Source organism: Schistocerca piceifrons, chromosome 2, assembly GCF_021461385.2.
Source record: "Schistocerca piceifrons isolate TAMUIC-IGC-003096 chromosome 2, iqSchPice1.1, whole genome shotgun sequence".
Lineage (NCBI taxonomy): Eukaryota > Metazoa > Arthropoda > Insecta > Orthoptera > Acrididae > Schistocerca > Schistocerca piceifrons.
Genome location: NC_060139.1, coordinates 963,494,969 through 963,783,326, shown reverse-complemented (window position 1 = coordinate 963,783,326; position 288,358 = coordinate 963,494,969). Strand labels below are relative to the sequence as shown.

At 44.2% G+C, this 288,358-nt stretch overlaps 1 protein-coding gene across 2 annotated transcripts; it reads left to right on the top strand.

The window, feature by feature from the left end:
- Positions 1 to 53,267: 53,267 nt before the first annotated feature.
- LOC124776851 lies at positions 53,268 to 283,417 on the top strand. 2 transcript variants are annotated; one of them, XM_047252024.1, is made up of 3 exons: positions 53,268 to 53,408; positions 128,078 to 128,242; positions 280,892 to 283,417. In XM_047252024.1, exons 1-3 carry the CDS (start codon positions 53,327 to 53,329, stop codon positions 281,098 to 281,100), a joined length of 456 nt encoding a protein of 151 aa, XP_047107980.1. In that variant the 5' UTR covers positions 53,268 to 53,326; the 3' UTR covers positions 281,101 to 283,417. The 2 variants fall into 2 exon arrangements, 1 of the variants encoding a protein (XP_047107980.1); XR_007015662.1 differs by lacking the exons at positions 53,268 to 53,408; positions 128,078 to 128,242 and adding an exon at positions 213,941 to 214,110.
- Positions 283,418 to 288,358: the final 4,941 nt, after the last annotated feature.

The following is a 288,358-nucleotide window of genomic DNA, read 5'->3' as shown; positions in this document are numbered from 1 at the left end:
TAATCTCCCAATCATCCACGTACTGATTCCCGCAGCGTGTCAGACAGATGGAAGCCGGGAGGTGCGACATCCGGAACGTAGGGTGCATGACCAATGAAGTTTTGTGCGCTCCTTTCGGGTTCGCAGACTTGTGAGAGACCTTGCGTTGTCATTGACAAGGATTAGTTTGTTTGCAGTTTTTATGGCGACCATCATGCTGAAGACATTCCTTCAATTTGCTGAGTGTAGCACAATACACTTCGGAGTTGATCGTTGCACTATGAGGCAGGGCATCAAACAGAATAACCCCTTCGGGGTCCCTGAAGTCCGTCGCCATCACATTACCGGCTGACGGCGTGGCTTTGAACTGTTTCTTTGGAGGAGAGGTGATGTTGCACCACTCCATGTATTGCCGTCTCATTTTCCGTTCGAAGTGAAGAGCACATGTTTCATAGTCTGTGGCGATGTTCGACAAGAAATTGACACAATCAGCCTCGTAATGCGCAAGCAATTCTGCACAGATAGTCCTTCCTTGCTTTTTGTGATCTTCTGTTAGGCGGCGAGGAATCCAGCTGGCACACACTTCTGAGCACGCCAACTGGTGGACGAGTGTGTCAGCATTAACAACAGAGACATCTAGTTGAGCAGCGAGATGTTTGACTGATGCGTCGATCACCTCGAATGAGTGTGTCCGCACGTCCCTTATATTACAAGAGTCACAACTGTGTATGGCCGACCGGCACACGGGAGATCGGACAGTTCTGAGCGATCTTGTTGCGACGATGACACGCCACGCCCGACAACTCACCGTGCTTTTGTTCACTGCCAAGTCTCGTAGACCAGTGGTTCCCAACAGGTGGTCCGCGGACCCCCAGGGGTCCGCGAGCTATGCCAGAGGGGTCCGCAAGATGCTATTAGAATAAAAAATATATTAAATATATTTCGTATGATGACAGATTTTTTTGTATTGGCCGCTTCCTGCATGAGCAGAGCTTTAGCGAACGCTAACTTCTGCGTATAGCGTATTCCTAGAGCCAACTGGCACTAGCACACTCTAGCGCAAAACTAGAATTAGATAGAGGCAAATAGTTCTGCTGTATGCCGTTAGACTGCGCGCGCTGCCTCTTTGCAGCTGACAACTGACAGTCACTTTACACAGAAACTCACGTTTCAGACGACAATCGGCCATTGTTAATTTACTGCCAGTGTTTTCACAGACCGTGTTGTACACATATTCAATATTCTGTATTAAAACAGTAGTTGTAAAGCGTTGCTTTTCGCAGAAGCTACAGTTCGCGTAGTTAAAAATGGACCGTTGGTTAAAAAGTGGTTCGTTAAAACGAAAAAGGCCTACCGATGAAGAGGAAGCTAATGCATTTGATGTTCAAGCAAGTAAGTCAGTGACTCTCGAACCGAAGTTGTCAGTGTCCATTGAACCTAAATCGTTGGCGTCCCTTGAACCTAACCCTTCCCAGATCAGTGTTAAGCTTACTGGAAAAATTAGAAAATATAACTCTGATTGCTTGGAAATCGGTTTTACGTTCACTGGACCTGAGCAATAGCCTAAACCTCAATGTGTAATTTGCTATGAAAGCCTTTCGAATGAATGTATGAAACCAACGAACTCCGGCGACATCTTGAAACAAAGCACAGTACAAAAGTAAGTCATTAGATGTTTTTTTCAAAAATAAATTAGGAGAGTTGAAAACATCTCGTAAAACAATTACCAAACACTGTAGTGCAAATGAAATTAAAATGCAACCCTTGCGTCTTACGAGATGGCTCAACTTGTTGCTAAATGTGGGAAAAACCACAAAAGTACTGATGAACTTATACTGCCATCAGCAATAATACTTTGCAAGAGAATGTTAGGTGATGCAGCTGCTAAGGCAATAGGAACTGTCCCGCTCTCAAATAATACTGTTCAGAGACGAATACTGATATAGCAGTTAACATCGAAGAAACATTGCTGGCTAGACTTTGCATAAGTGACATGTATGCTCTACAATTGGATGAAATCACAGACATATCAAAAAAAGCTATAATGTTGGTATTCGCACGATTCTTATGGGACGACCAAGTGTTCGAAGATTTTCTTTTATCATGCGAATTAATGCATACAACAGCAGACGATATTTTTACTGCATTAAATAATTATCTCAATGAACACGATGTCACCTGGAAAAAAATGTGTAGGCTTGTCGACAGATGGAGCAAAGTCAATGGCTGACAAAAAAAAACAGGACTTCTAGCTCGTATCAAAGCAGTAGCCCCTGAGGTGAAAAGGACTCACTGTTGTATCCTTCGTGAAGCCTTAGTAGCCAAAAGATTGCCTGAACCTTTGCAAAAGATACTTAACGAAGTAGTTCAAATAATCAACTACATTAAAACTCGAAATCTGCAATCCAGATTATTTTCTTTGTTGTGTAAAGAGATCGGCTGTGAGCATGAGCAACTTCTTATTCATACGGAAGTAAGATGGCTTTCTCAAGGTAGGATCTTGTCAAGATTTTTTGAACTTAGAGACGAGGATCGTGTCTTCCTTCTTGACACAAAATACGCGGATTTTCTCACTAACTTCTCTTGGCTTTGTTCAGTTGCGTACTTAGTTGATGTGTTTGAACACTTGAATGTGTTAAACTTGAGTTTACAAGGAAAAAATGTAGACATGTTCAAAGTTGAGGATAAGATTAGTGCTACGGTCAAAAAGTGTCAGATCTGGGCGTCAAGGATAGAAAATGAGTCACTAACTAACTTTTCCACTTTAAAACAATTCTTAGAGTCATCGGAGGAGAGTTTGCCTGACCAGATCAAGATCAATGTAGCCGAGCATCTACGCAGCCTAGCCACCACTTTTAGAGAGTATTTCCCTGAACCTGACGACAGATGGATTCGAAATCCCTTCAGCTGTGAAGAAATTGACAAAATCCAAGGCCTCACTGAAGAAGAGCAAGGTCACCTTGTGGATCTGTCCAGCTGTGGTACGATGATAAACATTTTCATCGGTGATAAAATTACAGACTTCTGGGCATCAGCACGCAAGGACTACAATAAACTTAGAGATAAGACAATAAACAAGATCCTTCCTTTTGCAACCACATATCGGCAAGAATTTTCTTCCATGTGTTTCATGAAAAACAAATATAGGAATTGGCTCGACATGCGGTCGGATTTCAGAGCGAAAGTTTCAAGTCTGGAACCTAATATTTCAGAAATAATGTACTCAAAGGTCAGATTGAACTCATCTCATTAAGAACTGAAAATTAAAAATAACTGTATACTGATGGAGTACTCTGTTGTAACTGTATTTTTTCATATAAATAATACCATGTATGAAATTAGAGTTTTCTTATTTTTCACATATGTCTACTCAATGCAGTCTCAAGTGTAGTACACTTGAAAGACCAATACACTCAGTTTTAATTTTTTCCTGTCATTTTCAGTTCATACTCCATTTTTATTTTTTTAAGGAGTTTGTTATACTAAAGACACGAAATTGAAGACAAAGATTTTGAGCAATAATCAAAATTTTAACAATAACAATGATGGCTAAATTGAAAAATTTTTAAGCTCAATATTTTTTCAATAATGAATATGTCAATGTTTTTTCTAAGTGCCAAAAATAGAAAACGTATGAAAAGACTCTTAGTTTGGCTTTTTAGGTACTTGGTACTCCAATATGAAAAGGTACCAATCATGATCGATGAGGGGGTCCTCGAGAAAATTTTGTTGGGAACCTCTGTCGTAGACGTTCTGCAGTCACCTAAGAATATCTTCGAAGTTCTGGTTTCCCGCCAAAATAAACTCAGTGATTGCTCTCTGTTTCGAGCGCATTTCCTTTAAAGACGCCATTTTGAAGGCTATTTGAAGTTCCGCCATCTATCGGAAATTCATGAAACTATACGGAGTAAAGCAGGAATATTTTACGATGTTCGACAACAAATTCTACTTTCTTTTTTTTTTTTTCAACCGAAATTGGCCGAGAAACTTATTGATCGCCCGTCGAAACAATGCACGTTGAGATATACACTCCTGGAAATGGAAAAAAGAACACATTGACACCGGTGTGTCAGACCCACCATACTTGCTCCGGACACTGCGAGAGGGCTGTACAAGCAATGATCACACGCACGGCACAGCGGACACACCAGGAACCGCGGTGTTGGCCGTCGAATGGCGCTAGCTGCGCAGCATTTGTGCACCGCCACCGTCAGTGTCAGCCAGTTTGCCGTGGCATACGGAGCTCCATCGCAGTCTTTAACACTGGTAGCATGCCGCGACAGCGTGGACGTGAACCGTATGTGCAGTTGACGGACTTTGAGCGAGGGCGTATAGTGGGCATGCGGGAGGCCGGGTGGACGTACCGCCGAATTGCTCAACACGTGGGGCGTGAGGTCTCCACAGTACATCGATGTTGTCGCCAGTGGTCGGCGGAAGGTGCACGTGCCCGTCGACCTGGGACCGGACCGCAGCGACGCACGGATGCACGCCAAGACCGTAGGATCCTACGCAGTGCCGTAGGGGACCGCACCGCCACTTCCCAGCAAATTAGGGACACTGTTGCTCCTGGGGTATCGGCGAGGACCATTCGCAACCGTCTCCATGAAGCTGGGTTACAGTCCCGCACACCGTTAGGCCGTCTTCCGCTCACGCCCCAACATCGTGCAGCCCGCCTCCAGTGGCGTCGCGACAGGCGTGAATGGAGGGACGAATGGAGACGTGTCGTCTTCAGCGATGAGAGTCGCTTCTGCCTTGGTGCCAATGATGGTCGTATGCGTGTTTGGCGCCGTGCAGGTGAGCGCCACAATCAGGACTGCATACGACCGAGGCACACAGGGCCAACACCCGGCATCATGGTGAGGGGAGCGATCTCCTACACTGGCCGTACACCACTGGTGATCGTCGAGGGGACACTGAATAGTGCACGGTACATCCAAACCGTCATCGAACCCATCGTTCTACCATTCTTAGACCGGCAAGGGAACTTGCTGTTCCAACAGGACAATGCACGTCCGCATGTATCCCGTGCCACCCAACGTGCTCTAGAAGGTGTAAGTCAACTATCCTGGCCAGCAAGATCTCCGGATCTGTCCCCCATTGAGCATGTTTGGGACTGGATGAAGCGTCGTCTCACGCGGTCTGCACGTCCAGCACGAACGCTGGTCCAACTGAGGCGCCAGGTGGAAATGGCATGGCAAGCCGTTCCACAGGACTACATCCAGCATCTCTACGATCGTCTCCATGGGAGAATAGCAGCCTGCATTGCTGCGAAAGGTGGATATACACTGTACTAGTGCCGACATTGTGCATGCTCTGTTGCCTGTGTCTATGTGCCTGTGGTTCTGTCAGTGTGATTATGTGATGTATCTGACCCCAGGAATGTGTCAATGAAGTTTCCCCTTCCTGGGACAATGAATTCACGGTGTTCTTATTTCAATTTCCAGGAGTGTATAATGTTGCGCGCATTGACTTTATCAGTGGGATGCGAAGAAAAGTAAGTAGCTGGAGCGCCTTTTGAATGATTTAAGAGGAACCTGGGACCTTGGGCGCATTAGTTACCGTGCGCTCAAGCTGTGTCAGTTTTCTCGTCCGTCGGTCACGTGCCAGTCTCTCTCATCGTGAGTAAGGGCCTCAGGAATTCTCATTTAGGCGCTTATTAGCCCTCTTGCTCCCGGCATCTCCTTGCGAATGCGTCACAAGCGCGGCGCCTTACTCACTAGATCGCCAGCTCACGCAGCTTCCGCGGTAATTACGAACTATGTTCATTAAGCGTGCGCGAACCTCCGCCCACATCCGGCTCCAACCTAAACTTCGGCGCCTGTTCAGTCTGCTCATCAGCCTTCATCACCAGTCACGGCACGGTGCTGTTAAATTGTGTTTCTCGATTGATAATGCGAGGGTTGCCAGCTCCCGGTTTTCCGGGACAGTCCTCGTTTCAGATTAAAGAAATTGGTGACTCGAAAAATATGCATCTCAACGAAAGTTTCGAATATCATAGAGTTTACTTCAATGACTTTTATGGCACAATCCCTTATTAACTAAATAAACGTAACTGCTTCTGAAAACAAGAACGATATTGGTTAGTTATGAAAAACATTACAAAACGAAGCAGGCTCCTAAATGAAAACAAAAACAGTGGAAATCTTTATCTCATAATGATGACTATTACTCATTTGTAGTGAATACGTCCTTTCCGAACATGAATGAGTTCTTCCACCCTGCGAGGCATTCCCTGGATGAGATAATCAAGTTTAAGTAGTAAAGGAGTTTTGCTATGTAGGGAGTAAAATAACTGATGATGGTCGAAGTAGAGAGGATATAAAATGTAGACTGGCAATGGCAAGGAAATCGTTTCTGAAGAAGAGACATTTGTTAACATCGAGTATAGATTTAAGTGTCAGGAAGTCGTTTCTGAAAGTATTTGTATGGAGTGTAGCCATGTATGGAAGTGAAACATGGATGATAAATAGTTTGGACAAGGAGAGAATAGAAGCTTTTGAAATGTGGTGCTACAGAAGAATGCTGAAGATAAGGTGGGTAGATCACGTAACTAATCAGGAGGTATTGAATAGGATTGGAGAGAAGAGAAGTTTGTGGCACAACTTGACTAGAAGAAGGGATCGGTTGGTAGGACATGTTTTGAGGCATCAAGGGATCACAAATTTAGCATTGGAGGGCTGCGTGGAGGGTAAAAATCGTAGAGGGAGACCAAGAGATAAATACACTAAGCAGATTCAGAAGGATGTAGGTTGCAGTAGGTACTGGGAGATGAAGGAGCTTGCACAGGATAGAGTAGCATGGAGAGCTGCATCAAACCAGTCTCAGGACTGAAGACCACAATAACAATGACGTCTCACTCCTTAAGGGCAGCTTCAGGAGGTCCTGAAGATTGTCATGTGGATTTGGACGCTGCGCAGTGGCCAACTTCAATGGGTTAAATTCATGTCTGGAGACTGCGCTGGCCAAGGCATTCGGTTGACGTTGCGTCTCTGAAGATACCGAGACACTGCTAAAGTACGGTGCGGTCTTGCATTGTCATCGACTAGGAAGAAGTTGTAACCGACTTCACGTCTGTAGGGCCGTACAACCGTTTGCAGAACCTGTCGGAAGTATCGGGTACCAGTCACATTTGCCATAGATGGGATTTAGAGGGGTCCGCCGTCCCGTAATTATTGCCCCCCAGAACATTACACTTTCACCTGCAAACGGATGGACTTCCTGAACGTATCGGTGTTCCTGTTGTCGTCTAGCGCTTCTCCAAACCCTGACAAGTCTAGTGTCCAGTCGCAAACCAATCCCGGTCTCGTCAGCAAACATTACATTACTCCATTCTGCAATGGTCCAATGTTGATTTGGAAGACGCCAGGTTCTTCGATCTGTTCCGTTGGTTCAGAGCAGAACTTCTCATTGGTCTTCTAGAATGAAGAGCACCCTGATGCAATCTTCTACGCACTGTCTGGTCTGAGATACGAATGCCAGTTGCCCGGGAGAAGTCATTTCCAATATTTCTGGCAAGTTGATGTTGGGCACCTGCCAGCCGACCGTTGGAGGAAACGATCCTGCATTGGTGTTGTCATACGAGGACGATCACTGCGAGGCCTATAGTTCACATTTCCCATCTCTCTGTACCTTCTCCACGCCTTAGAGACACCCTTTGAGGGACCTGTAACCGATCGGCAACATCTTGTTGTGTGTGACATCCTGAAAGTAAGGCCACTATCTTGACTCCATCAAGTGGTTGTGTGCCTCTGCATGTCATGTTCCTGCAGTGCTGAACACAAACTGAGTGAAGCTGTTGTTGATATTGGACTGCTCGCGGTGTGCCGCTGCAGCAGCGGTATGTTTACATGACTGGGAAACGACCGCAAAGCATGTCAATACTAAACACCGCCCAGTATATGGGCTCTAAACAAATAATGCATGAAGTGCAAATTTTTGTTGTGCAGCATACTTTCAGGAAGATTTTATCTCGGATTTCGGATTTCTCATACTAGCTTTTCTATCCAAATTCTTGCGTGGATGTGTATTTAAACTCCAGCTGTTAAGTTAAATATTTGAAGTTTTTGTTATCGCAAGTGCCTGAGTCCCTTAAGGAGTATTAGGTGGCGGTAACGTTGCTGCGTTTCCGTTATTGTCCCTTACGTCAGTTCACTCATTATAAAATTCGCAGCACTGTGTTTATCTGAGTCATATCGCGGTTAATTTGTTATTACAGCGTTTGTTTCAAGTGAATTCAAAAGCCAGCCGAAGTGGCCGTGCGGTTAAAGGCGCTGCAGTCTGGAACCGCAAGACCGCTACGGTCGCAGGTTCGAATCCTGCCTCGGGCATGGATGTTTGTGATGTCCTTAGGTTAGTTAGGTTTAACTAGTTCTAAGTTCTAGGGGACTAATGACCTCAGCAGTTGAGTCCCATAGTGCTCAGAGCCATTTTTGATAAAATCATTTGCTATGGACAAGCGATTTATTACAGACGCTAGTTCAGCTGACCGCGTGAAGGTGAGTTTTGCACGTAGCCCATAGAAGTCTACGAAGAGAGCAAGCAGAGAACTGGATATACGACAAGTGACCGTTTGGAAGATCTTAAGGAAACGACTGAAGCTATCGACGTACCGCTTGCATTACTACAAGCTCTGATTCCAGGCGACAAAGTCAGGCCGGCCGGTGTGGCCGTGCGGTTAAAGGCACTACAGTCTGGAACCGCGTGACCACTACGGTCGCAGGTTCGAATCCTGCCTCGGGCATGGATGTGTGTGATGTCCTTAGGTTAGTTAGGGTTAATTAGTTCTAAGTTCTAGGCGACTGATGACCTCAGAAGTTAAGTCGCATAGTGCTCAGAGCCATTTGACCCATTTTTTTTTTTGACAAAGTCAGACGCTTTGAATTTTCGGCACATTTATAACAGCTTACGGAAGAGGATGTGTTTCGTGAGGAACTCATCATTAGTGATGAAGCAAAAATTTTCGTGAATGGCGCAGTCAACAGACACAATGTGCGAATCAGGGGTACAGAGATTCGTGCAGCACACTCGCGGTTCACCAAAAGGTAATGTACTTATATGGATATTGACATGTCCGAAAGAACAGACACCATATCCATATAAGTATATAGTTCTGGCGATATCGGCCATGACCTCCTTCTTCTGTGCGGATGCACACATATTCCCCGAACTCTTACGGGACTTGGAAGAATGTCTTCCTCGAGTAATGCGTGTGTTGGGATGGGACACTAAGAATGTAGTATGAGGACATACAAGGTGAGGATGTGAGTCTCGTGGGAGGCGTGCGCGAGATAGTCCCTGCAGTCGCACTATCCTCTGTGCCGTCGGTGGCTCAGATGGATAGAGCGTCTGCCGTGTAGGAAGGAGATCCCGGGTTCGAGTCCCGGTCGGGGCACATATTTTCACCTGTCCCCGCTGATCTATATCAACGCCCGCGCGCAGCTGGCGGTATTAATATAATACCGTTACTGGACACGCTTGTCTGGACGTGATGGGAAATTGGTTCGTGCCGCAGCTGGTGACTGACAATGTGGACTTAACCTATAAAAAAGATGGTGCTCCACCCCACTTCCATCATGATGTTCGTGACTTACTAAACAGCAAATTGAGAAACCTATGGATCTGTGGTCAGAGAGTTGATGATCAGCAATTCATGTCATGCCCTCCACGCTCTCCCAACCTAATGCCATGCAATTTTTTTTGTGTGGGGTTATGTGACAGATTCAGCGCTTACGCCTCGTCTACCAACAAACCTACCAGAACTGCGAGCTCGCATCAGCAGTGCTTTTGAACAGGTTGACAGGGACATGCTGCCCTCAATGCCGGAAGAACTTGATTATCGATTTGGTACCTGCTTAATCAGCAGGGTGCACATATGGAGCGCTTGTAATATGTGGAAAGTAAAACTTTTTGAATTTTGCTATGTGTGTGCAAAGCCCTGCGACAATATGTCAAATATCGCTTCAGTCATTTATTATAACCTTTTATATTGATCCATCATGAGTGATCAATTTCGCTCATAGAAAAGGAAGGAAGGAAGGTTAGAGTTTAACGTCCTGTCGACGACAACGTCTTTAGAATCTAAGAACAAACTCAGACACGCTGTACATAGTCTTATGTAGAGCATTTAGACATTTTGGTGTCATGGTAGCAGCACATTTCAGTGACTTTACGATAATTAGTTACGAAGACTCTTGGTGAATTTTGGTCACATGAAGATTTTCATTTAGAAAGAAAACGGTTGTGAGGTAATGAAAGTACCTGAAATGTAGCTGTGCTAGTTTTTATTAACATTTACATTGTTCAGCTCTAGAGCAAAAAATAACAAAATTAATTTAAAACTAATAAAACGAACATGTGGCGCTAAGAAGTGAAAGATTAAATTTTCTGGATCCAGACAGAGTGGAATGATGTTCTGTCATATCATAGCAAAACCTCATGAAATGTGTACGAGTCCCTAACATAGAAATACATCATGAAGTACGTACAACACCATATCAAAGGAATATATCATAAAACTTGCAAAAATCCTTTAAATCTGAGGAACATCACCTTATCCCAAAGTGACATCTCGACACATAACACCTTCTCTGTGATCGTGCTGTGTATGATCGGGAATAAGTACGCATCAGCCAGCAAAGGAGCGAAAAACCAAGTGCAACTGATAAACAGATCTTAATACTCTTGAGTGATCACTTTTTTTTATAAATTGTTGATGGTGTACAGCAGTTAGTCGCAAATTGTTTTTAGCTTACTTTATTCAAAAAGAATCATTACCAGTTTTGAATTTATAAACTGGTTGATACTTATGCATCCACAGTTATATTTTAATATGTGTCGTTATTATTACTATGCTGTGTCTACATGACTACCTATAGCGCATTGACGATAGCTGCACTGTTAGCCGAAAAATAGATCTGCAATAAAATGCAGGTGATATTACGATCCACGCTGACCTCTCTTGTGTCCTGGATTACGCCACCCTCGTTAGGCACAGCCATTCCCATGGAATCAAACCTTACTTTGTAACATGACGTAACATTTGATCATGCGATTACACTAAATTCACGGGGGGATGGGGAAGAGGAGGTGGTAGGGGGAAGGGTAGGGGGAGGGGGAAGGGCGGTTGGAGGGGGCGGGAAATAGAACTGCCATACCAGTGAGGACTCGACATTGGCTGAGTGAAGGACACCGGATGGGAAGGAAGAAAGTGTGGCGTTTCCTCCATTGGTGGCACACATCCAAGAGTGCTACCGTACTAGTTGTTGATATTGGCCATGTTAGAACACATAGTTGATTAGCTACAGTTAATATACACTCCTGGAAATGGAAAAAAGAACACATTGGCACCGGTGTGTCAGACCCACCATACTTGCTCCGAACACTGCGAGAGGGCTGTACAAGCAATGATCACACGCACGGCACAGCGGACACACCAGGAACCGCGGTGTTGGCCGTCGAATGGCGCTAGCTGCGCAGCATTTGTGCACCGCCGCCGTCAGTGTCAGCCAGTTTGCCGTGGCATACGGAGCTCCATCGCAGTCTTTAACACTGGTAGCATGCCGCGACAGCGTGGACGTGAACCGTATGTGCAGTTGACGGACTTTGAGCGAGGGCGTATAGTGGGCATGCGGGAGGCCGGGTGGACGTACCGCCGAATTGCTCAACACGTGGGGCGTGAGGTCTCCACAGTACATCGATGTTGTCGCCAGTGGTCGGCGGAAGGTGCACGTGCCCGTCGACCTGGGACCGGACCGCAGCGACGCACGGATGCACGCCAAGACCGTAGGATCCTACGCAGTGCCGTAGGGGACCGCACCGCCACTTCCCAGCAAATTAGGGACACTGTTGCTCCTGGGGTATCGGCGAGGACCATTCGCAACCGTCTCCATGAAGCTGGGCTACGGTCCCGCACACCGTTAGGCCGTCTTCCGCTCACGCCCCAACATCGTGCAGCCCGCCTCCAGTGGTGTCGCGACAGGCGTGAATGGAGGGACGAATGGAGACGTGTCGTCTTCAGCGATGAGAGTCGCTTCTGCCTTGGTGCCAATGATGGTCGTATGCGTGTTTGGCGCCGTGCAGGTGAGCGCCACAATCAGGACTGCATACGACCGAGGCACACAGGGCCAACACCCGGCATCATGGTGTGGGGAGCGATCTCCTACACTGGCCGTACACCACTGGTGATCGTCGAGGGGACACTGAATAGTGCACGGTACATCCAAACCGTCATCGAACCCATCGTTCTACCATTCCTAGACCGGCAAGGGAACTTGCTGTTCCAACAGGACAATGCACGTCCGCATGTATCCCGTGCCACCCAACGTGCTCTAGAAGGTGTAAGTCAACTACCCTGGCCAGCAAGATCTCCGGATCTGTCCCCCATTGAGCATGTTTGGGACTGGATGAAGCGTCGTCTCACGCGGTCTGCACGTCCAGCACGAACGCTGGTCCAACTGAGGTGCCAGGTGGAAATGGCATGGCAAGCCGTTCCACAGGACTACATCCAGCATCTCTACGATCGTCTCCATGGGAGAATAGCAGCCTGCATTGCTGCGAAAGGTGGATATACACTGTACTAGTGCCGACATTGTGCATGCTCTGTTGCCTGTGTCTATGTGCCTGTGGTTCTGTCAGTGTGATCATGTGATGTATCTGACCCCAGGAATGTGTCAATAAAGTTTCCCCTTCCTGGGACAATGAATTCACGGTGTTCTTATTTCAATTTCCAGGAGTGTAGTAATTAGTTGGATGACGCTAAATTACTTACTATTTTTCCAGTTTATTAACGCAGTGAAATCGAAGTGATGTATCTTGCATGCCATTCGTAAATATATCTACCTTCAAGCTATTGACAACCACTCTTTTAGACAGTTAATAACTGTTAGCATAAATAACAAAAAGAAAAAAAACGTGAAACAACACGGCTCGGACAACAAAGGAACTTCTTGTCTTCTTACTTTGTTGTAAGTATAGGTACAATCGATAAAATCATTAGCCGGCCGAAGTGGCCGCGCGGTTCTGTCGCTGCAGTCTGGAACCGGGAGACCGCTACGGTCGCAGGTTCGAATCCTGCCTCGGGCATGGATGTGTGTGATGTCCTTAGGTTAGTTAGGTTTAACTAGTTCTAAGTTCTAGGGGACTAATGACCTCAGCAGTTGAGTCCCATAGTGCTCAGAGCCATTTTTGATAAAATCATTTGCTATGGACAAGCGATTTATTACAGACGCTAGTTGCGCTCCGCCGTAAAATCTAATTTTGTGCACCTACCAAATACGTTAATTTAGTGGTGGTCATCTTCAAAACAGGATCCGTTTGACTCCACACATGTTTGCATTCGTTCTTTCCACTGCTCAAAGCAGATATACATGTCGTCCTCCGTTAAACTGGAGCCCCAGAATACCCCTGTAATAAAATACTTGACAACTGCCACTGAGTTCATGGATTTTGATGAAACTTGCTAAGAAAACGGAACGGCAAAAGATGGAAAAATAGTAACGCTGAAAAAGTCTAGTAATGGAAGAGTTATCAATTCATTTTTATCAGTATATATATGTTCAACAACATTCAAATGAAACAGCGTTGCGGTATAAGAATGTGGCCTCCTAATGCGACGTCTATAACAAATCTGCGGGAAATCACCGGAAAATCCGAACGGGAAATATTGCCAGAAGACTGCAGAATAACCTGTCTAGTGAATTGTTCATCAAACATCTGTGCCCCGAAACGGCGAGAAGTTTGAGGACAACAGGTTAATTGGAGCAAGAAGGGTGAAGCCCGCTAATTAGACACGCGACAGTTAACTGAAGCTAGCCCGTCCTCATTTTCTCCTCACGGCAGTCGGCAAATTATGCCTTGTCGCCAACAGCGACCAAGTGCCTGCGGAAAGCGGAACCTTGTGCAGTTCATTCCAGAACCATCTTGAACGAAGAACTTGTTTGTTTCGTAACGAAAATTCCAGAGACTATTGCTAATGTTACGATCGGTAACGATAGTAGCTTCCCATTGGCGGATTGATTCGTACCAAAACATACCCACAGATTCCCTCCATCTTAATCAGATTCTCGATTAAAATGACACAATCAAAACTATTCCCATCAGATGACAGTCCTCTCTCATTAACACATCAACTATTACATACTGCGAAGAAATATCCAAGCTATCAGTGTTACCTGGTGTATAACGCAAAATGCAGAAATACAAGGGTTGGACAAAAATATGGAACCATAGCGAGAAACGCATACCGGTCAGACCAGTGCTCTTTGTAGTTGTGAGTGCATTACGTCGAAGTGGCCATGTTATTGGTGTCCGTGTGATGCGTGCTTCCATTACTAAGGTAGCTGAAGCTTTTGGTGTTTCAATAGGCACCGTATCGAAGATTTGTACCGCATGCATGGAAAGCGAAAAACATCATCAGCTAAGTCACAACGCGGATAGAAGCGTGTGTTGAATGTTTGTGACAAAAGGTTATTCAAGAGAATTGTGACGAAAAATAAGAGGACGACAACTGCAGAATGCTGTCAACATCAAAACAAAACAGAGGGAGTTCCATAAGCAGGGAACTGCAGGGTTAACAGGAACACCAAAACCTCTCGTCAGTGATGCGAATGCCTGTTACAGGAAAACGTGACGCCGAAGTGGTAAAACCAGGACTATGGAGCGATGGAAGAATGTTATTTGGTCGTATGAATCTTCCTGCACACTGTTTACAACTTCTGGCCGAGTTTACGTCCCAAGGCTGAAACACGGCGCCGATTCGGTAGTAACTTGGGCAGCCATTTCCCGTTATTCCATGGACCCAATGATTATTCTGCAAGTTTGCATTACCACCAAGGATTATGTGATCATTTTGGTTGATCAGGTTCATCCCACAGCACGGTGTTTATTCCCCAGTGGCGATGCTGTGTTTCAATACGGCAGATCCTCTGTCCACACAGCTCGCATCGTCCAGGACTGGTTACGACGTTACGTGAACACGAGGACGAATTGTCGCGTCTCCCCTGACCACCACAATTACCAGATCTCAATACCTTTGAGCGTTCGTGATCTCATTTGGAGAGAAGGATGCTTGATCGCTATCCACACGTCCGTCATAGTTGCCTTAACTGGCCATTAATTTGCAGGAATAATGGTATGACATTCCACTGAAAATTATACTGGCCCTGTATTTATCCATACCGATACGAACGGAAGCTATTTTGAATGCCAATGGGTTTCCCACAACGTATTAGGCATGTTAATCTGTTGTCTTTTGGTGTTTCAGCATTTTTGTCCCCCCTGTAGTTTCCTCTACTGATGACTGGAATAATCATAACGAAATCTGTCACACCCACCAGCAGAACATTTGCTAACCGAAATTGTCAACAGATGTTCTGTAAACAGATTATCCCTTATCTTAAAAGGCACATACTGTTGTACGCAGGACATGATGCGCCATAAATTAAAAAAAGTAAGCCGATAAGGCAAAACGTAAACAAACTATCAGAAGTTCAAAGTGCGGTTTCTTATATGAACGTAAAATGTAAATTACTTATTAATGTTTACCTAAAACGCCTACAATCAGTGACTTCTGCTTTTGTGATGAACGCTGATACAAGTATCAGAAGTTAACTTTCTTTCTTTCACTTACGCCCTAGTCCCGCAGCGATCGCAGGGTCGGCGTGGTTACAACGGATTTGGCAGTGTTAGTCTTAGGGATGGCCGGATGCCCTTCTTGCCACCACTCCATACCCCCCCAGGACGGAATCAGTGTACCCCAGCTGTGTGAGTCTAGTGTAAATCGTGAAAGAGTGTGGACGTGTTTCAAATGTCTGCGACGCGTGTAACTGAGGCGGAACGTGGGGACCAGCCCGGTATTCACCTAGCGGGATGTGGAAAACTGCCTAAAAACCACATCGAGGGGGACGGCACACTGGCCCTCGTCGTTAATCCGGTGGGCAGTTTCGATCAGGGGCCGGCGCGCCTACCCGAGTCCAGGAAACAGCGCGTTAGCGGTCTCGGCTAACCTGGCGGGTCAAGTAACGGAAGTTGACACTGTGGGGCAAATAAGCCAAAAGTAAACGTCAGAAAGTGCTCAACACAGAAAAATAAACAAAATTTAGTTATGTACATCCTCAAAAGTCATAAGAACGACTGCTTAAAAAATACTCATATTAACAATACTTGACATTACGATCAATGAAGTTTCTGGTAGTCTCTGAAAAAATCAGGGAAGGGTCGTGACAGCATTCATAAAATTTCACTTATCAGTGATTACACCGAGAAGTTTTAGGCTATGCACCTTACAATACTCTTCACTTGCACCGATCTTTTTGTAAATTATTGATCACAGTTTGAAAATGAAATGCAAGGATAAAAAATTAAGCTAAGAAGAAAAATTATTTCCATCGTTCAAAATGTAGCAGAGTACAGGAAGTGTCAGCATGAATATATGTGTGATAATTTTAAACTTAAGATTAGGAGCACAAGTCACTTATACATATGGTCAATATGTGACACATAGGTTACTTTTTCAATTACATTGTTGCTTGTAAAGAAATTGCTTGTACAAATAGAGTCTTCCTTGGCGTTTATTATCCTGGTTTCGATAACCAACAGATTTCTATAAAACAACAGGTATGAGTGGAAAAATTTTTCTATTGGTGCACAAAAAATGCGAATATGCTACTGTTTAAGAAACTCTGACTACGCAATTCGCCTCTCACTTCCACAAGCTCCCCTATGTGCAACTCTCTCACACTCACTAGCTCATCGCTGTAAGTCGCTCATATCCATTCACTTCCACTTGTCCACTGTCACTCACTCTTTCAGTCCAACGTGTTGTGATTATCTCATTGTGTCTCTCTAGCTGTCCCCTGTCTCACAACCACCGTCCTACTACTACTGTCTCCTCTCACGGTCGCTCTCTCCCTCTTGCTCTCTCTTACTGCTACTGTCTCATTCATTCCCTCCCACCGCTGTTGTTTCTTCTCACAGTCATTATCTCTCTCTTCCTCACTATCATTATCATAGACTCTGTCTTTCATTATCACTGGCTCTCGCCCACTTCCTCTTTCTCCTTCTCTTTATTTCTCTCCCACTGGCACTGTGTCCTCCATTCTTTTCCTGGCATTTTTCTGCCACTATCAACAGTGTTCCACTGCCACTGTGTGCCTCTCTTTCACACTGCCATTGTCTCCTTTGCTGTTTCTACATTACAACCACTGTCTCTCGTTTTCTAGTATTTATTACTTTTCCATCTCTTTTCCACTGCCACTGTCTCCTTCTCTCCCAGCATAAAAAAACCCGCGAATATGTAGACATGCCACAATTTTTGGGGAAACTTTTAAAGTTGCTGAGGAAGGCAGAATGAGGGCAACTAGAGGGCATTTTTCGGCTGGTTCCCTTCATTTCTGTGCTACAGCGGGTATGTCACTCATATGAAAGGAATTTTATGGATAAGTAAAATTATGGTAGTTTACTTACGTGAAACTGAAATAATATAAAATTAATTTTACAGCTCAGATCGATTTTCATGTGAACAAAAATTTTTCACATGCTTTAATACTAGAACATGGGGTTCCCAGAACACTTCTCATGATAACGGAGGCACTTAACAGCACATTTCTCCGTGATAGGCCACTTTATAAACTACGTTTTCGCCTCTCACTGCATTTTACGCTCGTATTTTACTGTACATACAGAAATAGGGTAAAACTGAATCTCTGTAACTCGGAAACGAATAAACATATCAAGAAAATTTTCAAGATTATTCGAGATTGGGATCTTAGGAACATATCGTACAAATTTCAGGCATTTGATGTGCTTAGCCGTCTTGAAATTCGCAGCTCTGTTTTGGTGGGAAAAAATCGTAAAAAAACCCTTTTCTTGGAGTTTTCTAAGGAAACACCAGTGAACTAATGGTGCCTTAATAAGTCCCTTAAGGCCCGCAATAGATCACATCAAATGCAAAAAGAATCAGCCGTATTGCTCTATTTGCCTAAACAGGAGGAAGCGTGTAATATTCATGCCTTGACCCTGTACTGTACGATAGTGATACTAAGACGGTACTTTTGTTGGATATATAAATGGTGCCTATCTCAAGGGTTATCCAACACACTTGACCCTACCTTTCTATCACCAACAAAGCCCGAGGTATGATACCATGAATAATCCCGTTTTTATGCGCTACATTTTAGAACATACCAGGATAGCGCTTGCTGTCACATGCAAACTATTAAAGCTAATTTCGAGACCATTTACCACGGTGTGGTGAAACTACAATTATTTAGGTCATACCCAGACAAACATGCAGTTAATATCTTTTGTACTCTATTACTATTTATAAGAAATTTTTCTGTAATAAGTGCTTGGCGAAGAAGCCTACATAAATATCTATTCTGACCTTATCCAGTGTCCCAGGACCAGAAAATAACTCCAAGTCCAAAGAGCCTTGAAATTACGAACTTCCATTAAAGTAAATATTGTGTCATATATGACCATTCAAAAGAAATCACTGAAATACATTTTTGTTATAAGTAGATCCATTCGTAGCTGTCACATTTGGATTGGCTTACTGCAACCACATGGCTGTACATGACGGTTCTGGACCTTAATGACAAACTTTGATGGCTCTCTGACGTATGTTTAAGAAAAAGGTATAACATCATTTGGTCTATCCTGAGATATGTTGTCTTGGTTGACTAACTACCTGTTATTCATTACATCTCTAAAAGGAGGTATGTGAGCAATATGTGTATTGACTCGCAGTCAGTATATCCCACTAAAACAAAGCGTAGCTGAAAACTCGACAGTTGGCACTCACAGAGCACGAGCCGAGAAGTGATGGCATCACTTTGCAAAACGTAACTAAAGTACCCCATTCCCCCTCCCCCACCAGCCATGGACCTTGAAGAGGTGAGGTGGCTGACATGCCTAAACGATACAGATAGCTGTACCGTAGACTGTAGGTGTTACCCCAATGGAAGAATATCCGTGTACAGGCCAGAATAACCTACGCATCATTAAGAGGGGCGACAGCATTTCAGCTGTAGTGGCCGAAGACGTCTGGCATATGGAGTCACCCTCATTATCCCAATGACCTTTTCAGAGACGGTAGAAGAGTAGACAGAGGTCTGAGTCACCCTCTTGCCCATAGGTTGGGAAACTGCCACTAAAAGGCGAAGATCAACGACATGGAGATGCAGAAGGCAATGGAAACCACTATTTTAAAGACACACAATGTGTGTACACGGGACATGCGACCTGTAATTTGAAAAGTGTCATGATGATTTTTCCATTAGCGAAATATTCCGGATTAATCCTCCATTTGGATCTTCAGGAGGGGCTGCCAGCGGGAAGGTAACCACAAGAAAATGATTGAATAATCGATCGAAGTGCAACATACTTCGAGTCAGAGTGTGGAATATCAGAAATCTGAACGTGGTAGGGAAGATAGTTAGAAAATCTGAAATTGGTCAGTTTTATGCTGAAATATGTGAATATTGTAACGAAAGCATCTAATTCAATGGTACTTCTGCGTGACACAACCTCTTTATAGGTATCCAGAGATATGTAACATCGGTTGTTAGAAAATTTATGTCTGATCCAATTCGGTAGTTGTGATTTTTGTAAACATTCAGGCAGAATGCTTAGTAATCTCGAAAGTTGGAGAAAGGACAACAGTGAAATATATATTTTTTTTTTGACAAAAACACAGGTAGCGGAACAGGTGTAGTTCTGGCATGTGGCAGTACTATCCATTGAATTATCACATTAAGAGTGTCTCAGTTTCTACCACAGATTCAAAACCACCACAACAAGGAAGCTAGAAGGTCAACAGATTTTTCTGATGAACACTTGTCTCAACTGCTTTAGTGTGCTGGATATACATCTATGAGCACAATATAAACATATCATGTTTCGACAAAACCTGTTAATCATTTCTGATGAATGCAGATGTGATTCCTTCTACAAGGTACTTGTGTGGGAAGTCTTTTACTGACCAAGGATGAGCATGACCATCATAGAGAGTCCTCTATTATATCTTACATTACATTCAATACGATGGCTAAGGCTAGGGATCGACAGCAGATTGAGCGTGGTAACAAACCAATGCTACAATGGATTCTTACAGGTTTTCAGAGCTGCATGGCCTTGCATGTTTTACGCAAAGCCCTAACGAGACAGCACATCAGACAACAAGGGATGCTATGTGGAGTAAGATGAGAAGACGTGTGGAAGAACTAAATACTTAGGGGAGCAGCTGCCAATAGTACAATAATTTCACACATTTAGTGGTACCTCTCTCAAGTACATTATCACTACACAGTGTTCACATATTTCAAATAGCCTTTTGGCTTGAACCAATACCTAAAGTAAGCTAGCATCTTCTCATTCGTCATGGTTTGTTATCAGCTGTACTTAGAAAAAAAAAAAAGACTGCTATGAAGATACATCACATAGTCTAACGTGATCGAAGTGAACTCCACGATAGAAATCAAACTGTACAGGGAAGCAGCACTACATTTTTGAACTTGACAGTATGCTGCTGATATTATACTAACTTCATGAACAGAGCGGACACAATAGCTACCAAAAACATTGTTACGGAAATTTGTGCATAGTGCTGGTGTAATCTTAATAATTCTTGTCACTATCTCAGAATCGATACAGTTTTTAAACCAAACGATTTGGTATATGTTCAAGGAGCTTACAACCATACAACTTATATGACTATTCAGTCTTATACCTCATAGAGCTAAAAGAGTGTTTGTGCAGGAAAACGCACTTCAGTAATTCTCAAAGATATGTTGTCAAATATTTTATCTACATCAGTATCAAATTTCCATCACAACAGAGTTACTTTAATACAGTCATCTATCAAATGGTGTGTGGTCATTGCAGTACTGCTAGTTGAGAATTTGTGGTATGAATTTACTGTTATTTCAGTCTATAGTATAAGTCTACTTGTACTACAATGCTGAATTTGCCGTCAGCCCTACTGTTTGAATGTGTGGAATGAAGGTACTACTACAGAAACCACCTCTAGTACACTACCAACTGAGCCACGTTGAAAACATGTCTTTAACAATTACTATATTGCGTTTTCCTGCACAAACACTATTAGTAACAAAATTTGTTTAATACTTAAATTGTTTAGTTAGCAAGATGTTTCAAGGCTAGCCCTAATCATCAGGCTGCAGTGGCAGCACAAAAAACATTTAACCCAAATGTTCATATATATTTGAGTTCCTTTAAAACCCACTTTAAAGAACACATCGACTGCTTTAGACTTGATGAAGCTAACAAATCAGCTATAGCGAAACAAAACAGGACACAGTGTTGCAACAGACAAATGGAATTCTTGAAAGCGATAGAAATTACATCCATAGATAAGGCAGAAAAACCAGATATCAAATGAAATGAGAGAGTTTAAAAATTCAAATTTCTTCACCAGTTTCAGGTCAGTTCTCTTAAAATAGAAAAAAACATTATACACACATCAAAAAACGTTTTGCACCACCCCGGTTCCCAGAACTCCTGAAGATAGACGTTGTATCACAGACATAGTCCCTTTGACCGTTCAGAGATGTCACTAAACGCGCCCAAAGGTGTAAACAACCATGCACGAGTAGCGCCTGTTAGACAGAGTGGGTATAATAGCCAATCAGTTCCAGTCATTCCATCAGGAAGGACGTGCACGGCTCGTGTTGTCTGTAGTTCAACCATGTCTAGACAGTCAATACCGCGGTTAGATCGCATGCGCATTGTTACTTTGTACCAGGAAGGCCTCTCAACAAGAGAAATGTCCAGGTGTCTCGGAGTGTGCGAAAGCGATGTTGTTCGGACATGGGGGAGACACATGGAGACAGGAACTGTCGATGAAATGCCTCGCTCAGGCCGCCCAAGGGCTACTACTGCATTGGATGACCGCTACCTACGGATTATGGCTCGGAGGAACCCTGACAGCAACGCCACCATGTTGAATAATGCTTTTCGTGCAGCTACAGGGCGTCGTGCTACGACTCAAACCGTGCGCAATAGGCTGCATGATGCGCAACTTCACTCCCGATGTCCATGGCTACGTCCATCTTTGCAACCACGACATCATGCAGCGTGGTACAGATGGGCCCAACAATGTGCCGAATGGACCGCCCAGGATTGGCATCACGTTCCCTTCACTGATGCGTGCCGCATATGCCTTCAACCAGACAATCGTCGGAGACGTGTTTGGAGGGAACCCGGTCAAGCTGAACGCCTTAGACACACTGTCCAGCGATTGCAGCAAGGTGGAGGTTCCCTGCTGTTTTGGGGTGGCATTATGTGGGGCTGACGTACGCCGCTGGTGGTCATGGAAGGCATCGTAACGGCTGTGCGATACGCGAATGCCACCCTCCAACCGATAGTGCAACCATATCGGCAGCATATTCGTGAGGCATTCGTCTTCATGGACGACAGTTCGCGCTCCCATCGTGCACATCGTGTGAATGACTTCCTTCAGGATAACGACATCGCTCAACTAGAGTGGCCAGCATGTTCTTCAAACATGAACCCTACCGAACATGCCTGGGATTGACTGAAAAGGGCTGTTTATGGACGACGTGATCCACCAATCACCCCGAGGGATCTTCGCCGAATCGCCGTTGAGGGGTGCGATAATCTGGACCAACAGTGCCTTGATGAACTCGTGGATATTATGCCACGAAGAATACAGGCATGTATCAGTGCAAGAGGTCGTGCTACTGGGTATTAGAGGTACCGGTGTGTACAGCAATCTGGGCCACCACCTCTGAGGGTCTCGCTGTATGGTGGTACAACATGCAATGTGTGGTTTTCATGAGCAATAAAAAGGCGGAAATGATGTTTATGTTGATATATATTCCAATTTTATGTACAGGTTCCGGAACTGTCGCAACCGAGGTGAAACAAAACATTTTTTATGTGTGCATTAATTTCGCATATGAGTCTAAGTCCCAGCAAAATATTTGTTATTCTTCAAATAATGCTTTTATGCTGTAATTATAATTATTAAATTGTCGCAATTTGCTCGTTTTGTAATATATTTCACCAACCAACACCAATGATGCGATAGCATGACGTCATTTCCTAGTCTGGCTGTTGTTAGTCTCCGACCTATGGGACAGAATGTTGTAGGCAGTCTACTACTTGTTCTCCGCATGATGTGAAGGTATTAAAACGCCTTTTTGCAGATACGGCGATCCCCCATTGTGGTGGTCAGAGGTAGTTGACCAGAACGTTGACGATGAGCGTGTCTGCTCTCATGGTTCCATGCAGTCCAACATCAGGACCACTGTTACATTCGAGTCCGCAGCTCGTGTTCTCGCGGTCGCGTTCTCGCTTTCCGAGCACGGGGTTCGATTCCCACGGGTCAGGGATTTTCAGCTGCCTCGAGATGACTGGATGTTTGCGTTGTCCTCATCATTTCATCATCATTCATGAAAGTGGTGAGATTGGGCTGAGCAACGGTTGGGAATTTGTACGGGCGCTGATAACCGCGCAGTTGAGCGCCCCGCAAACCAAACATCATCATCATCATCATCATCATGTTACATTCGAGTGCCCCGCAAATCTGTAAATTGCACTATTCGACCATCTGGCCGATAGAGACACACAATGAAGCCCCTTTCAAACTGTGTCAGGTACTGATAACGCTGTCTCAAAGGAGTACGCTCACAAGAAGAAGAAACTCCAGGTTGTGACACAAATTTACTGTTGCTACTCCATATGGAGTGATACAATAAATATAATATACTTCTATGTAGAACAGGGGCTGGAATAAAAGTCAGTGACTAAGGTAGAACAATTAATTTTTATAAAATTTCTCTTTCCTTCTACGATAAGTTTCTAATTGACATGAGTTGCTATTGTTGATGTGTTGGTAAATGTGCCAACACCTGGTAGATAGAGGAGGCCGAAATGTAACGCAGACGGGCGTGAAATCTGGAACAGGATAAGTATTGAATGCTAATAAGAAAAGTATGCAGCTCCTCGACTACTTAACTTTTAATCACTCCTTGTGATACATCTCTCTTGACTATACAAATGAGACTCGTAAGATACATGCACTGTTACAATTGGCGCCTTGCTAGGTCGTAGCCATGGACTTAGCTGAAGGCTATTCTAACTGTCTCTCGGCAAATGAGAGAAAGGCTTCGTCAGTGTAGTCGCTAGCAAAGTCGTAGTACAACTGGGGCGAGTGCTAGTCCGTATCTCGAGACCTGCCTTGTGGTGGCGCTCGGTCTGCGATCACACAGTGGCGACACGCGGGTCCGACATGTACTAAATGGACCGCGGCCGATTTAAGCTACCACCTAGCAAGTGTGGTGTCTGGCGGTGACACCACAATTGTCACCCCGGGGGTCATTTTGAAGGTAAAGAACGTTTGTTTCTTCAGGCATTTTTATTCGAGATAATGAAAGAAAACTTATTTTCTAGCATATTTTGCTATTTTAGCTACCTACTACCACGTAGACGACGTTCGGATTTAAACATATATCAAGATGCCCTACAAGTATTCTTCTGCATACTCAATTGCCGCCGAATTGTGGAACCAGAATTACCAATCTCTTCCAGTTCGTTGTCAGTTCCATAGTGTTTCCCGCTCATAAATGTACTTCAGTTTCGGAAAAAGGTGGTACTCGCACGAACAATAACCGGGCTATGAAGTGGATGTTCATACACTTACCATTTAAATGGCCGAAGTATATCCTTAATCAATGAAGCAGAATGCTCATAAGCGTTATCGCGAAGATTAACAATAAGTCTGATTTTCTTTAAGAGTATTACTAGATTTATCTTCTATACTACTTAGATTTCGGCTTTTATGCTATTATCAAGTACATTGCTAAAAGTCGTTAGACCATTTGTTTCTTTGACAGTTACGTCTTAGAGATATGCGTTAGTCTTATTTACCTGTTTTGGACTTCCTTAACAGATATGACATAATAATAGTCTCACAACTTTTAGCACTGTACTTGATGATGGCGTAAAAACCGAAATCTAGATAGTACAGAAGATAAATATAGCAAAACACAGTCAAATGGCGATTTACTCTTCCAAAAAATATTGCATGACTGTGGCTGAGCACCATCGAGTCTGTGGTTCAAAAACTCTTCGCCATCATCGTCGTACCGAGTGAGAAAAGACGATTCTACTCCCACTCGTCGTTTTTTGTGTTCATCTTTAGAAAGTCGAGGAACCCACCTGGCACACAGGTTTCTGTAGCCTGAATCACCGCTGACAGTTCGATAAAGAACTGATCGTGAAATTTCAGGGAAGTAAAAGCTCACACCATGACTTGTGAAACGTCTTTTGTGCTGAGTTTTTCCCACGATCCTCGATTTGAGTTTTAAGTCGCTACTGAAAATCGTGAGCATTCGTTTGTCTGACATCAGACATGACGCACCATTTCCGAACTGAAGCTTCAGTCATTACATTTCCACAAATTTCGGTTATTTGCAGGGAGGATACGTCAAACATTCCAAAGCGCCATATTTTCACAGAACGTGTTTTTAGTTCTGTTCTGTTCACGGTACTCTGTTGCAAGTCCATAGACTTGTTCCAAGTGCCAAGTCATGGTCAAAACGTTTCGCACATTCATTACTAGATGGAGCATGATAGATGGCAGGTAAGCAAGTCCTTTTTTCCCCAAGATTTAAAAATGGCTCAGCTAAAACTATGAACCCATTCCTTGTAATTACAATTTATACGACTGATTTCTTTGGTTTTAAAAATGTTACTGAAACATTACATTTAAGGCACACGTGTAAAATCTCCAATTGCAGTATGACCGAAATACCTCTTACTCATCCATTTGAAATAGGTATAAAAAATTCTCACACTGAAATGGAAAAAAATGTCAATGTGTTCAAAAGAGCCAAGACCGTGGATGATGCATGCTATGGTGTACTTCATTCAAAAGACCAGTCATGTTTCTCAGTTGCTCCTCAACAGCACGGGGGTTCTACAGCAAACTTCGCAAATTCTGATACAGGAACGTAGTTATGTCAGAAACAGAAGTCAATGCGGATGGACTTTTTCCATGAATTTAGTTTTCTTATTCTCTTATAAGAATTTAAAAGATATTTTTGTTGACTACAGTTCTACTAGTAAAACATTACTTATACCTTTCTATACTTGTATTATTAAAAACAAAACTTAACACTTTAAAAAAAAAAATTAACACACCAAAGCTACCCATTCTTCCTCTGCTATATTTTTTTACCCTGTATTTTTCAATCGTTTTCTAATGCTCTCTCTGAAACTCTCACCAGCTTCTGGATTTTTTTTAAGTTTATCCAGGTCCCATCTCCTTAAATTCCCACCTCTTTGCAGTTTCTTCAGTTTTAGTCTACATTTCATAACCAATAAACTGTGGTCAGAGTTCACATCTGCCCCTGGAAATGTCTTTCAATTTATAACCTGGTTCCTAAGTCTCTGTCTTACCATTATATAATCTATCTGAAATCTTCCAGTGTCTCCAGCCCTCTTCCACTTACACAACCTTCTTTCAAGATTCTTAAATCACGTGTTAGCTATGATTAAGTTAGGTTCTGTGCAAAATTCTACCAGGCGGCTTCCTCTTTCATTCCTAACCCCCAGTCCATATTCACCTACTACTTTTCCTACCCTTCCTTTCCTTCTATGAATTCCAGCCCCCATGATTATTAAATTTTCATCTCCCTTAACTATCTGAATGATTTCTTTCACCGCATCATACATTTCTTCAATCTCTTCATCATCTGCGGAGGTAGTTGGTGTATTAACTTGTACTACTGTGGTGGGAGTGGGATTCGTGTCTATCTTGGCTACCATAATGCGTTCACTACGCTGTTCGTAGTAGCTTATCCGCGCTCCTATTTTGTTTATTCATTATTAAGTCTACTCGCGCATTATCCCTATTTGATTCTGTTTTTATAACCCTATATTCACATGACAGAAGACTTGTTCCTCCTGCCACCGAACTTCACAAATTCCCACTATATCTAACTTTAACCTATCCAGCTCCCATTTTAAATTTCCTAACCTACCTGTCTGATTGAGGGATCTGACATTCCACGCTCCGATCCGTTGAAAGCCAGTTTTCTTTCTCCTCATGACGACGTTCTTCTGAGTAATCCCCGCTCGGAGATCCGAATGGGGGACTATTTTACCTCCGAACCATTTTACCCAAGAGGACGCCATCATCATTTAACCATACAGTAAAGCTGCATGCCCTCGGGAAAAATTACAGCTGTAGTTTCCCCTTGCTTTCAGCCGTTCGAGTTCCAGCACAGCAAGGCCGGTTTGGTTAATGTTACAAGGCCAGATCAGTCAATCATCCAGACTGTTGCCCCTGCAACTACTGAAAAGGCTGGGGCCCCTCTTCAGGAACCACACGTTTGCCTGGCCTCTCAACAGATACCCCTCCGTTGTGGTTGCACCTACGGTACGGCTATCTGTATCGCTGAGGCACGCAAGCCTCTCCCCACGAACAGAAGGTCCAAGGTTCATGGGAGGGAGAGGGCGGGGCTTATAGACAATATTAATAGTAAAATCAGGCTTTTTATAGGTGAAGCAGTTATCTATAATGAAGTACTATTTGAGAGAAGCTGCATAAATATTCAGTCAGAGCTTGATACACTACTGCCCATTAAAATTGCTACACCAAGAAGAAATGCAGATGATAAACGGGTATTCATTGGACAAATATATTACACTAGAACTGACATGTGATTACATTTTCACGCAGTTTGGGTGCATAGATCCTGAGAAATCGGTACCCAGAACAAACATCTCTGGCAGTAATAACGGCCTTGATACGCCTAGGCATTGAATCAAACAGAGCTTGGATGGCGTGTACAGGTACAGCTGCCCATGCAGCTTCAACACTAAACCACCGTTTATCAAGAGTATTGACTGGCGTATTGTGACGAGCCGGTTGCTCGGCCACCATATACCAGACGTACACAGTTGGTGAGAGATCTGGAGAATGTGCTGGCCAGGGCAGCAGTCGAACATTTGCTGTATCCAGAAAGGCCCGTACAGGACCTGCAACATGCGGTCGTGCATTATCCTGCTGAAATGTAGGGTTTCGCAGGGATCGAATGAAGGGTAGAGCCACGGGTCGTAACACATCTGAAATGTAACGTCCACTGTTCAAAGTGCCGTCAATGCGAACAAGAGGTGACCAATGGCACCCCATACCATCACGCCGGGTGATATGCCAGTATGGCGATGACGAATACACGCTTCCAATGTGCGTTCACCGCGATGTCGCCAAACACAGATACGACCATCATGATGCTGTAAACAGAACCTGGATTCATCCGAAAAAATGATGTTTCGCCATTGGTGCACCCAGGTTCGTCGTTGAGTACACCATGGCAGGCGCTCCTGTCTGTGATGCAGTGTCAAGGGTAACCACAGTCATGGTCTCCGAGATGATAGTCCATGCTGCTGCAAAAGTCGTCGAACTGTTCGTGCAGATGGTTGTTGTCTTGCAAACGTCCCCATCTGATGACTCAGGGATCGAGACGTGGCTGCAGGATCCGTTACAGTCATGCGGATAAGATGCCTGTCATCTCGACTGCTAGTGATACGAGGCCGTTGGGATCCAGAAGGGCGTTCCGTATTACCCTCCTGAAGCAACCGATTCCACATTCTGCTAACAGTCATTGGATCTCGACCAACGCGAGCAGCAATGTCGCGATACGATAAACCGCAATCGCGATAGGCTACAATCCGACCTTTATCAAAGTCGGAAACGTGATGGTACGCATTTCTCCTCCTTACAGGAGGCATAACAACAACGTTTCACCAGGCAACGCCGGTCAACTGCTGTTTGTGTATGAGAAATCGGTTGGAAACTTTCCTCATGTCAGCACGTTGTAGATGTCGCCACCGGCGCCAACCTTGTGTGGATGCTCTGAAAAGCTAATCATTTGCATATCACAGGATCTTCTTCCTGTCGGTTAAATTTAGCGTCTGTAGCGCGTCATCTTCGTGGTGTAGGAGTTTTAATGGCCAGTAGAGTAATATTTCAACATGGTGCAGAGATTGACAACTAGCTCTACATGTTCAGAAATGTAAAATTGTGCACTTCACAAAACAAAACGAAAAAACGCAGTATCCTATTACTATAATGTCCATATGTCACTGCTGGAATCGGCCAAGAGATACAAATACCTGGGTGTGTCACTTTGTAGGATAAGGAATGGAGTGATCACATAGGTACAGTCGTGGGTAAAGCACAAGCTAGACTTCGGTTTATTGGTAGAATACCGGAGATGTGCAATCACTCTGCTAAGAGATTGCTTACAAATCACTCTTGAGACCCATCCTAGAATATTGGTCAAGTATGTGGGAACCGTACCAGATCGGATTAACAGAGGATATTGAACGTATTCAGAGAAGGGTAGTACGAATGGTCGCAGGTTTGTTTACTCCATAGAACGTCTATTAACAAAGTTTGAAGGTTCGGCTTTAAATGGTTACTCTAGGGATATGCCATAACCCCCTACCTATTCTAGAATTAAATTTTCACTATACAGCGGAGTGTGCGCCGATATGAATCTTCCTGGCAGATTAAAACTGTGTGCCGGACCGAGACTCGAACTCGGGACCTTTGCCTTTCGCGGGCAAGAGCTCTACCAACTGAGCTGCCCCTTCCTCACAGCTTTAATTCCGCCTGGAGAGCTTCTGTGAAGTTTGGAAGGTAGGAGACGAGGTACTGGCGGAATTGAAGCTGTGAGGACGGGGCGTGAGTCGTGCTTGGGTAGCTCAGTTGGTAGAGCACTTGCCCGCGAAAGGCAAAGGTCCCGAGCTCGAGTCTCGGTCCGGCACACAGCTTTAATCTGCCAGGAAGATTCATATCACCCCTACGTTTTACTCGTACAGGAATAATGAGGATAACATTTGAATAACCACGGCACGCACAAAGGCTTTCAAACAATCATTCTTCCCGCGCTCCATACGCGAATCAAACAGAGAGAAAGCCTAATAACTGGTACAATGGGACGTACCCTTTGCCATGCACCTTAAGGTGGTTTGCAGAGTACAGGTGTAAACTGCTTGTGACGTAAAATCGATGACGCCACTCATTCGCCACGTTCCACTCCGCGAGGCAAAACTCTTGACAAGCTATATTCTTCACTTCGCGCTTCGCAATGTAGTGGGACGTGGAACTGAAAGTTGTGACGTCACTAACTCTTCGTCCGTGCACGCTTCCACTCCCGTGAGAGGACGCCTCAAGTACCGAGAACAGTGTCAAATGGCTCTGAGCACTATGGGACTTAACTTCTGTGGTCATCAGTCCCCTAGAACTTAGAACTACTTAAACCTAACTAACCTAAGGACATCACACACATCCATGCCCGAAGCAGGATTCGAACCTGCGACCGTAGCGGTCACGCGGTTCCAGACTGAAGCGCCTTTAACCGCACGGCCACACCGGCCGGCAGAACAGTGTCAAAATACCTTCTGTCAGGGTCAGTAAACTGGTCGCGGGGTCAGCAGCCTGCAGAGGCTCACCTTGACCTTGACCTTGACTCAGAGGTCGCGGCGGCGAAGGAGCGATCAGCGGCGGACCGGACCGTGGGCGCTGCTTTACGCAAGCACCGTGCGCACGTGCCGAGGATACGTCTCTCTGTTATGCGTCTGTCCTCCCTTTCTCTCTTCACTCGCTAATGTCTCTGTAGGCGCAGTAATCTCTCCCGTCTTCCTACAAAATATGTTGAGAAAGTAAATGAGATTTCCATTTTTTTTAGAAAAACTTTATTTGAAAAAAAACTGTCGATTCACTTGTTGACTATTTTCCACTTAATTGCCATCCCGTTCAATGCATGTAGTGAGCTGTAGCACAAGTTCCTTTGCGTCCTGCTCGATGTACTCTCGCTGCAGCTTCTTCCCTTCCTCTGAACCTCTTTCCCCACCTGCCCGTCTGTTGAAAATGTAATTCTAGTCATGTGTGCCTTCAGGGTGGTGACAAAATAATAATCTTTCTGATAACATTCCCCTGTTAGGTATTCGTATAACCTTACTACAATTTAGTTATAAGGAGGTGTTTACCACAATGAGTATGTGGTTAGCTGGTACCTAGGATGGATGAACAGTTTTACAGACACAGCGTTATAGGTGTTACCCCCTCTAGATTTAATGATGTCGGCAAGCATAAATTGGCAGTGACTTATATTTCAACTTTGGTCCAGGTCACCAGTGATGTACCAGTAAAATTACTTATATTCTCATAGAATGGCCCTACACCTGGTATTATCGTCTCGGGTGCAATTTAGTGTGGCAGCAGGAGCACCCTCGTGGTTATCCCACGCATCTTTGAATGCAAATCTGTTCGTCAATTTGATGATTCGACCTGTTGTGCTGCCATTCATGAAAAGCATTCCAGGTGGTGTTTTCCAACGGGATAACGCTCGCCAACCTACCGCTGTTGTGACCCAATATGCTCTACAGAGTGACGATATATTGCCTTGACCTGCTCGATCACCAGATCTGTTTCGAATGGAGCACATATGACACGTCGTTGGACGACAACTCCAGTGTTATCAGGAAACGACACTAACCGTCACTGTATTGACCGATCAAATGCTATAGGCATGGAACTTGTAATATGACCAGTTATAGGGAAGTTAATGAATGCTTCGATACCACTAAAACTTGAGCAGATTGTGTATTAACCGATGCACAATATGTAGCGGACGAAAGTAGCGGACTCAATGTTAACAAATTTCTCTTCTTCAGAAACGCTTTCCTTCCCATTGCCAGTCTACATTTTATATCCTCTCTACTTCGACCATCATCAGTTATTTTGCTCCCCAAATAGCAAAACTCCTTTACTACTTTAAGTGTCTCATTTCCTAATCTAATTGCCTCAGCATCACCCGACTTAATTCGACTACATTCCATTATCTTCGTTTTGCTTTTGTTGATGTTCATCTTATACCCTCTTTTCAAGACACTGTCCATTCCGTTCAACTGCTCTTCCAAGTCCTTTGCTGTCTCTGACAGAATTACAATGTCATCGGCGAACCTCTAAGTTTTTATTTCTTCTTCCTAGATTTTAATACCTACCCCAAATTTTTCTTTTGTTTCCTTTACTGTTTGCTCAATATACAGATTGAATAACATCGGGGACAGGCTACAACCTTGTCTCACTCCCCTCCCAACCACTGCTTCCCTTTCATGTCCCTCGACTCTTATAACTGCCACCTGGTTTCTGTACAAATTGTAAACAGCCTTTCGCTCCCTGTATTTTACCCCTGCCACCTTTAGAATTTGAAAGAGAGTATTCCAATCAACATTGTCAAAAGCTTTCTCTAAGTCTACAAATGCTAGAAACGTAGGTTTGCCTTTCCATAATCTTTCTTCTAAGATAAGTCGTAAGGTCAGTATTGCCTCACGTGTTCCAACATTTCTACGGAATCCAAACTGATCTTCCCCGAGGTCGGCGTCTACCAGTTTTTCCATTCGCCTGTAAAGAATTCGCGTTAGTATTTTGCAGCCGTGACTAATTAAACTGATAGTTCGGTAATTTTCACATCTGTCAATACCTGCTTTCTTTGGGATTGGAATTATTATATTCTTCTTGAAGTCTGAGGGTATTTCGCCTGTCTCGTACATCTTGCTCACCAGATGGTAGAGTTTTGTCAGGACTGGGTCTCCCAAGGTCGTCAGTAGTTCTAATGGAATGTTGTCTACTCCGGGGGCCTTGTTTCGACTCAGGTCTTTCAGTGTTCTGTCAAACTCTTCACGCAGTATCGTATCTCCCATTTCATCTTCATCTACATCCTCTTCCGTTTCCATAATATTGTCCTCAAGTACATCGCCCTTGTATAGACCCTCTATATACTCCTTCCATCTTTCTGCTTTCCCCTCTTTGCTTAGAACTAGGTTTCCATCTGATCTCTTGATATTCATACAAGAGGCTCTCTTTTCTCCAAAGGTCTCTTTAATTTTCCTGTAGGCTGTATCTATCTTACCCCTAGTGAGATAAGCCTCTACATCCTTACATTTGTCCTCTAGCCATGCCTGCTTAGCCATTTTGCACTTCTTGTCTATCTCATTTTTGAGACGTTTGTATTCCTTTATGCCTGCTTCATTTACTGCATTTTTATATTTTCTCCTTTCATCAATTAAATTCAATATATCTTCTGTTACTCAAGGATTTCTAATAGTCCTCGTCTTTTTACCTACTTGATCCTCTGCTGCCTTCACTACTTCATCCCTCAGAGCTACCCATTCGTCTTCTACTGTATTTCTTTCCCCCATTCCTGTCAATTGTTCCCTTATGCTGTCCCTGAAACTCTGTACAACCTCTGGCTTAGTCAGTTTATCCAGGTCCCATCTCCTTCAATTCCCACCTACTTGCAATTTCTTCAGTTTTAATCTACAGTTCATAACCAATAGATTGTGGTCGGCGTCCACATCTGCCCCTGGAAATGTCCTACAATTTAAAACCTGGTTCCTAAATCTCTGTCTTACCATTACATAATCTATCTGTTGCCTTTTAGTATCTCCAGGATTCTTCCATGTATACAACCTTCTGCCCGCATCTCGTGGTATTGCGGTAGGGTTCTCGCTTCCCACGCCCGGGTTCCCGGGTTCGATTCCCGGCGGGGTCAGGGATTTTCTCTGCCTCGTGATGGTTGGGTGTTGTGTGCTATCCTTAGGTTAGTTAGGTTTAAGTAGTTCTAAGTTCTAGGGGACTGATGACCATAGATGTTAAGTCCCATAGTGCTAAGGGCCATTTGAACCATTTGAACAACCTTCTTTTACGATTCTTGAACCAAGTGTTAGTATGGCCGGCCGCGGTGGTCGTGCGGTTCTAGGCGCTGCAGTCCGGGACCGCGGGACTGCTATGGTCGCAGGTTCGAATCCTGCCTCGGGCATGGATGTGTGTGATGTCCTTAGGTTAGTTAGGTTTAAGTAGTTCTAAGTTCTAGGGGACTGATGACCTAAGATGTTAAGTCCCATAGTGCTCAGAGCCATTTGAACCATTTTGTTAGCTATGATTAAGTTATGCTCTGTGCAAAATTCTACCAGACGGCTTCCTCTTTCATTTCTTAGCCCCAATCCATATTCACCTACTATGTTTCCAACTCTCCCTTTTCCTACTACCGAATTCCAGTCACCCATGACTATTAAATTTTCATCTCCCTTCACTACCTGAATAAATTCTTTTATCTCATCATACATTTGTTCAATTTCTTCGTCATCTGCAGAGCTAGTTGGCAAATAAACTTGTACTACTGTAGTAGGCATGGGCTTCGTGTCTATCTTGGCCACTATAATACGTTCACTATGCTGTTTATAGTAGCTTACCCGCACTCCTATTTTTTTCATTATTAAACCTACTCCTGCATTACCCCTATTTGATTTTGTATTTATAACCCTGTAATCACCTGACCAGAAGTCTTGTTCCTCCTGCCACCGCCGGCCGGTGTGGCCGTGCGGTTAAAGGCGCTTCAGTCTGGAACCGCGTGACCGCTACGGTCGCAGGTTCGAATCCTGCCTCGGGCATGGATGTGTGTGATGTCCTTTGGTTAGTTAGGTTTAATTAATTCTAAGTTCTAGGCGACTGATGACCTCAGAAGTTAAGTCGCATAGTGCTCAGAACCATTGGAACCATTGGAACCTCCTGCCACCGAACTTCACTAATTCCCACTATATCTAACTTTAACCTATCCATTTCCCTTTTTAAATTTTCTAACCTACCTGCCCGATTAAGGGATCTGACATTCCACGCTCCGATCCGTAGAACGCCAGTTTTCTTTCTCCTGATAACGACGTCCTCTTGAGTAGTCCCCGCCCGGAGATCCGAACGGGGGACTGTTTTACCTCTTACCTCTTTTACCTCTTTATGTATCACATCGATAACGAAAAATTTATTAGATCAGTTGCAGTTAACTTTTTCACTAACGATTCTCGAACATTCTGATGTAAAAGCTAATGATTTTCAGTCATTTTGATACTACTAAATTATCATACAGAAATTTAACCTGAAATTCCGCTTTGACATTTTGTACTGTACCTCAATGAATGTTAGGAATAAAATCCAACGTGAAGTCAAGATACAATTAATGATTTTCAGATAGGTATTGTTACTGTAACCTCATAATCAAATTTCTACATAAACGTCAAAAGAACAATAGTTAGAAATGTATTCAGAACTAATCATCATTTATTGTCTTTAAAACCATACTAACAGGATGTTGTAAATCATTAACTTTTCATTATAAATCAGTAAATGTAACTGGTTTTGCCAACAGTTCAAAGAACATATATTGTTAAAATAAGGTATATATACTGAGCGGTGCAAAGCACTCGAAGTCAGTCACAGTTTGGCCAATGTAATGACGGCAAGTCGGTAACAGTAGCCGTTTTGTCAATCATGTTGGTAGAAGACAGTTTATGTGTGAATATCTTTGTAAATCCTTACGGAAAATACATCTGCTTTTAAAAGGATTCACCAGTGTTTTTGTAAAATATTTTTTAAACATCCAAGTTTTCATCACATTCGAAATCCCAGCAAATCTACAGTATACATTGCCTAGTGGACTCTATTCATGGAGTAGATTTGACAGGTCAAAGCTAAGTATTACACTGTAGAAAACTACATCAATCACATAATACGATGAATCATCAGTAATGAGAAGTACTTTAGAGAGAACTGCATTTCGAGTACCATTAGGAACTCCATCCCACAATCTGACATCCATCACCTGTACAACACAATGCATGCAAGTTTGCATGCTTGCATTCAACTTTCTGACGGTTACACCGGTTATCGATGTACCAGCATTTCTTATTTGCAATGGCTCATCTAGCGCTTACATTAATTAACCTGTGATCTTGCAATATTAATCATTTAAATACACTACTGGCCATTAAAATTGCTACACCACGAAGATGACGTGCTACAGACGCGAAATTTAACCGATAGGAAGAACATGTTATGATATGCAAATGATTAGCTTTTCAGAGCATTCACATAAGGCTGGCGCCGGTGGCGACACCTACAACGCCATGACGGAAGTTTCCAACCGATTTCTCATACACAGACACGCAGTTGACAGCCGTTGCCTGGTGAAACGTTGTTGTGATACCTCGTGTAAGGAGGAGAAATGCGTACCATCACGTTTCTGACTTTCATAAAGGTCGGATTGTAGCCTATCGCAATTGCGGTTTATCGTATCGCGACACTGCTGCTCGAGTTGGTCGATCTCCAATAGCTGTTAGCAGAATATGGAGTCGGTGGGTTCAGGAGGGTAATACGGAACGCCGTGCTGGATTCCCACGGCCTCGTATCACTAGCAGTCGAGATGACAGGCATCTTATACGCATGGCTGTAACGGATCGTGCAGCCACGTCTCGATCCCTGAGTCAACAGATGGGTACGTTTGCAAGACAACAACCACCTGCACGAACAGTCCGACGACTTTTGCAGCAGCATGGACTATCATCTCGGAGACCATGGCTGCGGTTACCCTTGACACTGCATCACAGACAGGAGCGCCTGCCATGGTGTACTCAACGGCGAACCTGGGTGCACCAATGGCGAAACATCATTTTTTCGGATGAATCCAGGTTCTGTTTACAGCATAATGATAGTCGCATCCGTGTTTGGCGACATCGCGGTGAACGCACGTTGGAAGCGTGTATTCGTCATCGCCATAGTGGCGTATCACCCGGCGTGACGGTGTGGGGTGCCACTGGTTACACGCCTTGGTCACCCCTTGTTCGCATTGACGGCACTTTGAACAGTGGACGTTACATTTCGGATGTGTTACGACCCGTGGCTCTACCCTTCATTCGATCCCTGCGAAACCCTACATTTCAGCAGGATAATGGTCGACCGCATGTTGCAGGTCCTGTACGGGCCTTTCTGGATACAGCAAATGTTCGACTGCTGACCTGGCCAGCACGTTCTCCAGATCTCTCACCAATTGAAAACGTCTGGTCAATGGTGGTCGAGCAACTGGCTCGTCACAATACGCCAATCACTACTCTTGATGAACTGTGGTATCGTGCTGAAGCTTTAACTGTACCTGTACACTCCATCCAAACTCTGTTTGGCTCAATGCCCAGGCGTATCAAGGCCGTTATTACTGCCAGAGGTGGTTGTTCTGGGTACTGATTTCTCAGGATCTATGCGCCCAAATTGCGTGAAAATGTAATCACATGTCAGTTCTAGTATAATATATTTGTCCAATGAATACCCGTTTATCATCTGCATTTCTTCTTGGTGTAGCAATTTTAATGGCAGCCGGTAGTTTTTGTTACCCAGACAAATGTATTCACAAAATTTCATTACTGTACAATAATTGTTTTTTGGGACTGCGATTTTTTTCCGTCAGAGTATCTAAACTCCAGAGAACATCAAACGGACGTCGTCGTTCCTCAAATCTTTATTCGATGTTTTTATTGATTCAGTCTTCATTAAAATTGTCTTGCACTCCAGCCTACAGTTTATGACACTAATTGACGGAGCCTTATTCCCTACACTATAAATAGTAATGGAAGGAAATAGGGAGCGAATTCATAATGCGGATGTACTAAGGCAATCTCCCTTTATGCAGTCTGTGGTTGCTGGCACAGTACCTTTGTACATACAATTGGCTCTGAGCACTATGGGTCTCAACTGCTGAGGTCATTAGTCCCCTAGAACTTAGAACTAGTTAAACCTAACTAACCTAAGGACATCACAAACATCCATGCCCGAGGCAGGATTCGAACCTGCGACCGTAGGGGTCTTGCGGTTCTAGACTGCAGCGCCTTTAACCGTACATACAATTGTATAAATCTATACAGAAGCCGCATCTGTTCTGAAGTTGCCCGCCTTTGCATCGATATGTGTTGTTCAATAAATGCTAAACGGAAGCTGACATTACTCAAAGTGCACTGACAGATTCGTGCTAAGCATTTCTGTACTTTCTTTTGGGTACGATACCCCAACACGAAAACAGCAGCTGGCCACGTCTGATGCAGACCGGACGTAAGGTCCCCAGCGCCGCCACCCATTGCCATGGGAGACCCTTCAATTAGCCAGAGGTCAGACTCGTAACGCGCTAATAGACTCCTTTCCCCATTTGTCTTCAGCGGTACCTTTCAGTCCGCCGAAAAAAGGAAGTTTCTTTTCATTTTTTTACCTCTTTCGAAGAGCCTCTTGTGCCCAACATCTCCTTCACCTTATCACTTCCTTAGAGCCAATATTGCGCATCTCACTTTTGTGGCTATGTCGAGGGGTATGAAGCCATAGTGTCTCCAGGCGCACCTAAGTCATTCTAAAACGCGCCCGTCAGGCGTGGAAGTGCACTTCTATGTACACATCAAGAGTCTGTGCTGACGTTGTAATTTCTGGCTCTATGAACTCGCCCCGTTGCTCTCAGCAGCTATCAAGACTGCATTGCCATACGTTTTATTAAACTTGTAGGCATCTGAAAGCTTCTTTAGCAAATGGTGCTACTTCATTCGGGATTTTAATGTCTTTCTGGCAAACGATTTCCACGTCTGCATAAAACTTAAAATTTTCAGCGTTTTTTATACCAAGCTACAAACTTGTACACACTATTTTCTCTTCGCACGCTAGTCATTTATTCAGACTGTGCAGTTTCTCGATCTTTTTCTCTGCCTCTGCCTGTGACAGAGATAACTGGGGCAGTCTATCTGCTTCAGTCTTTTGAACAGGACAAGTCGCCATAGTAATAGTATACCAAATCCGAGAAGCACTCTCTTAACTGTCTTTTTTTTTCTGGTAGAAGTCACAAGGCATCGTACGAAGAAGTTACGAATGTAAACGGGGTCAAATGGCTGGTCTTAAGTAGGGCTGGACAAACTATACTCGCGCTCGGACTGGCTCAAGATTTCACGACATACTGCGGCGCTCGATACAGTATCGAACAATTACGTGACATTTGACACACGCGACGTGTAAGATAAACTACAAACTAGCCACAAATATAAGCTCTCTAGCCACAACAACAAGCAACAGCTCTACTTAACATTTGACAGTGTAGTGAAACTCGGAAGGAAATAACATTAAATATTAGCACCGCACAAACTGCTGTTGTATTTGAACCAATCTCCAGTACAAATTCTCACACAGTACAGTTACGTATGGATATACACTGAAGAGTCAAAAAAACTGGTACACCTGCCTAGTGCCGTGTAGGGCCCCCGCGAGCACGCTGAAGTGCCGCAACACGACGCAGCATGGACTCGACTGTCCGAAGTAGCCCTCCCGGCTAGCCGCGCGGTCCAACGCGCTGCTTCCCGAGTGGGAAGGCGTGCCAGTCCCTGGTACGAATCCGCCCGGGGGATTAGTGTCGAGGTCCGGTTTGTGCCGCCCAGCCTGTGGATGGTTTTTAAGGTAGTTTTCCATCTACCTCGGCGAATGCGGGGCTCGTTCCCCTTATTCCGCCTCAGTTACACTGTGTCGGCGATTGCTACGCAAACACTGTCTCCACGTACGCGTGCACCATAATTACTCTACCACGCAAACATTTGGATCTACACTCGTCTGGTATGAGACGTTCCGGAGTTCAGTGTGGGGCGGCGGTGGGGTGGGTGGACTGCTGCAGCCTGTTGTGGGGTTGTGAACCACTGAGGGCTACGGTGGGACGAAGCCTCTCAGTCGTTTTTAGGCCCCCAGTTTAATACACAATACACACAATGTCTGAAGTAATGCTGGAGGAAATTGACACCACGAATCCTGCAGGGCTGTCCATAAATCCGTAAGAGTACGAGGGGGTGGAAATTTCTTCTGAACAGCACGTTGCAAGGGGTCCCAGATATACTCAATAATGCTCATGTCTGGGAGTCTGGTGGCCAGCGGAAGTGTTTAAACTCAAAAGAGTGTTCCTGGAGATACTCTGCAGCAATTCTGAACGTGTGGGATGTCGCATTGTCCTGCTGGCATTGCCCAAGCCCGCCGGAATGCACAATGGACATGAATGGATGCGGGTGATCAGACAGGATGCTTACGTACGTGTCTCCTCTCAGAGTCGCATCTAGACGTGTCGTGGGTCCCACATCACTCCAACTGCACACGCCCCACTCCACTGCAGAGCCTCTACAGTTTGAATAGGCCCCTGCTGACATGCAGGGTCCATGGATTCACGAGGCTGTCTCCATATCTGTACACGTCAGTCTGTTCGACACAATTTGAAACGGGACTCGACCGACCAGGCAATATGTTTCCAGCCATCAACAGTCCAATGTCGGTATCGACGGGCCCAGGCGAGGCATAAAGCTTTGTGTCGTGCACTCATCAAGCATGCTGACACTTGTAGATAGGCCAGCATTGAATGTGCAGCAATTTGCGGAAGGGCTGCTCTTCTTTCACGATGAACGATTCTCTTCAGTCTTCGTTGGTCCCGTTGTTGCACTCACAGCGATGTCGGAGATTTGATGTTTTACCGGATTCCTGATATTGATGGTACACTCGTGTAATGGTCGCACGGAAAAATCCCCACTTCATCGCTACCTCGGAAATGCTGTGTCCCATCGCTCGTGCGCCGACTATAACACCACGTTTAAACTCAAATAAATATTGATAACCTACCATTGTAGCAGCAGTAACCGATCTAACAACTGCACCAGACTCTTGTTGTCTTATACAGGGTGTTACAAAAAGGTACGGCCAAACGTTCAGGAAACGTTCCTCACACACAAAGAAAGAAAATATGTTATGTGGACATGTGTCCGGAAACGCTTACTTTCCATGTTAGAGCTCATTTTATTACTTCTCTTCAAATCACATTAATCATGGAATGGAAACACACAGCAACAGAACGTACCAGCGTGACTTCGAACACTTTGTTACAGGAAATTTTCAAAATGTCCTCCGTTAGCGAGGATACATGCATCCACCCTCCGTCGCATGGAATCCCTGATGCGCTGATGCAGCCCTGGAGAATGGCGTATTGTATCACAGCCGTCCACAATACGAGCACGAGGAGTCTCTACATTTGGTACCGGGGTTGCGTAGACAAGAGCTTTCAAATGCCCCCATAAATGAACGTCAAGAGGGTTGAGGTCAGGAGAGCGTGGAGTCCATGGAATTGGTCCGCCTCTACCAATCCATCGGTAGCCGAATCTGTTGTTGAGGAGCGTACGAACATTTCCACTGAAATGTGCAGGAGCTCCATCGTGCATGAACTACATGTTGTGTCGTACTTGTGAAGACACATGTTCTAGCAGCACAGGTAGAGTATCCCGTACGAAATCATGGCGGTAAATCGAGGAAGTACAGTACATACTGACGAAACTAAAATGAGCGTTTCCGGACACATGTCCACATAACATCTTTTCTTTACTTGTGTGTGAGGAATGTTTCCTGAAAGTTTGGCCGTACCTTTTTGTAACACCCTGTATAAGCGTTGCCGACCGCAGCGCCGTATTCTATCTATTTACATATCTCTGTATTTGAATATGCATGCCTAAACCAGTTTCTTTGGCGCTTCAGTTTATAAACATTTATGCTGATTTTTAAGCGAAGATAACCGACACGCGGTCCCCAAAAAAGTTACTTTACTGAATCCAGCACAATGTTTTATTTGGTTATGAGAGAATAATGATTTACCTAGTGGGTTGCAAAGTTGCATTTCAACCCCTGTTTACAAATTATATGATTAGGTAAAAGTGTTCTTAGCTTTTAATCTGTTTTAAAACAAGTTGGAAATATTCAAATGAAACAAAGACTAAAATGAAACGTGAACTAAATGCCAAACAAATTAAATATATCGTGGTTAACTGACTGTAATTGCTACCGCGAGAATACAATGACAAGGCCAGTCTTGGGGATCGTACCATCAGGCGCCACAAGATTGTAGGACAATGAAAGCTAGAGAAACAGACAGGTTCATGATTCACTCGAGGTATGAACTAGTCACAATTTTTCGTGTTTCATTCAGGACACGATGCATTTCGGACCCTGTGGGTCCATCTTCAGGTGCAATTCGTCTTAATACATGCTTTAATTGTTCTCTTGAATGAGCTGAAATGTATATTTCAAATAATCCAGCAAAAGCGTTTTAGCAACAGCATAAGTTTTTTCCTCCATCGTTTTCAAACGTATCACTTCATTCAAGAATATCCGCAAACACATGTCTGTAAACACATTGCATTGTAATTTATATTTTAGTCCGTGTTCCAAAGTTATTAAAATCCATAGAGCAATAAAACTATCTGGCGGGTGGTGGATGTATTGCCACAGACGGTCACTGGATCGCCGGCCAATCGAAAAATGGAACAGAATACGAGATTTCCCGCAGTTCGAATCGTGCTGTAGTGAAGCCATAGTCTTAAGTGCGGAACTGTCCGGAAAGGTCTGTTATTCACATCTGTATTTGAACTGCAAGTCTATCGTCATTGCCGGCCGAAGTGGCCGTGCGGTTAAAGGCGCTGCAGTCTGGAACCGCAAGACTGCTACGGTCGCAGGTTCGAATCCTGCCTCGGGCATGGATGTTTGTGATGTCCTTAGGTTAGTTAGGTTTAACTAGTTCTAAGTTCTAGGGGACTAATGACCTCAGCAGTTGAGTCCCATAGTGCTCAGAGCCATTTGAACCATTTTCTATCGTCATTATTGTGTATCAGTATGTTTCTTTTTTATTACTAAAATCCATAGACCATTAAGGGCGATTTGGTGGTATATTGCATGTCTACCGTCCGCATCTTATTGTTTCATTGTTTATCAGTCTGTCACTTTTTTATTATTAAAAATCCATAGAGATATCACAGCGGATCCTGGACATACTACCAACATCGGTCCCTGATCAGTCGAAAGATGGAACAGAACGCTATATATCTCACAGCTCTTGCAGTACTAACAGTTAGTCATCGTAGTGAGCATAGTCCCACTCACATGAGACTGCCTTCCAAATCACCGCATTTGGCGGGTCTTCTTTAATGGATTGCTATCGCCCAATTTCAATAAACACAGTTAAGGATATCGGTTATTTTATATACCATGATGAATTAAAGTGCCTGCGAGAGAAAATATTGCTGCTAGCCCGTTGTTGTTGTTGTTGTTGTTGTGGTCTTCAGTCCTGAGACTGGTTTGATGCAGCTCTCCATGCTACACTATCCTGTACAAGCTTCTTCATCTCCCAGTACTTACTGCAATCTACATCCTTTTGAATCTGCTTAGTGTATTCATCTCTTGGTCTCCCTCTACGATTTTTACCCTTCACGCTGCCCTCCAATACTAAATTGGTGATCCGTAGATGCCTCAGAATATGTCCTACCAACCGGTCCTTTCTTCTTGTCAAGTTGTTCCACGAGTTCCTCTTCTCCCCAATTCTATTCAATACCTCCTCATTAGTTATGTGATCTACCCATCTAATCTTCAGCATTCTTCTGTAGCACCACATTGCGAAAGCTTCTATTCTCTTCTTCTCCAAACTATTTATCGTGCATGTTTCACTTCCATACATGGCTACACTCCATACAAATACTTTCACAAACGACTTCCTGACACTTAAATCTATACTCGATGTTAACAAATTTCTCTTCTTCAGAAACGCTTTCCTTGCCATTGCCAGTGTACATTTTATACCCTCTCTACTTCGACCATCATCACTTATTTTGCTCCCCAAATAGAAAACTCCTTTACTACTTTAAGTGTCTCATTTCCCAGTCTAATTCCCTCAGCATCACCCGACTTAATTCGACTACATTCCATTATCCTCGTTTTTTTTGTTGATTTTCATCTTACATCCACCTTTCAAGACACTTTCCATTCCGTTCAAGTGCTCTTCCAAGTCCTTTGCTGTCTCTGACAGAATTACAATGTCATCGCCGAACCTCAAAGTTTTTATATCTTCTCCATGGATTTTAATTCCTACTCCGAATTTTTCTTTTGTTTCCTTTGCTGCTTGCTCAATATACAGATTGAATAATATCGGGGAGAGGCTACAACCCTGTCTCACTCCTTTCCCAACCACTGCTTTCCTTTCATACCCCTCGACTCTTATAACTGCCATCTCGTTTCTGTACAAATTGTAAATATCCTTTCGCTCCCTGTATTTTACCCCTGCCACCGTCAGAATTTGAAAGAGAGTATTCCATAAGTCGTAAGGTCAGTATTGCTGAGAAATAATGGTTAGGAAAACATTCTATCGCTGAGCCTTTAATTAGCATTGAAGTTATGCGTGGAAATGCAAATGGTTTGCCAGATCCAGTGTCGCTTAACATGATCTCCGTTTTAATTGCTAAATCCAAACAAGAGAGCAGTACAAAAATTGGACATAGGACGACAACAAGGATCGAACCAGAGCCAAAGGACAAGCAGTCTCGTACGCTACCAACTTCGCTATGAGAGCCACTGACACTAATAGTATCTGGCGGGACGCTTGCATTTGCGCGCGCAACTGCCTAATTGGCTAACACCAGTGCTAATTACCTCGGAAATGACTCTTTCCATCGACACTGGGCGCTGCGTGAAAGACCTTGTGAGCAGCATTTATTTGGGCCGAACGAACTACACAATGCAAGAACAAAAAATGCAAACCTCAGCCGAAATACCAGAGAAAAAGTGGCTGACGACTCTTACGAGGGACACCTGATGTGTAGAAAGGTACAAAACAAGTAATAGCTAAAATAGAATGAGATTTTCACTCTGTAGCGGAGTGTGCGCTGATATTAAACTTCCTGGCAGATTAAAACTGTGTGCCGGACCTAGACTCGAACTCAGGACCTTTGCCTTTCGGGGACAAATGCTCTACCAACTTTTTTTTATCTCATTTTGTTCGTTTTCGTTCGTTGCATCTGCTCGGGGTGGACGTCGCAAGACACCCGTTTCAGTTCGTCGTTGATCCATGGACTCAGTTTTTTCTATTACAGAGGGCGAGCAGCCCTCTGACCGAACACGCTGAGCCACCGTGTCGGCTGAGCTACCCGAGCACGACCAACGAGCCATCCTCACAGCTTTAATCTCCCAGGAAGTTTCAGTAGCTAAAATAGGTTGATAAAGCCATTCGTCGTCGTAGCTGGATATCCAAAGGCTACAGCTAGTTGATTGCTGCAGGTGTGTTGTCTTCTAAGTGTTTCCATGTATTCATGAATGTTCTTTTAGGGCAGTCATGCAAAGTATGGTCCAGTGTTGTTATGATTTTCCGCATTTGCTTTTCTTATGTTTTACACATTACACTTTTTCGCACACCACTGTTTTCTGATTATTTTTATGCTTCTGCGTGTGTATTGTGATTTGTATTTTGTAGTGTTGCCAACATAACATTGCACACTCCATCACACATCACACTACTGTACACTTATGATCACTCATCATGGCTTCTCCCTCCTCCACCTAAAATAAGTCCATCACTGTTCCTTCACTACTCTTACACAGTACACAAATACATAGCGCCAAAATTAAATAGAATTACACATCTACAATTAATTTAAAGAAAAAATAAATAAACAAGTTTAGGTGAAAGGCAAACTAATGACAACGTCATGTTGGCAATGCTACAAAATACAAACCACAATACATACTCAGAAGTATAAAAATAGTCAGGAAACTGTGGTGTGCGAAAAAGTGTGCTGTCTAAAAATAAGAAATGCATAGTTCAGGAGAAAAACTTAAAATTAGGCTACAAGTATCAGTGTTTAACGAAGAAAACCACCAAAGATGTGCGAGCAGACGGCATGTCCCGATGTAGGCGGGACACCAAGCGTCAATCACCATATTTAAAAAGCAAATTGTAAATATCTTTAATTACAGATCTCTGATATTGCTTTACCTCAATCAATCGAAAGATGTCTGGTGGATGAATAAACGCGCATTTTGTTGTAGTTGCTATGAAGAATTTAGTTTCTGGATGTTTTGAGTTTCGTCCATCCACATGTTATTGCTCTTTGTCGTCGGGGATTTGGTGGAGTCATATTGGCGAGTACTGACAGCTGAGGTAATGGGTGCGTGTTTAAGAGTTCCCGTCGCGATCTTTATTGCTTCGCTTGGATGGATACCTATTTTATTGACATGGCTACTTCTACTCCAGACGGGAGAACAGTATTCGGCGACAGGATACAACTGTCTACGGAAACAACGAAAACTTAAATTTGGGTATTTGGAAAAAGACATAACACCCAGCCAGCCTCTCCACCAACATTCCAACTATGAAGCGTGCTAGGCATGAGTCTGATGGGTACGTATGCAGCATTGACAATTCGCAAGCTTCACTTAGGAGAACGCATCGTGTATTCTCGCAAGTCTGTACGTGCACAGACTACATACCCCCTTTTTTGTTCGTTTCAGTATTTGAAAGACCACCTATCTCACCTTATGTGGATCCATGTTTGCCACATCCATAAGTCCGGTCCTACGTACGTTTTGGAATGTCGAGTACGGGATGTCGAGTCATATAACAATTTACATTTTGATTTTATTTGCGGTGCTTCCGCTCCTTAAATTTGAAGACCTATGCTTTTCATGTTGGCCCTGCTCTGCGAGAGAATTTCCGACAGCCTAAGAAATGAGATGTCCAAGGAATATACTTTTTAACCCGATTTAACCAGTGTTATTCGACTTTTAAGGACTCACATTTTATGTGGGCACATGTGGTATTCTCTTAAGAATTTTAGTATAAGTTGCATTTTGATTACTTAATGCTAACAATATGGAAGGCATCATTACCCTGTGATGACAAAAATCATGGAATGCCTCCTAATATCGGCACCGACCTCGTTTTGCCCAGTGGCATAGAGTTAAGTCGTTGGAAGTCCGCTGCAGAATTATTGAGCCATGCTGCCTCTATATTCGTCCATAACTGCTAAAGTGTTGCCGGTGCAAAATTTTCTGCACGAACTGACGTTTCCATTATGTCCCTTATATTTTTGATGCGATTCAAGAAGGGTGATCTGGGTGACCAAATCATTCGCTCGAATTGTCCAGTTGTTGTTGTTGTTGTTGTTGTTGTGGTCTTCAGTCCTGAGACTGGTTTGATGCAGCTCTCCATGCTACACTATCCTGTACAAGCGTCTTCATCTCCCAGTACTTACTGCAACCTACAGCCTTCTGAATCTGCTTAGTGTATTCATCTCTTGGTCTCCCTCTACGATTTTTACCCTCTACGTTGCCCTCCTATACTAAATTGGTGATCCCTAGATGCCTCAGAATATGTCCTACCAACCGGTCCTTTCTTCTTGTCAAGTTGTGCCACGAGCTCCTCTTCTCCCCAATTCTATTCAATACCTCCTCATTAGTTATGTGACCTACCCATCTAATCTTCAGGATTCTTCTGTAGCACCACATTACGAAAGCTTCTATTCTCTTCTTCTCCAAACTATTTATCGTGTATGTTTCACTTCCATACATGGCTACACTCCATACAAATACTTTCACAAACAACTTCCTGACACTTAAATCTATACTCGATGTTAACAAATTTCTCTTCTTCAGAAACGCTTTCCTCGCCATTGCTAGTCTACATTTTATGTCCTCTCTACTTCGACCATCGTAAGTTATTTTGCACCCCAAACAGCAAACCTCAGCTACTACTTTAAGTGTCTCATTTCCATACTTTCTCAGTATACAGATTGAATATCGTCGGGGATAGGCTACACATCTGTTTCACTCCCTTCCCAACCACTGCTTCCCTTTCATACCCCTCGCTCTTATAACTGCCGTCTGGTTTCTGTACAAATTGTGAATAACCTTTCGCTCTCTGTATTTGACCCCTGCCACCTTCAGAATTTGAAAGAGAGTATTCCAGTCAACATTGTCAAAAGTTTTCTCTATGTCTACAAATGCTAAAAACATAGGTTTGCCTTTCCTATCTTCTAAGATAAGTCGTAGGGTCAGTATTGCCTCACGTGTTCCAAATTTCTACGGAATCCAAACTGATCTTTGTCAAGGTTGGCTTCTACCAGTTTTTCCATTCGTCCGTAAACAATTCGTGTTAGTAATTTGTAGCCATGTCTTATTAAACTGATAGCTCGGCAATTTTCACATCTGTCAACAACTGCTTTCTTTGGGATTCGAATTATTATATTCTTCTTGAAGTCTGTGGGTATTTCGCCTGTCTCATACATCTTGCTCACCAGATGGTAGAGTTTTGTCATGACTGGCTCTCCCAAGGCTGTCAGTAGTTCTAATGGAATGTTGTCTAATCCCGGGGCCTTGTTTCGACTCAGGTCTTTCAGTGCTCTGTCAAACTCTTCACGCAGTATCGTGTCTCCCATTTCGTCTTCATCTACATCCACTTCCATTTCCATAATATTGTCCTTAAGTACATCGCCCTTGTATAAACCCTCTATATACTCCTTCCACCTTTCTGCCTTCCCTTCTTTGCTTAGAACTGGGTTTCCATCTGAGCTCTTGATATTCATACAAGTGGTTCTCTTCTCTCCAAAGGTCTCTTTAATTTTCCTTTAGGCAGTATCAATCTTACACCTCGTGAGATAAGCCTCTACATCCTTACATTTGTCTTCTAGCCATCCCTGCTTAGCCATTTTGCACTTCCTGTCAATCTAATTTTTGATACGTTTGTATCCCTTTTTACCTTCTTCATTTACTGCACTTTTATATTTTCTCCTTTCATGAATTAAATTCAATATCTCTTCTGTTGCCCAAGGATTTCTACTAGCCCTCGTCTTTTTACCTACTTGATCCTCTGCTGCCTTCACTATTTCATCTCTCAAAGCTACCCAAGTTTGTCAATCGTTCCCTAATGCTCTCTCTGAAACTCTCTACTACCTCTGGTTCTGTCAGTTTATCCAGGTCCCATCCCTTAAATTCCCATATTTAGTAGTTTCTTCATTTTTAATCTACAGTCCATAACCAACAGATTGTGGTCAATGTCCACATCTGCCCCTGGCATATCTTACAGTTTAAAATCTGGTTCCTAAATCTCTGTCTTACCATTACAGGAATATCTGAAACCTTCCAGTGTCTCCAGGTCTCTTCCCCGTATACAGCCTTCTTTCATAATTCTTAAACGAAGTGTTAGCTATGATTAAGTTATGCTCTGTGCAAAATTCTACCAGGTCGCTTCCTCTTTCATTCCTTAGCCCCGTTCCATATTCACCTACTACTTTTTCCTTCTCTTCATTTTCCTACTACCGAATTCCATTCTCCACGACTATTAAATTTTGGTCTCCCTTCACTACCTGAATAATTTACCTTATCTCATCATACATTTCTTCAATCTTTTCGTCGTCTGGGGAGCTAGTTGGGATATAAACTTGTACTGCTGTGGTAGGCATGGGCTTCGTATCTATCTTGGCTACAATAATGCGTTCACTATGCTGTTCGCAGTAGCTCACCCGCACTCCTATTTTTTATTCATTATTAAACCTACTCCTGCATTACCTCTATTTCATTTTGAATTTATAACCTTGTATTCACCTGAACAGAAGTCTCGTCCAGAATGTTCTTCAAACCAATCGCGAACAACCGCAGCCCGGTGTCATGGCGCATTTTTATCCATAAAAATTCCATCGTTGTTCCGGAATATGAAGTCCCCGAACGGTTGAAAATGGCGTCGAAGTAGCCGAACAAACCCATTTTCAGTCAAAGGTCGGTTCACTTGGACTAGAGTACCCAGTCCTTCCACATAAACACAGCCCATACAATTACGGAGTCGCTACCAGCATGCACAGTGCTTATTTGACAACCTGTGTCTATGGCTCCGTGGAGTATGCGCCTCATTCGGATCCTACCATTAGCTCTTACCATCGGAAATCGGAGCTCATCTGACCAGGCCGTGGTTTTAAGCGGTGTAGGGTCCAATCGATATGGTCACGAGCCCAGGAGAAGCGCAGCAGGTGATGTCGCGCAAAGGCACTCGCCTCGGCTTTTTGCTGGTATAGCACATTTAGCACGCCGTATTTCGCCGCACTGTCCTAACAGATACGATCGTCGTACGTCCCACATCGATTTCTATGATTATTTCACGTGGTGTTGCTTGTCTGGTAGCACTGACAACTGTATGCAAACGCTGCTGCTCTCGGTCGTTAAGTGCCATCGACCACAACGTTGCCTGTGGTGAGAGGTAGTGCCTGAAATGTGGTATTCTTGTTTCACTCTTGGCATTGTGGTTCTCGAAATACTGAATTCCAGTGGAATGTCCCATGCGCCTAGCACCAACTACCGTTCCACATTAATGGGGATTTTCGCCTTGTTATACGCAGTAGGTTACACTTACTAGCCATCGCGAGAGCGTTACAAATCTCATAGAAAGTTTGAAGTGGGACACACTTGCAGACAGACGACGGGCTAAACGGAAGGGGCTGCTCACTAAATTCCGAAATCTGATCTTCGCCGAGGATGAAGAGTATATAAGAGGCGTGTTTTTTTAAGTAAGTACCGTTTTGAAATTTAAAAAAAGACGTGCTAAGATATCTCAATAATTTTATTTTTACATGAAAGCCCGTACCTTATTCTACTTTTCTACATAATTTCCGTCAATACGGAGGCACTTGTCATAACGTTGTACCAGTTTTTGAATACCCTCCTCATAGAAGTCTGCGGCCTAACTTGTTAACCACTGCATCACAACTGTTTTGACTTCGTCATCGTCTTCAAGACGCTGACCACCCAGGTGTTTCTTCAAGCGCAGGAACAGATGGTAGTCACTGGGCACAGGATCGGGGCTGTACGGAGGATGATCTAGAGTTTCCCATCGAAAAGATGTGATGAGATCTTTGGTCAGATTCGCCACATGCGGACGGGAATTCCCTTGCAGCAAAATCGATGCCTTTGCTCAACTTCCACGGACTGTTGCTTTGATTCTGGTGTGACGTAGGCCACCCTTGTTTCATCGCCCGTAACAATTTGGCTTAAGAAATCATCACCGTCGTTGTGGTACCGCTCGAGGAAAGTCAATGCACTGTCTAAACGTTTGGTTTTGTGCACATCCGTCAACATTTTCGGTACCCAACGTGCGCACAATTTTCGGTAATTCAAGTGCTCGGTCACAATGCCATACAAAACACTACGAGAAACATAAGGAAAGTCATCCCGCAAGGAGGAAATCGTAAAGAGTCTGTTTTCTCTCACCTTATTGTCCACTTCCTGCACCAAACTTTCATTAACGACCGAAGGACGCCCACTCCGTTGTTCATCACGCACATTTGTGCGGCCGTCTTTAAATGCTCTCACCCACTTTCTTACTATTCCATCACTCATAATGTTTTCTCCGTAAACTGCACAGATCTCACGATGAATATCGATCTCTTTTAGGCCTTTAACACTAAGAAACCTTATAACAGCCAGCACTTCACAGTCGGCGGGACTCACGATTATCGGAGGCACCTTAAACACTCAGTACACAACGTAAACAAAGAAGAATCAGACTGTAATGGCGTCAGTGCATAGAATAAGGTACAGGCTTTCATGTAAACATAAAATTATTGAGATATCTTAGCACGTCTTTTTTTAATTTCGAAACGGTACTTACTTAAAAAATACGCCTCGTATTATTAGTACCAACTGTCAAATCGCGCAATGATCACCATTCAAAGATAAGGGAAATTAGAGCTCGTACTGAGGTGTCCAGACAGTCGTTTTCCCCTCGGGCGATCCGCGAGTGGAACAGTGGGGAGGGGAGGAAATATGACCTTGCGCGAACTGTGCTCTCCGCCACGCACCGCTTGGTGGCTAGCAGAGTATATATGTCGATATGTAGAAAGCCTGTTAATTCCGTCGTGCGGCCATAATCGTCGCAAACCTTTTCTCATCAATTTCCTAAGTGTAAATGACAGCTCGGCCGATGAACTGATCTTTATCGCCATCTGTGTATGTGCATATCACTGTCGCATGATTTTTTTCATCTCAGAGTTTTATTTATAACTTTAGAGACGTATCTGAAGGTTGGACATAGGTCCTGAAACCGGGTTGTGCTTTCGTTTGAGAAAATTAAAAAAAAAAAAAAAGATTAGAACTGTTGCGGATCTTATCACTGAAAAAGGTCTTCGAGTACGACTCCGGTGCCTCAAACACTGTGGCGCTTCTGTCAATAAGCGCAGCGGGGCCAGATCTCAAATGAGTGACTGTTCTATCAGTGGGTCATTAAACTCTTAAGGGGGGTAGGACGTCAAACGGGCCGACTTGGAGCAGGAGAGGCACCACAGGACATTTTATTTTCTAGTGTCTATACTTTAACAAATAAATTCATAAAACTTTGTCAGAATGACCAGGAAGGATTCAGTATTCACACTCATAGCAGTGGAACTGCAAATACATAACAACATAAATTTTTTTTAGATATGAAATTTCATCATTTTTTCACTTACTGTTGACTGCATTTGTTGCTATAGGTTCAAAATAGTTCAAATGGCTCTGAGCACTATGGGACTTAACTTCTGAAGTCATCAGTCCCCTACAACTTAGAACTACTTAAACCTAATTAACCTAAGGACGTCACACACATCCATGCCCGAGGCAGGATTCGAAACTGCGACCGTAGCGATCGCGCGGTTCGAGACTGAAGCGCCTAGAACCGCTCGGCCACACCGGCCGGCTGTTGCTATAGGTACATTTTTCTTCACAAGTAAGAGAGATTCTTTGATGAATTTTGCACAGCATACAAACCATACTTACAGGTGTATGAAACTCAAGAATTTTACAAATCTATTAAAAACTGTGGTAAATTGAGAAATTAACTACAAAATTTGATTTGTTTCTAAACATAAAGTTTAAAACGTAACAGCTCATTCATTTTCTCATAAGTTAAATAGATTCTAGAGTTTCAGACACCTGTAAGTATGGTTTGTATGCTGTGCAAAATTCATCGAACAGTCTCTCTTACTTATGAAGAAAAGTGTACCTATAGCTACAAATGCAGCCAATAGTAAGTGAAAAAATGATGAAATTTCACTTGTAAAAAAAATTATTTTGTTATGTTTTTGAACTTCCGCTGCTACGAGTGTGAATCTTGAATCCTTCCTGGTCATTCAGACAAAGTTTTATGAATTTGCTTGTAAAAGTATAGACAGTGGAAATTAATATGTCCTGTGGTGCCTCTCCTGCTCCAAGTCGGCCCGTTTGACGTCCTACCCCGCTTAAACGAACTTATATAAGTAAATTATCCTCTAATGCTCTGGCTAGGTAGGCTGGAGTGTGCGTCCAGTGGGTGGGTTTCTTTCAGCAGCTCTGTGGACAATAGGCAGTAACGCAGACTCTCGGACCTCCGGAGCGGCCGGACGTCGCCGGCAGCCGCTGGGTAGAGTGTCGCATTGCGACCTACTGGCGAGGTAGTCGTGGGCGGTATTGCGGCGCGTGCGCGTGCTACCTTAACACGCTAATGTCCGCCCACCACTGGAGGGGCGCCGTCTCGGTTTCTGGGCAGGCGGCGTCGCGGCCGAGGGGGGTCTCCGGCGGCACTAGTCCTCCGGGCTCTGCACGCGACACACGGCGATGGCGCTCCCCAAGAACGGACGACTCCTGCTGGCAGCCTGCCTCATCGCTGCAGCCGCAGCCGCCGCCTACGGGGACCACGGTGAGTCGCCGAACACTTCTCCACACAAACGTTGATGCAGAATTATGAAACATTAGTGTCCTCACGGTTTAAATAATATTTGTCAAATCCATGGAGAAGAAATAAAAACTTGGAGGTTCGCCGATGACATTGTAATTCTGTCAGGGACAGCAAGGGACTTGGAAGAGCAGTTGAACGGAATGGATAGCGTCATCAAAAGGAGGGTATAAGATGAACATCAACAAAAGCAAAACGAGGATAATGGAATGTAGTCGAATTAAGTCGGGTGATGCTGAGGGAATTAGATTAGGAAATGAGACACTTAAAGTAGTAAAGGAGTTTTGCTATTTGGGGAGCAAAATAACTGATGATGGTAGAAGTAGAGAGGATATAAAATGTAGACTGGCAATGGCAAGGAAAGCGTTTCTGAAGAGTAGAAATTTGTTAACATCGAGTGTAGATTTAAGTGTCAGGAAGTCGTTTCTGAAAGTATTTGTATGGAGTGTAGCCATGTATGGAAGTGAAGCATGGACGATAAATAGTTTGGACAAGAAGAGAATAGAAGCTTTCGAAATGTGGTGCTACAGAAGAATGCTGAAGATTACATGGGTAGATCACATAACTAATGAGGAAGTATTGAATAGGATTGGGGAGAAGAGAAATTTGTGGCACAACTTGCCCAGAACAAGGGATCGGTTGGTAGGACATGTCCTGAGGCATCAAGGGATCACCAATTTAGTATTGGAAGGCAGCGTGGAGGGTAAAAATCGTAGAGGGAGACCAAGAGATGAGTACACTAAGCAGATTCAGAAGGATGTAGATTGCAGTAGGTACTGGGAGATGAAATAGCTTGCACAGGATAGAGTAGCATGGAAAGCTGCATCAAACCAGTCTCAGAACTGAAGTCCACAACAACAACAACAAATGCGCTCCTCAGCTTATATTAGGCTGGCGCGTAAGTTTGTATCGTATTTGTTTTTCGTATTGGTATTCCGGTTCCGGTGGTTGCATTTCATCTACATCCATACTCCGCAAGCCACCTGACGGTGTGTTGCAGAGGCCTTGAGTACCTCTATCGGTTCTCCCTTCTATTCCAGTCTCCTATTGTTTGTGGAAAGAAAGATTGTCGGTATGCCTCTGTGTGGGCTCTAGTCTCTCTGATTTTATACTCATGGTCTCTTCGTGAGATACACGTAGGGGGGAGCAATATACTGCTTGACTCCTCGGTGAAGGTACGTTCTCGAAACTTCAACAAAAGCCCGTACCGAACTACTGAGCGTCTCTCTTGCAGAGTCTTCCACTGGAGTTTATCTATCATCTCCGTAACGCCTTCGCGATTACTAAATGAACCTGTAACGAAGCGCGCTGCTCTCCGTTGGATCTTCTCTCTCTCTTCTATCAAACCTATCTAGTACTGATCGCACACTGGTGAGCAATATTCAAGCAGTGGGCGAACAAGTGTACTGTAGAATGAAATTTTCACTCTACAGCGGAGTGTGCGTTGCAAGGTTCGCAGGAGAGCTTCTGTAAAGTTTGGAAGGTAGGAGACGAGGTACTGGCAGAAGAACAGCTGTGAGGACGGGGCGTGATTTATACCGCATACAAGGAAAGTGGCAAAACAATATTCGCAAAGTCATAACTCGGACAAAATTGTGTTCAGGGATCGCGATGGATGGTCATTGAAGAAAACTACGGAGAAAAATAAGAGGGCAACAGCTAGTAAGGTCACTGCAGAACTGAATATCTACATCTACATCCATACTCTGCATGCCACCTGACGGTGTGTGGCGGAGGGTACCTTGAGTACCTCTATCGGTCCTCCCTCTATTCCAGTCTCGGATTGTTCGTGGAACGAAAGATTGTCGGTATGCCTCTGTGTGGGTTCTAATCTCTCTGATTTTATCCTCATGGTCTCTTCGCGAGATATACGTAGGAGGGACCAATATACTGCTTGACTCATCGGTGAAGGTATGTTCTCGAAACTTCAACAAAAGCCCGTACCGAGCTACTGACCGTCTCTCCTGCGTAGTCTTCCACTGGAGTTTATCTATCATCTCCGTAACGCTTTCGCGATTACCGAATGATCCTGTAACGAAGCGCGCTGCTCCCCGTTGGATCTTCTCTATCTCTTCTATCAACCCTATCTGTTACGGATCCCACACTGGCGTGCAGTATTCAAGCAGTGAGCGAACAAGTGTACTGTAATTTACTTCCTTTGCTTTCGGATTGCATTTCCTTAGAATTCTTCCAATGAATCTCAGTCTGGCATCTGCTTTACCGACGATCAACTTATATGATCATTCCATTTTAAATCACTCCTAATGCCTGCTCCCAGATAATTTACGGAATTAACTGCCACCAGTTGCTGACCTGCTATATTGTAGCTAAATGATAAAGGATCTTTCTTTCTATGTATTCGCAGCACATTACACTTGTCTACATTGAGATTCAGTTGCCGTTCCCTGCACCATGCGTCAATTCGTTGCAGATCCTCCTGCATTTCAGTACAATTTTCCATTGTTACAACCTCTCTATATACCACAGCATGATCCGCAAAAAGCCTCAGTGAACTTCCGACGTTATCCACAAGGACATTTATGTATATTGTGAATAGCAACGGTCCTACGATACTCCTCTGCGTCACACCTGAAATCACTCTTACTTCGGAAAACTTCTCTCCATTGAGAATGACATGCTGCGTTCTGTTATCTAGGAGCTCTTCAATCCAATCGCACAATTGGTCTGATAGTCCATATGCTCTTACTTTGTTCATTAAACGACTGTGGGGAACTGTATCGAACGCCTTGCAGATGTCAAGAAACACGGCATCTACCTGGGAACCCGTGTCTATAGCCCTCTGAGTCTCGTGGACGAATAGCGCGAGATGGGTTTCACACGATCGTCTTTTTCGAAACCCATGCTGATTCCTACAGAGTAGATTTCTAGTCTCCAGAAAAGTCACTATACTCCTGCATTTCAGTACAATTTTCCATTGTTACAACCTCTCGATAAACTACAGCATCATCCACAAAAAGCCTCAGTGAACTTCCGATGTTATCCACAAGGTCATTTATGTATATTGTGAATAGCAACGGGTCGCGCGGGATTAGCCGAGCGGTCTCAGGCGCTGCAGTCATGGCTGCGCTGCTGGTCCCGGCGGAGGTTCGAGTCCTCCCTCGAGCATGGGTGTGTGTGTTTATCCTTAGGATAATTTAGGTTAAGTAGCGTGTAAGCTTAGGGACTGATGACCGTAACAGTTAAGTCCCATAAGATCACACACACATTTGAACACAACAGCAACGGTCCTACGATACTCCTCTGCGGCACACCTGAAATCACTCTTACTCCGGAAGACTTCTCTCCATTGAGAATGACATGCTGCGTTCTGTTATCTAGGAGCTCTTCAATCCAATCACACAATTGGTCTGAGAGTCGATATGCTCTTACTTTGTTCATTAAAGGACTGTAGGGAACTTTATCGAACGTATTGATTGTTGTTGTTTATTTGTAGTTCATCGTTGCTGTTTGAGTTTACACATTGCCATTTTGTCATCTGGAGGTAGCGGGTGGAGCTGTGGACATTTTAAAATGGAATTCCAAGTGGAACAATCGCAACAATTCCAACATATTTTGACTTTAAAAGACGGGTGACAGCATCGAAAATGGGCAGAAAAATTTGTGCCGTGTGTGAGGATAATGCCATTGGACAGAGCGGGGCCAGAAAATGGTTTTCTTGTTCTAAGGTGGATCGCCTTCACGTCAGTGACCTTCCAAGTTCAGGAAGATCTCCGGGACTTGATGAATATCGTTTGTACTCGAGAATTGGCAGATGTGATGAACTGTGAACATTTCACCATAGCGCGACTTTGCATCAAATGCGGAAGGATCAAAAATGGGGAGTACGGGTAATGCATGCTGTCTCAGCCAAAATAACACAAATCAACGGGTAGCCGTGTGTGCATCTCTGCTTGCTCGTCATCAAATCACTCGTCAGCAACCCCACCATTCCTATCCTGTATCGTTACTCGTGGCGAGAAATTGGTTCTTTATTCTAACATAAGGAAAAGAAAGGAAGGGTTGACCCCAGACAACGCAGCAATATGCCGTGCAAAGACCTGCGCGCACCCATAAAAGATAATGTTAGCATCTGTTGGAACGGCGGCGGTGTGGTGTACTACGAATTGCTTTCCCGAAGTGTAATCATCACTGCTGACATTTACTGTCAACAACTGAGACATCATGCGGAGACAGTCCAAGAACAACGACCAGGAAGTCTTCGTGAAGTGATGCTACCCCACGATAATGCCGGCCCGCATTTTGCTACACTGACAGAAAACACAAGACAGGAGTTGAATTGGCAAATCATTCCGCACCCACTGTATTCACCTCATCTTGCGTCCTCAGATTTTCGTCTTTTCCGCTCTCTATCGAAGAACCTTCAAGGAACTTCCTTTCCTGATGAAAGAGCTTTCCGAACATGACACGTCTACCTCTTTGCCTCAAAACCGCGTGGTTTCTGCAGTCGCTGAACGGAAAAGTTACCCCAGCGTTGGGACAGTTTTGCAAACTGTGTCGCCTGGCCACCAATAGCTGTTGCAGGACGATTGACTCACGGATCCAGTTATATGCCTCCTTCCGTGTATAGCGGTTTTACGACTATGACGAGTGGGCCCGAAGATGGCATCAATGTAATACCGAAACTGGTAGCACATAGAAGTTCGTAAAATAAAAGAAATTTCTACAAATCATACGGCTGTTGGTAAATTATTGCATCAAGAAGTTCATGCCAGCCGTCGTCCCACGATCCATAATGGATCAACGAAGAGTCTTGCAAATAGTGAAGGAGAATATGTTATTGGTGACTGAAGTCTCTGTTATTTGTATCTGTTGCGGTTAACTTAGGGAAAAAACGCTACGAACTTATGGATGCTTGAAGAAATTCATGCTACCATCATAAACTGCTGATACTGAAGTATGCTTTATTGATCAATAGTTTCAGTACGAAGCATTATTTTTAAATGACGTCAAGTTGCATTACAATAAAGACATTTTGATAATATAGGTAAACATACAAAATATCCTGTCGTAGTTAACAGTTATCTTGATCTTGAAAATTAATATAAAGTTTCCTATCAGACAGGTCTCATTTCGTAGCGAGTGTTGGAAACTCACGTAGTAAAACAGAAGTGACATCTGACGTTCCCAAAGGAAGTGTTACTGGCTCTCTGCTGTTCCTAACTTAAACAAACGTTTTGGGAGGCAGTTTGAGCACCATTCTTAGATTGTTTGCAGATGACGTTGTCGTATACAGTCATCAGAAGACGAAATCCAACTGCAAAATGATTTTGATAAAATATCTGTATGGTGCGAAATGTGACAATTCATTCTAAGCAACAGAAAGTGTGAGGTCATCAGCATGAGTACTGAAAGCACTGTTTTAAATTTCGGTTACACGATGAAAAACACAATTTAGAGGCTGTCAGCTGAACCAGATACCTAGGGATTACAATTACGAACAATGTGAAGTGGAACGATCTCAATGATAATGTCGTGGGGAAGGTGAACCAAAGACTGTGTTTTATTGGCAAAACACTGGAAAGATGGAACAAATGCACTAAAAAAATTATCTCCATTAAGCTTGTCCGTCCTCCTCTGGAGTATTGCTGCGCGGTATGGGATCCTTATCAAATAGGATTGACGCTGGACTTCGAGAAAGTTTAACGAAGGCCATCTCGTTTTGTATTATCACAAAAAAAGGGGGCAACGAGTCACGAATAGAGAAGCGGGTTGTGGTGGCATTCAGTAAAACAAAGGCGTTTCTAGTTGTGGCGAGATATCTTCACTAAATTTCAATCAGCAACTCTCAATACGAAGGCGAAAATATTTTGTTGGCTGCCTCCTACACGGGAAAAAATGATCACTGCAATAAAATGAGATACATCAGAGCTCGCACGGAAAGACTGATGTGTCCATTTTCCTCATGTGCTATTCGAGAGAGGAACTGTGGAGAAACAGTGTGCATGTGGCCCAACGAACACTCTGTCATGCGCTTACGTGTGAATTGCTGAGTTTTCACTTAGACGTAGACGCAGAAACCCATCCGCTGTAGTATGCTTCCCACACCACATATCGACATAAGTCTGTCACACGACGTACATCAATAGATCTGACATTTGCAAATGGGGCTTCCGCTGTCGAGCAGACAAAAACGTCCCATACAAGTGAATAATTATCTTGGTCAGGAAAACAGACAGCAGAAGCCCTATTTGCAAGCATTATTGGCAAGTATTAGAAGCACTGATGTGCGTCGTGCAACGTGACAGACCTGTATTGACGTGTGACGTGGAGAGCATATCTACATCTGCGTATACACCTACGTGGATGCTCCGTAAATCACATTTAAGTCCCTGGCAGAGGGTTCATCGAACCATCTTCACAGTACTTCTCTGTATTCCACTTTCGAACAGCGTGCGGAAAAACGAACATCTATATCTTTCCTTGCGAGGTCTGATTTCCCTTATTTTATTATGATTATCGTTTCTCCCTATGTAGGTCGGCGTCAACAAAATATTTTCGCATTCGGTGGAGAAAGTTGGTAATAGCAATTTCGTGAGAAGATCTCACCGCAATGAGATATACCTTTGTGTTAATGATTTCCACCCCAAATCCTATATCATGTCCGTGACCCTCTCTCCCCTATTACTCGATAATACAAAACTTGCTGCTCTTCTTTGAACTCTCTCGATGTACTCCGTTGATCCTATCTGCCAAGGATCTCACACCGCGAAGCCGTACTCCAAAAGAGGGCGCACAAGCATAGTGTAGGCAGTCTTTTTAAAAGATCTCTCGCATCTTCTAAGTGTTCTGCCAACAAACAACTGTCTTTGGTTCGCCTTCCCATACATTTTCTATATGTTCTTTCCAATTTAAATTGCTCGTAATTGTAATTTCTACGTATTTAGTTGAATTTACGGCCTTTAGATTTGATTGATTTATCGTGTGGCCGAAGTTTAACGGATTCCTCTTACCGGTAGATCTCATGTGGATGACCTCACTTTTTTCATTGTGTAGGTCTATTGCCAATTTTCGAGCAATGCAAATGTCTTTTCTAAATCGTTTTGCAGTTTGATCTTCTGCTGACTTTGCTAGACGATAAACGACAGCGTCATCTGTAAACAACCTAAGACTGCTGATCAGGTTCTCTCCTAAATCGTTTACATAGACAAGGAACAGCAGAGGGTCTACAACAATAACCTGGGGAACGGCAGAAATGACTTCTGGTTTACTCGGTGACTTTCCGTCAATTACTACAAACTGTGACCTCTGTGTCAGGAAACCGCGAAACCAGTCGCATAACTGAGACGATATTCCATAAGCACGCAACTTCATTACAAGCCGCTTCTGAAGTACAGTATCGAAAGCCCTCTGGAAATCTAGAAACACTGGATCCATTTGAAATCCCTTGTCAGTAGCACTCAACACATTGTGTGAGTAAAGAGCCAGTTGTGTTTCACAAGAACGATGTTTTCTAAATCCCTGTTGACTGTGTGTCAATAGACCGTTCTCTTCATGGTAATTCATTAACATGACAGTATTACAGAGATTTGTGACGTAAATTGCCTCGACCAAGACAACTGTTAACTTGAACACCACGTTTTACGTGTTAATCTGTATTACCAAGACGTGTTTAGTACAATCTATTTTTAAGTCGACTGCCTGCCTCGCTGTCGTGTGATCTGCTACCACTAAACTACCGCAGTCTGTTCACTAGACCAAGACAGTGGTACGCTATCTGATGATCACTAGATGCATGTGTAAATTAACGGTCTCCGTTAAACCGTTAAAAAAGGCTCAGCATCTAGATTTACGATTAATGGCAAATACAGTTTGTTGAGAATTGAAAGTAATTTGGAATTTCGCAGAAATTACTTCACTGTAATACGACCTTTTGTTTCGGGAGTAACAGCTGATTTACAGATGAGCCAATAGAAGCGAATGAACACGAACCAAAGAGAATTCTCTCTGTTGTTCACAGAAGGCCAGCGCATGTGAACTGCATTCGCAAGTGTTCGCACTGTCGGTCTATTTCGTGTTCTCTCCGTTTAGGCGCTAACAGTACAGAATGCTCTCCTCTGTTATCTTGTCTAATTTTTCTGTTGACGTGAGTAGCATGGACGACGGAGTGGCCTGAACAGAACGTAATGCTGCTCATAGAAGAATATAAGTGTCACAGGTGTTTCTGAGATCTAAGGGATCCACAGCGAAAAAGGCGAAGGAAAAGACTGCGATTGTTAGAAAAAATCCGAAGCTCTTTAAGAGCCAGTTGGGACGTGAGGAAGACGTTAAATTCACTAGACGCTTGCTTCAGGCTGGGACGGAGTGAATAAGTACAAGTTTCATAGATTTTTGTTAAAAAGGAAAATTCCTTGAAAGTAAACATGTGCGAAAATATATCTGCTGTGCTCATTAAAATTGAAAAGATACGGAAGACTTGATCATTCTCATTACTTACGTTCATGCCAGCTGTAATTACGTGACTGATGCATCAATATTGTGTTAGAGATTTTTGATGATAAATAAAACAATGTTGTACACTAATGTTGCACTAGATATCTCACTAAAAAAATTATAGCAAAATTTGCAAAGTAGCCTATGCGACAGCTTGAAAATGTATTTCATGTTTCATTAATAATATTTATTTACATTATCTTCCTCATAAAAAATCCACAAAGTTCTTCGCGTATGTTACTGCAGACGTCAGAAAATAAGATGTACTGTACCTAGCAATTATTGCTCATTGAAATGCGAAAGAGTCACTAAACGTAAATATCTCCAATTGCTCATAACCAGAGTGTGCATGCTACCTTTCTCAATTGTACTGAGAAGCCAGTGAAATGCACGAAGCAGCAAATGTGCAAAGTTTTGGTATAATGCTACGAAAAGCTATGCTGCAGTTCGATGCTAAGCGCGCTTCATCCAGGCGTTTCACGCTTACGAACAAATTCAGGCACCTAACTCGTTCTTTTCCTGTGTCAGTTTGCTTACTTCGTCAAAAACAGTGGCCTCGCCATGAAAAAATTACTTTTATGACTATCAAAGTTTTGCATCGTGGCCCTAACTGTATACTGTTGTATCCTGTGTGCCAAGGAAGGAAGAACCGATAGAGGTACTCAAAGTACCCTCCGCCACACAGCGTCAGGTGGCTTGCGGAGTATGGATGTAGATGTAGATATTACCGCCAAAAACCCAAAACGCGGTGTTCATTGGCCATACTCGACAACTCGTGTTCACTTACGTTCCTTCTAGTGTAAACGCTGTTCGCAGATACAAGCGAGTGGTACAGTGAGCACTGGAGAATCATCTGCGAATGTTTGTTCGCACGTGTTCGCTTCCATTCGCTCCGGCGTACGAAGGGTTGCAGCTGTCATGATGTCATTCGACGCTGTACGCTGCACGAGTTGCGGAGAGCCTTCAAAAGTAAGACGACGTCACTCCGCGCTGCTCACGAATGGTATCTTCTCATGTGCAACTGGCGTAAAGCCTGAGTTGTATAGTAAGTAATAAAATTCCTTGCGGCTCAACGGGCTGGTGCCAGTCTTTCGATTGGACGCCGCTTCGCTTACCCCACTAATCCTACCTGGGAAAGAGGACCTACAGTTTAACGTTGATTCCGAACCATACGTCGCCCCTGTCGAATCTTCACATCACTGAGACGTGAAGACGAGGTTAAAGGTAGACTCAGAAATTTCAGTGTCTGATCAGCACTTTAACAAGCGACCTTTTTATTTCCGGGCACGGTTCTCGCCACTAGATCCGCAAATAATACAACACAACCAGGAAAAATCTCCGTCGTTCCAACAGGAAACGACCACGCGACATCTCAGTTTCCAGGTACGCTCTTTTCCGGTTCTTTTTCTTCCCAACTCTCCGAATAGCACGCCCTCTCCAAAAATGCTTTCTATGGCTAGCTTCTTACATTACAGTCTGCAATGGTTTTCTCCCTTTTACTTCTTCTCTTCTTTTTCTTTTATAATCTTGATTCTTGAAATTAAATTCAACCAGCTTAAAATGGAAAAAAAGAAAAAAAAACCTTCTTCAGGATAAAACCATTAGCACTTCAAGAGCGTTGAATTAATATTTGCGTTTCCTGTCAGTGCAAACCAAGAGAGATGATTAAATCTTTCGGAACCACTCAACGTGTTTTTACCCACGCTGTTGTCGCGTGATCCAATGTCGGTGTTGCACATAAGATGGAAAGTCCAGTGTATCCAAAGTGGCTATAGTGATCGAGTAGTGAATGAAATGAGCCACGTACCAAGGATACTACCGGTGTTTGGTCCATAAGAACATGTGCCAGTCCGGCTGAAAAATGACTCTCAAGTTTCTAGTGGTAAGTCTCGTTCTGGTTATTAACGCCAGTCCTCTCTTGTCCACGACCACATTCCATTTTGATCCAACCAAATGAATCTATGAGCGAGAGTGTCCTGTAACGGAGACTTCCTGCAGAGAGGGTCTGGGGTTAGAATGACATTGTGTAACTTCAATCTAGTGGGAATCTTCCCATAGATTACATCCAACCAAGTGGATTTAAAGTCTGATGGCAGGAAATGTGATGGCCATTTCGCTATATTCTGAGGGTAACTCCTGTAAGGCAAGTGTACTGATGGCAATGCTTGTTGGTATAAAAACGGTGGAGGCGTTCCTCCCCATTAGACGACCACGCCCGACGTGTAGTGACTGACCGATGTGTATCTCACAAGGGAACCTCCCCATCGCAGCCCCCTCTGATTTAGTTATAATTTGGCACAGTGGATAGGCCTTGAAAAACTGAACACAGATCAGTCGACAAAACAGGAAGAAGTTGTGTGGAACTATGAAAAAATAAGCAAAATATACAAACTGAGTAGTCCATGGGCAACATAGGCAACATCAAGGATGACGTGAGCACAGGCGAGCTGTGGTCCCGTGCTTAGCGTGAGCAGCTGCGGAACAAGAGGTCCTTGGTTCAAGTCTTCATCCAGTAAAACGTTTAAATTTTCATTTTCAGACAATTATCAGAGTTCAGGCACTCACACATAATCAATTTCGCTCTCCAAAATTCCAGGACATGTTCAGATTTGCTTGGATATATGCAGGATTTGACGGTCTACACAAGGAAAAATTTTAAAACGTTAAAAACATATGATTTGACAGAGCACAGAGAAAACTGTGCGACTGTGAAACTGTTGCATTCATTTGTTGCAGTTTATGTGACACACCCTTATGTTTTCATCACTTTTTTGGGGGTGATTATCACATCCACAAGAAAACCTAAATCGGGCAAGATAGAAGAATCTTTTTACCCATTCGCCAAGTGTGCAAGTTAGGTCGGTCGACTACATATTCCTGTCATGTGACGCACATGCCGTCACCAGTGTCGTATAGAATATATCAGAGGTGTTTTCCTGGATCAAATGTTTTCGGTTCCCATTGGAGAGGCACGTCCTTTCGTCTACTAATCGCACGGTTTTGCGATGCGGTCGCAAAACACAGACACTAAACTTATTACAGTGAACAGAGACGTCAATGAACGAACGGACAGATCGTAACTTTGCAAAAATATACGAGTAGTAAGTAAACTTTTCGCTCGAGGGCAGACTTCAACCAAGGACCTCTAGTTCCGCAGCTGCTCACGCTAACCACAGGACCACGGCGCTCCTGTGCCCATATCAACCTTGATGTTGCCTATGTTGCCCATGGACTATTCAGTTTGTATATTTTGCTTATTTTTTCACAGTTCCACACAACGTCTTCCTGTTTTCTCGACTGATCTGTGTTTAGTTTTTCAAGGCCTATCCACTGTGCCAAATCATAACTAAATCTGAGGGGGGTGCGATGGGGAGGTTCCCTTGTCAGTAGTTTAACGACAACACGTGCTCTCGTATTAGTAAGTGACACCTGACGCAACCCTCCGCCCTCTCGCATCTAATCCCCACAGCCACGAGCGCACAGTGCGTTGCATGGCTTCTTCACGGATTAGAGGATGTAATGTGAGAGCACAGACCGAAAATTGGAGGTGCTGGAAGCCGCTCTTAGGAGGAGGAAGAAGGGAAAATCGTAACGGATGACGAGCTGTGGGGCAGACTGCAACTCCCTACTGCGTCTTCCGCACAACCACCGGGGGATTGTACTACTCACGAAGGTCCGGTGTCAGCTGTAATTACCGTATTGCAGCAAAACGTTGTAGACACTGTAATGCGTTATTCGGAACCGATGTACGCTGGAAAAAAATTAGTTCCTATTTTGCCCACCAGATGCAAATCTGGCGCTGTGCAGCATCTCGTCGACGTCTCCGGCGATCAAAATTAACAAAGCGTATAATTGGTATTTAATAATTAGTTAGCCTTATGTCTTTCTCACTTCATCAGGTTACCTACCATTCAGAAAGCTGTTGCACTCAGCGACTGTTATATTGACTTGTAAATTATAGATTGCAGCGATTAGTCGTCCTTTTTAAATTTTATTGGCAGATGTAAATTTCAGCTAGAAGCTAGCGATTCTCAATGATATCACTATTATTTTCGCTCAATGCATGTAATGCCTGTTGGTCGGGCTTCATCACAGTTCATTGAATATGTATTCATTGAGAATGGCTAGCTTTTAGCTAAAATCTAGATCTGCCAATAAAATTAAAAAGGACGACTGATCGCTGCAATCTATAATTTGCAAGTCTTTCTCACTTGTTTGACCTTCTTTGCCTACATCTCGTTTCTAATCCACTATACATGGAAACAGTTCTGTATGTCTTTCTTGCATTCACACCGACAGATTTGCACCTGATGAGTAAATTAGGAACTAATTTTGTTCCTGTGTAAATCGATTCCGGAATAAAGCATTACAATATTTACCACGTCTCGTTGTCACACGATAATTATTGGCCACACTTGACCTCTGTGGGTAGCTGCACTTTACTTATAACCACTCGTTACTATGCTTTGTTCATTCTGAGTTGAACCCCAACGTGAAAAAGAAAAGAAAAAGAAAAAAAAACACTCGGCGATGGTTATCGGTCGTAGTGCATATCTACCGCGTGTTGTGATGTCACTGCCGCGCGGGATTAGCCGAGCGGTCTAAGGCGCTGCAGTCATGGACTGTGCGGCTGGTCCCGGCGGAGGTTCGAGTCCTCCCTCGGGCATGGGTGTGTGTGTTCGTCCTTAGGATAATTTAGGTTAAGTAGTGTGTAAGCTTAGGGACTGATGACCTTGGCAGTTAAGTCCTATAAGATTTCACACACATTTGAACATTTGATGTCACTGCAAGTAGGCTAGACTTACGCATAGAGTTGGCAAAATGAAACTGGCCCACAAAATATTTGTAAGAAAGGCGCGGAAGGCACACAAATGCATAGGAGAACTAACCGTAACGGAAAATGCTGAAGAGCGTGGTACTGATGCATCAATCGGTTGCTGTTACACGTCTGCGGGTGCACATCTCACGCGTGCTCTATCCTGAGTACACCACTCTCACATTACATTTACGGAGTGACGTTATTTGACGTTTCTCATGAACAGCCGAATGCAACACGAAACGGTGCTCATAATAAAACAGCACGTGCTCATTTTCGAGTGTTACGTGTAGAAAAAAAAAAAAAAAGGGAAATCCCAATTCCGAGGAGGAGTTGTGCGAGATAAACGATAGTTTGTTGGAGTGTTTCCACCTCTGAAAGATGACGTTAATTCATATTTCGCGCCAGTCGCACAAGAGTGGCTCTAGTAGCGCTATTATGAGGATGCAAATCAGGTTCGCTTTAAATACACGCTATAACTGTCGTGAGTATTCGTTATTTTTGATACTGGACATAATGAGCTGGTCTTAGTTAAGAATGCCTATAAGGCGGCAAAGACGTCATTATCAGCACCTCACTGATTTGAACGAGATCGTGTAACAGGGCTACGAGAAGCTGGATGTTTCTTCTGTGGAGTTGCAGAGAGACCTGGCACGAACGTAGCCACTGTACTTGATTGCTGGCTGCGGTGGTAACAAGAATGTACAGTCGCAAGAGGACTGGGCTCCGGACAAACACGAAAAGGAAGAGCATCCTGAACGGTGTAAGGCTCTGGTGCATCATATTGCGTCTTCAGCAACAATTCGTGCAGCAGCTGGCACCATAGTGACACAACGAACTGTTACAAGTCGGTTACTTCAAGGGCAGCTTCGAAGACGCCCTGTAGCATGCACTCCATTGACCCCAAACCACCGTCTTTTACGTCTTCAGCTGTGTCAAGCGAGAGCTCATTCAACCAACGTGTCAGCGGCCCAGACACACTGGATACACCTGGAGTTATGGCATGGGGCGCGATTTCGTATGACAGCAGGAGCACATTCATGGTTATCCCACGCACCCTAACTGCAAATCTGTACGTCAGTGTAGCCCGCATCTCGTGGTCGTGCGGTAGCGTTCTCGCTTCCCACGCCCGGGTTCCCGGGTTCGATTCCCGGCGGGGTCAGGGATTTTCTCTGCCTCGTGATGGCTGGGTGTTCTGTGCTGTCCTTAGGTTAGTTAGGTTTAAGTAGTTCTAAGTTCTAGGGGACTGATGACCATAGATGCTAAGTCCCATAGTGCTCAGAGCCATTTTTTTTTTTTTTTGTACGTCAGTATGGTGATTCGATCTGTTGTGCTGCCATTCGTGAACACCAGCCCAGCGCGTGTTTTCCAATAGGATACCGGTCGCCCACATAGCACTGTTGTAACCTAAAATACTCTACAGAGTGTCGACGTGTTGCCTTGGCCTGCTCGGTCGCCAGATCTGTCTCGAATCGAGCACTTATGGGATATCATCGAACGACAAATTCAGCGTGAAACACAAAACCCTGTAGTGACCGACCAAGTGCAACAGTCCACCTATTGACATCTAGTACCTGTACAACGCAATGCATGCACGTTTGTATGCTTGCAATCAACATTTTAGATGTTAAATCGATTATTAATGTACCAGCATTCCACATTGGCAATCGCTTTTCTCGCGCTTACAACGCGCTTGCTATGTTACCTAAACAAATGTATTCCCTAAATTTCATTACTCTTCATTAATTATCTCTTGGTGTTGGGATTTTATCCCCATCACTGTATCTGAAAACACTTCGAACCCAGAAAACATACCTAGAATGGAGGAAAACCCAGAACATAATCCGATAAAATTTCAACGCCTTTTGTCTGTGCGAATGGAAAGTAAGGAACGTTATCAAAAAGGACTTGCACCTGTATAGTTACAAATTTACTGTTGTGCATGAGTTAAAGCGTTTAGACGAGGTTTCGCGTGTTGAGTACTGCTGTTGGTTTCTAAGCGAAGGAATCAGGACTTTTGGATCCCCAGTTTTTCATTTCTTCAGACAAGGACTGGTTCACTCTGTGAGCGTACGTGAACTCACAGAACCAGCACCATAAAATCTCCACGCCTACTTCGGAGAGCCATTGCATGATCCCAGGTTTGGAGTTTGGTGCGCACTGTCCGCATAACACGTTTCCTTCACCAAACTTTTAATGCTAACTGATATGTCCAGAAACAGTTTAATCCACATACAGGTCAGCTCACAGAAGATGAACGACAGTACGGATATTTTCAACAAGACGGGGCAACATCACACACCGTCTTGGCAAGTTTGTTACGAGTGCGTGAGATGCTCGTTGAGAAGAGGACGATCAATACATACAGTGCAATCTCTTGGCCACCTCGATCTGCTGATCTCTCTGTCTGTGATTTTTGCCTGTTGGATAAATTAAAGAGCCAAGTGTACTCAAATAATCGTCACACACTGGAAGAGCTACAGCGGAAAACAAAAACAAAAAAAGCGCCATAGATGTTATCCCTCAGATAGAGCGTGTCTTAAGTTTGATAAACCGAGCACAACGCTGCCTCGAAGTCAACGGTGGCCATTTCTTGGCTCTTCCGTGGCGCCCATTAACAAAGCTCGAATTGTGAATAATTTCCCGTCAGTTTCGTTTTCCCCACCCCATATATATTCGTAGTACAATCATTAAGATCTGAGAGTGGGCGCATAGCGACAGTGTGGTGAACTAGAGCGCGATGCTGATTCCGTGGTATGGTACCTTGTCAGTTAGTGTCCCGTCCAGCTAGAGAAAGTGGAGTGCATACATGTAAGCATAACTACTTTTGCTGTTCTGCCGACGATTTTTCTGCATCGGAAATCGACTATGTCACTGTTGGAACAACGGGCAAACATCAAGTTCTGTCAGAAATTAGGCAAAACCGCCACCGAAACGTTTCGAATGCTGCAGAAAGTTTACAGTGACAGCGTCGTGCGTCGCAGTCTTATGTTTAGGTGGCGCTGGGCGATTTTCGCGAGGAACATTTTGGGGGATGATGTGTGTTCTGGTCGGCTACAAACGGTTCGAACTGAACGCAAGACTGAATAGTTTGCAGTACTGGTAGGTGCAAACCGTTCTCAGCCGGTAGACAAACCCCGCAGCAGCAGAAGGGGTTAAAAATGGTTCAAATGGCTCTGAGCACTATGGGACTCAACTGCTGAGGTCATTAGTCCCCTAGAACTTAGAACTAGTTAAACCTAACTAACCTAAGGACATCACAAACATCCATGCCTGAGGCAGGATTCGAACCTGCGACCGTAGCGGTCTTGCGGTTCCAGACTGCAGCGCCTTTAACCGCACGGCCACTTCGGCCGGCGCAGAAGGGGTATCTGCTACAAAATTCTGACTGATGACCTAGACATGTCGCGTGTTACCCTGCACAGTGTGCATCTTGACGCAAGACCAATGTGATGATCGCATGACGAGCTGTGAAAACCTGATCAGTAGTGCTGACGATGATCAGACGTTTCTAACCGGATCAAAACTGGAGACGAAACAGGGTTTATCCGTACGATCCCCAAAACAGGCTGTATCCGTAAGATCCCCAACTGAAGTAAGAAGCCATCACCGGGAAAACTCCAGAACCGCCACGACAGAAAGAAACCGTGACAAGACAGGTCAAAAGGCAAGGTGGCACGTGGCGCTCGAGCTGTTTTTTGATTCAGATGGAATTGTTCACATGGAATTCATCAAAGACGGCACAAAGGTAAACAAAATCCGTTACAATGAGATGTCGGCCGTTTATGTAACTCATTTCGTCGTTAGCGTCTTTAGCCGTGGTATGGAAACACTTGGCTGGTGCTACACGACAACGCCCCAGCACATCACTCTGCCCTAGACCAAGAGCAGCTTGCAAGGCCGCATGTCACCGTTTTGTCACATCCTCTTTGCTCATCTGATCTCGCACCAAGCAATTCTTGTCTCTTTCCTTCCATGTACGCACTACTACGTAGAAGCAGATTTCATTTGGTTGAAGAGGTCACGACTGTCACAACAAAAGCCGCATGGAGTTCTCCTGCCAAAGTAATTCATTACTGCTTCCTGTAGTTATACAGACGTCGGTAGACCTGCATAGCAGCTAACGGCGATTATTTCGAAGGAGGATATTGATCTGTTTAAGAGTACGTCGTGGCTGCATGGCATTCAGGCCAGAAGCCATATTATGTGGCATCTTGAGAGAGATCCAGATTCTTGTGGATGCCTACTGTCCAGGCGTCAGTCTCAAAATGTAATGACAATAGTAGTATATATACGAGTATTACAAACAAAAGCGATCCATTAACACTTTCTTGCATTCTTTCCGAATCTAGTTTTACATTCGTCTATTTCGTCCCGTTAAGAGCGACGTTTTGCTTTCTATCTGCTAGGACGTCCTGAAACCAGTCAAAAATATTGTCCGATAGTCTGTAAACTCATATTTTCTTCATTAAGACAATGTCTTCCAGAATTCAAGGAAGTGGGTACCTTTCTGTACTGCGCTCTACACCTCACGGACGAACAAAAGCGAACTTAGTTAAGATTGCCAGTAGCAAAATGTGTCGAGCCCGATATGAAACCTGTTACTGAAAGTGCTTCTCAGTTACAGCTTAAGTCGTAGTTTAAAAAAAAAATTAGATATTATAATTAGCGAGAAAGTCTTAGAATCTGTGAACTGGAGGTTTGTAAACTAGGTTCTTTTTATACGGACCGTATCTGGTGGCCTGCAAATATTGTTCTCGATATTGTTTAAAGGATGGTATCAGGAAACCACCAAAATTGCTGTGATGTGTATTTATTTCCGCACAACCAACTTCGGTCAAGCGACTATGTCCGAGTCGCGGGTACCATTACATTAGGATAAAGATACATACATATTATCAGTTGCAGCATCTGTCACCTACACGTGCGTCCATTGTCTTCTCCTTTTCCTGTTAGTTTGTGCACAAACTGACAGCCCACTGCATTGTTCCACATGCAGTGTCACCAAAGCTATAACACAGTCCCTATTATTCTAATAGAAAAATGGACAATACACTTTCTTAACGATTTCACTACCAATATTTTACGGAGTGAAAGATATTATTGTACGGGTATTTTAATTACTGCCATAGTCAGAGGTAATAATATGAATAAAATGTTCCCTCCATGTTGGGCAGGTGTAGGACACACACAGGGTTATTCATAAGCTCCTCTGGGATTTCAATAAATGACTGCACAAAAGCCTCACGACAAATGACACACATCAGTGGAGAGAACATCTTTCTATGTTTTTAGCTAACATTACAATTAGGCACCGTTTGTGACGAGGCTAACGTCAATACGTGCGTGCAATTCATTGGCTCGAATTACCCAGGAAGGCGCAACTGCATCCCGCTTCGCAACTCTGTTCACTGGGTTTTTACCTGCATGCACGTTCTGCACTCTCCATTCACACTTAAACCTGAGTCACGTTAAACCTGAATAACCACCGTTTGCAGCGCGGAGCTCTAGGAGATATGCAGGAACAGAGTCAATGACGTTCTGGAAGACACCAACAGGGATGTGGGACGGTGATGACTTCAGTGTCGTCGCCAGCTGCGCTACATTTCTCGCTTGAGGATCCATGGCGAGAACAACCCTATCGAGGTGGTCCCACAGATTGTCTATTGCGTTTAAATCCAGGGAGTCTGGCGGCCGAGGGAGTACAGTAAACTCATCATGGTACTCTTTGAACCACCAACGTACCTTGCAAGCTCTGTGATACGTTGCATCGTCCTGCTGGTAGATGCCATCGTGCCGAGGAAAAGCAAACGGTAGACATGGTCCCAAAGAATAGATGCATACTTATGTTGATCCGTTGTGCCTTCCACAATGCTGAAGTCACCCAGGGAATACCACGAAACCTTTCACCAGAGCACAATGGTCCATAATCCAACCTGGACTCTTCAGCCTTGTTGCAGGGCGTCTCTTTCAGACATTTCATGCTTGACACGGCAATGGCCATCCGTCCGATGGGGCGTACAACGTGATTCATCTGAAAAGGCCACCTGTCCACACTCAGTGGACGCCTACTTGCGATAATGAAGTGCACACTCCAGCCTTCGTCACCAATGAACAGCAGTCAGTGTGAGTGCAGGAACCAGGCACCTGCTGCTGAGGCCCATATCTAGCAATGTTCGCTGAACGGTCGTTGAGGAGATACTGTTGGTAGCCCCTTGGTTTGTCTGGGCGTTCGGTTGCTCTACAGCTGCACGTTTATTCAGCCGGATACATCCCCGCAGCCATCGTTCACCCCTGTCATCTATGGCCTGTGGTATGCCTCAGTTGCCCAGGTGACAGTTCTGGATAGCGCAGTTTTGACATGAACGGTATACCTTAACCATGGCGGCACGCGAACAGTTTACAGACTTTTACCCTTGGCCGAAAGCGAATGATCACGTCCTTTGGACGTCAGGTAAACCGCTCCGTTTCCGCTGTATGACAACGAGTGCACTGTTTTCCACGTCCCCCCTCTCCCCTCTCAAAAATGGTTCAAATGGCTCTGAGCACTATAGGACTAAACATTTACGGTCATCAGTCCCCTAGAAATTAGAACTACTTAAACCTAACTAACCTAAGGACAGCACACAACACCCAGTCATCACGAGGCAGAGAAAATCCCTGACCCCGCCGGGAATCGAACCCGGGAACCCGGGCGTGGGAAGCGAGAACGCTACCGCACGACCACGAGCTACGGACTCTCCCCTCTCCCAACGTGCTGGATATAACCTAAATGCTAGTGCTGCCACCTGCCATCTATGACTGGTTACTGCACGTTGACGTCGAAAACAGGCGGTAGTCACAGTAATGAAACTTCCTGGCAGATTAAAAATGTGTACCGGACCGAGACTCGAACTGGGGACCTTTGCCTTTCTCGGGAAAGTCCTCTACAAACTGAGCTACCCAAGCACGACTCACGCCCCGTCTTCACAGTTTTACTTCTGCCAGTACCTCGTCTCCTACCTTCCAAACTTTACAGAAGCTCTCCTGTGAACCTTGCAGAACTAACACTCCTGAAAGAAAGGATATTGCGGAGACATGGCTTAGCCACAGCCTGGGGGATATTTCCAGAATGAGATTTTCACTCTGCAGTGGAGTGTGCGCTGATATGAAACTTCCTGGTACACAGTCTCGGTACACAGTTTTAATCTGTCAGGAACTTTCATATTAGCGCACACTCCGCTGCAGAGTGAAAATCTCATTCTGGAGTCACAGTAATGTGACTGGACAACGTTTTTCAGTGCGACAATAGAGATGGATGATTTGCCTACATGTTCTAATGTGCCTGCCCTTTAGTACAAACTACGGCACGCCACGTATTACAAACCAAAACTTGGGGAGATTTTCTGTCCACTGAAACGCGTCATATTTGTGTCTGGTAGTTTTCATGTAACCGTCTTTCAAATCCCCAGAGGTTCTTACTGATAACACCGTATGTGTCCCACGGGGAAAGGGGGCAGACCAACGAAAACGAAAAAAATCAGAGAAAGTAATTCAGCAGTTTATTACTTCAAAAGTGATCCCCATAAATGTTAGTCCACTTATCCCATTGTGAGAGAAGATGGTCAATGGCTTCATGGAAAAACGTTTTGGCCACGAATGTCTTTCTTCACGGCTCCAAAAATATGGAAATAGCATGAGAAGAAATCGGTACTGTATGGATCATGTGTAAAGGCATCTCAGCAAAACTTGTATAGCGTAGTAGAAACAACCTAGCAACCATTTGCCCGCCAGCATGTTACCAACTTATTTTCCAATACGCTGCAGAAGTTTCGCGTGGAAGCCCTTACACACACCTCATACGGTCTCCCAATGCGGATTTCATATTTTTGGAGGCATGAAGAAAAATTATAGTGGCTGACGATTCGCTTCGGTTGAAGAGGTTCACGCTTGGGTACAATGACGGTTTCGTAGCAACCACAAACAATTTTCTTTGAAGGCACTGACCATCTTCTCTCACAGTCGGATAAATATATTATCAGTCACGGTGATTAGTTTTGAAATAGCAAACAGCTGACCTACCTTTTTCTGATCTATATCGCTTTCATTTGACAGCCCCTTATAATTTGTCGTACGACCTACACTATGTGATCAAAAGTATACGCACACCTGGTTGAAAATGACTTACAAGTTCGTGCCACCCTCCATCCGTAATGCTGGAATTCAATATGGTGTTCGCCCACCCTTAGCCCTACTGACAGCTTCCACTCTCGAAAGCACACGTTCAGTCAGGCGCTGGAAGGTTTCTTGGGGAATGGCAGCCCATTCTTCACGGAGTGCTGCGCTGAGAAGAGGCATCGATGTCGGTGTGTGAGGCCTGGCACGAAGTCGGCGTTCCAAAACATGCCAAAGGTATTCTATAAGATTTAGGTCAGGACTCTGTGCAGGCCAGTCCATTATTGTAGTGTAACCACTCCACCACAGGCCGTCCATTATTAATAGGTGCTCGACCGTGTTGAAAGATGCAATCGCCATCCCCGAATTGCTCTTCAACAGTGGGAAGCAAGAAGGTGCTTAAAACATCGATGATGGCCTGTGCTGTGATAGTGCCACGCAAAACAATAAAGGGTGCAAGCCCCCTCTATGATAAACATGACCACACCACAACACCACCGCCTCCGAATTTTATGTTGGCACTACACACGCTGACAGATGACGTTAACCGGACATTCGCCATACCCACACCCTGCCATCGGATCGTCACATTGTGTACCGCGATTCGTCACTCCACACAACGTTTCTCCACTGCTCGATCGTCCAATATTTACGCTCCTTACACCAAGCGAGGCGTCGTTTGGCATTTACCGTCTTGATGTGTGGCTTATGAGCAGCCGCTCAATCATGAAATCCAAGTTTCCTCACCTCCTGCCTAACTGTCCTGCTACTTGGTTCAAATTGGTTCAAATGGCTCTGAGCACTGTGGGACTTAACATCTATGGTCATCAGTCCCCTAGAACTTAGAACTACTTAAACCTAACTAACCTAAGGACATCACACAACACCCAGTCACCACGAGGCAGAGAAAATCCCTGACCCCGCCGGGAATCGAACCCGGGACATGCTACTTGCAATGGATCCTGATGCAGTTTGTAATTCCAGTGTGATGGTCTGGATAGATGTCTGCCTATTACACATTACGACCCTCTTCAACTGTCGACGATCTCTGTCAGTCAACAGACGAGGTTGGCGTGTACGCTTTTGTCTTGCACGTGTCCCTTCACGTTTTCACCTCACTGACACATCGGAAACAGTGGACGTAGGGATGTTTAGGAGTGTGGAAATCTAGCGTAGAGACGTATGGCACATGTGGCACCCAATCACCTGTCCACGTTCGAAGTCCGTGAGTTCCGCTGAGCGCCCCATTCTGCTCTAAATGGTTCAGATGGCTCTGAGCACTATGGGACTTAACATCTGAGGTCATCAGTCCCCTAGATCTTAGAACTACTTAAACCTAACTAACCTAAGGACATCACACACGTCCATGCCCGAGGCAGGATTCGAACCTGCGGCAGTAGCGGTCGCGCGGTTCCAGACTGAAGCGCCTAGAACTGCTCGGCCACAGCGGCCGGCCATACTGCTCCTCACGATGTCTACCGACTACTGGGGTCGCTGAAATGGAGCACCTAGCAGTAGGTGGCAGGACAATGCACCTAATATGAAAATGTATGTTTTTGGGGGTGTCCGGATGCTTTTGATCACATAGTATATATGTCACAGTGGTAATGACATAAATAATCATGTCTTTCCATTTATGATATATATTTTCAGAAAAGCATTTGGACTATACTTATGTTCACAAATACGTGACATTTCGGTAGATCACTACATGCAAATTCGAGAGACTCCTGTGAAAGACACATCGATCCTCGTAGTTACGATAAGCGTGAAACAGTTTTTGCACGAAGTAATTTAACATATGCTATGTAAGGTCCTTGTTCTAATTTCCCTCTTCCCCTTAGAACACCTTACGCACCTTCTTCTTGTTTCACCTTCAGTTGGCAGATGGTTTCGAACAATCACCATAGAATTTCTACGCAGTCCTTGGGCGTCTAGCAGCTTTCTGTCTTTTGACAATAGTGTCTTTTTTCGCAGTGCAAACATTTACTGTGCAAGCGGGATAAGAAAAATTAATGTTTATTGCGAGACATCTAGGAAGCAGAGGGTTAATAATGAAACTTGAAACCTTTAGGTGCAGTCTGTAATCATACGAATTCTCCAAAACTTCAGCTGGCTTCCCATTACCAGTGGGACACTGCATTATAGTATTAACATGCACCAAATTCCCACTAGTTCTCTGATAACCTATCGTGGGACACATTCGCCCAATGGTGGTGAAATGGTTCATCTCAAGTAATTGCATCTGAAGTTGTAGACAAAAAGTGCACATTAATGCTGCTTTTCGTGATTTCTTGATGGTGTCCTTCAAGTACACTAAAGTTGTGCAGTACCCCTTACAAAAAACTGTTTTCTCAATATTGTGTTTTTGTTGACATTTGCAGTATTACGCCTCTGGTAATGTGCCGTAAGTATAGAAAACGTAAACCAATGTGGCCTGGCGAAGATCTAAGTCCCGATTCTTGCGGCTGCGAGAGGCCGCTGCGTACTTTTCTTGATGCCGCACACAAATTCTCGCTATGTGTAACCGTATGTAGAGTCGCTACAGGTGGGGGTCCCTCTAGCAAGTGCGTCAGAGCAGCTGCGTTATCAACCTCAGAAACGCGACTGTTTGCTGCCCTCGCCCGCAAGCCACGCAACACCGCGGTAGCTTACGGCACAGATTTATGGCCCACCTCGCGATAAGAGCTTCGCCCGTACGTAGCCTTTTCTCTCCGCAAGCGCAACAAACGCCTCGGGAACACTTGCGAAATGTAGCGGTTGCGTGGATGCACTTCACAGCCGCGCGGATTACCTTTTGTGTTAGTTTAGTATCTGCAGTCCCAGGAACAATGTTGAAAACGAACGTCTATGCGAAGGAAGAAGCAAGAACGTAATACTTCATTCACGAACTATCGTTTCCAGAGCGCCTACAAAGCTTCGTCTGTGCGGAATAGGCTCCCAGATATGTAAGTGGCTAGAAGACTTTAAGAAATGTAACCTAGTACGTTATCTTGGACGGTGAGTGTTCATCGGAGACAAAGGTGTCGCCAGGGCTGCCCAGGAAAGAGTGATAGAACCGCTCATGTTCCTTGTATACATAAACGACCTCACGGGTACAGTGTACAGCAATCTGCCAATGTTTGCTGATGACGCTGTTGTGTACGGGACAGTTTCGTCCTTGAACGACTCCAGGAGGGTACAGGATGACTAGGATGGAATTTCTGTATGGTATGATAAATCGCAGCTTTCTCTAAATGTGGAAAAATGTAAATTAATGAAGACGTGTACGAACAACAATACTATAATGATTCGCTGCACCCCTGAAAAGGCGGACATACTGGTGCAAAATGACGTCCCGATACACCTGACCTGTTACAGTTCCTCTGTCAAAGACATGCAGGGGTGTACGTGCACCAATCATAAACTCACCCCACACCATCAAACCACGACCTCCATACAGGTCCCTTTCAAGGACTTTAAGGGGTTGGTATCTGGTTCCTGGTTCACGTCGGATGAAAACCCGACGAGAATGACTGTTCAGACTATACCTGGACTCGTCCGTGAACATAACCTGGGACCACTGTTCCAATGACCTTGTACTGTGTTCTTGACACCAGACTTTACGGGCTCTCCTGTGACCAGGGGTCAGTGGAATGCATCTTGCAGGTCTCCAGGAGATTAAATCATGTCTGTTCAGTCGTCTGTAGACTGTGTATCTGGAGACTGCTGTTCCAGTGGCTGCGGTAAGGTCCTGCAGTATTCCGTGGTCATCTGCGGGCACTGATGGTGAGATGTCGGTCTTCTTGTGGTGTTGTACACTGTGGACGTCCCTTACTGTCTGCTGGAATCGTTGCCATAATCTTGAGATCACACTTTGCGGCACACGAAGGGCGCGTGCTACTACCTGCTGTGTTTTACCAGCCTCCAGTCACCCTAGTATTCTATTTATTTATTTTTATTTATTTATTTATTTATTGTTCCGTGGGACCAAATTAAGGAGAAGTCTCCATGGTCATGGAACGAGTCAATACATGGAATAATAACACGATAGTAGAAACAGATAAAATGAAATATAAAAAACATATTCAGGCGATAAGTCTTAAGTTTAAATAAAGAAAATCAACAATATAACACTGGAACCCGCTTAATTATTTAGCTCTTCCAGGAGCCCCTCGACAGAATAGAAGGAGTGAGCCATGAGGAAACTCTTCAGTTTACACTTAAAAGAGTTTGGGCTACTGCTAAGATTTTTGAGTTCTTGTGGTAGCTTATTGAAAATGGATTCAGCAGAATACTGCACTCCTTTCTACACAAGAGTCAAGGAAGTGCATTCCACATGCAGATTTGATTTCTGCCTAGTATTAAATGAGTGAAAGCTGCTCACTCTTGGGAATAGGCTAATATTGCCAACAGCAAACGACATTAAAGAAAATACAAACTGTGAGGGCAATGTCAGAATTCCCAGACTATTGAATAGAGGTCGACAAGAGGTTCTCGAACTTACACCACATATAGCTCGAACAGCCCGTTTTTGAGCCAAAAATACCCTTTTTGAATCAGAAGAATTACCCCAAAAAATAATACCATACGACATAAGTGTATGAAAATATGCGAAGTAGACTACTTTTCGTGTTGAACTGTCACTTATTTCAGATACTGTTCTAATGGTAAATAAAGCAGCATTTAGTTTCTGAACAAGATTCTGGACGTGGGCTTTCCACAACTGCTTATTATCTATCCGAACGCCTAGGAACTTGAACTGTTCCGTCTCGCTTATAATATGCCCATTCTGTCTGATCAAAATATCGGTTCTTGTTGAATTGTGAGTTAGAAACTGTAAAAGCTGAGTCTTACTGTGATTTAGCATCAAATTATTTTCCACAAGCCACCAACTTATTTCATGAACTACATTATTTGATACTGTTTCAATATTACACACAAGATCCTTCACTGCCAAGCTGGTGTCATCAGCAAACAGAAATATTTTTGAATCACCTGTAATACTAGAAGGCATATCATTTATATAAATAAGAAACAGCAGTGGCCCCAGCACTGACCCTTGGGGAACGCCCCACTTAACAGTGCCCCATTGCGACTGAACATCACTACCACTCCCAATATTGCGGAGAATTACCTTCTGCTTTCCGTTCTTAAAGTAAGAGGCGAACCAATCATAAGCTACTCCCCTTACTCCATAATGGTCCAACTTCTGCAGTAATATTTTGTGGTCGACACAGTCAAAAGCCTTCATTAAATCAAAGAAAACACCTAGCGTTCGCAACCTTTTATTTAATCCGTCCAAATCCTCACAGAGAAAAGAGAATATAGCATTTTCAGTTGTTAAACCGTATCTAAAACCAAACTGTACATTTGATAGCCAATTATGTGAATTTAAATGCTCCAGTAACCTTGTATATACAACCTTCTCGATAACTTTAGCAAACACCGATGGCACAGAAATAGGTCTAAAATTGTCAACATTATCCCTGTCTCCCTTTTTATAAAGTGGCTTCGCTATCGAGTACTTTAATCGGTCAGGAAACCGGCCACTCCTAAAGGAAAAGTTACAGATAGTGCTAAGTACTGAGCCAACATACATAGAACAATACTTCAGTATTCTGCTAGATATACCCCGCCATATCCATGAAAGTTCTTGGTCTTTAGCGATTTAATTATTAACTCAATCTCCCTCTTGTCAGTATCATGGAGGAGCATTTCAGGTAACAGTCTCCGAACACTTGTTTCTAAGAGCGCTATGTGATTCCCTGTTGGGACTAGGTTTCTATTTAGTTCACCTGCTATATTCAGAAAGTGATTATTAAATATTGTACATATATGCGACTTATCAGTAACACGGACATTCCCACTACGCCCTGATTCTATATCATCGACCTGTCTCTGCAGACCAGCCACTTCCTTTACGACTGACCATATGGTTTTAATTTTATCCTGAGACTTAGCTATTCTATCCGCATACCACATACTTTTTGCCTTCCTAACAACTTTTTTAAGCACCTTACAATACTGTTTGTAATGGGCTGCTGCATTTAGATTTTACCTGTTTCTAACGTTTTGATATAATTGCCACTTTGTTCTACAAGATATTCTTATCCCTCTAGAGTCTAGTCAGCCACCCAGGCTGCCTGTTTGTGCTAGTACCCTGTTTTGAACGTTCTAACGGAAAGCAACTTTCAAAGAGCACGAGAAAAGTCTTGAGAAAAGCATTATGTTTATCATCTACTGTATCAGCGCTATAAACATCTTGCCACTCTTGTTCCTTGATAAGGTTTACGAAGGTCTCTACAGCAACTGGATCAGCTTTCCTAAACAGTTGGTAACTATATTTGACATGTGTTGCAGCACAAACATCTTTTAGAGTTAAAATTTGTCCATCATGGTCTGAAAGGCCATTCACCTTTTTGCTAACAGAATGCCCTTCTAGTAATGAGGAATGAACAAAAATGTTGTCTATGGTTGATCTACTGTTCCCTTGCACTCTCGTTGGAGAGAATACGGCTTGCATAAGATTATATGAATTAAGGAGGTCTACCAGCATCCTTTTCCTTGCACAATCACTTATACAATTAATGTTGAAGTCACCACATATAACTAACTTTTTGTATTTCCTATAAAGTGAACCACGAACCTTCTCTAGCTTTAGCAAAAATGTTGTGAAGTCGGAGTCTGGGGATCTATAAATAACAACACTTAGAAGTTTAGCTCCATTAAATTTAACCACACCTGCACAAGATTCAAACACCTTTTCAGTAGAGTACTTTGAAACATCAATTGACTCAAATGGGATACCGTTTTTCACATACATGGCTACACCCACACACCGCAAAGAGCTCCTAGAAAAGCTGCCAGCCAACCTGTATCCTGGTAAAGGAAGCCTCTGAATTATCTCCTTATTTAAGAAGTGTTCAGATATACCAATAATTTCAGAGTCAACATCTATAAGCAGTTCACTAACTTTATCTCTAATACCTTGCATATTTTGATGAAATATATTAATTCCCTTATTACTCGGATACCTAAGCTTTGTCAAAAGTGGTTCCTTTGTTAGAGAGACTTCCCTTAAGCAGGAATATCTATCAGCTGACTTCAATCTAAAAAAGGTGCAGCTCTAACACCCACTACTGCAGGAATTTTCCCATGAGTGATCCCACCACCCCCACCTATGCTGTCACCTATAAGCTTTGCCAACCTCCCCTTCCCATACCTGTTGAGGTGCAGCCCATGTCTAGTGAAACCCGTCCTGCTGGTAGACTCCATCGACACCACTGAAATGCGACTCATGCTTTCCGTCATCAGCGCACCCCCAAGTCTCATGTTATTACGCCTGACGGCTGTATTAAGATGAGGCCGATCGTGACGCTAAAGCAGTTCCACGAAATGCACATTCGTGTTGCCAGTCTGAGTGGCTATCTTTTCCAGGTCACCATCTACGTCATACTCCCCATCCCTATCAATACTATTACCAGCCCCACCCAAAATCACTACCTGATCCTCTTTAGTAAAATCCCTACATAACCCCCCTATGTTAACAGTCACCTGAGCCAACCCTGCATTAGGCTTCACAATGCTGGTGACCTGGTACTCACTCCCCGGCACTTCCTGGAACTGCTGGCCTACACCTCTACCATGAGAACTACCTAACAGCAGAACCTTCTTCTTTCTCTTCGACTTTGCAACTGTGCTAGCCACCGTAACTGCCGCTCATAACGTCAATATGTGTTCTTGGAGCCATTTTCAGCACACAGTCACCATTAGCACGTCTGAAAACGTATGCACACTTACTGGCTGCACCGCACTCTGACATGCACCAACACACCTCTGCGTATGTGGACTGCTGCCAGCGTCACCGTGCGACGACCGCAGGTCAAATGCACCGCATGGTCATACCCCGAGGTGATTCAAACCCGCAAACCGCCCACCAGAGCGTTGTTTCACTATGTATCAGCATTATCTTTAATTGATGAGCATTAGTGTAAATGTAGATATTGTAGCAGAGTCGAATATACAGGGTTATTACAAATGATTGAAGCGATTTCACAGCTCTACAATAACTTTATTATCTGAGATATTTTCACAATGCTTTGCACACACATACAAAAACTCAAAAATTTTTTTTTGGCATTCACAAATGTTCGATATGTGCCCCTTTAGTGATTTGGCAGACATCAAGCCGATAGTGAAGTTCCTCCCACACTCGGCGCAGCATGTCCCCGTCAATGAGTTCGAAAGCATCGTTGATGCGAGCTCGCAGTTCTGGCACGTTTCTTGGTAGAGGAGGTTTAAACACTGAATCTTTCACATAACCCCACAGAAAGAAATCGCATGGGGTTAAGTCGGGAGAGCGTGGAGGCCATGACATGAATTGCTGATCATGATCTCCACCACGACCGATCCACCGGTTTTTCAATCTCCTGTTTAAGAAATGCCGAACATCATGATGGAAGTGCGGTGGAGCGCCATCCTGTTGAAAGATGGAGTCGGCGCTGTCGGTCTCCAGGTGTGGCATGAGCCAATTTTCCAGCATGTCCAGATACACGTGTCCTGTAACGTTTTTTTCGCAGAAGAAAAAGGGGTCGTAAACTTTAAACCGTGAGATTGCACAAAACATGTTAACTTTTGGTGAATTGCGAATTTGCTGCACGAATGCGTGAGGATTCTCTACCGCCCAGATTCGAACATTGTGTCTGTTCACTTCACCATTAAGAAAAAATGTTCCTTCATCACTGAAAACAAGTTTCGCACTGAACGCATCCTCTTCCATGAGCTGTTGCAACCGCGCCGAAAATTCAAAGTGTTTGACTTTGTCATCGGGTGTCAGGGCTTGTAGCAATTGTAAACGGTAAGGCTTCTGCTTTAGCCTTTTCCGTAAGATTTTGCAAACCGTCGGCTGTGGTACGTTTAGCTCCCTGCTTGCTTTATTCGTCGACTTCCGCGGGCTACGCGTGAAACTTGCCCGCGCGCGTTCAACCGTTTCTTCGCTCACTGCAAGCCGTCCCGTTGATTTCCCCTTACAGAGCCATCCAGAAGCTTTAAACTGCGCATACCATCGCCGAATGGAATTAGCAGTTGGTGGATCTTTGTTGAATTTCGTCCTGAAGTGTCGTTGCACTGTTATGACTGACTGATGTGAGTGCATTTCAAGCACGACGTACGCTTTCTCGGCTCCTGTCGCCATTTTGTCTCACTGCGCTCTCGAGCGCTCTGGCGGCAGAAAACTGAAGTGCGGCTTCAGCCGAACAAAACTTTGAGTTTTTCTACGTATCTGTAGTGTGTCGTGAGCTACAGTGAAACTATGAAATCGCTTCAATCATTTGTAATAGCCCTGTACACTGATCAGCCAGAACATTATGACCGCCTATCTAACAGCCGGAGTGTCCACCTTAGGCACTTCGTGGCATGGAAGCAATGAGACCTTGGTAGGCCGTTAGAGGGACTTGGAACCACATCTGCACACACAAGTCACCTGATTCCCGTATATTCTGGGGAGGGGGACGATGAGCTCTGACGTCACGTTCAATCACACCCAAGCTATGTCCGATAGCATTCAGATCTGGCGAGATGGGCGGCCACCACATCAACTGGAACCCGCCATTGTGTTCCTCCAACCAGTCCATTACACTCCTGGCCTTGTGATACGGCGCATTACCTTGTTGCAAAATGCCACTCCCGTCGGGAAACATCATCGTCGTGAAAGGGTGTACATAGTCTGCAACAAGTGTGCTGCACTCCTTGTCCGACATGGTTTGTTGCACGAGCTCCACTTGACCCACAGATGCCCACGTGAATGTTCACCAGAGCGTAATGGAGCCTCCGCCAGCTTGTATCTGTCCCTCAATACAGTTGTTACGGAGCTGTTCCCCTGGAAGGCGACAGATTCGCGCCCTCCCATCAGCATGAGGAAGAAAGTTTCGGGATTTATCAGACCGTGCAAGCTCTACCACTGCGCCAACATCCAGTGCCGATGGTGCCCATTTCAGTCGTAATTTCCGATGTCGTGGTAATCGGTTGGGGAGGCCCATCTTTAGAAGTGTTCCGTGCACTTTGTGTTCTGACAAACTTATGCTTTGCCCAGCATTAAAGTCTGATGTTACTTCCGCTACAGTTCGCCGCTTGTCCTGTTTTATCAATCCGCCCAGCGTAGGACGTCCGACATCTGTAATCACTTGCTGTTTCCAAAATGCTCGTGCCGAGCCTTCTTGCCATCACAATCCGCCCTCGGTCAGACACAAACAGATCGCGGGCCTTTCCCGTTCTACACACGAGTAACACACTCACTGACACTACAGGCACCGAGGGTGTGTCTGACCAGCAGACATTCCTCGCCAGCTGACGCTGCTATCGGCTGGACGGGTTTGCATAGTCATAACGCTCTGGCTGATCAGTGTACAGCTGTTATTTACAGTCGTCAGTTCAAGTTGCCACCGTAGTTACTGCACTGACGTCACTTATACACCTCGAATAAAAAGAGTCTCGGAAGTTTTTGGACGGACTGTGTACAGGCGTAGTAGCTGCGGAAACATGCAATAAGGATAAAGTGCTAGAGTCTACAGAGACTATTCCCCAAGTACAGAGAGATTCATCGCTCATACATGATTACACCAGTATGGGCACAAAGAAATTCTCACCAACTAGCTGAGAGGATTGGGTTGGGTTGTTTTGGGGGAGGAGACCAGACAGCGAGGTCATCGGTCTCATCGGATTAGGGAAGGACGGGGAAGGAAGCCGGCCGTGCCCTTTCAAAGGAACCATCCCGGCATTTGCCTGGAGCGATACAGCGAAATCACGGAAAACCTAAATCAGGATGGCCGGACGTGGGATTGAACTGTCGTCCTCCCAAATGCGAGTCCAGTGTGCTAACCCCTGCGGAACTAGCTGAGAACCTGAAGTAACCTAGGTACGGCAGTAGGCAGGTCTGTCGAACTTTTTTAAGAATCATTTATTTATTTTCGTTATTATCTTCTTTAGCAGGAATAAAGAGAAACAGGTGTTGTAGTAGTAAGACACTTGAATAGCATTTGTGAAGGGGACGGTTCAATTGCCCGTCCGGTCATCCGGATTCAGTGTACCGTGATTTCCCTAAATCGCTTAAGTCTAACAGTGGATGGTTCCTTTGAAATAGCAAAGTCTATTTCCTTCAGCATCTTACCTATCCGAGTTTATGTTCCGTCTCTAATGACGCCTTTGTCAACGGGATGTTAAACACTATCTTCCTTCGGCATCTTTCGTTTGGGAGATTTCTACAGCAATCGTCGTCACTATCAGTGACCCAGTACTCAAAAGAGCCATACCGACGTTTTGTACGCGGTCTAGCTCTCTGAGTATATGGTCCCTCCATGTCGCCATCTAGGTGCATTTTGGTCTCACTCCAGCTGAAGATGCTGTTCCTGTAATTTATCTTTTACATTAAAAGTAGGTTACTCGGTAAGAATGGATAATTATAGATACACGTCAGATGAGTTTAACAAGTCATTTGTAAAAATATATCTTAAAATCGCCAAAACTTGTTAAATTAATAGTTGTTATTATTTTCGACTAATTTTTGTCTTAAATTATCATCAGGTACACAAGTTTTCTGTCAGTCTCCTGAAGGTCTGGCGCGATCCACCGCGAATTCGTCTGTTGTGTCAACCTTGCACACAACGTCCTCAATTCTCTGTTAAATGCATTCCAGTCTCTGTCTTTTAGCACAGTTTTTGCCCTCAGCAGCTCCCTCTAGTACCAATGGAAGTTGTTCCCCTATGTCTTAATGCATGTCCTATCATCCCGTCCCTTCTTCTTGGCAATGTTTTCCACATGTTAAACTTCTCGACGCCTCTGGAAAGAACCTCCACATTTCCTGTCTCATGACTTCACATACTTTCTGGCATTCTTCCGTAGTACCACATCTCAACCATTGGATTTTTTTCTTTTTCGGATTTCTCATAGTTCATGATTCACTACCACACAATGCTGTTCTCCAAATATACACTCTCAGAAATTTCTCTCTGTAACTACATTTTCTCTAGAAAAAAATAGGGAACCAACCCTCGTATTCCGTGAACGTTTGAAGATACTTAAACGAGGTTTTCGGAAAATGAAAGTAAGCAGAGTGGTACGTCGTTTTGGTTATTTGATTAATAATCCAACTCTATCATCAACCGAGATACTGAAGGAGGCATTATTTTAATCGGACAGTAAAGGAAGATTACTCCAATGATATTACGCTTGTTAATTTTTTTCGTTCACATTTTTCGCAAAATAATCTGAAAAATATGTTAAAATTGAGAGACCAGGCGCCAAGCGGCTGAAATCGACGACTGCGATGCGAACTTCTACTCTTCTTGCTGCATATATGGCACTCTGAGGCGTTTACGCTACAATAGCAGACACCCGGTTGCATCGGCTCTCAGTTTCAACACATTTTACACATCTTTTTCGAAATGCTTCAACTTTTACAGGTGTTATTTCACTGTAATAACATTGTCCGTAGCTTTCGAATGATTTAACAAGTGTACGAATATATCCGTCCCACAGTCAGGAAGTGAGCGTTAGGGACATATGCGGGAATCCTAAACTGCCGTTCTGAGCGAACATGCAAAGGAGTTGTGCCGTTGGCGTCCTCCGATCAGTTGTGAAATATCGCGTGAGTGTCCGTGCCGTGCGTGCTTGTCGCGTGTAGTGGCTGTATTCTAATGAGTGAATGGAAAGGTTAAAGGGTCGAACTCGCAAATGCTCACGAAGTTAGCAAGGGGCCGCCAACCTTAAGATTCATCACCTTCATCATTGCCACTGCGGTGAGGTTCGGAATTTAATCCATGATGTTGGCGCAAATTCTGGTGATCAGGGACTGTACACCATCAACCGTCCTCCACTTCCCGACCGAATATTGGCGTTGAAAATTTCTTCCAGCACCAGGATTCGAACCCTCACAAGCGTGCGTTAGCGACCTCGGCTACGAAGGTGGCTGTTAAGAATTATACCGCTCTATTAAAAGGCAGTGTTTACGCAGTTGGTGCAAGAGTCACGAGTATTAACCATGTAACGCAATTACGTGCCCCTGTGCATTCTCTCAATTGACGAAAATCTCACTTCGATGTCTTGAACCGTGTTCAATCATGTCGGTGTCTTTAGCCAATACTGGTAGGATTCTATTCAGAATCATACGTCCGAACATTTTATAAAGGTGACTGAAAAGGCTAACTGGTCTGAAATTCTTGGGGTGATTTGCATTCTTTCCAGGTTTCAGAAGAGCTATCACCCTGCTCTTTCGCCAGATCTTTGGTATTTGGCACTAGCTGATGCAGTTGTTGAAAAGCTGCAGGATCCAAAAAATTCCGCAGTCCATAATCAATACCGTGGAACGATAAAGGCCATTTCGCAAAAAAACCACACGAACAATGCTTCGTTAGAGGTGAATCACCATCTTGGAGAGCCTATTATTGCAAATACAGTCAGCGGGAACACAAAGTGGAGATCTGTGATCGAATCACGAAATCCAAAAGGTTTAACTGCCAACACCAGCATTCCAGAACGACGTTAATAAGGGCGGGACGCTGCATCGTCGTCCAACCGAGATTGTGGCCGAGCTGTTCTAGGCGCTACACTCTGGAATCGCGCGACCGCTACGGTCACAGGTTCGAATCTTACCTCGGGCATGGATGTGTGTGATGCCCTTAGGTTAGTTAGGTTTAAGTAGTTCAAAGTTCTAGGGGACTGATGACCTCACAAGTTAAGTCCCATAGTGCTCAGAGCCATTTGAACCATTTAAACGAACCGTGATCGGAAGAGAGTGTGAACCTTACCATCACCAGTGACTCCAACAACACCCCACGTTCATATACGGCTGACGTTCCAAGAACCTGCTGTGTCCTACTGAATACTCCGCACAAATAAAAATTGGTCTAATTGAGAAATCCCCAGTTCCATGATATTCCGTCCGTCCTGTTATTTTATTCCAAGCGTCATTGCGATGACACCAGAGTTACCCGTTTTAGGCACGTAAAGGAAGAGAATGGTATAGATGCTCTCTAACAAGGGCACTATTTACCTAGATTTCAGTGCACCAATCCACATTGCTAGTTTTTAACATAACACGTTTGTCGAAAATGCGAAGGAATATCAAATTTTCTCTCGCCCCCCCCCCCCCCCTCAAAAAAAGAAATCAAGGAAAGAAATCAAATGTCGACGTTTCTATATTTGCTTTCCCAAAAAATGGTTCAAATGGCTCTAAGCACTATGAGACTTAACATCTGAGGTCATCAGTCCCCTAGAACTTAGAACTACTTAAACCTAACTAATCTAAGGACATCAGGATTCGAACCTGCGACCGTAGCAGCATCATGGTTCCGGACTGAAGGGCCTAGAACCGCTCGGCCACAGCGACCGGCATCTGCTTCTCCATCGCTGATGAAAAAAATTAGTGGATCACTGCATTGCGACTATAGCAAAATTTATCTGGACAAAACGCATGACTTCTGTAAAACGGTCCTGTGACGATACACAGGTTGAAACGTCCCCTTTGAAAATTAATGAATGACTGTGCTGGTAAACTTCTACGTTATTTGATTTTCAAACAGATGAGCAAAACTCAATGCACTCAAACAGTTTTCTCCTTACTTATTCTGATTATCACTAAACTGACACACAATATTTTTAGCAACGCAATCTGACTTTCATTAATCCCTACAAAAGAATGACCCTGACTAACAATAACCTATACCTTTCATGAATCACTTACCTCACAAAAATCTTCGTTACTCGAACTACTGCAATACAGCGAGCGCCAATACTGCCAGCTAAATAAAAAATTCTGACTACTGAAGGCACTAACTTCTGAAAGGAATAGTTAGCAAATGATAGATTTTGATAGAGAACAAACAATGTTTTTAGCTTAATAGTGTTCAAACGTCAGAATATATATATCATTTCATGACATCCAGTCTTACAAATTTCATTTTTCTGTCGGACACACGTCCAGATCGTCCGCTCCCAAAATTCTGCCATCGCTCTCCCCACACCCACCACTGCTGGCGTCTCACCTCGAACTGCCCAACGCTACGCGCTGTTCACATCCAACAGCCCAACACTACACAAGCAAATATTCCAACAATGAGTCCAACAAGCCACAGACCGCACACAGCGCAGTCAGCGATTTTCATACAGAGCACTACGTGGCGTTACCAACATAAAAACCTAAACAGCCTACTTACAAGGTCTTGGACTTCGGACTCGCAAGCTATTGCGTTGGCATCCAGCACCTGAAACCACGATTACATTAGACTGCAACAAGCGCCCGAAAGACGCGCTGGCTCGATGAGTGGCTAAATGTAGTCTTTATGGCAAGATCTAGTTCAACCTATCCTAGCGTAATAGCTGTATAAGGATAAAATTGTTGAGAGGCACAGCTCGCAGCAGCATGGTGGCTTGGGATTAGATCATCATTATCAGACATTTAACATCCAATTCTGGATGGAGAAAGCCTCCTCTAGTCCTTTCCATGCATTATACGAGTAGTCTTCAACTCTACATAACAATGTTCCTCGTTCTTGTTTTCCAACGTGATCTACATCGACAAAATTAAGCGCACGCTATGCAGTCTGGAGCCCAGCGGTCTCCACCGCAAACGGCCCCGCTTCCCAAAAATTTAAAATAAAAAAATATCCTCGTATTAATAACATCAAATGAATTCGAAATTACGAATAAGGACTACCACCAGCTGTAGAATGGAATGACGACAGTGAAAATTTGTGCCGCATCGGGACTCGAATGCGTGTTTCCCGCTTATCGCGAGCAGTCGCCTTACCACTCCTTTTATTTTTTTTAAATCTCATTTTGTTCGTTATAGTTCGTTGCAATTGTTCGTGGCGGATGTCCCCTGACGCCTGTTGACGTTCATTACTGATCCATTCACTCAGTTTTTTATTACAGAGGGCACCTAACCCTCTGACTGAACACGCTGAGCTACCGTGCCGGCTACCACTCAGCTATCCGTGCACGACTCCCGGTCAGACCCAAACTTCCCAACCACGCGTCTACTACCTGTACTCGTACGTCCAATATGTACATTCACCCACAGCTCAGACGTTGTGGATGAAAATCGCTTGCCCAGTATCGGCAGACAAATACGATATTTCAGTTTCTGTGTTATTCTGATTACAATGAAAAGCTGATTTGGACATGCGTGCAAGTCCATCGAACTTTGCATCGTAATCAGAATACCACAGGCACTGCAATATCGTACTATTAATAATGTCGTGCAGACCCTTTGTAATCATGAACTTTCTTTCTCGGGGCCTTGTCGCGCTCCAACGCGGGGTCAGCTTTGTGTCAGCAGAGTGTGGCCGGATGGCCTTCCTGACGCCACCCCGAACCCCGTGGGACGGAAGTAGTGCAGCCCAGCTGTCTGCGTCCAGTGTAAGTCTTGAAATAGTGCGAACGTTTTCAAATGTCTGTGAGTCGTGTAACTGAGGCGGAACTTGGGGACCAGCCCGGTATTCACCTAGCGGGATGTGGAAAACCGCCTAAAAACCACATCCAGGTTGGCCGGCATACCGTCCGTCGTCGTTAATCCGCCGGGCGGATTCGATCCGGGGTCGGTGCACCTACCCGAGTCCAGGAAGCAGCGCATTAACGCTCTCGGCTACTCTGGAGGGTCCCTTTGTAATCATGAACGACACAGATTAATTATTTTGGACAGGTTTATAGTTGAATTCTTCAGCGGACACCTGATATGAATCAATTCACGATGCGCCCCACTTCTCACACCTCGTGCACCTTCGTGTCAAGGGGTTGGAACTCTGTGCGGAATGGCAATTCTGCAGATAGATATTTTTACGGAGATCGCGGCTCTTGGTAGGAAAAGTAGATTTTTGCAAGTAGGCTGTAAGATAGCGAAGCCAACGCACATGAAAGCAATAAACCTGGTTGCTGCAACGGAATAATCTGAAGCTTAACCCGAAATCAAGATGAGAATGGAATGTAACAGTTTGGTTGTCAGTTGACGAAGATAACGAATGTAGAAGCAAAACACTGCCTGGCGTGTCTTGGTATCCGCATAAACAACAACACTTTCCACCTCTGCACAAGTGTCACTCAGCAGAACTGTCACCAACTCGCGTCAAATTGCCAACGGAAGTCAAGCAAGTGGCGCTTCAGAATGAAAAATTGCTACTGTTTTCAAAATACTGTTTAATGGAAATTTGGTAGCTTGAAAATACACATATTAAAAAAAAGAAGGTTTTGCATCTCCGCGGTTCCTAGAACTCCTGAAGGTAGACATTGCCTGTTGATATTGTATCACAGACACAGCCCCTCTGACTGTTCACAAATGTCACTAAACCCGCCCAAGCCGGCCAGGGTGGCCGAGCGGTTCTAGGCGCTTCAGTCTGGAACCGCGCGACCGCTACGGTCGCAGGTTCGAATCCTGCCTCGGGCATGGATGTGTGTGATGTCCTTAAGTTAGTTAGGTTTAAGTAGTTCTAAGTTCTAGGGGACTGATGACCTTAGATGTTAAGTCCCATAGTGCTCAGAGCCATTTGAACCATTTGAGCCAAATCCGCCCAAAGACGTAAGCAACCATGCATGAGCAGCGCCTATTAGACGGAGGGGGATCCGGCAGCCGGTTAGTTCCAGTCATTCCACCAGGAAGGAAGTACACGGCTCGTGTTGTCTGTAGTTCAGCCATGCCTAGGAGGTCAATACCGCGGTTCGATCGCGTCCGCATTGTTACTTTGTGCCAGGAAGGGCTCTCAACAAGGGAAGTGTCCAGGCGTCTCGGAATGAATCAAAGCGATGTTATTCGGACATGGAGGAGATACAGAGAGACAGGAACTGTCGGTGACATGCCTGGCTCAGGCCGCCCAAGGGCTACTACTGCAATGGATGACCGCTGCCTACGGATTATGACTAGGAGGAACCCTGACAGCAACGCCACCATGTTCAATAATGCGTTTCGTGCAGCCACAGGACGTCGTGTAATGACTCAAACTGTACACAATAGGCTGCATGAAGCGCACCTTCACTCCCGACGTCCATGGCGAGGTCCATCTTTGCAACCATGACATCATGCAGCGTGGTACAAATGGGCCCAAAGACATGTCGAATGGACCGCTCAGGACTGGCATCACGTTCTCTTCACCGATGAGTGTCGTGTATGCCTTCAACCAGACAATCGTCGGAGACGTGTTTGGAGGCAACCTTCTCAGACTGAACGCCTTATACACACTGTCCAGCGCGTGCAGCAAGGTGGAGGTTCGCTGCTGTTTTAGGGTGGCATTATGTGCGGCCTACGTACGCCGCTGGTGGTCATGGAAGGCGCCGTAACGGCTGTACGATACGTGAATGCCATCCTCAGACTGATAGTGCAACCATATCGACAGCACATTGGCGAGGCATTCGTCATCATGGACGACAATTCGCGCTCCTATCGTGCACATCTTGTGAATGACTTTCTTCAGGATAATGACATCGCTCTGCTAGACCGGCCAGCATGTTCTCCAGGCATGAACCCTATCGAACATGCCTGGGATAGATTGAAAAGGGCTCTTTATGGACGTCGTGACCCACCAACCACTCTGAGGTATCTAATCCGAATCACCGTTGAGGAGTGGGACAATCTGGACCAACAGTGCATTTATGAACTTGTGGATAGTATGCCACGATGAATACAGGCATCTGGCAATGCAAGAGGACGTGCTACTGGGTATTACAGGTACCGGTATGTACAGCAATCTGGACCACCTCCTCTGAAGTTCTCGCTGTATGGTGGTACAACATGCAATGTGTGGTTTTCGTGAGCAATAAAAAGGATGGAAATGATGTTTATGTTGATCTCTATTTCAATTTTCTGTACAGGTTCGGGAAGTCTCGGAACCGAGGTGATATAAAACTTTTTTTGAGGTGTAGTTAGATTTCTCGAAAAGTTGATTTCTGTCATATCTCATGTCATCCAAAGCAAGACCCACTAACACGTCGAAGGCGTTTTCCTACGATATAGATCGCTCTAAAAATAAGCAGCTAACTTATGATTTCAAATAGGAGTGCAAATAGATAATTTTCTAAATTGAAGTTCATCAGAAATAGGCTTACGACCTCCATGTTAGAAGACAGGCTCAACATCATGTCTTCGCTCGTTATCGAAAATAACATTTTAAGATGACTCAGTCATGGAGATATTAGAAGTAGCTTCATTATTATGAAGTGTAGGACCAAACCAATTCGCTAAAGACATTACGTTATACTTTCATTTTATGGGTGATTATTTATGATAACATTTTATTTTAATTAATTATAGGTAAATTTTATTGAGTCGGAATTTTCCTTGTGTTAAACTGCATTTTCCTAATAAAGATATTTGCTTATTGTTATAATGTGTTTCTTTATTTAACTGAAATGCTGATATTTCCATAGATGTGAAACTAAACTTTTTCTTCTTTCTTTTTCAAAAGATGTGGTTGCTCGTAGCAATGTTAATACACTATCTCTAAAACCTTAATGACATCAAGTCTTCTCTTTTTCTAATATTATCAACTCATTAAATCAGTATAGTCAAATTTTATGCAATTACATAGTAAACCTTGAACGCTATGCTATAAACTTCTAGTTCGGAAATTGCTCTAGAATGCTATTTTTGCGAGTTACCACAAAATTTCCCCTGATAGCACACATGCAACGTGTTCAGCCGAGTGGTCTGTATAGCCTAAATACGGTCCTGCTATCCTCTCGATGTTTCCTTATCTGTTGGAGTACAGGAAAGATCTTCCCTCGCCCACCCGCATCCTTCTGCCTGACCAAGTGTCTCTTGCGCTACAATTTCATTTTTTTGGAATCATAATTCTTACATATTTTACGTCAGTCTGCCCCGTTTCCGTATCTGTTCAAATGTGTGTGTGAATTCCTAAGGGACCAACACACACACCCATTCCCGAGGGAGGACTCGAACCTCCGGCGGGAGGGGCCACGCAGTCCGTGAAACGACGCCTCAAACCGCGCGACCAATCCGCGCGGCCATTTCCATATCTTTCTTTATCTCTCTCTCCTAGTACTTCCCAAAACACACATAGCTGAACAAGGCTGAATTATTGAATGGTTTTCGTATTAAAAGAACATGCCTCACGCCACGAGTCACGGAAGTTATAACACTCATTGACTTAACACTTTTCAAACCCATCAGAACCTCAGTTTTGTCAAGCCTAGATAGTTTACTAAATGCACTCCATGGCATTTTTACTATTTAGTTTACTTCTTTTGCTCTTCACTCAGTAGTTGTTTCAACTGACCTAAATGCAAAATTTTTTGTATTTATTTTATGACTTAAAAATATTTTCTGTTCGATATGTGAGTCACATAAGACTTGTAGTAATAGGTTTCCAAGATTAATTTGAGTCCTGCTGCGTTAATACCTCCCATTGCGCGTTAAAGTTTATCCTCACTATTGGCAATGTCATCAACAAATCACTGTGTAATATCTGCTTCATTAAGTCGTATACTCAACTTGTTTTCCCTCTTTAAGGATCAGAAAGCTTGCTCAAGAGTGGCTGAGAGTAACTATTGTTGATAAAGAATCTCCCTGAATGACTCCTTTTTCTGAATTTAGAACTATCCAGATAATATCAAACGCAAGATCACTGAGGTATATATTCTTCAGACACGGGAGGAGAATAGTCCTAGGGATGACAGACGCAAATGAGAAATTCAGTTGTCGTAAGCGATCTCGGCAAAGGGCGGATTGTTGCGGCCCGGCGGCTGGGAGCGACCATCTTGGGAACGATGAAGCTGGTCGGCCATTCGCGAGCGACTGTAGTAAGCAATGGTGGAAAGTGTTTGAAGGACTGTGAAACAACCGGTAGGCAACAGAGCCGGGGGCATCCACGCCGCATCACAGAAAGTATAGGTCTGAAGGCTGAGGATTGCCCTCTCTGTAATGCAGGGTATCCAGCGATCTGTGTCAGATCTGACGATGCAGTACAATGCTGTGCGAACACAAGTGTTTCCGATTACAGAGTTCAGCACACATTGTTGAACAGAAGGCAGCCTCCATATGCTCCCCTGCTGACCCAGAAACTATGTGATTTACGACTACAGTGAGTACGAGAATATCGAGATCAATGGAAACATGTCGCCTGATCAGGCGATCAAGTGCCTTGTTACGCCAGTTGGATGGTGATGCGGGCTACGCCGTCATGCTGACGAATGGTTGCTCGTAACACCTCCCCATAGACGCAGGCCGATGGGGCTAGTAGTACTATGCCATGCGAGATAGTCACCTGGTCTTCCATGGGACTTGCTATAGTACCCGAAGACACCATGGCAGCTGCGAACTACTTTGAACATTATTGCGGACCACGTGTATCCCTTCCCTAGTGGCGATGGCACCTTCCACCAGAATAACTCTCCAGATCACAAGGCCAGAATCGTGCAACAATAGGAGCATGACACTGATCTCACCTTGATGACTTGGCTATAAAATGCACCTGATCTTAACCCGATGTGACACATCTGGGATTCTATCTATTCCAATGAACTATCGTCTCTTAATTTACGGCGTTGCTGAAAAATCTGGTGCCACATACCGCTGGAAAACTACCACGGACTTGTCGAATCCACACAACACAGAATCGCTGCAGTACTGCGTCCCATAGGTGAACCATTACGCTATTTAGTATGTAGGCAGCGCTCGGCAGACGTGAAGTAAATGAAATTTACTCTATTTTCGAGTCACTGTTCAATTCGCGACCATTTCGCAGCTTGTGAAAAGTATTTTCGTCCAGTACAGCACGTACTGATAGCATCTGACCAACAATCGCTACATCAAAGACATTTTTAAGTCTGAAGTAGTGGCCGTACTCTAGGCAGCTCCACGTGCCATAGTTCAGCCGGACAGAAAACGGTATTCTTCCAAGAACAACGAGTATCTCACCTTCGCTGGCCTGACTAGTCGCCTGCCATACCACCCATCGAAAACGTTCGTCAACGTGTTCGTCATGATCTTGAAGTTAGCACTATTGATGCTTTCTACTCTCGCATGCAGTACAAGTAGAGACAGATCCCTGGGGGTGACATCGAGACCGTCTTTAAATCCATGCTTTGCCGTTTAGCCAATGGGAATAAGGTTCTGACTCGGTTCACGAAACGTACCCGGATGACATCAGTGGTAGAGCAGGGAAACCAGTTTGAATCCCGGCCTGTCACACAGTTTCAACATTCACGTTTTATCAGCGCACAGTATGAGATTACGAGAGTATTTTATGTGTAGACTCTTAAGTCTTTTTAAATGAAACAAACTTTATTAACATTCTGCAAATTTACTCTTCATGTTTATATATTTATTCCTCAACATAGTCACCCTGACGATGAACAGATTTCTTGCCGCGCGTGGTAGCCGCGTGGTCTGTTGCACCTTGCCACGGTTCGCGCGGCTGCCCCCGTTGGAGGTTCAAGTCATGGCATGAGTGTGTATGTTGTCCTTAGCGTAAGTTAGTTTAAATCAGATTAAGTAGTGTGTAAGCCTAGGGACCGATGACCTCAGCAGTTTGGTCCCATAGCAACGTACCACAAATTTCCAAATTTTCCAACACATTTCTTCTGACGAGAGACCAGTTTGTTGATACCGTCACTGTAAATTGTTTCACTTTGTTGACGGAGCCACAATATCACTTCTGCTTGTACCACTTCATCACTATCAAACTGAAGTCCTCGAAGGCGTTTATTAAGGCTCGTAAAGATACGAAAATTTGATGAAGCCAAGTCGGAACTGTACGGAGGATGATCGAAGATAGTGGACCCAAGGCGTAGGATTGATTCAGATGTCGCAGCGTTCTGTGAAGTCCGTCATCGTCATGCTGAACAAGAAGGTGCTGTATGCGCGGACGAACTCTTCGAATTCGAACTTTTAGTTTTCTAAGGGTCTCGCAGTACACCGACATAGCCACGTTACACACCGCAGTGTTATCTGATACAGTTCACAGCCCTCTAGTGGACGAAGGGTGCAACTTGAACAATTGTAAATTTGTATCGTACTATTTGTAATCGAACTTCTATAAGCCGATGTCCTTACTGATTGGACTTGGTACTTTCCTTTTTGCCTGATAGTATTGTCACAGCTCATGAAATTTTTATTTATGTGTACTACCACAAAACGAGGTGACTCGCATACTGAAGCGCCAAAGAAACTGGCATAGGCATGCGTGTTCAGAGATATGTACACAGGCAGAATACGGCGCTCCGGTTGGCATACCGCGAACACCATCGTTCGTTCTCAAGTGGACAAATGTTTATACAGTATCAGTTTTCTTAACTTCAAAAAAAACTAAAATTGACCATTCGCGTTTCAGGAAGAAAGTATATGTTTTGTTTAAATTACTGTTTCAAAGATACTAGGGCACTCTTTCTACATCCTGTCGTTAGTAGGTACGTCCTAGAAGTCTAAATCTGTCCCACATTCGTCAGTTATCGGTGGCGACGGTAAATAATCCTCCACTGTTATCCACGATAGGTTTCTAAAGGAAGTAATTTACAGTTTGGTCTTCTCCAATCTGTTACACTGCGTCAAGAGAGTAACTGCACTGCGAGTGTAATCCTGATGAATGCTGCTACAGCGTGATGTACTTATCTGTTATAATACATGAGCGTGAAATGAAAAGAAAGACGAGGCAGAAAACCTGGTGGCGGCACGTAATGATTAATGCCCCATCCGAAGATGGTATCACAATAAACATTGTCACACGCCTTTACTCCACGCAAATCTTTTGATACTCGCTGCCGGCCAAATCCCTGACAGGAAGACATATTCTGCATTAGGAAATTTTTAAAAATGAGCTGCATAGCTCACAGCTCAGTGTGGATATATATCATTGAGTAGGGTTTGACAGATTGCTAGTGGCTCGGTTTGTCTCCGTGGCTGGTGGCAGATCACAGAAAATTCGAAATTGTAGGATTGTCTGAAGACAGATGTATGTAGTACGCGATGTCCAGGGAATAAGGAAGAATTTGAATTTTGTCATATGAGGGTTTGCAGTCTTTTTTTTTTTCATGTTTGCCATGTGCGATCCTTGCCATTAGCGCCTGATACCTTTTATGTTCAAAATGGCTCTGAGCACTATGGGACGTAACTTCTGAGGTCATCAGAGTGCCCCTAGAACTTAGAACTACTTAAACCTAACCACCCTAAGGACATCACACACACCCATGCCCGAGGCAGGATTCGAACCTGCGACCGTAGCGGTCGCGCGGTTCCAGACTGTAGCGCCTAGAACCTCTCGGCCATCCCGGCCGGCAGCTTTTATGTGGTGAGCATTCTTGTTTGATGTTTCTTTTTGTTATTGAGCAGATGACAACTGAGCAACGTGTCCAAGCGATAAAGAGTTACTACAAAAACAGTGTTAAGTCCTACGGCAACCGTTCATGCATTACGTTGAGACTCAGAGGTAATGCTGCTCCAACCGAAACATCAGCTGGTAAGTTTATCCGGAAGTTTGAGGCCACTGGTACTGTTTCAGACGTTAAGAAAACAGGACGACCGCGTTCTGTTCGAACACAAGAAAACATTGCTGTTGTGCGTGACAATGTTACCGTCAACTCCAGAAAACCGGTTCGCCGACGAGCTCAACAATTGAATTTATCACCAAGTTCACTGCATGAAATCCTTTCAAAAAATTTGAAGAGGCATGCGCACAAGAATCAACTTACACAAGAGCTGAAGCTAGCAGATCATGGAAAGAGACATCGATTTGCTAAGTGTGTCTTGGCTCGGCAAGCGTAGGGCGAGGACTTCACAAAAAGAATAATTTTCTCAGATGAGGCGCACTTCCACCAGTGTGTACGTCAATAAGCAGAACTGTAGAATTTGGGGTAACGAAAATCCGCGAGTGACTGTGGAGGGCCGGCCGAGGTGGCCGAGCGGTTCTAGGCGCTACAGTCTGGAACCGCGCCACCGCTACGGTCGCAGGTTCGAATCCTGCCCCGGGCATGTATGTGTGTGATGTCCTTAGGTTAGTTAAGTAGTTCTAAGTTCTAGGGGACTGATGACCTCAGAAGCTAAGTCCTACAGTGCACAGAGCCATTTGAACCATTTTTGAACTGTGGAGGATAAGATGCACCCACAACGCATGACTGTGCGTTGTGGGTTCTGGGCAGAAGGAGTGATCGTCCCGCACTTTTTTTAATGATGAGGGAGCTGCCGTCACTGTGAACTGCGACCGTCACCGAAACTTGCTTTCTGATTGGTTTTTCACTCTTATTGATGAAATTGTCAATTTTTGGTTTCAGCAAGATGGTGGGACATGTCACACATCCCCTGAAACGATTGCTCTGCTGAATGAAAAGTTTCCTAAAAATATATCTCTTCGCGTGGCGACCTGGAATGGCCTGCCAGATCATGCAATCTTACGCCTTGTGGCTTTTTTGTGAGGATTTGTGAAATCAAAAGAGTACGTGAACAAACCACAAGCAATAAACCAATTGAAGGTTGGAATTAAAAGAGTTATTAAAGGCATCCCACCAGATGTTTGTGACCGCGATATCGAGAACTTCAATGAACCCATTGCTCGTTGTCGCGAGGCCTTGGTGGTCATGTGGAAGATATAATTTTCCATAGATAAATGGGAGAATTTACTTAATCTGTTCTTGAGAAAATACACTATATTATCAATAAATTTTGTATGCTCTATAGCAGTTTAATATTCATCCCTAGTTCCCGGACACCCTCTGCAGCAATAGTAACTGTAGTTTTCAATTTGGTTTGAATGTGTTTCTTCTATCACACAGCTTCTTTTTGCTCCATTCATCAGGATTATATTCGCGATACAGCTACACTCTTGACACAGCATAAGAGATTGGAGAAGACCAAACTGTAAATTACCTTCTTTAAAAGCTTGGAAAAAACTGGAAATTTGTGGTAAGGACTATGGGACCAAACTACTGAGGTCATCGGTCCCGAGGCTTACACACTAATTAAACTAACTTAAACTAACTTACGCTAAGGACAACACACACACCAATGCCCGAGGGAAGACTCAAAGCCGGCCGCAGTGGCCGTGCGGTTAAAGGCGCTGCAGTCTGGAACCGCAAGACCGCTACGGTCGCAGGTTCTAATCCTGCCTCGGGCATGGATGTTTGTGATGTCCTTAGGTTAGTTAGGTTTAACTAGTTCTAAGTTCTAGGGGACTAATGGCCTCAGAAGTTGAGTCCCATAGTGCTCAGAGCCATTTTTGAAGACTCGAACCTCCGAAGGTGGGAGCCGCACGGACCGTGACAAGACGCCCTAGACCTCACGGCTACCCCGCGCTGCTTTAGAAACTTATCCAGGAGAACAGTGGAGAATTATTTACCGTCGCCACCTATAACTGACGAATGTGGGACAGATTTAGAATTATACGACGTACCTACTAACGACAGGATGTATAAGAGTTTCCTAACATCTTTGAAGCATTAATTTAAACAAAACATAAACGTTCTTCCTGGAACGCGAAAGGTCGATTTTAGCTTTTTTGAAGTTAAAAAAACTGATACTGTATAAACATTTGTCCACTTGAGAACGAACGATGGTGTTAAACACCTTACTGGGTTTTTCATTTATTTATTTTTCGGGCGCGAGAATAGAATGCGCTGCACTATCATGGTGAAAATGGCGTTAATATTTTTCCTAAAGAACTGTTAAACTGTCAAAGAATGCAGTGCTGCTATACGCGGTTGGAGTTTCTGCAGTAATTCTGTAATTTGTTCACGACAGTTAGACAGCTGTGCCTCGCAGTAGACGCCAAAGCGTTTCGCAATTTGTTGTCACGCTGCAGCCAACAGTTGAGCGGCGTTCCCGTGAGCGTGCCGAGTGTTTTGAGGAGTGTGTGGGGCGGTCGTTACTCCTGATGCAACGGTTATGCGGCGGCAGCGCTGCCCGGGCTGCGAGAGCGACGACCCCGCTACGAGTGGTATTCACTAGAGCTGAAACTGCTGCCGCTGCATATCGCAGCGCCATTGTGGAAGTCGCTGCTTTCCGGAAGCATCTGCAGGCTGCCGCAGCACGCCGGAGAATATGACTTTTTACTTGTTCGTCACTGAATACGAGGTTAATAATATACACTTAGGTGACAAAAGTCACCGGATTCTGACATCGAAATAAGTGTCCAAGGAATAGAAAAGCAACAGGAACCACTCAACAGAGGACAGTTCACTGGACCTGACGGGATACCAATTCGATTCTACACAGAGTACGCGAAAGAACTTGCCCCCCTTCTAACAGCCGTGTACCGCAAGTCTCTAGAGGAACGGAAGGTTCCAAATGATTGGAAAAGAGCACAGGTAGTCCCAGTTTTCAAGACGGGTCGTCGAGCAGATGCGCAAACCTATAGACCTATATCTATGACGTCGATCTGTTGTAGAATTTTAGAACATGTATTTTGCTCGCGTATCATGTCGTTTCTGGAAACCCAGAATCTACTCTGTAGGAATCAACATGGATTCCGGAAACAGCGATCGTGTCAGACCCAACTCGCTTTATTTGTTCATGAGACCCAGAAAATATTAGATATAGGCTCCCAGGTAGATGCTATCTTCCTTGACTTCTGGAAGGCATTCGATACAGTTCCGCACTGTCGCCTGATAAACAAAGTAAGAGCCTACGGAATATCAGACCAGCTGTGTGACTGGATTGAAGAGTTTTTAGCAAACAAAACACAGCATGTTGTTCTCAATGGAGAGACGTCTACATACGTTAAGGTAACCTCTGGCCTGCCACAGGGGAGTGTTATGGGACCATTGCTTTTCACAATATATATAAATGACCTAGTAGATAGTGTCGGAAGTTCCATGCGGCTTTTCGCGGATGATGCTGTAGTATACAGAGAACTTCCAGCATTAGAAAATTGCAGCGAAATGCGGGAAGATCTGCAGCGGATAGGCACTTGGTGCAGGGAGTGGCAACTGACTCTTAACATAGACAAATGTAATGTATTGCGAATACATAGAACGAAGGGTCCTTTATTGTATGATTATATGATAGCGGAACAAACACTGGTAGCAGTTACTTCTGTAAAATATCTGGGAGTATGCGTACGGAACGATTTGAAGTGGAATGACCATATAAAATTAATTTTTGGTAAGGCGGGTACCAGGTTGAGATTCATTGGGAGAGTCTTTAGAAAATGCAGTCCATCAACAAAGGAGGTGGCTTACAAAACACTCGTTCGACCTATACTTGAGTATTGTTCATCAGTGTGGAATCCGTGTCAGGTCGGGTTGACGGAGGAGATAGAGAAGATCCAAAGAAGAGCGGCGCGTTTCGTCACAGGGTTATTTGGTAAGCGTGATAGCGTTACGGAGATGTTTAGCAAACTCAAGTGGCAGACTCTGCAAGAGAGGCGCTCTGCATCGCGGTGTAGCTTGCTGTCCAGGTTTCGAGAGGGTGCGTTTCTGGAAGAGGTATCGAATATATTGCTTCCCCCTACTCATACCTCCCGAGGAGATCACGAATGTAAAATTAGAGAGATTCGAGCGCGCACGGAGGCTTTCCGGCAGTCGTTCTTCCCGCGAACCATACGCGACTGTAACAGGAAAGGGAGGTAATGACAGTGGCACGTAAAGTGCCCTCCGCCACACACCGTTGGGTGGCTTGCGGAGTATAAATGTAGATGTAGATGTAGGATAGCAATTGCACATATACAGATGGCGGTAGTATCGCATACTCCAGGTACACAAGGGCAGTGCCTTGGCTAAGCTGTCATTTGTACTCGCGTCATTCATGTAAAAAGGTTTCCGAAATGACTATGGCCGCAAGACGGAAATTAACTGGCTTTGAACGTGGAATCTGAGTTGGAGATAAACGCACATGACATGATCTACAGCGTCAAGAGCTTGCTGGGAATACCGAATTTCAGGCTTTACCTCTCAGCGTGGACAATGCAGAGGCCGACGGACTTCTCTTAACGACCGAGAACCACGGGGTTAGCGTAAAGTTGTCAGTGTTAACAGACAAGCAACACTGAAATAACCGCAGAAACCAGTATGGGACGTACGACGAACGCATCCGACAGGACAATGCGGCAAAATGTGGCGTCAATGGACTATTGCAGCAGAATACCGACGCGAGTGCCTTTGCTAACAGCAAACGACATCGCCTGCAGCGCCTTTCCTGGGCTCGTGACCACATCAGTTGGACCGTAGACGACTGGAAAACAGTGGCCTCGTCACGTGAGTCCCGATTTCAGTTGGTAAGAGCTAATGATAGGGTTCGAATGTGGCGCAGTCCTCACGAAGCCATGGACCCAACTCGTCAAGAAGGCACTGTCATTCTGGTGGTGAGTCGATAATGGTGTGGGGTGTATTTACATGAGTGGTCTGGGTCCTCTGGTCCAACTGAACCCGTCAATGACTGGAAATTTATGTTGCGCTACTTACAGACCATTTGCGGGCATTCACGAACATAATTTTTCCAAACAACGATGGAGTTTTAACGGATGACAATGCGCCATGTGACAGAGCCACAGTTGTTCGCGACTGATTTGAAGAACATTCTGGGCAATTCGAGCGAATGAATTGGCAACTAATCGACGATTTACGAGACTTAATCGAGAGGCCAGTTCGTGCGCAGACTCCTGCACCAGCAACACTTTCGCAATTAGGGACGGCTGTAGAGGCAGCGCAGCCAAGTGTTTCTGCAGGGGACTTCTAGTAACTTGTTGAGTCCATGCCACGTCGAGTTGCTGAACTACGCCGGCCCAAATGAGGTCCGACACGATATTAGGAAGTATCAAAATGGCTCTGAGCACCATGAGACTTAATTTCTGAGGTCATAAGTCCCGTAGAACTTAGAACTACTTAAACCTAACTAACCTAAGGACATCACACACATCCATGTCCGAGGCAGGATTCGAACCTGCGACCGTAGTGGTCGCGCGGTTCCGGACTGTAGCGCCTAGAACCGCTCGGCCACCCCGGCCGGCTAGGAAGTATCCCACGATTTTTGTCAGCTCAGTGTACAGGGTGTTCCAGAAATGTTGCGACAAGCTTCTAGGAGCAGTGGGGCTCATCACAAGGATTGACAACTGCACAACAACCCCTGACCGCTAACGTCAGGGGTAAGTGATAACTGCAGTTGAAGACTGGAGGCATGAGAATGATTTACTTGACACATTTATTGGACATAATGAGTACACATGATGTACGACATGAATACAGCTCTAATGTTTCAAAAGTTTTGAGCATCAGACGGCAAGCGTGCATGACACCGACGGAGCATTGACTGCGGAACATGCTCGAACTGACGGAGGGTTTCTTTGATAGTAGCAGCTGTGCCGACGATTCTTGCAAAGAGATCCATTTCAGACTCCACAGGATCGCGATACATGAGACATTTCATGACTCCAACTCCACAGAGAAAGAAATCAAAGCTCGATAAATCCGGTGAGCGTGGGGTCAGGGAACCGGTCCACCACGCCCAGTCCATCGATGCGGGGATGACCTGTTCAAACCCCTACTAACAGCCAGTTCAAAGTGAGCGGGCACCCCATCACGTTGAAACTACATGCTTCGCCTCACATTTGCTGGAAAATCTTCGAGCAAGCTGGAAAGAACCTGTTCAATAAGGTCTGATAATTCGCGTTGGTCAACCGGGATGGTAAAAGGTACAGCCCGGCTAAGCAGGCGTCGACCAAACACGCCTACACATTAACTGTGAAGCGATGTTGTGCTGCAGACCCTGGGGGTGCTCTGTTGTTGCTTGTCTGGATTTTTGCGTGTGTTCGTCCCTGTCAAACAACTTACAGAGAAAGTCGGAGTGGAAATGTATGCAAGAATGGATAACGCTAGATTTAAAAGTCGCCCTGTCACCCCTAATTAATCTGTAGTGGTAGTGTTGACGATAAATCACATCTATTTTTAATTCCAAACATGAACCACAACGGCTTAGGGGGTTCAACGATATCAGACAATTACAGAGAAATAAAATGAAGCAAAGGGTGAATTCAGGATCAAATTACTGAAAGTAAAAGCTCTACTGAATCAATAAATTTATTATCAACTTCAGACCAACGCTGAATAAAAACACAAATGAACCATTTACAAATTACCCTCCTAGCTGGGGTTGGTACTGAAATGTGTCAAAATCGGTACAAAACGAGACCTCTTATAAATTGGCTGACCGACTGACATCGACACAAAACGAAAAATAAGAAGAATCACTACACCACAAAGTATCGTGAAACCTCAGTGGAAACAGCAGTTGCACGTGATCCAGCTAACTCCTAACTCCTAACGTAGGCCGAAGCGGGAGCGATCTCACCATAGCACTGCTACCGTGGCTGCGGTCACCGGTGGGCCACGGCACGGCCATGGAATCCGGGTGCAGCACCTCGGAAATTACACTCCTACAATACTTGGACAACAGACTGCTGTCCGTAAACTTCTCAAATTGCGACAAACTTCCCATCAGCAAAGAGCTGACAAGGCTCACGTTCTCTCAGAGCGAAAGCCCAAGATGGAAGACCTCGACAGACAGTCGAGCAAGATGGCTCTTTGCCTCTGTTTTCCCCTCCAAAACTTTACCGAGCTAATCAGATCCCTAGAAACGCTCAAAATACCCAGTTTCCCAGTGCTGACCAATGTACGGCCTGGGAATCGAACTATTTTCCGCAATTCTTCCCTTTCTACCAAATTTCACGAGTAAACTCCGCCCAAGCCACCTGGGAAGATCCACAGCTGCGGCCAACAACAATTTTTCCAGAATTTTTAATTACTTAGGGACTCCTGGATTGCCCCACTTCAATTACTCGAAGGCGTAAAGTTAGTGGAACGCAGGCAATAGCACGCCCAGCAAGTCACTGCTCTGTTTTGTAAACACTAGAGGTTACACACCTGGAGACGGCTGTCAGGCTGTTGGCTGAGCACTGTCCTCAGTGCCTCGCTTATAATGCATTGACGCAAAATCTGATAATCTACTAAACCGCGTAATTCTCTCTGTATAGCCAGCGTGCCGATGCGTTTCCACAGACATTTCATACACCGTAATCGAGAGTATTACTCCAACAAACAACAACTACCTACCTACAAAGCGATTGCGCCGCCGTCAGTCGTTTTTATTGACCTAAAGTGCTCGCAAAGTGATTCTAGTCACGTTAAATAGACTCGTGTAAGGGGCAAGACCGTTGCCGCCTTACACTTGCATCCACAAAACCTCACTGTGACGATGGAATACGCCATCCCTAATGAATGTGGCCTCGTCGGTGAACAACACAAAAGCCGGCAAATGCACATCTGCGCCACTTTGTTGCAGAAACAACTGTGCGAAGTGCACACGTGCGGGATGATCATCGGGGTGCAATAAATTCTCCTTTGGAGACGAAAGACGTGTAAGGATTCGGCGTTCAAAACACGCTGGTCACTGCTACGAGACATTCTTAACCCAGAGGCAACGGCACATATGCTGGTGCCTGGATTAATCTTCACGACATCCAACATACTTCCTTTCGTAACGACCGAACGCACCGATCGTGGCCTGCTCTCACTATCCCCGCACTTCTTAATGATCCGTACTCGCAAAATTTCGATGTGGACCTACAAATAAACAGTGGTGCGGCTGATGTCCATTGCAGTCAGCAATTCCGTACATTAAGTACATGTCTTGAAGCTCACCGTTCATATACCGTTCCGTGCTTCTCGTATGCTGGCTAGCGATGGAATGAGGAAATCCTCACGTTCTCCTTCAGCACTTTCGTGTACAGCACCAGTTAGTGGTGTTCCTCTCCAATTCTCTCGTGTACAGCAAGACCTAACGGCGTACGACGACGTTTGCGGCCATGGGTTGTTACGTAATGCTAAGGGTTTATGATGTGCCCCACCTCCCCAAGATATTTGTCGCAATATTCTTGGGACACCCAGTATTTTCATAAAATCCTTATCTCTTACTTTGGAATAAAGAAAGCGAACACACTAAATACGCGGTTTCATTTACTCGTATTTTAATACACCATGTTATATGACCCTCAAGTCCGATACTTCACAAAGATGGACCGTTACGAAATACACTGCCTGACCAAGAAATCTGGAGCACTGAGAAGACATGGTCAGACGTACACATCATCGGTGGGTGTGTAAATGATCAGAGTTGGAAACCTCCCTGACAGGTTAAACGATCACCAAAGTCCATTACTGTTGTTCATGTTTAGTGTTGTTATTAGATGGTTTCACCTTGGTTTCGTCACATTTCGAAGACAGTCACCACAAAACTCCTCGAATACACGAAAAGTTACGCAGTTTCCGAAATGCTCATGCCGAGCCTCAGAGCCATCTCAATCTACCCAAATAGACCGCAGTCAGACAGACCGCACGCCTTCCCCAATCTTTACACGGACAGAACGCTCAGCGATACTACGTGCATCGTGCGTGTGTGGATAGCGGCCATTCCTCGTCTGGTGACGTTGCTATTGCCTGGACGGCTTTATACACTACTGCCCATTAAAATTGCTACGCCACGAAGATGACGTGCTACAGACGCGAAATTTATCCGACAGGAAGAAGATGCTGTGATATGCAAATGATTAGCGTTTCAGAGCATTCACACAAGGTTGGCGCCGGTGGCGACACCTACAACGTGCTGACATGAGGAAAGTTTCCAACCGATTTCTCATACACAAACAGCAGTTGACCGGCGTTGCCTGGTGAAACGTTGTTGTGATGCCTCGTGTAAGGAGGAGAGATGCGTGCCACCACGTTTCCGACTGTGATAAAGGTCGGATTGTGCCTATCGAGATTGCGGTTTATCGTATCGCGACATTGCTTCTCGCGTTGGTCGAGATCCAATGACTGTTAGCAGAATATGGAATCGATGGGGTCAGGAGGGTAATACGAAACGCCGTGCTGGATCCCAACGGCCTCGTATCACTAGCAGTTGAGATGACAGCCATCTTATCCGCATGGCTGTAACGGATCGTGGAGCAACGTCTCGATCCCTGAGTCAACAGATGGGGACGTTTGCAAGACAACAACCATCTGCACGAACAGTTCGACGACGTTTGCAGCAACATGGACTATCAGCTCGGAGACCATGGCTGCGGTTACCCTTGACGCTGCATCACAGACAGGAGCGCCTGCGATGGTGTACTCAACGACGAACCCGGGTGCACGAATGGCTAAACGTCATTTTTTCGGATGAATCCAGGTTCTGTTTACAGCATCATGATGGTCGCATCCGTGTTTGGCGACATCGCGATGAACGGACATTGGAAGCGTGTATTAGTCATCGCCATGCTGGCATATCACCCGGCGTGATGGTATGGGGTGCCATTGGTTACACGTCTCGGTCACCTCTTGTTCGCATTGACGGCACTTTCAACAGTGGACGTTACATTTCAGATGTGTTACGACCCGTGGCTCTACCCTTCGTTCGATCCCTGCGAAACCCTACATTTCAGCAGGATAATGCACGACCGCATATTGCAGGTCCTGTACGGGCCTTTCTGGATACTGAAAATGTTCGACTGCTACCCTGGCCAGCACATTCTCCAGATACTGATTTCTCAGGATCTATGCACCCAAATTGCTTGAAAATGTAATTAAATGGCAGTTCTAGTATAATATATATTCCTCCAGTGAATACCCGTTTATCATCTGCATTTCTTCTTGGTGTAGCAATTTTAATGGCCTGTAGTGTATCTATAGCAGGTCGATGATCTTAATGTACTGGGTGATCAGTGTGTATAGAGATACTAAGGCTTACAATTCCGTCAGTCTTCAATACAACACTATTCCATCGATCTCGTGTCCTGACTACTGTGAAAGTCTGTAAATGTTATGAAGTGGCAAACACAGAAAATGGGGCTTTGTGCGTCGACGTTTGAAATGAAGTAGACCCGGCGCTGGAGCTCCGGAGAGGGGATGCTTGCGTATCGCTGGCAGTGTCGTAGGTGTTCGAGTCAGCGCCCTCATGCCGCGGTGGCGGATGTAGGAAACGCGGCGGCGTGACTGGCGGCGCGTATTGTACACTGCGGCCGACCGGAAGACGGCCGATAGTGCAAAACCATGAATGACCTGCCCATTTTTCCAGTCGTTTGATACCCTTGTTCTCCTCAACACGAGACTAGTTACAACGCCAATGTAGTAAAATGGAAGCTTTCGCGACCGTAAGTGTCACACTTATTAAAATCTTGCGAGGTATAAAATTTTACCAGTTTATTAATTGACGTAGTCGCCCATATGGAGGACGTATTAGTCAGTTTCCCAAGTGGTAAGGCATTTGTGTGGAGTGTAGACTTGTACGGAAGTGACACGTGGACTTTAAGCAGTTCAGTCAAGAAGAGAATAGAAGATTGCAAAGTGTGGTGCTACAGAAGAATACTGATGATCGGATGGGTACGTCGCGTAACTAGTGGGGGGATATTGTATAGAACTAGCGAGGAAAGAAATCTGTGGCATAACTTGATTAAAACAAGAGATCGCTTGATAGGACATATTCTGAGGCATCAAGGAAATGTCAGTTTAGTATCGGAGCAGTGTGTGGGAGGGTAAAAATTGCAGAAGCAGGCTATGAGAGGAGTACAGTTAACAATTTTAAATAGATGTAGGTCGCAGTAGTTACTTTGAGATGAAGAGGCTTGTACAGGATGGAATAGTGTTTAAAGTTGCATTACACTAGGGCTGTTGACAAAATATCGATTTATCGAGAAATCGATATTTTCTTCCTCTAAATGCCGATATACAGGGTTTTTATAAATGAATATCGGGGTTTTAACGCGTTATAATATTTATGACATTAAACTTGCAGTTATAAATGATATGTCAAATGAAAGAGTAACTCAGTTGTGTTTGGCACCAGTGGGCATGCGCAGCGCGCAATGTTTCCGCCACAATTGGTTGAACGTCACTGTACCCAAGCGCTGGCTAGGCCGCAAGGGGCCCAATGGCAGGGCTTGCTTTGCATGGCCTCCACGTTCACCCGACCTAACGCCATGCGATTTTTGCCTTTGGGGCTTCATCAAGGATCGTGCGTACGTGCCTCCGCTACCAGCAGACCTCCCTGAATTAAGAAACCGGATTGCAGCAGCTGTTGCTAGAATCACTGAAGACACACTTATCAACGATTGGGAAGAAATGGCTATAGACTTGATGTGTGCCGTGTGACAAATGGTGCTCACATTGAACATTTATGAAGTTCTTGGTAAAACTGTCTGAGTTGCTCTTTCACTTGACACGTATTTATAACTGTAAGTTTAACATAATAAATATTGTAAAGCGTTAAACCCCCGATATTTGTTTATAAACACCCTGTATATTGGTGATATCTTTCACACCGATTTATGGATGTAGCAGCGTCGAGTACCGATATTTTTATTTTATATAATATTTTCTTCCAATTTTCGGTAAATACTTGAAATTTTTCTTTCAAACTATAATGGAACATAATTGTACTTTTACTGCATCAAAGAATCTCACTACTTTTTGAGCTTTCATCACGTCCAGTCTTCCTCTCTGCTGTGTGAAGCAAGTATAGGTGGTTCCAAGAAGAAGTCCGATCGCACCTGGAGGGGGGAGTTAATCGAATAGTAAGAATTGCGATGTGAAGAAATAGCTCATTAGTGTGCTATTTCTTCACACGAGCATTCATCAAAAACAGTTGCTGAAAATGATGAACAACAATCTAAATGACAGGATTGGTCTTTGCCGTGGGCGGTGACATGTGAGGGGGAAATGCTGACGTAATCGGCGCTCGGCGCTGCCGACAGAAACTACAACGTTTAACTTCACCACGCAATTTGGACACTACAGCTGCTAGTTACCTAGCGTTTACAGAAATGAAAAAAAACATGGAAACAGATACGAGGTGTTCCGGACAAATCCGATATGTGACGCGAAACCAAACGATGGACCAATCGAATACATGCAGCCATCGTTGTTAGCAAAGTTGTTATCGCGAAACGTTTGCGTTGTGCAGACGCGGCGGAGAGGAACTAGCTCGTTTTCATCAAAACCTTAATAAGGTTGTTTCGAAGATACTGTTCACTATGGAGGAGGAGGTAGACGGAAGATTACATTTCATTGACGTGCTAGTACCTTGGGCTACACGATGCAACAGAAGCCAACATACACGGTCTGTTACCTACATGATTCAAATCACCAACCACGAACAATCGAGGTGTTATAAAAACGTTAGCGAGGAATATCTGTGTACCGGAGCTACTCGAAGCGAAACTGTAATATCGTACCAATGCGTTCCTGAATAATGGGTATTGGCCCGCTGAGATAAAAAGGGAGTTAAGACAGCGATGAAAAAATCGTAGTTATGTATAGATGTCTGCAAGATACAAGGTTTCCCTGCCATTCATTAGAAACATTTCTAGCAGCACAGGAAATATATTGACGGTATGGAATATAGCTGTAAGCTACGAAGTCACCCCTGAGATAGAGGAACACCTAGAGTCGGACAAGGATGCTCGCAAACCCTCAACACGCAGGAATTTACAGGATACCGTGGAATTGGGAGAGGAGCGTGTGGGCATACTAAAAGAACGGTCGAAAAACGGCTAGAATAACACAAGGGCAGCTGCAGAAGGCAGAAACAGACAGATGAACCGTTGCGGAACGCGCCTTGAATCCAGCAGATCACCGGGATGGATTTGAAGCATTAAGGTAGACGAAGTAAAGGAATTCTGCTACCTTGGATTTCTCTGCCTCGTGATGACTGGGTGTTGTGTGAGGTCCTTAGGTTAGTTAGGTTTAAGTAGTTCTAAGTTATAGGGGACTGATGACCATAGATGTTAAGTCCCATAGTGCTCAGAGCCATTTGAACCATTTTTGTTGCTACCTTGGAAGCAAAATAATACATGGAGAGCGAGACAAGGAGCACACAAAGACCAGACTAACACAGACACAGAGACCTTTTACGGGCAAGAGAAGTCTGCTAGTATCAATCGAACGTCGCTCTAATCTGAGAAAGAAATTTGTGAGAATGTACCTTTGGAAACGATTATTTTATGACAGTGAATCGTGGAGTCTAGGAAAAGAAGAGTTTCAGATGTGGTGCTGTTGAGGAATGTTGACAATCTGGTAGACTGATGCGACAAGGGAAGCGGAGATTGTCCGCAGAATAGGTGAAGAAAGGAACATACGGAAAATGTTGACAAGAAGAAGGCTCGGGGTAATGGTAATTGTGTTAAGACCTTAGGGAATAATTTCATATGGAATAATGTTAGGGGGTAACTCATCTTTAAGAAATAAAGTCTTGTTTGCTCAATAACGGCTGTAAGAGTAATACACTACGTGATCAAAAGTATCCGGACATCTGGCTGAAAATGACTTACATATTTGTGGCGCCCTCCATCGGTAATACTGGAATTCAATCTGGTGTTGGCCCACCCTTAGCCTTGATGACAGCTTCCACTCTCGCAGGCATACGTTCAGTGAGGTGCTGGAAGGTTTCTTGGGGAATGGCAGCCCATTCGTGAGGAGTGCTGCACTGAGGAGAGGTATCGATGTCGGTCGGTGAAGCCTGGCACGAAATCGGCGTTCCAAAGCATCTCAAAGGTGTTCTATAGAATTCAGGTCAGGACTCTGTACAGGCCAGTCCATTACAGGGATGTTATTGTCGTGTAACCATTCCGACACAGGCCCTGCATTATGAACAGGTACTCGATCGTGTTGAAAAATGTAGTCGCATCCCCGAATTGCTCTTCAGCACTGGGAAGCAAGAAGTTGCTTAAAACATCAATGTTTGCCTGTGCTCTGATGGTGCCACGCAAAACAACAAGGGGTGCAAGCTCCCTCTATGAAAAACACGACGACAGCATAACATCGCTGCCTCCGGATTTTATTGTTGCCACTACACACGCTGGCAGACGACTTTCACCGGGCATTCGCCATACCCACACCCTGCCGTCGGATTGCCACATGCTGTACCGTGATTCGTCATTCCACACAACGTTTTTCCACTGTTCAGTCGTCCAATGTTTACGCTCCTTACACCAAGCGAGGCGTCGTTTGGCATTTACTGGTGTTGTTCAAATGTTAAAATGTGTGTGAAATCTTATGGAACTTAACTGCTAAGGTCATCAGTCCCTAAGCTTACAAACTACTTAACCAAAAATATCCTAAGGAAAAACACACACACCCATGCCCGAGGGAGGACTCGAACCTCCGCCGGGACTAGCCGCACAGTCCATGACTACAGCGCCCCAGAGCGCTCGGCTAATCCCGCGCGGCTTTACCGGCGTGATGTGTGGGTTATAAGCGGCCGCTCGACCAAGAAATCCAAGTTTTCTCACCTCCCACCTAACCGTCATAGTAACTGCAGTGGGTCCTGATGGTGTTTGGAAATCCTGTGTGATGGTCTGGATAGATGTCTGTCTATAACACATTACTGCCCTCTTCAATTGTCGGCGGTCTCTGTCAGTCAACAGACGAGGTCGGCCTGTACGCTTTTGTGCTGTACGTGTCCCATCACGTGTCCGGATACATTTGATCACAGTGTATATGGTGCTCACCCAAGATCATCTTGTTGACATCTGTTTAATAAGTTGGACCTTGTGAGTACCAGTTCACAGTATATGTATTCCCTTATGAAGTTTATTGTAAAAAGTATACTACAGTTCAAAAGGAACAATGATGTACGTAATTACAATACCAGAAGTAAAAACGACATGTGATGTGAATGAAAAATGGCTGGTTCCACATCATTACGATTTATCGTGCAAAATGATGCATTTGACATGAAAGTAAGTAATTAACCCCACATAAAGGTTGTCTTTAGTACAAAAATTGGTGCTCAATGTTGTAGGAAAAGTGTTTGATCACCTACCCACTGACTGACAGACAGCTAAGTAAAATTTGAAAACAAACTGAAAAAGTTTCTCCTTGATAACTCTCTCTGTTCTGCAGAAGAATTTCTGTTATAGTCATTTGTAAACGGTGGTGGATAGGAATTACCAACTCCCGTCTATATATTTTAAAAAACTTACAAATGTTCAGAATTTAGCCATATTTACAAATCAATTTGCGATGTGAATGAAAAATGATTCGTTCCACATCATTACGACATATCGTGCAAAATGATGCATGGAACATGAAGCTAACTAACTACCCTCCATAGTATTGGAGGGAGCTACACAGGATAAAAACTGTAGAGGAAGACAGAAATTGAAGTACTCCGAACAAATAATTGAGGACGTAGTCAGCAAATACTACTCTGAGGTGAAGAGATTGGCACAAGAAAGGAGCTCGTCGCGTGTCACATCGAACCAATCACAAGATGAAATACTGAAAAAAAAGGCTCAGGTAATGGCAGCCACAAGCGAATACTATGAAAGACCAAGAGATTACTAAAACGCCCCAATAATTCGGTACTGAATATGATGTGTACTAGTCTTTCACCATGGGGTGATAGCTGTAGGGGACGACAGCAAGCGAACAACAGCAGATTGCGTTCGCGTTTTCAAAACGTGTGACGTCACGCCTCTGCAGGGCACCACACGGAAACGGAATTTTACTTCAGTCAGTAGCGAGCTGGGATGTGTATCTGTCATCCTACAAAGGTACAATCCCCGCCCCCTTGACAATTTCTTCCGCAGATGAGGATGAAAGCCTGGGTATTAACAAAAATTCTTCCGGCCGCGGTGCAATATCCCAGAATAGTGTAATAACTGTAATGCCACTGCGCCACACAGCCCGCTAGTCTATTACGGGACACTCTTCTGCCAAGACGAGTACCAGCAAGCAAGAGATTGGTGGCCGGCAGACGGCGTGCTGGAGATGAATCACACGGGTCACACAGTGTCAGGGCAGGCAGGCAGGCAGGCTGCAAGTGCAGTCGGCCTCCGGAGTCAGCCCCGAGAGGACGGACGCAGCCGGCACTTGGGCCCAGCCAGCGCCGGCTGACCTGTGACCGCCCCAACTGCCAGAGAGAGGTAAGGCGCCAGCTGCCGCGCCGACGGCGGAAGCGCTTCGGCCCGCCAACACTTCTCGTCTCCTACTGCTACCACTACACAGCCACTGAACCCACCGACACCGGCCGGCATCTTTGACTCGTGACGTGATAACGTTGTGGCGTAGGACATCGCAAGTGTGGGAACAGGGACAGCACAGAACATTTGCAATATTTCATTTGCACGTGTATTAATATTTGCTGATCTGAGGCGTAACCCGAGGTATAGATTAAGATGCAAAATGATAGTGTGGCTGTGATTTGGTGGGGCCAACGTACATGACGTCATGAGAATTATTCAATCGTCGTGGCGCCTATTTCATGCGCACTGGATATCGATGAGCTTTTATTTCCGCTATTTTACGAGGCGTGTTTTTTAAGTAAGTACCGTTTTGAAATTAAAAATGACTTGCTAACATATCTCAATAATTTTATTTTTAAATGAAAGCCTGTACCTTAATCTACGCACTGACGCCATTACAGTCTGATTCTTCCTTGTTTACGTTGTGTACTGAGTATTTAAGATGCCTCCGATAATCGTGAGTCCCACCGACTGTGAAGAACGGGCTGTTGTAAGATTTCTTAGTGCTAAAGGCCTCAAAGCGATCAATATTCATCATGAGATCTCTGCAGTTTACGGGGAAAACATTATGAGTGATGGAATAGTAAGAAAGTGGGTGAGAGCATTTAAAGACGGCCGCACAAATGTGCGTGATGAACAACGGAGTGGGCGTCCTTCGGTCGTTAATGAAAGTTTGGTGCAGGAAGTGGACAATAAGGAGAGAGCAAACAGACGCTTTACGATTTCCTCCTTGCAGGATGACTTTCCTAATGTTTCTCGTAGTGTTTTGTATGGCATTGTGACCGAGCACTTCAATTACCGAAAATTGTGCGCACGTTGGGTGCCGAAAATGTTGACGTATGTGCACAAAACCAAACGTTTAGACAGTGCATTGACTTTCCTCGAGCGGTACCACAACGACGCTGATGATTTCTTAAGCCAAATTGTTACGGGCGATGAATCATGGGTGGCCTACGTCACACCAGAATCAAAGCAACAGTCCGTGGAAGTTCAGCAAGAGCATCGTTTTGCTGCAAGACAATGACCGTCCGCATGTGGCAAATCAGACCAAAGATCTCATCACACCTTTTCGGCGGGAAACTCTAGATCATCCCCCGTACAGCCCCGATCTTGCGCCCAGTGACTACCATCTGTTCCTGCACTTGAAGAAACACCTGGGTGGTCAGCGTCTTCAAGGCGATGACGAAGTTAAAACAGTGGTGATGCAGTGGTTAACAAGTCAGGCGGCAGACTTGTGTGAGAAGGGTATTCAGAAACTGGTACAACGTTATGACGAGTGCCTCGATATTGACGGAAATTATGTAGAAAAGTAGGTTAAGGTACAGGCTTTCGTATAAAAATAAAATTATTGAGATATCTTAGCACGTCTTTTTTTAATTTCAAAACGGTACTTACTTAAAAACACGCCTCGTATGTTATGGCTCAAAGCAGACCTGTGGTATCGGTAGTTTAATGTTGTTCCGTTACTAGAGTAAGCAGGTAAGTGCAGAAAGTACTGCATGTGTAACTTGGGACAAGTGCTGAGAGCGAATGAACGGCTACCACCTATTTCTGCGCTTGTTCTATCGCCCGCTCGAAATGCCAAACTACAATATGCATATAGTACAGACCGTTCTGAGGAGAAAATATTGCATCAGCATTTCTTCTATTTACCAATAATGCAAACATGCCTGCGTCTACACTGACGTACGTATTCCGCAAGCCACCATATGGTGCATGGCGGAGGATACAATGCATTACTGTTAGCCATTCCTCTTCCTGTTCTACTGCGAATGGAGCGAAGGAAAAACGACTATCTATATGCTTCTCTGCGAGCTCTGATGCCTCTTATTTTGTCTTCAATATCTACATTTACATCTACATTACTACTCAGCAATTCACAAATAAGCGCCTGGAAGTAGGTTCATCGAACTAATTCAAGCTACTTTTCTACCATTCCACTCTCGAACAGCTCGCGCGAGAAAGGAAAACATAAATCTTTCCGTGCGAGCTCTGATTACTCTTATTTTATTACAATGATCATTTCTCCCCATGTACGTGGGCATCAACAAAATATTTTCGATTTCGGATTTGAAAGTTAGTGATTGAAATTTCTGTCTTATTAGCTTTAGTAGGATCTACATTATGCAGTATACCTATGGCACATCTCCAAGAACTACGAGTAAAATTTTTAGACGTTCCCATATCAGCAATAACATTATCTAAACCTGCATAATTATTAGGTATCTTGTCAGTGAACACATGCTTGTCAGTTTTATTCAATGAAAAATATTTACATATTTTACCGTTCCTCAGTTTCATTTTTGTAAGCAATTCATTATCAGCAAGATCTAACCCCTTAATATTATTTGTGGTTGAATGCCAAGGACCCCAATAAATTTGAGGAGTGGGATTGTACCTCTGTGTTTCATCATTAATAACAACCAAAAAACTCACTAACAGCAACAGTCAATCCATGTAATGAATTTTCATGCCTGTCACTCATTAATTCTCTTTTATCTTTAATGTTTGATAAACCTATCACCGTTCTGTTTAGTATCACTTTTAAATGATCCTGTTTGTTAATTATGCTGAGTGAATTTCTTTTTAATATTAGTCTACATTTTCAAACGTATATCCCAAAATTTTGTAACAATTCTGCTCGGTACTACACGATCATAAGTCTTTGGCAAAACCTGTAGTAATTCATCCTACCAACCAGGCCATGGTACGGACTCATTAAACTATGGGAAAGGCGACTCAGCATAGTTATTACCATTACCAGCACACCAAGTGCAGCCTAATATAGAATGTGATAGCAACTATAAGAGCCTTCGTTGTAATGATTGCCATCCCAACTCTCGTATGATATCCGTGACACTCTCTACACTCTTTCCCCTATTTTGCGATAGTACAGAACATGCTACCACTTTTTGAATTCTTTCGACGCCCCCCGGTAACCCTACTGATACGGAGCCCACACCGAGCAGCAGTACTCCAGAAGAGGGACGACAAGCGTGGTGTAGGCACTATCAAAGTAAACCTATTGTTGTTTCTAAGTGTTATGACAATAAATCGCAGTGTTTGGTTAGCTTTTTCCACAATATTATTTATGTGATTGCTCCACTTTAAGTTATTCGTAATTGTAATCCCTAAGTATTTAGTTGAATTTATAGCCTTTAGATTTGTGTGATTTATCCTTTTAATACCCATGTGGACGACTTCACAGTTTTCATTATTTAGAGTCAATTGATATTTTTATTACCACACAGACATCTAGCGTAAATCATTTTGCAATTGATTTTTATCATCTGATTTCTTTACAGGACGATAAATGACGGCATCATCGGCAAACAATCGGAGAGGGCTGCTAGGGTCGTCTCCTAAGTCGTTTATACGGATTAAGAACAACAGAGCGCCTATAACACTTCCCTGGGTACGCCAGATATCTCTTCTGTTTGACTCAATGATTTTCCGCCAATTAGTACAAACTGTGACCTTTATGACACGAAATCATGAATGCAGTCGCACATCTGAGACGAAATTGCTAGGCACACAGTTTGGTTAGAAGTTCCTTGGGAGGAACGCTGTGAAAAACCTTATGAAAATCTAGAAATATATTATCAACTTGAGGTCCTCTGTCGATACTACTCAGTACTTTTGAAAATAAAGACTTAGTTGTGTTTCAAAAGGAACGAGATTTTCTCAATCCGTGCTGTCTGTCAATAAATCGTTTTCTTCGAGGTGATTCATAATGTTCGATCACAGTACACGTTTCAGTATCCTACAGCAAATCGATGTCAGTGATAGGGGTCTGTAATTCAGCAGATTACTCCGATTTTCCTTGTTGGGTGCCGGTGTGACCTTTGCAACTTTCCAGTCCTTGGGTACGGTTCTTCCGTCGAACAAGCAATTGAATGTGATTCTAAGTATGGAGCTATTTATCAGCATACTCAGAAAGGGACCTAACTGGTCTATAATCTAGACCAGAGGACTTGCCTTTTTTAAATGACTTAAGATGCTTCGCTACACCGAGGATATCTACTTCTAAGTTACTCGTGTTGGTAGTTTTTCTTGATTATAGCTCTAGGACATTTGCATTGTCTTCTTTAGTGGCACTGTCACCGATAATATTGTCGTTGCTATCGCACAGTCAAGGTACTGATTGTGTCTTACCGCTGGTGCACTTCATATACAATATGGATTTTCTGCCAGATTTCGAGACAGAGTTTCGTTGTGGAAACTATGAAAATCAGCTCGCATTGAAATCAGCGCTAAACTTCGAGCTTTAGTCATTACGCGAGACGAACATTGGCTGTAGGAGAATCGTTCTACGTCTGCCGCAAATGCCGATTGTCTAAACTGTCTTAGTAATACTTCGAGAAAAGAATCTCTTCTCGCCTCCAGAGATGTCAATTTGTGTTCACGGAGCATTTCCATAATAGTCTTTCTGGATCGAACGTACCGATAAAAAAAATCAACCAGCACGCCATTGGAACACTTAACTGTCTTTCTTTAATCTGACCTGGCGGGGATTCCAAACACTCAGAAAGGGTCGCACAAGTTCGCAGTTTCTGTTCTAGATGAACTGCGCTTCCCTAGGATTATCTCAATAAACTATCCGCCTCGGTAGCGTAGCGGTAGCGTTACCGCCTACCAAGTAGGAGGCCTGGGTTCGATCCCCAGCAGGGGAGTGGGTCGGCAAGTCGCCGATGTGGCGTCAAATTTGCGATACGGGGGCCGAACTCCCCCGAATGGGGTCTCCGGGCCAGCAATGCCATACGCTCATTTCCATTTCTTCAGGCGGTTTGCTTGAACATGCCGACTGATCCTAGTGACCGGTTGCCGATCGTGTAGTCAAGCGATATCGGTTTCCCAGCGAATATGTTCAATATACGGTTCTCGCGTCTGCCACCGAATCTCATTTCGTAGATACAAGAATTCCTTTTTTAAAAAATGATAAGCGGTTATGGAACCTATATATCAATGTGTCTTAGGAGTAATACTAAAATTTTTCGTTTTCAAATAAAACTTTTTCTGAAAACGAGGAACTTCTGTGGCTTCTAAAATACTGGTATCATCTTCAAATGATACTGTTTCTGATGAAATGAGTTAACTTATAGGAAACACATTACAAAACGATTATGAACAGATTGGAGAATAAAAATTGGCCAATGCATTAATTCCTTATTGAAACTTTAACTGTTGTCATGTATTTGTTCCTGGTAAATGTTATATTTTCCTTGTAACCAAACTTATTCATCTGAATTATTTCAAAGATCATTTTTGATTCAGTCAGTAAAAAAATTCCCATTAAAAAGATATATATTTGACTAAAACATGGGTATGTCATTCACAATAATTAAAGAAAAACAACGCTACAAATTCCTTGCAAAAGCTTATTATTTGTCTGCCATTTCTAAGAAATAATAAGAGTGAAAGGAAATTATGGGAACAGTAATAAATCAAAAACTTAACAATCCATTCATAGTTTGTAAGAAAATTAGAAAGTAGCTGGTATGTTGCCTGTATCTGCATAATATGCCTTTATCTGCTTGTAACCTTTGAAAACAGACCATTTAATACGAAAAAATTTAGTCCTCCAACCTCAGTTTTCATCGATAAGCACGCAAGCCGTCGCTTGCTTTAATCATAAATAATTGCCTGAGTGATGCTAAATGTTATTATTTTTACGTAAAGAAAAGTATTATCTTCTCAGTAACCCTCAAATAGCGAGCTACATCCTTAATTATTATGTATGAATTAGTGAATTTACTCATGGCACTTATGTTACCTAAGTCTGTGGTCACTTTCAGAACTCAAACTAATAATCAAGTTAATTAATTTAATAAGACTGGGCTTTAAATTGCTAGTGTACCCATATAACACCACAATAAAATAAAATCAGTGAATAATTGAGGGAGTATGATTGAGAACAATGGCGTATTTAAGTTTACAGAATAATGACAAGTTTTATTAATCCTTTTCTACAACAAGCTGATAAATCTTACATGAAAATGAGAAACACAAATCAGAAAAGAAACGGTGTTTGATTGTGAAAGCGTACATTGGGGTGGAAGCTACACAAATTCTCCCCTGAATTAATACCTTTTACAACTCAATCTGACTTTGAAACCTCCTGGCAGATTAAAACTGTGTGCCAGACCGAGACTCGAAATCGGGACCTTCGCCTTTCGCGGGCAAGAGTTCTACCATCTGAGCTACCCAAGGACGACTCACGACCCATCCTCACAGCATCAATTCTGCCAGTAGCTCGTCTCCTACCTCCCAACTTGACTTTGTTTGCACAAATCCTCTGTAAGGCCCGTCTCTATTCGAATGGAATCAACTACGACCAAGTATACCAGAAACTCTGGCTCACCTGAGGACAGGGATCTGTGAATATCATTTAACAACCCTACCCTGGCGCAACAGTATTTTACCCTTTCACCTTGATTCAGGTGGCCGCAGGAAACGGCGTACTGTGCGTGAAAGGAGGTGCGCCGTAGCAACTGTAACGTTCTGACGTGTTCACGAAAATTTGCAAACTACTGTCGATCTGGTTATTAGCACGTGGGAAAGTTCCCTATCACAGCGTTGAAATCACGGCAGATTTTAATGTGAGGTACATCCCGTTTACTGGTCTGGCTATACCGATTTGACTCACAGGCAAGACAGTGCGTGCTGGAATTGTCAAACGTCAGATGGACGACTCAGGAGGAATACGTCCACCCTCACGACACACGGTATGTCCAAGATGATATGCAGTTCCACTGTCGATATAACTGGAAACTGCCGCTGGTTCTTACTCTACCACAAGATGCACACCACAAGTCTCATTCACTAGAGAAAGACCCAAAGTTCTCCACCAGGGAAGGACCAGAAGACGAAGAAGGCAAGAATCACCGCCTCTTCCCACCAAACCTCGGTATGGGAGCCGAATTAGCAGAAACGAAACCGCCCACAACTCTGCTCATTGAATCTCCCCTCTTGACTGTTCTGTTGGCCTGGTAGTCAATCTACACATAGCACAGGGGTTCCCATGCTGGGGGAGCAAGCCTCCAGTTTGTATATCCTGAGGGGAGCCAAACAGCCACTTCAAATCTCTCTTGTCTGAAAAAGAAGATTTTAGACTAGGGAGGTGTCGTTCTCAGGTAAGCATGGACATGTTCCGGTAAAAAAAAAAAAAAAATAAAAAAAATTATCTACCTAGATAGTACCACAGTCCCTCATTTAAGGGGAAATCTAATCTTTCCAGGCTGACCATTTCCTATTTCTGAAAGGAGGGTGTTAAGCTTCCCAGATAGTCGTGCTTATCAAATATATGTTTTTGCCACTCAGTAAAAAACCTGCCGACTTCCTGCCTCCGGGGGGTTTAGTCTTGGCTCCACTAAAAACTTGTACCAGCGCTCTGTCTGTATTGTCCCAGCTTCTAACATGAAAATGCTCGGAGTTTTACGACTTTCCCACCTTTTGCACAAAGGCTCAGTTTACAGCAGCCTCTCTTCAATGGCTTTTCGCCAACTGGCCTTCCTCACGATGAACTGCTGGGTGGCCCAGGTAATATGTTTTGCGAACCGGCAACCTTCTAACTGACCCTAAGTGGAAGGATAACGCAGCCTCGACCAGAAGTTCTGCGGGTACGATCGACTGAGCGCTGCTTCCCAGAATCACTCACACAGCCCGGTCGCTGCCCTAAGGATTTGTGGCCCCTGTTTAGCTCTCTCCATCGCCTCCACTGCGGCCCGTCGGGTACATCTAAATCTACATCTACTCCGCTAGCCACCAAGAGGCGTGTGGCGGGCACTATTCGCGCCAAAGTCAAATTCCCCCCCCCCCCCCCCCCCCCCTGTTCCACTCGCGGATCGCGCGAGGGAAAAACGACTATCTGAACGCCTCAGTGCGAGCTTTAATTTCCCTTATATCTTTGAATGGTGATCATTGCGCGATCTGAAAGTTGGTGGTAGTAATATATGCTCTACATCCCCGGCGAAGATCGTATTTTGGAATTTAATCAGCAACCCCTTCACTTTAGCGCGTCGTCTATTTGCAAGTGTGTCCCACTTCAAACTTTCTATGAGATTTGTAACGCTCTCGCGATCGCTAAATGTACCAGTCACGAATCTTGCCGCTCTTCTTTGGACCTTCTCAACCTCTTGAATCAGACCCAACTGGTAAGGGTTTCATACAGATGAACAATAGTCTGAGACTGGACGAACTAACGTATTGTAAGCTATTTCCTTTGTTGGACTGCATCGCTTCAGGATTCTACCAATAAACCGCAAACTAGAGTTCACCTTACCCGTTAACAGTCACACCCAGATACTTGACGGATGTTACCACTTCCAAAGACGGGCCATTTATTTTGTACTCGTACATTGATAGGGATTTTCGCTTTGTTATACGCAGTAGGTTACACTTACTAATATTGAGAGATAACTGCCAGTCATTACACCACTCATTTATTTTCTGCAAATCCTCATTGATTTGTTCACAACTTTCATGTGATATTATTTTCCTGTAGACTACAGCGTCATTGGAAAACAGTCTAATGCCGCTGTCTATACCATCAACCAGATCGTTTATGTAAATTGTAAAAGGCAGCGGACCTATTACGCTGTCCTGGGGGACAACTGATGTTACGCTCTTTTCTGTTGAAGTCTCCCCATTCAGGAAGACATACTGTGCCCTGTCTGTTAGAATACTATCTATCCAGCCGCATATGTCATCGGATAGGCCGTAAACGCGCACTTTTTGGAGTAAGCGACAGTGCGGAAATGAGTCGAACGCCTTTCGAAAGTCGAGGAATATGGCATCAACCTGGGAGCCGGTATCTTAGAACCTGTTGTATATCATACACAAAGAGAGCCAGCTGTGTCTCGCATGACCGCTGTTTCCTAAAACCGTGCTGGTTTTCGGCAAATGAGCTTCTCAGAGTCTAGAAAGGTCATTATGTCTGAACACAAAATATGTTCCATGATTCTACAACAAATCGATGAAGTTCTCTATGGATTATACATGCAGGTATAAGAATATTCTGCCCACAATTCCATATTGTAAAAAGGTCATAAACCACACATCCAAATGGGGAACACTAAGATCATGACCTAAAATATTTGACTAATGACGTTGTAAAGTGAGAGAGTGGTGTGCCGGCTCTCAAGCACTGGCTATTTGTAACGCCTAAATAGCAGTATGATCCTCGATTACAACATGATCTTTGAGCAGAAATTGAGGAGAAGATGGGCAGAGAGACAGGAAGGAGGTGATGGACAGAGAGAGATGGATGGAAGAGAGATTTACAAAGATAGGGAGAGAACGAGACGGACAGAGGCAAGGGGTAGAAGGAGATAGGACATCCAACTCCCATACACATTAGGAAACGTGTGCTTTCTCTTTTCTATCTTTCCTATTTAACCAGACTGAGTCACAGGAGTGCGAGGTCGGGAACAGCTGGTCTCTGGAATAAATTTTGTTGTAATCACATATTTCCTTCGCTTTACAATTTGCATAAACAGTAGTGTAGTTGGTTCATTCTTATTAAATTTTAAATCACTGTGCTATCTGGCAACATTTAAATGGTCAGCATGTAGCTCAAAAATGATTCAAATGGCTCTAAGCACTATGGGACTTAACATCTGAGGTCATCAGTCCCCTAGACTTAGAACTACTTAAACCTAACTAACCTAAGGACATCACATACATCCATGGCCGAGGCAGGATTCGAACCTGCAACCGCGGCAGCAGCACGGTTCCGGACTGAAGCGCCTAGAACCGCTCGGTCACAGAGCCCGGCTCAGTATGTAGCCATACTAACAAACATTCCATGCATATGTAGACTGGCTCACCCCAAACCATTTCGATAAAATCGCTCGGTTGATCTACGGAACGTGTAACTAATCTACTGGCGTGATACGGTTTTCATGGTGACGATCTTTGTGTATTCTGAAGTTCTGCACTGATTAGCACTACAGTAGTGGAAATCAGTAAAAAAACAGCGTTCCACGAAACCAACAGTACAATGTATGAATCATATGTGTATGGAAATTTCTACGCAAATAGTAGATACATATAAGCTGTAAACAGTCATAACAGACTTACAAAGTTTCTTTCATAACACGAGTATCAAAATAAGGCGTTAACATTTCTTGGATGGAAACTGGTATAGAGGCATTTACTATCTGTCCAACCTCTGTTGTTCCTAATTAGCTCAGAAATTATTTTCGGGATTGATTTTGTTAGGGTTTGTAGTTCTTTCAGTGAAACTGTCACCCATTCTTCCCGTATCGCTCATTTCAGCCCACATGCGGCCTCAAACTGCTTTCCATTGCGATGAACGCGCCTTGAAAGTATTCCACAAATATTTTCCACGGGGTTCAAATCCTGACTACGTGCAGGCCGGGGCAACACAGGTATCTTTATCTTCAAACCACTTTTTGGTTACAGCGGAATCATACACAGTTGCATTATCTTGTTGAAACATTAGACTTTCGTCCCCTAGGTCTTCACACACACTAATCAATTCTGCCTCTAGCGTCTTAGTGTGCCGGCCAGGGTGGCCGAGCGGTTCTAGGCGGTACAGTCTGGAATCGTGCGACCGCTACGGTCGCAGGTTCGAATCCTGCCTCGGGCGTGGATGTGTGTGATGTCCTTAGGTTAGTTAGGTTTAAGTAGTTCTAAGTTCTAGGGGACTGATGACCTCAGAAGTTAAGTCCTAAGTCCCATAGTGCTCAGAGCCATTTGAACCATCTTAGTGTACATACCGGAGAGCACTCTAGTGTTCGGTTGCATTATCTTGTTGAAACATTAGACTTTCGTCCCCTAGGTCTTCACACACACTAATCAATTTTGCCTCTAGCGTCTTAGTGTGCCGGCCAGGGTGGCCGAGCGGTTCTAGGCGGTACAGTCTGGAACCGTGCGACCGCTACGGTCGCAGGTTCGAATCCTGCCTCGGGCGTGGATGTGTGTGATGTCCTTAGGTTAGTTAGGTTTAAGTAGTTCTAAGTTCTAGGGGACTGATGACCTCAGAAGTTAAGTCCTAAGTCCCATAGTGCTCAGAGCCATTTGAACCATCTTAGTGTACATATCGGAGAGCACTCTAGTGTTCGGTTAAGCAATGCATGATTTACCTTCAGCGCAGAAGTCTGTTCAAATCGTAACACTTCCATTACCAAAATATCTCTTCATTCTTCCCTGCCGCTTTGTTTGCAGATCATGCCAAAATACTGAAATATCTCCTGCCCATCTCAATTTAACTTCCTCTCATCAGTTAGAATTACTTTACCCCATTCTGAAGTCCATTAGACTTATTTTTCAGTAAACTCCCATCTACCCAGTTTATGTTTGAGCGTTAATGCTGGTTTCTGCAATCGTTTCGTGAATGCAAGATGTTTGTCATATGACGAAATTTTTCGTAGACGTATGACAGTTACTGGCAACAGGTTGAGGAGAATAACGGTTTCTGGCCCTTGCTTTGTGCAAAAGCAACCCTTCCTACGCCTTAAATAATTTTCTACTTTGCTTATATTTTCCGTTCTATCCACATCGTGCGCCCAATCTAACGAAAATAGCGATCACTGTACATGAAGGGTTCAAATTATTGGCAGTTTGACGATTAGAGTGTCCCATTTCCATGTATCGACTTTTGCTTTTTCATCACATGAAAACTTTTCCGCATGGCATTGTCACATTCGTGGTTTATGTACACAACATCCACTGTCCTTAATGGTGTCTGCTTCCCATCTACAGTAGAGGAACGTAGACATACAATAACACCACACACAGCCGACTGTCTTTATACAGGGTTCGCCCTCTACCATCTGAATCGTTTCGTTGATGTCTTGTTACATGCTGCACTATTCGCATCAAATCGGATACCATTTGACTATATTTGTCGATATAAAGAATTTCGTACTATTGCATATACGTTGTGCACGACTATTCCAGGCAACAACGTTAATTTTCCTGCAAATATCCATGCCTTTACACTGAAATCCACTACTGTACACTGTTGTACACTACACTGCAGCCGGCTGCGGTGGCCGATCGGTTCTAGGTGCTTCAGTCCGGAACCACGCTGCTCCTAAGATCGCAGGTTCGAATCCTGCCTCGGGCGTGGATGTGTGTGATGTCCTTAGGTTAGTTAGGTTTCAGTAGTTCTAAGTTCTAGGGGACTGGTGACCTCCGATGTTAAGTCCCATAGTGCTCAGAGCCATTTGAACGACTACACTGCTATACACTACTGTATATACTAAAGCCACACCCGTCACCGTGTGTTGCAGAAGAGAAGCGGCTACGCTGCTACCACTGTTCGTCAGACCACTACCACCACAACTGCGATGACCCGTTCAACAGCACCGGCATCGAGACCGTCGACTGCATGGAACAGCTGCGCCGTAGGACCGATCCACGAGAGATTCCCGTCTGCAAGAAGATCAAACAGCGCAGTGAGTACCTCTATACAACTCTACAAGGCGTCTAAACACGCACTGGACTTCACAGCTCAAGCCCGTCAGTCTCGTGTTCGAGGAAGTACAGCTAAGTGCAGCGAAAAGAGAAAGTTCGTACACCTCATAGTGCTGAAAAGTGTCAGCTCTCTATGAAACCTCCACGGCACGTTTCTTCCTTTATTAATTATCACTTTTTCTTATTCTTTAGCAGTACAGTACATAGAGGATACAAGCCTTCTTAAGAGTTTCATTCATAGGATGGATAAATAAGTTTGTAAATATTGTGACAATTTTTTAAACTATTCAAATCTTCTAAAGAAACTTCTGGTACCCGCATTCTTGAAAGGAGGATAAAAGATGAACATCAACAAAAGCAAAACGAGGATAATGGAATGTACCCCCCATGAACCATGGACCTTGCCGTTGGTGGGGAGGCTTGCGTGCCTCAGCGATACAGATAGCCGTACCGTAGGTGCAACCACAACGGAGGGGTATCTGTTGAGAGGCCAGGCAAACGTGTGGTTCCTGAAGAGGGGCAGCAGACTTTTCAGTAGTTGCAGGGGCAACAGTCTGGATGATTGACTGATCTGGCCTTGTAACACTAACCAAAACGGCCTTGCTGTGCTGGTACTGCGAACGGCTGAAAGCAAGGGGAAACTACAGCCGTAATTTTTACCGAGGACATGCAGCTTTACTGTATGGTTAAATGATGATGGCGTCCTCTTGGGTAAAATATTCCGGAGGTAAAATAGTCCCCCATTCGGATCTCCGGGCGGGGACTACTCAAGAGGACGTCGCTATCAGGAGAAAGGAAACTGGCGTTCTGCGGATCGGAGCGTGGAATGTCACATCCCTTAATCGGGCAGGTAGGTTAGAAAACTTAAAAAGGGAAATAGATAGGTTAAAGTTAGATATAGTGAGAATTAGTGAAATTCGGTGGCGGGAGGAACAAGACTTTTGGTCAGGTGAATACAGGGTTATACTCGTAAATACAAAATCAAATAGGGGTAATGCAGGATTAGGTTTAATAATGAATAAAAAGATAGGACTAGGGGTAACCTACTACAAACAGAACAGTGAACGCATTATTGTGGCTAAGATAGACACGAAGCCCACACCTACTACAGTAGTACAAGTTTATATGCCAACTAGCTCTGCAGATGATGAAGAAATTGATTAAATGTATGATGAGATAAAAGAAATTATTCAGGTAGTGAAGGGAGACGAAAATTAAATAGTCATGGGTGACTGGAACTCGAGAGAAGGAAAAGGGAGAGAAGGAAACATAGTAGGTGAATATGGATTGGGGGAAAGAAATGAAAGAGGAAGCCATCTGTTAGAATTTTGCACAGAGCATAACTTAATCATAGCTAACAATTGGTTCAAGAACCATAAAAGAAGGTTGTACACATGGAAGAATCCTGGAAATACTAGAAGGTATCAGATAGATTATATAATGGTAAGACATTTAGGAACCAGGTATTAAATTGTAAGACATTTCCAGGGGCAGATGTGGATTCTGACCACAATCTATTGGTTGTGAACTGTAGATTAAAACTGAAGAAACTGCAAAAAGGTGGGAATTTAAGGAGATGGGATCTGAATAAACTGAAACAACCAGAGGTTGTACAGAGTTTCAGGGAGAGCATAAGGGAACAATTGACAGGAATGGGGGAAAGAAATACAGTAGAAGAAGAATGGGTAGCTTTGAGGAATGAAATAGTGAAGGCAGCAGAGGATCAAGTAGGTAAAAAGACGAGGGCTAGTAGAAATCCTAGGGTAACAGAAGAGATACTGAATTTAATTGATGAAAGGAGAAAATACAAAAATGCAGTAAGTGAAGCAGTCAAAAAGGAATAAAAACGTCTCAAAAATCAGATCGACAGGAAATGCAAAATGGCTAAGCAGGGATGGCTAGAGGACAAATGTAAGGATGTAGAGGCTTATCTAACTAGGGGTAAGATAGATACTGCCTACAGGAAAATTAAAGAGACCTTTGGAGAAAAGAGAACCACTTGCATGAATATCAAGAGCTCAGATGGAAACCCAGTTCTAAGCAAACAAGGGAAAGCAGAAAGGTGGAAGGAGTATATAGAGGGTCTATACAAGGGCGATGCACGTGAGGACAATATTATGGAAATGGAAGAGGATGTAGATGAAGATGAAATGGGAGATACGATACTGCGTGAAGAGTTTGACAGAGCACTGAAAGACCTGAGTCGAAACAAGGCCCCAGGAGTAGACTACATTCCATTAGAACTACTGACAGCCTTGGGAGAGCCAGGCCTAACAAAACTCTACCATCTGGTGAGCAAGATCTATGAGACAGGCGAAATACCACCAGACTTCAAGAAGAATATAATAATTCCAATCCCAAAGAAAGCAGGTGCTGACGGATGTGAAAATTACCGAACAATCAGTTTAATAAGTCACGGATGCAAAATACTAACGCGAATTCTTTACAGACGAATGGAAAAACTGGTAGAAGCCGACCTCGGGGAAGATCAGTTTGGATTCCGTAGAAATATTGGAACACGTGAGGCAATACTGACCCTACGACTTATCTTAGAAGCTAGATTAAGGAAAGGCAAATCTAGGTTTCTAGCATTTGTAGACTTAGAGAAAGCTTTTGACAATGTTGACTGGAATACTCTCTTTCAAATTCTAAAGGTGGCAGGGGTAAAATACAGGGAACGAAAGGCTATTTACAATTTGTACAGAAGCCAGATGGCAGTTATACGAGTCGAGGGACATGAAAGGGAAGCAGCGGTTGGGAAGGGAGTGAGACAGGGTTGTAGCCTTTCCTCGATGTTATTCAATCTATATATTGAGCAAGCAGTAAAGGAAACAAAAGAAAAATTCGGAGTAGGTATTAAAATCCATGGAGAAGAAATAAAAACTTTGAGGTTCGCCGATGACATTGTAATTCTGTCTGAGACAGCAAAGGACTTGGAAGAGCAGTTGAACGGAATGGACAGCGTCTTGAAAGGAGGATATAAGATGAACATCAACAAAAGCAAAACGAGGATAATGGAATGTTGTCGAATTAAGTCAGGTGATGGTGAGGGAATTAGATTAGGAAATGAGACACTTAAAGTAGTAAAGGAGTTTTGCTATTTGGGGAGCAAAATAACTGATGATGGTCGAAGTAGAGAAGATATAAAACGTAGACTGGCAATGGCAAGGAAAGCGTTTCTGAAGAAGAGAACTTTGTTAACATCGAGTATAGATTTAAGTGTCAGGAAGTCATTTCTGAAAGTATTTGTATGGAGTGTAGCCATGTATGGAAGTGAAACATGGACGATAAATAGTTTGGACAATAAGAGAATAGAAGCTTTCGAAATGTGGTGCTACAGAAGAATGCTGAAGATTAGATGGGTAAATCACATAACTAATGAGGAGGTATTGAATAGAATTAGGGAGAAGAGATATTTGTGGCACACCTTGACTAGAAGAAGGGATCGGTGGGTAGGACATTTTCTGAGGCATCAAGGGGTCACCAATTTAGTATTGGAGGGCGGCGTGGAGGGTAAAAATCGTAGAGGGAGACCAAGAGACGAATACACTAAGCAGATTCAGAAGGATGTAGGTTGCAGTAGGTACTGGGAAATGAAGAAGCTTGCGCAGGTTAGAGTAGCATGGAGAGCTGCATCAAACCAGTCTCTGGACTGAAGACCACAACAACAACCCGCATTAGCTGTTAATAGTTTCTTTATTACAAGATCACACACGACTGGTTTCGCGATGATTTAATCGCATCCTTAAATGCATACGTCTATGAAAAATATGATAAGAATTTGAGAGTACGAGGGCAGTTCAATAAGTAATGCAACACATTTTTTTTCTGAAACAGGGGTTGTTTTATTCAGCATTGAAATACACCAAGTTATTCCCCAATCTTTTAGCTACACAACACTGTTTTTCAACGTAATCTCCATTCAATGCTACGGCCTTACGCCACCTTGAAATGAGGGCCTGTATGCCTGCACGGTACCATTCCACTGGTCGATGTCGGAGCCAACGTCGTACTGCATCAATAACTTCTTCATCATCCGCGTAGTGCCTCCTACGAATTGCGTCCTTCATTGGGCCAAACATATGGAAATCCGACGGTGCGAGATCGGGGCTGTAGGGTGCATGAGGAAGAACAGTCCACCGAAGTTTTGTGAGCTCCTCTCGGGTGCGAAGACTTGTGTGAGGTCTTGCGTTGTCATGAAGAAGGAGAAGTTCGTTCAGATTTTTGTGCCTACGAACACGCTGAAGTCGTTTCTTCAATTTCTGAAGAGTAGCACAATACACTTCAGAGTTTATCGTTTGACCATGGGGAAGGACATCGAACAGAATAACCCCTTCAGCGTCCCAGAAGACTGTAACCATGACTTTACCGGCTGTGGGTATGGCTTTAAACTTTTTCTTGGTAGGGGAGTGGGTGTGGCGTCACTCCATTGATTGCCGTTTTGTTTCAGGTTCGAAGTGATGAAACCATGTTTCATAGCCTGTAACAATCTTTGACAAGAAATTGTCACCCTCAGCCACATGACGAGCAAGCAATTCCGCACAGATGGTTCTCTTTGCTCTTTATGGTGTTCGGTTAGACAACGAGGGACCCAGCGGGAACAAACCTTTGAGTATCCCAACTGGTGAACAATTGTGACAGCACTACCAACAGAGATGTCAAGTTGAGCACTGAGTTGTTTGATGGTGATCCGTCGATCATCTCGAACGAGTGTGTTCGCACGCTCCGCCATTGCAGGAGTCACAGCTGTGCACGGCCGGCCCGCACGCGGGAGATCAGACAGTCTTGCTTGACCTTGCGGCGATGATGACACACGCTTTGCCCAACGACTCACCGTGCTTTTGTCCACTGCCAGATCACCGTAGACATTCTGCAAGCGCCTATGAATATCTTAGATGCCCTGGTTTTCCGCCAAAAGAAACTCGATCACTGCCCGTTGTTTGCAACGCACATCCGTAACAGACGCCATTTTAACAGCTCCGTACAGCGCTGCCACCTGTCGGAAGTCAATGAAACTATACGAGACGAAGCGGGAATGTTTGAAAATATTCCACAAGAAATTTCCGGTTTTTTCAACCAAAATTGGCCGAGAAAAAAAATGTGTTGCATTACTTATTGAACTGCCCTCGTATAACAATGGGGAAGAAATATGGCAATTAAACCAGAAAGATAGGGAAGCAAATATCGTATAATTAATTTAACATTAGGTCTCTGAAGATACGGGGTCTACCGACGTTTGGATGGCGTTCGAATTGTCAGAACGTCTTACACTGAGGCGACAAACTCATGGGATAGCGATATGCACATATACAGATGGAGGTAGTATCACGTACACATGGTATAAAACGTCAATTCATTGGTAGAGCTGGCGTTTGTATTCAGCTGATTCATGTGGAAAGTTTCCGACGTCGTTATGGCCGCACGACGGCATTTAATAGACATTGAACGAAGAATGGTAGTTGGAGCTAGACGTATGAGACATTCTGTTCCGAAAATCGTTTGGGGAATTCAGTATTCCGAGATCCACAGCGCCAGGAGTGTGCCGAGAACATCAGATTTCTAGTATTACCCTTTCACCACGGACAACACAGTGGCCGACAGCCTTCACTTAACGACCGAGAGCAGCGGCATTTCCGTAGAGGTGTTAGTGGAAACAGAGAGCAACGCTGCTTGAAATAACTGCAGAAATCAATGTGGGACGTGCGTTGAACGTATCCGTTAGGAGAGTGAGGCGAAACTTGGCGTTTGTGGGCTACGGCAGCAGAAGACCGACGCGAGCACCTTTCCTAACAGCACGACATGTTCTGCAGCGCCTTTCCTGGGCTCTTGACCACATCTGTTGGAGCCTAGTTCAATGGAAACCGTAGCCTGGTTAGTTGAGCCACGATTTCACTTGGTCAGAGCTGATGGTAGGGTTCGAGTGTGGTACAGACCCCACGAATCCACGGACCCAAGTTGTCAACAAGGCGCTGTCCATCTGGTGGTGGCTCCATAACGATGCGGGCTGTGTCTCCATGGAATAGCTTGGGTCCTCTGGATGTTCAGCTACTTGGAGACCATTTTCAGTCCTTCATGGACGTCATGTTCCCAAACAAGGACGGAATTTTTTATGGATGAGAATGCGCCTATGCCATACAACCGCAAGTCTTCGCGATTGTTTTGAAGAACATTCTGGACAATTCGAGTGAATGATTTGGCTACCAATATCGCACAGCCCGCATCCCATGGAAAATTTATGGGACATAATCGAGAGGTCAGTTCGTGCACAAAATCCTGCATCGGCAACATTGTCGCAATGAAGGGCGGCTATAGAGGCAGAATAGCTCAATATTTCTGCAGGAGACTTCCAGCGACTTAATGAGTCCACGCTACATCGAATTGCTGTACTACTCCGGGCAAGATAAGGTCCGAGACGGTATTATGAGGTATGGTAGGACTTCTGTCACCTTAGTGTACACTTGGGAGATCACAGAATAAAACATCAAAAATTTCAGTGGCTAGCATGCGCAGGCAGTGTACATAACCACTGGCAGTCACGGGTATGGACCTAAAAAGGAGTTCAAATGAGACCTCGGAAGAAACCTAAGACGAATGAACCTGCGTTTGAACAGAAAAATGCAAATACCCAGTAGTGATGAAAACTGAACAGATGATCGCAAAACCCACGTGGTGGAGTCATGAATATGTCTGAAGTAGGAAGCCAAGGTCACCAAAGAGTCCAACTGACGCTTCAAGATGCTACCCCAAGTGGGTGTAAAATGCATGTTCGCAGCGGAAAATATTGAGCGCTAAAATGATGATTTGGCCCTGTCTGACTACCCTTTGAAGCAGATCTTAGGATCTCTTAATGCTATTTAAAATATGTATTACAACCTCAACATAAATGAATGATTAAGGTAACTAATACTACGAAATGATAAACGTTGTTTCTTATCATACTTTATTGTAGACTAAAAAACAACCCTTTATATTACAATTGTGTATATTTCCTGACTAAAATTGCTGATCAATTGCCCAACTCTTCCCCTTTTTATGGCCGCGCGATCTAACATAAATAACGCGAAATGACTGACATCATCTGCGTACCAAAAACTAGAAGACACTACTTTCAAAGATGATCTACGGTGGTGTGGAACCTCAGTGGAAATAAACTAGCTTGATCACAGCCCTAATAAGCCGAAGCAATTAGCAATATCACCGTATGTACTGCGTCTTGTTCGTCGAAGTAATGGTTCTCGTACACGCCTGCGACGATGGAAGAACTCCAGCCACAAAATAAAACTCTTTCAAACACTAGCACGGCCGAAGATGGTCCTCTGACTGATACAATCTAATACTGTCTTCTCCTCTCTGTGTTCTGCAGACGAGAAACGCAAACTCCCAGCCACAAGGACGGAGTTCAAATACCGTCTCTACGTAACTTTAGGAAAAAGAAGTGCTCTCAGTCACTGAACGCTGCATACTCAACGACGACTTCCAACCCGGAGTCGAAGTCCAGAATCGTGTAAGTTCGCAACAGTACAGTGCCTACCGTTCTAACTACAAACCCTCATAAGAGCAAAGACAGCAAGTCCGTCTGTACCAGTAAAGCTGATACTGAGCGACCGTCACACACTGGCCCTCAAAAACGGAAGACCTCTTCCTCTTCATCACTGGCTTCCCAGCAAGACTCGGCTCCCCCCCACCCCCCCACCCCCTCCCCCACGTAACCGCAGAAGGCGTATCATCTTCACGAAACCACGGAATATTCTCCCTCTCTACAGATTCTTCCGAACGCCAACCAATCATACTTTAGTCTTTTGTCGTCCAGTGCGGAAAGCTTGCTAGGAGATACCTATACTCATACAATGGTAAGCTTCTGAGTAAAAGTCCTTAGAAATAACCCAACCTACTATACTTCCGAGGTGAAGCTTCCTCGTTCCTCTCAGCTGCATCCAAGATTTGCAGAGATCCCGGTTATCCTTCCAGCCTAGCTATAACACCGAACGGCCGCCGCTGTATTGTGTTTCCGCGCCCAGGTGTCCAGACTGTCGGTCTTGGCACTTCCTGTGTCAGGCAGGACCACCCAGGGCTTGAGTTCTGCCTGCCGTTTCATCTCCACTGGCGTTCCAACCTCTACCAGTATAGACAATCATTCAGTACGCCGTTTTGATAATAAAGACACTCCGTCACCTTTCATGCAAAAGCGTTAACAATCATTTACAGGGTGTATGTGACAATGTTAGTTTTCTTTAAATATTCATATATACGATGTACAAACCATCAAAAAATGGTTCAAATGGCTCTGAGCACTATGGGACTCAACATCTGAGGTCATATCATAAGTCCCCTAGAACTTAGAACTACTTAAACCTAACTAACCTAAGGACATCACACACATCCATGCCCGAGGCAGGATTCGAACCTGCGACCGTAGCGGTCGCGCGGTTTCAGACTGAAGCGCCTAGAACCGCTCGGCCACACCGGCCGACCCCATCAAATAGTACCTAATTGTGGTTGTAGATCACGGCAAAGTATGTAGATCAGTGCTTGTAAGGTGCAAAATTATAGCCACTTTACAGTGTAACATTGCTGAAACTGCCGGCGCTTAGTATGCCCGTATGCCCATAGTACAGTACAAGTAATACAATTCAAACAGTTAACGTTATTGATACTTCGTAAAACTTTACATAACTCATGCAACAGGATTCTTTCCTATTCATACCTTGTACTTTGCGTTGGACGCGGATTCGTGGTACGTTGATATTTACATATTCCGTGAGCAAAGAAGATGTTATACGTGCGCCATTGCCCGCACCGAACAGTGCAGCGGCTGTAGCTGCGTAGACACATTCGCTACAGTCGCCGTAACACTTCGCTCGGCTCGCATTATTAGCGCCGCACGGTGTAGCCGTGTGGTCTAGGGCGCCTTGCCACGGTTCGCGCGGCTACCCCCGTCGGAGGTTCGAGTGATCCCTCGGGCATGCGTGTGTGCGTTGTCGTCAGTGTAAGTTAGTTTCAGTAGTGTGTAAGCCTAGGGACCGATGACCTTAGCAGTTTGGTCCCACATGAACTTACGACAAATTTCCAAATTTTCACATTATTAGCGCGCCGAAGGCGCAGGCGGTGATTCGCGTGCATTACATCATAATGCTAAAGTTTATAAAGAAAACAGGCAATAAAAAGTATCTGAATAAACCGTATGAGAGCTTACTAGTGAGGGACAATGCTGTCAGTGTCACTCAAATCTGAATACAGACATGAATAAACGTTAATAAATGAAAAACACTTCTGTACATCACTCCACCTCTTACGTCATACACGAGCTAACATTATCCTTTCTCAATTACGAAGTAAAGTTTGGGAGTGAACGCAACGGTTTCCAGAGTCAGAAACGGTACAATATGTACCGGTGCATTTTCTCTGGTGTTCCGACAGGTACTCGCAATTTCGTTTGTTCATTGTGTAGCAGGAGTCAGCCCAAACAATTACTGCTCGTCACGTCTTTCAAGCGAAGCCCAGTGTCAACAGAAAGCGTTGGTCTGTATCTCATAACAAACAAAATTATTTTTAAGCCGGAATTTACGTGCACATTCGATGGAACGTTCCGAAATCAGTCTAGCCAGATATTATTTTTATCGTCGTGTATTAGCAGGGACAGTAAAACAACAAGAATAAACTGCAATCCACCAGTGGCTCAGCAGTGCTGCATGCTTGGCGATAGCGGTCAGTGCGAGCCAGGGCAGTGATATAGCTGCTGGAGTATTCGTTACTCTTCGTGTTTACCTGTCCCTGCTAATGCGTATCGATAAAACAAATATCGCACTGGACGAATCTCGGACCCCTTTACCGAATAAAAACAGACAAACACCATCAAAATGGGCCTTGAAGGCCTAACGGTATCGCCGGCCGAAGTGGCCGAGCGGCTCTAGGTGCTTCAATCTGAAACCGCGTGACCGCTACGGTCGCAGGTTCGAATCCTGCCTCGGGCATGGATGTGTGTGATGTCGTTAGGTTTGTTAGGTTTAAGTAGTTCTAAGTTCTATGGGACTGATGACCTCAGATGTTAAGTCCCATAGTGCTCAGACCCATTTTGAACTTAACGGTATCGACCGACCGCCGTGTCATCCTCAGGTCTTAGGCGTCGCCGGATGCGGATACGGGGTAGGGGGGGAGGGGCGGGGCATGTGGTCAGCACACCACTCTCCCGGCCTTTGGAGGTTTCCGTGACAGGGGCTGCTACTTCTCAATCAAGCAGCTCCTCGCTTGACCTCACAAAGGTTGAGTGCACCCCTCTTGCCCACAGCACTCGGTAGACCCATACGGTGACCCATCCAAGTGTTAGCCAAGTCCGACAGCACGTAACTTTGGTGATCTGACGGGAACAGGTGTTTTTTTTTTGTTATGGTTTTAGGACGCAAAACTGCTACGGTCATTAGCGCCCGGTCTGTGGCTTAGGTAAAAAAATAAATAAATTAAAAAAAAGAAAATCATCAGCAATGGGAGCGAAAACAAAATGTGGGGAAATTAAAAAAACAGAAGGAAAGCTTCGAAAACCATTACAGAAGGGAGGGGGGGTTGTTTTCCCCAAAAAGAGCTTCAAATGACCGACGTCATTTCACTGACATCAATAAACTCGAGAGTGCGATCGGCTGAGCGCTTGTCATCTCCTAAAATGGAAGATACATCAGGCGACAGCTGTAGACGAGCGCGTAACGGAGTAAAATAGGGGCACTCTAGTAAAATGTGTCTCACCGTCCACAGTTGAGAGCAATGGGGACAAAGCGGAGGAGGATCGCCACTTTAAAGATGTCGATGGCAAAAAAGACAGTGTCCTATCCGGAGTCTAGTTAACATTACCATTGCGGCAATGTCGTTGGCCCTCTATCGAATAGGCAAGTAAAATTACACTTTAAACATCATTTTGTTTGTAACGGGAAACAAGCCAACGGCTTCCGTCGACACTGGGTGTCGTATGAAAGACTTCATCAGTTATTTTTTTCTTTTTTGAGCTGACTCCAGCTACATTGCAAAAAAACGAAATTCCAAATGTCTACTGAAATACCAGAGAAGAAAACGTGCCTTACGACTCTTACGAGAGACGCCCCTTATAGGCACTCGAATACATTTTTTGTATGTGCGACTTTTCAATCACCCTGTATATGAAATGCCTATGGAACAATTAAAAACAGCATCAGAAACAGAAATATGTGTTTTGGGATCTCTAAAGCAACGGTGGTAAGACTACATCAAAAAATCATGACAAGTTATAGAACACGTGGTAGACATTAAACTACTAACTTACGTGACTGATTGTCTCGAGTGATGAATAGCTGTAAACAGAACCCACAGAAATAGCACAAAAAGTGTGGTGTCACCGCCAGACACCACACTTGCTAGGTGGTAGCCTTTAAATCGGCGGCGGTCCATTAGTATACGTAGGATCCGCGTGTCGCCACTGTCAGTGATAGCAGACCGAGCGCCACCATACGGCAGGTCTAGAGAGACTTACTAGCACTCGCCCCAGTTGTACAGCCGACTTTGCTAGCGAAGCTACACTGACCGATAGCCGGCCGCGGTGGTCTAGCGGTTCTTGCGCTGCAGTCCGGAACCGCGGGACTGCTACGGTCGCAGGTTCGAATCCTGCCTCGGGCATGGGTGTGTGTGATGTCCTTAGGTTAGTTAGGTTTAAGTAGTTCTAAGTTCTAGGGGACTTATGACCTAAGATGTTGAGTCCCATAGTGCTCAGAGCCATTTGAACCATTTGAACACTGACCGATACGCTCTCATTTGCCGAGACGATAGTTAGCATAGCCTTCAGCTACGTCATTTGCTACGACCTAGCAAGGCGCCATAATCCTTTGCTATATATATTGTGGTTATAACATGTACCGTCAAGAGAGATGTTCTACAATTGTGGATTAAAGTTAAGTATTACCTCATCTACGTACTTTATTTGCAATTCTCAAGATATTGTCCTGTTCCAGACCTCACGCCAGTCAGCGTGCAATTAAACGCGTGCATTTCGGCCTCCTCTAGAAACACAGTGTTGGCTCTTCTGCCAAAACTACAGAAAGTACTGTAACATGTCAGGCAAAACAAAACTAATCAATGTCTTGAATATAGAGGTATTTCTCTCCAATTTCCATTTAAATGATACGCGACAACATCCAAAAGACGGATAGTTGAAACTTCCTGGCAGATTAAAACTGTGTGCTGGACCGAGACTCGAACTCGGGACCTTTGCCTTTCTCGGGAAAGTGCTCTACCATCTGAGCTACCCAAGCATGACTCACGCCCCGTCCTCACTGATTTACTTCTGCCAGTATCTCGTCTCGTACTTTCCAAACTTTACAAAAGCTCTCCTGCGAAACTTTGCAGAACTAGCACTCCCGAAAGAAAGGATATTGCGGAGACATGGCTTAGTCACAGCCTAAGGGATGTTTCCAGAATTAGATTTTCACTCTGCAGCGGAGTGTGCGCTGATATGAAACTTCCTCGCTGATTAAAACTGTCCAGCACACAGTTTTAATCTGCCAGGAAGTTTCACATCAGCGCACACTCCGCTGTAGAGTGAAAATCTCATTCTAGAGATGGATAGTTCCTAGTATCGTGTGTGTGAAACTCTTCCCCTTAACAGCAACCCAATTCAATTTGATACATCTTTTATGTTCTGTTTGTACTTTCTACGGTGCAGGAGGTCTGGATATGCGACTATGTTCAACAACAGCTCCTTTCATTGTGCTACGTTACTGTCCAGAAATGACTAGTTCAGTATCAAGTTCTCTGACACGGTCAAGTGTCTCACACAATTAGGACGGAGGAACGTGCCGCTGCTATTACTCGCTCGTGAGTCAATTACTTCATTAGAGCTGGCAATCAGACCGCTCTTGCCCTGAGCTGGTGACCCTGGAGGCCTGCGAGGTCGCGAACGTGGGAGGCCCTTGGAGACGGCTACACCCACCTCTCCAGTTGAGATCCTCAGGTCCCTGCGTTAACTGGAGGTTTTCCAAATGGTACGCACCGAACGCGGCGGCACCGCGGTCAAGTTCTCGCATTCAGGCTGTTCCACTGCTGCTGCCTTCGAGGTGCACACCTTAAAAACCAATCTATGTCAGAATGAACCGTGAGAGAGGAGCAGTGCTAAATTAAATGTTCACAACACACTGATTTAACACTTCAGAAATTTTCAGCCCTAGCAGTGAAACTTAAGTTGGGATTGTGGTGTCACCGGCAGACACCACACTTGCTAGGTGGTAGCCTTTAAATCGGCCGCGGTCCGTTAGTATACGTCGGACCCGCGTGTCGCCACTGTCAGTGATTGCAGACCGAGCGCCGCCACACGGCAGGTCTAGAGACATCCTAGCACTCGCCCCAGTTGTACAGCCGACTTTGCTAGGAAAGGTTCACTGACAAATACGCTCTCATTTGCCGAGACGATAGTTAGCATAGCCTTCAGCTACGTCATTTGCTACGACCTAGCAAGGCGCCATTACCAGTTAATATTGAAATTATAAAAAATGTACCGTCAAGAGCGATGTTCTCCGATTATGGATTAAAGTTAAGTATTATATCAACTAGGTACTTTATTTGCTACTATTAATTCCCTTAACTGTTCCAGACCTCGCGCCAGCCTGCGTGAACTTGAGCGCGTGCCTTTTGGCTTCCTCTCATAGTGACTTGGCTGTCTTGCCAAGTCACAACAGGGATATTCACAATACTTTTATACAAGAACATAGATTGGCGATCAAATTATACTGTGCACAATAGTGCTGCCACTGTAACCGTAACTGATTAACGCTGCATTTCGTTTCAATGATAGGTAGCTCTTAGCAGTGAGTATCATTTGTGTATAATACTTTACACCACTGTTTACTCCCTGATCTGACCACAAATCTTAACCATTCACTCTGGGAAGGTTCTCGGCTGATGGAATCACTGTTTCATCAGAAGTCGAAAAACTGTATATGACGCCGGACTGATATTCCACATCTACATCTATGTGATTACTCTGCTATTCACAATTAAGTGCCTGCCAGAGGGTTCAATGAACCACCTTCAAGCTGTCTCTCTAGCGTTCCACTCTCGAACGGCGCGCGGGAAAAACGAGCACTTAAATTTTTCGGTGCGAGCCCTGATTTCTCTTATTTTATCGTGATGATCATTTCTCCACATGTAGGTGAGTGCCAACAGAATGTTTTCGCAATCGTAGGAGAAAACTGGTGATTGAAATTTCATGAGAAGATCCCGTCGCAACGAAAAACGCCTTTGTTTTTAATGATTGCCTCTCCAATTCACGTATCATATCTGTGGCACTATCGCCCCTATTTCGCGATAATACAAAACGAGCCGCCCTCCTTTGAACTTTTTCAATATCATCCTTCAGTCCCTCCTGATACTGATCCCACACCGCACAGCAAAAGTCCAGAAAATGGCGGACAAGTGTACTGAAAGCAGTCTCTTTAGTCGATCTGTTGCACGTTCTAAGTGTTCTGCCAATAAATCGCAGTCTTTGGTTTGCTCTACCCACAACATTATCTATGTGATCGTTCCAACTTAGATTATTTGTAATTGTAATTCCTAAGTATTTAGTTGAATTTACAGCCTTCATATTTGTGTGACTTATCGTGTAATCGAAATTTAGCGGATTTCTTTTAGTACTCATGTGAATAACTTCACACTTTTCTTTATTCAGGGTCAATTGCCACTTTTCGCATTTGTTTCCAGTTATTTCCAGTCTCAGCTTTCTATAGTGTGTACAAAGACTATCTTAAATCATTTGAGGTTCAGTTACATGTAACATTTACGTGATCTTTTACTGTTCATTTTATATCTGTTTTCGTTTATGAGTAAATAGATGCAATGGACAGAATATTGCCAACTCTAGCAGCAGATACAACCAGAAAGACATTGTCCATCACGGTGTAGCTGTTAAAATATCGAGTGTGTACGCTACTGGAGTCAACCAATACATTGCTTCCTACTACACATATCTCGCAAAAAGACAACGAAAGCTAAATTAGACAGATTCGAGCGGGCACTGGGGCTTGCGAACAATCTTTCCTGCGGTCCATTCATAACTGGACCAGGAGAGGGGGTAAGTGACAGTGGTACAAAATGGTCCAAATGGCTCTGAGCAATATGGGACTTAACTGCTGAGGTCATCAGTCCCCTAGAACTTAGAACTACTTAAACCTAACTAACCTAAGGACATCACACACATCCATGCCCGAGGCAGGATTCGAACCTGCGCCCGTAGCGGTCGCGCGGTTCCAGACTGTAGCGCCTAGAACCGGTCGGCCACCCCGGCCGGCTGACAGTGGTACAGAAATACCCTCTGCCACACATCATATGGCACCGTGCAGAATATAGATGTTCATGCATATGTAGCACTGGTCCACAATGAGCACCATAATATTTTGTATTGTGAAGTCAAAGTCTTTACATCAGTAGCCTGTTTGACTGCTATCCTCACCGGCCGCTAGATCCAGTACAATGGACAAATATTGTCACGAACCCTCTGCGTATGTGTGATATTATCCGATATACATGCTGGCAGATATTTTCCTTCTGTAATTTAGCTTAATTGCTCCCTCTGCTGTTGAAAAGCGTCAAGCCCATTTCGGCGGGGTCTCTTTTCTTTCATATTGCTATGTGGATCTGGTTTCACATAATTAAACTTATACATATCACGCAAACAAATGTTTGATGTTGGGTAAAGCGGTGGCGGCGATTGTAAGGGGCGATTTCATTTCCTTTTCTTTACTTTAATACAATAAACTTAGTGCATGCTGTTATAATGATTTCTTTGGGAACACTTTCAAACTGTGACGTGCTGCTGTTCGAGGGACAGAACATTCAGAGTGTAACACAAGCTGAACGGAACCTGCAGATAAGGGAGAAGGTATTCTGAAGAATGGCAAGTGGCCGACTCAGGTAAAGTGGCTGGGGCCAGAGGCATTGTGTGTGTGAAAGAGAAGGACCGCATAGTTTCTGCAGCACTCACTAGCACAGCCAGTGACTCGATAACAATGTCAAATGGGATGGAACACACCTTGAAAAGGAGAGGTCGAGTTGGGGAACTGTTTTCTTCGTAGCCTGTGCCCTGTTAGAGAAAGGTACACTGAAAGCATTTGCTTTGAAACGAAGGATTCGGCAGACATCTCTTGGCTCTCCTGAAATATACAGAAACAGTACTCCAAAAATTGTAGCTTGGTGTGGCCAGCAAGCTGTTTCAGGAAACGAAGTTACTTTTTTCTGAGAAGGAAGTCTGTCGCGACGGCACTGTTGTATAAAACATTCTCGGACTTCTTGTCTCGTCAGTTCAGGGTAAAAACCTCGAACTTCCGACGGTTTCCACCATCGTCATCGTCAGGAGAAACTATCAAAATCGCTGCTGTGGTGGCTTTATACAGCAAAAAGACGACTTCTTATTGGTCGGTAGTCCTGACTGGTTGGTAGACGACTTCTGATTGCTCGGTCTGATTAGTCAGTAGTTGATGGTGTCAATATTTCAGATGATTGATTTCGGAGTCCAAGTAATCTTCCTCAGAAACGGTCTTTTTTCTGTGTACCAGTGTATTTATAGCCGCTCTTTTCTGTCCTGGGTGGTTAAAACTCTGGACGCTCAGATACTAATCAGTGTGAGTCGGCTTGCGGTACACTGAATGTCCGAGACGTTCATTCAACTTTCGTTGTACCAGAACATCTAAAAACAGCAGCCTTCCCTTTCCCTCGGCCGTTTTTAGATGTTCTTGAACAAGGAATGTCAAATGGACGTCTCGGACACTGATTTGTATCTGAGCGTCCAGGGTTCCCACCACCCAGTACAGAAGAGAGCGCCTATAAATACACTGGTACACAGAGCAAAAACCTTTCCTGACGAAGACTATTTGGATGTTTTGCGGAAGAACGGCTAAGCGCCAAGTGATATCAAGTCAGCATGCACCAAGAAAAGGAAACGTGGAAGTACTGAACATTCACGTGATGACCAAAGATGGCATTCCTTCCCTTCTGGGGCGCTACATCCAGAAAAATAGGCAAACAATCGTGGGAAGACGAGGTATCCGATGTTTTCCAGCCTTCTAACAAGATAAAGCAGATGCTACGCCCACTTAAGGACTGTCTCGGCCTCAGGATTCCTAGAATTTACAACATCAGATGTGAATGCAGAAGCAATTACATCGGTCAGTCTATCAGAACCGTTTCCGACCGCTGTGCAGGACATCAACGGCATATTGAAAATCGTGCGCTGGAGAAATCTACAGCTGCTGAGCACAGCCTCACAAACAAACATAAAATACTATTTGACGAAACAGAAGTTTCGCCCCAGGCTCCCACACACTCGGATTCTATAATTAAAGAGGCTGTAGAAATAATAATGTGTGGGAAAACTTTCAACTGTGACGGCGGACGTAAGCTTAGCGGTGCATGGAAGTGAGTTCTCGGTACAGAGAAGAGCCAGAGATATTCGTCGCAATGTTTTGGCTACGCTGGGAGCGGTGGCGGCATCAGCGACGACGTTGTACCATCTGCGACAGCTTGACGTAACTACCAATCAGTAGCCGTGTTTGGGCTGTACAAGGCCACCCCAACAGTCAGTTGCTCCTGACGGTGACGATGGCGGAAATCGTCGAGAGCTCGAGGTTTTACCCTGAACTGACGCGGGAAGAAGTCAGAGGACACTTTTTTCTCATTTTTGTTTTCCCACAGTTAGAGCAAAAAGCACAAGCAGCTAAAAAGACCATTGTTGACAGCGGGAAGAATCAACACTTTAGCATTTCTAATTACAGTGATTTCTAGCGATTCAGTTCTAGGGAATCGAGAAGGAAGAAGATGTGGGTACACTATAACAGGACTGAGGATACGAATTGCCCTAGCACAAACACGAAAGCTAATCCACCTTACTTAATTACACGCAAGGAAAAACGAGAATTTCAAATTCCACTTCGTGCCGTTTTTGAGGCGTCTGTGGTTTAATAGGCAAATAAGCTTTCTGACACGAGAAAAACAGCTCGTTGTTTGACATTCGTCTATAATTGTTAGGAATTCTTATCAAGTGTATTATTTGTTATATATACTTGGAAAACATATGTTTCAAGGGACCACGGTGACATACTCCACTTCTCAAACAATGCCTGTATGTAAACAACTTTCAGTCTAATATACGACAACCAGAATTAGTTCTTTTTTCGGATGATACCAGTATTGTAATCAATAGAAACGAACATATAGCAACAGAAGAATGGTAAACAATGCTCTTAGAAGTATCATCGATGGTTTCCTGCGAATGTTCTCGCCCTCAGCTTTAAAAAGATACAACATATTCAGTTCTGCACCTCTAGAGGTACTATACCAATGATCAGTGTAACACAGCGAGAAGAAATAATAAATAGAGTGAAAAGTTCAAAATTCTTACGTGTCCCTATTGATGAGAATTAAGACTGGAAAAAACATATTTTGGAAGTCGCAAACAATATATTACTGTCACATTTACATTTTAGAATCATTGCAAATCTCGAAGAGAGAAAAATCACGAAGTTCACATGCTTTGCATATTTGCATTCAACAATCTCATACGGACTAATGTTCTGCGGTAGCTCATATTTAAGAAAGAGACTCTTAATTGCTCAAAAACATGCTGTGAGAGTAATGATTGGTGCTCGCACACAGTCATCTTGTAGACACCCGTTTAAGGAGTTAGACATTTTGACTATTGCTTCACAGTACATTATTCCCTCATGAAGTTTGTTGTGAATAATTCACTACAGTTCAGAAGGAACAACGACATACATATTTACAATAACAAAAGAAAAAATAACATTCATTACGCCACATTAATGTTCTCTTTAGCACAAAAATGGATGAACACTGCTGCAACCAAACTTTTTGATTATTTCTCCAGTGACATAAAATGTCTGACGTACAGTAAAGTAAAATTTGGAAACAAACTGAAAAAGTTTCTCCTTGACAACTCTTTCTACTCCGTAGAAAAATTTCTATTATTGAAATAAGTACAAAGTGGTGGAAAATAAAAAACTTTTAAATCATCACCATGTAGTCATATTTACAAATTAACTTGTGATGTGAATATAAAATGGCTCGTTCCACATCATTACGATTTACCGTACAAACGATCCATAGAACATGAAACTAAGTAACTAACTAGCTAACTAACTAACTATAGAAAGCAGAGATCATTCGTCATGAAAACGTCGTACAAGGCTGTATAATTTGTAACATTCCGATTTTGTTCCAGTTACAAAACATATACAATCGACGCAATTCCAATACAAACTGCCTCAGAACAACTTGATAGACTGTTTGTATGGCAGGTTCGGAAAGTCTGATTACCCTGAATACAACTGCATGTCCGAGATCTCTATGTTCATTAGATATATGTGCCACTGAGAATTTATATTATGCATCGGCAGAAAGATGTAATCGGCGGATTGGCGGAACTCATATTGCTTACCTTGTGGTTACTGTCGTTGCTCCGTGTTCTTCATTTCACTGTTTTCTTAAGAGTTTGCTGACTGTGGGTCGACGGAATCATGTTGCTCGCCAGTCGTCTCGCCTCAGACTATTGCTAAGCAACGGCATGGGCTGCTGCCGGGATGCCTGCATTGTTGAGAACTGCGTCACAACACCGTACCTTTGGTTAGTCTAAGAGCTTATGCGGAAAATAATCGCCGCACAGTTAGGGAAACTATCCAGCGATAATAGCAGGGGCGTAACTATTCTGGAACAACCGCGGCAATGCCAGCGGCGGAAAGGTGCTGCTGGAAAGGAAACAAATTGAAAAAAAAAAAAAATTCCAGATGCGAGTAGGAGCTATGAGGCCTCTGTACAAACTTATTTGTGTGTATTGGCAGTTCATTCATCCCGGAGTTCGAGAATATTGACGATTTTTGCACATGATCGACACTGATATTGTCAAGACATTATTCCCGGGATTGCCGAGACTTTCGAGAAAGTATTAATTTTAAGCTTGAAATCGTGCAACAAATGACAATTTTTGTTCCGTGTCATATAAATAAAAATTAATGATTTCGGTTTTTTTCCTTTGCTTGCGTCTTATCAAATTTCATGACCCTAGGACAGCTGGATGCACCCTATAGATTTTGATCGGTGAGTCTGCGAGTACCAAAATGTGTGACATAAATGGCCGTATCTTGCAATGACTTAGAAGCTAAAGTTTTTTACACCAACAAGTGCTCGTAAACCTTAGTAGATACTATAAATTTTGTCTTAATACATCTATCGCTTCCTGAGCAAAAATGTTCTTAACTCACGGACGGGAAGACAGACAGGCAGAAGGACAATAAAGTGATCTTAATAACGGTTCCTTTTTTATCGACTGAGGTACGGTTCAGATGTTCAAATGTGTGTGAGTTCGTAAGGGACCAAACTGATAAGGTCATCGTTCCCTAGACTTATATATTAGTTAAACTAACTTATGCTAAGAACAACACACACACACCCATGCCCGAGGGAGGACTCGAACCTCCGGCGGGAGGGGCCGCGCGATCCGTGACATGGCGCCTCTAACCACGCGGCTGAGGAACGGATCCCTAAAATTAAGGAAAACTGAAATGAACAGGAAAAGTAGCAAAATTTTACACTCAATCAGTCAAGAGGAGACTTTCGCTTTGCTAAAATAATGAAAGATTGTTCCGGAAATCACTCTGACGTAATGATACTCGAACATTTTCCTTCGTAGGAAAGATCAATCTGCATAAGGATACGGACATCACTTAATTACTTAATTGAATATACATAGTTAGGAAACGAAAGGGGCTAATGTGAGCATGTGTTTGGGCAACACAGGAGTGGTGTATACAATGGTGTACAAAAAAGAAACATTTGTACTCGCCAAACCACTGTGCACTGCATTGAAAAGAGTACTTGTCATTGTACAAGGGATAGTCATAAGGCTTCGATTATCGCCTCTAAAAATATGAAGTTTGGTAACTAACAAACTACATCTACGTCTACATCAGTACTCCACAAGCTACCTGGCGAAGAGTACATCTGGGACCACTAACTGATCCACCCTCTTCTCACTTCCACACGCAAATGGCGCGTGGGAAGAATGACAGCTGATAAGCCTCTGTATTGACTCCAATTTCTCGAATTTTCTAGTCGGAGTCATTTCCCGAGAGGAATGTGGAAGGAAGTAATATGTTGCCCATATCCTCCTGGAAAATACTCTCTCGAAATTTCAGTATAAAAGCACTCCGTGATACTCAACGCTTGTTTTGCAGCACCTGCCACTGGACTTCCTTGAGCATCGCTGTAACGCTCTCGCGCCGACTAAACTATCCAGTGACGAAACGCGCCGCTCTTCGTTGGATCCCCTCTGTCTCTTCCATCATTCCACTTGATAAGTGTCCCGGATTGACGAATAGTACTCAAGAATCGGTCGAAAAAGCGCCTTAAGCCACCTCTTTCGTCTAAGAGTTGCATTTCCTTTAGAACAGATTCATCCTATGAATCTCAGTCGGGCATCTGTTTTCCCTACTGTTTGTTTTATGTGGTCATTCAACTTAAGGTCACCCTGAATAGTTACTCCTAGATATACGAGGTCAAGTCAATTATTATCCGGAAAGTAGTTATAAAATTTTATTTGTAATCAAATAGGAAACTTAACAAGAACATCATTTTTCGACATAGTCTCCTTGCGTTTCAACGCACTTGGTCCATCGTTGTACAATCTTCCTGATGCCTTCATAAAAGAAGGTTCTCGGTTGAGCTGCGAGCCGGGAATGCACCGCTTCCTTCATTGCTTCGTCCGAGGCAAATTGACCGCCCCTTAGTGCCTGTTTGAGTGGACCAAAAAAGTGATAGAAGTGGCAAGATCGGGACTATATGGAGGATGATCCAGTACTTTAAATTTGAGTTTCTGGAGTGTTTCAGCAGTTTCGGCAGCAGTATGCGGACGGGCATTGTCGTGCAACAACACATCTTTTGACAGCAATCCTCGGCGTTTGCTTCGAATTGCAGGCTTTAGCCTGCCAGTAAGCATCTCACTGCAATGTACACTGTTTATTGTTGTGCCCATTTCCCCATAATACTCCAGTACTGGACCCTGTGCCTCCCAAAAAACCGTAAGCATCAGTTTTCCTGCGGACTGTTGGGTCTTGAACTTTTTCTTGCACAGCGAATTTGGATGTTTCCATTCCATACTCTGCCGTTTACTCTCCGGCTCGTAATGATGGATCCATATTTCGTCACCATTAAAGACCCTTCTTTACCATAGCGATCCAAATGTCTTGTGCAGATGTCCAAGCGCGTTTGTTTATGCAACTGTGTGAGTTGTTTTGGGACCCATCTTGCACAAACTGTATGAAACCCAAGTGTGTTGTGGATGATTCCGTAGGCAGAACCGTGACTAATTTGCAGACGATGTGCTACTTCGTCAATAGTTAATCGTTTGTCTAAGATAATCATTTCACGTGAACGCTCAATGGTTTCTTCATTTGTGGCGGTAAATAGTCGTCCGGCTCCTTCACCGTGCGTAACACGTGTGCGACCATTTCGGAATTTTTCAATCCATTCGTAGACACTCCGTTGTGGCAAAACATTGTTCCCGTACTGTACCGAAAGTCTTCGATGAATTTCGGCCCCTGATACGCCTTCCGACCACATAAAACGGATCACTGAAAGTTGCTCCTCTTTGGTGCAAATAGACAGTGGAGCAGCCATGATTAACAGCACGGCAGCGATAACGAAACTAACCTATCAGCTTGAAAATTTCAAAGATATAACAACAAATAAGCAAAGTATGCGTCATCTACGTATAACGACAATACTACCAAAATAAACAAAAATATAACTGAATTGCGGATAATAATTGATTTACCCTCGTATTACGTTACACACTGTTTTCAGCAATTTGTCATCAATAGTGTAGTTATACAGAATGGATTTCTTTTCCTATGTATAGGCAATATGTTACATTTATATACGTTAATCTGCACCATTCATCAATCCTCTTTAGGTCATTCAGCAAATCGATACTGTCTTCTGGCGTTGCTATTTTCTTATCGACAAGCGTACCATCCGTCAACATTCTTACAGAGCTTCCGACGCTTTTTTCTAGATCATTTACATACAATGTAAACAGTAACGGTCCTACATTGGAGGAATCCGGAAATTAACTTCACACCTGTCGATTTTGTTACGTTAAGGGCGACATGTTGAGTTCTGTCTGCAAGCAAGTCTAGTACTCAGTCGCAAATCTGGTGCGATACTTGGAAACGTCGTACTTTTTCACTAAACGGCAGTGCGAGACGGCGTCCAGTACCTTCTTGAAGTCAAGGAACACAGTATCAACCTACGCTCAGTTGTCTACGGCATTATAGATCTCGAGGAGGAACGGAGCGGCAGCTGAGTTTTTTTAATCTTTTTTTCCAGTTGTGTCTGCAGTCCAGCTGCACATTGAAATCTTCGCTTTACAGTCACAGTTGCCAGGCTTTGTATTTAGCTAGACGTTTTCCCCTAAAAGCCGGACTACTTATTTTAAATAAAAAATTGAGTCAGTTGGACATTTTCAGTCGTTTACTGCAAACTGGTAGAGCAGCTGTATGAAGATTATTTTTGCATAAAATAGTCTTAGTTACGAAAATATTACTTCAATGACGCGTTTTGCCTTTGTAGGGCGTTATCAGAGTATCTGCAAAAGAATAGAGGGAAAATATTAGTTAAACAAAATAAAAAAGTCTCTGTAAACAGCCTTACAATTTGGCAATTATGAGAGTAACTAAATGTCAATCTTCTTAATTGCTGTCTTCTTCCTGAGATAATCTTACGTCAAAATAAACTAAATCTCCTTCAGTAAACAAAAGAAATATTATCTATTCTTTTGGAATGGAAAATGAAATGATATTTAATAACTTTGGTTATTTCATATACAGTTATAAAGAAATAATAATAATCTGTAGTTAAATATTAAAATTTCCCGCTTGAAACCCCACTGTCAAGAACGTTTATTTTTCTTAGAAATCATTTCTTAGAACTCTTGGCACTGTAATTTTAAATTAGATAACTACAGCATTAACTTTGTGATTGTGTCGTTTTGCAGTTTGTTGCTTTTGTTGGTGCAATGGGCGTTTATGAAAGAGAACATTCTTTCCATGTTGGCATTATGGGTTGGAATTGCAAAACAATATTGTGCCAATTTTAGCATTTCCGAATAAAATTCTTCATTATGTACGTACGTGTCTCAACACGGGTAGGACTTACGGGCGAAAGAGACGAGGCGGGGCGGTTTGCCATAGGCTGATCGTCACATTCTACTTTACCTTGCTCGCACTATGCGTAGCGTGGTTGCGACACTGTGTGCTCTTTCGGCCTACAAAGAAAAACATAGTACACAGACAGAAGAATGGGACTGCCTGGTAAATCTATGACTGGCGTTCAGTAAGTAAAGCAACACATTATTTTTCTCGGCCAGTTTCGTTCGAAAAAATGCGGAGTATGTTATGGGACATCCTGGAATATTCCCGCTTCAGTCCCTATAGTTTCATGAAGTTCCGATAGGTCGCGGCGCTATACGTAGCCTTCAAAATAGCGTCTGTAACAGAGTAGAGAGCTGCCATGGAGTTTCTTTTGGCGAGAAATCAGAGCATCGCAGATACTCATAGGCGCTTACATAATGTCAACGCAGACCTAGCAGTGAACAAAAGCACGGTGAATCGTTGGGCGAAGCGTCTCTCATCATCGCAACAAGGTGGTGATAACTTGTCCGATCTCCCGCGGGCCGTCCGCACACAGCTATGACTCCTGCAGTGTTGTAACGTGCAGACATTCTCATCCGAGGTGATCGACGGATCCCAATCAAACACGTCGCTGCTCAACTGGACGTCTCTGTTGGTAGTGCTGACACACTTGTCCACCAGTTGGGGTACTCAAAGTTGTGTGCCCGCGGGGTTCTTCGCTGCTTAACAGAAGACCAGAGAGAAATGAGTTTTGTCCAATGAATGAGGCAATCCGCTGCAAGTAGTTGGTGGATGATGAGGAGGTCATTGATGCAGCAAGGCGTTGGCTCCAGCGTCGACCAGTAGAATGTCACCATGCAAGTATACAGGCCCTCCCAGTAATATGGAGTAAGGCCGCCGCATTGAACGGAGGTTATGTTGAAAAACATATTTTTGTAGCCAAAACAGTAGGGAATAATATGGTGTTTTGGAATCCTGAATAAAGTCAGCCTGCTTGCTGGAAGCAAATGTGTTACTTTTTGAACGTCCCTCGTGCTTATCCTTACGCTACATCTCGTTGTTCCTCCTTATACTATTAACGCTCTTACGTTATTAGCTTGCAACTGGCCTTAGTTGAGCGTTCTGTGCTTCATCGTTAAAAATCCTAACGAAAGTTGGAAAGACCCGACTTACATATATTTGGCCAGACTCGACCGTAAAAAACCTAAACACGTCTGGCTAAAGCCGGGTACCTAGTAACCATAGCTACAGTACCGTAGAAAGTAGCTGGAGCAGCCGAAACAAGACGGCACAGCCCAGTTCCGTAGTATCAATGGGTTGCACCATTCCGCTTTTGTCTCCCCTAATGGCGTGCTACAGTTCTGTGGCGCGAAGATTTCAGCGTGTTCCTGGACTACATCCGTATTTCGTAACAAACTATTAATTACGCAACTCTATATTTTTAGAAGAGATAATCGAAGCTTTGTGAATATCCCTCCTACGACATACAACGGTTTCTTTCCGTTCAGTTCGCGTTTGGAGTGCGGAAAGAATTATTGCATTAATGCCTCTTTGCGCGCTGTAATTGTATCTCGATTAGGGCTATCGACATTAAAAATATCGGGAATTCGATATATCAATATTTCTAAAATATCGTTATGGGGTCTCTATATATACTAAAACAGGTATCGCTGTATCGACGGAAAAAGTATCGACGTACCTGCCTATACAATATCGGCTGCACATTGTAAACACACTGCTGGTTTTAGAGCTGTATATTTAAGTATTGCTTTATTATTTTACATTCTGTACATCAACAAGCCTGCAGCCTGCTCATCCCCTCAGAGCAAGAATTGAAAGGAAAACGATGCACTTTCACGGTTGACGATAACCACTTTCGTAGCAATGTTAATTGCATGTAAGTGGCATAAGAAGAGGTGTCCGAAGGGTCCATCATTCGGTTTCGTCACACAGCGGATTTATACGGAACGCTTCATGTCGATTTCCCCATTTTCTTCGTTTCTGCCAACGCCAGCGACCTAGCGGCTGTAGTGTCAAAATTGTGTGATGAAGCTAATCGTTGGTAGCGCCAAGCGAAGATTATGTCAGCTTTTCTTCTCACACGTCTCCTCCCAGCCTAAAGACCAATCTTGTAATATAGATTTTTGCTCATCATTTTCAGCAACTGTTTTCGAAGAACGCCGATTTGAAAAAAATAGCCCAGTGCTATTTCTTCACATAGAAACCCTTGTTATTCCATTCACACCGTCAACCCCCGTTGGAATCGTACTTCCTTTTGTGCCACATACACTTGCTTCGGACAGTCAAACACAAAGACTGGACGTGATGAAAGCTCAAAACACAGTAGGACCCCTTCACGCAGTGAAAGCAAGATTATGTTCTATTACAATTTCAAAAGAATAATTTCTAATATTTACCAAAAATAGTGAAAAAGTAGAAAATAAAATATCGACATTCGATGTTGCCACTCTGATATCGATGTATCGATAGACAGGGGACCAACTATCCCCAATATATATTGTTATTTTGGAGATAATATCGCTATTTTATCAACAGCGCTAATCCAGATCGAATGTCCACCCCAATAAATGCTCCGAGATCATCGCTATGCATTCGGACGACAGTTTCCTCGTATTATAATGAAGTAATCGTGTTAGCCACTCATTCGTTTCAGGTCTTCGTCGCAATACTGATATCAGTAAAACCACAAGTTTTCCTTTCTCGGACAAGTTTTCCTGTTCGGCGGGGAAAAACGGTGACACGTGTGTGTGAAGTCACTGTTAATAGGGGGCAAAATATTCCCAACGTGGATGAAACGAACGTGCAGATAATCCGTAGGCGGTCGAGAGAAGCGCTCATTGGCCACAGGAAAGCTGCGCTCGGTAAAAAGAGAAAGAAGCGAGGAAGTCGACTGGCGGCATACCTGCATACAAATGAACGCGTTGATACCCAAAGATACGCGCTGGCGAGCCGACACGCCCTGCGTTACTCAAGGCATTGGAATGAAGGTTGGCTGCCGTATGCCATGACCAGCATATCGATACTTCAAGACCAATGTCCAACTGTAGACTTCGATTACACTTGTTAAAGGACGAACATCAGAGACAACACACAGAATTTATATTAGCCATTGATGGCAGATCACCAGCTATTGTTGGCTGTTACAAAATAGTTTTATTTGCAGTAACAGTAGCAAAAATACTTAACATCAGGACCAACTGTTGAAGTTTTGGACGATTGTGAATGTAAATAAAGCTGTCTTGAAATGTACAGGAATTACGTGAAGTGAAACAGTTGTACAAGGTACAACCCATAGTAAGTTAGATCTATACCGATTCTGTGTGAGCACGTAATGATGAGCTTGAAGATGTTAAACCTTTGAGTACAACGTACACTCTAAGACAAAAGGACAGTTACGCACCACGCCGGCCGGAGTGGCCGAGCGGTTCTAGGCGCTGCAGTCTGGAACCGCGCGACCACTACGGTCGCAGGTTCGAATCCTGCCTCGGGCATGGATGTGTGTGATGTCCTTAGGTTAGTTAGGTTTAAGTAGTTCTAAGTTCTAGGGGACTGATGACCACAGCAGTTAAGTCCCATAGTGCTCAGAGCCGAGCCAATTACGCACCACGAAGGAGCTACGCAGCAAATTGGTCACAAACTGACTTTCATACAGGCGTCGAAGGAAGATACAAAATTGTAAATTTTGGAGACCGATTGATGAACGTGTTGGCGCCGCAGCACAATATCACAGCGCCACTGCAAAGACAGTAAACAGGTGGCATGCCGATAGCAGAGCATAAAGTCTTTGCGAATTTGTTTGCGTATACTCAGCTGGGCAGTAACTGTGCCTAATAGACAGGCGCGTCAATAATACATGCAGATATCAGCATTTTCAAGTGGACGAGTACTTGGGTTCAAAGAAGCCGCTTCGAGTAACCTGCGTATCTCTCGATATTTGAGTAGGTGCGATGCCACGATTCGACGATGCTCGCAGGAACAAGTGAACCATGGCCGAACACAGTTGTCAAGAACGAAATGGTAGACCTAGAGAGACGACAGAACGAGAGGAATGATCAGTTGGCAGAAGGCACTAAAAGCCCCGGATTCATCATTATCACCGACCAGTCGTGTAGCTGGTGCTTTAATGACCACAAGGAGAATTAATAGGAGGCTCACAGAAAAGGGGTCGAGCTCAAGTCAGCCCTCGCAACGACTACCATGGATCTCTGTGCATAAACAAGTCCGTTTGCAGTGGTGTCCGGCACATTCAGCCTGGAACCTCATGAATGGAGTAAAAGTGTCTTGAGTGACGAGTCCCTCTTCGAACTGAACCTTGATGACCAGGACTTCTTTGGTTGTCATCCGTGGCACCCTTAGGCCGGTATTACACTATCAAATTTCTCTGTCAAAGATTTGATTAAAGATGTGATCAATTATTCCGTCAAATATATTTGACAAAGATCTTTGACATAGTGCTAGAAGGGGTATTACACTGTCGTCATATTTTTCGTCAAAGTTCAAGATGGCTGACAACAACAACTTGTTATTAACCGCAGCAGATGTATATACCACAATTGCACTGTGTGCACATGCAGAAGAGAAGCGGGGGAGGAAAAGGAAACATACCTGGGTGATGCCGTGGATTTTACGACGACACGATAAAAGCATTCAACAAAACTTGTTACGTGAGCTTATAGTGGAGGACGTCAAGTCGTATATCAATTACTTAGGAATGGATGAGCACACATTCCTGTATGTGCTCAGTGAAGTGTATCCTCATATCACAAAGCACAATATTCACTTAAGAGCTGCTACATTTGCAGAAGACAGGCTAACTGTAGCACTCCGATTCCTTGCTACAGGAGAGGGTTAGGTTAGGTTAGGTTAGGTCAGGTTAGATCAGGTCTCCAATCTTCGTAATCTATTTTTGTATTCAGCGTGCCTCACGTTGTCAAGCGCCCCATCAGCTTCATACATCTCTATTAATTTTGTAGTTGTCAGCACACACCAATTGTATTTACTGGCGATGTTTATATAAAAACACTACAGACGACAGAATGCAGCGATGCTAGCGCTCCCTGTGGTTACATGTCACATTGAGTGAACAGAAGACAAGCGATTTCTTTGATCAAATATACGGCGAGGGCCTAGATTTGATCAAATATTGGACGACATTTGACAAAGTTCCGTATTACACCATCAAATATCTTTGACAAAGGTATTGGACAAAGATATTTGACAAAGAAATTTGATAGTGTAATACCGGCCTTACAGCACAGCAGTATGTTGACGATATTCTACGCCCCGTCTTGTAGCCTTTCATGGCAAACCATCCTGGGCTTTCACTTCAGCAAGATAATGCCCACCCGCACACGGCGAGAGTTTCTCTGCTTGTCCTTGTGCTTGCAAACTCTATCTTAGCCAGCAAGGTCGAGGGATGTCTCCCCAACTGACAACGTTTGGAGCATTATGGGCATGGGATTTTGATGATCTAGCGCGTAAATTGGGCGGGATTTGGTACGATATCCCAATAACACTGTCAATCAATGCCAAGGCGAATAAGCACTTACATAAGGGCCAGAGGTGGACCAACGCGTCATTTACTTGCTCTATTTGTGAACCTCTTCCTCTTGAATAAATCACCCAATTTTTCTGAAATTCTAATTATTTATCTGTACATGTACATCACATATTCCAGTTTCCGTTCTATTTGGGTAATTTCTTCGTGGTGCGTCTTGTTTTTCGTCTTAGAGTTTATTTCGTGAATTTTCAATTCCATTTTTTTGGTAGGACGAGCATGCAAGGTAGCTGAGTATTGAGAAAATGGAGAAGAAGAATATGGAGTGGAAATTTTCTGAATTAGTCTCTCACTGGTCGAAGCACAGATGTTGAGGAAGTTTCAGTACCGGGGAACGCCAAATATGGCTGGCGGGGATATTAATCAAGTATAGGGGTTGGAGAGAAATATGGAAACTGTGGTGTCACCGCCAGACACCACACTTGCTAGGTGGTAGCCTTTAAATCGGCCGCGGTCCGTTAGTATACGTCGGACCCGCGTGTCGCCACTTATCAGTGATTGCAGACCGAGCGCCGCCACACGGCAGGTCCAGAGAGAGACTCCCTAGTACTCGCCCCAGTTGTAAAGTCAACTTTGCTAGCGATGGTTCACTGCCTACATACGCTCTCATTTGCAGAGACGACTGTTTAGCATAGCCTTCAGCTACGTCATTTGCTACGACCTAGCAAGGCGCCATATTCAGTTACTATGTATCCTGAACAGAAAATATTGTGAATTGTGTACCGTAAAGAGCGACGTTCATCATTAATGGATTAAAGTTAAGTATCAAACTAATTATGTCCGCTTTCTGAATTCTAATTCCTTGTCATGTTCCACACCTCACGTCAGTATAGTTCTTCCCTCCTCACGCCAGCCTGCGTGAGTTAAAACGCGTGCATTTCGGCCTCCTCTAGTAACACGGTGTTGGCTCTTCTGCTAGCACAACAGAAACACCGTGAGACATGCATGCATGAGCATAAATGCTAATGCTAACTATGCCTGCACATTGATCTGTGCAGTGTCCTCACCATGTTCATTGCGCCGGCCACGGTGACCGAGCGGTTCTAGGCGCTTCAGTCCGTAAACGCGCGACTGCTACGGTCGCAGGTTCGAATCCTGCCTCGGGCATGGATGTGTGTGATGTCCTTAGGTTAGTTAGGTTTAAGTAGTTCTAAGTTCTAGGGGACTGATGACCACAGCAGTTAAGTCCCATAGTGCTCAGAGCCATTTGAACCGTGTTCCTTGCAAGTATCAGTCGTGGTCACAACAGTGTTCTGTGTAGTCGTGAGTACATTATGTCGGAGCTAAGTTAATTCGAACGTGAGGATATTGTTGGTGCTTCTGTGACTGAGGTAGCCGAAGTGTTTGCTATTTTAAGAGGCACCGTAAAATTTGGAAATTTGTGGAAAGGTCTTATGGGACCAAACTGCAGAGGTCATCGGTCCCTAAGCTTACGCACTACTTAATCTAACTTAAACTAACTTACGCTAAGGACAACACACACACCCGTGCCCGAGGGAGGACTCGAACCTCTGATGGAGGGAGGCGCGTGAAACGTTACAAGGCTCCCTAGACCGCACGGCCACCCCAAGCAGCAAGACGCGCCGTGTGAGCGTGTGGGTGCTATTCTGTCATTCTGCACAACGGATTAATCTGAGATGTACCCTTTACCCTGTGGCTCCTGCAAGATGCAATTTCCACCCTCACACTACTACAGAAGTCAGACAGACGCTCCTAACGTTCTAAAGAGAAATGCCTGAAAAACTTTCAGCAATAAATATCTTCTGGAGTTGTCCGCTGTAAGGAAATGACACAAAAATTCACAAAATTTCTTACGTGGGATACTTTGTTACTGGTGTAGTGCTAGTTAGTGTAAGAAAAACATGAAACTAACGAAAATTATTATTTATTTTGCAAAAGTTCTGAGAAATAACAATGGCACTTTTAGTTAAAAACTGAACAAGTTATTTCCGGATTCTTTTCGGAATGTGAAGTTACCTCTCAGGGATAGGATTCGCTAATGAAATTACTATACACAGTTTAAGATTGTTATTGACTTGGCAGAATGGCCAAGAGCCACGCCTACTCAACTTGAATAATTATCCATTAGAATGTTGCTAGGTACGGTCAAGGCTATCGCATGAGTTGTGGAGGAAATATGGGGCTTGCAAGAGCTGTAGCGCACAATACCGTAAGCTGCGATTACTGCTGTCGGCGCCGCTCGCTGCTGACAAATAAGATAACTCTCGTTCTGTCTGGATTGACCTTCGCCAATCATACTCTCCCTATGCCTTGATGAAGTCAAGGACTCCTATTCGCCCCTAGTCTAACTATTGGCGTTGTACACTGGTCAGATAACCAATCCACCGTGATACCACTCAAAAATTCGCTCGCAGGTGTTTAACTATAACTCTGTCCATTCACACTGCACGATAAGTGTGGCAGCCAACACAGCGAACAATGCTTAATCGCAAGGATTCAACATAGAGTCGCACTTCGATTCGCTCTCGACAGAGATGCTCTCCCAGTGAAGTACTGAGGAGAGACTTGTTCCTCACTCCAAGAGCGACAACGGAACGGCGCCTCTCCACGCCAGACGTGAAGGGGTATATCTTTCGGTCTCTTCCATTACTCCTTCAGCTAAAGGCGTCAGAAATATCGTCTGCCAATCAGCATTGTTCTTCTAAAATGGGAGAATGAAGTTTCGTTTAAGGCGACCAATCTGGAAATCTGTAGTATCGGCGTTTGGCGTTTGCTGTCTCCCTGTGAAAATCTCTGAAACTGCGTGCTATGTGTAAAGAATGCGTAGGTTGGACGCTCCCACACAATGTAGCGGAATTAGCTTTTAATCCGAAAATGGGGTCGTTCCTCCTTTCCCTCGGGCAAACGCTGTCCGCTCCACGGTCGGCCGCTGGCCGACGTAGATAGCTCGCTGTGAAAACCTCTGAGAGGGACCAGCGGCCTGGCGTGTGGTGTTTGCCTCTCCCGAACTAAAAGCTTTTGTGACCGTCGTGTCTTGAACGTGTGTGTGTACGCCAACATCGAGTATTTCAACCACGGTGTGCTTACTTGTTATTTGCATATCGTTTGAATGAATTCATACAACATTGACTTTATCTTATCGAGTTTGGGTTCGAATGAAGCGTCTTGATGTGCGAAATATGATTGTGAGGGCGGAATATGTAAGCAATGAAGGTCAGGAGACCGCGACGTCTTACAACCGTATCGAAGGTTTGGCTCTGAGCACTATGGGACTCAACTGCTGAGGTCATTAGTCCCCTAGAACTTAGAACTAGTTAAACCTAACTAACCTAAGGACATCACAAACATCCATGCCCGAGGCAGGATTCGAACCTGCGACCGTAGCGGTTTTGCGGTTCCAAACTGCAGCGCCCTTAACCGCACGGCCACTTCGGCCGGCCTATCGAAGGTTTATATCGCCTACAGGGAAAGTGAAAGAACACTACCTGCTAACACGGACGAAAGTGTGTGTTGAGTGATACGGTCATTGAAGAGGATTTTGACAAAAAATAAGAAGATAACAGCAGCAAAAGTCATTGCAGAACTGCATGTCGCACTCGAAAACCCTGTCAGCACCTTAAACAACATCAAGGGGGCTCCATAAGATGGAAGCTGCAGGACGAGCTGGAATGCCAAACCCACACATCAGTGATGTAAATGCCCGTAAGAGGAAAACATGGAGCCGGAGCCATAAAACGTGTACTGTGGAGCAATTTAAAAAAGTGGTTAGGTCGGTTGAGTCTTGTTGCACAGTTTCCAACTTCTGGCCGTGTTTGCGTCCCAAGAGTGAAACTTGGCATCAGTGATGATCTGGGCAACTTTACTCCCATGGATTATGCGACCATTTTGGCTGATCGTGTCTATGTCATGGTACTATGTTTGCTCTCTAATCGTGATACTGTGTTTCAGGACGTCAGGGCCCCTAGTAACACAGCTTCCATAGTCAAAGACTGGTTTTGTGAGAACCAGGATGAACTGTCGCACTTCCCCTGCTCACAGCCACCAAATCACAATATTAATTAGTCTTTGGGGTTATTTGGGAGGAAAGGGTGCGTAATCGCTATCGACCTTCATCATCATTACAGTAACTTGCCACTTTTTGCGGGAATAATGTAATAAGATTTCCTTGAAAACCATACAGGACCGCCGGCCGGGGTGGCAGAGCGGTTCTAGGCGCTACAGTCTGGAACCGCGCGACCGCTACGGTCGCAGGTTCGAATCCTGCCTCGGGCATGGCTGTGTGTGATGTCCTTAGGTTAGTTAGGTTTAAGTAGTTCTAAGTTTTTAGGGGACTGATGACCTCAGAAGTTAAGTCCCATAGTGCTCAGAGCCATTTGAACCATTTTGAACCCTACAGTACCTGTATTTATCCTTTCCGAGATGACTGGAAAGCGTTTTTAATGCAAACCGTTTTGCTACATCATATTGGCATTACTTGATGCATTTATAGTGTTTCCATATATTTGTTCACCACCTGTAGATCGAACATCCAACTGGGTTTATAAGTGTTGCAGCACTGACCTTGAAAAAAGCTGAAATTTCTTGACGTAATAATGAATTGGTACAAAGATTGGAAAATCAAAATTAACCACGACAAACGTATTACTTTCAATTTGAGTAACAAAGCATAAATTTTCTACCGGTGGTAGGAATTTGAAAAAAATTACGCGTTTTTTTAATCCTTCGATTAGAAGGGAGGCTTACGGTTTCACAAAAAAAGTTTTTGTGTACAGGGGTAGATGCGTAACATAATGATAGTAGAAACGAAGCCCTTGTCCTGTGACAAGGACATGTGGACGTGGCCTATTGGTGCGGCAGTTACATTCTTCACAGGGCAACAACTCTAAAACAGAATCACTAGTGGCAACACAAGAATACAATAACAGTAATTTATTAAAGGACGTACGTCACAAAATAGACAATGTCCTTCTGCTTGTTGAGTATGGGTGGCACTGATGAACCTAATCTAGCCTAACACAGTCGATTTCCAACTATCTAACTGCAGTTGACAAAGCTCACGTTCAGCCTCTCAGTAGGTAATTATTTTAACTAAACAAACAAACACCGTCCGAACGTCCTGAAGGGCAACGGTACCGACAGGCCGCCGTGTCAGCCTCACCCCTTAGGCGTCACCGGATGGGGATACGGAGGGGCATGTGGTCAGCACACAGCTCTCTCGGCCGTATGTCAGTTTTCGTGTCTGGTGCCGCTACTTCCCAGTCAGGTAGCTCCTCAATTGGCCTCACAAGGGCTGAGTGCACCGCGCTTGCCAGCAGCACTCGGCAGACCCAGGTGGTGACCCATCCAAGTGTTAGCCAAGCCCGACAGCACTTAAACTTCGGCGATCTGACGGGAACCGGTGTTACCACTGCGGCAAGGCCGTTAGCAAGGAGTTTGACTACCACTTAAATAATGTTTGATACTGCAGGTACAGTCCAACGACTAGACTGGTCTCCACTGCAGATAACTTGTATGCAGCTGTGGAGAACTGCAGCATTGACTGCTGCAGCTGCTGGGTAATAGCTGAATGATGACTGTCCGAGAACTACTGGAGTTGGCCTGTACTGCAGGAACTGTTGGAACTGGAATTGGGCGAGAACTGCCGATGATTGGAACTGTTAGAGCTGGAACTGTCCGAGGACTGTCAGTGACTGGAACTGTTGGAAGTGGACTGTCGAAAAACTGCCGATGACTGGAACTGCTGGAACTGTCCGAGAACTGTCGATGATTGGAACCGTCGATGATTGGAACTGTTCCAATTCGAAATGGACCTGGACAGCTGTTGGCGTGCAATCGCTGAAAGCGTGTGTTCAGCATACGAATGTCATTATGTGAACCATTTAGTAGTTGGATCAAATAGTTTCAGGTTTCAGCGTTCTCTGTGCTGGTAGACGTAACTATTCCTTGTACGTGCGCCATCTAGGAGGTGACTGACCCCACTAAATATAAGGCGTCATGCTGTTACTGGCTTGAGTGTGGCCCTCTCTGAATATGTAGGTGTGTAGAGCGTCTGGCAGAGACACAGCAAAAATAACAGAGTCGTAGAATAATTTTAATTATTCTGTGCATGATCTATCTGCTTCTTAATGGTGATAGGTAACCAGCAAATATTTATCTTGTGGTTCACATTTCCACTGCAGTGGACACCTGATAATGTCGCTTCTGCGTCGTTTTCGATCAGGCCTGAGGCGAGGCTTCAAATGCACTGAGGGCACAGCACCAGTAGGGAGTGTCCACTCGAGTGAACTGTGTGGGTTTTCAGCCTCAGCACTCAGTGAAAACGTCAAAGAAGGGACATTATCAGCTGTCCACTGCAGTAGACAAGTGCACAAGGTTAAGTTACACCTTTAAAGAAAAGCAGTTTTCCAACAAAGAGATATGAACCTGAAGTACGGCCATGTCAACACGTATGAAAGGGCTATACCCATATAAAGAAAAGGATGTCGCATACCACAACGATCACCAGCCAATACACTACAAATCCGTTTAGTAGGGGCCTTTTAGATGATCCGATCACATGTAACAGCATAAAAAAAAGAGATCAGATGGTCTCTAGACAAAGATTCTATTTCGCCCAATTAATTCATTATGTACATATACCAAGACGTTTCGAATTAAAGAGACAGCCCTTCGCTAGCGGGACATTACGATTTTAACAGTACGAATAAGATTCATAGCTTCAGCACAACACAAACTACCTTACAAGAAACCTTGAAAATTCTAAGTTAAATTAGAAGTCTGGCAGGTATAGGCCAGATTGACTCTGTGTGTTAAAACCAGACATTCAAAAGGAGAAAATTGTGGAATTCAATAACGAAGAGTATGACTGAGGGTCGAGAGGCTATCACATCTCAGACAAAGGTAAAAAAAAAAGTCATATATGACTAAACAAGGTTCACAGATTACCGATGAAAGAGGGAAATTCAGGAATGCAAATGTTGAAATGGGAAGACTATCGTAAATACCGCTGAAAATGAATTCAACAGAACGTAAAAATAAGTAAGACCTAGTTTATAAAAGAAATATGTGACGATCGTAAACTCACTGCACAGAGAACGAAACTCAACTCCTGGAAATTCAACTACGTGTTAAATTAAATTTTGGGCGTGTACTTTTAGAATACTCAGACGGTGGTTTCTCCAGCTGATAAAGGTAATGTCACTGTTGTCTCGTGACGACTTCCGTGATAAAATGTGTCGCTTATTGATTGGTAGCATATATGGGAAGTTCGGTAGGGATCCTACTGACCAAGTTCTAAGGAGGACAGCTGCGCTTCTAAATGATTCATTGAGACTGAACAGTTCTGATTTATTAGTTGGCTTTGATGCTGTTTCCTACTCACCAAGGTAGCCCTTTCAGAATCTTTATCTCTTATTGTTAGTAGTTCTGATAAAGAGGTTTCAGAATCGTTCATACACGTTTATGGATGCCCACATGAATGTTCCCCAGAGCATAATGGAGGCGCCGCCAGCTTGTCTCCCTCCGACAGTACATTTCTCAAGGAGTTGTTCCTCTGGAGGAAGACGGATTCGCGCCCTCCCTTCGGCATGATGAAGAAAGTATCGTAATTCGTCATACCATGCAACGCTCTGCCATTGCGCCAGCGTTCAGTGCCCATTTCAGTCGTAGTTGCTGATGTCGTGGTGATAACATTGGCACATTCATGGGTCGTCAGCTGCTGAGGCCCATCTTTAACAGTGTTCGGTTCACTGTGTATTCAGACATACGTGTACTCTGCCCAGCATCGCCGCCAACCCCATGACCTCTGAATGTGGTTTCACTTTGGTTTCGCCACGTGTTAAAGACACTCACCACAGCACTCTTCGAACACCTGACAAGTTCTGCAGTTTCCGAAATGCTTGTGCCGAGCCTCCTTGCCATGAAAGATGTGCGCTTGGTCAAAGTCAGATCACGTACCTTCCCCATTCTAAACACAGACAGCTCGCTCAATAATACTGCATGCACCGTGTGTACGTCTTACTAGCAGTCATTCCTCGCCAGATAACGCTGCTATCGCCTGTACGGGCTTATGTCGTTAGTAGTTCTGTGATCACAATGTTCTGGCTGATCAGTGAGCATTTACATGCAAATTCTGCCACCATCGTTATCAGACTATGAGCGTTTTCAGAACTTACGTTGACAGAGTACACAGCATTGCTGACGAAAGCAGCGTGCACGACAACATTCTACACCTAAAGGGAGTTCTTGTAAAAAGTAGATACTCTCCACAATTGATACGTAAGGCGCTATGAATGAAACCTAACGTGGACGTAAGGAACAAGGCAGGAGGCATAGGGAGGTTTAGATCCGTGGCTTTCCTACCATATGTGAGGATCCTGTTGACAAAAACAGGACGGCTCTTCACCAAGCACAAAGTTAAAGTGATCTTTCGCCCTCCTCCAAAGACAGTAGCACATTTGGGTTCCGTCAGAGACGACATGATACTGCGCCAAGGGTACATTTTGCAAGATTCCATACAAGTGTGCAGTAACGTACCGTATGGCTCGTACACCAGGACAATTTAAAATAATATAACCCCCCAAAACTGTTACGAATCCAAATTTTAAAAGTAATTATGTTCTACACCTACAATCGTAATCCAATTATTTCTCTAAAGTCATTATTGTTTACCCGAAACTGTAGTAGTCTATCGGTATCAAAGCAAGTATAACAAAATAGGGAAGCAAGTAACTTAATTACTAAGCTTAATAATTCTAAAAATGTCCGTGTAAAATTGTTCTCTTCGAGGGTGAACTTCTTTAAATAAAGAAATGTGGCATCTAATACTATATACTTCAGTAATCATGGCTGAGGCATTCATATCGGAATATTTTTCACATTAATGCAATATTTCGAACAATGAATTCACCTTTTTCTGCATCTAATAGAAATTGAATCTGAAAGGAGGCAAGAAGGTCATGAAGTATATTTATTTGTAACGTACGTTGTTTCTAATTATGATGATAGCTTATCTACTGCCTCAATCTCTTCCTAACGAGATTTCTGAATTTAATTGAAGCCGTAGCCGATACTTTATCACCATATATTTTCTTTCGGCTTCCGATTTTTCTTCCTGTTGAAATGTCAGATAGATACCTTATCTACATGACGCCCTCAGATCGTTTTGTAACTAGAGGACCATGATTCCCTCAGAAAACAGTCAAACAGTCAGTGCTTTCAGCTTTTACACACTGATCAAGTCGAAGCAGTCTTTCTTGTAGGAAAGGAATGTAAAAAAGTAAATTTCACAATTTATATTAACAAAAACTGCCTTCATCTCCTTGGGTTTCTGGAGATTCTTCTCATCATTCCTCAAGAGTTCCGAAGTTTCTCTTATGCTTTTAACGTGATCAGGAAGAAAATGTACAGATTCATGCCTTGAACTCCATCTTGATCATAGGACCACCTAACATTTATTGGAACATGTTGTTTAACAACATCTCCTCTACGTCTAGACCGTGAGAAAAATGTGATCATGTTTCGCATAGTGCCAAAACTTCACCGATTTTGTTCCAACAGTAACTGCAGATGCTCCAACAAGATTGAGTAATTGTTGTAAGGCACAAACAATGCTTTGGTGTCCATATCCAAAATATGCCTCTGAACACCGCTGGTGTGGTCGCGGCATTGTCATATTAGTTGCCCATTATAGCGCTCAATTTTTAGACCGTCTCCTTGCTATTTGTCTCAAATTTGTTTTGTAATTTCGTTACCTGGTTACCTATGTAATAGAATGAAGCCAATAAAGTATTCCTCTGTAGGTACACCCCGCTCTTGCAGTTCAATAAATCGACTGTGGCCTAGCACTGAGCCGGCATTCTCATTATCAAGTTGTAGAAGAAATGTCAACACTTCATAGCAGAGAATGTTCACGGTAATCTCAATGGATGGGCTCAAATCATAGTATGAAAAACACTCCGAAAACGCCACGGGATCAACTCTGTCCTGAACCACATACTGTGGGTTAAACGCCTCGTGGGGACGTCAGGACACTCGATGCCTTGCATCTTTTCAAATTCGGCAAAATCATTATTCTTCAGAGCATACTAAATGGCTGCAGTCACGTACTATTCAGTTTGTGGTCTCTGTCGGCTACGAACTTGATGCGATCTCTGTTGTTACACGGTGTTACATGGAGCGAATGATACAACACTCCCTGTAGAAACGTTAGTAAGTCCGCGTTGATATGTCAATAAATTGGGCAACTTCATTCACGGTGTGGTCATGGCAAACACCGTAACTTCTTCCAGCCATTCCACAGCGGCTCATCTTTCTGCTGATTCCACACAACCGACAGGTGCATGCACATCAATTCAATGCCATGACTTACGTCAGAAGTGGAGGGTCACATGACTTCCTGGTACCAGTTCTAATCCATCTGTAGCTCTCCAAAGCGGCCAATGTGAAAGAGAGTGACTATTATTATGTTCTGTGAGCTTAAGTTCGCCCGTTGAGGTCTTTTTTTTTTCATTTGGTTTTCTGGAAGTGCCCACACAACCATCTTAACAGTGGAAGATACGACGGTGTGTTTCGACAATTCAGAACATTCTTTAAGGCCAAAACGTACCCTGGTACGGACTTGCATAGGCTTAGACTTGTCATGACATGCAGGCGATTTTAGTTTCAGTTACGACAGTATAATAAAGACAACACAACACCCAGTCTCTGAGCGGAGAAAACTCCGACCCGGCCGGTTCAAAATGTTCAAATGTGTGTGAATTCCTAAGGGATCAAACTGCTGAGGTGATCGGTCCATAGACTTACACACTACTTAAACTAACTTATGCTAAGAACAACACACACGCCCATGCCCAAGGGAGGACTCGAATCTCCGGCGGGAGGGGCTGCGCAGTCCGTGACATTGCGCGTCAAACCGCACGGCCAGACCGCGGGGCGACCCGGCCGGGCTGGAACCCGGGCCCCCCATCAGTTAGCAATCTGGCGCGCTGATCCCGCAGCGACGGAGGCGGATATCACGTTGAGCATAGCTGGAAGAAGATGAAGGCCTAATATTAAGCACTGAACATTTGATACAAGAACATTTCGATATTTCGTGGGAGAAAGAGTTTTCATGTGGTATACTGGACGGTTTTATCCTTGCATGTTTCCCTTGCAAAATAAAATCCAACATGAAATAAAACTTTCTGGACCCATGTACGTATAACAAGTATTCTTCTTCTATTTATGAGGAGTGGCTTTATGTTTTTGTTATATACTCTAATGATACTGCTATTCTCATTGGAAATGAGACTGAATTGCAGCACTTGCTCAGTGAAGAGGACTGCTTAATGAGTACAAAGTATAGAGTGAGAGCAAAACAATCAAAGGCGAAAGCATTGAGAAGTAACAGAAATGAGATGAGTGTCAAACTTGACATCAGAGTCGAGGCCACGTAGCAGACGAAGTTGAGGAACTCTGCCACGTTGGAATAATATACTACTGGCCATTAAAACTGCTACACCAAGTAGAAACGCAGATGATAAACGGGTATTCATTGCACAAATATATTATTCTAGAACTGACATGTGATTACATTTTCACGCAATTTTGATGCATAGATCTTGAGAAATCAGTACCCAGAACAACCACCTCTAGCCGTAATAACGGCTTTGATACGCCTGTGCATTGAGTCAAACAAAGATTGGATGGCGTGTACAGGTACAGCTGCCCATGCCGCTTCAACGCGATACCACAGTTCATCAAGAGTAGTGACTGGCGTATTGTGACGAGCCAGTTGCTTGGCCACCATTGACCAGACGTTTTCAATTGGTGAGAGATTTGGAGAATGTGCTGGCCAGGCCAGCAGTCGAATATTTTCTGTATCCAGAAAGGCACGTACAGGACCTGCAACATGCGGTCGTGCACTATCCTGCTGAAATATAGGGTTTCGCAGGGATCGAATGAAGGGTAGAGCCACGGGTCGTAACACATCTGAAATGTAACGTCCACTGTTCAAAGTGCCGTCAATGCAAACAAGGGGTGACCGAGACGTGTAACCAATGGCACCCCATACCATCACGCCGGGTGATAAGCCAGTATGGCGATGACGAATACGCGCTTCCAATGTGCGTTCACCGCCGTACAGACGAGGAAACGAGAATGTACTAGCAAAGACAACGTTACTCGCCAAAAGAAGTTGACGAGTACGAGCTTATGCCCTGTTTTGAGAAAGAAATTCCTACGATTGTGTGCCTGGCACACGGAATTGTATGGCGTGCGGTAGCGTTCTCGCTTCCCACGCCCGGGTTCCCGGGTTCGATTGCCGGCGGGGTCAGGCATTTTCTCTGCCTCGTGATGACTGGGTGTCGTGTGCTGTCCATAGGTTAGTTAGGTTTAAGTAGTTCTAAGTTCTAGGGGACTGATGACCATAGATGTTAAGTCCCATAGTGCTCAGAGCCATTTGAACCATTTGAACGGAATTGTATGGTAGTAAATAATAGGGTGCGGAAAACCGAAAAAGAAGAGAAACGAAACGTTTCGCTGTGATGTTACAGAAAGAAAGGACATGTGATAAGACATCAGGGAATAACCTCTATTCCGCTAGAGGTAGTCGTAGAGAACAACGTTTGCAGGGCAAAACAGAGGCTGGCATATGCAGAGGCTCAGGAGGAAATGATAGCAGTTCAGGAGGACTGGAGAAACGGCTATGTGAAGCAAAAAACTTCATGTGGACATATGCCCTGTTCGGAGTGTTTCCAAGACAGGACACATTTAAATTAAATTGTTATTAATTGTATGTATTATTCCCTATATTATCAGGTTTATATGTGTACGTATGTACAGCAGTTAGTAAACTTTACGACATACGTTTTACAGAGTATCAATTGAAAAAAAAGTATTTTTACCACATTCACCTCTAAGCATTGTCGTGTACATCACGTTACAGCTGCTGACTAATTCGAATATTCCTCTTTCAAACCACAGTACATATTTTTGCGCTCTTATTACTGAGGATGTTGTGCGTCAGAGCTACTCTGAAAAGAAGATTTTGACACAGGAGAGGAAACGTTGGCCCGCCGCTTCAGATCACTGATGAGATAGATAATCCAAAGAAGAAAAAAAACTGAGATGTGCGTGTTTAATATTCCATCCCCGTCAGTATGTGACAAAGTTAAACGTCAAACAAAGTAAGTGCATTTTAGATACAAGTTTTCACCACTGTTGCACTACTTAATTCTTATTGCGGAGGATTAATTACAATCAAAATATGTTTTGTCTTCCTTCCTACTCGTCGTCTAGGGTCGGGTTTGTTACACTACAGGCCAATAAAATTGCTACACCATGAAGATGTGCTACAGACGCGAAATTTAACTGACAGGAAGAAGATGCTGTGACATGCAAATGCTTTTCAGAGCATTCACACAAGGTTGGCGCCGGTGGCGACACCTACAACATGCGGACGTGAGGAAAGTTTCCAACCGATTTCTCATACACAAACAGCAGTTGACAGGCGTTGCCTGGTGAAACGTTACTGTGATGCCTCGTGTAAGGAGGAGAAATGCGTACCATCACGTTTCCGATTTTGAGAGAGGTCGGATTGTGGCCTATCGCGATTGCGGTTTATCGTATCGCGACATTGCTGCTCGCGTTGGTAGAGATCCAATGACTGTTAGCAGAATATGGAATCGGTGGGTTCAGGAGGGTAGCACGAAACGCCGTGCTGGATCCCAACGGCCTCGAGTCAACCGATGGGGACGTTTTACAAGACAACAAACATCTGCACAAACAGTTCGACGACGTTAGAAGCAGCATGGCCTATCAGCTCGGTAACCATGGCTGCGGTTACCCTTGACGCTGTAGCACAGACAGGAGCGCCTGCGATAATGTACTCAAAGACGAACCTGGGTACATGAATTGTAAAACGTCATTTTGTCGGATGACTCCAAATTCTGTTTACAGTATCAAGATGGTCGCATTCGTGTTTGTCGACATCGCGGTGAACGCACATTGGAAGCATGTATTCGTCATCTCCATACTGGCGTATCACCCGGCGTGATGGTATGGGGTGCCATTGGTTACACGTCTCGGTCACCTCTTGTTCGCATTGACGGCACTTTGAACAGTGGACGTTACATTTCAGATGTGTTACGACCGTGGCTCTACCCTTAATTCGATCGCTGCGAAACCCTACATTTCAGCAAATAATGCACGGCTGCATGTTGTAGGTCCTGTACGGGCCTTTCTGGATGCTGAAAATGTGCGACTGCTGCATGGCCAGCACATTATCCAGATGTCTCACCAATTGAAAACGTCTGGTCGATGGTGGCCGTGTAACTGGCTCGTCACAATATGCCAGTCGCTACTCTTGATGAACTATGGTATCGTGTTGAAGCCGCATGGGCAGCTGTACCTATACACGCCTTCCAAGCTCTGTTTGACTTAATGCCCAGGCGTATCGAGGCCGTTATTACGCCCAGAGGTGATTGTTCCGGGAACTGGTTGCTCAATATCTATGTACCCAAATTGTGTGAATATGTAATCACATGCCAGTTCTAGTATAATATAGTTGTCCAATGAATTCCCGTTTATCATCTGGATTTCTTCTTGGTGTAGCAATTTTAATGGCCAGCAGTATATTCAGCGACTCGAGCATGTTTATTCAACTTTTACGTCATGTATTAACATCAGATCAGGTTTTCACGACGTAGCTTTTACAGACCGTTGAGACAAATGTCAAACATATTCCGATGGACATGTCCGAAAGAACAGACACCAACCACTCATATAAATGATTCGCCTAGGTGGGCAATGGACCCACCTCCTTCCGTGCGGATGCACACCGACGTCCGACCTCCTGCGGCAGTCTCAGAGTAGGGAGCACGGAGGAAATACGGACAGGAACTCCGGATAGGTGGCGCTCAGTGGGAGCACGGGTCAGCCGTGAGGCGTGACGAGATAGTCCGCACTGTGTCCCGAGTGGTGCAGTAGTTAATGCATCTGCCCAGTAAGCAGGAGATCCCGGGTTCGAAGCACTATTCGGTACACATTTTCACTCGTTGCCGCTGACTCCGCGTAACGTCCCGATGCAGGTGACATTAGTAATCTCTCCCCTTTCCTTTCCCCCCCCCCCCCTCCACCTACAATTTACACATCTTCAGACGAGTTGCACAGTATGTTTCAGTCAGGAAGTTAATAACAGACTGAATGGCATAGCACCTTTACAGGTTAATCACTTAACAGACTCGCACAAGTGGTGAGCAGTGCCCATACGAAAAAAAAAGGTTCAAATGGCTCTGAGCACTATGGGACTCAACTGCTGTGGTCATAAGTCCTCTAGAACTTAGAACTACTTAAACCTAACTAACCTAACGACATCACACACATCCATGCCCGAGGCAGGATTCGAACCTGCGACCGTAGCGGTCGCTCGGTTCCAGACTGTAGCGCCTAGAACCGCTCGGCCGCTCCGGCCGGCATGTTAATTTCAATAATTTTATGATTATTGTTATTATTTACTAATTTTGACTAAAGCACGAAGTTTTATAAATCTGAGAATTAGAATTACAGAGAAATGCTAGCAAGTAACAGATTTTGTCGTAAATTATTTTTCAAACAAATTATTTTTGGAAAAAGAATACTGTCTTTTCCAAAACGGAGAAAAGGAGGTTCCAGTATAGGTACGCCAAGGGCAAAACATATAAGTTACACTAGTGTAGAAATTTTGGGTAGTACATGCTTTGTAGGTATCATAAATTTATCATAAATATCTTCAACATTTCGCGGCCCTGTCAGCAACTGTACAAATATTAATTTTAATTTCAATAATCAACAGCCTCAGTTGCACTGTTTACCTAGAATTTACCTAGGTTTCAGTCGGGATAACCCAATCTTCTTCAGAATAACAGTAACTACCGTATGTCCATAGTGGACGTCGTCAAGCTAAAACTACAAATCCATAAATTATCGTCAGACTGTAATACTTATCTGGAACTGCCTAGGCCCCACTTCGCGACTGCGAACTGCAGTTCCATTACAGCACTCGTGGCTGCCACATCGCGGTCGCGAAGTGGGGCCGAGGCAGTTCCAGATAAATCTTACAGTCTGACGATAATTTATGAATTTGTAGTTTTAGCTTGACGATGTCTACTATGGACAAACGGCAGTTACAGTTCTTCTGAAGAAGGTTGGGTTATCCCGACTGAAACCTAGGTAAATTCTAGGTAAACGGTGCAACTGAGGCTGTTGATTATTAAAATTTAAAAAAAATAATAATGTTATCATATTTTTAAATAAAATGTTTTTAGTAAAACTAACTACAGTATTACAATCAGGATACTGATAAATCCCAAATAATAAATTTTTATGTCAAACAGCTTTAATAAAATTTTGACAGTTTCTGCAACATACTGATTAAAAATTACGTAGTCCGCAGCTCGTGGTCGTGCGGTAGCGTTCTCGCTTCCTGCGCCCGGGTTCCCGGGTTCGATTCCCGGCGGGGTCAGGGATTTTCTCTGCCTCGTGATGACTGGGTGTTGTGTGATGTCCTTAGGTTAGTTAGGTTTAAGTAGTTCTAAGTTCTAGGGGACTGATGACCATAGATGTTAAGTCCCTTAGTGCTCAGAGCCGTTTGAACCATTTTAAAATATATCATGTAATTTGCAAACCGTATTACCATTTATTGTCGGCCGGAGTGGCCGTGCGGTTCTAGCGCTACATTCTGGAACCGAGCGACCGCTACGGTCGCAGGTTCGAATCCTGCCTCGGGCATGGATGTGTGTGATGTCCTTAGGTTAGTTAGGTTTAATTAGTTCTAAGTTCTAGGCGACTGATGACCGCAGAAGTTAAGTCACATAGTGCTCCGAGCCATTTGAACCATTTTATCATTTATTAATCATACCTGCTGAGCTTGACTATAGCTCATTATTTCGTTGGTTACAACACATCCTGAATAAATTAATCGACTACTACAGTAATGAAACTTTACCTACCCTCTTCCCCCCCCCCCCCCCCCCCCCGGCCCCAGATAAATAATTTCAAATAATTTCACTTCGTAATAATAAGTTACCTAAATGCGGGTGCTCGAAAATTAGTTGGAGTGACCGGTGTCAGCAGAGGCATAGACACAGGAGTTAACAGTGTGGAGCGGGAACGTGTCAGAGTTGCTCTCAGAGGTGGCGGCCGCTGAAACCGTTATGACGACTCGAAATTCTACCTGCTCATCACACCTCACAGCATATTAGGCGAGCGGCAGCGGGGGAAAGGGTTGGGAGCAACGTAATGGCCCACAGAAGGGATGACACGCCTCGCATTCCAAGTCTTGCCTGCCGATGGAGCGTGGCCATTCCAGCGAGGCAGTTACACTAAAGCTCTAGCATTAGTAAATATCTTGTTATTGTTGCTGTGGCCTTCAGTTCGAACAGTGGTTTGATGCAGCCCCGTACCCCATCCTGTGTTGAACCTCTCCATGTCTGCGTTACTCCTGCAACTTCAGCGTACTTGAGCCTGCATACTGTATTCAAGCCTTCGTTCTCCTCAACGACTTTTACCCCACCTAACACTTACCCCCATTACCAGACTGACAGTTTCTTGACGCTTCAGGATGTGTCCTGTCAAATGGTCCCTTCTTTTACTCAAACGTTGTCACAAATTTCTTTTTTTCTCCCACTCTATACAATGTCTCCGTATTAGTTATTCGATCTATCCATCTGACTTTCAATATTTTTCTATAATACCACATTTTAAAACCTTGTCTTCTCTTCTTCCCTGAGGTGTTTACCATAAATATTTCACTTCCATATAAGGCTACATTCCACCTAAATTTATATTCGATGTTAACAAATTTCCTCTTACAGAAACGCTTTTCTTGCTATTGACAGTCTGCACTTTATATCCTCTGTACTTCGACCATTGTCTGTTATTTTGCAGCCCAAATAGCAAAGCTCATCGACTACCTTCGGTGTCTCACTTCCTAATCTAATAATATCAGCATCCCCTGATTTAAGTCAAATAAATCCCTTTCCGCTTGTTTCACTATTATTGACATTTATATCAGAGCCTATTTTTCAAAACGCTAAACATTCCGTTCAACTGCTCTTCCAAGTCCTTTGCCGCCTGTGACAGAATTACAATGCCGTCAGCAAGCCTTAATTTTTTTTATGTCCTCACCCTGAACTTTGATCGCCTTTCCAGATTTCTTCTCGGTTTCCTTTCCTGCTCGCTCAAAATACGAACTGAATGTCGTTGGGCAGAGGCTACAGCTGCGCGAGATTAGCCGAGAGGTCTAAGGCGCTGCAGTCATGGACTGTGCGGCTGGTCACGGCGGAGGTTCGAGTCCTCCCTCGGGCATGGGTGTGTGTGTTTGCCCTTAGGATAACGTAGGTTAAGTAGTGTGTAAGCTTAGGGACTGATGACCTTATCACTTAAGTCCCATATGATTTCACACTTTCTTTCATGTCCTTCGACGCTTATAATTGCAGCCTGCTCGCCTTACAAGGCGTAGACGTTTTTATTTTATTTATTTATTTATTTATTTATTTTTTACAGTCGCTCCCTGTATTTTCTCCCCCTACCTTGAGAGTTTCAGATAGCGCCTTCCAGTCATCACTGTTAAAAGATTTCTTTAAATCTTCAAATAGCGAGTGCAAATGAAAAACTTTCTAAGGGCCGTTTTCCACACAAAACTCGGTTTGTACATCTACAAGTACATACTTATTGCGCAGGCCAACCAACTGTGCGTAGCGGAGGGTACCCTATACCACTACAAGCACTTCGTCTCCTGTTCGACCGAGCGAGGTGGCGCAGTGGCTAGCACACTGGACTCGCATTCGGGAGGACGACGGTTCAAACCCGCGTCCGCCCATCCTGATTTAGGTTTTCCGTGACCTCCGTAAATCGATTTCGACAAATACCGGGATGGTTCCTTTGAAAGGGCACGGCTGATTTCCTTCCCCAACCTTCCGTAATCAGAGGTTGTGCTCCGTCTCTAATGACCTCGTTGTCGACGGGACGTTAGACACTGATCTCCTCCTCCTGTTCGACTCGCAAATAGAGCGAGGGGAAAGCGACTGCCTATATGCTTGCGTATGAGTCCTGAATTCTAGAATATTATCTTCTTGATCCTTACCCGAAATGTATGTTGGCGGCAATAGAATCGTTCGACATTTGGTTTCAAATGCCTATAGTCAACATTTTCTCAAGTGTTCCACGAAAGGAACATCACCTTCCCTCCAGGGATTCCCATTTGGGTTCCCGAAGCATCTCAATAAAAAACTTGCCTGTTGTGCACAAATTTTCGCATGTCGCGTTTGATTAGGAGATTTATACCTGATACAGCTGATATCAAGGAATTCACAGTCGGTGAATTAATTTGGAAGTATTTCACACAGCTGTGGTTCGTCAACAGTGCCTGTTCTTTCAGACGTTCATGTAAATATTTGATATAAAAGGTTTGTTTCTCTAGCAGGTGTGCCACAGCAACACGAAAGAATTCGAACTGTTGAGGCATCGTCCGTCAAGTAAATAAAAGGCTGTTTGTTTAGTGCTTACGCTTTTCTCTTCTTTTTCTTTATAAAGCATCTTCATTGACTTGCAGTTCACCCCCTTAGCTGAGTGGTCAGAGCGTCTGACTGCCATGCAGCGGGCCCAGATTAGAGTCCCGGCCGGGTCGGAGATTTTCTCCTCTAGGGGACTGGGTTTTGCGTTGTCCTCATTACCATTTCATCATCATCGACGCTCAAGTCGCCCGATATGGCGTCACCCCAATTGGGGACTCCCGGCCATCAGTGGCAAACGATCACCGATCAGCATCAACAGTGGCCTGTTGTCTTGTGTGTATAGCAGCTGCTTTAAATGAAGATGACAGATATCTTACTATATTACTGTTTGCTTTATTGTCTTATTGTTAGATAGGAAACAACATTTGGAGCACACGTTTCGTAAGATCTGAGCTGTAGGGTGGATGGGGAAGAAAAAAATGGTTCAAATGGCTCTGAGCACTATGGAACTTAACTTCTGTGGTCATCAGTCCCCTAGAACTTAGAACTACTTAAACCTAACTAACCTAAAGACATCACACACATCCATGCCCGAAGCAGGATTCGAACCCGCGACCGTAGCGGTCACGCGGTTCCAGACTGAAGCTCCTTTAACCGCACGGCCACACCAGCCGGCTGGGGAAGAAAAGTTCAAAGAAGTTTCGTGAGTTGTAGAAAAATATCCGCTACCAGTCACAACAAAAGGTTGTTTATTCGTCACGCCACCACAAATCAGGTATTTACAAACTTTTATGTGACAATTGCCCACAGTTCTACATAGGCCAAACTGGAAGGAGTTTCACTATAAGATACCGTGAGCATATGGATGCCTTCCGGCTAAATAATTTTGATAAATCCACCTCTGCAATGCACCTAAAAGACCATGGTCACTCAGCCACAGCCATTACAGAAAACCTACAAATACTACACACTGTGAACAAAGGAAAGAAAATTAATCTGCTTCGAGAGCTAGAAATTTATATCCACAGCTCTAACTCATCAGACCTTGTTCTGAACGAACAAGTTGAACTTGCACACAAATCCTATCTTCACATATTCCATGACATATTCAAAAACAAAAAATAATTATCCTCTGATATAATAACAAAGTAATATTCTATGGAAATTCGATGTAGCAGTCATACAACAGTCCAAGGGTCATTATCATAATTTGTAATAGTCATATTGTAAACACAAGCTGTAACTGGCATTCTATAATGTCTAATAGCTTTCAAAAATTTCATATGTGTAACATTATTGTACCTCCTAGATCTAAGTTCTCTGACAACAGTGTGGCTCAGAACAGTTCCAGCTGTCATTTTTTTAAAATTGTAATAGCTTTGAGTAATTTCATATATATAACAACTTTGTACTTCCTAGATCTAAGTTTTCCGTCAAAAATGTGAATCAAAAAAATTTCGTAGTGTGTGTCAAGAAACGTCGCAGTCTATAATAGCTTTTTAAATTTCTATATATGCAACACCTTTGCACTTCCTGTGGCTAAGTTCTTTGACCAGAACCTACAAGTTTCTGTGTGAGCAACATCTTTACATCTTCTACATCTAAGTTCTTTGACCACAGCCCACATGTTTGTATGTAAACATAGTGTATTTCACGAGTGCACATCATGATAGTGTAATATGGAGCTACATTTGGTAAAACTGATATATGGACGTGAAAATGACCATACGTGTGTAACTAAGTGGCAAAACTATCAATACAGCATAACTGTAATAATGGTACTTCACCTTTTTCTAAGTACAGATATACTTTCGTCAAATGCTGCCTTACCACTTACAATTGTCCCTCTTGTATTTGTGTAGCCACCAGCAAATAATTTTTTTGTTTTTATACAGAGATCTCCAACAGTACAAGCATGTACATGAATGTTTAAACACCTGAAGATGGGCGGAAGCCCGAAACCGGTCGTGTGACGAATAGACAACCTTTTATTGTGACTGGTAGAAGATATTTTTCTACAACCCCATGAAGGAACAGTCACGGAGTTCGACAGCATCCACTGTGGATGAAATACATTTAGTTTCGTGAGTTCCTCTCGCCTGGTCAGACCCTATGAGGCCTTGCTATGTCATGGAGGAGGAGAAGTTGGTATACACCTTTGTGGCGGCGAACACACTGCAGTTGTCTCTTGACTTTCCTGAGGGAAGCACAATACACTTCAGCGTTGATCGTTGCACCATGAAGGAGGACATCAAAGAGACTAACCCCTTCACAGTCCCAGTAGACCGTCGCCATAACTTTACCGGTTGATTGTGCGGAACTGAATTTTTTTCTCGAAGGAGAGGTGGTGTGGTGCTACTCCACGTATTACCGCTCCATTTCCGGTTCGAAATGATGAACCCATGTTTCTTCGCTTTTGACGGTGTTCGAGAAAAAATTGTCTCGATCAGCCTCGTAACGCGCAATCAGTTCCACACAGATGATCCTTCGCTGCTGCTATGGCCTTTTACACTACTGGCCATTAAAATTGCTACACCAAGAAGAAATGCAGATGATAAACGGGTATTCATTGGACAAATATATTATACTATAACTGACATGTGATTACATTTTCACACAATTTGGGTGCATAGATCCTGAGAAATCAGTACCCAGAACAACCACCTCTGGCCATAATAACGGCCTTGATATGCCTGGGCATTGAGTCAAACAGAGCTTGGATGGCGTGTACAGGTACAGCTGCCAATGCAGCTTCAACACGATACTACAGTTAATCATGAGTAGTGACTGGTATTGTGACGAGCCAGTTGCTCGGCCACCATTGACCAGACGTTTTCATTTTGTGAGAGATCTGGAGAATGAGCTGGCCAGGGCAGCAGTCGAACATTTTCTGCATACAGAAAGGCCCGCACAGGACCTGCAACATGCGGTCGTGCATTATCCTGCTGAAATGTAGGGTTTCGCAGGGATCTAATGAAGGGCAGAGTCACGGGTCGTAACACATCTGAAATGTAACGTCCACTGTTCAAAGTGTCGTCAATGCGAACAAGAGGTGACCGAGACGCGTAACCAATGGCACCCCATATCATCACGCCGGGTGATACGCCAGTTTGGAGATGACGAATACACGCTTCCAATGTGCGTTCACCGCGATGTCGCCAAACACGGATGCGACCATCATGACGCTGTAAACAGAACCTGGATTCATTCGAAAAAATGACGTTTTGCCATTCGTGTGCCCAGGTTCGTCGTTGAGTACACCATCGCAGGCGCTCCCGTCTGTGAAACAGCGTCAAGGGTAACCGCAGCCATGGTCTCCGAGGTGGTAGTCCATGCTGCTGCAAACGTCGTCGAACTGTTCGTGCCGGCCGAAGTGGCCGTGCGGTTAAAGACGCTGCAGTCTGGAACCGCAAGACCGCTACGGTCGCAGGTTCGAATCCTGCCTCGGGCATGGATGTTTGTGATGTCCCTAGGTTAGTTAGGTTTAACTAGTTCTAAGTTCTAGGGGACTAATGACCTCAGCAGTTGAGTCCCATAGTGCTCAGAGCCATTTGAACCATTTTGAACTGTTCGTGCAGATGGTTGTTGTCTTGCAAACATCCCCATCTGTTGACTCAGGGATCGAGACGTGGCTGCACGATCCGTTACAGCCATACGGATAAGATGCCTGTCATCTCGGCTGCTAGTGATACGAGGCCGTTGGGATCCAGCACGGCGTTCCGTAATACCCTCCTGAACCCACTAATTCCATATTCTGCTAACAGTCATTGCATCTCGACCAACGCGAGGAGCAGTGTCGCGATACGATAAACCGAAATCGCGATAGGTTACAATCCGACCTTTATCAAAGTCGGAAACGTGATGATACGCATTTATCCTCCTTACACGAGGCATCACAACAACGTTTCAACAGGCAACGCCAGTCAACTGCTGTTTGTGAATGAGATATCGGGTGGAAACTTTCCTCATGTCAGCACGTTGTAGGTGTCGCCACCGGCGCCAGCCTTGTGTGAATGATCTGAAAAGCTAATCATTTGCATATCACAGCATCTTCTTCCTGTCGGTTAAATATCGCGTCTGTAGCACGTCATCTTCGTGGTGTAGCAATTGTAATGGCCAGTAGTGTATTTCGCGGCGAGGAAACCAGCTGACACACACTTTTATTGGTGCACCAATGTGGCAGCGCAACCAACAGAGACATCCAGTTGAGCAGCGAGGTGTCACCTCGAATGAGAGTGTCCGCACGTTCCAGCACTGCAAGAGTCAAAGCTGTGTGCGGCCGTCTGGTACGCGGGAGATGGGACAGCTTTGCGCGACACTATTGACCGTGCTTTTGTTCGTTGCCAGATCTCCGTCGGGACTGCTATGGTGTTCCGCAAAAAAAACTCAGTCACATTTCTCTGCCTGCAACGCACCTCTGTTAGAGAGACCACTTTGAAGGCTACACATAGCGCCGAGACGTATTGGGACTTCATGAAACTATGGCGGCCGAAGCGGGAATATTCCATTAAGTCCCACAACTAAGTCCATATTTTTTTCAACCGAAATTGGACAAGAAAACAAATGTATTAGACTACTTAGTGGGCACCCTTTTAGAAGGAACTAAGAAACGGCGGAAAACACACAAAAGTGACAGTATTCGTACTGATTGACACCAAAATAAAGATTTTTATAATCTCCAGAAAAGATCCAAAGAAAATTATAAGAACCCATTTCCTTCCGGGAAGCCGTCTAAGACTTCCCCGCAGCCCATCGTAAAATTGCACCTGTAATGTAGTCGCGGGACATTGTGTTTCAAGTATAGCCAGGAAGCCAGCTGGCCAGATCCACCTGCCGCCACTGAGTCCTTTTCTGTGTCGCAGACGCTTCCGGTAGCTTCGCGTGAAGAATGGAGAGGGAGGGAGGGGACACTCGACATTGAGAGTCAGAGGCGACGTGCGTGAAATACCCTACCTCAGCGGCTGTGGGTCCTTTGTCTGGCTCCCCACACCGAACTGAATGCGGTGCTATTCTACATAGTGTTTCGGTTGGTTTACGGTGATCTTCATTCAAAACTGTCTCTTGCCTGCAAGACTCAACGTCCACGATAAAATGCTAAGCACACTGATACACTAGTCGCCTTCTGTTTCCTCCTGTATCGTTCTTATATTCAGAAATAAACAAATCCTGCATATTTCAACGCATTTTCCATTTAATATTTGTATATTTACTTATTACTCATAAATTAATAAAATTTTAAATCACAATTGAAAGAAAGCAGCCCTCGTTCACCAATTTTTAACGAATTAACTGGGTTTCAACACTGCTAGAAGTGTCTTCCTCAGAATTTAAATCAAGGAATGGTCTATAACATGGTCACATGTTATTACCATGTTATATACGCTGCTAGGAGTGCCTTCCTCAGAATTTAAATCAAAGAATGGTCTATAACATGGTCACATGTTATGACCATGTTATAGACCATTCTTTGATTTAAATCCTGAGGAAGACACTCCTAGCAGTGTTGAAACCCGGTTAATTCGTTAAAAATTAGCGACCGAGGGCTGTTTTCTTTCAATTGTAACTGTTCACTGTCTCTGAACGTGCAGCCATGTACAAAAATTTTGCGAAAATTTTAAATATTTCTGCTGTATGGAATGTGTAATACTAAAGAAGACTGTGTAACTTCTTGAATGCCTGAATATCCTTCATCAGGATAGAGTTTACCATTCAAGTTTTGAATTTTCAGTCTGTCCGTAATCCGAAAGAGAATTTTGCCGCAAATTGCAGCTCTGTTCGGCTCCGTGCCACCGATGTTCCTACGTGGTTGGTAGGTTCATTTGGGGGAGGGGACCGAACAGAAAGCTTATCGGTCCCATCGGATTAGGGAAGGATGGGAAAGGAAGTCGGCCCTGCGCTTTCAAAGGAAGGATCCCGGCATTGACCTGAAGCGATTTAGGGAAATCAAAGAAGACGCAAATCAGGATGGCCGGGCGCCACCTCGCTCGGTAATGTTGCTAGACTCCAACGTTCTGTATTTGTACATCTTCGCTATAGACAGGCGTGACTACGAGGTACGTGCAGTAGTACACTCAGATAATCGTCGAATGCTAGCGTCAGATTGGGGGAAAATTACTGATAAAATTAAAACAGTTCCGTTGAAAGAAGACCTATTCCCATGGAAGTGGACTGTGTGCAGTCTCGAAGCGGCACTCGTTTAAGAAGGGAGTCGACTATAAATGCGCATACATGTGAACACTTAAACATTCCAGTAAGGTTCCTATGGAATGAAAAATGGATGACCTCTTCATGAACTTTTATTTATTTAATCGTCTTGCAGCGTTTACTAACATTTAATTACATTTAAGCTGACATTTATACGCCTTAGCGCTTAAACAAACTTCTATTTTTAAACAATATCGCATTGGCGGCTCTTCAACAACAGGAAAATTCCCGCATACGCCTCCATGTCTATTCACGCCATCAGCTGAGGACAAAAGTTACAATCCCAATTATACCTCTTCTCCTTGTTCCAATAACTTCTCAGAATTCTCCACATTGCAGAGAGCTTCTTTTTTGCAGTTGATAATGTTTGTTGTCAGTTACGCTAACATCGTTGTCCATGAGCTCAGCGCTTAATTCGTTTATCTACTGTTCTTACAAAAAATATTTAATAAAACTGACACAATAATATTTCATGACAGTAGCACTTCTCATTGTCAACAAGGAGATGTGTTATTACCTCCAGTAAAGGCTTCTCTCAAACAACTGTCCTCTTCTGTTCCGCAAAGGTAGACTACTGTAACTTAGTCTGTAGAGAATTTGCCCTCGACAAGCAAAAGACCCAGCCTTGAGTCACGATCCGCCAGGAAGTTGCGAATCATGCAGAGTGAAAATTAATCCTGCACACTTACTAGGGGTGGACAAACATACGGAAACACCAAATACACGGCACATCACCATGCCCAATATGGCGCAGTGAAACAGTTGGCATTCAAAACAGCTTCCAGATGTTTCGGAATGGATAAATAATACATCTCCTGCACGGTTTTCAAGGGAATCTTATACAATTATTCCTGAAAAATATTGGAAAGGTCAGGTAATGATGATGAAGGTGCATAACAATCACGTACCATTCTCTTCAAAGTAGATCACCAACACTCTGGCGACGGTGGTGACAAGGGAAAAAGGCGCCAATTCATACTCGTACTCACAATACCAATCCGGGACGATGCGAGCCGTGTAAGCAGGGACCCTGTCGTCTCGGAACTCAGTATCACTATTTGGGAACAAAGACAGTACCATGGGACGGACCGGATCAGCGAAAATGGTCACATAGCCCTTCGCCGTAATGCTACCTTGCATGGTACCCACGAGGAACGCGCAATAGCACGATATAACTGCCCAAATACACTCCTGGAAATGGAAAAAAGAACACATTGACACCGGTGTGTCAGACCCACCATACTTGCTCCGGACACTGCGAGAGGGCTGTACAAGCAATGATCACACGCACGGCACAGCGGACACACCAGGAACCGCGGTGTTGGCCGTCGAATGGCGCTAGCTGCGCAGCATTTGTGCACCGCCGCCGTCAGTGTCAGCCAGTTTGCCGTGGCATACGGAGCTCCATCGCAGTCTTTAACACTGGTAGCATGCCGCGACAGCGTGGACGTGAACCGTATGTGCAGTTGACGGACTTTGAGTGAGGGCGTATAGTGGGCATGCGGGAGGCCGGGTGGACGTACCGCCGAATTGCTCAACACGTGGGGCGTGAGGTCTCCACAGTACATCGATGTTGTCGCCAGTGGTCGGCGGAAGGTGCACGTGCCCGTCGACCTGGGACCGGACCGCAGCGACGCACGGATGCACGCCAAGACCGTAGGATCCTACGCAGTGCCGTAGGGGACCGCACCGCCACTTCCCAGCAAATTAGGGACACTGTTGCTCCTGGGGTATCGGCGAGGACCATTCGCAACCGTCTCCATGAAGCTGGGCTACGGTCCCGCACACCGTTAGGCCGTCTTCCGCTCACGCCCCAACATCGTGCAGCCCGCCTCCAGTGGTGTCGCGACAGGCGTGAATGGAGGGACGAATGGAGACGTGTCGTCTTCAGCGATGAGAGTCGCTTCTGCCTTGGTGCCAATGATGGTCGTATGCGTGTTTGGCGCCGTGCAGGTGAGCGCCACAATCAGGACTGCATACGACCGAGGCACACAGGGCCAACACCCGGCATCATGGTGTGGGGAGCGATCTCCTACACTGGCCGTACACCACTGGTGATCGTCGAGGGGACACTGAATAGTGCACGGTACATCCAAACCGTCATCGAACCCATCGTTCTACCATTCCTAGACCGGCAAGGGAACTTGCTGTTCCAACAGGACAATGCACGTCCGCATGTATCCCGTGCCACCCAACGTGCTCTAGAAGGTGTAAGTCAACTACCCTGGCCAGCAAGATCTCCGGATCTGTCCCCCATTGAGCATGTTTGGGACTGGATGAAGCGTCGTCTCACGCGGTCTGCACGTCCAGCACGAACGCTGGTCCAACTGAGGCGCCAGGTGGAAACGGCATGGCAAGCCGTTCCACAGGACTACATCCAGCATCTCTACGATCGTCTCCATGGGAGAATAGCAGCCTGCATTGCTGCGAAAGGTGGATATACACCGTACTAGTGCCGACATTGTGCATGCTCTGTTGCCTGTGTCTATGTGCCTGTGGTTCTGTCAGTGTGATCATGTGATGTATCTGACCCCAGGAATGTGTCAATAAAGTTTCCCCTTCCTGGGACAATGAATTCACGGTGTTCTTATTTCAATTTCCAGGAGTGTAGTAACAGAACCACCGGCGTGTTTCGCTGTTGGTACGTAAACTCGCTAAAGGTTGGAAAGAGTGCGCAACAAGACTCATCCTACCAACAGACTTACTTCCATTGCTCCGTAGTCCAGGTTTTGTGACTTCCGCATCACATTTCCAGTTGCGAGCATTTGCATCACTGATGAGTGGTTTTGAAATTTCAGTTCGCTCTGCAATTCCCTGCTTATGGAGCTTCTTTTTTGTTGTTTTGGTGCTTAGAGTGTGCGATAGTTCTGGAGTGATTTTTGCAGCTGCAGTCCTCTTATTTGTCGTCACAACCTTCCTCAGCGACAGTCTGACGCGATCGCTCAACACCAAGTTTCGTCCGCGTTATGGCTTATGGATGATGTTTTACCGCTTCCAGTGTATGCGGTATAAATATTCGATTCGGTGCCTTCTGAAACAACAAACATATCGGCAATATTTGGTTACAGGAGCACCAACCACACGAGCACCAATAATTTGCCCACGTTTGAATTCACTTAGGTCCTACATAATGCACTCACAACTACACGAAGCACCAGTCTGATCACGATTTACACTTGCAACGAACGTACTGAGAACCTTTCACAGGTGCTGTTCGCGAACAAATACAATAGCGCAACCTGCAGACTTACCGTCTGCATTTATGTTCAGACATGCATTTTTCGCGATCTTTCCATATTTTTGTGCAACTCCTATATAGTAACCGCCACACATACTTCCACTGGTAGGATACCAGGAAAATGGCGGCAGACTACAAACTAGACTAGTGTGACCCATTCAAGGATAACTCTGAAATGTTTAGCACCCGTACCAACTAGGAGTAACACGTAATATGATACGTATACAGAGATGGATAAAGATGATCATAATTTTGATCGTGTTAGGACAGCAACCAGCCACAAATTTACTTTGAGTTCCTTTATTCAAAGGAAACCGTTACCGGTTTCGAATCGTTGCGATTCATCATCAGACGGTTTACACGCTTTCTTTCTACATTTGGTGTGTTTTTTACAGATTAATTGTCCTAAAATATAAATAAAACACAATTACAAACACGCCACACACAGATGGTTGCGTTGCAGATTTTCGTTGCATGTGACTTACGTGAAACGTCGGTTTCGAGTGATTGTTTCTATAACGTTCATCCAATCGATGTAAATGCATTCCCACTGCATCCTCGTTGTTGCACACGTAATAGTTCTCACTGTACACTTTAGATTTGTCACTTAGTTCATTCAAACCACGCACCACATGTTTTGCTACATACAAAGAGCTTACAAACATATGGGTGTCACAGATGCTATGATATATTGTAACATTTGACGATGATGTCCTATGTTTGGAAAGGATCATATATTCTTTTACAAAACTGTAATGTCTTTTACATTAGTGTAGAGAGATGGAATTTTTTTTAAATATATATATATATATATATAAATCTGTTATTGCTAATTTAATTATAAAGTTTTTTATATATATTTAGAGCTGTATACGTAAAATAGTACATTATTTTATTACATTTGGCAGCATGAGAATTATAGTAACATATAAATTTTCTACTTAATCTGCAGATAGGTGTATTAATATTATTTGCTTTGGAGGCTGGAAAGTAATTTTTGGAAATTTTTCAGGAAAGGGGCGTTAGCCAACTCCGTTTGTTCGTTAAGGATATAGTCTGGGGTGCTGTTTTTGTGTGTGTGTATTTCTAATTCTTCTAATATATTCATAGTGGCCCCTTTTTCTGTTAGATGTAAAATCTTTAAGTTGTCCTCAATGTTACCCACTGAATGGTTTTCTTCAGCAATATGGGCTGCAAATGCTGATTTGTTCAAGTTACCAAGTCTTAGGGCGTCAATATGTTCTTTATATCTAATTTCAAAACTTCTGCCTGTCTGTCCAATGTAGAATTTTGGGCATGTATCACACTTGAGTTTGTATATTCCTGATTTACGGTAGGGACTCTTGGAGGTGTTAACATCATGTATCACTTTTTGTTGTAATTTATTTTTTGTGGAAAAGCTGATTCTGATATTTTTCTTCTTTTTAAATAAGTTTGCTATTTGGTATGAAAGTGGGCCTATGTATGGGAGAGTAGCATATTTAGGTTTGGCTTCAGTGGCACACTGATTTGGCTTGAAGTGACTGCTGTGAAGTGGATCTGTGGGTTTTGTCTGCATTTTGTTGTGGAGTTTTTCTATTATTGTGGGTTTATATTCATTATTATGAGCAACTGTTTTAGTTATATTGATTTCATTTTGTTGGTCTGTGTCACTCATTGGTACTTCTTTAATTCGGTGTAGCATCGTTCTGAAATATGCCATTTTTTGTTGGTGGGGGTGGCAAGATGAGTTGTTAATACTGACATCTGTGGTGGTAGGTTTTCTGTAAACGATCAACATTTGTCTTCAAAAACAGCCACGGTCTCCAACATGTCATCATATGACAAAATTGCATGATCATAATTTTGTTCAACCCATGTAAGACCTTCATGGAGAAACCGAAAGAACTGCACTGGAATACGTTTCAAGACAAACGCCAAGTATTTCGAGAAAGTCTACTTGTAAATTCGAGAAGCAGTATGAGGCGAGGAATTGCTTACGTATCGGTCCCGTAGTGCCCTCGAAGACAAGACAAGATTAGACTATACACTGAGCGCACAGAGCTATTTAAGCAATCATTCTTTCCGCGCACCAAACGTGAGTGGACCGGTAAAAGGCCCTCGTAGATACCACACATCATGGGAACTGAGAAACTACGATACAGTTTACTATCAGGAGTACCCGTTAAGACCCATTTACTCAGCGCGAATGTAAACGGACACAAACTAACGCGCATACGCAAACAATTCGCCAGCGTCCACTACAATTCGCTTGTATCTATGAGGAGGCGTTTACACCACAGGGTGCAGGATAAATATGAGGTAATATTGATGATTGGGTTGTTTTGGGGCAGACAGCGACGTCATCGGTCTCATCGGATTAGGGAAGGAAGTCGGCCGTGCCCTTTCAAAGGAACCACCCCGGCATTTGCCTGGGCGATTTAGGAAAATCACGGAAAACCTAAATTAGCATGGCCGGACGCGGGATTGCACCGTCGTCCTTCCGAATGCGAGGCCAGTGTGCTAACCAGTGCGCCATATGAGGCAGCCTATGAACGCTGCTTTAGAGACTTTTAGCGCCAGTAACCGGCACACACAGTCCTACACTTTGTAGTTAGTACCACGATGCAAAACTTTGATATTCAGAGGGGCTTAGTCTGCATGGCGAGCGCAGTGTTTTTGACAAAGCAAGAAAAATGGCGTAGAAAGGAAGAATTTAGATGCCTCAGTATATACGTATACGTGAAATGCCTGAAGCTAGTGCACTTAACCCTGAAATGGAGCGCCGGCTCTCCTTAGCATTGATGGCAAAAAATGGTTCAAATGGCTCTGAGCACTATGGGACTTAACTGCTGAGGTCATCAGTCCCCTAGAAATTAAAACTACTTAAACCTAACTAACCTAAGGACATGACACACATCCATGCCCGAGGCAGGATTCGAATCTGCGACCGTATCGGTCGCGCGGTTCCGGACTGTAGCGCCTAGAACCGCCCGGCCACTCCGACCGGCCCTTACCATTGATCCATGACTTAGCATTTACGTCGCTTGACCCTTTTCACTGCCTTCCCACTACAGCTGAGGAAAGAAAAATAAAAACAGAATATTAACTACTGACGACCAACGTAACTTGAATACAGCACTCTTGGTATCAGTAGCGTTAGTGATTGTTTCGCGTTCCAGTAGCTACTGTATCTCAATTTCTGAAGTCTGCAGCGTCGTATGCGAAACACGTCAAGTATTTTATTATATTACGCATAAGGAAGAAAGCATCGATAAAATATGATTAAATAAATGGAAATATTACACTGAAGAGCCAAATAAACCGGTAAACCTGCCTCATATCGTGTAGCGCCCCCGCGAGAACGCTGAAGTGCCGCAACACGAAGTGGCGTGGACTCGACTACTGTCTGTAGTAGTGTTGGAGGGAGGTGACACTATGAATCCTGCAGGGTTGTCCATAAATCCGTAAGAGTACGACCGGGTGGAGATCTCTTCTGAACAGCACGTTGCAAGGCATCACAGATATGCTCAGTATTGTTAATGTCTGGGGGTGTTTAAACTCAGAAGAGTGTTCCTGGAGCCACTCTGTAGCAGTTGTGGACGTGTTTGGTGTCGGATTGTCCTGCTGTAATTTCCCAAGTCCGTTGGAATGCACAATGGACATGAATGCATGCAGGTGATCAGATAGGATGCTGACGCACGTGTAATTGTCAGAGTCATATCTAGACATCAGGGGTCCCATATCACTCCAACTGCACCCCACATCATTACAGAGCCTCCACCAGCTTGAACAGTCCCCTGCTGGCATGCAGGGTCCGCAGCTCGTGATCGTGCGGTAGTGTTTTCGCTTCCCCCGCCCGGGTTCCCGGGTTCGATTCCCGGCGGGGTCAGGAATTTTCTCTGCCTCGTGATGACTGGGTGTTGTGTGCTGTCCTTAGGTTAGTTAGGTATAATTAGTTCGAAGTTCTAGGGGACTGATGACCATAGATGTTAAGTCCCATAGTGCTCAGAGCCATTTGAACCATTTTTTTACATGCAGGGTCCATGGAGTCATGAGGTTGTCTCCATACCCGTACACGTTCATCCGCTCGATACAATTTTAAACGAGACACGTCCAACCAGGCAACATGTTTCCAGTCATCTACAGACCAATGTCGATATTGACGGGCCCAAGCGAGGCGTAAAGCCTTGTGTCATGCAGTCATCAATGGTACACGTCAGGATCTTCGGTTCCGAAAGCCCACCTCGACGATGTTTCGATGAATGATTCGCACGCTGACACTTGCTGATGTCCCAGCATTGAAATCTGCAGCAATTCGCGAAAGGATTGCATTTCTGTCGCATTGAACGCTTCTCTTCAGTCGTCGTTGATCCCTTTCTTGCAAGATCTTTTCCGGCCGCAGCGATATCGGATATTTGATGTTTTAGGGGATTCATCATATTCACAGTACACTCGTGAAATGATCGCAAGGAAAAACCCCCACTTCATCGCTACTTTGGAGACGCTGTGTCCTATCGCTCGTGCGCCAACTATAACACACGTTTAGACTCACTTAAATCTTGATAACGTTTCATTGTAGCAAAAGTAACCGATGCAACAACTGCGCCAGACACTTCTCTTTCACAGGCGTTGCCGACCGCAGTGCCGTATTCTGTCTGTTTACATATCTATTTGAACACGCCTGCCCATACAAGTTTCTTTGGCGCTTCAGTGTATATAAGACTTGTCACAAACGCTACTTGATAAAATCCGCCATATAGTGTGTCAGAGGGCACAAAGAGTGATCCCGGGTAAACCATTTTTATTTATAACAAGGGTTTTCTAATATAACAGTGATACATCAGATACGTAGTTACACACACATGAACATAAACACAGAGAATGAACAGGTGTTTTTTGGGTTCCGTACCTCAGCTGGGAAATCGGCCAGCTGGAGCATGGGGACTAATGAACACATCTCCAGGACCACACATACAGGCTAACAGCACTGGAAATCGTAAGTAACACGGAATGATAATTTCAACTCACGAAATTTGTGTTACAGGGCACTGAAGATGCTTCACAAAAAAATGAGCGAAACGCATATGGAAGTAAACCAACTGCCTTTCATTTAGTTGCATAGACGGAATATACCTCCTTGAATCTTATTATCCTTCCGGATTTTAAGCAACAGATTCAACCTGAGAACGTCTGTTATTAAATTATTCGCTAGTGTCTCACTGCTAATATTAGGTTTTGGTGTAAACATTACTATGTTGTGTTGCTGAGCTACAGAGCGGCGGTGTACGGCCACAGCCTATTGATGATAGCTAGCCACGCTCAAAGTTAATGCCCGAACGTTGCCCACATTCTGGCAGAATTTACTACAACGTCTTAATTGTTTGGATCAGAAGGGATGCACGACGTCAGGGGTAGGAACAAAAACCTCGAGATTAACCCCCTCTTCGGACCACGCAGCGCGTAACAGCATCAACAAAAGGAGACAAGACAACAGACGAAAGGCTTTCTGTACTGCTAGTATCGAAGTGGAGAGGAGGCGAACTTCCGTTGGCGACAGCCAATGGAATGCGAAGCGAACGCAATTGAATCCGAACCGAACAGGACTGAATGCCGTTTGTTCCAGGACACCTAGCGCTTACACCAGAGGGAATTCTCGTTCGTTGTTGCAAGTTGCCTTGTGTTCGCTTCGGTGTAAACAGGCCTTAGCTTTTATACCACCCTTGTTTGATACGTGGCAAACGAAGAATACCGCGAGTTTCAAATATCTGTATGGAAAGTGTTGAGAATGGAGCATCCGTAAATTTGCATAATCTTTTAACGTAAGTCCTTATCCTACTTAAGTATCCAGAATGAAACAGTGTACTGTGTGCGTTAAGCAGAATATACGAGTGTGTAGAGGACAGAACAGCCCAGACGGTAGAGTCAGGGAGCGCTTTGTTCAGCTGTTGCTACTAACGAGTGTGAACGGTGCTAACACGCATTAGGCGTCTAACGGGACGCGAGAAACCAAAGCGGATCTTCGAGGCGACTTTCTTGCCGGCGTCGCCAACACGTCACTCCTTGGCTCCTGACTCTCTGCTCAGAAACCTCACAGCTCCGTCGAAACGTAATGTGAATCGTTTCCACACTTTCAAAATAGAGGACGCGTGTTTCAGTTTACGACACACTTTGCTAATGAGATACTTAGTTAAATGCGGGCTGCTGCATTCTCCGTTGACATTATCATCCCGTTCACGTTATAAGCACTTGCGAAATTACGTTACCACATGTAGACACGAGTGTTACAAAGATGAAATAACGTTCACGGCCGTAATAGCGTGTATTTAAAGCAAATCTGATGCTCATCCTTTTGGTGTTGCGATTTTTTCCCGTCACTGTATTTTCTTCTAAGTCATATATTGTCTCCCAACAATGGCAATCCTACAAGGAATTCTGAAGTTAAGGAGTTTGAAATACAACAGATGCTGCCAGATGTGGCTGAGATGGGGTCCAGAATAGTGTGTGGATAGCTTAAACAATAAGAGAATTCCTCACTAAACCTAAGGGTCAGCATTGGAGTCCAGGTCCGCCAGACATTTTCAATGATTCGTACAATTCCGAGAAGGTGTATTTACATTGTGCTGGTCACCAAGACTATTAAAAAGTCGTCTACACATGATTCTTGTTAAACTGAAATGAGGAAAAGAAAGTTATAAAAGTCACGTTCTGGTTGACATTAAATGAATATGTTAATAAAAATCACCACAGCTGTAGAGCTATCGTTGTCATGTTCCCTGCAATTACTGTTGGCTGTGCTTGTGCCAGGAGGGGAGCGAAATGTGTCAGTGTGCTCATCTTCTTCCAGAATGTGTCTTTTAGTGTGACGCACAGCGATTAGCCATTTCTGAGGCATAACAACGGCACATACTGCTACTTTGTGCCAAATTGTTACGAAGACTGTTGGTGCACTGTCGGTCTCCTGTAAATGACCATTTACGACGAAGCCAATTCCGGCGTAATAAACTTATCAGACATACACGTGGCTCGCCAAAGGGTAACTCCGAAAGTTAGTAAGTTTTCTTTTTCACGTGTGTCTGTCTCAACTCGACACTACTGCTTTTAGATGAGTGGTCTCCTTTGATCAAAAAGTACAGTACTGGCCATTAAAATTACTACAACACGAAGATGACGTGCTAAGGAACGCGAAAGTACCGGACAGGAAGAAGATGCTGTGATATGCAAATGATTAGCTTTTCAGAGTATTCACACAAGGTTGGCGCCGGTGGCGACACCTACAACGTGCTGACATGAGGAAAGTTTCCAACCGGTTTCTCACACACAAACAGCAGTTGACCGGCGTTGCCTGGTGAAACGTTGTTGTGATGCCTCGTGTAAGGAGGAGAAATGTGTACCATCACGTTTCCGACTTTGATAAAGATCGGATTGTAGCCTATCGTGATTGCGGTTTATCGCATCGCGACACTGCTGCTCGCATTGGTCGAGATCCAATGACTGTTAGCAGAATATGGAATCGGTGGGTTCAGGAGGGTAATACATAACGCCGTGCTGGATCCCAACGGCCTCGTATCACTAGCAGTCGAGATGACACATCTTATCCGCATGGCTGTAACGGATCGTGCAGCCACGTCTCGATCCCTGAGTCAACAGATGGGGACGTTTGCAAGACAACAACCATCTGCACGAACAGTTCGACGACGTTTGCAGCAGCATGGACTGTCAGCTCGGAGACCGTGGCTGCGGTTACCCTTGACGCTGTATCACAGACAGGAGCGCCTGCGATGGTGTACTCAACGACGAACCTGGGTGCACGAATGGCAAAACGTCATTTTTTCGGATGAATCCAGGCTCTGTCTACAGCATCGTGATGGTCGCATCCGTGTTTGGCGACATCGCGGTGAACGCACATTGGAAGCGTGTATTCGTCATCGCCATACTAGCGTGTCACCCTGCTTGATGGTATGGAGTGCAATTGGTTACACGTCTCGGTCATCTCTTGTTCGCATTGACGGCACTTTGAACAGTGGACGTTACGTTTCAAATGTGTTACGACCCGTGGCTCTACATTCGTTCCCTGCGAAACCCTACATTTCAGCAGGATAATGCACGACCGCATGTTGCAGGTTCTGAACGGTCCTTTCTGGATACAGAAAATGTTCGACTGCTTCCCTGACCAGCACATTCCCCAGATCTCTCACCAATTGAAAACGTCTGGTCAATGGTGGCCGAGCAACTGTCTCCTCACAATACGCCAGTCATTACTCTTGATGAAATGTGGTTTCGTATTGAACCTGCATGGGCAGCTGTAACTGTACACGCCATCCAAGCTCTGTTTGACTCAATGCCCAGGCGTATCAAGGCCTTTATTACGGCCAAAGTTGGTTGTTCTGGGTACTGATTTCTCAGGATATAAGCACCCAAATTGCATGAAAATGTAATCACATGTCAGTTCTAGTTAATATATTTATCCAGTGAATACCCGTTTATCACCTGGATTTCTTCCTGGTGTAGCAATTCTAATGGCCAGTAGTGTATTTACAATCTACAAGATCTTTCCTACAGCGGTAAATACATCTCTGGTGATTTGTTATTAATATCTATATTATTAACCTTTTGAGTACAAAGTGATCAAGATGTTATGGCTTGGTTTTGTTTTAACAGCACGTGCGTCGGAGGTGGTTTAACTTTTAAGTTCCAGAGAGCACATCTATCGCTCTCGTTCCATCTTACCATGATGGTTGAGTCTCCAGTTGAAGTAGAGTGCAGAAAAATACGTCCTACGAGATAACCGCAAATACGTATTCTATTATGTTGGTCTTCAAGTTCGTAGCGTTTCTGTTTTGCATGCTGCTATTTCGGTTGCTATGTGTTTATGAACAATTCATCATTTTTTGTTTGTAGTTCACTGGTGCTATCTGAGTTTATGTATTGTCATTTTGTCATTGGGAAGTAGTGAGCGGAGCTGTGGGCACTAGAAAATATGAGTGACAAGTAGATGAACCGGAGCATTACAGACCGTTTAAAAATAAGAAAAATCAGTAGAGGGGTGATAGCAGCGGAGGTAGCCAGAAACATTTGTGCCGTGTATAGGATGGCGTCATTAGACAGAGCACAGCAAGAAAATGGTTTACAGTTTTAAGGACCGTTTTGACGTGATTGTCCACGTCCAGGAAGACTTTCGGGGCTTGATGAAAGTCGTGTTAACACAGTAATCCTCAAGGATCAACGTCAGAACGTCAGTGTACTCGAGAACAGACAGATTTGTTGAATTGCGATCATTCCACCATGTGCATGCAATGGGGAAGGTTCAAAAATCTAGTGTATGTGTACCACATGCTCTAAGCCGAAATGAAAAAAAATCTGCGAGTGGCCATATGTGTATCTTGCTTGTTGTTGTTGTTGTTGTTGCGGTCTTCAGTCCAGAGACTGGTTTGACGCAACTCTCCATGCTACTCTATCCTGTGCAAGCTTCTTCATCTCACAGTACCTACTGCAACCCAGATCCTCTGAATCTGTTTAGTGTATTCATCTCTTGGTCTCCCTCTACGATTTTTACCCTCCGTGCTGCACTCCAATACTAAACTGGTGATCCCTTTATGCCTCAGAATATGTTCTACCTAACGATCCCTTCTTCTAGTCGAGTTGTGCCACAAATTTCTCTTCTCCCCAATTCTATTCAATACCACCTCATTAGTTATGTGGTCTACCCATCTAATCTTCAGCATCCTTCTGTAACACCACATTTCGAAAGGTTCTATTCTGTTTTTGTCTAAACTATTTATCGTCCACGTTTCACTTCTATACATGGCTACACTCCGTACAAACACTTTCAGAAAATACTTCCTGCCGCTTAAATCTAAACTTGATGTTAACAAATTTCTCTTCTTCAGAAATGCTTTCCTTGCCATTGCCAGTCTACATTTTATATCCTCTCTACTTCGACCATCATCAGTTATTTTGCTCCCCAAATAGCAAAACACATTTACTACTTTAAGCGTCTCATTTCCTAATCTAATTCCCGCGGCATCACCCGATTTAATTCGACTACATTCCATTATCCTCGTTTTGCTTTTGTTGATTTTCATCTTATATCCTCCTTTCAAGGAACTGTCCATTCCGTTCAACTGCTCTTCCAAGTCCTTCGCTGTCTCTGACAGAATTACAATGTCATCGGCGAACCTCAAAGTTTTTATTTCTTCTCCATGGATTTTAATACCTACTCCGAATTTTTCTTTTGTTTCCTTTATTGCTTGCTCAATATACAAATTGAATAACATCGGGGATAGGCTACAATTCTGTCTCCCTCCCTTCCCAACCACTGCTTCCCTTTCATGCCCCTGGACTCTTATAACTGCCATCTGGTTTCTGTACAGATTGTAAATAGCCTTTCGCTCCCTGTATTTTACCCGTGCCACCTTCAGAATTTGAAAGAGATTATTCCAACAACATTGTCAATAGCTTTCTCGATGTCTACAAATGCTAGAAAAGTAGGTTTGCCATTCCTTAATCTATTTTCTAAGATAAGTCGTAGGGTCAGTATTGCCTCACGTGTTCCAATATTTCTACGGAATCCATACTGATCTTCCCCGAGGTCGGCTTCTACCAGTTTTTCTATTCGCCCGTAAGGAATTCGCATTAGTATTTTGCAGCCGTGGCTTATTAAACTTAAAGTTCGGTAATTTTCACATCTGTCAACACCTGCTTTCTTTGGGATTGGAAGTATTATATTCTTCTTGAAGTCTGAGGGTATTTCGACTGTCTCATACATCCTGCATCTTGCTTGCTCGTCATCAATTGTCTCGTGTACAACACCGACCATTCCCATGCTGTATCATTACTGGTGGCGACAAATGGTGCCTTTATACTAAGATAAATAAAAGAAAGGAATGGTTGAGCCCAAGCAAAGCAGAAACTGCCCGTACAGAGACCTGCGCGCATCCACGAAAGATAATGTGATGGATCTGGTGGAGCAGCGACGGTGTGGTGTGCTACAAATTGCTTCCCCGATGTGTAACCATCACTGCCGACTTTTGTCAACAACTGAGACTTCTTGCAGATACAATCCACAAACAACGGTCACGACGATTGCATGGTGTGATGCTACTGCACGATAACGCCCGCCCGCAATATGGTAGGTTGACAAAAAGCATACAGGAGTAGGTTTGGGAAATCATTCCGCACCCACCCTACCCACCTGATCTTATACCCTCAGATTTTCACTTTTTCCGCTCTCTGTCGAAGAACCTTCAAGGAACTTTTTCCGGACGAAAATGCACTCCTATCATGACTTGACGAGTTTTTCGCCTCAAAACAACGTGATTTATACAGTCGCGGAATCGAAATGTTACCCCAGCGTTGGTAGACCGTTGTAAATAGTGAAGGAGAATATGTTATTGATGAGTAAATTTTGTGTCGTGTTTATTAAACTTATGGAAAAACGCTACGAACTTATGCACCAACCTAGTACATTTCAGTGAAATTCGCGCATAGCGTTTAGATTCCTCTGGTTGAGGCGTAGGCTCACAAGGGGACCCTACATATTGCAAATCACGGATTTTTATGCGCTTCAACTATGTTGTAGAGGCACTTTCCCTGAGTACCTGGCCATCCGGTTTTTGAGCGACGGGCCGTGGGTTTTGAGAAAATCGATTTTGAAGCTCATTGCTCACTTTTTATACCCGTAACATTACACATATTCCGAGCAAGTCAATGTAGCGCAGCCGTGTCAGCAGGGGCACTTTTCAAAGTCCGCTACAACACTCCAACACTGCCTCCTGCAAAAGGTGGCCTCGGACTCGTCAACGTGCGGGCACGCTCTTCTGCACTCTTTGTCCACACTCTGTTGCGGCACTGGCAGGGGCCGGTCCCGTCCTTAACACGCAGTCTGTTAGATATCCTCCGACCAGTTTCTCTCGATCCACCGCTCAATGTGGCACCTATTTCTCCATTATTGAACCACGTCGCCAATTGTTTCATAGAACTCAGCTACGTTCGGGCCGATCTTCCAGTCACCCGTCCTCCCCGTACAAAAGATTATTATCGTTTGTTTATGCTGTCTAACCCTTGCGACCCCATGGTGCTACAGCACCCTGACATTAACTGGCGCACGGTTTGGAGATGTGTGCATGCACCCTTTTAACCATCGTCTGTGTCTGCACTCTGGTATGTTTTAGTCTATGGCAAATTCCCGACTAATAGTCGACTTCATCGCATAGGACTGGCCACCTCCCCACTCTGCACTGACTGTCAGCTCGAAGACACCGACGAGCACCGTCTTACGTGCCCCCTCAGACGGAACGTATGGCTCCTCATCCAACGAATCGAGGGCTTTTACCTCCGTGCCCCGCCAACGACAGTAACCCCAGATTTCTTGTTGTTGCCCCAGACATTTCACTACCCTCTTGCTAAGCGCCATACACTCATCTGGTTTCGAGGACAGGCTTTAGAATACCTCTTTCAGAGTGGTCCGCGTACAGTCCTTGACTTCCGGTACAAAGTTGTGACCGCGCATAGCACCCTCACCCGAAAACCATCTTACCGACAAACTTTTGCCGGTTATCTCCGCAGCGCCTTCCTTGACCCCCTCAAAGTTGGGGTGTCTCATGCCTACCCGTCACATGATGCAACACCCTTATCCATGTTCTCACGCATCGACCAAAACAAAGCCGTCCGGTGCGGCCGTCCGGTTCTAGGCGCTTCAGTCTGGAACCGCGTGACCGCTACGGTCGCAGGTTCGAATCCTGCCTCGGGTATGGATGTGTGTGATGTCCTTAGGTTAGTTAGGTATAAGTAGTTCTAAGTTCTAGGGGACTGGTGACCATAGATGTTAAGTCCCATAGTGCTCAGAGCCATTTGAACCAATTTGACTAAAACAAAAACAAAACAGAATATATTTTGTTGTATTTAATGTTTTTCTAATACTTTTTGTTTAACTAACAATCATTGTTTAAATGGTACCTTGAAGAACTGTTGCATTGTGTATATATACGTACTGTTAGATTGTTCAATACAGATTATTGTGGAGAAAAAAACAGAATATGTTATATTTTGTTGTAAAAAAAAAAAAGGTTCATGGCAACCGCTCTGGAGGTACCGTGTTCGAATGCTACTCGTGTACTTTTTTTTGTTTCAAAATCGACCAAATTTTTCAATTTTATTTCAAAGAATATCAACAAACAATGTAAGGTGTATGAAATTATAAAGATATATTCAGTTATTTGTTCTTTCAAACATTCATTCCGTTTGTGGTTCGCAGTTGGAATTCCACATGTTCGTACAACGGTCGCTTCTTGTATTACCTGAAATCGATCTTCGCCCATTATCGTCCCCTCTCCCGTGAATACCGTTAGCCGTAACGGGAACCCCAGTTCCTAGGCCAATGAGTATGCGAGTTGCATTCCTTTACGTTCGCATCTAACTACAGCGTCAATTGCTCGCAAAGCGTCTCTGGTGCCGTGTGTTAGAAAAATTCTGTGAAATGGAAGAACGAAGTGTGTTTGCAGTAGTGCAGCCGGAAGAAGATACAAGTAGAGGAGTAGAACGAAGAATCAAAAGGCGAAATCACAAATGCCATTAAATACGCCGAAAATCTACTCCGCGATTTGAATGTCGTAACGAGTACACCCCCTTGCGTGATCTCTGCCAGTTCTGTTGCAGTTGGCGATGAGATGTATATCGCAATACAGGATCTCTTGGCCGAAAGACAGATCATTATTGATGATGAACTGATAGATTTCAACGAAGAAGATGAATTGGGAGAGTATGATGAGAACCACGAATGGAATGAATATTTGAAAAAATTAATAACTGCATATATCTTCATAATTGCGCACACCTTATACTGTTTGTTGATATTCATTGAAATAAAATCGAAAAATTCCGTGGATTTTGAAAAAAGAAAAAATACACGAGCAGGATTCGAGCACCGTACCTGCAGAGCGGTAGTTGTGATACTTTACCGCTGCGTTACGCTGACTTGCTCGGATTATATGTATTGTTAAAAGCGCACAATGAACTTCAAAATCGATGTTCTCAAAAACCAAGGCCCGTCGCTAAAAAATCGGATGGCCAGGTACCCAGGGTAGGTGCCTCTACAACATATTTGAAACGCATCGAAATCAGTGATTTACAGTATGGAGGGTCCCCTTGTCAGACAAGGTGCTTTCTCATACTTACGACTGCCCATTTTCATAGCGGCTGGATTCCTGCCGCTCGCCCTGCTGTAATCACATGTGTTATCGTTTGAGAACGAGCGAGAGCGTCTAAAGACCGCGCGCAGGCACGCTGACACGCACGAAATACATTTCCAGAACGGCCTAATGCAGGAGAGGTATGCACCTCTGGTTAGGAGCGGCTGTAACTGGAAGGACTGCAGCCCACGTTAGCTTTTTCACTACCGCCTGAGTCAGCGGTCGCTGTCGCAATACGCCGAGTGCAGCAACACCCGTCAGTTGGAGAGCTGCTGATTACTGAGTCTTCACCAGAGCTGCTGAGGTAGACGCCCGATTACCGGTGACTGGACGCGCCGTATCGTCACGGGCTGCCACAGTGTCAGTGACACCACTAGTTGAAGCAGCAAAAGGGCTTAAGGAACGGCAAGGCAACATCTGTTTACCTCGCGCCTTTCGGCGGGTACTTCACCCGAAACACATAGCGAGGTGGCTAATGGCTCAAATGCTGGTCTCGTGTTTCCCAAAAACTGGTCCCAGAGGTCAGATGAACGCCCGAGAACGAATACATCGGGTATGGGTGTACACTCGCAAGCCTTTAAATACGGCACAGTAATTTTCGAGAACTTTTATCAGCAGTCTTGATAAAACATTTTAAAATACGAGGGGCGTTCATTAAGAAATACAACAGGTTTTTTTTTCTGAAAGCAGGTTGGCTTTATTCAAGATTCCAATACACCATATTATTAACCATTCTTCTGGCCACAAAGCCCCGTCATTCAACATAAGGCCGTGCGGTTCTAGGCGCTTGAGTCTGGAACCGCGAGACTGCTACGGTCGCAGGTTCGAATCCTGCCTCGGGCATGGATGTGTGTGATGTCCTTAGGTTAGTTAGGTGTAAGTAGTTCTAAGTTCTAGGGGACTGATGACCTCAGATGCTAAGTCCCATAGTGCTCAGAGCCATTTTTTTTTTCAATATAATCTCCGTTTAGTGCGACGGCCTTACGCCACCTCACTTGGATGGCCTGTATGCCAGGATGGTACTAGTCGACGTCGAAGCCAGCGTCTTCCTTCTTCAACAACCTCGCCATCATCCAGTACTGCTTCCCGCCGAGTGCATCACCCATTGGGCCAAACAGATGGAAGATGCAAGACCCGGGCTGTAGGCGGATGAGAAAGAACAGTCCATTGAAGTTTTGTGAGCTCCTCTCGGGTACGCAGATTTCTACATCTACATCTACATCCATACTCCGCAAGCCACCTCACGGTGTGTGGCGGAGGGTACTTAGAGTAACTTTATCGATTCTCCTTTCTATTCCAGTCTCGTATTGTTAGTGGAAAGAAAGATTGTCGGTATGCCTCTGTGTGGGCTCTAATCTCTCTGATTTTATACTCATGGTCTCTTCGCGAGATATACGTAGGAGGGAGCAATATACTCCTCGGTGAAGGTATATTCTCGAAACTTCAACAAAATCCCGTACCGAGCTACTGAGCGTCTCTCTTGCAGAGTCTTCCAGTGGAGTTTATCTATCATCTCCGTAACGCTTTCGCGATTACTAAATGATCCTGTAACGAAGTGCGCTGCTCTCTGTTGGATATTCTCTATCTCTTCTATGAACCTTATATGGTACGGATCCCACACCGGTGAGCAGTATTCAAGCAGTGGGCGAACAAGTGTACTGTAGCCTACTTCCTTTGTTTTCGGAATACATTTCCTTAGGATTCTTCCAATCTCAGTCTGGCATCTGCTGTACCGACGATTAATTTTATATAGTCATTCCATTTTAAATCACTCCTAATGGCCGGCCGAAGTGGCCGTGCGGTTAAAGGCGCTGCAGTCTGGAACCACAAGACCGCTACGGTCGCAGGTTCGAATCCTGCCTCGGGCATGGATGTTTGTGATGTCCTTAGGTTAGTTAGGTTTAACTAGTTCTAAGTTCTAGGGGACTAATGACCTCAGCAGTTGAGTCCCATAGTGCTCAGAGCCAACTCCTAATGCCTACTCCCAGATGATTTATGGAATTAACTGCTTCCAGTCTGACCTGCTATATTGTAGCTAAATGGTAAAGGATGTTTCTTTCTGTGTATTCGCAGCACATAACACTTGTCTACATTCAGATTCAATTGCCATTCCCTGCACCATGCGTCAATTCGTTGCAGATCCTCCTGCATTTCAGTACAATTTTCCATTGTTACAACCTCTCGATGTACTACAGGATCATCCGAAAAAAAGCCTCAGTGAACTTCCTATGTTATCCACAAGGTTATTTATATATATTGTGAATAACAACAGTCCTACGACACTCCCCTGGGGCACACCTGAAATCACTCTTACTTCGGAGGACTTCTCTCCATTGAGAATAACATGCTGCGTTCTGTTATCTAGGAACTCTTCAATCCAATCACACAATTGGTCTGATAGTCCATATGCTCTTACTTTGTTCATTAAACAACTGTGGGGAACTGTATCGAACGCCTTGCGAAAGTCAAGAAACACGGCATCTACCTGGGAACCGGTGTCTATGGCCCTCTGAGTCTCGTGGACGAATACCGCGAGCTGGGTTTCACACGATCGTCTTTTTCGAAACCCATGCTGATTCCTACAGAGTAGATTTCTAGTCTCCAGAAAAGTCATTATACTCGAACGTAATACGTGTTCCAAAATTCTACAACTGATCGACGTTAGAGATATAGGTCTATAGTTCTGCACATCTGTTCGACGTCCCTTCTTGAAAACGGGGATGACCTGTGCCCTTTTCGAATCCTTTGGAACGCTACGCTCTTCTAGAGACATACGGTACACCGCTGCAAGAGTGGTCTAGCGGTTCTGGGCGCGCAGTCCGCAACCGCGCGACTGCTACGGTCACAGGTTCGAGTCCTGTCTCGGGCGTGGATGTGTTTGGTGTCCTTAGGTTAGTTAGGTTTAGGTGGTTCTAAGTTCTAGGGGACTGATGACCACAGTAGTTAAGTCCCATAGTGCTCAGAGGCATTTGAACCATTTTTGAACCGCTGCAAGAAGGGGGACAAGTTCCTTCGCGAACTCTGTGTAAAATCGAACTGGTATCCCATCAGGTCCAGCGGCCTTTCCTCTTTTGAGTGATTTTGCTGTCCTATCCCTTTGTCATCTATTTCGATATCTACCATTTTGTCATCTGTGCGACAATCTAGAGAAGGAACTACAATGCAGTCTTCCTCTGTGAAACAGAGGCCTTGCGTTACCATGGAGAAGGAGAAGTTTGTTTGCATTTCTCTGGCGGCGAACATGCTGAAGTCGTTCCGGCATCGCAGGAATCACAGCTGTTTGTGCGGCCGGGCGGTTCGCGGGAGATCGGAGAAGTTTGCGCGACCATGTTCCAATGACGACAGACGCCTCGCCCAACGACACACCGTGCTTTTGTTTATGGCCAAGTCTCCGTAGGCATTCTACAAGCGCCCCTAGAATATCTCCGATGTTCTGGTTTTCGCCAAAAGAAAATCAATGACAGCTCTTCGCTTGGAACGGTCCGCCGTTACAGACGCCATGTTGAAGGCTGTATATAGCGTCGCCGCCTATCGGAACTTACTAAAACTATAGGGAATATTCAACCATGTCCCAAACAAATCCCGGATCTTTTTCAGCGGAAGTTGGCCGGGAGGAAAACGTGTTGCATTACTTACTGAGAGTCCCTCGTAGAATTAAAAACCGTCTTGACCGCAGTAGTACATTTGTTGTCAATCGTAATTGCAAATGACGTTCGTTGATCCATGATACCTCTTTCTTCACCGCCATCGCCTGCTACCATGGTGTAATATGACCCGTAGATGGTCACATTTTGACCGAAACCGGTTACCATTGCCAGTAAATATTTCATTGCGGTAAAGACTGTTTTCAGTTCAATTTTAATATTAAATACGAGACATTAACTCTGTAGCTCAAGCCTCAAGCACAACAAAGACGGTAGTTAATAATGTATTTTTGATACACATTTATAAAGCGTTTACATAACACTAGACGCAGACGTATGGAAGTAAGGAAGGAAGATTAGAGTTAAAGATCGAATATGAGTATGAAAATTGTGTTCACCAATTTCTCTTTTTCAGAAATGCTTCTCACGCTATTGCCAAACTGCATTTTATTTTTCTGTCTACTTCAGCCATCGTCACTTATTTTGCTGCACAAATAACAAAAAAGCATCTACAACTTTCAGTTTCTCATTTGCTACTCTAATTCCCTCAGTATCGTCCATTTTAATTCGACTACATTCCACTATCTTTCTTTTACTTTTATGATATTCATCTCACATCCTCCTTTCAAGACACTATCCATGACGTTAAACTGATTTTACAAGTCTTTTGCAGTCCCTGATAGAATTGCAATGTCATCGGCAAACCTCAAAGTTTTTATTTCTTCTCGCTGTCTCTCAATTTATCTTTTAGAAGAAAGCACACTCTGTTTAATAATAACCACAGAACCAGATATTTACAACACTCGGAACCATGACAAAGTTTAAAGCAAACTTTACTCACGAATAACATACCTAGGGGCACTCGGACCCATGGCAAAGTTTAAAGCAAACTTAAATCACGGTTAACATACCAACGGGCTCACACGTGATTCTGAAAGACTGGTAATACTGCAATACGCGCAATGAGAGCACCAATAAGCCCTTCTATATTGCTAAAGCGTTACACTTTTCCAAGCGTGAGTGAAACTACCCTCGCCTGCTCCCTGCCTTTGTCTCTTCAGCAGCAAAGCTTTGGGCATTCCGGGAATCCCCACTGCACAGTGGAGATCCGTAGCGGAACCCAGAGTGCTGTATTGCTCCGCTCTCTGGTAGCAGCTTGTTTTCGTTTGTCGGGTCTCCATTCTGAGAAACGTTGTTTCGCTTTTCGTGTCTGAGCCAATATCACCGAGTAGCTCTCGAGAAGTTGTCTGTCTCCGAACCCGTAGGTGCACACTTCAACATGAGTTTCCTACTGGGAACACACTCCCCATGCAGTCGACATAGTAAATAAGCATGTCCGCTGCAATGAAACAACTGAAAAATTTGAAAGCAAATAAATCACCAGGCCGGATGGAATCCAAATTCGTACAAGGAGACTCTACGGCATCGGCCCCTTACCTAGCTTGCTTTCATCGTGAATCGCTCGCCCAGCAAAAAGTCCCAAGAAACCGTAAAAAAACTCAGGTGACTCCAGTATATACGAGTAAGAAGGGCAAAAGAACGGACCCGCGAAATTTCAGACCAACAGCTCTAACTTGGATTTGCTGCAGCATCCTTGAACATAATCTCGGTTCGAATATAATAAATTTTCTTGAGACCGAGAAGCTTACGTCCACGAATCAGCTTGGTTTTAGAAAGCATCTCACATGATACACTGCGGACTATGGATGAAGGGCAACACTCAGATTTCATACTTCTAGGTTTCCGGAAAACATCTGACAGGGTGCCCCATTGCAGGCTTAACGAAGGTACGAGCATAAGAAATAAGTTCACAGATATGTGAATGATTCGAGGACTTCTTTAGTAATGTAACCTCCCCACAAAATTTTTTGAAGGACAAAAATTTGAATGACAATGAAAATCGTGCTAAGTGTAACCTCTCCAGAGGAATTTGAAAGGACAATACTTAAATGTTAACGAGAATAGAACCTAGTGTAACCTCCCAGCAAATAATGTATGTCAATGACAATAAATGTGAGAACTAGCAATCTGAGCCATGTGTAAGCTCCCCACAAAAATGAAAGTCAATTCAATAAAAATGAAATCTCAGTGACAATAAAAACGCAAATAGACCGAAATGTCGATCTTAGGCCCTGTTCTTACCTCAGTAAAATTGCATCTGCTCTTATTTTTCGCCATAGCTTGAAGGAAATGCATCGCAAAAATTCTTTGAACTTAAGTAAATTTTTTCTTTAAGGAAATGCATGGGAAACTTTCTTTCAATAAAATGTTTGTTTTGTTAAAATGCTTGGTTTGAAAACAAAATTATTATTGGGGCGATTCTTGAACAAATTAATTACACTTAAGATGCATACCATTATCAGATGAGCGCAATGCTGCTTCATTACCTTATTTAAAAAAATATACCTCGACCTGAAACTTGACCAGAGGCCCATGTCGACGCCCGCCGACTCCTCACACACAACTCCGACTGTCTCTCGCGCGCAACTAGCACTGACTGAGTGCTACTAGCAACTGCTACTACTGACTCCCTACATGCAACTGCCCTCTCGCGCGGTCAAGCGCAGACTAGCAACGATAAATAACTCTCTGGTCAGAGATTCTGTCATGCCTCGCCATCGCTGCTACAGAACATACGTGTTTCAGTAGTAGAACGCTGTATGTTTTCCTCGATGGCGAATGTTCATCAGAGACAAGGGTATCGTCAGGAGTGCCACAGGGAAGTGTGATAGGACCTCTGTTGTTCTCTGTATACATAAATGATTTGGCGGTCAGGGTGGGCAGCAGTGTGCGGTCGTTTGTTGATGATGCCGCGGTGTACGGCAAGGTGTCGACGTTGAGTAACTGTAGCAAGGTACAAGACGACTTAGACAAAATTTCTAGTTGGTGTGATGAATGGCAGCTAGCTCTGAATGTGGAAAAACGTCAGTTAATGCGCATGAGCAGGAAGAACAAACCTGTAATGTTCGGTTACAGTATTACTTGTGTCCTGTATGACACAGTCAAGTCGTTTAAATATATGGGCGTAGCTTTGCAAAGCTATGTGAAATGAAAGGAGCATGTGAGAACTGTGGTAGGGAAGGCGGGTGACAGACTTCGGTTTATTTGGAGAATTTAAAAAAATTAATGGCTCTCCTGTAGAGGAGAACACATATAGGACGCTGCTGCGACCTATTCTTGAGTACTGCACGAATGTCTGGGATCCGTACCAGGTCGGATTGAAGAAACACATCGAACCAATTCAGATGCGGGCTGCTAGATTTGTTACCGATAATTTCGAACAACACGAAAGTGTTACGGAGATGCTTCGGGAACTCAAATAGGAGGGAGGTCGACGTTCTTTTCGAGAAACATTGTTGAGAAAACGCGGAGAAGAGGAATTTGGTGATGACTGCCGAATGATTCTACTGCCACCAGCATACATTGCCCGTAAGGACCACGAAGATAAGATTCGATAAATTAGAGCTCATACGGAGGTATATAGACAATCGTTTTTCCCTTATTCCATTTGCGAGTGAAACAGGAAAGGAAACGAATAGTAGTGGTACAGGATATCCTCCGCCACGCACCGTACGGTGTAGATGTCACCCGCGTCCGTGGAGGAATCCCTCCACCGTTCCACAATGTTTTCTCCGGCACACCCACTTTACAGGTGTTATCCATCGACAGAATCGAGTAGGGTTTATAGGAATGTTCGTCACAAATTCCTGCCGCTATACTTCAGATCCAATTGGTTGGATGTTATCTAAGGGGTGGTTACCACTGCACAGAAGTTAACACATCAGTTGAACATCAGACCCCCCTCTGTAGAAAGTGTCAGTTACAGGATAAACCTCGGACATAGATTCATTTGTTCAGATAAAAATGCAATTTGGTCGTGGACGAGGAAGAAATTGTCTTTAATTACCAGAACGAGCCCTGGCACCAGAGGGATTAGAACGCTTCTGCGGAGTGACATTTCTACAGAGTGAAACTTCTATTGAGCCCTGGGCGCTTGCTGGGATATGCGGCTTTTCGCAGGTACAGGCACACTAAGACGCCGAGCAGTGTAGCACAGCGTGATGTAGTCGACGAAACGTGTTCAGGCGGAGAGAGGTAAATGAATGTAATGGCATGTCATTTGGCTGTGTCTCCGCTCAACGATTATTCATACACTACTGGCCATTAAAATTGCTACATCAAGAAGAAATGCAGGTGATAAACGGGTATTCATTGGACAAATATATTATACTAGAACTGACATGTGATTACATTCTCATGCAATTTGGGTGCATAGAACCTGAGAAATCAGTACCCAGAACAACCACCTATGGCCATAATAACGGCCTTGATACGCGTGGGCATTGAGTCAAACAGAGATTGGATGGCGTGTACAGGTACAGCTTCCCATGCAGCTTCAACACGATACCACAGTTAATCAAGAGTAGTCACTGGCGTATTGTGACGAGCCAGTTGCTCGGCCACCATTGACCAGATGTTTTCAATTTGTGACAGATCTAGAGAATGTGCTGACCAGGGCAGCAGTCGAACATTTTCTGTATCCAGAAAGGCCCGTACAGCACCTGCAACATGCAGCCGTGCATTATCCTGCTGAAATGTAGGGTTTCACAGGGATCGAATGAAGGGTAAAGCCACGGGTCGTAACACATTTGAAATGTAACGTCCACTGTTCAAAGTGCCGTCAATGCGAACAAGAGGTGACCCAGACGTGTAACCAATTGCACCCCTTACCATCACGCCGGGTGATACGCCAGTATGGCGATGACGAATACACGCTTCCAAAGTGCGTTCACCGCGATGTCCCCAAACACGGATGCGACCATCATGATGCTGTAAACAGAACCTGGATTCATCCGAAAAAATGACGTTTTGCCATTTGTGCACCCAGGTTCGTCGTTGAGTACACCATCGCAGGCGCTCCTGTCTGTGATGCGGCGTCAAGGGTAACCGCAGCCATGGTCTCTGAGCTGATAGTCCATGCTGCTGCAAACGTCGTCGAACTGTTCGTGCAGATGGTTGTTGTCTCGCAGACGTACCCATTTGTTGCCTCAGGGATCGAGACGTTGCTGCACGATCCGTTACAGCCATCCGAATAAGATTCCTGTCATCTCGACTGCTAGTGATACGAGGCCGTTGGGATCCAGCACGGCGTTCCGTATTACCCTCCTGAACACACCGATTCCATATTCGACCAACGCGAGCAGCAATGTCGCGATACGGTAAACCGCAATCGCAATAGGCTACAATCCGACCTTTATCAGAATCAGAAACGTGATGATACGCATTTCTTCTCCTTACACGAGGCATCACAACGTTTCACCAGGCAACGCTGGTCAACTGCTGTTTGTGTATGAGAAATCGGTTGGAACCTTTCCTCATGTTAGCACGTTGTAGGTGTCGCCACCGGCGCCAACCTTGTGTGAATGCTCTAAAAAGCTAATCATTTGCATATCACAGCATCTTCTTCCTGTCGGTTAAATTTCGCGTCTGTAGCACGTCATCTTCGTGGTGTAGCAATTTTAATGGCCAATAGTGTATATGGATCTGGTGGGAGATTTCACCCGAAGCTATGCAGCCCACATAACATAAGTGTCATGCGTTTCTTTCTTCAAGACAATTTTCAGTCGCATTCTGGAGGGACAATGAAGACGCTCCTGCAGCGTTTCGATGGTAAGTGTTAGATCACCCACAATACAGCCCTCAATTGGATCCCTCCGTTGTTCATCTCTGCTCACATGAACCGCTTGCTACCACGACAACATTTTGGCACAAACAACGAAAGGCAGACCAGCGTAGAGAATTGGCGGGAAGCACAGGCGGCTTCTTTCTGTGACGAGGGTACTGCAAAGTTTGTAGAACGCCACGACAGGTGTCTGAGTCGGAGCAACGACTATTTAGAGAGGTAGCTGGAAAGTGTGACTAACTGTTGCGAACAAAAATTTTTTGATTTTCACTGTGGTTTTCATTTCACGACCGATGGGACCTTACTTTCCGAACAGCCCTCATACTATGCGCCAGTTAATAAAAGCGTGTGTAACAACACCACTTCGTTATCCTGATATGGCATTTTTCATACTTTACATTATGTTAATTATGACACATGTTTCATACGAGGTATTAAACGTAGTATGGAATATAAAAACGAGAAACAGTCACGACAGAGAGAAAATTAAAAGAAGTAAAAATACGTAAAGGTTTTTTTTAAGTTACCGCTACGTCACAAACTTTGTCAACTATTGTATTACTTATTTATTTAGCACATGTTTCGAGATAATACCTCATCTTCAGGCTAAATGGCATTCCAAAAACAGCGTTACAATGAGGCCATACCGATGTTACATAGTCTTTTCGTAATTGCTCTGGTCATCTTTTTTCTTCTGGCGTGGCAGTCTCGTTGTGGGTCACTGGGGTGCCTCCATTTACGTTGATTTTGTAATTAAAAAAAAAAAAAACTTTACGTAATTCTTGAGACAGTCGCGGTCGAAAAATAGTCAAAAAGTAAAAATATGCAGCTTACCTTTATTTGTGAGGAGCAGAAAAGTAATGATAAATTGCAGGCAGATTGATTCAGGAGACTAAGCTGGTAGAACAAAACTAATTTATTTATTCGTATGGCTAGGGCCCCCGACGGGCAGACCGTTCGCCGGGTGCCGGTCATTCAATTTGACGTCACTTCGGCGATCTGCAGTCGATGAGGACGATAGGATGATGATGAGAACAACACAACACCCAGTCCCTGGGCGGAGAAAATTCCCCGACCCAGCCGGGAATCGAACCGGGCCCAGAGGATTGACAATCCGTCACGCAGACCATTCAGCTACCAGGGGCGTACAACAAAACTAATGAAGAGAGGAGAAAAAATGAACGGCGTCATTCTTTGGGAAACGAAAAGAGGGAGAAACTGAGACAAGAAGTATACCTGGAAGAAGAAGCGAGCATTTATTTCACTGTTTGACAGGGAGAAGTGGACACACTTGTTAATTTATGAGAGGACAAGTTCTGAAGTTAACAAGAGATAATACTTCAACTTTTTTGAATGCTACAGGGTATTCAGCTACCGGCATGCTTAGAGCGCTGGGTAACTTGTTCCACAGGCGGACAGTAACAATGGGAAATGAGTTTGAAAATGTTTTTGTTTTATGGATAAGTACAATTACGGTACTTGTCAAGTCAGGTCTTATGTTTCAGTTATGATGATATGAGAGGTACTTTATCTGTGACGCAATGTACTGGGGTAAGTGCAATATGAGGAGCTGATGAAATAAATATTGAATATGTTAGCCCAGTTACATATCTGGCCACAGTGATTCTAACAAGACCCTTGAAGTACTGGCATGGTTTAACAGACAAAATCAGACGTAACGCACAAATACGTACTTGGTTGTAAACACCTAGAATTTTCATTACTCGTAACTTGTTGAATTACACTGCAGCAGTAGAAGTCGGGTCCTACTGTCCAGCGCAGCGTCTTTTGCTAATAATGACAACGTTCTAGGTCAAAGGTTCGAACCTCGCCACTAGTTAGAACTTCAGTGAAAATAATCAGCAATAGAGGTCAAAGATTTCCGGTATAATTATTTCACCCTCAGTCTGCCAATGGTGTTTCCATAGAGGGCGGTAAATAGACAGAGGTTTAGGGCACGAACTTCCCCTTGGGACGGGAAACTACCCCTAAAAGGCAAAAGAATCAACGTTGATCAACGGCAAGAAGATGTCCAAGCAATGGAAACTACTGCATTAAAGACACATAATGTGTCTCTCCATCATCACTTATTTTGCTCCCCAAATAGCTTAACTCATTTACTACTTTAAGCGTCTCATTTCCTAATCTAACTCCCTCAGCATCACCCGACTTAATTCGACTACATTCCATGATCCTCGTTTTGCTTTTGTTGATGTTCATCTTATATCCTCCTTTCAAGACACTGTCCATTCCGTTCAACTGCTCTTCCAAGTTCTTTGCTGTCTCTGACAGAATTACAATGTCATCGGCGAACCTCAAAGTTTTTATTTCTTCTCCATGGATTTTAATACCTACTCCGAATTTTTCTTTTGTTTCCTTTACTGCTTGCTCAATATACAGATTGAATAACATCGGGGAGAGGCAACAACCCTGTCTCACTCCCTTCCCAACCACTGCTTCCCTTTCATGCCCCTCGACTCTTACAACTGCCATCTGGTTTCTGTACAAATTGTAAATAGCCTTTCGCTTCCTGTATTTTACCCCTGCCACCTTTAGAATTTGAAAGAGAGTATTCCAGTCAACATTGTCTAAAGCTTTCTCTAAGTCTACAAATGCTAGAAATGTAGGTTTGCCTTTCCTTAATCTTTCTTCTAAGATAAGGCGTAAGGTCAGTATTGCCTCACGTGTTAAAACATTTCTACGGAATCCAAACTGATCTTCCCCGAGGTCAACTTCTACCAGTTTTTCCATTCGTCTATAAAGAATTGGCGTTAGTATTTTGCAGCTGTGACTTATTAAACTGATAGTTCAGTAATTTTCACATCTGTCAACACCTGCTTTCTTTGGGATTGGAATTATTATATTCTTCTCGAAGTCTGAGGGTTGCGATAGTAACAATATATATTTTAAACAGTCAGCGGCGACTATGATGTCTTTTAAGAAAAAGTAGATGTAGATTGTCAAAAGTTTTCTCTAAGTCCACAAATGCTAAAAACATAGGTTTGCCTTTCCTTAATCTTTCTTCTAATGTAAGTCGTTGGGTCAATATTGCCTCGCATGTTCCAACGCTTCTACGAAATCCAAACTGGTCATGATACATTTGTAATTATAATACGCGTAATTGGATGATGACCTAGCCGCGCCACTTGCTGATGGTACCTCTTCCCAGGTACAACAGGAGGATGTATATCAATTTCAAATGGATAAATAGTGCACTCGACAGAAAGAAATGGAAGAGGCTCTTAGAGAAGCGTTTGGTCGATGAGGCCGTTGTCACATGCAAAGTATAGTAAGACTCCAGCACGATGATTCGTGCCCTCAGCACAGGGGAAAGTGCGTGGCGTCCCGGGATGTGACTATTGTGACGTTGACTATGTCCCGTATGAATGGACCTGCACGGAGAAGGGGCGCTTTGGATACAGAGGTGGTGAGTTTCCCGCCTACCCGCGCGGGCGCGTCAGGTGTGCTTCGGTGGCGGCGCCGGCCGTTATACCTGCGGCTGGCCTCGACTCACGGCTGCCGCCCCGCCGGTGGCGCGCTCTGTGGAAGGCCGGCTGGCCGAGGCGGTGCCTGGTTGCCTGGTTAGTTAGTTGTTACCTTGCCGGCTCGCGAGGCAGCGGCAGCGGCGGCGGCGGTGGCGGCGGCGGCGGCGTGAGGACCGGCACACCTGCTAACATCGTGGCGCGGGCAACCATGCGCAGGTAAATTACCAGACCGGCTCTCCCTGCAGAGCGCCGCTCCACCATTCAGGTGCGGGCTCCGTGACAGAGCGCGCGTCTGCTGGCTTTCTTTGTCCCGCGGCGAGTCAACTTCTTTTTCTAGCGGTAGCTGCGTGTTGCTTGCCGGTTCACCTGTACAGCCGTCCTCTTCCAAACATTGTAAAGTGCATGGCAGAGGGAACTTTGCAGAACTCCTTCGTATTAGTGCGTCACCATGGTACATTCGCGGGAAAAATGCTTGAATGTCAGGTTGCGCTCTCTCTGGGGTTACCACTTCTAACCTGGACCTCGTCGGGACGCTCTGAGAAGGGGTTATAGAAATAAAGTAAAAGAATACTTAATATAATTCCTTTTTATTTATAGCACTGTTTCACGGAACTTGTTGCGGCAGAGGAAGTTGGTACACTAAATTTTTCGGAACATTTCATCTTTCTTAGCAAGTCTTTTTTAGAGTGAAATTTTCACTCTACAGCGGAGTGTGCGCTGATATGAAACTTCATGGCAGATTAAAACTGTGTGCCGGACCGAGACTCGAAGTCGGGACCTTTGCCTTTCTCGGGCAAGTAATCTACCAACTGAGCTACCCAAGCACGACTCACGCCCCGTCCTCACAGCTTTAATTCCGCCAGTACCTCGTCTCCTACCTACAAAACTTCGCAGAAGCTTTCCTACGAACCTTGCAGAACTAGCACTCCTGGTAGAGCACTTGCCCGCGAAAGGCAAAGGTCCCGAGTTCGAGTCTCGGTCTGGCACACAGTTTTAATGTACCAGGAAGTTTCAAGTCTCTTTTTCCCCATTTACGTATTTGTGAAACTATGTAATTCAGATTGTAGTTAAACGGGCACTGTAAGAGTGATTCCACAGTTCCTGACAGCAGTCGATTTCTTTCTTCAGACCACTGGGCCGACATCAGCGAAAATATTCTTTCCACAGTGGCACTGTATGCGGGAATAGAAAATACTCGCATAATTTTAGCAGTTGGAAATCGGGACAAAACTGGGTCTTTTCGGGGTGTCGGGACTAGAAAGTCCATAATAGTGACGGTCCCGATGTATCGGGGCGGATGGCGACCCTAGCTATGTAATTAATCTTCGCGGTCCCTGCAAGGGTAATAGGCAGGCGGCTGAACATTGCAGACAGCCTTTGTCTGCCGTTTCAGCTCATACATTTTCCTGAGGGGCACTCCTCAGTCAGACAAATCTCTGTCTATATTTACATCTGCATGATTACTCTGCAGTTCACAATTAAGTGCCTCACAGAGGGTTCATCGAACTACCTTCAGACTATTACTCTACCGTTTCACTTTCAAACAAAGCGCGGGAAAAACGAACACTTAAATATTTTCATGTGAGCTCTGATTTATTTTGTATATTGTGGTGCCGGCCGCTGTTGCAGAGCGGTTCTCGGCGCTTCAGTCCGGAACCGCGCTGCTACTACGGTCGCAGGTTCGAATCCTGCCTCGGGCATGGATGTGTGTGATGTCTTTAGGTTAGTCAGGTTTAAATAGTTCTAACTCTAGGGGACTGATGACCTCAGATGTTAAGTCCCATAGAACTTAGAGCCATCTGAAGCATTTTCTATGTTGGTGGGCGCCAATAAAATATTTTCACACTCTGAGGACAAAGTTGGTGATTGAAATTTCACGAGAAACTCCCGCCGTAGCAAAAAACGCCTTTGTTGTAGTGACTCTCGCCAGTTAACTTATCATATCCGTGGTAGTCTCTCCCATATTTCGCGATGATATAATAAGAGCTGCCCTTTTTTTAATTTTTTCGATGTCCTCCGTCAGTCCTATCTGATGCGGATCGCAAACAAAGCAGCAATACTCCAGAAGAGAACGGAAAAGCACAGTGGTATTTTCTAACTGTTCTGCCAATAAATCGCAGACTTTGTTCGATTTTCCCACAGCGTTATCTATGCCATCGTTCCAAGTTAAATTATTCGTAATTGTAATCCCTAAATATTTTGTTGAATTCACGGCCTTTGGATTTGTGTGATTTATCGTGTAATCGAAATCTGGGGAATTTCTTTTAGTACTTCTGTGGATGACTCCGTACTTTTAAATATTTAGAATCAGTTTGCGCTGTTCGCACCATACAGGCACCTTGTCTAAACGATTTTGCAATTGGTTTCGATCATCTGATGACTTTATAAGGCGGTAAATCACAGTGTCATCTGCAAACAATCTAAGAGGGCTGCGCAGATTGTCTCCTAAATAGTTTATGTAGACCAGGACCAGGAGAGAGCCTGTAACACTTTATTGCTGAACGCTAGATATTACCTCCGTTTTACTCGATAACCTTCCGTCAGTTACTACGAAATGTGGTCTTTCTGTCAGGAAATCACGAATTAAATCGCACAACTGAGGCGATACTTCGTAGGTACGCCACACACTTGAACGTTATTTCAGGCTAGTTCGTACAAGCGTTTTGCAACCTATCTCCTATGTAGACCGTATTTTCGCTGCACTCAACCAGAGAGCCAAAGGGCGGCACGTGCTTGACTGAGCCTATGTGATCATTCCATTTCAAATCTCTACAAATTGTTAATCCAGATAGTTGCATAAGTTGATTCCTGTTGTGATTCATTAGTATTGTATTAACAGAATACTAGAGTTTTTCGTTTTGTGGAGTATGTAATTTTACATTTCATTAAATTTAAAACAACTTACCAATCTTTGCATTTTTCAAATCTTATCACATTGTGGATATTTGCAAATTTTTTTCAGATAGTATTTCATTACAGACAGGTGAATGATGCGTGAGAAGTTTGAGGTTATTGGTTCAAATGGCTCTGAGCACTATGGGACTTAACTTCTCAGGTCATCAGTCCCCTAGAACTTAGAACTAATTAAACCTACCTAACCTAAGGACATCACACACATCCATGCCCGAGGCAGGATTCGAACCTGCGACCAACGCGGTCGCGCGGTTCCAGACTGTAGCGCCTAGAACGGCTCGCCCACTCTGGCCGGCTTTGAGGTTATTAACATTGTCTGTTAGGTCATTAATTCACATGAACAGCGAGGGTGCGGACACATTTTCCTGGGGCTAATCTTAACTCATTCCTACATCTGTTGTTGACTCTCTAACCAAGATAACATGACGGTTGGGCCGATGTGATCATCCCATTTCATAGGCTCACAAATTGTTACATCCAGGTATTTGTATAAGTTAAGTGGCTTCCGTGGTGAATCATTAATATTGCAGTCATAGGATACGACGTTTTGGCCTTTTCTCAAAGTGCACAATTTTACGTTTCGAACTTTAAAGTAAGTCGTCGTTTTCTGCCATACTTCGAAATGTAACCAAGATCTCATGGGGTACTGGTGCTGTGTTTCTCCCTAATAACCCCTGCAACTCCCTATCGCTTGGTAAGATTTTTATTACTCTTGCTTCGAGGATGATCTGCGGGCAATACTCAATCCCAGTTGCCGCCGCAGTTTGGAACCCGCGATGAATTCAAGGCCTGCTGTCCTGTGACTGACGGATGAGCTTCTTCATATATCGATATCTACATTATTGGACTTTTTGTAAAGTGCTCGGTAGAGTGTACCTTTCACTTCAAGGCACAAGGTGTTATAGGAGTAATTATGAACGCGCCGGAAGGAAGCTCTTTCACGAAAGGAACGAGGAAAGAATGAGTGATTACATACTTCTGTGAAACCCGTTATTAGTCCACGCGCACTCTCCATTGCGATAAACATATTTCCGCTGGTAAAGGACATTCGTAGATTCCACTCTGAAAACTGTTGATGAATCCCATGCATCTTTTTTGAAGCGCCTCCAGGTCTTGCTTTAATCCGGAAAGCTAGGGTTCCCAAATAGAAATCTAGTTACAACGAATTTGTTACAAATCTCAAACCAGTAAATAGTCGGATAAAAGTTTTCTAAACTACCTCTGCGGATTCTTCCTATTAATATCGATCTTGTATCTATCTTCCCCAAAACTAGATATCGCACCGAACTGATACATAAATATTTGACGCTTATGACTGGTTACACTGTCAGATCGTCGACTGTATTGTAAAACAATATCTGAACTTTTTTTCTAATGTTCGAATTACGCATTTTTTATTGATCCTTAGTGTCCGATTGTTCCATGTTCAAGCCCCCCTTACTACTGAAGTAATTTTTAGGAAAGTGGACAATAAATCGCTATACTCAGACGCCGGTGAATTATGAAAAATTCTCGAAAATATGCTCTGACAATGGAGTAAGGTTGCGAAACTTGTTCTAAATATAGGATATGTTACTTCATGAAATGTAAAGTTGTAGTAGACCTTCAGGGAATGACAATTACAGCCAGTCGGATCATACAAGGAAGTATGTAATACAAATAGCCACTTGTACTTTTTGTCCATAACGACCACCTAGGCAGGCCTATTCTGCCTTGTAATACTTAATAAAAATAAAACAACAGTTCCAGTTGTAAGACAGAGTTCTTGCCACTATCGCTTTCGATTAATGTTTACGTTCGTGGTTTCCACGACATGTTCTATGTACGTGCAAAATGAACATCCAGCTCTTATTTGCACTTACTTAGCTGTAATTTGCGTTCTTATATGCTAGCTGTGTACGTAGGTAGAATACTTTGCGGGACAGAGGTCGATAATTATTCACTATTCGCAACCAGTCTTGCCAATAAAGCTTCGTGGAAATGGAGCTGCTGTTTCATTCCTGTAATCACACTCGTAATTGGATCGAGAACTTCCTTTACTGTAGAACGCAGTCGGTGGCCGTCAAGGAAGACTCATCGACAGAAATAAAACAAACCGGTAGCATTCCGCAGGGACTCTTAACAGCGCTGCTGTAATTGACGATGTACGGGATTTAGTCCACAATACCAGGAGAGTGTCTGCGAAAGATTCTGTCACATTTTTAAAACCATCCGACATGAGAAACGTTGATGTTCAGGGGTGTTTACAGCTATTTTTAAACTCAAGCAAAGGCAAAGGAATAAAAATCACCAACAAAAAGCGTCTTTTTTTTTATTAATTCCTTGCTAGTTTTCCTCTTGTATCAAGTCGAACTGACTGAAGAAACCGAAGAAGTTGAATGAACATGTGCTAGATTTTTTACAACTGTATCGATCTGTATAACAGCGTTACACAGATGCACAATAAAGCGAAGTGGCGTAAACTTGTAGAGAGATTCGTGAAGGCCTGCTGTTAAACTTTCCAGAAGTATTCAAGGAATATTCTATGTACTTCTCCTCCAAACGGATATACGAATCGCACAGATACTGCTAAAGTATGCGACCTTAGGGCCACGAGTGTAGCCAGTAACTGAGTTGGGAGGGAGGCTTTATTCATATTTATTTTCGCGGCAAATGACGAAATAACTCTGAGGTTTAACAAAAAAATGGTTGTGGGTGCACTTGTAACCAGTCAGCATCCATTACCTGCTCCAGCAAACTGTTACGTCTGTGAGGTGACGCAGATTGCGCGTCGGTTCGTATTCGTAAAATTCATTTTTATCCTGCGTGTGTGTGGCTGTGTGGGTGGGGGGGGGGGTGGAGAGAGATATGTCCTCCTCCCTGCTGAGTACGCCTACGATTCCAGCATTTGTAGAATCGTTCTCGAATAGAGGGGGGAAAGCAGCACGCTATACTGGAACAAGGTACTCACTATCATTAAAAACACGATAGATTTACACTCATATTTTGATCAGGTTAATTCACTGTGGAGAAAGTAAGTGACTAACTTTGGTTTATTTTGAGGTTTTTTGCGGTGCAACAGTACTTCTCCAAGACGAAGAGTGTATACTTTTATTTCAGCTACTGTCATCTATGCAGAACGTTGCATCGATCAGATTTTTTTAAAATCTGTACCACTTTACCAACTAGAGACAACCCATGAGCTTCTTGAGAAAAGAAGCGTATCTCGCAAATTCGAGAATTCAAGAACCCCGTTTCTCCTGGGGCACCTAGAAGTACACCGCAATCCGCGATATGTTACCATTTAGGGATATTGAACGCCTGATTACATTAATTACAATATGATATCTTATATGTGAGTTCTTTGCAGCCGCGAAAAGAGTAACATGTTGGACACTGCTCTAAGATTTCTTTGAGTTCCTGAAGAGTTTACGGCTAAGTACTGTTTTCCCAATTCGGTCACTTTCTCTTGGGTTTCAAATATAGTTACAGTTGGGATAATGTCAGTCCTTAGCGGTACAGCAGAGGATTCCTTTCCAGAAATACACTTGTCAGAACGATAACTGTTAAAAGTTCGGTTCATAGCCACACCAACGGTAAAGGAATACCTTACGAAGGGGTCCATTGAATGCAGCATGAAACTAAAAAGTATACCAGACTTACCTATACTAACGAATCAGAGTTTAGTAAGACAGCTAAGACTGATCATCTAGTTTTTTTTCTGAATCTAGCCTGCATATACACTGCACTGGTTTGATGCGGCCGGCCACGAGTTCCTCTCTCGTGCCGACATCTTCATCTCAGAGCAGCACTTGCAACCTACGTCCTCAATTATTTGCTGTATCTATTTCAATCTTTGTTTTCCTCTACGGTTTTTACCCGCTCCAGCTCCCTCTAGTACTATTGAAGGAATAGCAAATTTTTTGGCACTGTTCCACAATTAGGCGCACTGCTCATAAATGGCAGTAGTATTAGCACAGTGGTGTTGTTTCCTTGAAAGACCGAGATTTACTTTTCTCCATCCTGCACATCAAAATAATCTCGTGAACCATGTGAAATACTGTATTTTTTACTTGATTGGGGGAGTATTAAATGAAAACGTTTCGAGCGTATGTATAAAATTCACATCAATTTTTGGGTTGAGTCGTTAGGTTTTATATTATTATTATTATTCGACTATTAAGTTACTTGTAGAATGTATAAGAGCTTGTCCTTTATTCGCGACTCCTTTTTGCACGTGTTACCACATCCATTTACCACAGAGAGCATTACGGATAAACTATCTCCCATCAGGAAACGTCGCCACAGTGAATGATTTGCCAGAAATTTAGGCAGCATAATAAAAGGTAGGTGCCATTCACATTAACAATGCTGTGTCGCGCCTCTGTCCAACACAATGCGGAACACTGAACGCATCAGCGAATTTGTATAAAAGGTCAGCAATTTCCTCTTCGCCACAATCGCTCTGCCCGCAGTTAGCGGGAAGTGGAACACGACGCTGCAATCCCCATTCGGTGTCGACGACCGCGCCGCGACTCGACAGAAAGCGAGGGAAACGAACTGCAAGGTCGATTATTGCGTGCGAGAGTCGATTAGCAGCGCAAGCTGTGGACTGCCGTTCCCACATCACATCAGTCACTCACCGCCTTTTTCATACTGTGTTTCCAACCGTTCGAAATTAGTCAGACATGAACTACAGGTAGCCAAATCGGTGTGTACGCACAGCCCAATCAAAAGTCTGCTCGGTTCGTCCCTGGCCAACGAACTATGCAGTCAACAGAGTTAACTCTGTCATCTGCACACTGTTTCGGAAAAACGACAGCAGTTTAAGACATGGGCCATATTCTTCACTTCGATGATACTTTGATACAGCTACCGGCGGATCGATATATGAAACCGCACAACTGTTATTCACTGGGACTATTCTGTCCGTACTACGTATTTTTAACTGTAATTGATAGAGAGTCAGCCGGAAAATCGTGTCCCGTGCCCTTTCTGTGTGGATCCTGTTTCATATACTATTTAATTAGACTACTCCTTAAATTATTAGTACACTTAATTATCAATATATTTGATACTAGCCTAACTTTATAAGATTACAAGTACTTAATCTCAAGTTCACTCAGTGGTACTATTTTCTGTGTTCCAGCTACTTTTCAACGAAGCGGGTGGGGTTATGTTCTAGTGTATTCATACAAATATACGTACTGACAAGAAACATTCGACACGCACTTGAGTGACCAAAACCGTAGTGTACGAGCGCCTTTGAATAAGGTCCCGAGCTACGGTAACTGTTGTTACTGCTCCTTTTTCTGTCTGATCACTGTTATACGTCATACAAATATTTTCCGGTTGGTGTTTCTTCAATAAATAGTTTAAAATCAACAAAACAGGAACAAAAAACTTTAAAAGCAATTTTAATAGGACGTCTATACTTTTTAATTCCTTTACGCGTTATATAACCATGGACTTAGTCTTGCTACACCGTAGGAGTGTTCATCTGTACTTCATTTACGAACAGAAATGCATCAGTCGAAAAGAGAATATATCGTTTCTTGCGTCAGAACAGAGGAAAACTTCTTTGAAAACTCAATGTGTGGAGAAGGTCTCCACTTCGAGGAAGTTGATCTTGTCAAACTCTGTGGGGTGAAACACAGAAGCCGGCCGCTGAGGCCGGGTGGTTCTAGGCGCTTGAGTCCGGAACCGCGCTGCTGCTACGGTCGCGGGTTCGAATCCTGCCTCGGGCATGGATGTGTGAGATGTCCTTAGGTTGGTTACGTTTAAGTAGTTCTAAGTGTAGGGGACTGATGACCTCAGATGTTAAGTCCCATAGTGCTTAGAGCCATCTGAACCATTTTGAAACACAGAATAACATGCTGTCATATTTGTAATCTGTGGAATTTTTGTTCAAAATCAGCAGGAATTGACCAAGGTTTCTGATATCGGAAACGGCAATATCACAGTCTTTTCTCCCTTGTATAAATTTCTGCGGACGCCGGCGGCCGGTGTGGCCGAGCGGTTCTAGGCGCTTCAGTCTGGAACCGCGCGACCGCCACGGTCGCAGGTTCGAATCCTGCTTCTGGCATGGCTGTGTGTGATGTCCTTAGGTTAGTTAGGTTTAAGTAGTTCTAAGTTCTAGGGGACTGATGACCTGAGCTGTTAAGTCCCATAGTACTCAGAGCCATTTTTTTCTGCGGACGCCGATGCTCCGTAGAGTCATTATTTGTTGCAATCAGCAGGTGTCGTATCTACACAAAATGGCGGCAGTATATTGAAGTTGCACCACACGGAGGAACGTGGCTTCAGTGTAGCATATGGTGGTTGTAAATAAATTTACGCTACTTGAGAGGACCTCTATGTAAAACGACTGATCGTAGAATAATGAAATTTGGTCGAAACATCTGTAAGGACATGCGGAAGAGAAATAACGAATAAACTACCGAAAGAAACGCATATTAATTTCCACATGAGGGGGTATCATTCGTCACTTGCTCACCGTGTTTACGTTCCAGGTTACAAATGTTGCTCAGTATGGCGACCGTCTGCATCCACGACAACCTTGAACCGCACTAGAGACTGCAGGACAATTGTTCGCAGCACTTTAGAACAGTGGAATGTTCAGCTGTGTGAAATCGTGCACTGCTTGAAGATCGCACGTTGCATCTAGCATTCACAGCCATAGCAACAGCAACTCTTCAGCAATTCGTTGCGCGATTGGTCGTTGCCCTCTCTCGGGAGCAGTTCGAAAATCGCCAGTTAATTCGAACGTCGGAATCATGTTCTTCAACCCCAGTGCGGAAAGAGGATGTCTGTGTATTCCTTTAATGCGTCGATACTCGCGGAGAGCCTCAGCGCTGTTGCTGTTGTTTTGCTAAAATAGCTTTACGCGTAAGGACCTGCTCACCTTGCCCTGACCCATGTTGACTACCTGCAACTACAGGGTGTTTAAAAAATGACCGGTATATTTGAAACGGCAATAAAAACTAAACGAGCAGCGATAGAAATACACCGTTTGTTGCAATATGCTTGGGACAACAGTACATTTTCAGGCGGACAAACTTTAGAAATTACAGTAGTTACAATTTTCAACAACAGATGGCGCTGCAAGTGATGTGAAAGATATAGAAGACAACGCAGTCTGTGGGTGCTCCATTCTGTACGTCGTCTTTCTCCTGTAAGCGTGTGCTGTTCACAACGTGCAAGTGTGCTGTAGACAACATGGTTTATTCCTTAGAACAGAGGATTTTTCTGGTGTTGGAATTCCACCGCCTAGAACACAGTGTTGTTGCAACAAGACGAAGTTTTCAACGGAGGTTTAATGTAACCAAAGGACCGAAAAGCGATACAATAAAGGATCTGTTTGAAAAATTTCAACGGACTGGGAACGTGACGGATGAACGTGCTGGAAAGGTAGGGCGACCGCGTACAGCAACCACAGAGAGCAACGCGCAGCTAGTGCAGCAGGTGATCCAACAGCGGCCTCGGGTTTCCGTTCGCCATGTTGCAGCTGCGGTCCAAATGACGCCAATGTCCACGTATCGTCTCATGCGCCAGAGTTTACACCTCTATCCATACAAAATTCAAATGCGGCAACCCCTCAGCGCCGCTACCATTGCTGCACGAGAGACATTCGCTAATGATACAGTGCACAGCATTGATGACGGCGATATGCATGTGGGCAGCATTTGGTTTACTGACGAAACTTATTTTTACCTGGACGGCTTCGTCAATAAACAGAACTGGCGCATATGGGGAACCGAAAAGCCTCATGTTGCAGTCCCATCGTCCCTGCATCCTCAAAAAGTACTGGTCTGGGCCGCCATTTCTTCCAAAGGAATCATTGGCCCATTTTTCAGATCCGAAACGATTACTGCATCACGCCATCTGGACATTCTTCGTGAATTTGTGGCGGTACAAACTGTCTTAGACGACACTGCGAACACCTCGTTGTTTATGCAAGATGGTGCCCGGCCACATCGCACGGCCGACGTCTTTAATTTCCTGAATGAATATTTCGATGATCGTGTGATTGCTTTGGGCTATCCGAAACATACTGGAGGCGGCGTGGATTGGCCTCCCTATTCGCCAGACATGAACCCCTGTGACTTCTTTCTGTGGGGACACTTGAAAGACCAGGTGTACCGCCAGAATCCAGAAACAATTGAACAGCTGAAGCAGTACATCTCATCTGCATGTGAAGCCATTCCGCCAGACACGTTGTCAAAGGTTTCGGGTGATTTCATTCAGAGACTACGCCATATTATTGCTACGCATGGTGGATATGTGGAAAATATCGTACTATGGAGTTTCCCAGACCGCAGCGCCATCTGTTGTTGAAAATTGTAACTACTGTAATTTCGAAAGTTTGTCTGCCTGAAAATGTACTGTTGTCCCAAGCATATTGCAACAAACGGTGTATTTCTATCGCTGCTCGTTTAGTTTTTATTGCCGTTTCAAATATACCGGTCATTTTTGAAACACCCTGTATAATGCACGCTGAAGCTTGTCTTTCAACTACACGTCGCCTAACTGCAAGTCATGACACTGACCTACTAACAACGCAAATCCTGCAACGCACAGACTGAACATCGTTCGTATAAAACTGGTACTCACACGATAAAATGTTTTGCGCAGCGAAAGGTTAATTACAACTGGCCTGTACATAAAGGTTCGACGAAGTTTGCGATGCTGGCGAAATGCGGACGCAGTTGATTCCACGTCAGGGAATCCATTCATGCTGCAAAGCAGGCGAGGCAAGGAAAAGTAAAAAGCCCTAGTGTTTTTCGCGCTGCAGTAAGCACGAAGGGCGTTCTCGGAGAAACTGCGGCCAGCTATTCAGCGGAACAGCTTGCAGAGCTAGCACCTCCAGGCCGTGACGTCGACATCAGTCTGTCGTCGCTCTTCTGCCTCGCACGCACCGTTCTCTTCCTCATCGGTTCGGCACGCGGTGTGCGCTTTCACCTGCAAGGTATTCCCAGCGCTTCGGTACTTGCTGGGTGAAAGCTGGACAGGAGCAGCACGCATGCAGTAGCTAGGGGCATGAAAAAATCGGTGTTATTTTAATGGCCAAAATCGGTGTTATTTTTTGCACGTTTCGGTGTTATTTATCGGTGATATTTTCTGGCAAGCTTTTTCTATTATCAATTATCTATTTTTGTCATATTTAACAATTTTTAAATGGTATGTTGAAAATGGAACTATTCCTAAGATAGGGTGGGCCAAACATGAGACAAGTGTAGAGAAAAATTATTTTACCAAAAAAATTTTGACACAACTAATTATTTAAAAACAAATACCAAAGGTAAAAATGAAAATAACGGTAGACAATTTTTCTCACCGACTTAAATATTTATGTTAGATAGTAGAATTTTTCATGCCGCCATTGCTTTGAAACGGCATACAGCGACACATACACTGCAAAAGAAATAAATACTCGAAAATCACCCAGTGGTCGTTCGTACGCGCTCGCGAAAGTCGATAGTTGAAAGGCCACTAGTGACGTCACGACTGCTAAAAGTACTGCGACAGTTGAACATGGAACATTTCAACATTAAATATGTCACTGAGATCATTAGCTTTACGTCAGTTCCTACGAAGACACGAGAAATTTTGTTGAAAAACGATCATTTTGCGTTACCTCCTTAAAAACCGCCGAATTTCTCGTTACTTCCTTAAAAACTGCTGAATGCGCGATATTTCCTTAAAACCCACCAAAATCGCGTTACTCGTCGCGTTATCGTTTAAACGAATTTTTCTGGTCCCTAGCAATAGTGGATGGTGACAACTGGCAGAATCTGTCGCGGCTACTACTCCAACACTGCGCTGTCAGCTCCTTTCTGTGCTACACTGTTAAATTTCTGTCACGACACTGCGACAATCATTAATCCGTGTTTTTCTTTCTGTGTCGTTTTAAGATATGGCACAGTTTCCATGTCACATACAATCAGTATTCAAGTATGTTCTCCATGATGTTATCTGTATTTACAAGGGGATAGCAACCACTGGCCATCGTCGATTTCGTTTATATTTATGGAATATGCGAGGCTCATACTAATCATCAACCTCGATTTGAGGAAGAAATTTCTGAGTGTACATTTGGAGCACACCATTGTATGGAAGAGAATCATGGTCTGTGGAAAAAGTGGAGGAGAAGACGACCGAAGCATAGAAAATTATGTGACGTGATGAGAAATGAGCGGGCAGGCCGCGGTTGCCGAGCGGTTCTAGGCGCCTGAGTCCGGAACCGCGCTGCTGCTACGGTCGCAGGTTCGAATCCTGCCTCGGGCATGGATGCGTGTGATGTCCTTAGGTTAGTTAGGTTTAAGTAGTTCTAAGTTCTAGGGGACTGATGACCTCAGATGTTAAGTTCCATAGTGCTCAGAGCCATTTGAACCATTTTTTTGAGAAATGAGCAAGTTCTGTGCAGAATCGGCGAGGGCAAAAACGTATACAAAAATGGTTCAAATGGCTCTGAGCACTATGGAACTTAACTGCTAAGGTCATCAATCCCCTACAACTTAGAACTACTTAAACCTAACTAACCTAAGGACATCGCACACATCCATGCCCGAGGCAGGATTCGAACCTGCGACCGTAGCGGTCACGCGGTTCCAGACCGTAGCGCCTTGAACCGCACGGCCAACCCGGCCGGCAAAAACATATTCAGAAAACTGACAAGAAGAAGAGACAGGATGATAGACGTATTTTAAGACATTGGGGAATAACGTCGGTGGTACTAAAGAGAGTCGTAGAAGGAGAAAACTATTGGGGAAGACAAAGATTGGAGTGTATCCAACAAAGAATTGAGGACGTTGAAGAGTTACTCTGAGATTTAGTGGTTAGCACGGGAGAGGAAGTCGTGGCGGGTGGCATCAAACCAGTCAGGAGACTGACTCCGCCCCTTTCTCCCCCCAAAAAACAGGCGTCATCATAGAATCATAACTTCAAGAATAGTAGAAAGTTTGAGAGAAAGACTTTATTAGAAATACATCAACACATACGAGTTTTTGCTGCTTGTTTTGCAGTGAGGAAAGAAACGTGAAGGCCAAAAGAGAGAAACTGAAGTGTGGTTAGTGCAGATTCTTTTACGTGATGACGTTTAGTAGTTACCGTGTATCGCAATCCTGAGTATTGGGTTGAGTTGTTTGGGGGAGGAGACCAGAAAGCGAGGTCATCGGTCTCGTCGGATTAGGGAAGGACGGGGTAGGAAGTCGGCCGTGCCCTTTCTAAGGAACCATCCCGGCATTTGCCTGAAGCGATTTAGGGAAATCACGGAAATCCTAAATCAGGATGGCCGGACGCGAATCCTGAGTATTGCAAGCGACTGGAACCCCGGAAGAAAAAGAGACGAAGAAGACCAAGAGAGGGTCTATGTTCTATACTACAATTAGAAGGTAACGTTGCAAACGTTAAAAAAAATGGTTCAAACGGCTCTGAGCACTATGGGACTTAACATCTATGGCCATCAGTCCCCTAGAACTTAGAACTAATTAAACCTAACCAACCTAAGGACACCACACACATCCATGCCCGAGGCAGGATTCGAACCTGCGACCGTAGCAGTCGCGCGGTTCCGGACTGAGCGCCTAGAACCGCGAGACCACCGCGGCCGACGCAAACGTTAAACACTAGCCCCTAATATTTGGGTCGTGGACCATACAGTAAGTACCAACCACAAAGACGTTGTAGTTTTTCGAACTGAGATTTTCCTAAATAAAGAACGTGCGCTGCCTCAGGTACTGTAGCATAAACTTGAGACTTTGAAAATTAAAATTATAAGTCTGTGAGTAATGAAATTATTATTCTTTTTTCATACGCCTTATGCTTCACACTGCCCTGTCTCTCTTTTGTCTGATTCATTCTGTTGTCTTCTTACAGGAAAACTATGTGATGTTCAAATGTTCGGGAAATTTTATGAGACTTACCTGCTAAGGTCATCAGTCCCTAAGCTTACACACTACTTAACCTAAATTATCCTAAGGACTAACACACACACCCATGCTCGAGGGAGGACTCGAACCTCCGCCGGGACCAGCCGCACTGTCCATGACTGCAGCGCCTTAGATCGCTCGGCTAATCCCGGACGGCCAAAACTATGTGATGTAGTCGATACGATCCATAGTTGTCTGTCAGAGTTTTCTTTCTTTCATTGTACTGCCGCCGCTCGCATACCTTCTCAAACCTCAGTTTTCGTAGTGCGTAGTAAGTCATATGAAAAAAAGAGACTGATACGAAGCAGAGACGGTCCGTGCCTAATTAGATACCACATTGTTATAATTAAAGTGCATCTGTTCACGAAGGTCGAGTACCGGCTGTAATTAACGTGGTAGATATGCTAATGCGTTAATGTGGAATCGATTTACATCCGGAAAAAAGTAGTTCCAGTTTTTGCCACCATTTGCAAATCTGGCGCTGTACGGTATCTCGCCGACGTCTCCAGTGCCCATACTAACTAAACTGTGGAAACAGCAGTTAACAATAAAATCAACACTGTGCGTCTCTAACGTGTTTGACCTTTTCCGTCCACGTCCCGTCCCCAGTTTATTACATATGGAAACATTTCTATATGCTTTCTTGTATTCACAGCACCAGATTTGTACCTGGTATCCAAAATTGGAATTAATTTTTTTTTCTTTTTTTAGGGTAAATCAGTCCCACATTAACGCTTTAGAATAGCTACCAAGTTTTGCTGTCATACAAGAATTACGGCCCATACTAGACGTTTATGAGTACCTGCACTTTAAATATAACCACACGGTAGATGATGTTGACATGCTGCTTTTAGGCACCTGTGTAGTCACGAAATACCGGCCCTTTTCGTACCATGACTTGACACGGCATTATTAGTCACATCACTGTCACAGGCATGAGTTGGCGCTGCGTTGGGAAACTAGACCGCAACGGATAACGAACTCGTCATGATTACGCCTCCCAGTAAGGAATGGCGGAACAGAACCATTAACGACGTTGCGACTGGTCACGGGCGCTTAACGACCACGTTTCACGGAAGTAAGGCGGGCTTCAGACGTTCCCCGAGTATAAGTGAGCAGAGACGCGGAAACCTCGACAAAAGAATCGAATACGCTCGCGTTAGTGACGAACTATTTGTCGTGGTGTATTAGTGCGCTACTGTGTTTTCGACCGCAAACTGTGTCCTTAGGATGTCACACGTTTCGTTAGAATCGGCCAATTCATTGGCAGTGTTGGAGCAGTTCACCAAGCAGGCCGATATTCTGGATCTACAGACGGCTAGGTTGCGTGAAAACTAGCCCGTAAAAAATACTGTTTTAGAGCTGCGTTCAAAAGTCTTTAACGCATTATTAAGAGATTATTATCTGACTGCATAAAACATTACTGTGATTTACGGCTTAATGAACTGAGAAAACGTCAATGGCACACGTTTCATACAAGAAAAGAACAGAATCATTTTAAATTTCGTGCTGTAGAAAAATGCGGAATATCAGACAGATAGATCGAATAACAAATGCGGAAACATAGAAACGAAATGGAGAAAAACGAAATTCAAGGAACAAATTGAGAAAACGAAGCGATCGATTAACAGGAGACATACTATGGCATCAAGGAATTTGTCAGTTTGGTAATTTAACGAAGTGCTAGGGGTAAAAACTGTGGGGAGAGACCAAGGTTTGAACATAGAAGACGGGTTCAAACGGATGTAGGTTGCGATAGCTACGCAGAGATGAAGAGGGTTTCACAGAATAGAGTAGCGTGGAAAGCTGCACCTGACCAGTAGTCGGACTGAATACAACAACCAGAGTCCACGAAATTTTAAAAAAAGTTTCTAATCGTTAAGTTATTCAACATAAACTATAACACCGCTACGAGGAAATATTCAGGGTGGTCAGAAACAGTTTGAAAAAGCTTGTAAGGCATGTTGCATAGAATGTTGTGCTGAGAAATAATTTTTACAAAAATTTCGACACGTTGTGTCGTTTCCGAGTTAATTAGCATTGAAGTTAGCCAATCAGGCCGTTGCGCGCGCAAATTCAAGCGGCCCGACATGTAAAATTAGTGTCAGTTCTCATGGCGTAGATGATAGCACACGAGAGTGCTCAGCCTTTGGCTCGGGTTCGATCCTTACTACTGCCCCATGTCAAGTTTTTGTATCGCTCTGTTGTCGTGTTTTAGGAAACCAAACGATGAACCCGTTTGACAACACCGCCTCTGGAGGGACGCTTGACTTTCCACGCGCAACGGCCTGATTGGCTAAATTCAATGCTGATTAATTCGGAAACGGCACAACGTATCGAATTTTTTTCTTAACAGTTATTTCTCAGCACAACGAACCTTGCAACACTCTTACGAACTTTACAGACTATTTGTGGCGATCCAGTATAGCACACAAATATAGAGGCATTGTAATATTGGAAACCAGCCAGCAGGTTCACAACCTGGGTCTTTAGCACGTGCCTCGAGTTTTGGCCGACCGAAGACCGCGGCGGGGAGCAGTAGGTCACGTTTCGCCTCGCCTCGGCACGTGGAAGGAATTAGCAGGACGGGCCCGCATTGGTCAGCACCCGACAGGTAGCTTGAGTCTCACTGGACGTGCCGAAAGCAACGACTGCAGGCAGGTAGGCGAGAAGAGGGAGACAGGGCGAACGGAGCTTCTCCTCTTATTCTTCTGTGGTTAAACGTGATCACTGTCAAACTAAGAAGATTTCTACGATCTGTTGTGCGTTAATAGGACATGATATGGCAAAAGTACTTTAGTTAGTTAGTTTGGTAGTGGGTAACAATTTCGTAGCGTGTCGATCAGTACAGGTGTTAGGTGTTACACTCTGAAAAAAACTTCTCAGATTGCTGCGGTCTTTTATAAAATTTACAGTAGCATTTACCGTACCTCTGGCCCAATTCCAAGAAGTGCGTATGTTTAGGCACACTCTAGTATATGCTTTTGCACGTTTTTTTTAGTTATTGTTAATATTTATTCCTAAGATGCTGAAAGTTTCTCTAGAATGCATTGCAATATCGTAACTAACTGGATAAACACGCTATTGTAGTGCCTGTGTTGTTCAAAAGTACGATGCGACGTCCCTTCGGATAGGCATGCATGCCATGGGCGTACCCAGCTGCCCCCCCCCCCCCCCCCCAGAATGTATTCGCAGTTTTTTAATAGTTCACTGTTTTATTTAATAAGAAATGCTGCATGTTTTCTCGGATTATACAAGTGTATTCTTGTATTTAAAATGTTTATTAAAAGCAGTTTTTCTCTGGTTTACTGTTTTATTTAATAGGAAGTGCTGTATGTTGTCTCGAGTCCTTGTTTCCTGAGACTAGCATGACCTGCACCCTCCTAGTTCAGATCCTGGGTACGCCCTTGATGTAAGCCCAAATGAATAGGTACTGCGGCGACTATAGCCGTTATGAGATACATGAAGTGTATTTGCAGTTGCGAATACCGACAACCATCAGTTAGACAATGGAATGACGACCATGAAAATTTGTACCGGACTGGGACTCGAACTCGGATTTTCTGCTTATCGCGCGCGAGCGGTCGCCTTACCTTTAGGCCATCCGAGCGCGCTTCGCGGCCGAACATAAACTTACACGTGGCGTCAACCATGTTCCTACAACCTGCGCTCGTGATTTGCATGCGTCGGCCAGAAATACGATGCAACGTCCCTTAGGACGTGCATGCATGCAACTCGCTTGCCCGGTGTCGGCAGATAAATACTTTATTGCAGTGCCTTTCCTGTCCAGAAGGATGATGCAATGTCGGAAATGCCAACCAGTCTCTACGGCCTCTCCAAACTGAATGCTTTGCACATGTGCGTGCCTGGAATTTCCCGATTTGTAACAAGCGCCACACAAGTGTTTAGATGTCATTCGAGTGGTTCCCTCCTGCGCCTGTCGAAATCACTAGGTTTCAGTCAGTGAGCCAGTTGTAATTTCTGCGAGGCATATAAACCCGATGTTACTGCGTTCAAAATGAATTTGTATCAAAACGCCGGCCAGTGTGACCGAGCGGTCCTAAGCGCTACAGTCTGGAACCGCGCGACCGCTACGGTCGCAGGTTCGAATCCTGCCTCGGGTATGGATGTGTGTGATGTCCTTAGGTTAGTTAGGTTTAAATAGTTCTAAGTTCTACGGGACTGATGACCTCAGAAGTTAAGTCCCATAGGGCTCAGAGCCATTTGAACCATTTGTATCAAAACTTCTACAATGCGCATATTAAGCAGAATGTCGACAAGTCAAAACAAACCGACAGCAAGAAGTTGGCCGTTTGTGAAAGCTAAGCTGAAGTCCATCAACAAGAATACTCTCAATGATGCCGTAAATCAACACATTGAAAAGCTGTTTAACTATACAATTGAAAGGAAGGTGCAGACAATGTTGTCTTTCAGCAAAGTAAACGTTAAGTGACGTTTAATGCAGATAATAAAAGCGGTCAGTTGTTTAGGGATCCGTCAGAATAGTGAATACTATTTTCGCGGAGCCTTTCTCTCCGTCTGTCTCTGTGTGCCTGTCCGTCCAAATACTACTTACGATTGTCATTTTTAAAATAAAATGTTTTTAGTCTCGTGTTAAAAACATTTTTAATACACTTTCTAAATCTATTCACTTTTTCTTTGAAATTTAGAGGTGAAAATGATAAATAAGATCCACCGTAAAGAGTTTAACTTGGAAGCTGCCAAATAGCGGAGAATATTCTGACAGCATCCATTACTATAACGGATAACATTCTGTTTTGTAAAATGAATTCCGAGAAACCTAACAGATGTTTTTAGTGGTGTGAAGCAAAAACATGAACACATCTAATAATTATAATTATTTAAAAATTGTAGAGTAAGCCTCACGTGATGAGGAGGAGGAGGTGCCAACACATCTCACCAAGGGAATGGGGGATGCAAATTTTTCGAAAAAAGAAAAAAAGGCTTACGTCATTAATGGACGTCCCCTCAGCAACAACGGTAGTCCACTAACAGAGGTATCAGAAGAATTTTCGCTTATACCTTTCTACTCGGTCGTTTCCGGACCAGGGTCTCTTAGCTCAGTTTGATACGTTTAACCCTCCCCCACCATCCCTGAAAAATTGTAACATCAGCACGGAATCACCCTGTATAGCGAAGCAACACGTGTAACTACAAAAAATGGTAAAGAGCATCATAGATTATTGTGAAAAGACGGAGACGGGAAAAACATCTAGGAGCAATCTGAGATCGAATTTCAAGTTCACATCTATCGTCACCCACCAGTTACAAGATGACTCAAAGCACGATCGATCCTGAAGTCTAGAACGACGGCTTTCCGTGGTTGTACATAAAATAGCTAGAGGATGATTGTCGCTGGGTGTGTCGGTGGTATTGTGCAAAATAAATATTTGTCGCACCAGGAGAGTGCCTGCTTCCGCAGACGCCTCCATTGCCGAGCACACGGGCCGCCCACGCCCGCGACTGGTGTACGTAAGAAGGCTGTTGCGACAGCTGTCTCGTTAGGCGCCGCTCGGCCTTCACCTGTTAATAATACGGAGACGCACGCCGACTCTGTCGCCACCTGAATATTACAAAGGGGGCACAGCTAATAGACGAGTGTATGTGGCCATCGCAGTCATGAGCGCACTGCAGTACTAAAAATGTACTCTGTCGTTCTTACTTTCTTCTGTTTCCTCACTAGTGTTTTCCCGCTACTTTACTTCGGTGCTAAAATTGCATTCACATCACGTAAGAATCATGCATGTACACAACACTGCCGGCCGGTGTGGCCGAGAGGTTCTAGGCGCTTCAGTCTGGAACTGCGCGACCGCTACGGTCGCACGTTCGAATCCTGCCTTGGGCATGGGTGTGTGTGATGTCCTTGGGTTAGTTAGGTTTTAGTTGTTCTAAGTTCTAGGGGACTGATGACCTCAGATGTTAAGTCCCATAGTGCTCAGAGCCATTTGAACCATTTATTTTACGCAACACTGGACACTTGTAAACTTGTGCTTCAGCAAAATCAAATAAATGTATCAACTCCCCAGTTAATTTCCCCTCCGAGTTTCCTTCTAATGTATCTATTTTTTATGTAAGACAAGGGAGTATTTAGACCTAATTTCGCTTCATGCTATACCAACTCGGCTGTTTCATCGTTCTTAAAACGACCGCTGTTTTTCAGGGTACTAGTTATATAGATCTCATTCGGTTACCGAAGGTGACACCCCTGCACTAAGCTCACCAGTGTGAACTGCTGTACTGTGAGACAGCTCGCCAACCTACGTTCAAATGTTCAAATGAGTGTTCAAATGGCTCTGAGCACTATGGGACTCAACTGCTGAGGTCATTAGTCCCCTAGAACTTAGAACTACTTAAACCTAACTAACCTAAGGACATCACAAACACTCATGCCCGAGGCAGGATTCGAACCTGCGACCGTAGCGGTCTTGCGGTTCCAGACTGCAGCGCCTTTAACCGCACGGCCACTTCGGCCGGCTAGGATAAGTAGTAAGATGATCACCTCCGATAAGCTTCGCGCTTCGCATCCGGGTTCGATTCCCAGCCTGGCACAAATTTTCATACGTAGCTTTAGGTAGTAAATCTATACCTGTTACAGTTAAGCTGAATTTCAGGAATAAATGCGCCCTGTATTCGTCTGACCACAAATCGGTATCCTCTTTCCATTTCGCTTCACTGAGCTCCACTAGTGTAGACTCGGCCTTTGCGTTTCCCTTTTCAGATTTTCTACCTTGCCTACGACGTTCAGACTTCTGAAATGACTCCTAGAATACTACAATTTCGTTCGTTATACGTTTTTCTCGTGGTCATCCTTGGCAGTCCCCTCCCACACATCAGAAACATTTTACCAATGAAGAAATCATTATGGTACTTCTTCAATTACAGGCCTCATGACTTTCAGATGCTAATTACAACTTTCACTGCTCCCTTTACGTTTTATGGCTTTGTCAGGTAACGAACGCTCGTATATCATTGGAACATAAAGCAGCAGGCTTAACATGGGGTTCTGTAAAGAACGCAACGTAAGCCTGGTTTTGCACGACACTCGTGGCCCCTTATACAGGGTGTTACAAAAAGGTACGGCCAAACTTTCAGGATACATTCCTCACACACAAATAAAGAAAAGATGTTATGTGGACATGTATCCGGAAACGCTTAATTTCCATGTTAGAGCTCATTTTCGTTTCGTCAGTACGTACTGTACTTCCTCGATTCACCGCCAGTTGGCCCAATTGAAGGAAGGTAATGTTGACTTCGGTGCTTGTGTTGACATGCGACTCATTGTTGGTGATGTCTTGATTGGGCCCCATGTTCTTCCACCTACGCTCAATGGAGCACGCTATCATGATTTCATACGGGATTCTCTACCTATGCTGCTAGAACATGTGCCTTTACAAGTACGACACAACATGTGGTTCATGCACGATGGAGCTCCTGCACATTTCAGTCGAAGAGTTCGCACGCTTCTCAACAACAGATTCGGTGACCGATGGATTGGTAGAAGAGGACCAATTCCCTGGCCTCCACGCTCTCCTGACCTCAACCCTCTTGACTTTTATTTATGGGGGCATTTGAAAGCTCTTGTCTACGCAACCCCGGTACCAAATGTAGAGACTCTTCGTGCTCGTATTGTGGACGGCTGTGATACAATACGCCATTCCCCAAGGCTGCATCAGCGCATCAGGGATTCCATGCGACGGAGGGTGGATGCATGTATCCTCGCTAACGGAGGACATTTTGAACATTTCCTGTAACAAAGTGTTTGAGGTCACGCTGGTACGTTCTGTTGCTGTGTGTTTCCATTCCATGATTAATGTGATTTGAAGAGAAGTAATAAAATGAGTTCTAACATGGAAAGTAAGCGTTTCCGGACACATGTCCACATAACATATTTTCTTTCTTTGTGTGTGAGGAATGTTTCCTGAACGTTTGGCCGTACCTTTTTGTAACACCCTGTATAGCTGCGGACGAGGTTGCTATACGGCAGGTATGTTGGGCGCGCTGGCGCGCTGAGCTGCTAATGCTTGCGAGCCGCGTGCCACGCCGGGACGTCGCGCAGCGCAAACCAGCCCAGGCCGGTGTTGACTCGGCGCGTCACGTACTGGACGCAGGCAGACACTGGCAAACCGGCTCCGGCGCGCCTTCCCACAGCCGCTGCCGGCTTTCCACGCTCCGGCAAAACTTCGCTCGCCTTCTGCTGATCGAAGCCTTTTAGCGGACGGCTTGTGGTGATACACCACGCCTGAACCCACCCCTCCCACCACCCCTCAGATTTAATGGTAAAATGCCCAGTGGATAGACCATCAAAAACTGAACACAGAGCAAATTTGAAAACAAGAAGACGGTGTACTGAACTTTGAGAAAAGATGCAAAATAGAAACAGTGAACGGTTCAAGCTTAAAATGCGCAACATCGAGCGAATAATAAGCACCAGGTCTTCGTGGCTCTATAGTCACGGCGTTCGTTTGTCAAGCGAATTTTCGTGTTCAAATCTCCCTCGTATCCCCGTTTTTTTCGCAAATTTATGAACTATCCGTCCGCTCAATGACGTGTGTGCTCTTCTTCTGCAGCCTTGGATATTGTCATACTACTCATTGGTTACGGAATATGAGTCATGTGGTAGGAATCTACAGGGTGGTCCATTGATAGTGACCGGGCCAAATACCTCACGAAATAAGCATCAAACACAAAAACTACAAAGAACCAAACTCGGCTAGTTTGAAAGGGGAAACCAAATGGCGCTGTGGTTGGCCCACTAGATGGCGCTGCCATAGGTCAAACGGTTATCAATTTCGTTTTTTTAAATAGGAACCCCCATTTTTTACTACATATTCGTGTAGTACGTAAAGAAATATGAATGTTTTAGTTGGACCACTTTTTTCGCTTTGTGACAGATGACGCTGTAATAGTCACAAACGTATAAGTACGTGGTATCACGTAACATTCCGCCAGTGCGGACGGTATTTGCTTCGTGATACATTACCCGTGTTAAAATGGACCGTTTACCAATTGCGGAAAAGGTCGATATCGTGTTGATGTATGGCTGTTGTGATCAAAATGCCCAACGGGCGTGTGCTATGTAAGCCGCTCGGTATCCTGGACAACATCATCCAAGTGACCGGACCGTTCGCCGGATAGTTACGTTATTTAAGGAAACACGTAGTGTCCAGCCACATGTGAAACGTCAACCACGACCTGTAACAAATGATGATGCCCAAGTAGGTGTTTCAGCTGCTGTCGCGGCTAATCTGCACATCAGTAGCAGACAAATTGCGCGAGAATCGGGAATCTCAAAAACGTTGGTGCCGAGAATGCTACATCAACATCGATTGCACCCGTACCATATTTCTGTGCAACAGGAATTGCATGGCGACGACTTTGAATGTCGTGTACAGTTCTGCCACTGGACACAAGAGAAATTACGGGACGATGACAGATTTTTTTCACGCGTTCTATTTAGCGACGAAGCGTCATTCACCAACAGCGGTAACGTAAACTGGCATAATATGCACTATTGGCCAACGGAAAATCCACAATGCCTGCGACAAGTGGAACATCAGCGACATTGGCGGGTTAATGTATGGTGCGGCATTATGGGAGGAAGGATAATTGGCTCCCATTTTATCGACGGCAATCTAAATGGTGCAATGTATGCTTGTTTCCTACGTAATGTTCTACCGATATTACTGCAGGATGTTTCACTGCATGACAGAATGGCGATGTACTTCCAACATGATGGATGTCCGGCACATAGCTCGCGTGCGGTTGAAGTGGCACTGAATAGCATATTTCATGACAGGTGGATTGGTCGTCGAAGCACCATACCATGGCCCGCACGTTCACCGGATCTGACGTTCCCTGATTTCTTTCTGTGGGGAAAGTTGAAGGATATTTGCTATCGTGATCCATTGACAACGCCTGACAACATGCGTTAGCGCATTGTCAATGCATGTGCGAACATTACGGAAGGCAAACTACTCGCTGTGGAGAGGAATGTCGTTACACGTATTGCCAAATGCATTGAGGTTGACGGACATCATTGTGAGCATTTATTGCATTAATGTGGTATTTACAGGTAATCACGTTGTAACAGCATGCGTTCTCAGAAATGATAAGTTCAGAAAGGTACATGTATCACATTGGAACAACCGAAATAAAATGTTCAAATGTACATACGTTCCGTATTTTAATTTAAAAAAACCTACTTCTTACCAACTGTTCATCTCAAATTGTGAGCCATATGTTTGTGACAATTACAGCGCCATCTATCACAAAGCGAAAAAACTGCTCCAACTAAAACATTCATATTTCTTTACGTACTACACGAATATGTAATAAAAAATGTGGGTTCCTATAAAAAATCGCAGTTGATATCCGTTTGACCCATGGCAGCGCCATCTAGCGGGCCAACAATAGCGCCATCTGGTTTCCCCCTTTAAGCTAGACAAGTTTCGTTCTTTGTAGTTTTTTCGTTTGACGCTTATTTCGTGAGATATTTGGCCCGGTCACGATCAATGGACCACCCTGTATTATTGTCGCAAGTAAATGCGTGATTAAGAGTGATAGCAGGCGATATGGCGTAATCAGATCTCACAGAAATCAAAACAACAAATAAACGGGCGTGAACTTACAACTAAGGAATTCAAGAGCCAGAACTTGCAGAACGGAAGGCAAGAGTCATAACGTGTAATACTTGTGTAGAACAAAAAGGAGGTACATCTGGAGGTCCCTTCGTTAACATCGCTGTTGCAAACAAACGTTACATCACGACACAGACTAAAATTTGAATACGGCGAACAGACACGTCAATGACCGGACGGACAATTCATGAGAGAGAGAGAGAGAGAGAGAGAGAGAGAGAGAGAGAGAGACGGCCAGAACAATATATACAATCTTTGGCAGGCTCTATCGAGATATCGATGTTGTCGTACGATTTGAGTTACGAGTCTGTTGTAGTATGGTCTTTGGCTCAACAGATGTTAGTACTTTCATCTCGGCATTGAGAAAATTAGATGGCTGGAGCACGCTTGACATTCGAGCAACGAAAATGCATTGTGAAGCGGTTTTTCAAGTTTGATAACGCCGTTGAAGTGCAACGTCAGTGGAGGCTGGAGTTTAAAACAGAACCGCCAACACGCCTTACAATTAAACGCATCATTGACAAGTCTGAAGTGCGTGGAACGATTTGTGATATTCACAAAGGAAGATCAGGAAGACGGCGTACAGCTCCAAGACCCGCTTCATCGGCTCTCGTGTTGGAAACGTTTGTTAATTCTCCATAGAAGTCGGCTGCGCAATGTACACGTGAAATGGTCGTAAGCAGTATACGTGTACGAAGAATTCTGAAAGCTGCAAAGTGGAAAGTTTAGATTCCACGATTACTGCACGCGATTAATGATGACGATCCTTACTGGCGAATTCAATTTTGCGAATGGTATCAGCAAATGGTAACTGATGACGAACAATTGGTGACGAAGGTAGTTCGGAATGACGAGGCACAATTTAAACTTAATGGAATCGTCAATCAGCATAACAGTGTGTACTGGGCACCGGAAAATCTGCATGTTTGTGTGGATAAATCTGTCAACCTACCAGGGGTTCATGTGTGATGCGGACTATATCTAGGGGTTAGTAGGACCCTTTTTCTTTGACGCTACTGTCAGTGGAGAAGTGTACCTGGAAATGTTATGCACATCAGTTTTGCCAGGTATACGTGCGCTTTAGGGATCTGATGCAGAGGTCTTCTACCAACAGGATGAGGCGCCTCCACACTACCACCTAGCCGTACGAGCTTTTCTGAATGACAATTTGCTGGGGCATTGGATTGGACGAAGAGGGCCCATTGAGTTCCCTCCACGGTCGCCAGATGTAACACCTATGGACTTTTACTTGTGGGGAACTGTGAACGATAAGGCTATCGACGTAAGCCACGCACGCTGGAGGAACTTCGCGAGGAGATTACAGCGACATGTGCCGGCCGTTGTGGCCGAGCGGTTCTAGGCGCTTCAGTCTGGAACCGCGCGACCGCTACGGTCGCAGGTTCGAATCCTGCCTCGGGCATGGATGTGTGTGATGTCCTTAGGTTAGTTAGGTTTAAGTAGTTCTAAGTTCTAGGGGACTAATGACCTCAGATGATAAGTCCTATAGTGCTCAGAGCCATTTTTTTTACAGCGACATGTGCAGCGATCTCCACTGTAACATTGACTGACGTTGCGGCGACTGCTCGTCGTTCTACTATGTGTATAGCAGCCAACGGTGAACATTCTGAACATTTAAAGTAACCATGTACTACATTGAAGGTTGTACAACATATATGATCAATTATTATATGTAAAATAAACACATAAGGAATACTTTTCGTGCCTTAAAGTGTGTATACATTTTTCTGGCGGACCCTGTATATATATACCGATCTCCCGCTTCGTTGCACATCTTGAGCTTGGATCTTTCACTGTTTCTATTTTGCTTCTTTTCTCGTAGTTCAGTACGCTTTCTTCCTATTTTCATGCTTGATGAGTGTTATGTTGTTATCGGGCTTTCCATTGGGCCATCTTACCAGTAAATCTAAGGTGGCTGCTATGGGGAGTTTCCCTTGTTAGAACCCAAATACTTTCAGACGTCAGTCAAGCAGTCTACTTGAACATCGGTTAATCAGAACTTGTCACGAGGATGTAGGTGAAGAGGAAAGGTCGTACCACAATCGTAACAATGGAAGGAGCCCAAAATTTACTCGTTGTAATATATTCTGCATTTAAGATTCACAAATGAACAGGAAACCGAATATTAAGCACTGAAACAGGAGGGAGGGGGGGGGGGGGGCAGAGTGCACTAGAATTCGACATCAGGTTTCACATGTGACCAAGCATCAATGCAGACTGCGGCCCACTGTTTTCTCTCGATCGTGTGAATCACGGAAGTCATTTACGTCTCGCCGGCCGGAGTGGCCGTGTGGTTCTAGGCGCTACAGTCTGGAGCCGAGCGACTGCTACGGTCGTAGGTTCGAATCCTGCCTCGGGTATGGATGTGTGTGATGTCCTTAGGTTAGTTAGGTTTAAGTAGTTCTAAGTTCTATGGGACTGATGACCTCAGAAGTTGGGTCGCATAGTGCTCAGAGCCATTTGAACCATTTACGTCTCGCGAAATGTAAACATCATACTCGATTTCCATTGTGCCTCACTTGTCCTGAAAGTGCTGAGGCATTGCAACAAGACTTCCGCCAGCATGGCCACTACCGGGAAGTTCTCTGTTATGGACACTGACTATGCGGACGCAGAGCGTCAACTGCTACAGAACACCGATGAAAGCGAGGCTGACTGACCCTGCTGGTTCCTATTTAAAACCCGGTTCCAGCAATAAAACAGCAGACTGTCAGCGTAGGCACTATTTTCTGTTGCCATTCTAAACGGTCGTTTAGCAAGTTCTGAGGCAACTTTCCAGATCTGTTAGACTGACACTGCTTGGCTGGTCCTAACCGCCGACTTATTGTCTCTGCGCTCCTGGCGTCCTGCTTCAAACAAACTAACCTCTCTAATGGTCATCGCCATCTGGTTACCACCAATGAGTACAGTTTGAAAGACATTGCGTTAAAATTAACCTGGTCGAAAATTACTCCTGTACAAGGGGACTGATGATATGGCATTTCAGTTTCTTTCTCTCTCTCGTCTCGGGAAGACATAGTAAATCGGGGAGAAAGCTTTTTTTATTTTAATTTATAACTACATTTCCTAATGAAATGTAGTACCACAGGCTAAGACCCACTCATCCGTATTATGACTAATCACGTACTCAGTTACTGAAGCTTTCGCGGCCACTTCTTACCATGATGTCCGTTGGCGCTCGTCTCGGAATTATCGCTAGATTTTCGTTTGGTCGTCTTTGTAACAGTTCGTCATCACGATTGGTTAACACTGTCGTTCCTCCATTTCTCGTGCCACCAGCTGCCAACGCCACAAAATTCACTGTGGAAGATCTCGAGACTAGCACCACTAGGCAGAACTTCCATCAGGTATTCCTGTGTGCTGGAACAGCTATTTTGCCACCTTAACTAAAGCGAGGTAAAAGGAAGGAAGAGTAAGACTTAACGTATCGTCGACAACGATGTCATTACAGAAGGGGCGCAAGATCAGCTTTAAAAACAGTAAAGCAAAGAAATGGGGAACAGTATCTACAGATGTTGAGGATGCTTCTCAAAAAATAAAGGGGGAAGGCCTATGGCATGATCGTCAGACAATAGTGGTAAAGCACTGTTCATGCTGCCATCTTTCTCGGTCTCTCGTCAACTGTGCCATTTGGCTGCAGTTCATTCCGCCGATAACACTTGGTAATATGGATGTTCTGGGCCTGCCTCTTCGTTTTACTCCCAGGATTTTTCCTTCCAGGATATTTTTTTATGAAAGTGTTATCTCGAATTAGATCGACAATTAATTTATTCTTCTCTGTATCGTGTTACTCAGTGTCCTTTTCTCTTTATTTTCTTTTAGTGTTTCTAGAGCCATTGTCTAGCCTACATTAGCACCATATTTAAAAACACTTAGCGCACTTTTCCTCATAAAGACTAAAAGTGCAAGGTAACTTCAGAAAACGTATATTAGGTAATGGACAATGTTTCGCGAATATTTTAATGAGTATTATACACATATATTGTAAATAAACTACGAAAAACGCAGGGGTGGGGGGGGGGGGGGGGGAATCCATTATAATACTAGGTCTACAACTTTGATTCCGCCGTATTTTCTCGAAGTTCGGGGCTTTAGTGTGAAAAACTTACAGAAAAATTATGATTCATAGTATTGCCCACCGCTGGCCACTATATTCTCTCATCTTTCGGATAGCATACGAATCTCGTGGCGGAAGAACTGGGCGTCTTTTGTGGGGATCCATGAATCGATTCAATTTTGCACTTGTTCATATGATTGGAAGTGCCGGTCAGCCAGACTGTATGCCACTGATCGAAAAAGGTGGTAGTCAGAGAGAGCAACGTATGGAGAATACGGCTGGAGGGATAGGACTTCTCATTTCAACGTTTCCATGTATATTTTGACGGGCTTTGCGGCATGAGGTCGAGCACTGACTCGCTGCAAAATAACCTTTACGCGTCTATCGCTGTATTGTGGCCGTTTGTGTTTCATTACTGGGCTCGAACACATCAGTTGCTTTCGATAATGGTGTCCTGTGACTGTCTTCGTCTGTTTCGGTAGCTAGGAAAACGTTCTGTCTTCCACCGCCAACCCGGTTTTCGACTTCAAAACCAATGTTCTTAAGGCGTTGAATAGGTTTCTGCACGTTCTTCCACTAATAGTTCCCTGACCATTGGTCTTACCCAGCATTTTAAGAGCCACAGCCGCAGATTTCTTCATGTTAGAGCAGAAAATTAAAACTTCCCGCAAATGGCGAGAAGTGGGTATGTAAGTTGACGTACTTAATCGAGAATAACCTTACAGTGCAATCACAAATCGACTAATATTTTTATGGCATTATGTTTACAGATGCCTAAGCTTATTGTATTACACCCATGACCAACCACCTGACCCCACTTGCCGCTACTGCCGTCTATTGCAAAACGGCGGAAGCAAAGTTGTAGACCTAATACTTCTACCAAAAGTTTAACAATAGCTTTTACAGAAGATAGATATTTTTTCCCGTAATACAAGAGACAGCTAAACTTCGTGTGTATCTTCAAGTATTGCAGTTAAACTGGTCTCAATGTTAACTTTTATCTGGAAGATCTGTACTTTCTACTCGTTTCACTTGTATATCACCAATCTTAAAACATATAACCAAGTCCTTACCTGTAGGCCGGCCGGAGAGGCCGAGCGGTTCTAGGCGCTACAATCTGGAACCGCGCGACCGCTACGGTCGCAGGTTCGAATCCTGCCTCGGGCATGGATGTTTGCGATGTCCTTAGGTTGGTTAGGTTTAAGTAGTTCTAAGTTCTAGGGGACTGATGACCTCAGCAGTTAAGTCCCATAGTGCTCAGAGCCATTTGAACCATTTTGAACCTTACCAGTAACTACTTGGCGTGTGAAAGCGCTTTCACCCCTTTCAAATCATGTAATGGCTTCAAGACACACTCCTGAAAAACTCAGTTTTCATACTTTACAGGCAAGAACATATCACATCCGGTTCACTGAAAAAGTTCACCTGGCCAGAGATACCAGCTAGCAGATAAAATTATACTTGCCAGTGGTGACTAAACATAGTGTAACTCCGCGGTGCTAAACCGCAGAATTCGCATTTTGACGTTGGCAGAATGCGGAGGGATACAAGTTGTGAATTCGTGAACTGCCACTTTAACTGTGACAAATCGCAACTAAAAATAGCAGTTACTGAAAAGTAGCATTCACAGAAATCGCTGATATTGCAAAGCGACAGTTTAGCTGTACCGTGTGGTAGCCTCGGACGCTTGGAAACGGGCAGGCAGGCTGGCCGCGCCTCGGTCGCGGGGTACCGTTACCCCGTGGAGCGAGGCACGACGGAACCCGAGAACGGGAACCGGTCCGCGTCGGTAACCATCCTCGGCTGGCGCACGGGCGAGCGCCGCCGCGAGACAAAGGAAAAGGCGCCACCTCACTCCACTCTGCCCTGTCTGCTCACGCTTCTCACTAGCATTTGTTCTAGGACTCCGAAAACGGAGCTCGTATGCTGCTTTCACACTAGCAGTCGATGAAACGTTCACATCTGAAATGGTCCCTTGCCGGGGCAGGTTTACAGGCGGCTGCGCCTCAGGCCAGCGACTTCGCGCGATTGTATTCGTCGAAAGCATGGACATCACCGCTGGGAGAACAGGGGGACGTGTGCCCCCCCCCCCCCCGCCCCCCCATCTACTTCTACATCTACATGGTTTCTCTGCAGTTCACACTTAAGTGCCTGGCAGAGGGTTCATCGAACCATTTTCGTGACCGAGCGGTTCTAGGCGCTTCAGTCCGGAACCGCGCTGCTCCTACGGTCGCAGGTTCGAATCCTGCCTCGGTCGTGGTTGTGTGTGATGTCCTTAGGTTAGCTAGGTTTAAGTAGTTCTAAGTTCTAGGGGACTGATGACCTCAGATGTTAAGTCCCATAGTGCGTAGAGCCATTTGAACCACTTTCAAACCACTTCTCTACCATTCCACTCTCGAATGCCACGTGGGAAAAAGAAACACCTAAATCTTACCGTTCGAGCTCTGATTTCTCTTATTTTATTATGATGATCATTTCTCCCTACGTAGGTGGGTGTCAACAAAATATTTTCGCATTCGGAAGAGAAAGTTGCTGATTGAAACTTCGTAAATAGATCTCGCCGCAAAGAAAACCGCCGTTGTTTCAGTGGCTGCCACCCCAACTCGAGTATCATGTCAGTGACACACTCACCCCTATTGCGCGATAACACGAAACAAGCTGCCCTTCTTTGCACTTTTTCGATGTGCTCCGTCAATCCCACGTGGTAAGGATCCCACACCGCGCAGCAGTATTCCAGCAGATGAGGGACAAGTGTAATGTAGGCTGTCTCTTTAGTGGATTTGTCGCAACTTCTAAGTGTTCCGCCAACAAAGTGCAGTCTTTGTTTCGCCTTCCCCACAACATTATCTATGGGGTCTTTCCAATTTAAGTTGCTCGTAATTTTCACTCCTAGGTATTTAGTCGAATTGACAGCCCTTAGATTAGTGCGATTTATCGTATACCCAAAATTTATCGGATTTCTTTTGGTACCCATGTGGATGACCTCGCACTTTTCTTTGTTTAGTGCCAATTGCCACTTTTCGCACCATACAGAAATTCTCTGTAGATAATTTTGTAATTGGAATTGATCATCTGATGATTTTACTAGACGGTAAATTACAGCGTCATCTGCAAACAATCTAAAGGGGCTGCTCAGATTGTCACCCAGATCATTTGTGTAAACCAAGAATAGCAGAGGGCCTTTCACACTACCTTGCGGTACGCCAGATATCATTTCTGTTCTACTCGATGATTTACCGTCTATCACTATCACTATGAGAATTGTGACATCTCTGAGAGGAAATCACGAATCCGGTCACACAACTGAGACGATACTCCAATTGCACGCAGTTTGATTATTAGTCGCATGTGAGGAACGGTATCAAAAGTCTTCTGGAAATCTGAGAATATGGAATCGATCTGAGATCCCTTGTCGACAATGTTCTTTGAAAATTTCAATTTTTCGAGTCTTAGTTGACAAAAAATGACACAATTGAACGAATATATTACACATACTAAAAGCTGTCGTGCGGTAAGAATTAATAGTTTGCAGGATTTACTAAAGCGCTAGTAAATCAAATGCACTTATATTATTCACAAATACAGTATTTCAACTTTTAATGAATTGAGTTGGTTCAACTAATAACCTCATCGCACTCCCCTCAGATTTAGTGTTAACGTGGCCCATTGCATAGCACGTCAAGTACCGAAGACAGATCAGGCATGAAAACAGGAAGTAGGTGTAACAAGTTTTGTAAATTTGTGGGAAGATCTTATGGGACCAAACTGCTTAGGTCATCGGTCCCTAAGCTTACACACTATTTAATCTAACTTAAAGTAACTTACTCTATGGACAACACACACCCCCATTCCCGAGGGAGGACTCGAACCTTCGACAGGAGGAGCCGCGTAGACCGCGCAGCTACCCCGCGTGGCGAAGAAGGAGTACTGAACTGTGGAAGAAGAAGCAAAATAGAAACAGTGGACGCTCCAACATTAAAGTGTGCAGCATTGAGCGACGCTGAATAACCGTGGCGTCGTGGTGTTGTGGTCACGGTGTTGGACAGCGAGGGGGAGGTCGGGTTCCAAATCGCCCTCATGCCTCACTTTTTTTTCACAAAATTATAAACTCCAATGATAAAATACCAACTGCTGTTATTTTGTTTTGTATCCCGCCTGTATAGGCGGTGCGTGCGTCTGCTCCTGTGAACTGCTTCTGTAATATTGGCCGAGAGTGAAGGAAGCGAGTAGGAGCAGGAGAGGTGAAGCACTTCGGTACGGCATGTAGCTTCTACACTTTTAATAGAGTCAAATTTTTTTTTCTTTATTGTATTTCAGCTCCCCATCAGGGCGGCTGGCAGCAGCATATGCGCTGGTCTTCAGCCGAAAGACATAGAACAAACAATAGAAGACATTTAAAAAATAACAAAGGAGAGAATATGGTGAACATAGATATAAAAAAAGGGGGAACATCATGGAAGGCAATAGACAAAAAAAAGGGGGTTACTGTAAAATGGAGATAAAAACTGGTTAAAAGTAGCACACACAAAAAGCCACACACTGCGACAATTAAAAGAACACAAGGCACAGTATGACTGGAGCATAAAAGGTATCAACAGATGGCGTAGCACATAACAAACACTGACGGCGAACCTCAAGGCAGTACACAATTAAAATCACACCTCTTAACGCACAGGAGAAACAGCACTAAACACAACACTGATGTGGCACACTGACGATGATCAAAACAGAGGATCTGCCAGGCGCAAGGATATGAGGGAGACCGGAAGAAGGGAGGGAGGGGAAGAGATGGGGGAGAAAAGCGGGGGGCGCGCTGAGGAGGGCCAGGTAGGAAGGGATGTGGGAAGGAAAGAGGCAAGTAAGGGGTGCCGGGTCTCAGGGGGGGGGGGGGGGGAGGGGGGAAGGAGGAAACTCCGCTCTGGGAGAAGGAGGAAGAGGAAAAAGGGGGCCTTGGGGGGGGGGGGGGGACAAAGCCAGGTTATAGTTGGAAGGAAGGGTAGATGTCACGGCGAAGTTCAAAATAGAGTCAAAAACACAAGTAAATATTAAATGCATACGTAACTCTGGCTAGGCTGAGCACGTAGGTGTGAAGCCGTAGTCAATGTCTAATCCTGTGAAGTTAGGATGACTGTTCTGTGTAATCTCAAAACTGACAAATACTCGTTGCTGTCCAAACTTTAATTGAAGGTAACTAATACAAAATCTCAATAGCAAGCTAGCCCACGCAGTAGTATAAGCGATATTTCCAGGCCGTCTGCTCTTGATGAAATGGGGTAAAATCAAGACGGCACTCCCTCAGCTCCACAGCGTCGGCCAGAGGGCGCTGTGGTCGGCGTAGTTAGTCTTCTCTCGTAGTGCAAACTTACGAGAGCGTTCAGCTACGTTGTGGCACCGTAACCATCGACGCCACATTTTGGTTTTATTTTTTAGGCAACCAGTTTCGACGTTACATAAAACCAAAATAACGGTTGTTGGTACTTTATCATTGGAAATCGACCAGCCGAAGTCCCGCACTCCAGACTTAGGGTGGAGCTACGTTTATTATTTAAATTATGGACTAGTCGTCCGGACATTGACGTCTTGTTCGCTGTATTCAAATTTGTGTCTGTATCGTGCTCTAACGCCCGTTTGCAACAGCGACGTGTAGCGAAGGTACCTACAGACTTACGTATCTCCTATTTGTTCTACACAAGTACCGCATGTTATGCCTCCTGAGTTCCGTTTTGGAAGTTTTGACTCTAGAATTGCTTCGTTGTAATACAGTTCACACCTGTTTATTTGTTGTTCTCATGTCTGTGGGAGGTATATGCGATATCTCGCCCACTCTCACCGTTCATCATTTACGAGGACAGTTCAATAAGTAATGCAACACATTTTTTTTCTCGGCCAATTTTGGTTGAAAAAACCGGAAATTTCTTGTGGAATATTTTCAAACATTCCCGCTTCGTCTCGCTATAGTTTCATTGACTTCCGACAGGTGGCAGCGCTGTACGGAGCTGTTAAAATGGCGTCTGTAACGGATGTGCGTTGCAAACAACGGGCAGTGATCGAGTTTCTTTTGGCGGAAAACCAGGGCATCTCAGATATTCATAGGCGCTTGCAGAATGTCTACGGCGATCTGGCAGTGGACAAAAGCACGGTGAGTCGTTGGGCAAAGCGTGTGTCATCATCGCCGCAAGGTCAAGCAAGACTGTCTGATCTCCCGCGTGCGGGCCGGCCGTGCACAGCTGTGACTCCTGCAATGGCGGAGCGTGCGAACACACTCGTTCGAGATGATCGACGGATCACCATCAAACAACTCAGTGCTCAACTTGACATCTCTGTTGGTAGTGCTGTCACAATTGTTCACCAGTTGGGATATTCAAAGGTTTGTTCCCGCTGGGTCCAGCGTTGTCTAACCGAACACCATAAAGAGCAAAAGAGAACCATCTGTGCGGAATTGCTTGCTCGTCATGTGGCTGAGGGTGACAATTTCTTGTCAAAGATTGTTACAGGCGATGAAACATGGGTTCATCACTTCGAACCTGAAACAAAACGGCAATCAATGGAGTGGCGCCACACCCACTCCCCTACCAAGAAAAAGTTTAAAGCTATACCCTCAGCTGGTAAAGTCATGGTTACAGTCTTCTGGGATGCTGAAGGGGTTATTCTGTTCAGTGTCCTTCCCCATGGTCAAACGATAAACTCTGAAGTGTATTGTGCTACTCTTCAGAAATTGAAGAAACGACTTCAGCGTGTTCGTAGGCACAAAAATCTGAACGAACTTCTCTTTCTTCATGACAACGCAAGACCTCACACAAGTCTTCGCACCCGAGAGGAGCTCACAAAACTTCAGTGGTTATTGTTCTTCCTCATGCACCCTACAGCCCCGATCTCGAACCGTCGGATTTCCATATGTTTGGCCCAATGAAGGACGCAATCCGTGGGAGGCACTACGCGGATGATGAAGAAGTTATTGATGCAGTACGACGTTGGCTCCGACATCGACCAGTGGAATGGTACCGTGCAGGCATACAGGCCCTCATTTCAAGGTGGCGTAAGGCCGTAGCATTGAATGGAGATTACGTTGAAAAATAGTGTTGTGTACCTAAAAGATTGGGGAATAACCTGGTGTATTTCAATGCTGAATAAAACAACCCCTGTTTCAGAAAAAAAATGTGTTGCATTACTTATTGAACTGCCCTCGTACTTGCGACAGTAATATATTCTTACCATATGACGCATAATATATAATCAATGTATAGTATGACAGTTTCCAAGACTACAGAAGGAGAACACACACATGAATGACCGGACGGACAGTTCATAAATTTGTGAAAAAAAGGGGCACGAGGGAGGCTTGAACACAGACCGCCCGCTTTGCTGACAACCACCGTGACCACATAACCACAACGCCAATGTTCTTGCAATTCGCACTATGTCGCACGTGTCGGACCATTCACTGATTCTATTTTTCCTTCTTTTTTCACAGTTCAGTACACCGTCTTCTTGTTTTCACGCTTGATCTGTGTTCACTTTTTGACGGGCTATCCACTGAGCCATTTGACCACTAAATCTGAGAGGGATGCGATGGGGATTCCCCTTCCAAGAGTGATGACTCAAGCACAACTTAGTTTGAAAAGCTACTCAGTTTTATATAATTTTCACTGTCGTTTAGGATATAACACACAATTCTCATATACACTGTTGTGTCTAGGCAAGACAGCCTAGACACAATGCGAGGAAGCTGAAAGGCACGCGCTAAGCTCACTCACGCAGATGGGCGTGAGGTCTGAAACAGGATACGTAATGAATGCTATAAAGAAAAGTACGTAGCTGCTGGAATACTTAACTTTAATCCATCCTTGTGGTACATCTGGAGATTGTGGCGATACAAGTGAGACTCTTTAGATACATGCAATGTTACTAATGGCGCCTTGCTAGGTCGTAGCCATTGACTTAGCTCAAGGCTATTCTAACTATCTGCTCTGCAAATGAGCGAGGCTTCGTCAGTGTGCATCGCTAGCTACGTCGTCCGTACAACTGGGGCGAGTGCTAGTACGTCTCTCTAGACCTACCGTGTGGTGGCGCTCGGTCTGCTATCACTGAAAGTGGCGACACGCGGGTCCGACATGTACTAATGGACCGCGGCCGATTTAAAGCTACCACCTAGCAAGTGTGGTGTCTGGCGGTGACACCACATACACACTATTGATAAACTTAAATATTATTATTGTGTAACTTTATTAAACCCGGTAATCGCATAATATGTTTTAATCCAGGCCTAAATTGACATGCTTTAGGAGTTTTAAGTGCCGTTGAATTATGTGGTCTGGGGCATCCTGGAATGATCCAAAAAGTGGTTTTAGGCCCAATTTTTTTTTCAATTGCATCACCCGTTCAGATCCCTTTCTGATCTATACCCTGTCTATTGAGTCGTCCCCCTCAGTACTTTGGTGTTGGTGAGGCCCATGGTGGAAAGATGAAGTTTTTGCAAAGCGACTGCTTGAAGCATGGTTCGGTAATTTATTCTACTATCGGTTTCCGCCTAGTCGGCCATGTTCTAGGTGATTATGCTGCTGCTTAGCGTCTGTCTCAGCTAAAATGGAACAATCAAGTTCTCAAATGTTTCGCAACGTCAATAATCATTGCTTGATACCCTTCTCGGTCCTGAGCTTATATTCTATGAATGAAAAGATTATATTGGCGGTAAATGCACTGTTGTGGGACAAAATAAGACTAAAATACTAAACTTAAAAAATCTCTGTGATTTCCCAAAATCCAAACTGAATAGTGTTTATGTTAGAAAAAGCTGAAATATTTGCTATACTCAGAAAACTAAGTATTAAACATCTAAAAATTATGAAAACAGTGGTATTGGAATGCGAAGGGATAGGTCGTTGCTGAAGGAAGACTCTGTTACATGGGACAAAATACATCGTTGTATAGTTGTCAGGAAACAATAACTTATTCGGTAGTTTGGATTATGTTAGCTTATTATAACATATTCTTAACACACTCTAATTCGAAATTCTGAAAACAAACAGAAACTTCGTATATTTCTAAAAGACATGATGGCACTGCGATAAACAGCTGTCTTCAAGCAGGTACTGCCACAAAGTGGGAAAATACAGAAACTAAAACAAATGATGCACAGAAAGCACGTGGTGTAAAGTGTATGCTACAATGTGGCACAGACAATTTAGTTTATGGCCTTAGCTAGAAAAAAAAAAGTATGAGGCATATATGCTATATGGGGATTGACGAGGATATATAAAGGAACATCAGTTTAAGCGGGCAGTATACGCTGTCTTCTCCCGTAAACTGTTTCCACCCGTCCAAAAACAGAAAATAACGCCAGTATGATAACGTCACCCGAGAAGATGCACTACTCGCACTAAGCGAAGTTTATCTATACAATCATGTGCAAAGACGTCAAAAGCTTGAGAGATCGATTGTTCCGTTTTAGCTGTGTTTATGCTCCAAGACTCTTCCCAACCACATGAAAATGAACGCCTAGTAGAAACTGGTAGTCGAATAGATTTTCTTACCGTAGACAGTCGTTTGGCAGAAATGTTGTCTTTCCATGTGTGTCTCATAATTTAATTGTGTCAAAGGAAAAAAAATGAATTGAGAAAACTAACAAATGAGAAGACAGAATTGTTGATAAATCTGTATCTTCAGGAGACGAAATGTGTATTACTGCAGATAGGCACATATAAAACTAAAAGATACACACTGCCTATTTTTCGGAAATAAGTAATTCCTTCGTCGGAAGGACAGACGGATAGGGTGGAGAAAGTTAACAAGGAAAGGGCTGGTCACTTGGGGCTTTTGAAAGAAAAATCCTGCAAAACTTCATGGGCATGTGAGAGAGGCAGAGGGATGGAGAATAAGGTGCAATCATGAAGCACAACAGCTTATCAAATCTGTATACGGTAGTTACGACATGTGGAGAAAACGATTGATGACAAGATATCCAAACAAGGAAGAAAAGAAGAGCGTACCAAGAGATAGATGACTGGACAATGTGTTGGCTAACCTTTCCAAGATAGGACTCCGAGAATGGAAGAGAAAAGAAGAAGTGTGTGGAGTCAGGGTGCTGAATAGGCCGAGGGTCATCAAGGGCGGTAGTGAAGAAAAAGAACAAGAAGAAGAAGAAGAAGAAGAAGGGGGCCACTCAGGCCTGATAATGAGAGACCGATCTGTAGTGAGGACGAGGGTAGATAGATGTAATTCTGCTGCATTTCTTCGTTAGTGCTTTGATAGCTTACTATCGTTGGCTCACCGAAAGAAGTAGTGAAGCAAGGTGCGGAGAAACCTGGCAGCACAACAGCTGGGTTCTCCAGTTCACGCAGTTCGCTTCTGCAGTTCCAGAGGAGCTGCCGTTGTGACTTGCCTGGAATGTCGCCGCGGTAGCTGCAGCAACGTACCCCGTCTGTCGCAACCGCAGTGAGCTTACGTCACAACAGTAGTTACGAAGCCACGGCGGGGCTCTGCCAATAAACACGCTACAAGGAGGATCGTATGTTATGCAAATATATCAACATCACTGCACTCGATACCACCCGCCCTGTATGTTGGCGACTCGGATCCCAAAGTAAACTGTTGTCTCATCCATCCGTTCGCCTCAAAATTCACAAGGAATGTAACGTGTTTGGCGCAAATCGGCGTTGGAGGACTGAGGAACTTTGTCAGTGATCTTATTGCTCACTTTTATTAATTTTTGAAAGGGTTATTTTATCAGTGAAACCTCTTCATGCCTTGCCATATACTGACGAAATATATATAATACACTCCTGGAAATTGAAATAAGAACACCGTGAATTCATTGTCCCAGGAAGGGGAAACTTTATTGACATATTCCTGGGGTCAGATACATCACATGATCACACTGACAGAACCACAGGCACATAGACACAGGCAACAGAGCATGCACAATGTCGGCACTAGTACGGTGTATATCCACCTTTCGCAGCAATGCAGGCTGTTATTCTCCCATGGAGACGATCGTAGAGATGCTGAATGTAGTCCTGTGGAACGGCTTGCCATGCCGTTTCCACCTGGCGCCTCAGTTGGACCAGCGTTCGTGCTGGACGTGCAGACCGCGTGAGACGACGCTTCATCCAGTCCCAAACATGCTCAATGGGGGACAGATCCGGAGATCTTGCTGGCCAGGGTAGTTGACTTACACCTTCTAGAGCACGTTGGGTGGCACGGGATACATGCGGACGTGCATTGTCCTGTTGGAACAGCAAGTTCCCTTGCCGGTCTAGGAATGGTAGAACGATGGGTTCGATGACGGTTTGGATGTACCGTGCACTATTCAGTGTCCCCTCGACGATCACCAGTGGTGTACGGCCAGTGTAGGAGATCGCTCCCCACACCATGATGCCGGGTGTTGGCCCTGTGTGCCTCGGTTGTATGCAGTCCTGACTGTGGCGCTCAGCTGCACGGCGCCAAACACGCATACGACCATCATTGGCACCAAGGCAGAAGCGACTCTCATCGCTGAAGACGACACCTCTCCATTCGTCCCTCCATTCACGCCTGTCGCGACACCACTGGGCGCGGGCTGCACGATGTTGGGGCGTGAGCGGAAGACGGCCTAACGGTGTGCGGGACCGTAGCCCAGCTTCATGGAGACGGTTGCGAATGGTCCTCGCCGCTACCCCAGGAGCAACAGTGTCCCTAATTTGCTGGGAAGTGGCGGTGCGGTCCCCTACGGCACTGCGTAGGATCCTACGGTCTTGGCGTGCATCCGTGCGTCGCTGCGGTCCGGTCCCAGGTCGACGGGCACGTGCACCTTCCGCCGACCACTGGCGACAACATCGATGTACTGTGGAGACCTCACGCCCCACGTGTTGAGCAATTCGGCGGTACGTCCACCCGGCCTCCCGCATGCCCACTATACGCCCTCGCTCAAAGTCCGTCAACTGCACATGCGGTTCACGTCCACGCTGTCACGGCATGCTACCAGTGTTAAAGACTGCGATGGAGCTCCGTATGCCACGGCAAACTGGCTGACACTGACGGCGGCGGTGCACAAATGCTGCGCAGCTAGCGCCATTCGACGGCCAACACCGTGGTTCCTGGTGTATCCGCTGTGCCGTGCGTGTGATCATTGCTTGTACAGCCCTCTCGCAGTGTCCGGAGCAAGTATGGTGGGTCTGACACACCGGTGTCAATGTGTTCTTTTTTCCATTTCCAGGAGTGTAGAATGGATAAACTGATAGAGGCTGATCTTGAGAAAGATCAGTATAGCTTCTGGAGAGATGTTGGAAGATGAGAGGCAATATTGACCCTACGACTTATGTTAGAAGATAGGGTAGTTAAAGACTAACCTAGGTTTGCTGCATTTGTAGATCTAGAAAAAGCTTTTGACTGAGATAACTGAACTATACTCTTCGAAATTTTCAAGATAGTAAGAATAACCTAAGGTGAGTGAAACAAATCGGACTGCAATTATAAGAGTCGAAAGACATTCAGTGTGAGTAATAAGTAAGAAAGGAGTGGGACATGGTTGTAGCCGATCCCCTTTGTTATTCGACATCTACCTCGAGCAAGCAGTAAAGGACACCAAGTAGAAATTTGAAGGTGGAAAAGAGATATAGACTTTGATGTTTGCCAATGAGACAGTAATTTCATCAGAGATGAACAAAGGACTTTGAAGAGTAGTTGAACGGAATAGATCGTTTCTTGAAAATAGATTATAAAATACCATCAATAAGGGTAAAACAAGGGTGGTGGAATATAGTCGTATTAAAGAACGTAATTCTGAGGGAATCAAATTGGCAACTGGAAAGGAACCCATTGAGTGCGAGATCACAAGTTCACTCTTTAGTGAAGCTCATTTGGAAACACTGTGTTAACAATTACAACAGGAAAAATATTAGCTGCTAATAACTCATCCACTACGTGCATTAGGACGACGACAGAAACTGAGTGTCCGGGAGGAACAGAGGTCAGCCTTCTATGCGATGTGTGTACTACACTTCACAAAAAGGATATCGTCGACTTTCAAGAAATGTTCAAAACAAACGATTATCTTGCATCATGAACACTGAATGAAAACTGGCGTGCCGCAGTGATCACAAAGGTTCGCACCATCACGCTCAAAGACGAATTCCTTGGGAGTTACAGAGCGTTTAGGATTTTCAGCTACGTATCCACTCTTAAAGAATACATATAGAATCATATTGGTGTAACAGGGTGATGAGAACTGATGGAATGTCGTGGCATGCAACCGAATGCGAAACAGTCTGACGTGGAGCTTATCGTAAAACTGGCAATCCTTTAAGGAGTAGCTGCAGCTAACGCGATAATATGTCTTATACGCACGGAAAAAAATCCAGAAGCCGAATTTGTCCAGTGGTTCCAGGTGGTATGAACTACAATGTCACACACTTTTCAGGAGGGATAGTTTGTTCTGAAGGAGTATGATTTTTATACGCTGACCAGGTGTCAAGAAAAAGCAAGTTGTTTTGACCAGCTACCGGCCAAAACAGTGCTCATAATATGCTTGTCTTACGCCCATTTTCCCATTCTTCGTTGCTGTGATTCAAATATTCCCTATTGTGCTTGCAAGATCACGATCGCGAGACAGAATCTTAGGAGTCAAGCACCCCCAATTTCTCGCAGCACAATGGAAAACTTCCCAGTCAGTTTACCATCCGGATTAGCAGTCGACATAATTGTATACAAATGCTTTAAGGCCTTTTTGTTAGTTGATCTTGATAGAACTCTCTTGCTACCTATAATTTCCTCTTCAAATCCCAACTGGTCGGAGTTGAAAACGAATTCTTTACTGAACGATAGGATACGTTTCTTTGTCCGCAGCTCGTGGTCGTGCGGTAGCGTTCTCGCTTCCCGCGCCCGGGTTCCCGGGTTCGGTTCCCGGCGGGGTCAGTGATTTTCTCTACCTCGTGATGACTGGGTGTTGTGTGCTGTCCTTAGGTTAGTTAGGTGTAAGTAGTTCTCAGTTCTAGGGGACTGATGACCATAGATGTTAAGTCCCATAGTGCTCAGAGCCATTTGAACCATACGTTTCTTTATCTCATCTACACATTTTCAGACCGATTCCGCAGTTTGCTGTGCATCGTCAGGTCGAAGCTTTCGTTATCTCACGTCTTTCAGTTCTGTAACACTGTTTGAAGTTATGCAACCATCCACTGCTTCCCTTGAAATCACTGTAATCTATGTCGCACGCAAACTTGACGTGCGTAACATAGTAGGTCACTATCATGCACATCCTGTAAATTGTATCGAGATCCTTGAAACTCGCAGACACCACTTTTTGTAACAAGTGCAGCTTGTCCTCCCTTGACTATCCGTAGTTTTTCTTAAGCAGTACACGGTCGTATTGCTGTGGACTTACTCGAAATCTGTTCATAATTGTTTTTTTAATTGCTGCAGATGATCTCCCGCGTTTCACTGGAGACGGGATTTGTGGTTCCCTGTCCGACAAGGATAATGAACTACATGGCTCGACGCATGTCTCAATGCCACTTTCACTTGATAACAAGCGTCATCTTCACTGTGCTTCACATCTAAACTGTCCTGACAGTCGAGCGTATGCAACACCTCATATTCCTCTGACTCATCTTGCAGGAACGCTAATATTTTATCTGCTACTTCTTTCTCACTCTGCTAAATTCCTTGGGTTCGTTTGTGACGAAATGTGAACTTCAGTATCTGTTGTTTTAGATATGCAATGTTTGCTTTCTTTACCGTTTTCATTGCTCTGCTTTGTATCAATACCACTAGCACTGTAGCACTGTTGTGAGTTACTAGTCGATTAAGCAGTTCAGCTACAAAAAAATGGTCCAAATGGCTCTGAGCACTATAGGACTTAACTACTGAGGTCATCAGTCCCCTAGAACTTAAAACTACTTAAACCTAACTAACCTAAGGACATCACACACATCCATGCCCGAGGCAACATTCGAACCTGCGACCGTAGCGGTCGTGCAGTTCCAGACTGAAGCGCCTGGAACCGCTACACCGGCCGGCAGAGGTGGGGGTGAGGGGGGAGGAGATGAACAGAGGGAAGCGGTAGGAGGTGACATTTCCGCCTAAGCACTGCCCTTTTATACCTTATGTACACGATACTACCACCATCTGTATATGTGCATATCGCTATCCCATGACTTTTGTCACCACAGTGTAAATTTCAACTTAAGACGCATTTTCTGAATGAATTTATCTCGAATATGTATGGAATTTGGTTGAAGATTAAATGGGTATTTTTTAAAAGGCATCATATTCTCCGTTGGGTGTAGAAGTTAACGGGGAAGATGATGTCCTTTAAAAAATTCTACTTGACTGTGAATCCTGACCATCAGAAGTTAATAAGTTAAATGGGGAAATAGAATAGTTGATGAGGAGGTTGTAAGTCGAAATGAGGGAGAAAGAAATTTATGGCAAAACTCGAGTGAAGCGAAGGATGGGTTCCAATGGCTCTGAGCACTATGTGACTTAACTTCTGAGGTCATCAGTCGCCTAGAACTTAGAACTAATTAAACCTACCTAACCTAAGGACATCACACACATCCATGCCCGAAGCAGGATTCGAACCTGCGACCGTAGCGGCCGCTCGGTTACAGACTGTAGCGCCAAGAACCGCACGGCGACTCCGGCCGGCCCGAAGGATGGGCATCAGGGAGTTGTCAGTCCGGAAATGAAGGAAATCATCGTGGGTAAAAATTATAGCGGAAGACTAAGGCTCGAACACAGTAAGCAACTCCAAATGGATGTATGTTGCACTAGTTGCAAATTCCAAATTTATACTACGTGTCTAAAATAACATCGAATTGCCTCTAATTAAGAGTACTAAACGTTCGTCTCTCATGAACACTTTAGCCTCATGACTAATTGTGGAACAAGGATAAATAAAACGCAAGGCGACTAGCTGCTGTTTCGTATTGAGTTGCCATGACCGCAAAACAAACAGGTCCCGTAACTCCTCCTAGTAGCTATGCCCGACCCTGAAACGTGGCTATGTGGAGCAAGAAAGCAGACCGTGACACTGGCCCAGGCAGTGATTCAGTTACGGGCCCGCCCAGTCAGAAAGGCCTTTCTCTCTGCCGCTGCTGTAAGTCAACCGCATTCGTGGCGCAGTGTATAGTTCTGATCCTCTACTTCCTGGTTCTCGTCCTCTGCTCCCGTACGCCCGAAGTCGTCCGCTCGCGGTGGAATTGGCAGTGTCATCCGCGCTTACCAGTCATGATACTGGAGGCTTTGACGCTGAACGATGCCACTTGGGTTGTTGCTACTGGAAGAGAACAGCGCCACCGCTGCAATCTTGTGGTTTGTACGAGGGGCGTTCAGTAACTAACGGAACACATATTTTCCCTGAAAGCATGTTAGTTTTATTCAGGATTCCAATACACCGTATTATTCCGCACCATTTTCCCTACGGAATCGTATTTTTCAACATAATCTCCGTTCAATGCGATGGCATTACGCTACCTTACTGGGAGGGCCTACATACCTGATCGACGTCGGAGCCAACGTCTCGCTGCATCAATGACCTTCTCGTCATCTACGTATTCCTTTCCGCAAAGTGCAACCTTCATTGGGCCAAACAGATGAAGGTCGGAAGATGCGAGATCCGGGCTTTAGGGTGGATGGGGAAGAAGAGCACTCCAATGAAGTTTCGTGAGCTCCTCTGGGGCGCGCAGAGGTGTGTGATTCCTTGCGTTGTCATACAGGGTGACAGTTATTGAAATATATGAAATAAAATCGTCATAAGTTGTGAATGGTTTGCGTTAGGACATTCAAACTGCGCGGTTGGCCGCGGGGCATGATGGGAATTAGTATGCGAGTGCACATGCGCCTTGTTGCTGTCGGCCATTTGCACCTGAAATTGTCACGGTGCAGCCGGCCTGAGCGTATAGCCCAACTGCGGCCGAGTTCAAGCTAAGACAACCGGTCCAAATGTGCTAATAATGAAGAATTTGATTCGCCAGGTTCAGAGAACCGGTAGTGTTCATGATGACAGTGTTGGCAAAGTTGGTCGTCCAAAAAGGGTGAAAACGCCAGAAAAAATCGAGGAGACACGCACTGTGTTTCAAACCAACCCCAGGGAACCGATCGGACGTCCTCACAACAGGTAGGAATCAATTGGGAGACACTGCGACAAATTTGTTGTGAAGAGCTGCATCTCTTCGCATAAAAAAATTCGAACCCATCAGCCATTAAGCCCCATGGCCACGGAACAGTCGTTGTGTTTTGCCAATACTATTGTCCACAAAATTGACGAAGAGGACTTTGATGTGAATATGGTTTGGTTTAGCGATAAAGACCACTTACCCTCCGCCACACACAGTCAGGTGGCTTGCGAAGTATGGATGTAGATGTAGATTTGGATGGGTTCGTCAATAAGCAAAATTGGTGCGTTTGGGGGACTGTGAATCCGCATTTCGCGATCAAGAAGTCTCTTCACCCTCAACAAGTGATTGTATGGTGTGGAATGTCCAGTCACAGAGTAATGGGTGTCTACCGAACAGTACATGAAGGTTCTGGATGATTAGTTCACCTCATTATCCAAAGTGACCATGATTTCGACAAGATGTGGTTCATGCCAAACGGAGCTCGATCCCATCGAAGAAGGAGACAGTTTGATGTCCTGGAGGAGCACTTTGGGAACCGCATTTTGGCTCTGGGATATCCAGAGACCACTGGCACGGGCCTCGATTGGCCGCCATATTTTCCGGATCTGAACGTGCGCAAGTCCTTTTTATGGTGCTATACTAAACACAAGGAGTACAGCAATAACCACAAAACCATCGAGTTCCGACACTTCGGCGGGTCATGCGGATTTCGCTATTCGTCTGCGCCACATCATCGCCAATGATGGCAGGCATATCGAACGTGTAATAACCTAAATCCGAATATATGCAGTGACGCTTACATGTTGAATAAGGTGTGTGCACTCCGTAATTTGTAACCAATTAACGTTTTTTCTCATGCAGGGCAATTATTGTCACCCTACATTTACACGATCTCAAGCGGCGCTTAATACTGAGCGCAGGAATGTGTGGCTTCGAAGAGCTGCTCTATCATTGTAGCCCATTCTTGTCAGGTTCATACGAGCAGTCATTGTACCACCTGCACTGCTGATAGTACTTTAGAAGTCACGGGTGAGTCCTTTGGTTGGTTTCATATGAGTTTTTAGAACCATCCTCTGCAGTGCCCAAAACTCACAGTACGTTAGTAGAAGAAGTCTGCCTGGCCTCGGTTTGGGTGTGGTTGTTCTTCGCGTTTCCACTTCATAGTCACATCACCTAAGTCGACATGATCAGCTTGAGAGGAGTTGAAATGTTTCCACTTCACAATCATATCCCCAACAATCGACCTAATCAGCTTAAGAGGGGTTGAAATGTTTCTAATCACTAGTTCACGTTCGGAATCACGCTAAGCTCTCTTGACCGACCCACTCTTTTATTTACTACGTCTAGTGGCTACATAATACACACAGCCGCCATTTATAGTGGCTGGTCTACCTTTCACAACATCAAATATGCAGGTCCGCATTACATGTTTGATTAGGTAGTACGCACAACAAGACAAAAAAACGACGCATCACGAATGCATTACACGAACGAGACGGAAATCGGTAGATGTGACGTCCACGTACCGACAAACAAATGACTACAATCTCAGAAAAATTGGATAATTTTTTACAGAGAAAGAGTTTCCCAAATTGAGCAAACCAGTAACGCATTGGTCCACCTCTGTATCTTATACAAACAATTATTCGGTTTAGAATTGATTGACAGAGCTGTTGGATGTCCTCCCGAGGGATATCGTGCCAAATTCTGTGAGGTAGTTTGTCAAAATCACAAGATGGTTGGACAGCCCTGCCTGTAAAGCTCCAAACGTTTTCAACTGGAGAGAGCTCCGGCGACCTCGTTGATCAAGGTAGGGTTTGACAAATACGAAGACAAGCAGTAGACACTCTCACCGTGTGCGAGCGGGCATTATCTTGCTGAAAAGTAAGCCCAGGATGGATTGCTACGAAGGGCTACAAAACGGGGCGTAGAATCTCATCGACGTACCGCTGTGCTCTGTGCCGCGGATACCAACCCAAAAAGTCCTGGTGTAAAGTGAAATGACAGCCCACACCACCAGTCATGGTTGTCGGGCGATGTGACGAGGGCAGTCAGGTTGGTATCCCTCTGCTGTCTGGGACGGCTTCAGACGTGTCTTCGGCCTGGACTCCCACTGGGTGGAGTAGAGATAACTCCAGTGATGAGTTCCGCTTCGAACTGAGCCCCGATGACCAGCGAGACGTGTCTAAAGACGCACCGGACGGAAGTGGGATACCAACCTGATTGTCACCCGCCCGACAGCCAGGACTGATGGTCTGGGGCGCCATATCCTTTCATAGTAAGACCCCTTAGGCTGTCATCCGCGGCACCCTTGCAGGAGAGCGGCACGTCGACGATATTCTATGACAGTTTTGTTGCCGTTCATGGCAAGCCACCCGTGCTTATATTTCAGCAAGATAATGACCGCTCGCACACGGTGATATTTTCTACTGCTTATCTTCGTACTTGCCAAACCTAACTTGGTCAGCAAGGTTACCGGATCTCTCCCCAATTGAGAAGGTTTGGAGTATTAAGGACAGCTCGGAATTTTGACAGTCGAACGTGCCATTTTGTCAGAATTTGACACGATGTCCCTAAGGAGGACATCCTACAGCTCTGTCAATCAGTGCCAAGCCGAATAACTGCTTGCGTAAGGCCCAGGGGTAGACCAATGCGTTATTGACTTGCTCAGTTTGTGAAGTTCTTTCTATTGAATAAATCAACCAATTTTTCTAAAATTGTAATGATTTGTTTGGCTACATAAGTACACCACATCTGCTGCTTTCCGTCCCATTCGGATAATACACTACCGGCCAGTAAAATTGCTACACCACGAAGATGACGTGCTACAGACGCGAAATTTAACCGACTGGAAGAAGATGCTGTGATGTGCAAATGAATAACTTTTCAGAGCATTCACACAAGGTTGGCGCCGGTGGCGACACCTACAACGTGCTGGCATGAGGAAAGTTTCCAACCGATTTCTCATACACAAACAGCAGTTGACCGGCGTTGCCTGGTGAAACGTTGTGATGCCTCGTGTAAGGAGGAGAAATGCGTACCATCACGTTTCCGACTTTGATAAAGGTCGGATTGTAGCCTATCGCGTTTGCGGTTTATCGTATCGCGACATTGGTGCTCGCGTTGGTCGAGATCCAATGACTTAGCAGAATATGGAATCGGTTGTGTTCAGGAGTGTAATACGGAACGCCGTGCTGGATCCCAACGGCGTCGTATCACTAGCAGTCGAGATGATAGGCATCTTATCCGCATGGCGTCTCGATCCCTGAGTCAATAGACAACAACCATCTGCACGAACAGTTGGACGACGTTTGCAGCAGCATGGACTATCAGCTCGGAGACCATGGCTGCGGTTACCCTTAACGCTGCATCACAGACAGGAGCGCCTGCGATGGGGTACTCAACGACGAACCTGGGTCCACGAATGGCAAAACGTCATTTTTTCGGATGAATCCAGGTTCTGTTTACAGCATCATGATGGTCGCTTCCGTGTTTGGCGACATCGCGCTGAATGCACATCGGAAGTGTGTATTCGTCATCGCCATACTGGCGTATCACCCGGCGTGACGGCATGGGGTACCATTGGTTACACGTCTCGGTCACCTCTTGTTCGCATTGACGGCACTTTGAACAGTCGTCGTTACATTTCAGATGTGTTACGACCCGTGGCTCTACACTTAATTCGATCCTTGCGAAACCATTTCAGCAGGATAATGTTCGACCGCATGTTGCAGGTCCTGTACGGTCCTTTCTGGATACAGAAAATGTTCGACTGCTGCCCTGGCCAGCACATTATCCAGATCTCTCACCAATTGAAAACGTCTGGTCAATGGTGGCCGATCAACTGGCTCGTCACAATATGCCAGTCGCTACTCTTGATGAACTGTGGCATCGTGTTGAAGCTGCATGGGCAGCTGTACCTGTACACGCCAACCAAGCTCTGTTTGACTCAATGCCTAGGCGTATCAAGGCCGTTATTACGGCCAGAGGTGGTTGTTCTGGGTACTGATTTCTCAGGATCTATGCACCCAAACTGCGTGAAAATGTAATCACATGTCACTTCTAGTATAATATATTTGTACAATGAATACCCGTTGATCATCTGCATTTCTTCTTGGTGTAGCAATTTTAATGGCCAGTAGTGTACCTTCGAGGTGCGTCGTTTCTTTCCCATCCCCCCGTTTTTGTCTTGGAGTGTAATTCTTTATTAAAGAAATGTTGATGTTCTTAAATTTTTGGACGCCACTTTTCCAGTTCTTTCATTTCACAGCCGTGTCGAAATGTTATCGTATGACCTTCGTCAAGAAGATCCGTTATGAAATCTGCTATGGCCGTTAGTAAAAACAGTACTACTATTGCTATTCCTCATTTCTGCTACTGTATTCGAAGTCTTTGTACCACAGATTGATGTCATAGACATCTCTTTCACTATTCAGTAATCGAAGTGAAGTTTTGTTGCCGTTCCGTCTAGTGCGGACACATCTCCATCTCTCGAGGAGTTTTTCTTCCGCTCTCTTCTGTACAAATCCATGGTGAATCGACTACAATAAATCCGGACGTCAGCCTTACTTTCCGCGAAAACGTGCTGGACTTGCGTTCTAGTTCAGTAGTCCTACGGACGGTTCGCAGAAGAGCCCAGAGCAGGCGGCAGGGAGGCAAACGCTTTATCGCCGGCGCAACAGGTTTGTGGCTCCCGCAGCTTGCACTGACTCGGCGGGCTTAATCCGCGCAGCTCCCGTGGTTTATCGCTAACCTCCTTTACTGCGCTGTTGAACTATCGCTGGCTGCAGTGTAGGCAACACACATGGGAACGATCAGTGATGCGTGCGCTCCTGGAAGCGTTAACGTAACACGCTTCACCGTGTAAGTCCCTGCGAGCCGGCTAAAGGTCGATTCTTTCAAGATGGCTGCTGCACTTGGTCTCCGTTTGAAGCAACGTGCCGTCCTCCGAACACAGTCAAACAATCTGTAAAAGTTTGCTATGTTTGTCAAACATTTGACCGTGTTCGGCGCTGTTTGACGTCTTTATCAAACACAAATAGTTTTTGCGAGAAATTTTGATTGACGGAAAGTTGTTTGTGCCGATGTGTCACCGCGTATGTTTCGTGAAAAATAGTTTTATTACAATTTTTCTGACAGTATCGCGAGTTTCCACAGTCGTGGAAAGATAAAAATATAATATCACTGAGAATTACCAAAATACTAGCGGTGTCGCATCTTTCCCAGCCGTATACTGTGCAGGAAGAGGTTAAGAAAAAAATCAATACTCTAACATATAAGCGGGAGTACAAGGAAAAGGAAATTACTTCTCTGTTCTTTCATGAACAGCGTGGGCTATATCTTTCCACGTTGTGGTATCTGAGCTGTCACAAGAGCACTAAGTAGAAGAGAACAAATTTTTACATACTTTGTCTTCTTTTTCAGTGTGAGGGCGAAGCAATTCCAGACAACTTATTAAAAGTTTCACTGCCCATCCGCAGAAAGTAGATGTAATCATCATGTTCTGGGTATAACATTTCCTTTAACACATTTCATGGGCATATTTCTCTCTCATTGTAAACCAATCCCTTCTTTTTGCTATTATCATTCTTCTTCTTTGAGCACAGTGTTTTATAAATGTTTATCTGCATTTGTAGCCTATTCCCAGTAGTGTGAAAACACAGTATACACGAAAAGCGTCTGCTTCAAAGTGAGGTTAAACTGACAAACTTTGTTTGTGCGTGTACGGGTTTGTTTGACGAATCCGTGGCTGAACAAGGGCGAATTTCACATGCAAGTTTGCTCCTTCACTGGGACCTATAGAGTTGCTGTGTTGTGAGAATGAGACAGTGGAAAACTTTCACAAGAGATTAATGGAGGTGCTTGGCAGGCGGTCTCAACATTTTTTACCTGGTGCCCCTCTTTGCAATCCCAGAATATCTCATTTCCTAATGTTTATTCATTTTATTTATTAATTTTTAATATTTTTGCTTCTGTCGAAAAACTTTGTCAATAATTTGCCTTATTTAAATTAGTTGGCATCTGACATTTAAGATCCATAGTTGCGACGTTGCCAATAGGGACTGGAAAAATCATCCGGTTGAAACCGATATTGTGTACTGAACTGGGGACCTAGAAACGACGGTGAGGCTTCGTCCCGCCATAGCCTTCAGTGGTTCACAATCTCACAACAGGCCACAGCAGTCCACCCACCTCACCGCCGGCCCACACCGAACCCAGGGTTATTGTGCGGTTCGCCGCGCGGGATTAGCCGAGCGGTCTCAGGCGCTGCAGTCATGGACTGTGCGGCTGGTCCCGGCGGAGGTTCGAGTCCTCCCTCGGGCATGGGTGTGTGTGTTTGTCCTTAGGATAATTTAGGTTAAGTAGATGGCTTGGTTCAAATGGCTCTGAGCACTATGCGACTTAACTTCTGAGGTCATCAGTCGCCTAGAACTTAGAACTAATTAAACCTAAGGACATCACACACATCCATGCACGAGGCAGGATTCGAACCTGCGACCGTAGCGGTCACGCGGTTCCAGACTGAAGCGCCTAGAACCGCACGGCCACACCGGCCGGCCGGTTAAGTAGGGTATAAGCTTAGGGACTGATGACCTAAGCAGTTAAGTCCCATAAGATTTCACACACATTTGAACATATTGTGCGGTTCGGCCCCCAGGGGAACGTCTCATACCAGACGAGTGTAATCCAAAATGTTTGCGTGGCAGAGTAAAGATGATGTACGCGTACGTGGAGACAGTGTTTGCGCACCAATCGCCGACATAGTGTAACTGAGGCGGAATAAGGGGAACCAGCCCGCATTCGCCGAGGTAGATGGAAAACCGCCTTAAAAACCATCCACAGGCTGGCCGGCACACCGGACCTCGACACTAATCCGTCGGGCGGATTCGTGCCGGGGACCGGCACTCCTTCCCGCTCGGGAAGCAGCTTCTGAATACCCGGTATTTTTCGGTATTTGTTTGCTCTCGATCATAACAGGTGTTTTTATTTTTTGCAAATAACATTAAAAAAACGAAATATCAATTAGACACAACAGTGGGGCTAAAATTTGTCGCCTTTAAATAAACCTTTTCTAAAGAGAAAATAATTTTTAGTCGTAAAATTTGCATTGCTTTCAGATATTGCGATGTAGAAAATGGGAAAAGCGATCAGTGCCATTTTAATAACAATGCTGAGAGAAACGAGCATAAGAATTGCTACAGCACTGTTGAGACAATACTGTACCTGTTACCATACGGTGTGGCCTGTTGGTAGGCGTGTACATGCAGTAAGTAAGACGCCCCAGCTAGTCGATATGGTAGTTTCTCATGGCCATCGTCGGACACCAGTTGTATTACAGAATGGCACCATCCCTAGTCTGGAAGTATTTTACGAAGTGCGGTAACAGTTAAGTACAATGCTCCATTTGCTTTAAAGGACTGAAAACTTATTTAACAGTTACAATAAAAATAGGAAGTGGCTGATTTTCTGCCTGTGTCTCCACAGTATGCCTTTATCTGTTTGTAGCCCTTGAAAACGGACAAATTAACGCGAAAAGTAGAGTTCTTCAACCTGTTTGTCAGCCTGTTTTCACCCTTTAGCAATTCCTAATGATAATGCCCAAATAGTGCTATGATCACCGATGAAAAATGATTTTTGAGCAGAGTCTCAAGAAATTACAATCAATAGGGGAATACTGCTGGTAGTCGATCACTTAAAACTTTTCGAGTAAAGCAGCGGACTAAGTTTTCTTTTATCAGTCAACTTAATTTAATATTATGATTCTATGCTGCTTGGAACTGAGGAAGTCAATTTTTTTTCAATGTTTGTTCGATTTCTAGGTTTATTACAGGAAATAATAGGAATATAAAACCGAAAACAGTTTATTTCTGAAATCGGTTACATTGAGCGGTTTTAACAGTCCGGTTCGAGGTCTACGAGAAAGACAGGCCGCGGCGCGTACGTCACGAAGATAGTCCTGCGCTCGCTCGCTCTCTCAAATCAGCAGACAGACTACGTTTCTACACCTGTTAACTCGTAACTAGGTGCGTATATACAAACGACAACTGCATGTTCTACTGGAATCCACTATTATGGAGTCTTTACTGTTGTTAGTCCTACAATGATCGGAAGTCGATAGGCCTACCTATAATTTGTTACAACTGTGCCGCTCGGGATTAGCCGAGCGGTCTGAGCCGCTGCAGTCATGGACTGTGCGACTGGTCCCGGCGGAGGTTCGAGTCCTCCCTCGGGCATGGATGTTTGTCCTTAGGATAATTTAGGTTAAGTATTGTGTAAGCTTAGGGACTGATGACCTTAGGAGTTCCATAAGATTTCACACACATTTTTTCAAGCCGTTATACCTTATATGTGGAGTATTAACCTTAAATTAAATTTTGTTGTAGTATTGTGAATCAGTAAGACTTCATTACAGCGGATTCCAGTAGAAGATGCAGTTCTAGTTAGTACGTAAGTGCCCAGCTGCGAGTTAACAGGTTTAGAAACGCATTTCATGTGCTGAGCTGAGCGAGCGAGCTCAGGCCTACCTTCGTGACTTGCGCGCAGCGGCCTGTCTTTCTTGTGTGCCTCTCTCGGTCCCACTAAACTGGCGTTGAAAAAAGGACAACCGAAAACAGTTGTTACAGCGATAACCGCCATTCCTAACCCTAACCGGCAGCCCCTACCACGACGGTAGAAAATCGTTTTAAAGTCACTATCTCCACAAAAACCACTTAAAAAACGAAAGTCACGTATGCTATGGGTTTATACAGTGTTTCTAAGCGTGTCAAACATCTCTTCTTAGTTTTAGTTTGCGCCGGAGTCACAATTTTTTCTTCGCAGTAGGTAAAATTTTAGGGTTCGGAAAGTTTCCTAGCATGAGAACTGGCAGAACAAAACGCTTTTCGCAGCGAAACTGGCAACGCAGTAGGAGCCAGCGAGGCCAGTAGAACTCCCATTGCTGTATTGCTAGCAGAGGCCTCTCTGATCGCTTGAATTCGAGCTCTATGCCTTACGTACTGCACTAACGGTTCCGCTGATCATTTTAGTGTTAGCCACACCTCAAAAAATCTGTCCGAAAGGTTGTTAAGTTGCATATCTGTAATATGTTCGAACCAAATTTCCTAACTGCTGGAAACCTAACCAGCTTCGTTTCACAGTTGCTCACCAGTCGACCAAAAGCGCATCTGGCACTGCATTTCAAAACAATATCTGGTCATGTTCAATCCCGATCCAAAGGGTTTTTGCGCCGATTTCTGATTGCTCATAAAACGTAGGTCAGTCATTACACACCAGAGTCGAAACTGCACTCAAAACAATGGACAAAGGCTGGTGAAAGTGCTCCGAAGAAAGCAAAGACCATTTTGTCAGTTGGCAAGGTGATGTCCACAGCTTTTTTTTGGGTTCTCAATGCATAATCCTCGTAATTTACTCGGAAAAGGCAAAACAGTAAGTGGGCCCTGTCAAACGTCATTGTTGGATCGTCTGAAACGTGCGTTGGCTGAAAAAAGACTAAGGTGCTCTTTTACCAGGATAATGAACCATCCTACATATCATCGATAACAACGGCGAAGGTGCATGAACTGGGCTTTGAATTGGTTCCTCAACCACTCTGTAGAATAGATGTACACTACTGGCCATTAAAATTGCTACACCACGAAGATGACGTGCTACAGACGCGAAATTTAACCGACAGGAAGAAGATGCTGTGATGTGCAAATGATTAGCTTTTCAGAGCATTCATACAAGGCTGGCGCCGGTGGCGACACCTACAACGTGCTCACATGAGGAAAGTTTCCAGCTGATTTCTCAAACACAAACAGCACTTGACCGGCGTTGCCTGGTGAAACTTTGTTGTGATGCCTCGTGCAAGGAGGAGAAATGCGTACCATGACGTTTCCGACTTTAATAAAGGTAGGATTGTAGCCAGTCGCGATTGCGGTTTATCCTATCGCGACATTGCTGCTCGAGTTGGTCGAGATCCAATGACTGTTAGCAGAATATGGAATCGGTGAGTTCAGGAGGATAATACAGAACGCCGTGCTGGATACCAACGGCCTCGTATCACTAGCAGTCGACATGACAGGCATCTTATCCGCATGGCTGTAATGGATCGTGCAGCCACGTCTCGATCCCTGACTCAACAGATGGGTACGTTTGCAAGACAACAACCATCTGCACGAACAGTTCGACGACGTTTGCAGCAGTATGGACTATCAGCTCGGAGACCATGGCTGCGGTTACCCTTGACGCAGCATCACAGCAGGAGCGCCTGCGATGGTGTACTCAACGACGAACCTGGGTGCACGAATGGAAAAACGTAATTTTTTCGGATGAATCCAGGTTCTGTTTACAGCATCATGATAGTGCATCCGTGTTTGGAGACATCGCGGTGAACGCACATTGGAAGCGTGTATTCGTCATCGCCATACTGGCGTATCACCCGGCGTAATGGTATGGCGTGCCATTGGTTACACGTCTCGGTCACCTCTTGTTCGCATTGACGGCACTTTGAACAGTCTACGTTACCTTTCAGATGTGTTACGACCCGTGGCTCTACCCTTCATTCGATCCCTGCGAAACCCTAGATTTCAGCAGAATAATGCACGACCGCATGTTGCAGGTCCTGTACGGTCCTTTTTGGATACAGAAAATGTTCGACTGCTGCCCTGGCCAGCACATTCTCCAGATCTCTCACTAATTGAAAACGTCTGGGCAATGGTGGCGGAGCAACTGGCTCGTCACAATACGCCAGTTACTACTCTTGATGAAATGTGGTATCGTGTTGAAGCTGCATGTGCAGCTGTACCTGTACACGCCACCCAACCTCTGTTTGACTCAATGGCCAGGGGTACCAAGGCCGCTGTTACGGCCAGAGGTGGTTGTTCTGGGTACTGATTTCTTAGGATCTATGCACCCAAATTGCGAGAAAATGTAATCAGATGTCAGTTATAGTATAATATATTTGTCCAATGAATACCTGTTTATCTCATTTCTTCTTGGTGTAGCAATTTTAATGGCCAGTAGTGTAGCACCAAGTGGTTTCTTCCCGTTCCCTAACTTGAAACTTTGGCTATCTGGAAAAAAATTTTCTTCAGTTAAGGAAGTGATAGTTGCAGTCAACGAGTATTTTGCTGAGTTTGACAGAGCTCTGACAAAGCTGGAGCATCGCTGGACTAAAATATCTCTTAAACGAGGCTATGTATTTTTACGACTTATCGAACCACTCGCATTACCTTGCGTCGCTGGTGATCTCGGAATCTCCGAAATGTCACGGTCTGCACTTATGTAACATTTAACATAATGCAAGAAATGTTGAAAATCGTAGTTATCGCAGTGCGGAGATATTGCGAGACCTTGCGCCAACCTAGTCGTGGGATTTTCCCGCAACAAGGGAACAAATGGCTTTCCGCCACATGCTCACCAGCATGAAACTGCGCGCTCGCGGTGTCCTTGGGAGGTTGCAGTACGTTCTGCCATCTGCGACGGCAATTGCGTCGCAACTCGTCGCGCCGGCGTTTCGTTTTACCTGCTTGCGCCCCTTTTCCTGTTTCCCTCAGCCCACATCACAAACTACCTGTATGACGTAAGACGAAACCAGACGTAGAGCGAGGCAGCTAAAGCCATATATTCTCGAATGTTCACCAGTAGAGAGATGCGGTACCGTCGCAAAACGCTATCTCCCAAAGCGATGTCCGCAGTCTGCCTAAATACACCACACTGAACAGAACTGCTGAAATCTACCATACTCGACAGGAGTGCATGTCATTTCTCCTGATATGGTCGAGTTTTAGAAAGGCTGCAGAGACAAAAAGGGTTAATAGTCCTAGCATAACACCTGAAATGTCCCCTTTGAAAAATTTAAGAATGACAGTGCTGGAAAACCCCTTACGTTATTTGATTTTAAAACAGCTGAGCAGAACTCAACGTACTCAGACGTTACTCTCTTTACTTATTCTGATCAACGCTAAACTGACACACAATATTTTTAGCGCAACGCAATCTGACTTTCTAAAATCCCTACAAAAGAATGGCCCTAACTAACAATAACCAATACCTTTCATGAATCACTTACCTCACAAAAATCTTCGTTACTCGGACTACTGCAATACAGCGAGCGCCAATACTGCCAGCTAAATAAAAGATTCTAACTACTGAAGGTACTAATTACGGATAGGCATAGTTAGCAAATGAAAGATTTTGATAGAGAACAAACGATGTATTTACCTTAATAGTCTTCAAATATCAATATATATATAATCAGTTCATGACATCCAGTCTTACAAATTTACTCTTTCTGATGGACACACGTCCAGATCATCCGCTCTCAAAACTCCGCCATTTTCTCTCCCCACATCCACCACTGCTGGCGGCTCGCCTCCAACTGCGCAACGCTACACGCTGTTCACATCCAACTGCCCAAGACTACAATAGCGAATTTTTCAACAATGCCAACCAGCTACAGACTGCACACAGCACAGTCAGTGATTTTCATACAGAGCGCTACGTGGCGTTACCAACATAAAAAATTAAACAGCCTACTTACACACCTATCTATAAATACTCGTTCAAACGTTTGTGAATTCCTAAGAGACCAAACTGCTGAGGTCATCGGTCCCTAGATATACACACTACTTAAACTGACTTATGCTAAGAACAACACACACGCCAATGCCCGAGGGAGGACTCGAACCTCCGGTGGATGGGGCAGCGCAGTCCCTGGCATGGCGCCTCAAACCGCGCGGCCGTTCCGCGCGGCCATAAATACTCGGTCATCCCAATGGCAGGCATGACAAAAAGGAGGCAATATAAAGACGTCACGCCACCGAGCGGTGCCGACTAAGAAGTATAGCAAAACAACCGCCTCTGTAAATATAGACAAGCATTCGACTGAGAAACGTACCACAGTGATTCTGCGCCTTTGGCAGATCTGACAAAAATGCACCTTCACCCCGTCCACACACACACACAAACACGTGGCCCTAGCCACACAAAGCTTCACCAAGAAAAAATATGAAATATGGATATTCCGAAAATGCGGTTCATCCGTGGGAGAAACTGCCGACGTGACTAAATTATCGCGGAATAATTGCAAGATGAAACCTAGTCCGAGAACTGAAGATTCTCCTAAATAACGACCAAATCGTGGGACTGAGCAAACGATGCAAGTTGCGGAATACCGACGAAACTAACGAAACGGAAGAACAAATAGTATAGGAAGCACAAACACACGCACATTCACACTGGGAAGCACGAATTCCAATTGACACTAAGCATATTTCACATACCAAGTTCCCACATTTCTAAGTTCTGATTAAACAACGTAGCTACCAGTGAAACCGAATAATAATAAAAAAAACATACTATTACACATTCAAATGAAATATTCTGCATGATTATAAAGCTCTGAAGCTAGAAAGGAAATGGATTAAATCTTCGTCTAGGCTGAAACTTACACAGACTTAGTTACCAGATTTACTATAGGAAACGAGCTGCCATGAAATACCTCTCTGTTCAAAATCCCAGGAGTGAGTGTCCGGCTCCGTGACCTAATCAAGGTCCCTACACACAGGCAGGGGAAGTTGCCCGACAACACCCTTACCGCACCTTGCCAACTTAAGCACACTAGCGCTTCGACTAGAAGCAAATGAAACCTCTTTCCCACTCTCCATTGTTACACCAAAGTACGCTAAACTGCCACAGTAGCAGACAAGTTTATCAGCCACCAAACATTATGAAAACTCAATATACGTACGCATTCACTCACTCTGTCATTCTATGATGGTCGGAATGGGAAAGAAGGATAGCGGTACAATATAAATACGTTGTAATTAATTGCTGAAAGGGTAGGAAGCACAGATGCGTAATACATCAATACATTGATATAAATCAGCATGAATTCAGCGAATATATGCGGTTGTGACTGATTGGAGCACGGTCAGTTGCCTATTATTTCTCCTGGTATGTTTATTGAAGTATAATATGCTAAGGTACACTTGAAATGGCGTTATTTTTTATATAACCATTGTTGTTGTTGTGGTCTTCAGTTCTGAGACTGGTTTGATGCAGCTCTCCATGCTACTCTATCCTGTGCAAGCTTCTTCATCTCCCAGTACCTACTGCAACATACATCCTTCTGAATCTGCTTAGTGTATTCATCTCTTGGTCTCCCTCTACGATTTTTACCCTCCACGCTGCCCTCCAATGCTAAATTTGTGATCCCTTGATGCCTTAAAACATGTCCTACCAACCGATCCCTTCTTCTAGTCAAGTTGTGCCACAAACTTCTCTTCTCCCCAATCCTATTCAATACCTCCTCATTAGTTACGTGATCTACCCAGCTGATCTTCAGCATTCTTCTGTAGCACCACATTTCGAAAGCTTCTATTCTCTTCTTGTCCAAACTGGTTATCGTCCATGTTTCACTTCCATACATGGCTACACTCCATACAAATACTTTCAGAAACGACTTCCTGACACTTAAATCTATACTCGATGTTAACAAATTCCTCTTCTTCAGAAACGCTTTCCTTGAAATTGCCAGTCTACATTTTATATCCTCTCTACTTCGACCATCATCAGTTATTTTGCTCCCTAAATAGCAAAACTCCTTTACTACTTTAAGTGTCTCATTTCCTAATCTAATCCCCTCAGCATCACCCGATTTAATTTGACTACATTCCATTATCCTCGTTTTGCTTTTGTTGATGTTCCTCTTATATCCTCCTTTCAAGACACTGTCCATTCCGTTCAACTGCTCTTCCAAGTCCTTTGCTGTCTCTGACAGAATTACAATGTCATCGGCGAACCTCAAAGTTTTTACTTCTTCTCCATGAATTTTAATACCTACTCCGAATTTTTCTTTTGTTTCCTTTACTGCTTGCTCAATATACAGATTGAATAACATCGGGAAGAGGCTACAACCCTGTCTCACTCCTTTCCCAACCAAGGCTTCCCTTTCATGCCCCTCGACTCTTATAACTGCCATCTGGTTTCTGTACAAATTGTAAATAGCCTTTCGCTCCCTGTATTTTACCCCTGCCACCTTCATAATTTGAAAGAGAGTATTCCAGTTAATGTTATCAAAAGCTTTCTCTAAGTCTACGGAATCCAAACTGATCTTCCCCGAGGTCCGCTTCTACCAGTTTTTCCATTCGTCTATAAAGAATTCGCGTTAGTATTTTGCAGCTGTTACTTATTAAACTGATAGTTTGGTAATTTTCACATCTGTCAACACCTGCTATCTTTGGGATTGGAATTATTATATTCTTCTTGAAGTCTGTGGGTATTTCGCCTGTCTCATACATTTTGCTCACCAGATGGTAGAGTTTTGTCATGACTGGCTCTCCCAAGGCCATCAGTAGTTCTAATGGAATGTTGTCTACTCCCGGAGCCTTGTTTCGACTCAGGTCCTTCAGTGCTCTGTCATACTCTTCACGCAGTATCTTATCTCCCATTTCATCTTTATCTACATCCTCTTCCATTTCCATAATACTGTCCTCAAGTACATCGCCCTTGTATAAACCCTCTATATACTCCTTCCACCTTTCTGCCTTCCCTTCTTTGCTTAGAACTGGGTTGCCATCTGAGCTCTTGATATTCATACAAGTGGTTCTCTTATCTCCAAAGGTCTCTTTAATTTTCCTGTAGGCAGTATCTATCTTACCCCTAGTGAGACAAGCCTCTACATCCTTACATTTGTCCTCTAGCCATCCCTGCTTAGCCATTTTGCACTTCCTGTCGATCTCATTTTTGAGACGTTTGTATTCCTTTTTGCCTGCTTCATTTACTGTATTTTTATATTTTCTCCTTTCATCAATTAAATTCAATATTTCTTCTGTTACCCAAGGATTTCTATTAGCCCTCGTCTTTTTACCTACTTGATCGTCTGCTGCCTTCACTACTTCATCCCTCAGAGCTACCCATTCTTCTTCTACTGTTTTTCTTTCCCCCATTCCTGTCAATTGTTCCCTTATGCTCTCCCTGAAACTCTCTACAACCTCTGGTTCTTTCAGTTTATCCAGGTCCCATCTCCTTAAATTCCCACCTTTTTGCAGTTTCTTCAGTTTCAATCTGCAGTTCATAACCAATAGATTGTGGTCAGAATCCACATCTGCCCCTGGAAATATCTTACAATTTAAAACCTGGTTCCTAAATCTCCGTCTTACCATTATATAATCTATCTGATACCTTTTAGTATCTCCGGGATTCTTCCAGGTATACAACCTTCTTTTATGATTCTTGAACCAAGTGTTAGCTATGATTAAGTTATGCTCTATGCAAAATTCTACAAGGCGGCTTCCTCTTTCATTTCTTCCCCCCAATCCATATTCACCTACTATGTTTCCTTCTCTCCCTTTTCCTACTGACGAATTCGAGTCACCCATGACTATTAAATTTTCGTCTCCCTTCACTACCTGAATAATTTCTTTTATCTCGTCATACATTTCATCAATTTCTTCATCATCTGCAGAGCTAGTTGGCATATAAACTTGTACTACTGTAGTAGGCATGGGCTTTGTGTCTATCTTGGCCACAATAATGCGTTCACTATGCTGTTTGTAGTAGCTAACCCGCACTCCCTATTTTTTATTCATTATTAAACCTACTCCTGCATTACCCCTATTTGATTTTGTATTTATAATCCTGTAATCACCTGACCAAAAGTCTTGTTCCTCCTGCCACCGAACCTCACTAATTCCCACTATATCTAACTTTAACCTATCCATTTCCCTTTTTAAATTTTCTAACCTACCTGCCCGATTAAGGGATCTGACATTCCACGCTCCGATCCGTAGAATGCCAGTTTTCTTTCTCCTGATAACGACGTCCTCTTGAGTAGTCCCCGCCCGGAGATCCGAATGGGGGACTATTTTACCTCCGGAATATTTTACCCAAGAGGACGCCATCATCATTTAATCATACAGTGAAGCTGCATGTCCTCGGGAAAAATTACGACTGTAGTTTCCCCTTGCTTTCAGCCGTTCGCAGTACCAGCACAGCAAGGCCGTTTTGGTTAATGTTACAAGGCCAGATCAGTCAATCATCCAGACTGTTGCCCCTGCAACCACTGAAAAGGCTGCTGCCCCTCTTCAGGGAGTAATATGGAGACCATTTATCACCCTCATGCTCCGGGGGAAGACTGTGTAAGGAGTGCTCTTGCCATGCTAGAACAGTCCCAAGCAGTCTTTGTAAAGTCAAACCACTGGTATAATATCAATGAAGTGAAGCACGTAAATATTTAAAGTAAACATTCTGTAAAGTAGAATACTGGTAAGTCACGCATGTCGTGGTGTCTGTGAAATAATGCACAAAATATTTAAAGCAAAACTATGTAAGATGAGCTCAAGCATCCAGGATTATGAGTTAAATTTCTGTTTAAGATAAACTGTTTCTATCAGAAACGTGTCAATTTTGCGGCACATGTTTTAACTAATTACCTAGGTTAAGAAACGTAATTGGACACTATGCTGAATATTAAAATGAACTATAGGCTGTTATCCACATATAACCCCGTGCAAGAGTAAGCAAAGACACAGGCCATCAAAACTAAAAATATGTAGTATATTATCAACAGAGGCAAATGTGCCACAACAAGGAATTTAAATAAACCATCAACTAAAGTAACACATTACACAACATAATACAAACACCAATAAGTAAAACAAGACAATAATAGTCCACTGAACCAACAAATGATATGAGTCTTACTTGTCGCTTTAGAAAGTCGTTTCCCTCGTACCATGACAATTCACGAATATAGATTTCAAAATAAACATCATCAAAAAATAAACAAAAATTAGAAAACAATATTACATGAAATACACGAACAGTTAAGGAAACATGATCGTAAAAGGCATATGTCAATATCATGAATAAGCAGAACGATCAATAATCGATATCAGATATGCAAACACTGCGATTTAACTAAAAACGTGTCAAAAAGGAAACGTTAATAGTAGAAATGCTCTATAAACATGATACTTACGATGCAGCGTGAGAATAGAAGCAAAATATTACCGCGTTTGACTTCCATACATGGCTGCACTTCAGAAAAGACTTACAAACACCGATCTTTATATCCTGTGTTAACAAATTACTCTTTTTTAGAAACGCTTTTGTTTCTACTGTCAGTCTGCATATTATACCCTGTCTACTTGTACTAACGTCAGTAATTTTCTGCTCAAATAGCAAACCACATCTAGTATTTTTAGCGTCTCATTTCCTAATCAGTATCACTCGATTTAATTCGACTGCATGCAGCCGTTTCTACATTTTTTTGTATTAATCTTATAACCTCTTTTTGAGACACCATTCATTCTTTTCAACTGATTTTCCAAGTCCTTTGCCATCTTTGACAGAATTAAAATGTCATCGGATGACCTCTAATTCTTGTTCCTACTGCCTGAACTGTAATTCCATTTCCAAATTTTTCCTTGCTTTCCTTGTTTGCTCGCTCATTACACGGGTTAAGGAACATAGGGGATAGACTACAACCCTGTCTCACACCCTCCTCAGTAACAGTCTGTCTTAAAGCTTGTTTAGACGATGACGCAGGATTGCCCGAATGAGTTGCACACTGATGGTTTCGTATGTGGCTGTACGGCGCCTTCAGTGTACACTCCAGTTTCGTCGTTTTGGGAGCGCCGCAGTCATGTGTAAAATGAAAGTTATGGCAAGTGTAAGGGGTGTGGAGGAATTCATGCATAAAACAAAACATAAAAAAATATGAAACGTGTTTGGATTCGTGATTGGATAAATAAAAGACGTCAGCTCGGTTGCTCAGCGATCTTGCTGAAAGAAATTTTTGGTGGAAGAGCCTAGAATTTATTTTAATCTTCTATACTACAATTTGTGAATGGGAAGCACTGCTGTGACGGTTTAAATAAATGAATATTAAATAAATAATTCAGCTTCCCAGATTTCTCTAGGTTTTCCTCCTGTCAGCTGTTTTCCTTAAAAAATATTGGCCAATTCGAACCACGAGATTTTTATCTTTTGCGTGCCTGTATTTTTCTTAATTCATTTGTATGTGCACTCCTAATTGAATGAATTTTGCTCCGCAGCTCAGATATCGTCAACCATTCGATGTTCAGATTGCGTATGGCGGCCGATGCGCAGCAACACGCCACTGCTTGGTTCAAATGGTTCAAATGGCTCTGAGCACTATGGGACTTAACATCCGAGGTCATCAGTGCGCTAGAACTTAGAGCTGCTTGAACCTAACTAACCTAAGGACATCACACACATCCATGCCCGAGGCAGCATTCGAACCAGCGACCGTAGCAGTCGCGCGGTTCCAAACTGAAGCGCCTAGAACCACTCGGCCACACCTGCCGGCGCCACTTCTTGTTTTTGTTGTCGACATCATTCAAATCCCGTAAACAACCAATCAAAGCATAGCTACCCAAAAAGCGAACAATTTCCTCCGTTCGCCACTTCAAACTTCAATTTAGTTCACTCTACCGACACACCTAACCACAGTAGTCGAGCAACTAGTGTCGCCAAATTTGGAACAAACCGAAAGTGTTAAGTTTTACCAACGAGCTGCGCAAATTCGCGGTGACCAATAGCGCAGTTTCGCGTGCAATCTAGTGTCGTCGTGCAAACTAGGTTTGAACACAGTCTTCGACTCTCGCAACTCCGGTCTGGTTTCGGTGCAGGCAAACGGCTGCTGCTGGACAGAGCGGTGTTTGGGACCCCGGTGTAACTGCTAGCAGCGGACGCCCACTGCGCCCCTCCCTTGCTCTCGCAATTGTCGCCGCTGTCTCCGTGTAGCGTGACGGCCCCGCCCACCCACTCCCTCCCAAAGAGCAGCGACCGCTCAACCACCGAGGCTGCCGCTCAACACAGTGGCCCTGCTCTATGTCCGCTGGATGGTGGAATAGCTAATTACTACACTGATGAGCCAAAATACACTTAATCACAAAAAAAACTCGAATCACGAAGGAGTCATCCGAATTGGATGGAAACAGGTAGATGTGACGTACGTGTACAGACAAACAAATGGTTACAATTTCAGAAAAATTGGATGATTTATTCAAGGAGCTTCCCAAATTGAGCAAGTCAATAAAGCAATTTTAATGGCCAGTAATGTACATTGTCTGAGTTGTCTCCCAACAGTCGCTCAAGGTTAATATCCCCACTCCTAGCACAGTACTAATGATTTAAAAAACATGCGCTTCCTCTGCCCCACCCTGTATCATTGGCTTGATTGCTTATAATCTGTATAGGTGGAGGGCCGCTGCAACTGCATATACTGTTCTGACGATTTACATTCGCTAATGACAGTGTTCGGTGCGCTTCTGCGTTGCCTCGTTTTTATTTTGCAAGTGGCCAGTCTTTAATGTGCGCCTTGTGTTGTGTCCGCAGTTAACAACGGGGACCTGCAGACGGTGCGCTCCTGCGCGTTCATACTGCCCGACCAGCCGTGCACGACGACGGACCAGTCCTCGTACATCCACGAGGAGTACTGCATCACCTGCGAGACTGACCTCTGCAACGCTGCCCCGCCGCTACCCGCCGCCGCTGCCGCCACCGCAGCCATCATCACCCCTCTGGTGGCTGTTCTCCTCGCTTAACACCTCAGAGGACAACGCGCCGCACACCAGCCTCCAAACATAACACAACTCCAGTTCTCCGCCACACACACTGCCTGTCGAGCTGCCAGCTCCCACGTGACAACCCAGCTAACAAATTCTCTGCTGCCATGCGTTGTTGTTACCAGAAGGACCCGAGCCGGCGCTATTGTACGTCAACGTACGTCCCTTCCTGTATAGCAACTCACCACCCGTATCAAGTAAAAGTTGGAGGACAATCAGTTTACAATACAAGCTTTTCAGAGGCGTATCAACATGGTGCCTACCACCAGTACCTCCAAGTCTATACTGTTAAACATCTACAAGAATGTAATAAATAACAGAAAAAGAAGGAAAAAGCTTGCAATACCCAATTATGTACACGAATTTGATTATTACGCTACTATCGCCTAACAAATAAGATTTTCATGTAGATTTCTAACAAAGTATTTGTAATGGTAACTTACCGCTTTATAGTTGTTGTCAGGACTCCGTAATTTTCGTAATTATCATACAAGAAATGCACTGCAGTGTAAGCTAAATATCACCATGGAATTTTGGAATACTTCCAAAGTTTTATCTCAAAATCAGTGTCGTTTCTCAAGTACGTTTACGTCGGAGTAATTCTGTAGACGAACGTGCCGAACTTCTCTGAGTCCTGTCTCAACAATTTAAAATTTGTACCAAAGCTAAACTGCAACCAGTTCCGTCGGTGGAGTGTTAAGTGCCTGAATCTCGCCACAAACGACAAGTTCCACTTGGTTCGAATTATTAATGCAATAAATCGCTGCTGATAACACTATTGCTGTTGTTGATTAGTTGACTTCAACTTTGAGCCACAAATTAGCAAGCAGTTAATATTTCTGTTGGTTCGAATTTAGTAAATAATACATATTCTTTATAGCTTAAATTACTTGTTAAAATACACTGTGTGATTCGTTCGAAAAGTATTAAACACGATTACATCTGGTTGGTGTACATTTCTTAATCACACCAGGGACCAATAAATCTCGCATTTTAAAATAAAATGTAACTTAGCATCTAGGAATTAATGTCTGTCTGTCTGTCTGTCCCATTTGTCGCTGATGTGTATGCCTTTTACGGTAATTTAACTGTCCCAACGTTGACACATTGTTTAGAAAATTGTAACCAATGATATTACATGTACAATCTTCTACTTTGTTTGCCCATATGGGATATCTTAGCATATATCTTTTTATAGTTATAAGTATTTTGAAAATATTAAATCATGTCAGAATAGAAAGTAATTAATGTTATTTGGCAGTCAACTGCCTTTGTACTCCATGTTACACCTTACTCTTACACTGTGTAATATAAAATAATGAGCCCTTTCTAATACAGCTATTTGAGTCTGATTTCTTTCACTCAGACTTTCAGAGTAAACATTTTCTACTCAGTAATTATTAAAGATAATTCTAGAAATTTTTGTATGCAGTTACTGTGTAAATTTATTTAACATCTGAAATAATGATATAACTCAGGATGCAGCTGTCTCTGCAAAACAGTTTTATTTGTTTAACTTTTGTTAATACTAACTTTAAAAAAAATGCTTGATTGCATATACATTGCCCTCAAGTTGCAGCTACTAGTTCTGTAAGCGTTTTAGTGTCCTTAGCTTGTTTTCTAGTACAGCATTAGTTTAGAAATTTTAGTACTAACTTATACTGCATATGTATTAACGATTTCCAATATGGCATCTATGAGTTGAGTATTATTTTTATATCTTTATCGTTTTTGTTAAAACTGTTACTTTTGCATAGAGTTTTTTATGTGTGCGAGTGAGAGAGTTATTTATGAATAAGTTGATTATATTTTGTTTGGCTGATTTTATTGTTGTGTTGTGAGAGTGTGCCTGTTATAGATTATCGCTATACCTGTAGCTCCCGTTTTGTACATTGCTCTTCCCGCCCTTGTAGATGTAAGCGCCCGGACCACATCCGTAGGCCTCCGTAGCTTAAGTTCTGCGCGGCCCACCACCCTGGCCGTGGCCAAAGCACTTGGCGCAGTCGGGGCTCCCGGGCCGGCAACGATCCTTATCACACGCTCCGTCCATTCAAGCAGTAGAAGCGCACACACCTGTACGGCGTCAGCCTGCGCCGCCAAAGTCCCTGGCCCGCTCCTTACGTTCGTGGTTGTGCCTAGTTTGCCTAGTTCTTAAGACCTCTCCTGTTGTTTTCATGTTGGCTTTATTAACTATTATTTGTAAGCTTTATGTAATATATTTCCTTTGAGAGACACTGTATCCTGTATGAATCGACATATCAAAGCAATACTTGTAAATAAAGTGAACAACAGCATACTCCTCTGTCTACAGTTATGTTGCCATGAACCCTTCACTGACGAATCCAGCACTTTTCTTCCTCAACTTCCTCATATCACCACCTGAAAGTCAGAGGAAAAACATAGCTGAGAGAGAAACAATGCAGTACTATCAAAATATCACAAATTTTGAAATTTATGTTCGAATTTTTAGCAAGTGGTAGGGCTTACTTCAAAGCCACATGGTAGTGGTGCAACATGTGAAGGCACATCTGTTATTTACCACTTAATGTGTGTTTACTTCATGCCTTTTAGTCCTTTGATTAACAGTATTAAAACCTTCCTCCAAATTATTGTTTTTTAAACACAGGTAAGATCAATTACACAGGGTGTTAGTGGTATAAGTGCATATATTGTGGTCATTAGTGCTTCAATATGTACCCACTTTGGTGTGTTAGTTGTTTTTTCTCAGTGTCTAACAGTCTTCCCACAAACACATCACATAATTTGCTATCTGATGTTTGCTTCATCATCATCATTGCACCCCTAAATAGAATTTGCCTGTCAGTGTAGATTAACCATTTTGCTTCCATGTGTCTACACTTCAACACTTGACCTGTTGCCCAGTGCAAAATAAACATTAATGGCTTACTCTTTCCACACATAACTGGTGGTACCAAGCAACCTAAAAGGTACTACTTCTAACACCTATAATTATTACTCTGCAAATGAAGTAAATGTTGATATAATGTTGTTCAGTACGCTGCTCTCAGTCACCGATAAAAATATCTGCATTTATATCCCTAACACCCTATATATCAAATTAACACAAGTACGTGTATTTTCAGAATAAAGTTTCACAGTAATATTATTGTATGTGGTTTTACAGCGAAACTACTGATAACTTGGAGATTGTTCCCTTTTTGCCTCACTTCACGAAACAGTTCCTATTACAGTCATCTTCACAAAAAGAACTGCACCCAGAAGGACAAGTCAGATTGCTCTCATTGTTGGCAGGCAGGTACATAATACGATACAAACGCAATGATTACACTTTTAGCTTGGAAGGACCAACATGCACTGTAGTACATGGCCGCAAAACGTGTTAGTATGGTATCGGGGTCCATGGTTGTGTATACAAGTATAAAGGTGTTGGTTTCTAATCTACTCCTGTGAAACTCCAACCAATGCCACCTGCATCTGAGTGCACAGATCTCATAGATTGGTGGGCTGAGGGGGAGTCCTGATGAAATGCCCCATGGCAGCCCACACACTCTCAATTGGGGAGATGTGGCTGGTGATGGAAGAGTATCAACAGCTGCAAGACATGCTTGGGAGATGACAGTGATATGAGGTCAAGAACTGTCCTGTAGAAACATGCCATGCCCACATGGTGGGGGGGGGGGGAAGAGGGTGAGCATTCATAAACACCAAATCTTTCACTTGCAGGACCTCAACAATGAACCATGCAGCTATCATGGAGCCTCTTGGTACATTAACACTGAGCGGGCACTGTAGAATATTGCTCCCATCACTGTCACACCAGAGTTGTGAGATGTGTGATGGGAGATCACAAACCACTCCTCTTGGTGCTTTCCACTGTACCACCATAGTCCCAGTGGTCATCACCTCCAAGGCATAAGCAGCACTCGTCACTAGAGACAACTGCTGTAGGTCTGCAGGGCTCCATGTCCATCGCTGTTGACACCAAGCAAGTCAAGTGCAATGCTGTGTGGTTGACAGTGGCAGGCATCGCAACAGTCAGTGTTTAGGAAGCCCTGCATCAGGCAAACGCCTGCCAATGGCACTAGCACTTGTGTGATGTTGCATAAAGGTAGGATGGACCACTGAATGGCACCTGTTACTGTTGTTCAGTCTGTTGGTGTGTGGCAGACAATGTCAGTATTCATTGTGGTGCATGTCAGACATCCGGAACCTACATGTTATGCATGAGTACTTTCATGTATCCACTGCCACCAACAATGGGCAATGGTGGTGTTGCATGACGAGTGATGCATGCAACACGACGATAACATCACTCAGTCTCCCACAGCCCCACCATGTGGCACCTCTAGAACTCGTCTAGCTGGGCAATCTGCACTCAAACATATTGACTAAGCATAATGTACATTCATGTGGAGCTCTTGTGATGCTGTCCACTGTCCTATTAGCTGGCACAGTCGTTATAGGGTTCTCTTGTAACAATCGATGGGCATAACATCATGGCCCCACTTGTGCTTGCCGAGAGCATGGCCGTGGATGGGTACTTCTAGGTGTATCTTTTTTATGATGATTATGAAATTAACTCAAGTATATGTTTCTTCAGAATAAAGTTTTACAGTAATGCAGACACTGTTCGTATTTTATAGTACTTTATAAAAACAGTTCTTATTGTTACTGATGCAGAATCCAGCGCCACATATCTGCTATATCCATTTGATACAGTGGAGATGTCTGACTGTGCTTCACACTGCACAAGTTCTTGATGTTTGCTTTGCAGTCCTATATGTTGGTTCATTTCATTTACATACTTATCTGGTGGAATGCATGGTTCATAACAGCTGATGCATGCTGGTTTGTTTGCTCTTTTTATTGCCAGACATACTGATATCCTTGATTGCAGTGACAGCAGCTCTAAACTCATTCTGTCATCTGAATTAATTTCCCTGAAGACCACAGCCACACTTAGAAAATGCAACGTGATGATGCGCCACCACTTCATTTTCCGTGTGTCTGTCAGAGGTTACTGACTTCTGGTCACTTCATAACTCATCAGGTCGTTGATACAGCATATCAATGATAAGGTCAGCAGCACATGGACTGTCTGATTTCGTTGCTGAGAATAGGAAATGATTTGACCATTACTCGCTAATGGTTACAGACTGGAATCCGGCGTTGTAATCTGGTTTAGAACGAAGGCGGATTAGTATTAGTAAAATGTGGCACGCACAACGTAGTTTTAAAAAATCGTTAACACCTACCATCGATAAAAACTGAACTGTATGATCACAAACATGAGCTAAAACGACAGTCCCATAGCCAGAAAAGGCTGAAAATGTGTACTATTACATACATTGTACTGGAGGTGGATGCTAATAGCTAATAACTGCCAGTAAACGCCATGATTCTATTATACACAACAAGGCGGAAGGTAAGTAGTCAAACTAAAAAAATGTGGTTTCAAACAGTATCCAATGGTAAACAGATTCTTAATGTAGGAACGGCCACCACGATACTGTCAGTGTGCATGAATGGACACAGAAGAGCTGCCTGCTTTGGAGACATTCAATACTCAGCTGCTGATGATGCTCCTCAATGTGACTCGGGAAACCTCTGTGCCTGCTGCAGCGCGTGGGCTAATACAAGTCTTCCCACTCACTGCTGAACTGGTGTAGCCAAGAAGTTCATTCTGCTATGTAGCATACACTTTGAGATGCATTGTGGTCTTAGTTACCACTGCCACAAAACAAACATGACACTTCGAGATGCATTGTCGTCTTAGTTACCACGGCCACAAAACAAACATGACAAGTATTTTGTTAGAAATAGGTGACGTTTTCTCGAGAATATACATTTATCAAGGAAGAATCAGAAGCAGGGACAGTGGCCACTACCTCAGCCTTCAAGTTATTGGGGTAGGCAACTGCTGGAGTGTGTGGCATGTGACAAAGACAGTGAGCACACAGGGGGGTCGCATAGTGTCTCGAGACAGAAAGCGTCACCCCCTATTGCTTCCCTGACACCAAACAATTTTACTGACCCTCTCCTCCTTTTTGATATTCCGCAGCCAATCCCTCTTTCCCCTCACGGGAAAGAACATGGAAGTTTCCTAAGCTAGGAACAAAAACTTAAGCGTTTCAGTTGCTAATACTTGGGATGTCATCAGAATATCAGTACTGGTCAGACATTCTGTCTCTAGTAACTTAGTAGACTTCTCAGTTTAATCTTTCTGTTGATGTAGTTAGTTACTTTCTTTGAAACTGATGTGAATTAGTAACCGTTTGAGTTCCAAAACAAAAACCTATCGGCACTACCCATACGTCACAACAATAAACAACTGTGCATATTATGCAACATTCCATAAATAATTTGGCCATTGCACACAATGGAGGCATAATCACATTCAAAGAACACCTTACTATATTCTTGATTATAGTTTGTTAAATAAAGGTTGCTTAATCATGGAAGAAATTGGAGGAAGTAAAATTCATAAATATAAGTCGATTTCATAAATTACGAAATTTCATTCAAGAAAGACAATGAATCTTACTCAAATGTTGCTCTTGGAAAACAAAACACAGAAAATTAACTTGAGAAACTGAAGCTAATAATGCGGGACAGCATCGTTACGAAGACTGAGAGAACAACAAAACAGAATTTCTCAATCTTCTCGACTCACATTTAAAAAAAAAAAGGCAAAGAACACCACTGCCAAGATGCACAAAAAGCGAGCTGTTCAGACTACAGACTTGGAGATGTGAAACTAACGTCTCATTCTTTTGAAAAGAGCTAGACTTACATTTCCAGACTGCACCGACAGCCAGTTACGACGGCCAAGAAACGAATGATAGTCGGCATGGAATGACTCCCATGAAAAGAATGCTCAGAATACAAACTACTCTAATCTCAATCCGAACTCCCTTTGGAGGGAGCTTGTCGCCCATGTGACGAACATGAATGTACGTCAAAGCATGAACGTAGAAGGGAACACTGCAAAAGTTTCCATGACTCTGCGTTCAAATACAATTTCCTAGATTGGTAGCAAGTTTGACCAGTTTCCACTGTTCGAGGATGTAGCACACACAGAGTCTAGAAAGGGAAACAGTACATAGGATTGGTCAAACAAAAATGCTATTGAGACGGAGCTAAATTCCTCATGTTTATTGTAATGGAAATGCAGTATTCTTGATGACTTCCGTGCTGAATAGGCATTTGCTACGTATGACTTGAGGGCTAAGGCACCGTTGTGGCCGCAGATCAG

Excerpts from the sequence above, each read along its gene's own strand:
- LOC124776851 (XM_047252024.1), top strand. The coding sequence starts at position 53,327 with ATGGCGCTCCCCAAGAACGGACGACTCCTGCTGGCAGCCTGCCTCATC. Across the intron at positions 53,409-128,077 it reads CGCCGCCTACGGGGACCACG|AAGAGAAGCGGCTACGCTGC; the intron begins GTGAGTCGCCGA and ends CGTGTGTTGCAG. Across the intron at positions 128,243-280,891 it reads CAAGAAGATCAAACAGCGCA|TTAACAACGGGGACCTGCAG; the intron begins GTGAGTACCTCT and ends TTGTGTCCGCAG.